This window comes from Notamacropus eugenii, chromosome 1, assembly GCF_028372415.1.
Source record: "Notamacropus eugenii isolate mMacEug1 chromosome 1, mMacEug1.pri_v2, whole genome shotgun sequence".
In the NCBI taxonomy this organism is placed as follows: Eukaryota; Metazoa; Chordata; class Mammalia; order Diprotodontia; family Macropodidae; genus Notamacropus; species Notamacropus eugenii.
In genome coordinates, this window is record NC_092872.1 from 639,556,308 (window position 1) to 639,839,496 (window position 283,189).

The following is a 283,189-nucleotide window of genomic DNA, read 5'->3' on the forward strand; positions in this document are numbered from 1 at the left end:
CTCCGTTTCCCCCACCCCCCCTCACCCTCATCCCTACTCCTAAGAGCAAGGACCATGTTTGTTTGTTTTCATCTTTGTTTGCATCCTCAAGCTCATTGCTTTGCATGTAATAATACCTAGTAGTTTATTGAATTAGATTTAATATTTTTCCCTTCTGGTCTACAGATGGTCTACATCCTTTTCCTAACCAGCTATATCAATAGATTCAGTTAACTGTGGAAAGTCCATGTTCCAGGATAAGCCAGTGAGTTAAAGGACAGGAAAAAGAAGAGAGGAAAGAGAAAGGCTTTCTTTGATCTCTTGGGACTAGGTTAGGAACATCCTTAAAAGATGGAAGTAAGGCTGGCATAGGTGAAACATACACACAAAATATTTAAGGTTTGTTTTTTTTTAAGAGCTAGGGGACTCTCTGAACTCTGAATGTTCTTGGGTATAGATATTTTTATAGAGACTTTCATATGGTCAGATAAAAGGGCCTCAACTTTTATTACCAGCAGCAACCTCATACATAATGTGAGTGAGGCAGATTATGTGGAGTGTATTGAAAAGGGTTAGGAAGGTCTCCATTCCCCTATTAATGCCTTTTGTTTTTCTTATTAAGTCATTTTTCATTTGTGTCTGACTCTTTGGCAAAGACACTGGAGTGGTTTTCCATTTCCTTCTTCAGCTCATCTTATAGATGAGGAAACTGAGGCAAACATGGTTAAGTAACTTGTCCAGGATCTCACACCTAATAAGTGTCTCAAGTCAGATTTGAACTTGAGGATATGAGGTTTCCTAACTGCAGGTCCATCTACTGCACAACCTAAACTTCCATTAATGACTGATTCCTTGACATTAAGCAAGGGCTTTTCTTCCTAAGATAATCTTTTAAAATGCAAATATTTCCATAAGGATAACAAATCCTTAACATTTCCAGTAAGATTGGATTGAATTCAAATTAATTTAATGAGTTTTTCACCAAAGTCCCGGTAACAGGTCTTCCCAACTTCTTACTCTTATTTCAAGGCCTGACTCATATTCTTTGTGAAGCTTTCTCAAACTGCCCCAGCTGGGGGATTATAAACCCAGGGTTTATTTCTCTCCTCTCTGAACTCCCATAGCACAGAACTGGTCTGTACCTCACTTGCCTCCTAGGTTTGTTGTGAGAATCAAAGAGTTTGTATTCGATCCTCACAGATAACATACAGATACATACAGATAATATATAGAATATATAAAAAATCTTCAAAAAAAGTTCAAAACTACATTAAGACTTTTGGGACACCTTGCTTTAAAGCACTTTGTAAACTTTAAAGCATTATACAATTGCTAGCTATTATTGTTTTTTGTTATTATCATTATCACTAACACTCATTGGGTGTCTATCAGAGGCATCAAAGTGCTGGGAAAAAAGCCTAAAGATTACTAGATCAATTCCTTTATTTCTTTATTTATTCTCCGATCTCTCCAACCAGACTGTAGACTTCTTGAGGCCAGAGATTAAGACTTTTACATCTCTAAGTTAGAAGGACACTGTCCTACAATATCAGTGGTCTCCAAAGTGGAGACCAGGGGGTCCTTAGGAGTTGTAGTTTAATTCCAAGGAACCTGATCAACCAGTTGGAAAGATAAGTCAAATCTCCTCATTCCTGTAACAATCAATCAAGAGACCTTTCTCCAACATGGCAGTGCAATTTCCCCACTTCTACTGGGACCATTGGTCCCTGGGAAAATTTTAACTGAACCTCTAACAGAGTGCTTAGAGCAGCAGCTGTGCCAATGCCATGAGAAGAATTCTCCCTTCCTCACCTCAGCTTTGTAGATTGCTTTGCGGATGTGGCAGATGAAGGTGTATTGTCCCTTAGAGAGTAGGCTCTGTCTTCCAGGGCAGCAACTAGTGAGCAACATACTTAGCCATTACCTCACACTCCCACCTTCCATTTTGGAAAGGATTGAATGGAATGAGTGGCACAGAAGTACATACAAATACGTGTACAATAATATAATACAAATAATTTCTAAATATGCATATAAGGGATGTGTGCTCAAAAACCTTTTACTTAAGGGAATATGCAATTTTTAAAAAGTTTGTGGACTCCAGTTATATACAATAGATGCTCAATAAATGTTTGCTCATAATAAAGAGAAACCAGGTAACAGAAGATCACTAAATGCCTATGTTACAGGTTAGGGATGAGGGAGAGAAAGTCGGGACATGAAAAAGTAGGAACGACGCAGAAAATAAACTCAGGAGCACTGAAGACAAATTTTGTTTCACTTCATAATTATTTTACAGTTTCTCATCAATGCCATATCCAAGAGGGGCTGTGGAGTGTGAATTATTATATACCACATAAGGGAGAAAGCCCGTCGTATGCCTTAAATAATGCTGCTGCTGTATCTGATTGTGTGCCTGTCTCACATTTCTATCTCAAGAATAGTCTGAAGTCTTATCAGTGTGCTATAATGAAAGCTTAGCTAATATTCTATCACCATATAGCTCAGTTTATTGGCGTTTCTGGACAGCTATTGCACCATGAGAAGTGGGCTTCCTTTTTCGAACGTATCTTCATAGGATCATGGCTACAGATCTGGAAAGGACTTTAGAGGTTATTTAATCTGACTCCTTCATTTTTGTGGATGAGGAAACCTAAGTGCCTTGCCTGATGGTGACATGAAGCACTGCAAAATTATGAAGAATTTCTGAATCACGAAAGAAAACTTACATTTAGTATATTTTGAGTGTTAAGTATACCACATCCAAATTCTTTTAAAATTGGTAATGTATGGGCAGTATGGTACTCTCTTTATATTTGTAGCCCCAGTGCCTACAAAAGTGCTGGATATATAGTAAGTGTTTAATAAATGCTTGGTGATTGGTTACTTGAATCCCTTTATTCCCCAACTGTGCTGAATAACAGAGAGTTTATTGTAAGTTTCAAGTCATTCAGGCTTTAAAAAAAATTGACATAGGAATGGGAAAAAGTTCCTCTCCACATCTCCAAATGAGTCTTGGCCAAGTAATGCTGCCCAAGACAGATTTTAGGAGAGTGAAGTTCAAGTTAAAACATGCTAGATTTTCCCTGTATCATACTCCCTTTCTGTAGTATATTTGTAAGTCCAAAGAGGGACTGGATGGGGGAAGAGTTTTTGCTTAGATATTAGAAAAGCTGTTATTTTTTTCCTCCTTTCTCTCTATAAAGGATCAGACATTAATCATTTCCCCTAAAGCCTCCTGTCAGTTCAGAATTGGAGAGGGCTGAGCAGAGTGAATTATTGTACCTCAAATGTGGAGAAAACATGCTGCACTTCTTAAATAACAGTGCTACTATCTATCTGATTGTCTGCTTATCTAGATTTTTCTGTCTGTCTCGAGATCACTTTGAAAGTTTATCGGTATCTCACAGTGTCCAAAGTTGCTTTATCTTTCTGGATGTCCTAGAGACTTTCAGTTAAATGCAGTTCCATAAATTAAACAACTGGATCCAATCAATCAGCAGGGTTCAGGGTCAAGAGATAGTATGGTGTAGTGTAAAGTGTAAGTGGAGTCCATTATGATCAGAGGGTCTGGATTCTAATTCTGCCTGTCCACCCTAAGTTGTGCTTTTCTGGGTCAAAGTACCCTCAACTACAAAACAAAGATGAATGACCCAACATTTTTTATTTTCAACCCTAAAAGTCTATGATTCAGATTAATCCTATCAACTCTGAAGTCTTGAATTAAATTGACAATCTGTAAGGGAATGAACATCCACAGGCGATTTAAGGGAACATGTCTTACTCTCACATATATGACTCTGGGATGTCATCAATATGGATACTTGCCCAATTGATATAGCTTATAATCCAACCATACCTTTTCATTTTGTGGAATTTTATCTATATCTTCCTATTAGTCCTCCATAGAAGATATCTACTGATTTGTCAACAAACACTTTTTAAGTATCTACTCTATGCCAGGCACCAAAATGGAAGCCTTTCTAAAGGAGTTTGAATATCTCAGGTAACAGTGCAGCACTGAAGATGTTGAAAAAAGTTTAAACCTTAGGGAAAGGGAGTGTGGGGTGGAAAGAAGGAGGACATTTTACTGAATTAAGAACTCCAAATTTTTTCTTTTTAAAATTATAAACTGTAGCAAACACCGTGTCTTTTATTTATAACCTTTCTTCTTCTAACCCAGAAGAATAAAGATATTTCAGAAGTAAAAATGAACACTTAGAAAAAAAAACCCAACCCAAACCACTGTACCAGAAATCCCGCTCTTCTCAATTCCTGCCTGGTAGCACAGTTTTCTTTCCCATTATTAAAAATGGCGCAGGCCACCTTTTCTCCAAAAACACACGAAACTGCTGCATAACTCTTTTCCAAATAATTAATCTTTCCAGTGGAATCTTTCAAAGCCCCACGTTTCCTGTTATTTTATACAGCTGCAATTTGTAACCAGAGCTCCTGCCCAGTGTTCCATGGGCAACAAGCCAAATCCACTACATTTTACCTACGGAGGTGCCCCGCACAAATAATCCTTAACCACAAGTTAAACAGTTAGGTCCTGTTCTAGCCGAGAAGAAAGGCCTCAGGAACAAAAGACGTTTTTATAATTCTGCGTTAAAATTTCAGTTGATGCTCATAATATTTTACTCTCCAGCTTAGACATTTGGAAATACCCCCATTATGCCACAATAAAAGAAGATTTTTATGGACTGATTCCTGTGTTAAACTAATATTTGTGAGTCATAAAAGTGACACCCTCTTAGTTATCTGCATGCCAAATACACTGCAAATTGCTATATATCAAACGCCCCCATTGGTTTTCTTATCCATGACATGAATGGCGATGTACAGACCAGTCAATGCAGTCAGTTACAAATATGGTGTGATTTGAGGGACAAAGGAAGGGTCTCCAAAATGCCAACTAAAAATAATTCTACAGCTAGAGATTTGTAAAGCTAGAAGGCACCTTAAAAGCTGTCTAATCCAACTCCTTTTTTACAGATGAAGACATCAAGTCCCATTGTGGCTAAGTGACCTCGAATTTGTAAACCTGATGGCACTATGTGGATGTGAATTATTACCATTGTCTGAAGTCACACAATTAGCTACACTGAGCACCAGGAGTTCAAGACCTAAGGTCAGAAGACCTGGGTTCAAGCTGGGTTCTATACCTGCTTACTCATCTAGGATATATACTAGATCTACAGATATTTTATAGTAATCTGCTTTCATCACTGACAATAGTGGAACCGTCACATGTACATTTTACCACCTCAGTACCTAATGCATTATATTGGAGCAATGAAGCTCAAGAAGATGATGTTGATATGAGTCAAGTCAAGTCAAGTCAACAATCACTTACTATGGTGGTCAACGCTAGGGAAACAAAGGCAAAAACAGTCCCTTAAGGAGCTCACATTCTAATGGAAGAGACAAAATGCGAAAAATCAAGAACAGCCAAGATATGGATAGAGTAAATGGGAGGTAATCTTAGAAAGAAGACATTAGTATTGAAGAGAATTGGGAAAGAGTTCTTGTAGATGTTGGATTAGCTGAGACTTGAAGGAATCCAGGGAAGTCAGAGGATAGTGATGAGAAGGGAAAGCATTTCAGGAATGGGGGGCAGTTAGAGAAAAGGCAGGGAATTGGCATGTAGAAGCTCACATGTTGGAGTTTTAAGTATGAGGAACAGAAAGGAGGAAACTGTTGCTGGATTGGAGAGTATATGCAGTGCTTCAGTCATTTTTCAGTCATGTCTAGCTCTTTGTGATGCCATTTGAGGTTTTCTTGGCAGAGATATTGGAGTGGTTTGCCATTTCCTTCTCCAGCTCATTTTACAGATGAGGAAACTGAGGCAAACAAGATTAAGTGACTTGCCCAGAGTCACATAGCTAGTAAGTATCTAAGGCCAGATTCAAACCCAGATTGTCCTGACTCCATCTCCAGCATGTTATCCACAGTGCCAAGTAGAGATCAAAGAGTACTTTTGCCCTACCCTCAAAATAAGTGACTAAGAAGAGCTATTAAGTCACATATCTGTGTTCACATTTCCATAAAATATTTGAGAATTATTTATTCAGTAACTGAGGGTAACCTTAATGAAGGCATGAGAAAGGAACAAACACTTTTGCAGATTTTCCACCACAGGTCACACCTTGCCAGTCACATGATTGATTAATAAGTGTATAGGAGATGAGATTCTTCTGCATCTTTAAAAATACACATTTGATATGGTGGAACAAAACATCATCTTTGAGGCTCCCTTCGAAGTTGGTGTCTCCCATGCATCTGTTAAAATTATCTAAGACTCTGACAAGGTATAACTACTGAGAATACTTTGTTCAATAACCTCCTTAGCATGGACATCAAGTAAGGAACAGAGTCAAAAAAGTCACCTAAGTTATTGGTCACTGTCTTAGAAGATGCTCTATGTAAAGTACAGACAGAAGAAAAGGACCATTGTTTGTTTTTTTTTTAAAGTCTTCTAAATGCCTTATTTGTAAATGATCTATTAGAGCAGGGATTGCTTTTTTTGCCTTTCTTTGTATCCTCAGAGCTTAACATAGTGCCAGGCATATAGTAGGCACCTAAAAAAGTTAGCTGACTAATGAAATGTTCAATATACCAAGCCCCAGAACTTAATAAAGCTCCCTCAGTAAAATCTACAACAATAAAAATGAGACTGGTCTAATCATACTAGAAAAACCAAGTGGATGAAAAACCACATATTGTCTAGACTATGGTATGCAGCTGAACAGGCAGCCCATTGAGTTTATCCATCTATACAACTTGGACAAGTACATTAGATAGAAAATGAACCAAGGTCAGAATTGATTAGGAGAGATTGTACTGGATTGCCTTTGGAAGACTGTGCAATATTTTTGATGATACCAAGTACTTGCTACAGTGAGATCTCATCTTTTTAATGTCCATAGTCTCAGAGTAATACAATATGGTTCGAAAATCTATAGAATCAATTTAAGAAGTAAACCAAAAAGTATCACAGACATAAATAGTCAGGTGTTATTGGTGATGACTTTCATGTAAAAAGTAATATAAATGATGTTATTGAGGATATATATTTTATAGAAATGTGAACACAAAGGACATATATGTATATATACATATACATACATACACACACATATGTGTATGTGTGTGTATATATATGTATATAAAAAAACTGGACAAGGAGATAGGTAGGTTGGCCATGTTGGGAGAATGAGATTCAATTCACTACAAAGGAACCAAAGAAAGGTTCATTGGATGGATCTTCTATGGAGGATTTATAGGAATACACAAAGAAGATTCATAGGGGCTAAGAAAGGTAGAGTCTGTATCAACAGAGGGGATATCCATACCAATGAAATCATGAATTCTTCAACATGTAAACATGGGGATGATTACACTTGCACTACCTTGTAATATTTCTTGATGTGATTATTTAACATAATCCTTTTGTGTGATGCTTCCTTGGATGAGGGAGGGATTAAGCTCAAAGTTACTAAAGGAGTTACAAGTTCTAGGTTATTAGTGTCCTCAGTATCCTTTGCCTCTGTGATTGGAGGGCCAGAGTTTGGAACATAGAACCCCTCCCAAAGCCTTCATTTAAAGAGGGCTCCCAGGCCAATCAGCTCATTTCCTACCAGTTGCATTCCTTTGGACTGGACTCCATCGCTGCTCCATACCAATCACTTTTGGCACTGCCCCTCTCCCCACTTTTTTCAGCTTCCTCTTCTGTATTGCCTTTCCTTACTAAATTCTAAGTTCCTCTCAGGTAAGAGTTGTTTTTCTTTTTCCTATTGTATCCCCAATGCTTTGCATCGTGAGCACTTAATAAATGTTAATTGATTGACTAGAGGAGTGCCAGGGATCAGAAATATATAGGTGTGTCATTGATTGGCTTGGAGATGGGACTTAATTCAACCTATTGATGGTCTAAACCTGAGGCATGAGAAGCTATATGCATGGAATCATGGCTACCACACATGGTCCTAGGAAGAAGAATTATCTTGTATGGATTGGGCCATAATGGAGAAACATAAACCTTGCCCTGTTCTGAAGTCTGGGATGAGAGCATGCCTAATACTAGGCATGAGGCCTTAGGCTTGGATGTGTGAGAGAATCTAAGGTAAGTAGCAACACTAAGAAATCTTTACGAACCTTGAGAGATAGCTGTTTGTGCACTAGGCAGATGATTTTGTTAGTACCCTGATTTTATCATGTTCTTTGTACAATTTGTGGAATTTATTTTTCCCCTTATAAACAAACCTATCCAAAGCTTTACTGGCTTGAACGTATGGAAGGAATGGAAAGGGCTGGAAATAGAGAGTTACTACTAGAACAAGAAACATTCAAGAGGTAGCATCAAGGTTTATAGAGTAGAAGATTTGAGATCCAAGAATGTACATTAGGATTTTGAACTTCAGACTAGTCAGGGCTTTAATCCCAGAACAGTAGAAAAAGTTCAGGACAAACTGCCCCCTTGGGATGAATCTAGAAATGATACATAACCTCCAGGGAAGCTGTGGACCTAACAGGGTCCCAGACCAAGCTGTCATAAAAGTAGCCCATGGCTAGTCAAAATGTTTAACCTAGAAGAAATAATCCGAGAAGTCAGGTTGCCATAACCAACAAAACAAGGCAATTGATCTCCAGACTGAGGCAGGCAATGGCTGGTGCTTATAACTGACAAAGGGACCAAGCTCTTTTCTCCTCTGAGGCTGCCTGGAGCTGGCTTATATAAGTAGAACTAGTACTGGCTTTTGGGCTGATATTCCTAAATTAGCCCTTGTAAAGGTTACTGACTTCATAACCAAGAGGAAGAAGCAGAATGAATCTCTTTGGGGCAAAACAGCACAGCTCTGGGGAGTTTCATTATCTATGTGGCCTTCACTATGGGTTGTCTTTGTGTTCACCTATCTATGTGTTCCAGGGGAAAGGTTTATTTACGGGGCAATTCTTCAGGCTGCTATAGGTCTGAAAAGAAGGGGAACAGTATTTATGAAGTACCTAGTGTGTGCCAGCAGTGTGCTGAGTGCTTTATAAATATTTCATTTGTTCCTCCCAACAACCCAATCAGGATCTCCATTTTCAATGGAGGAAACTGAGGCAGACAGAGGTTAAGTGACTTGCCCAAGGTCACATAGCTAGTATGTGTTTAAGGTCAGATTTGAACTCAAGGGTTCTTGACCTGAGCCAGAATTCTATCCACTGGACTACCCAGCTACCTCCCAAGGCACAACAAACACTCAAGGACTGGCCATTGATGACACTGCATCTCAATGTCAATGACAGCCATGTCTTTGATGATCCCCTTTGAGGTGTCAGAGCTTTCAGGATCCTGACAACTAAAGGGTTATGGGAATGTAAGCTATCATCAGTGAGTGGCAGAGCAGGGATTTGAATCCAGGTTTCCTGGCTTCCTAGTCTATCACATCATCTATTTAATAATTCCCCTTTTGGCTAGGTCTTAAAATGAAAATTTGATGAGGAGGTAATAATTGAGTCATTAACACCTTAATGTAAATTGTTATTAAAATGCTTTCTTCTACTGGAGGAGAGAGTAGAGACTACATGGATATATCACTTTACCCATGGCCCACGTGAGAGGGAAGAGGTCTTAGAAGAGGGAAAAAGCTTCCCCAAAACTGGGGAACTATTTCCAAAAGAAATTTCACCTAGACATTACAGGATTTGACCTACTCAGAATCTTGCCAGACTGAGGAGTTCCTTCCCCAACCCTAATGGAAGTGTTTTTGGTTTTTTTTAATCGAGTTAAATCTTGTTGTCTCAGCACTCAGGGCATAAGAGTAAAGCAGCTCAGAATTCACGATGACATCATTAGAGTGCTTCTTTAATGCTCAGCTTCGTGGATATTATAATAACGCTTTTTCATATGTTATCTATGCTGATTAATTATTAATCCTGAAAACTACTTTAATGCAATGTTTATAGTCAAGATGTAGCATTTAGAAAGTCTGGAAATTCAAAGTTATAGCCCCCACAGTCACAGTAATTCAGTCTTCATAAATGCGTATAGTTGTTTTTCTTTTTCCTTTTCCCAGACTAAAACAGGCAGTAACTTTCAGCAATTGGATGGATAGGTTAGAACAGCCTTCCCAAACTAATATGCCCACAACACATTTTTGGATTTGAAATATATCGATAAAATTCCTAAATGACCGTCTGGGGGCAAGTAGGGGAAAGTGGGAGATGGGGAGATTGTTAGCAGAATAGTGGAAAATAAACCTACTCTCATAGAAAAGCAATGTAGGGGCAGCTAGGTGCTCTGGCCCTGGAGTCAGGGGAACCTGAGTTCAAATCAGGCCTCAAACACACAAATGCAAACTGGGGAGAGGCATGGGTAGGCAAAGTGGGTCTGAAAAAGGTCTGGATGTTTTAACGGATAGGAACTCAATATGAGTCAACAGAGTAAAATGGCTGCCAAGAGAGCCAAGGAAATCTTCATTTGCATTAAGAGGAGAACTTATAGGAATAGGGACATGATATATTGCTATACTCCAGTCATCTTCATGCTTTCTTTTCAGTTTTGTGTGCCACATTTTGGGAAGGCAAATAGGATGGCTCGTGACATAGGAGGCATAATTGAACAACTAAATTGTTCCACTTCCCCAACCTGTCCTAATTCCAATGCCTTCCCTCGGTTAAATACTCTCTATTTATCCTACATATAGTTTTGTTTGCATACATTTGTTTACCTATCACTAGTCTCAGCCATTAGATTGTGAACTCCTTGAGGGCAGGGACTGTCCTTTTGCCTTTAAAATATATATATATATTTTATATCTCCAGCACTTAGCACTGGCCTGGCACATAATAGGAGCTTAACAAATGATTATTGACAGACTGGGTTTTGCCTACCCTGAAAAAGAAAACAAGTTTAGCAAGTACAGAATAGCTACCTTCAAGCATCTGAAGGTTGACATATGGAAGAAAGATTCAATTTGTTCTATTTGGGCTTCAAAGATCAAAACTAGGAACAATGAATAGGAACTTAGTCCTGATGTAAGGAAAAACTTGGTAACAATTAGATTAATCCAGGTTCGCCTAGGCCACCTCCTGAAATCTTTAAGCAAAAGAAATAGTGTAGTGGGAATCCTTCTTCAGGTAGGGATTGGTGAGAGGGTCAGAGAGGAACTTTCTAATTTTGAGAGTCTAGAAGGCCGAGAAAGAACAGTTTTAGAAGTTCTACATGAGAATGACTCGTATCCCCAGTATTTCCTCTTCTTAATTTGAAACCTGTAGCTCTGCATTAATAAGTGATAAGAGTTAATCCTCTACCCAGCTGCCAAAGGGATTTTCCTAAAGTACAGGCCTGACCAAATCATTTCCTCTACTCAAAAGATTCTAGTGGCTCCCTATTACCCGAAGGATCAAGTATAAACTGTTCTACTTAGCAGTTAAAATCCGTCACAGCCCAGTCCCAACTGACCTTCCCAGTCATTTGAGGTATTTTACATCTTTCTCCCAACAGCCCGGCCAAACTGACTTTTCTTATCATGGCACTTACCTTCATGACTTTCCACATTTACCATCCCCCACATATGGAATTAACTGGCTCCTTACTTCCAACTCTTAGAATCATGACCCCACCTGGGTTTTTCTTGGTAAAGACAATGGAATGATTTTCGATTTCCTTCTCTAGGTCATTTTACAGATGAGAAAACTGAGGTAAACAGGGTTAAATGACTTGCCCAGGGTCACACAGCTAATAAGTGTTTGAGGCCAGATTTGAACTCTGGAAGATGAGCCTTGCTGACTCCAGCCCCAGCACTCTATCCATTTTGGCATCTACCAAGTGTTTATTGATTGATTAAGTGACTGATTCTCCCATCATCTTGTCTCTTGCATCTGCTGTGCTGTCTAATAGACAGCATGCTGGACCTAAAATCAGAAGACCTAAGTTCAAATCCAAGCCTCAGACATTTGCTAGCTGCGTGATCTTGGTAAAGTCACTTTATCTGTCTCAGTTGTCTCAACTGGAAATGGGGATATAATAAAGCACCTCACCTCCCAGGGTTGTTTTGTGGATCAAATGAGATAATAACTGTATAGTAAAGTGCCTGGCACAGGAGGAGCTTAATAAGTGTTTATTCCCTTCTTTCATTCCTTTCTTTCTTCCCTCTCACCTGAAAGACCCCTCTGAACTTCTGGGTGGTTCCAGTGAGGACAACACAATCATGCACATTGCGGGAGGACTTATGTTTATTTTTCAGGGTAAGGATTCCTTTATGTATTCAATCACTGATCCTGAAAATAGATGGGGATTAGTTACACCTTTTGGCTGGATTGTTTTGCTATAGGTAGAGGGTGAGCTGGTTTAAAAAAAAGTAATAAGGAATAACATTAAATACCAACAAAATAGTCCTCTCATAAACTGAGGGCATCCCCTTCTATAAACTGTATGCAACAGCAATGAGAAGAAGAGTCTCATATGTAAGGCAGGGAAGGGAATAAACATTTATTAAGCTCCTACTATGTACCAGGCACTGGGCTAATTGCTTTTTACAACTATTACCTCATTGATTCTCACAATAATACTAGGAGGAAGGTACTATTATGATTCCCATTTTACAGATGAAGAAACTGAGGCAGGTAAAGGTTAAGTGACTTGTCCAGGGTATCTTAGGCCAGATTTGAACTCAGGTCTTTCTAACACCAGGCCTGTGTTCTATCCACTATACCATCTGGAAGCCCATATGTGAATAGAAAGAGAAGGGAGGATGGATCACCTTTGGGAAACTATACAATTCTTCTGCAAAAACCTCAAGTTTCTCCTTGAAACAAAAGTCTATCTTTTGGTACAAGTTTTTTTTTCAGTGACCTTATATGGCTAAGGGTTAGAGGGCACTACAATTAAGCGATTTGCTGAGGATCACACAGCTAATAAAAACTTCCTGCCTCTGAGGATGGTGCTCTGTCCTTTATACCAGGGTCCAAATCCAGTTTGCCTTGTTTTTTTGGGAATGGAAGACCTAAGAATTTTTTAAAATACATTAATAATCTATTTAAAAATATAAAAACTATTATTAGCTTGCCCATAGTAGTGGGCTGGATTTGACCCACTGGTCATAGTCTGCTGAACCTGCTCTATACAACATTGCTTCTACAGATGGATGGATGAACATTTATATAGAGAAAAGTCATCAGAGAAATATATGACTAGAAAAGAAAAGATAAGTTGGTGATGTAGCAAGAATGATGGATTACTGATGGACCATACGTTCCATGTAAATTCAAGCAAACACAAGGAAGTCCACCAGGGCTTGGGTGTATCTTCTGGGATATTTATGGGAAAACACAAAATTCAAAGAGAATAGGCCAGCAAGGATGGGTTGTGGAAATATGCACATTTATGAAATCAAAGACCATTTTGTAGTATTCGAAATATCTACAAAGTTGTCCAAAGTAGAAAAAGCAGGTATTTGATATCCTTCTTGGTGTCTATGGGTATCCTGCCCTGAACCAGCCTGATCAGGAGCTATGTAGGATCAGGCCTGGTCAGTACTTGGATGGGAGATTGGGAATCCTGAGAACTGAATGCTAAGAATTAGGACAAGGTAGTAGAAGGAGACCTGACTTTGAAGCCAGGAGACCTGGCTTCATCTTCTGCCTCTGACAATTTGGCAGTATGACCTTGGGAAACTCACTTCACTTTTCAGTGATCTGGGCAACTCTCAAAGACTCTATAAGCTGTAGAAATGTCTGCTGCATACGCTGACAAAGGTAATGGTCTCATTTAGGACACTCCCGATGCCAGTGGAATCATAAGTCCGGTTCTTCTCCTTATCCCTGTTTTCTTTAGTCAAAACCCTAAGGATATGACATTTTCCAAAACATATGAAGACACTGAGCATGTGGAGTCTCCTTCTGTTTTATGGCTCAGGAGCAGGCTGGCCTGGAGTTCTTCAGATGGACGCTTTCCTTTCAGGTTTATAGATTGTCCTGGGAGGGACTCACTGAGTCCATGCATGCCTGAAATCAACATAACTCAACAGCACTCAGATTCTATGAATACTTAGGATCATGGGGTCATTGATTTTGAGCATAAAGGAAACTTAGAATCTAGTTCAAATGCCTCATTCTACAAATGAGGAAACTGAGGACCAGAGAACAAGCATCAGAGATGGAATCTGAACCCAAGTCTTCTCACCTCAAATGTCTGTTCTACTGTGGGGAAAACTCTGTGAAAATGTTTTACAAATCCATTTTCTTTTTTTCAGCTCAGATCATTCCAAAAAAGCTGTCATATTTCACTAAGCATTTTATAACTACAATATCATTGTAGTTTTATATATATATATATTTATAACTGCAATTTATAAATGCAATATCATTTAAGGAATAGAAATTGAACCTAAGAAAACTTTCCCCAGAGGATATCCCCCTTCCCCCCCCCCAAGAAAGTTCTGTTTGTTATAAAATAAGATTCTAGAATCATTTCCTCAACCCAATAGTGAAAGACTATAAAAGTTGCAGGAATGACTAGTCTAGCAGAGCAGAAAAATGCACTCTGACAGTCATGGCAGGCCTGGGCTAAGCGTTGCTGACATGTGCGTTTGTTTCACGGTATTTGGGGGGGCTAGTCCTAGAGATGCTGTACCCAACATCTAACACACTTTTGTATCTGTTCCAGCAATTAAGTCCAACTCTATCAAAGTTAGACTGCATATGAGTAAAGCTTCATTTATAATTGTGAAATACAGGTCTTACTTTTATTTCCAGTTTCTCAACAGCAAATGAAGTATGGTGTGCTGTGTCAAGTGTCTGACCTGACTCAGGCTGCTCTTTCTGACAGGGGCCCTTCGAGGTTTGAACTTAGTTGCTGTCTATAAACCTCTAAACAATCTAATTCATGACCTCACCACCCTAAGGAATAATAGCAATTAAAAAAACCCTGACATTTAAATAACCCTTTAAGGCTTGCAAAGCACTTTAAATATATCACTCAATCAATATTTATTAAGTACCTACTATGTGCCTTGTGAGGTAAGTGATATACCTATTATTATCTCCATCTACAAGGTTAGTTAAGTGACTTGTCCCAATGTTGCATAACTTCTAAGTGCATCAGGCTAGATTTGGAACCTATGTTTTTCCATTTCAAATCCAGCACTCAATTTGGTGTGTCTTTCTGAGTGTTATTAACAAGGATGCTTAAAGGCCAGGAATTTTAATGTTGCCCTGCCATTAACAGGGAGGGTAGTCTTGGGTCTTGGTTTACCTCATCTGTGAAATGGTGACAACACTATCTGTCATCTTAGTCATATTGAGAAAAGTGACTAGAAGAGATCCTTGAACTTTGAGCCAATATATAGGGTTGTTGACAATAGCCCTTGCAAACAAACAATAAGCTACTGTTCTTGGATTCGGTGAGATTTCTACCTAGGTTTTCCCCCAGTGCAGTCCATGGAATCTTCAAGAAAAGGCCAAAACTGACACTCATTGCCTCTTGTCACTGTGCTCAAACTTTTAGACCTGGGCAGGCTGGCACGTTCCTAACTTCTGTAATTTGTCATCAGTGCAGGAGCCTGCAGGGAAGGAAGGAAAGGTGAGTTCAGAGAGAAAGTAAATTTAAAATTAAAATTTATTTCTCATGTGAATGGGATATTTCTCATACTGACTTACTTCTTACTACAAGTAATGAGGTTTAAGCTTCATTTCCCCTCTTCCCCTGCCCAGAAATGAAATTCTATCTCTGAACTAACATTGGGCTAACTAAAGAAATTGTCAGAGCTCCAGGTATTACTGCTGGAGCAGGAACTAAAAAAAACAGTTGTGGTATAGACAGAGCCATCTTTGACTCCTTCTTCTCTTTCGTCCCCCACATCTAATCCATCAATAAATTCTGTCATGTTTTCCTCTGAAATGTCTCTCAAATCCATTCCTTTTTCCCCCTATTCTCACTGCCGCCATGCTTGGCTCAGGCCGTCATCATCTCAGGCCTGATCATACTGAATCAGGTTTTCCCAGGCTTGAATGAGGTAAGTTTTCATATTTATCTCAGATGTTTAAGATGGGAAGGATGGTGAGTTTGGTGGGCTTATACAGGGTGGGATAGTTATATGGAAGCATGTCCTTGGATACAACTGCCATGCAGGTATTACAAATCATTCATTATCATGAAGCTCTGGGAGATGATTGGTAAGGTGAGCTAGAAGTTGATACCTGGAGAGCTGAGCTCAGGGCAAGGCTAGATCTGGTAAAAAGTTGGGAGAAAGTGAGATAGGGACAGAGACTCAGCATGGATACAGATGACAAAGGTGGACAGAGATTTGATTGAGTGACAGGAATAACAACATGTAGACGTAGTTAATAGGTCAGGTGAGAAGATGTATTGAGGCAAGATCTCACTTGGAACAGAGAAATCAGTACTATATCCTCAGGATGGGTAACAAGGAACTAGACTAGAATCAGTATGAGGATTTCCTCCTAAGTCTCAGTTCCCTCAGATTTATCTTCTGGGGTTGGGGCCAGAGAACTTCTAATAGACTGTTGGTCTAGAAACCCAACAGCTATCATAGTGAACTGAAAAAAATGTTATGAAGCCCCTCCATAGTTTCACTAGAGAGGCCAGGAGGCTAACCATAGGATTCTAGGATAATTAGAAGTAATTATCTCATTCACCACTTTATGGCATTAACTTCATCATGGGCTGCCTGTAATCTCACTACCCAATCTTCCTAGTAGACTCACTCAACTGCAATCCCCAAGTAGACAATAATAGGAGATCCAAAATGATCTCACAACCTCAGTCCCTAACTGAAGCAAGGGCTTTTCCTTCTTCAGTTGGGTCAGAGGTTCCCAAACTTATTTAGCCTACTGTTCCCTTTCCAAAAAATAAAAAAAATTACTCATTGTCCCCTGGAAATCTGCTTTCTTTAACCCTTTGATTTTTTTTTTAATTTGCATCATTTCAAAAGAAATATGAAATATATATTTTTAAATGATACATCTTAAATTTAATAATTTATTGTAAATTTGTGGGGCTTTTCCTGCATTGAAATTTTGATGATGCAATATTGCATCATGTGATTGTATAGTATTGTAAATAAGTCATTACATGAACATATTCCTTCTGATGCATGCTGGACTTCCCTATATGACACCCTCACCTGTCAATACTTGTTTGTTAAGACTTGTCAGCAGACTGACCACTGATTGATTATAACTTTCATTTTGTGTGGTCATTTAGAATAATGCAATCATTAGGACTTTAACTCTGGTACACAACATATGAAATATGTACAAATAGTTTTTTAAAATGTTCTTCTCGGAGGGCGGAGCCAAGATGGCGGAGTAGAAAGACGCATATACACATAGCTCCGAACCCACAACCCATAGAACATCGGTAAAAAGGAACTCATGGTGAATTCTGGAGTAGTAGAGGCCACAGCACAGTGGAGCAAAGGAGATTTCTGTTCCAGAGGGACCTGCAAACCTCTCGCAAAAGGTCCATTGCATTGTGGACACGGAGCCCAGCCCAGCCCTGCTGCGGCCTCGGCACAGAGAGGAGTAGATCTGAGCGGGCTTCAGGCCCGGGATCTCCAGCGGCTGCACAAGTCCCTCCACCCACAGGTGACGGGGTCAGTGAGAGGGTCTTCTTGGCAGGTCGAGAGGGGAGTGGGGTGCCCCCATAACTCAGGCCCCCTTGGGAGGCAGAAGCTGAGGCAGCGGCAGACCAGGGCTCCCCAAGCAGGCAGGAGCCTGGATCCATTGTTGAAGGTCTCTGCATAAACCTCCTGAGGGAACTGAGCCCAAGAGGCGGCCCTGCCCTGACCTGAGTACCTGAACTTAATCTCACACTGAATAGCAGCCCCGCCCCTGTGGAAGCCATGAGGCTGGGAAGCAGCATTTGAATCTCAGACCCCAAGCTCTGGCTGGGAGGATCAGGAGGTGAAATGGGTGCGAGGAGAATATTCAGAGGTCAAGTCACTGCCTGGGAAAATGCCCAGAAAAGGGAAAAGAAATAAGACTATAGAAGGTTACTTTCTTGGTGAACAGGCATCTCCTCCCTTCCCTTCTGATGAGGAAGAACAATGCTTACCATCAGGCAAAGACATAGAAGTCAAGGCTTCTGTATCCCAAACATCCAGACTAAATATTCTGTGGGCTCAGGCCATGGAAGAGCTCAAAAAGGATTTTGAAAATCAACTTAGAGAGGTGGAGGAAAAGCTGGGAAGAGAAATGAGAGATATGAAGTCAAAGCATGAACAGCAGGTCAGCACCCTGCTAAAAGAGACCCAAAAAAGTGCTGAAGAAAATAACACCTTGAAAACTAGCCTAACTCAATTGGCAAAAGAGGTTCAAAAAGCCAATGAGGAGAAGAATGCTTTCAAAAGCAGAATTAGCCAAATGGAAAAGGAGATTCAAAAGCTCACTGAGGAAAATAGTTCTTTCAAAATTAGAATGGAACAGATGGAGGCTAATGACTTTATGAGAAAGCAAGAAATCACAAAACAAAACCAAAAGAATGAAAAAATGGAAGATAATGTGAAATATCTCATTGGAAAAACAACTGACCTGGAAAATAGGTCCAGGAGAGACAATTTAAAAATTATGGGCCTACCTGAAAGCCATGATCAAAAAAAGAGTCTAGACATCATCTTTCATGAAATTATCAAGGAAAACTGCCCTGAGATTCTAGAACCAGAGGGCAAAATAAATATTCAAGGAATCCACAGAACACCGCCTGAAAGAGATCCAAAAAGAGAAACTCCTAGGAACATTGTGGCCAAATTCCAGAGATCCCAGGTCAAGGAGAAAATATTGCAAGTAGCTAGAAAGAAACAATTCAAGTATTGTGGAAATACAATCAGGATAACACAAGATCTAGCAGCTTCTACATTAACGGATCAAAGGGCATGGAATAGGATATTCCAGAAGTCAAAGGAACTAGGACTAAAACCAAGAATCACCTACCCAGCAAAACTGAGTATAATACTTCAGGGGAAAAAATGGTCTTTCAATGAAATAGAGGACTTTCAAGCATTGTTGATGAAAAGACCAGAGCTGAAAAGAAAATTTGACTTTCAAACACAAGAATGAAGAGAAGCATGAAAAGGTGAACAGCAAAGAGAAGTCATAAAGGACTTACTAAAGTTGAACTGTTTACATTCCTACATGGAAAGACAATATTTGTAACTCTTGAAACTTTTCAGTATCTGGGTACTGGGTGGGATTACACATGCACACATGCACACACATGCACACACATAGAGACAGAGTGCACAGAGTGAATTGAAGAGGATGGGATGATATCTTTAAAAAATGAAATCAAGCAGTGAGAGAGAAATATATTGGGAGGAGAAAGGGAGAAATGGAATGGTGCAAATTATCTCTCATAAAAGAGGCAAGCAAAAGACTTATTAGTAGAGGGATAAAGAGGGGAGGTGAGAGAAAAACATGAAGTTTACTCTCATCACATCCCACTAAAGGAAGGAATAAAATGCACGCTCATTTTGGTATGAAAACCTATCTTACAATACAGGAAAGTGGGGGATAAGGGGATAGCAGGGTGGGGGGGATGATGGAAGGGAGGGCATGGGGAGGAGGGAGCAATTTGAGGTCGACACTCATGGGGAGGGATAGGATCAAAAGAGAATAGAAGTAATGGGGGACAGGATAGGATGGAGGGAAATATAGTCAGTCTTATACAACACAACTATTATGGAAGTCATTTGCAAAACTACACAGATTTGGCCTATATTGAATTGCTTGCCTTCCAAAGGGAAGGGGTGGGGAGGTAAAGAAGTTGGAACTCAAAGTGTTAGGAACAACTGTCGAGTAATGTTCTTGCCACTAGGAAATAAGAAATACAGGTAAAGGGGTATAGAAAGTTATCTGGCCCTACAGGACAAAAGAGAAGATGGAGACAAGGGCAGAGAGGGATGATAGAAGAGAGAGCAGATTGGTGATAGGGGCAATTAGAATGATCAGTGTTTGGGGGGGAGGGGACAAAAGGGGAGAAAATTTGTAACCCAAAATTTTGTTAAAATGAATGTCAAATAAATAAATTAAAAAAAAATGTTCTTCTCTTCTTTCCTTATGCTTCCACAGCCTGCTTATTTTTATTCAATGCCCCCCAGTTGCACCTGAGGCTACTATCACCCTCCTGAATCACTCCAGCACCCTCCCAGGGGGCAGTGTAGCCCACTTTGGGAACCTATAAGTTAGGTCATCCCAGGTGGGGGATGAAAGAGAGAGGAGAAGGTTAGCTAGGTTATTATAGATATTGGGGTTCCTGATTTGATTCACAATGTATTCTAGATTGTTACCCCCCACCCCTTTCCTGCATCTACCTTAAAAAAAATTCACATGATAGGGAATAAGATGTTACATGTTCTTATCTATGACTGATTGAACAGATAAGCCCCTGCTCCAGCCACGTAAGACTGACATCCATTATCATCTCAAAGACAGCAAGATGGGCATCCAACAAGTATCTGAATGCAGACAAGGGTGGCAACGGGGAAAAGCAAGAGAGGGTAAAATGGTATTACCCCTCCTTAACTGCCAAATTGAAATTTGAAAAGTTATTCTTAGTCCAACAGATTTCTAGTAGGCAAGATTATTTAAAATACAAAGCTGTTGGTCTATACATCTTCTCCCTTTTACAGCCCAGTTTCCTAAAAAGGTCATCCTATTTTCTTTGCCTCTACTTCCTCTGCTCTCATTTCTTAATGCCTTGAAATTTGGCTTCCTCTTAATTGAAACTGTTCTCCTCAAGGGTCTCTTAATTGATAAACCTGATCATTTTTTCCCAGTCTTCATCCTTCTTGACCTCTCGGCATCTTTGGACATTGTTGACTATCCCCTTCTCTTGGTCCTCTCCTTCCATAGCTTCTTACACTGTCACTCCTACTGCTCTTTCTGTATTAACACTCCTTCTTAGTCTGCTTTGTTGGGTCATCATCAACATTTTCCCCCCTTTAAGAGTCCCTCAGTGCTCTGTATGGGCCCTCTTTCCCTCTCTACATACCCTCCACACTCCTGCAGATCTCAACAACTCCTGTTGATGAACTCAACAAGTTCAATTATCATCTCTTTGAGGATGACCCCCAAATCTCTCTCTCTCTCTCTCTCTCTCTCTCTCTCTCTCTCTCTCTCCTAAGCCTCACTTCTCCTCTCCAGTACTGCTTCACCATTTCTAGCTGGATATCTTGAAGATATCTCAAACTTAATATGTCTAAAATAAAATTCATCTCTCTTCTCCATCCTTTCCCCACCCTCACCTTATTTCTGTTGAGCCATCCTTCCATTCATCTGAGGTTCAGAAGCTCAGCATCATCCTTGACTTCTCCTTTTCTTGGCATATTCAGCCTCATAAATTTATCCCTTTCTCCCCATTCACATGACCACCATCCTCATCACTCCTCATCTGGACTATTGCAGTAACTTCCTATTGAATTTCAGACAATTAGCTTTTCCTTCCTCCAGAAATCTGCCAAGATAATTTCCTAAAGTACAGGTCTGACCATATTACTCCCCTACCCAAGAACTTTCACCTATTGCCTCTAGGATAAAATAAAATTTCCTCATCTTGGCATTTAAAGTCTTTCATGGTCTGATTTTGGTCTATCTTCCATCATTTCTGCCTCTTAGAACTGGTAGTTTCCTTCCAGCTCATGTACTACCTCCTATAGAAAGTCTTTTGTGATCCTCTATTTTTAAGTACTTCTTTTCTCCTCAAATTATATTTTATTTAGTCATTTGTTTAAATGAACACTTCAAGTGGATGTAAGTTCCTTAAGGGAGGGGACTTTTTCATTCTGTTCTTGCATTTCCCCTTGCAAATAGTAGGCACTTAATATGTGCAAATAAATGCCTTTTTGAATTGGAAAAGAAGCTGCTAGGTCAAGCGTGGAGAACCTGCCTGCCTCAAGACCACATGGGGCCCCACTTGAGAACCTAGAGGGCCACATGTGGTCTTAAGGCCAGCAGGTTCCCCACCCCTGAACTAGGTGATCTGTTGATCCCCTCACCTCTTAAGTCCCTTAAGTCATTTTCCTAGACTTATCATCACCCACACTCACCCAGCTAAGAATACTTTCCCTGCCTCTCAATCTAGGTCCAACATTCCTAGTTGTAAGAATGTCAGATTCAGCTACACAATGTATCATTTGAGCAAGGACCTTGTCTCATTACCAGAATATTTGGAGGTTCAGTTGAGACAATGGATATAAGGCACTTTGCAAATCTTAAGTGCTGCTTTGATGCCAGTTGTCATCATTGCCTTCATGGCCATCATCATCGTCGTCATCGTTGTCGTCATCGTCATCCACATCAGGCTACCATCACCAGGCCTCCAGTCTAAATGAAGCGATGATGTCATTCCCTGAGCATTCCCTGCACTCCTACTGAGCTCCAGAGCAATACAAGGTGAGCTGGTAAATGTTTAACAACCCGGAAAAAATTGTAATCTCACACACTTTTAAGTTTACTCTGTGCTATTAACACTTTCTTAAATATAGACAATCAATTTTAAAAAATCAACTCTAGATTTATAGTGATTGCTGATTTCTGAGGTGTAAACGCTCATGTTAAAAATTTAACAATCAATTCTTACAAACAAGTTATAGTGGGCTCCAGTGAACCCTTGCTTATAACTCTGCCTCCCCATCAGCAGTGATGCACACTAGTGAACAGTCAACAAATGTCTTGAGTGATACTGAGTCTAGAAAGATCCAGCTTGTAGAAGTCCTTGAATGCCAGACAAAGGAATATGCACTAATTAGACAGAAAATGGGAAGCCTTGATAAGACTAAATATCCTTTAAAGTAACTTCTCCTCCATGAGATTTCTCCTAGTCCACTTCTTGGGATTCTGCTTTGCATTTAGTATACTGTCTTATGTAATGGTTATTTGTGTATGTTTCTTCCTATTCCCAGATCACACTCCTCCCATTAAACCATAAGGAGTCTTGATAGAAATTTGGATTTGATTCATAATTATCTCTATAATCCCTTAGCCAAGTACACACTGTCTTGCACATTATTCGTGTTCATTGCATTGAATTGGATCAGTTTGAATCTGTGGATTCAATTTTTCATGCTAACATGATCACCTGCTCCCATGGCTTGGTGGTAAAAATATAACCAGCCCCAAAATGCTTCTCCTTGTTATATACTTCTTTACATAGCTCAGAACAGTCCCCTGGCATTTGGGAGTCAGCTGTTTTTTTGTGAATTAACAGAAAACTATTCATGAGTCCATTGCCTTAATGTAGCTAACTTGGGTGCCATAGGAAGGTAGGGTACAGTTTAGAGAAATAAAGAGTATTGTAGCTTTGTGGTTGCCAAGGTAACTAGCGCTCAGTGTGGTTTCTAGTAAAATCTCAGTATGTACATATGTACCTTCACCATAAGGTTGCTACCAGGAAGAAACTTGTGTTATTTTGGTATGAATGTCTTTAATTTCAGACATTTTCTTAAATATTATTTTTTAATATGGGTCACCCACAAAATGATACTTAATGAGTCTGACAGAAAGGGTAATGATTTACAATATTTTATCCTTAAATCAATAAAATCATTATTCTTTTCTCTTGTAGGGCAGATGGGGCTAGTGTCCATTAGTAAGACCACCCCTAATCCTCTTCTGGCCCATATCCATGCCAATCATTGGTATTCTTAATTTAGGTTGGGGAGAACACTGAAATGTAGAAGAGAAAAGAGAACCTTGGAAAGGAAATAGTCTGGGCTATTTTTACGCTTTCATCATCTCTTTTTCAAATTAAGATGGTAAATAAAACTCTTTTCTTGGTGACAGGGCATGAGACATAATCCTTGGTTGTGTTTGTCAAAACGACTGGTCATAGGATCATTGAAAATTAGAGAAGGAGGGAATCTTCAAAATCTTCTAATGCAACTTTCTCAATGGTTGATTAGGGTAAAAAGTAAAGTAAAAGTAAAAAAAAATCTGTCAAGTGATTTGGCAGACATCATTTAGACAAATAGTTGGTGGAATACTTTATTTTTCATAGTTGTTTCAGCCCTTGGTAGATACTAGGATACATAAAACATGTTTGTTTGTTTTTGTAATAAGTGAGAGAATATATGAATGCCTGAGTAGATATTGTGGATTATTTTGGTCATTCCAAAGCAGAAGCCTTCTTTTTCTGTAAGCAATGTTACACCAAATGATTAGTCCTATATGCAACTAACAGAAGATTCAAGGGCTGTAATTTTTAAAAATGGACATCTAGAAGTCCTCAGAGAGCAGGCATGGATATAAAGCTAGAAAGGAAACATCTGTGACAGGTCATCAGGTTATTCAAAACCTATTAGAAGACTGTGAAATATTCCAGTGGAAGGAGTAAACTCATTGATGATATTATAAGTCCATCAAAATATAAGAGTTTGCTGCAGTATTTAGGGTCCAAAAAGTGACAAAACAATAGACTACCTACTGCATAACAGCTATAGGATCTCTTGATCTATAATAACAGAGAAAAAAAACCACCTTATTGCCAGCACTATCTTCTAAATTAAAGAACAGAAGACATGATTTCATTAATTGATGCTCTGATTGCTAACTAAATATTTATAAACCTCACAAACACTGTAGTCAAAATTTACAGTAGCAGAGCAGCCTAAAGCAACCAAAATATTGATTGGATCATAAAAACTCAAGGTTATTAACCCAAATATCTTACTGTTTTATATAAAACTAATTGCTAGACCAGGCAATGCAATTTCTGAAACAATTACCAGGAATAGAGGCTGTAATGACTTTGTCTTATTGTTTTGCATAAATAAATGGCACCCACCTCACCTAGTAAACTGGTCAGGTTTCTTTTCTGTGCTTCAGAGTTAATCAAATGCATTTTTTACCATGGGCACTGATGATCCTTTACCTGAAGTTGGACCTGTGATGCATCCCAAATTCCAGATTTGTGTTCCCAAAGCCTTACATATCCCTGGGCAACCATCAGCACCTAATGACACATTATCAGCTATAATGTTGTGTGAAAGAAAACAAACACATAAATGTGTACCATTCAGCAATGAGATGACTTTCCATTACCCAGAGCTCAACTGCAGACATTTAATACAAGTTCCACCTCAAGAGCAGAAATGATGGCAGGTTTCCCATGTTAGCTAGGAAGAGGATGTGGGATGACACGTTTTCCTTCTGTGATGGCTTTCCTAGAGTGGGGATGAAATAGGGAGTCACTTAGTCTTCTTGAAAGTCAAAGCTATCACTTGAAATTGTGGTACTTGGGACAGTTTCAGTTAAATTGGGTGTGGGAGAGATCCCAAGGCTGTTGCTGAGGAGGCTAGTGCATACTGCTGTCAGAATTGATCTCATGTGATGCAGGTTCCCTAGGTCTAGTGGTATGGAGCCAGCAGAAGAATATGAAATGGGAGGGATCATCCAAAGGAAGAAATATACCCCCAACCTGTGTGTTGGTACTATGGAGCAAAACCCCAGTCACCCCATGCTAGCTATAATTCCGCTAGACTCCAAGAAATAGGTTAGTGTATATGTACATGCTTATTATTATTATTATTATTTATGATAAATTATTAAATTTAAGGTGCATCATTTAAAATATTTTATATTTTAATATGCAACATATCATATAATGTTATATATAATATATTATATCCCAACAACATGCAACACTCTTACCTGCCAACACTTACTTGTTAAGACCTATTGGCAGACTTGACCACTGATTGGTTATAACTTACATTTTGTGTATTTATTTGGAAAATAATGTAATCACTATGACTTTAACTCTGTTACAAAACAGAAGAAACATGTACAAACAGTTTTTCAAATTTTTTTCTCTTCTTTCCTTATGCTTCCACAACCCTCTTATTTTTATTCAATGCCCCCCAATTGTACCTGACTCTACTACCCCCCTGGATCATTCCAGTGCTCCCCAGGGGTTGGTATCACCCAGTTTGGGAACCTAATATTAAATGGAAAAGGGCACAGTAGTATTCTGTTTTTTAATTCCATTGTCTTATAAGAAAAAACACTCCCTTTTCCTTGTAGGACACCAGAGTGTCATATTCAGTATAGAGGCTCCTCAGTAAGGGCTTCCTTGAGCCCTAGGCACTGAAAATATGAAGGAAAACTCTCTGGAGAAGATACTGGAAATCACCATAAAGTGAGGACTGAGCATAGTAATACTCCCAGTAACAGAGACCAGACTTAACAGCTGCTATTACTATCCAGAACACAATTCCAACTCAGAAGTAAGGAGCAACTAAAAGAGCTATTAAAAACTACTGGAATAATGGGCTGTGTTTCTTGGGCTTTCACTGGAAATCTTATGAACTCAATTAAGATATAATTCTACAAATGAGAAGCCGAAAACAAGAATAAGAGTGGGTTAAATACAGAAATGGTGCCAACAGAAATGATGCTTAACAGATTGACCCTGAAGAAGGAATCAAGAGCTAAAAAAAAAAGAAAATAGACCTAGGATCATTGTACCATACAATGAAGTCATGGATGACTCCAAGTCATTTAGAAAAGGTTCAATCATAGTTAGGAAGCTCTGTGGAAGGCAGGGAAGTATATCAGTTGATTTGGGAAGATTTCCATAAAAAAGAGCTTTTTAAAATGTTTTCTTGTTTTATAAAAAGTTTAAATTTCTGCTATCTAGAAAATTTACCTCTGAGGAATACCATTGTTAGGGTAGACATAATAGCCATCTTGAAGTATTTGAAGGGCTATCTTTTTGTTTTCTTCTTTAGTGTGGCATAGTGAAGAGAATGATGCTTGAAGTCAGGAGACCTGGTTTTGAATCCCTTTAGACACTCACTCTCTCTTCCAAAGTCATCAAAATCCAGTAGCAGGACAAAAGTCAAGACCACCTGCAATGACCTGGAATGCAGTGGATAACCTTGGCATCTTTGATATCTGATCAAGCCCTAAGTGTTCCACAGCACCTGCTTCAACTGTCTTCATGGTCTGTTGGAACAAATTGTTCTCATGTTCCCATTTGGCATAGGAGGGCGTCTTTATGTACTTGGGCTAGACAACCCTCTAACTCACCAACAGTTTTGAACCAGCAAACTACTGGATCTAGTAGAAATATACTTTATTTTTTTAATCTCTGAAAGAAGACTGGGAAAATGTAAGCAAAATCAAGTGATGCCATTACCAGGCCTATACTCCAAAGAGATCAAAGAAAAAAAAGATCTAATATGTACAAAAATATTTAGAGCAACTCTCTCTCTCTCTTTCTCTTTCTTTGCAAAGAACTAAAAGCTAAGAGGATGCCAATCAATTGATGAATGGCTAAATAAACTACGGTAATATGAATTTAATGAAATGTTCTTGTACCATGAGAAATGACAAAAAGGGTAGTTTCAGAGAAACTTGGGAAGATTTATATGAACTGATGTTGATTGACATAAGTAGAACCAGGAAGACAATTTGTATGATAACAGCAATGTTGTAAAAATAAACATCTTTAAAAGATTTATTCACTCTGACCGGTGTAATGACCAATTATAATTCTAGAAGATCAATGATGAAAAATACTATCTAACTTTTACATATGAGGCCACAGAGGTGATGTATTCCATATGCAGATTGAGACCATGTTTTTGGATATGGCCAATGTAGGAATTTATTTTGCTGAACTCTGCATATTTGTTTTTTGTTTTGTTTTACTTTTATTTTTCAAGTAACAATTTTTAAAAATCATTCTCTCCTACTACTCCCTCCAATTGAGCAAACTTAAATAAAACAACCCAAATCCCTTAGGTCAGTGGTGTCAAACACGAATAAGAACCCCATTTGTGGCATATTGATTTAGTTTTAAAATGTAATGTTATCTATGTTTTATTATACTTTTAAATACTTTTCTATATTACATTCTGCACGTTTGATACCTCTCCCTCAGCCTATATCTGTTAAAAGGTTTTTTGTTTATATTTCTTCCCCACACTCTTCCCCCACCTCTGGGGATAAAAGGAGGCAGGAAGGATGGAAAATATATGCTTGTTAATTGGGGGGGGAAAGAAAATCTAATTAAAAAAAGAAAAATGTTAATATTCTGGTGATGGCAGACCATTTCACACTACATGCACAGGTATATACAATCAAACAGAAGACTCCTACAGTTGCTAAAATGTTTCTTTGTGTATGGCTTCTTTGCCAGGATCCACTCTGACCAAGGCAGAGACTTTGAAAGCAAACTACTACTTTAGGTGTTGGCCTTGGCAGGAATCAAGAAGTCCTGAACCACACCTTAGCACCCTCAAGGAGACCCACAGCCTGAACATTTCAACCACACCCTGTGGAAAATGCCAAAGACCCTGAGGCTGAAGCAGAAAGCTCAGTGGAATCAATGTGTGGCATTTCTAACGCTCACATACAACCAGGAATAGTGAGGGTTGCATGCTTTGTACCATACCTGCCGATGTCTGGACCAGGGCTGTGTTTTTCCCATTAGTATATGATTTAGAGTCTTGGGAGCTGGAAAAGAGGTAGAGACTCACACCCAGTGTGTCTCTTAGTGGGGAGATGATCTGAAAGAGACCTACTGTGCCTAGCTATGACCTTATCTAAGAAGAGGTCTTTTAGAAACAAGAGACATTCTACTGTTCAAATCCATGGTTAAGATCTTAAGGAAGGTGGTAGAGTTTTGCTGAGAAATTTCGGTGTACAGAAAACACACAAGATAGTGTATGGATAGAAAACCATCCCATATCAAGCAGTAGCAATTTGCTAGCCTATAATACAACACCATACTCTTGGGCCCAACCAAGAGAATGCATCCCAACTACTTATTTGAGAGTCAGATTCCTTGATGAGCAGGTCAGCTAATTAAGCAGGCTTTGAAAAGAGTCCTTTCTTCACCAGTTGCAAAGAGACTGCCAGAGCTAGATAACACCTAGGGCATGATGATTCAGATGAGGAAGAAAGTGACTGTTGTTATCCACTGTAGGGTTAGGAAAGTTGACCAAGTTTATTCTAGATAAAACCTCTATTGAGATACCTAGAGAAAGATAAAACTAAGCACAACCACTTTCTACCTTAGTACTCCTTTGAGGAGACCACTAGGAAAGAGAGGACATCCACAAAGTCTAGATACAGTGACAGTCAACCTGGGGAATCTACTAACTCAGGATTGGTACCTAAGGCCAAGAGGTCTGTGGATGCTATCAATCAGCCTGGGCCATCCATTAGTTCAGTGAATCCTGGCATAAGTGATATTTTGATAGATCCCATATAACTTGCAGAGACTACAAATTTCTTGGGGGAGAAGGTGAGGGAGGAGGAAGTAAGATAGTTTAAAGCCTGCCAGGCTTGAGTTAGACACTTTTATATAGCAAAGGCAGGAATGTGGAACAAGTAAGTGAAGAATAATGGTCTTCCCTTCTTCATAGCTGTGTGTGTGTGTGTGTGTGTGTGTGTGTGTGTGTGTGTACATACACAATATATATCCCTAGAACTAATTGAGATAAATTTACACATAAACCCCATATACATACATATACATATATGTAAATATATGCATACATATGCACACATATATATCTCCCTTCTTATTGATGTTCCTATCCATGAAAACTTGCATTTTAAGAATATAATATTAGTGCTATTGTATTATTGTTAATTATTAAATATTACAGCTATTAATATTATTAGTATTATATAGTCCCTGGCTTATGGGACTCCCTTATATGATCAATGTCCATTTTTCCAATCCTTCTTGTGCTTCAGTTATGCTGAAGTAGCAGTGTATCTCCCATCTCTCTAAGTGGAGCAAAACCTCTTCCAGAATTCCTACCTGTTGCTGTCACTAATCATACCAGACAGGGATTTGGTGGCTGCCCGATTTCTTTTACAGTTGGACTTAGAACATATGTGACAATGCAAGGCGAGGGGAATCCTGAACACTGGCCACTTGGACAGAGGCAATCTCTTACCCCTCTAACTGAGCAGGAAGCAAAATGAAGGTAGTATTGAGCATCCTGTAGATTCTGAGTTCCACAGTCCTGCTACATCCTACCAAACTCCCAGAGAAGGGGGACAGGGAAACTGGCAACTAGAAATGTGCTTTGATCAATCAACTAACATTTGTTAAGAATTATTATATGCCAGATACTGTGCTAAGCACTGGGGATACAAAGAGAGGCAAAAAACAGTCCTTACTTTCAAAGGGCTTACAATCAAGTAGGGGAGATAACATAAAACAAATATATACAATGCAAGCATTTTGTAGGATAAATGGGAAATAATTAATAGAGGAAAGACACTAAATTAAGAAGTATTGGGGAAGGCTTCCAGTAAAAGATGGAATTTTAGTTGGGACTTAAAGCCAGCTGGACTTTCTCCCACTATGTTGTACAATGGATGATCTCATTCCTGTCTTCCAACTTCTACTTCCCAGAATCTTCCACAGCCAAAGAGACATCACCAAACCAGTGAATACTGGCATTTTGTCTGTTTAAATTTCCCATCTCTGCCATAGAGATCTCTATGGTGGTGTGACATTATGATCCTTAGTACCTAAGGACCAAACCAAAAGCAGTGGGTAAAAGCTACATAGAAACAGATTTAGGTTTAGCTCCCAAACTGGAGCTATTGTGGGTGGTGGGGGTTCTCATTTATAGGAGGTTTTCAACCAACATGTGAATGACTACTTGTCTAGTATATGTCATGTATATGTTATGTGTATGAGATTCTAGTTCAAGTACACATTGAATCTGATGGACTCTGAGGTCCCTTCCAACCCTGAGAGTCTGTGATTCTGCCATTCTGCTTAGCACAGTGTCTGGCACATAATAGGCTCTATGTAAATATAAGCTGTAACTATTATTATAGCTTATCCATTTCAAGTCATCTATTTCACTATTCATTTTTCTGTTTAAAAATGTTCACTTTAATTCAACCTCATTTTGAGTCAACAGATACCTGTGAAACACCTGAGTATAAGACATTTGCTGTAGGTGCTAAAGGTAAAAAGATGATAGATGAGTGTCCATCCCTGCCCTCGAGTTGCTTACATTCTATTAAAGAAGACAGTTAACAATAATACAAGGTGAAATATTATGGAAAGAGTCATACAAAGTCCATTAGGCAAATCTGAAGACAGAAAAGATACTTTCAAACTGGAGAGAACAGGGAAGACTTTATAGAAGAAGTCACACCTGAGCTGACTCTTGAAGAAAGGGAAAGATTTTGACCGGGACAGATGAGTGGAGACTGAACTTCAGACCTGGGAGATGTCATGACAACACAAGCAGGAAATAGCTTGTTGGCTTTCACTGGAATGCAGGATGTGTGAAGGGGAGTAGCATGAAATAAGCTTGAAAAGGTAGATTCAAACCAAATAATTTAAGACTTAGATGTCAGGTTAAGGAGTTTATATTTTATCCTAGAGACAGTAGCGAGCCACTGAAAATTTTTGAACAGGAGAATAAAGTTGGACTTGTGCCTCAGGAAGATTATTTTGGCAGCTGTGTAATGTATGGGAGAGGAAAGAGACTGGAGGCAGTGAGACCAGTCTGGAAGTTATTGGAGTAGTCTGGGCAAGAAGAGGTGAGCGTGAACCAGGGAAATAGCTCTCTGAAACTGACTAGAGCAAGGCTATGCAAAGCTTTTTGGTTGCTCATGCCACCAGCAAAAACGTTTTGAGCATGCACCTCTAGTACATACATACATACATATATATGTATGTATATACATATATATAATATATATACACACACACAATGTCTGTCTATCTATGATATGAGAGAGAAACAGAGACAGAGACACGCAGAGAGAGATTGAGAAAGAGATAGGAGAAAAAGAGAGACAAAGAGAAGGGTAAAAAGTGAGTGAGTGAGTAAGAGAGAGAGAGAGATTACTTTGTGTCAGGAATATGCTAAGTGCTAGGAATACAATACAAGCAAGCAAGATAGCCCCTACTTACAACGAGTCTATATTCTAGTTGGGGAAGAAGATGGATAAAGGGAACCTAGGAAGGAAAGACACCCCCTCAGCATTATGTTGCAGAGAAGGTCAGTAAGTGACCCGGCATCCCAGCCACAGGGTCCAAGGTACCACTGGGAGGGGAATGAGAATGACAGCCAGGGTTCAGGTAGCACAGTGTGGATGAACAAGAAATATGTTTGTTTATTTATAAATTACATTAACATATGACCATACCAATAATGATATACATTATTAAACTTATAGAAATAGTAAAAAAAATTTTAAACATTGAGATAAAGAAGAAATATTGCTTAATTTTCAAGTTACAATAGGGAGCCACCAGAGTTTATTGAGTAGGGAAGTAACATGGCCAGACTTGAGCTTTCAGTAAATCACTTTGGCAATTATGTGAAAAATGAATTGGAGTGGAAAGAGACTTGAGGCAAGAAGACCAAAGAGGAGGCTACCTCAGTAGTCCAGAAGACTAATGATGTGAGCCTGAACTAGGGTAGTAGCTATGTGAGTAGAGAGAAGGGGACAGGTTACAATGGATGTTGTTAGGGATAGAAGACACAATTTGGCAGTGGATTGGCTGCCTATATGATAGTGAGAAGCTGAAGATGACACCGAGGTTGTGAACCTGGATGACTTGAATTGACAATATAGGAAAGAATGGGCTTGGAGGGTAATGGAATGGAAAGATGACTGAGATGCAGATTGCAATTCATCCATGCCTGCTCATTCTGTGCAGCTCACTTTTGTGCCACCCCAAATAAAAAGGGGGTAGGACTGGTTACCACTCTTCCTTACCAGTCACTGAGGGGCCCATGAGGTGACCTGGGGAGCAGGGGGGCTGTTATGCTTTAGAGGAGCAGAAATGCCTAATGGCACCTACACTGCCCAGGTAGTGGTTAAGACTAGTCAAGTCAAGAAACATTTATTCAACCTTTACTACTCTGTACTAGAGGCAACTGACTGGCTCAGTGGATAAAATGCTGAGCCTGGAGCCAGGAAGATCTGAGTTCAAATCTAGCCCCAAATGCTAGCTGTGTGACCCTGGGCAAGTCACTTTATCTCTGTTTGCTTTAATCCACTAGAGATGGGAATGGCAAACCACTCCAGTATCTTTGCCAAGAAAACCCCATGGCCACTATTGGCATACTATGGTCCACAGTCATGAAGAGTCCAATCCCATTGAACAACAACAATTAGTACCTAAACAGAGTGCTAAACACTAAGGATTCAAAGAAAATCAAAAGCAGTCTCTGCCTTTCAGGAGTTCACATATTTGAGAAGATAACATACAAATAATTCTGTATATAGTGATAACTGTCCTGAGGGGCAGCTGGTGGCACAACGGGTAGAGAGTGGTAGGCCTGGAATCAGGAAGAGCTGAGTATCAGTCTGGCCTCAGACACTTACTAGCTGTGCTACGTTGGGCAAATCACTTAACTTCTTTCTGCTTCAGTTTCCTCAACTGTAAAATGGGAATCATAACAGCCCCTACCTCACAGAGTTATTGCAAGGATCAAATGAAATAATGTTTGTAAAACACTTACTACAGTTCCTGGCACATAGTAGGCCCTTAATAAATGCTTATTCTCTCCCTTCCCTCTTCCCAATACCCAGCTCTAAAGGAGGTGGTTTGGGAATTTTCATTGAAGAGAGAGGAGGGTGGAGTGTTGTGGGGAAAGAGTTTCACAATTAACTATCCTGAGGAGAGGAGGGATGTGACCCATCTTCCTGGAATGCCTTCCTTCCTTCTGGTTATTAGAAACTTTGGCTTCTTTCAAGATGAAGTTCAACCATCACCTTCTGTAGACCTTTCCCAGCTGCTGGAGCCTTGCCTGCTAAGATTCTCTTCCATTTATTCTGTGTTTATCTTGTACATATCTATTTACTTAAATGTTATCTCCACTATCAGAATGTAAGATCCTGGTTTATGCTTTTGTTTATATTCTTAGCTCTTAGTAAAGAACCTGGCACTTAGTAAGCTCTTAATAAATGCTTGTTGATCCCACACACCTTGGGGTTATACTAGGGATACTTTGTATGACCCCTCCCCTCTCCCCACCCCCAACTTTGAAGACTCCTGGTCTAGGGGATTTACCTTGACATTTAAGGCCCTACCTTTCCATGATTATTATACATTACTCTCCTTCCTAGGCCAAATGCTCTAGAGTAGTGGTTTTCAAAGTGTAGTCCAAAGATCCCTGGAATCTCTGAGATACTTCTGATGTGGTTTGGGGTGAATGGGAACCTCAAAATGTCAGGATATGGAGTAGGGGTTCTACCTAGAAAGAATTCAAGCACTCAAACTTTCTTTCAGTCAAGGTAGCAAGGTTTATTGTAATGCCAATGGAGTGGGCTAGATTTCTAATGAACCTGCAACTTGATGGAGGTGAGATTGATACTAATATACAAAAAAAAAAAAAGACGGTGAGGAGATCTGGATCAGATTAAATAGCTTGGGGTGGGACAGTGAAAGGAGTTAAATTGGGTCAAGAGGATTGTGAAAGAAGTGTTGAGTATATACGTAGGATGGGATGGAGCCTGATGCCTCAGGGCCTAGATGCCAGTGATCTGGGCTGCTGAAATAGGTGGGAAAATTCGAGAACTGGGCTGCTCTCAAAGACATGGTCTCTTCCTTTTAGGGGTTCAGGTCCTATCACCCCATCACTTTCAAGGAGTTCATGAAGTCAAAACCATTTTCATTATAATACTAACATGTTTTCATTTCTCTTATAGTAAAATTTGATAGCTATAACTCATATAACATATAACTCTTTGAGCTCCTCAATTTTTAAGCATTTAAAGGGGTTCTAAGATGAACATATTTAAGAACTGTTGCTCTAGAAACTTATCTAACTGTTCTTGGAACAGAATTTGTCATTTCTGGCCTCTATGTGTTCATGCAGATCACTCCTGTTTACTGTGCATCTTCTTTATGTCTACTCCTTCAAGGTTCATCTCAAGGACCACCTCCTTTATGAAGTCATTCATGATATCCTTTAGAGATTTTTCCCTCCTTGCATTTCCCTAGAGCACTTTATCTGGATCACTCCTTTGTTCCCATCTCACTCTGCCTTGTATGACTCATCTGTGGACTCATCACCGAAGGAGAATGCAAGGCTCTTGAGGGGAGGAATTGTTTTGTATTGAATCTTTGTATCTCTGATGCCCAGTACAATGCCTTGCATACATTATGCTAGTTGTTTGTGTGTGTTCATCCTTCATTGCCAAAGAAGACCATGCCATCAGAGAAATGATGACATGATTTGCACTTGACTTTGTTTTGAGTGAGGGAGGGCTGTGCAGGTCACCAGCCTCACTTCTCCTCCAGTGCCATCTGAATCCAGTGACCAGATATTCATCAGGATGACTGGAGATGACCCAGGATGAGGCAACTGAGGTTAAGTGACTTGCCCAATGTCACACAGCTAGTGAGTGTCAAGTATCTGAGGTGACATTTGAACTCAGGTCCTCTGACTCCTGCACTGGTGCTCTATTCACTGCACCACCTAGCTGCCCCTAGTTTAGAAATTGTTTGTGGAATCTAATTTTTGGAACCAGAATGGATCTAAGTGACTTGTGATGATTATCTGGGATACAGTGAGCATTGAAGGAAATCTTAGGCAGGTATTCTCCTGGAAGTCATACATACTCCATGGCAGTGGAATGACCACTGACTTTGAAGTTGTAGAACTTGGTTTTGGATCTCAGGACTTCTCCTTATTTTCTGTGAGATCTGGGAGAGCAGTGGAGTCATGACCTCTGAGCTTCAGTCTCATCATCTGTACAATATGGGGTTGGATTAGGTGATCTCTAAGGTCCTTTCTGATGCTAAATTCTACAATCTCATGAGCTTTTGTAAAGTGTTAAGGTAGTTGTTCAGTCATTCAGTCGTGTCCAGCCTTCATGACCCCATCAATGTCAGGCCACTGTCTATGGAGTTTTCTTGGCAAAGATATTGGACTGGTTTTGCCAATTTCCTTTTCCAGCAGACCACCTTTTATTAGAACTCTCCACTATGACCTATCTGTCTTAGGCAACCTCCACAGCATAGCTCAGTTTCATTGAACTACAGAAGTGCTTCCATCATGACAAAGCAGTGATCCAAGAAGCATTAACAATTCCTTTTTCACCTGGCTTTCTGAGTTTTGGGTAGGGGTAAAAGGGAGTACCATCTTGCTCCTGATACAATAAGGTAGGAAAGATCATGGGCTTTCTAGCATTGTAGGGAATTTGGGAGAGAGAGCATTGTGTTAGCCTTCCACTGACATAAGCTTGCAGAATTCTCCCTCTCTCCACCTCCTTAGGTCCCACAAGGCATGCCACATTGGGTCCATGTCAGTTTGCAGTGACTTGAGTAAAATATTCTTGGCATTAACTGTGCAGTTCCCCAGTAACATGAAATGTCACACAATGACACGCAACTTTATGTTTCCTGGTGCTTTAGTCATTTCCTAGTAATGTTACACTCTTTGTGTTTATAACTTTTTGTTTATTGAAGGACAAATAATAATTCACTAACTCTTCCTTTTAAAGAACTAAGATTTTTTTCTACCTTTTCTTAGCCTTCATTTGGAAAGAACCAAGGTTTTCTCAAACTTGAATGTGCCCTGGGTGAGTGATTGGACACTAGGGATCTGCCAGGTTCAAATATAAAATGCTAATAATAATAATAATAAAATTAATTTTTTAAATTAAAAATACGTAAAATGCCCTGTTTGGCATTCAAAGCTCTTTATAACCTAGCCCACTTTTTCCTACCCCCTAAACTTTCCAGTCTTCTTATACCTTCCACGCTACAAGTGCTCTTTGATCCAGTGACAGTGGCCACCATGCTATTCTTTATACATAACACTCCAGCTTCTGACTCCGCACATTTTCTCTGGCTGTTCCCCCCATGCCTGGAATGCTCTCCCTCCTTCCTCCACTCTGCCTCCTGGGTTCCCTGGCTTCCTTCCTACAGGAAGCCTTTCCTGGTCCCTCTTAATTCCAGTGCCTTCACCCTGTTCATTATCTCCAGTTTATCCTGCATATAGCTAGCTTGTATGTACTTGTTTGTTTTTTGTCTCCCCCGATGGATTGTGAGCTCTTTGAGGGCAGGGGATGTCTTTTGACTCTTTTTGTATCCCTAGTACTTACTATAGTGCCTGTAACATAGTAAGTGTCCAATAAATATTCATTGACCGACTAAATGCCTATACATTTCTTTATCTCTAAAATGAGAATAATCCAAAATGATTTTTAAGCTCCATTCCAGCATTAAATCCAATGATCTCATGATACATGACAATCATTTGATTTTTAAGAATTAACATAGCTACACAGGAAAGGAGAGGGCAGTGTGGTTTCTGGAAAGAATGTTGGACTAGGGAATGGAAAACATTGAATTCTAACCCCAGCTTTTCTACTAACTGGATATGTTACCTTAGGCAAAACATGTGACTCTTTAAAGCCTCAATTTCCTCATCTGTATAATGCAAGGATTGGGTTCGATTATTTCTAAGGCCCATTTAAACTCAAAAATTGTGTTTTGTATATGCAATAGTTTGATTTCAAAATCAGAAGGGGCATAAGCTCTCTTCAGGGAGACAAGTAAAGAGAAAAGTACATGGCATAGGGAATGAATAAATCAGGCACAAGGGGTGAGAAAACTGAGAAAACAAAGAATCTGTAGAGAAAAAAATATAAAAAGGTTCATAGATTTAAAGACAGAAGGTGTAAACATGTAAGAGGTATAAAGCTGGAAGGTATAAAAGTATAAAAAATATAGAGATTTAAAGATGCAATGACTTGCAAGTCATGTAACATAACTCTCTCATTTTAAAAATGAAGACAGAGGACCAAAGATACTAGTCTAAGGCCCTGTTGTTGTATGTCCTTTGTTTTCAAAGAGGACCAATGACATTACCAGTGATGTCTTGACCTGCGAGTGAACTGCGTTTAAGTGAGGCAGTTGCACAAAGTCATCAGCCTCACTCTCTCTTCCAGAGTCATCAGATAAAAGTAAGGACTACTGATTATGGCCCAGGATGCAGTGGATGTCCTTGGCGTCTTCCATGTCTGATGAAGTCTAAGTGCTCTACAGTGCTAACTTCAGCCACCTTCATGGCCACTGGAACAAATTGTTCTTATCTGATCATTCCACTGGGGGAAGTCTTCACATGCTTGGGGTAGACATTCCCTAACTCACCAGAGGGTTTGAGGCCTATCAGTTACCTTCAACCTGGTTTAGTCCCTCTGCTGAGGGACCTTGGCGTGGCTTCTGCCCATTCTACAGCTGCTTGAAGCCACAAGTAAGAGACGGGTGAAGGTAGACAGCAAGAGTGGATGTGCAACCCTATAAAGGGCCTGGCAAAACTCCACACCAGAGGAGGTCATCTGTTTAACACCCCATATACCCTGTATAGGTAGTAAATAATAGAACCGAGTCTTGAACTCAGATCCTCTGACTTCAAATCCTTTCCATTAAGCTAGGTGAGGGATAGGACCACAAAGAAGGAACAAATAGAGAATGTGTGTATATATGCATGTGTGTATGTGTGTGTTTAATTTTAAAGAGTAATAAGAAAGAAAACACAAGGTTAGGTAGAAGAAAGGCAACCAGGTGACCCAGTGGATAGAATGCTGGACCTGGAATCAGGAAGACCTAAGAGCAACTCTGGCCTCAGAAACTTCCTGCCTGTGTGATCCAGGGCAAGTCACTTAACTGCTGTTTGCCTCCATTTCCTGGTCTATAAAATGGGAATAATAATAGTGGTCCTTTCCTCCCAGAATTATTGTGAGGATCAGAAGAGATCATTTTAAAGTGCCTGGCACATAGTAAACACTATAATAAATGTTAACTATTATTATTATCATATTCCTGAGAAATATGGAATATGAATGTTTTGCTCCACATTTACAATGCACCTAAAATAAAGAGAAAGAAAAGAGAAAAACCACATTCATTGATGAATAGAGATCACTCCCTGTCAGAGAGGAATTCTTTTCTTACAACCAGTGTAAAAATGGGAAGAACTATTGCCATTATCTCACTAGAAGGGAATTCTTCTTATGTTATTTTTGGAGCCTGTTCTAATCAGTTCTCAATTATGACATGGATGCATTCTTTTAGTAACCTATCTAAAGTCATTGTAGTTTTTGGATCATGAAGAAAAGTAAGGCACATGTAGTACCTGAGTGTTTCAGCAGGGACCTCTTGTTTTTGGAAATTATGATACTCTTAGAACCTCTTACATCAGCGAGCAAAACCTCTAAGCAGCCTCAGACTATAATATGGCCAAATTTTCTTTTTCACCAATGAAATATCTGCCTCCAGACTGGGGGTCTGATCTGTTTTAATGCCATCTTAGCACTACAAATATTTTTAATTCTGCCTCAACAGGAGCACACCTAACTGAATGGGACATGTAAGTGGTATATGAAGCATTGGAATAAGTAGATAGGGGAGCCAGGGAAACCAGGTAAGAATCTATTGAGATCATCTAAGAGTGGAGGGATAAGGGTCTAGTCTAGGATAGGAGTGGTAGAAATTAAAAGGAAGGCATGGATGGGAGAATCATTAGGAAGAATAAACTGATAGAATTTTGTGACTGATTAACTCTGATATATAAAGGTAAAGAATTTTTATGAGGAATACCCACATCACTGGGATCACAGATCTCTAAGAAGGTATTTTTAGCAACCTAACTAAAAACTGGACTGAGGGAGAATGTGAAACTCAAAACAAATCAATTTTAGTACTATATTTGTTAGTGCTAAGGTTTGTTAGTGTTAGGATGTTGAACCAACAATATCTATTAAGATTGATTTCTTCATTATCTAGGGATTTCACTTATTGGTATTCACAATATCCTCATTACTATGATTGCAAATTAGCATTCATGAGGCCACATTAGAGATGGAAAGTTTTTTTAGACTAGGAGGTTCCCAAACTTATTTGCCTTACAGCCCCCTTAAAAATTACTTAGTGCCCCTTAGAAATCTTTTTTTAACCTTTTAAAGGTTGTTTTTTTAATTTACATCATTTCAAAGATGATAATACCAGCACCACCACCACTCCCCCTCCCCACAACAGTCTAGTGCCCCACAAGGGACAGTATCACTCACTTTGGGAACCTATGCTTTCTAAAGTTTTTACTTTTAATTATCATCATCATTCACACAGTATTCATCTGGCTACAGATCTGGTGTGAAATTTCTATTTTAAAATCCAAGTGTCGTCAAATCTTAAAGAGTTATATAAGTGCTAGTTTTTCTTATTATTACTGTGTATTTCCCATCAGATCTCCTAGAATTTTGTTTGTGTTATGGGAAAATATTTCATTATATTATTAATTATTATATTGTTTCAACCTAGCTTTATGGGACTAGAAAATTGTTTAACCCAAAGTTTATGGTAGAGGCCAGGCTGTCTTTAGAGATGCTCCGTGGAAGTCAGAAGGCTACAGGGAATGCTTAGATACCACTCAGGTCTTGTTTTGGGTCCATTGAATTTGTTTCATGTATTTTAGGTTCTTCAAATTTGAAAGTTTATACTTACCTGCTGATATACATCTCAAACTGCTCTTCTTTGGAAACTGTCTACTTCCCATGTGTGACCAATCAGGCAAATATCTTTATACCCTTGTTTGAACTCTATATAGTATAACCTCACAAAAACTTGAGGAGGGAACCCACCTTTTTCCAACTCTCTTTTTAAAATTCTTTCCAAAAATTGTTCAGATTTTCGGGTTTGTTCTCGACTGACAGTATCTATGCTGGTCAAAGTGAAAGAAAGGTTTTGCAATTATCTGGGTTTTTTCTGGGTTATGTAGATGCTTGTGCTCAATAATTCAGAACAACAGCAACCACAAAAAACAAACTCTTCAGTCTACATCAATCAAAGCAGTCACATTTAACACTCTGACCTACTCAGACTTGTAAAAATGTCTCTGCCATTAGGTTCCATGATATCGAACTCTTCTGGTTCTCCCCCAATCATTGGTCTTCCCAATCATTGCTTCTGTTTCCTCTCCTTTCTTCCTCCTTCCCTCTAGACATAGGCATCTTTTAAAAAAAAAATTTCCCCTTCAACCTCCTTCTCTTCTTTCTCTGCACTGGTGAGTCTTGTCTCTTCTAGACTTTCAGCTCTGACTTCCATGTGGAAGACTCTAATCAGTTTCTCTAGTGGCTTCTTTGGTGGCTCTCTTGAACTACAAAGTTCCATAGGTCTGATCTTCCAACCTCCCTCAATGTCTTGTCTTTGTTCCACCTCTGCTTTGCCACCATATTTCAGGCTCTCGTTACCTTTTTGGCCTTTCTAGCAAAATAATCTTCTTGTTTCTAATCTCTCCTTTTACAAGATACTACACACTGTGTGCATCATCATTTCCCTAATCTGATCCATCATTTCTCTACTTAAATATCTTCAGTATCTCCCCACTGCTTAAAGAGTTACCTTCAAACACTTCAACTCAGTATTCAAAATATTCTCTAATAGGACCCTAAGCTATCTTATCTCCTCCTAATTCCTTAAATGTACTTAAATATACTCCAGATGAATTTGACTACTCATTCTTCCTCAAATATGTGTTCTGATTTTGTTTGTGCTAAGCAAGAATGCCCTCTTCCTGAATCTCCACCTGTAAAATGTTATCTATCCTCAAACATGCAACTCGAATGCTGCCCTCTCCAAGTTCTCCTAAGATAACTCTCCTGTTTCTGAAATTTTATTTTATTTTCTTTATATCCTCCTTACAACATTTAGCAATAGTGTATTTTAGTGATAATGAACTTAACTTCTTGCAGTCAGGAAAACCTGAGTTCAACTCTAACCTCTGATACATGACCAGGGTATATCACTTAATTTCTTACTGCCCCAGGTAATTCAATAAATTATAATATTTTATACTATACATATAATAATGCAAATTATATTTTAGATTTCAGAAGAATCACCATTATGCATTGGTAGAAGAACTTTGCCTACCAGGCCTTCCCTATACTAGTAAGATCATAGGTTCAAACTACCCCTTACCCAGAATGGCACTTGTCACATTCTGTCTTGTGTTGTAAATACACACTTATTTGTCTTCAGTTCTGGAGCACAGGGAACCAACATATATATCATCACATACCTCTCCTGTACCCTTAATGAATGGTTGTCAAATTGATATCAGGGGACAGACATACAGCTAAATAATCGATCCAAAATCTTGCCATCAAATCAAATACCTTATGGTCAATTTTTAAAAAATAAGGCCCTATTTCTTAATAATAGGCCAAAGCACCCATGCTATCTTTTAGTTATTTGTCAGACAAACATAGGTCAAGTCCAAGGAGTCTATAATGTGCTTTCATTCAATTCACTAATGAAGTATATGAAAAATCATGAAATTTAAATATAATTCATTATACATCTTTATGTGCTCCCTTCTAGTCATATTTGTATGTATATATATGTACACTTATGATTATATAGTACTTAAAGACAGTGCTGTCAAACTGAAATAGAAATGGGTACCACCGAATCACATATAAGGATCCCTGTGGGCACATCTCTTCTTAGAAAACCACATATAGACATTATCTATATTTCACTGTATTTTTATTTATTTTGATAAAATTTTCCATAATATATTTTAGTCTGGCTTGGGAGTCTTGCAGAGGGGCAATGTGTGTGATACCTCTGCTTAAGAGATGCAAAGTACTTCATGTATTCATCTTAGTTGCCCAACAGTGTGAAATAGGCAGTGTATGTGTTATTATCACCATTTTATGGATGAAGAAACTAAGATTCACAGAGGTAACTTGAGAAAGGGTGCATAAATGTTAAATGTTAGAGCTGGAATTCAAATGCAGGTCTCCTTAAGCTAATAAATGTTGAAATATATATACACACACGTATGTATACAAGTACATATACATGTATACACACATGTAGGTGCATGTGCATAAACATTTACATGAGGAATGTACTTACATTTACACTTATGTGTATATGTATGTGTGTATACATGTGGATAATTTTATATATGAATGTGCATGATCATATGTATACACACATACATGTGCTGTAGACACACTGGGATTTTATGTATAAGTGCATATGTTTGTACTAATAATTTTATGTAGGTAGGTGTGTATTGTACATGTTTATATGCATGTGTGTACATATAGGTGCATGTGCATCAATACTTCCGTGTATATGTGTGTGTATAGATGCACATGTATGGGTATTGTATTCACACACTCAAAAATATATATATATACATATACACAGATATGTGCAGCTATATGTATGTATGTGTATGTGCATGTTTACATGGACTTCCAAGCTCCAAGCATATTTCTAGGTATACATATGTGGATGTATATGTATATGTGCATATGTGGATATATATGGCTATCACTTATGCAGAACCCAGCATAAGCCTTATCTTTCTAAGGTATAACTTGAGAAGACAGTATCTTTAGACCACCCCCACCTGTAGGCTCCTCCCCTTTCCCAGTTCATAGAAGACATAATTTAGGGAGCCAGGGAGGCAGATGGGGTAGCTAGACATGGGATCCAGCTGTTGCTGGAATAGAGTTAAGGTCAATCCCTTAATGTCTTCTAGTCCCCCTCACTAAGGGAAAGGAGAGACCAGGCTTCCCCCTTTCAGTGACTTCTTTCTACTCTGAGGCTCCCTTTGATGTTCATTTTTACTTTTATTTCACTTTTACCAAAATGTATAGGAAGGGAGCTGTGATTTACCCCTCCCTGTTGGGCTTCCATGTGAATGAATGAATGAATGAATGAATGAATGAATGAATGAATGAAGATTTATTATAGACTTACCATGTGACATGCTAAGTCCTGGAGATATTAATATAAGCTGGCAAAAGAATATCTGCCCTCAAGGAACATTTATTCTAATAGAGGAAGGCAACACATATAGAGGAGCAGAGGCCAGGGAAGTCAATGGTATCAAATTCAAATAGAAACAGATTCCTGCCAGCAGCATATTGACTTGTTTAGTTGTGTCTGACTCTGACTCAGTCATGACTGGACCTCTGTCTGTGGAGTTTTCTTGGCAAAGATACTGGAGTAGTTTGTCATCAGCCTTCTCTGGTGGATCACTAATCCCTAGGCAAACAGGTTAAGTGACTTGCCCAAGGTCACACAATTAGGAAATTTCTAAGGCTGGATCTGAACTGTTGTATATTGATTTAGAGAACCACAAATTAACATTATCTATATTGTCTTGTATTTTTATTTATTTTGTTAAGCATCATCCAGTTACATTTCAATCTGGTTCCAGCAGCTCTCTGAGTTTTATGGGATCCAAATTTGATGCCTCTGATCTCAACAATGAAGTCACAGGATGGTCACGGGAGTCATCGGGCAACTGACAGGTCTTTTCAAAAAATGGTAGTCTTTATTTGGCTGCTGCTCTCAGAATGAGAATTGGAGAGTAGAAGATGGGAAGCTAAGGGAAGAGATAATATGGTACAAAGTTGGGTGGTGGATTTACTGAGTTTGGGTTTGCCAAGATATACTAAACACTCACCAATGAGAAGCTCAAGGGCCCAGAGTGGGAGCAGAAGTTGTAGGTAGAGGCTAGGAGGGCAGAAGCACACAGAACAACTTGAAAATGAGAGGGCAGTGAGGACCATTTACCGTTAAGTATGACTCGGCTAAAATATATTATGTCACCTTCCCCACCCCTCCAATTTCTCCCCACTTTCCAATATTTTAGCCCATACCAGGGGTAGGGAACTTGTGACCTTGAGACAACATGTGGCTCTCTAGGTCCTCAAGTGAAGCCGTTGAACTGAACCCAAGTCTAACTTCACAGAATAAATCCATCTAATAAAAGAATTCGTTCTCTAAAACTTGGGCTCAGTTCAAGGGCTGCACTGGAGGATCTAAAGGGTCACATGTTGCCTAGAGGCCACAGATTCCCCACCTCTGACCCACACCATTTTACAAGCCTTTCTCATATATTTATCAACGTAAGAATGTATATAATACCATCAGTTGTTATAAAAGAACTAAACCACAGTACTCCTAAGTTGGAGTTTTTACTTTTACCTAAATTCTTACTCTTCTACTGCCTGGTTTCTTTCTAGCCATATGTCTAGGATTATTTATACTGACCTGAGTGACTGAATGTTGTACTATATATGCTTCAGAGCAGACAGTGTAGAATCAGCAAGGACCAGACATAAGACAGGTGTATCACTGATGCTAAAAGTGTGGCAGAGTATATGTCATGGGTTAATGAAGGATTCTGGTCTCCTAAGCCTTCAATGCTGCATAATCAACCAACTCAAAATTCACATGAAAAGTAGGAGTGGAAGAGATATCAAGGGGAGAGAAATCTTTCTTTAGAGAAATTATATGAAACTAATATTTTTCCCCCAAGTTTTCCTGGCTATCTTTTGGTTATATCCTAGCAAAGAAGCAACAGCGATAGAACAAAAGTTTGCTTCTTCAGTTACTATGGTTTGATATATAGTTATATAATGTGTGTGTGTGTGTGTGTGTGTGTGTGTGTGTGTATATATATATATAGATAGATATAGATAGATAGATAGATAGATAGATAGATAGATAGATAGATAGATAGATAGATAGCATGAGTATGTGGTATACTTTAAGTATACCTTTAAGTACAAAATCTTGACAATCCCAGATCCATGAAAGTGACACTATAACAATATTCTCTGTGATAAATCCCATGAAATCCTCTTGATTTTTTTCTCACATGCCTCCAAGGGTACAAATCTTAGAACACTAAAGAAAACAACAGGTAGATGAGATTACCTCTAAAGAGAGTAATAACAAAGAAATAAAAACCAAAAGAAGGTGGTGCAAATAAAGCCAGTACAAACACCAGAGAATAAGGGTCAAGGGAATACAGCAGAGGCATAAGTTAGAAGAGAGAAGAAAGTCTAAGACCAAAAACAAACTATTCAAAAGGTACCAGATGGTAAAAGAAAAAACAAGGTAAAGATAGATAGAAAGGTCAGAGCTTGGAAGAATGGAGAAGGAAAGTTGTGGAGGAGGGGCAGGGTGGAGATCCCAGAAGCAATCTGTTTAGAAGACAATCCTCTGAAAGTATCAAATGCAACTTTAGGAATTCAGACTCAAGAAGGACAGACAGATAAAACAGAGAGACAGAAAGACAGAGACACAGAGAGAGAGAGACAGACAGACTGACAGAAACAGAGAGAAGCAGAGAGACAGAGGAAGAAAGAAAGAGACAAAAAGGAGAGAGGGAGAGAGGGAAATAGAGGAAAGGAAACAGACAAAGAGAGGGAGAGAGAGATAGAGGGGGAGAGAGGAAAACAGAGAGGGAAGAAAAAAGAGAGAGATAGAGGGGGAGAAAGAAAGATAGGGAGGGAGACAGAGGGATGGAGAGACAGAGATAAAGAGAGATAGAGAGAGACAGAGGTACACAGAGACAGAGAGAGACAGAGACAGAGGAGGGGAGAGAAACAGAGGGAGGCAGAGAGATAGAGAGACAGAGAAAAAAAGAGATAGAGAGGGAAACAGAGATAGGGAGGGTGACAGAGGGAGAAAGGAAAAGAAAGAGAGAAAATAGTAAGTTTCCTCCTCTGTGTATTATTACCAGGTTCTCATTTTTAAGAGAATGGAGAAATTTTCCCAGAGCTCAAATACACACTTCAGACATTAGACTCTTTGGACATTAATAAATCTAAGGCGCTCTCCAAAATGGTATCAAATTGTGCTGACTGTGGCCCCACTGAGGCAGGCAGAGGTCACTCCTTGCACCAGCACCGAGCTCCTCCTCCTCTTCCTAGGGAACATGTTGTGCAGGGGAGATCTGCTCCTGACAACTTCCCTCACATTGTTCATGGAGGATGCTTAGCTCCACAGCCAGTGCTCGGAGGTTATTGTTCTCCTTTCTCTATCAAGGAGGGGGGATGGAGTGGCGGTGGGGGTGGGGAGGAGAGGAGGTACCTTGAAATCAATGGGGAAGATGAATGTTTCCCCACTTGAGGGCGAGGGATGGATGCCACAAGAGCAGGAACGACTTCATACTTTCTGATCGGCCTTTTTCCCTCAAGACAACACTCAGAACTGGGTCTAGTACAATGAATGTGGCTCACACTATACTTCATGACTGACTAGAGCAGTCAGTGGGGCCCAGCCAACCAACCTCCCCTGAGGCCCGTTCCCCTCCCCCTCTCCACATTTTCATCCTGATTGCAAGAGGGAGTTGGGAACAGGAGGCCCTGGGCCACTGTGCCAACAGTAGCAGCGGCAGCAGCAGTTTGGGTCGTGCAGAGCAAAGGAAGGAAGCAGCCTTTATCCTAGGTGCTGCTGCTGCTGCTGCTGCTGCTGCTGCTGCTGCTGCTGCTGCTGCTGCTGCTGCTGCTACCCGCAAGGCTCCTTGCTCCAACTCAGACTGCTGCTTCTCAGGGAGGGACATTATGACGCACCCTATTGGTATTAGAACACTTCACCTTCTATTTATAGCTATTCCACAGACCGCAGAACTCTCTCCCTCCCTCCCTTCCTCAGTGCAGGAGGGAAAGAAAAATTCTACCCTTGAATGGAAAACCATCCTATGCAAATAACATGGCAAAATCTGACTTTATGCTACTTAAAAAAAATTCCATGTTATTTCTTACTCACATATTAGAGATCCAATGACATATCTTTTGTTTAGGGAACCCCCCAGTTTTTTGAAGCTTTTTACATACATGTTTTTAGATGCCACTTAAAAACATGTTAGTTAGGTATATTGAAATGTCTTTAGAGTTTGTTAAATATTTGCCAACGACTTGCTGAAGCAAAGAGTGTCTGGCCACCAGATTTGAGGAAGGGACACCATTTACTGCTTTTCTATAGCAGTTGAAAAATCCATATCTCTAAACCTAAATCTTTTCCTTTTGCTGTAGGAAAGCAAGATATTTTAATATTTCAGGCAAAAGCAAGAGGTGTCAATGTTTTTTACAGTCATCGCTTCGATTTCTTTATGTTTTAAAAGTAACAGTGGCTACATCAAAATGACTAAAATGATTCTCATCTAGCTGTCATTAATTTGGGAAGTAATTAAAACATAAGGAATTTTTAAACTAGCAGTTATTTCTCATTTGAATGTGGTACAGTCGGCTAAAGAGAAAAACAGATTCGTATTTCTCAGCTTGATTTCCATTCACTTTCACTTTCTCACTTCTGTATCCAAAGCAATATTGCTGGTTGGTTTACTGAAAGAAAGGAGTGTGTGTGTGTGTGTGTGTGTGTGTGTGTGTGTGTGTGTGTGTGTGTGTGTGTGTGCGCGTGTGTGCGTATATATGTGTGTGTGTATAAATATACATATATACACACACAGAGAAACATTTTCTTACAAAATATCTTACACATCTGGTTAGGCTGTAGCTCAAATCACACTCAACATATGCACCAAGACTCTAACAAGGAAGGCATAAAGTAACCATTATTCTTATTCCACTAATTCTTGTTCTTTCACAGTCTGCCTTAAATGCATGCTGAAAAATACTGTGAAAAAAATCTCTTCATTGCTATTTTACCTTCATTTCACAGAACTGTACAAGCTTAATGCTGTAAGGGATTATGCCATCTCATGTCCTCATTTTACAGCTGAGGAAACTGAGGACACAAGAGGCTGGGTGACTTTATTACTCAATCATGTTTGCTGGTTTTCCATTCAGCTAGTGCTAGTGAACAGCTGACACTAGGGCTTTGCATCCTTGAATGATCCTCACAACATTTTACAAGTAGTAGAGGGCAAGGGGAGTTGGTCACTTGCCCACATTGATATTTCAGAGGTAGGATTCAAATCCAAGTCTCTCTTGACTCCAAAGTCAACAAGAGATATTTTTAAAAGAACTCACTTTTATAGAACACCTTAAGATTTATGCAGCACCTTCCTCACAATCCTTAAAGGTAGTTATAGTAGTCTGAGTATTATTATTTCCATGTTAAAAATTAGAAAACTAACTGACATCAGACAGCACTTTAGGCTTCCAAAGCACTTTACATATTATCTCATTTAATTCTCATGATGATGCAGTGACATAGGTATTGCAGGTATGGACTTGCCCATGCTCACAATAGGTAGGAAATGGTGCAGCTGGGACTGAAACCAGAAGCCTCCTTGACTCCAGATCCATTACTCTTTCCCTTATACTTAGTTAATCTTTTAAAAATAATTTTCAACTTACTCTTGTCTTTTTAGTCATTGTTTCATTTGAAATATACTCACTGTTAAACCAAAAGACTATTGTCCTACATTACTCTTAGTATGACCTAATCTTAATGCTAATTATCGTAGACAGAGTTTGCACCAATGAGAAAATACTACTATTAATCTCATTGTGCTTCACCTCTCGAGGTACTCTCCATTCCAGTCAAATTGGCCTGCTAGTCTTTCTTGTACATGACATTCCACTTCTCACCTGTGTGTCTTTGCACAGGTGCCCCACCCCATACCTGTAATTCACTCCTTTCTCACCTCCACTCCTTAGAATCTTTAGTTTCTTTCAAAACACAGCTCCTTTGGTATATCTTATGTTGGGTCTTTCCTGATATCCTGGCTCTTACTGCTCTTTCCCTCTTGAAAGTATTTTGTATGAATTATATTTACTTATTTATATACTTCCTGTATTACTCAGTAGAATGTAAGCCTGGAGAGAAATGACAGTTTGGTGGGGGTTTTTTTGTCTTTTGTATCTCTAGCACCTAGTACACCGCCTTACATATAGTAAGCACTAGATAAATAATTGTTGAGTTGTTTATTATATTACCTTTTCTATGGTTGTGGCATATAATAAAAGTTCTATGGACTACTGTCAAGGTCTCTTTAGTTTCTGACAAAATATTCTGCTACATTTCTAGAGATTTAAAAAAAGTATCCATTTTATTTTAAGCCAGAATTCTAAGGAAACAGCAGAATCCAAGCTCTCCCACAATGCCTTTCTGCACTAAGAATCAATTGGCTAATTGATAAAATGTTCCCATGAGAAATATGGGAAAAGTACTTTTATGTCCATTTTACAAATGAAGGTTCAGTGAGAGAGGGTGAGTGAGCCCCACATGTGTAGTGAGGGTCTGTGTATGGCTGGGATGGGGCGATCTTTGCGTGCAGTTCAAAGGGAGGCAGAATAAACATCTCTAGCCTCTTCTCCCTGCATCTTTCTTCAAGGGAGACTTTAATGACTACAATGATGTCCATGTTGCCTTCTTTGAGGTGTTTAGCACAGTTTTGAAGAAGGAGAAGAAGAAAAAGAATGAGGAGGATGGGGAGGAGGAAAAGTGAACTCCACAAAATGTAAATATAGTCATTGTTTTTGGATGATAGTCACCTAGATTGGGGGATGCCTTCTTACTTTAAAGCTGCCCACATGGCACCTTTAGAACCGGGAAGAGTTAACGGGATGTGGAGGTTACAGTGCAGATGCTTATTGATGATTGTGACAACAGTGAAAATCTGATGAGGAATCTAAGACACTTGTGTCATACTTCGACATCTCAGATTTGGAATGACTGCTGGGGCAACTGGAATAGCATGTCACTGCTGCTGTTGCTAAAGAGCAGACACTTTCATAGGAGAAAATTTTTTCAGGCCCCTCACCCCCGCCTCGTATATAATTGTCTGACTCAGTGTAGTTGTGTCTACTGGGAAAACACCTGGTAATTGTCTATACCTACTGTATTTCATATATATATATATATGTGCGTATGTCAAGGTTGTTTCTACACATATATATTCTTATGTGCTTGCTTGTCATTGTTCTCAGTTCAATGGTAACACTTTCTGAGTAACTGAGACTAACTAAACTATTTCGAATAGTGTTAAGATTTAATTATGGTAGCTGTGAAGGAAGCAGTGCATTTTCCAAGGAGGGTTCTCATCTCTGAAATGCTTTTTCAAATTTGGTCTGGCAAAGCTTTAATTTGTAAACTTGTAGGCATTGGAGTGAGGGAGGGAATCCTATCCTTTGAAATTGGCACAAATGCCAAAGGACTGTAAAACTGTGCATACCCTTTGTTCCAGCAATACCACTTCTAGGTCTACATCCCAAAAATATATCCAAAAAAAGGAACAAGGACCTATTTGTGCAAAAATATAGTAACTTTCTTTGTGGTGGCTAAGAATTGGAAATCAAAGGAATGTCCATCAATTGAGGAATGGCTAAACAAGCTGTGGTATACGATTGTAATTGAATATTGTTGTGCTATAAGAAATGACAAGCAAGATGGTTTCAGAAAAACTTGGAAAGACTTGACATGAACTGATGCATAGGGAAGTGAACAGAACCAGGAGAATATTGTATACAGTAACTGCAATATTGTTCAATGAAGAACTGTGAATGAATTAGCTACTCTCAGTAATACAATTATCCAAGATAACCTCAAGGGACTAATGATGAAGCATACTATTCACCTCCAGAGAAAGCACTGAAATTGTTTGAATACAGACTGAAGCATGCTATTTTTCCACTTTATTTTTTTCTTTTGGAAATGTTTTACATAATTGCACATATATAATGAGCACAGGTATATTGCTAACTGTTTCAGGGAGGGGGGAGGGAAGGGAAGGAGAGAGGAAAGGAGGGATAGAATTTAGAACCCCAAATTTTAAATAAAAGTGCTTTTTAAAAAAAGAAATCAGCCCAATGAAGAATGATGCCTTGGTTATCCTGGTTAGGCAGCATGGTTGGTGCAATGTAATTTATTGATCTGGATTGTCTACTTTTTGAAATACATTTTTGTGCAAAAGTACAACAAAAGAAGTAAAAAAAAAAATGTAATGATGCCATTCTATAAATCAAAAGAAGAATCTTTGAAAGCTCATGTACAGAGTCATGTCCTAGCTGGTGATGCAGCAGATAAAGTGCTTGGACCTAGAGTCAGGAACATTTGCATTCAAATCTGGCACAAAATCCTCTGTTTGCCCTAATAATAAATAGCATCTACCTCTCAGGTTTGTTGTGAAGATTAAAGAAGGTAACACTGGCAAAATTCAATCCAATAAACATTTGTTAAGTGTCTAGAAAGAACCAGGCCCTGTGCTAAGCACTGGGGATAGAGTTAATAAAAAGAAAGACAGTCCCTACCCTCAACAAACCAATATAATCCAAAGGGAGAGATAACACACGAAAGCGGGGCGGGGGTGGGGGTGGGGGGGCTAGAACAATAAGACAACGGGGGATACTCAGCTATGAGGATATCTTGTTCCATGGAGTGGAAACCAGGCAAATGGAGTGATCTAAAGAGTCCAATTTCTACCCTCTATAAAAGAAGGCATTGGGAGGAGTTTAATAGTGCACCTCCAACCTTCCAAATAGTGGAGAGAGGAGACTAAGGAGTCAATCAAGGCTTTGAGTTAGCAACCTGGGGGTAAGTTTAGAAGTGATGAGCTTATCCTGGGAGGGGCATCTTGTTTTGTGAAGTTGAAATCAAGCAGGGCAACAGATACAAACATAAATGAATGACTACTCCTTCGCCAACCAATAAATAAGTTGTTAAAAGATATCGATAGGAAGGTTCTTTTTTTTAATGTCTTAATTGGTATAATTCATTTTTATTTAAATCACTTTCGTTTAAAAATTTATTTCCTCCCTCTTCTATCTGGATAACTATTTTCTATAATAAAGAATTTTTAAAATAGAGAAAAGCAGTTCAGCAAAAATAATGAACTGATCAAGTGAGTTCGATAGTATATGCAATGCTTTGCATTCATAGTCCAACCGCTTCTGCAGAAAGAGAGGGGCGGTGTATCTTATCTTTTCTTTGGGACCAAGTTTGGTCATTATAATTAAGTATCATTCAATTTTTTTTCCATTTACATTTTGTAGTCATTAGGTATATTTTTTTCTGACTCTACTTACTTCACCTTTCATTATTTCATATATTTTCCCATGCTTCTCTGCATTCCTCATGGTATAAATTTTTCATAACAAAATAATATCTCATTACATTTATGTAACAATTTGTTTCTCCATTCTCCAATTAACAGGCATTTATTTTATTTCCTTTTCTTTGCTACTACAAAAAGTGATGCTTTGAATATTTTGCTGCATATTGAAAATATTTTTCTATCTTTAGCTTGTTTAGAATATATGTCCAGCAATAGCATCTCTCAGTCAAGGAGTATGGACACTTTCTTAGCATAATTTCAAATTGTTTTCCAAAACAGTTATACCAATGCATAGTTCTGCTAACAAGACAAGATAACTCAACAGATAGTTAGTAAACACCTTGTATGTGCCAGGCACTGTGTTAAGAATGTACAAAGAAAGGCTTTCAAGGAGCTCTTAGCCTAATGGAAGAGAAAACAAGCAAACAACTATGTACAAACAAGATACCTATAGGATAAACTGAAGATAATCTCAGAGGGAAGGCACTAAAATTTAGAAGCATTTTGAAAGGCTTCTAACAGAAGAAGAGATTTTACTTGACACTTGAAGGAAGCCTGGGAAACTAGGACACAAAAATGAGGAGGGAGAAAGCGAGCTCCAGGTATAGAGCATAGCCAGTTATAATGCCGAGTTGAGAAATAGAATATTGCATGTGAGAAACAGCATAATGGTGTATTTTTGTGCCTGAAAGGCAGTTTCCTCACCCAAAAAAAATACAAAAATAGCAACTATATGGAAGAATACTCCAAATCACATATAATAGGAGGAATGCAAATGAAAATGAGATTTTTTTCTAATACCCATCAAATTGGAAAAGATGATAAAAAACCCACCAGGGTCCCACCACCCCCCATACACACTTTTTCCTTCCCACTTCGCCCTCTCTCCAGAACCCAGCCGCCGCAGAGTCCATCCAAGTAGTTTCACTGCCCACATGGCTCAGAGAGATGAGTCACAAGTCCTATCCTTTCCAGTGAAATGGAACACTAACAAGCCTTACTGTCAGCCCTGTTTCTGTTCTCTTCAGATCCCTAGCACTGCAGTCTGACCTCGTGACATAATCTAAGAACTTTTCTCTGCCCCATTGCTGTTTACATAGTATTCCAGGCTTTTCTATCAGAAGATAAACCTTCTTTTACATATAGTTTACCCTTTCAGAGTATAAACTCATTAAGAGCAGAGACTGTCTAGCTTTTTAGGTCTTATCCCCAAAGTTCAGGGTAGCTTTTGGTTCACAGTAAGCATTTAATACATACCTTTTTCATTCATTCATTCAAAGATGAAAATGGAATCATTGGAGGGCCTTACAAGAAGGTAGAAATACTAATGTACTGTTGGAGGAACTATAAATAGGTCCCATCCTTCTGAAAATTGATGTGGAGTTATAGTAGAAAAATCACTAAACTGCACATACCCTTTGACCTAGCAATACCACTACTAGATATGTAACCTAAAGAGATCAAGACAGAGGAAAAGGTCCCATGTAGGCAAAAATATTCATAGTAGTATGTTTTTGTAGCAAAGAATTGGTAACAAAATATCATTGATTCTGTGTTTGTCCTTTGTTTTAGAAGAAGACTGTGACATCAGAGAAATGATGACATGACTTGTACTTGACTTTGTTTTGAGTGAGGGAAGGCTGTGCAAGGTCACTAGCCTCATTTTCCCCTCCTGAGCCATCTGGATCCAATGACCAGATATTCATCAGGATGAAGAGAGACCTTGGCCTATTCAGGTACTCATTTAGAGTGAGGTAATGCCCATTCAGTGAATAGGCCTCTTTAAGAAGTAATCAGGGAATGGTCCCTTTAATGAGCAAAAGAAAAAAAAAGCAAGTAAATCAAGCTGGGAGGGAAAGAACCACAGTTAATATTAATAATCACTCTGAAGCCAGGAGGGCCCCAAAAAGAGTCATTAAGTGGAGTTTGGGCAGGGACCTATTGTTGTGCAAGGTATGGGCTTCAGAATACACTGGATTTAAGGTTTGGGAAAAACAAGAAAAGTTTTGAGAAAGAAAGAAAGAAAGAGAAGGAAGGAGGGAAGGAAGGAAGGAAGGAAGGAAGGAAGGAAGGAAGGAAGGAAGGAAGGAAGGAAGGAAGGAAGGAAAAAAGGAAGAAGGAAAGAAAGAAAAAGAGAAAGAGACAGAGAGAGAGGAAGGAAGGAAGGAAAGAAGGAAGAAGGAAAGGAAGGAAGAAAAGAAAGAGAGAAAGAAAGAAAGAAAGAGAGAAAGAAAGAAAGAAAGAAAGAAAGAAAGAAAGAAAGAAAGAAAGAAAGAAAAAGAAAGGAGGAAAGAAGGAAAGAAAGAAAAAGAAAAAAGAGGAAGGAAGAAATCTGGCCCACAAACCCCAAGTTAACTGGGTGTCCTCTGGTCATCCAAATTTACCTTCCTTTGGAGAGGAGAAGGAAGCAGGAAGGATAGAAGGAAGCAGATGAGCTGAGTTACCCAGCTAGCTGGGTCCCCATTCAGGCAGCTCGGTCTACTCACTGGTCTGTGTTCATCCTTCATTTTCAAAAAAGACCATGACATCAGAGAAATGATGACATGACTTGCCCTTGACTTTGTTTTGAGTGAGGAAGGGTTGTGCATTGATTAGGAAACAACTGAACAAACTGATATGTGAATGTAAAGTGACATGTGAATAATACAGTGCTTGTCACATAGTAAAAACTCAAAATGCTTTTTCATTCACATACCTGAATATTATTTTACCACAACAGACAACTAATATAAAGAATTCAGAGAAACTTAGGAAAACTTGTATAAATCAATGTAGAATGAAGTAGGTAAAATTAGGAGATTTTAACTCTTTTTTTTGCCTGTTTACTTCTCTCATATGTCTTAGAAGAAAATCTTATAGTTTTTTACACAACGGCTGCAATAATGTAAAGAAGAAATTGAAAAACATCAGAATAGTGATTAATGTCGTCCCTAATCTTGACTGCAGAAGACAGATGCAAAGCAAGTCTTCTATCTGTTGGCAGAGAGGGGAAGGCTTGTAGGTGTAGAATGAGACATACATTGTTAAATGTGACCATTGGGTTGGTTAATCTGTTTAACAATACTTTGTCACAAAGGAAGATTCTATGATGATAATGTTTTGGTTTTTTTTAAAAGCACTAAGACGTATATTATTATAATATTTTTAAAGTACATGTAGCAGCCAGAAAAGAGAATCCAAGTCATTTTAGAGGGATTTTACCTGTTTATACCTCTCTTATGTCTTAGAAGAAAACCTTATAGTGCTTAGACATAAAAAAGTTACTGGAAGAGAAAGAAAGAGAACCACGAGAAAGGAAGAGATTTCTTGACTATAGTAGTTAGAAGAAAAGAAAGTGGTAAAGGTGAAAATAACAACTATAGAGCAAATTCTTGACTCACAATGAATTGGTGTCCCTTCCAGAGTTCTCTGGAATTACAAAACAGAGAATTGAGAGAGTTAAGGTACAAATCAGTTGTGTGATTGCCAGAACAGGGGAATGAGGAAGTAGACCATGATCCCACAGGGAAGCAGGCAAACAGAGAGATGCCAACATTGCTCTGTAATAAGATTCTCAACTTCACAAATGCTATTGAAACTTTATCTATCAGTCTTCTATATTATTTGGGGCCCAGGAAATGCCATTACATACAGCTTTGATTGACCCTCCATGAGAAGGAAGGAATGTGGGTTGTAACTAGTCCCTTGCTAACTCAGGTGAGAAAATGGTCCTTTCTCTTTAAATGTATTTTAATAATGCCAAGTCTACATGAATTCCTTCATAGCTCCAGCTTCATAAGGGGGACTGAATGCCCTTCAGAAAGAGCCAAATTCAGATGTTCTCAATATTACTCTGCATACGTGAAAAACAAGTTAGAGTGTTATTATCAGTAAGCCTTCAATATTAAACCCAGTGTCTGTGAGCTCAGGTCTTTGGTAATTGGCCATAGAAACACACACAAATTCCATGACAGTATATGCGTTGATGCACATATAAATAAAAGTAAATACAAATAATAATGGAATAAAATATAAGTAAAATAGTTCGAATGTGACTAGTGGGAAAAGACAGATCCAGTAGGTGTACCAACAGAAATGTCTGTTCCTCAAAGAGACATTTGCTTATTTATTTTTACCTTCCTTTTACCTGAACCAGGTCACCAGTATATGACATAAGAGAAACAAATTTGACCTCAGACATGCCCCTGAGATTTATTGGCATGAAACTCATAACTAGATTGTGGCTCTACAGGATAGGTTAGGGTGGAGGGAGGATAGGTACGTAGCAATGGCTATTAAGAATTTAAACTCACTAGAAAGTCTCAGAATCAGAATGAGGGAAGCATGACAGAGAGTACTGAAGGTCAAAGGAAGGAAAAACCAAAATGACTTTGACATTGGAGTATACTAAAGACCACTTGGATGAAAAAGAAAATAGATGAAGTTTGGGAAAGAGAGCACAAGTTTGGCATAAAGGGGTGATCTGGTAGTGACAGGAGATTTCTATTATCTAAACATCTACTGCCAAAAGCTGATCAGTTAATCACTTCTTGATTTGCCTTAGTGGTAACTTTATCCTTCCAATTTGGGGAAAACATTTCAATGGGGTTAGAGAAAGCTAGATAAAGATACCATGGACTAAAGTGCTGCAGGGGAAGTTTGCCCAGGAGGGATAGGAAACTCTCAACAACGAAAAAGAAAAATGAAACTTGTCTAAAGAGATGAGGGTGGAGGTACAGGAAATTCACCAACAAACTTAAATTTTAAAAAGAAATATACGGAAGATGGAAACAAGTTTAGGCAGCAGAAGATGGATATGGGATCATGGTAGTCCTATAAAAATGTCAGGAAAACTAAAGCTCAGATGAGCTAAAGTTGATGTGGGAAACCAAGGGAGATAAGAGTTTGTTTTGTTTTGTTTTTAGCTACATCAGTAGGAAAAGGAAGACCAAAGGAAGGACAGTACTTTTGCTTGGGGTGGATGGGATGATGATAATTGATAACAAAGAGAAAGTACTACTGCTCAGCTCCTATTATGTTTATGTTTTCTCTGCAAAGGAGAATGACTTTGACTCTGAACATGGCAGTACAAAAATTACTAACAAGGAGTTAATCTCTGAGACAAGAAAGGAGATAGTAAGAGAGCACCCTGGATAAATTCATCCTATCTGGTCCAGATAAACTACATCCTTAGTTTCTGAAAGAACAGGCAGGTTTAATGAGTGAACCACTCAGTGATGTTTGTTTTGTTTTTAATTTTTTTAAATTTTCAAGCAAAGATCAATCTTCTCTCCCTTCCACTTCTCACTTCCCCTTCCAATGAGAAAGTAAGAAAAACAAAACTATTTTTATAGTCAAGCAAAATTTCCTATTGGTTATGCCCTCCCCCCAAAAGTGTCTAAGTCTGCTTTCCAAGTTCATCTCCTCTCTGTCAGGAGATGGGCAGCATATTTCATCATGAGTCCTGAGGAATTGTAGTTGATCATTGTGTTAATCAGTGTTCCCAAGTTTATATGTGTGTGAATACATGTATACATGCATATATATGTATGTATGTATGTACAATGTCATATGTGTAGTTTTAATTAGCTAAGATACAGCTTCTCACCTTCCTACCCCAACATATGCCCTTCCTCAACTTTCTCACACACACAGAAATAAAATCCATTTATACATATAATCAGCCAACACAAATTTCATCCTGTACTAAAAATATTTAGCTCATTCTGCATTCTGTGTCCTTTACTCTCTAGCAGGATGTGGGTAGCATGTTTCATCATTATTCTCCTGGAATCCTAGCTGGCCATTACCTTGATAAGAGTCCATCACATTTCTATACTATAACTTGTTCATTCATCCCCCAATTTATGGGCACCTCCCAGATTACTACTCTTCGCCACCTCAAAAAGAACTACAAATATTTTTGTCCTCATTAATTTGTTTTGTTTAGGATCAATCCCTTCCTTAATCCATCCTCCCTCTAACTCCTCTTCCCATTTTTCCTCTTTTCCTTTCTATGTCCCTGTTGAATAAAATGTATTTCTGTACCCAACTCTATGTGTGCATAGTCTTCCTTCTTTCAACCATGACGATGAGGGTTAAATTCAAAATATCAGTTTCTCCCCTGCCTCCCTCCCCTTGCTTATATAGATGTCCGCTGAAGATGTGAGATAATTTCCCCTAACTTGCCTTTCCCTCCCCTACAGTGTATTTCTCTTATCTCTTTCTATTCTTTTAAGGTAATCAAGACATAATAGAACTATATCCAGGTCTTGTCTAATTGAACTCTGTCTATGAACCCTAATAGTGATATGGATTAGAGGGAACACAAGTGGTTTATCCTTATTTAGTTCTTTGTCTTTGTTCATTCATATTAACCTTTTTATTTTTCTCCACTCCTATGTTTATACTTCAAAGTTTCTCCACAGCTCTGGTCTTTTCATCAGAAATGATTCGAAGTTCTTTATGTCATTAAATGTCCATTTTTCTCTCTGTAGCATTATACTTAGTTTTGCTGAGTAAGTTATTCCTGGCTGTAAGTCCATATTCTTTGCCTTCTGGGATACTATATTCCAAGTTCTCTGCTTCTTTACAGTGGTAGTTGCTAAGTTATATGTGATCCTGAATGTGGCTCCTTAGTACTTGCATTCTTTGTTTCTGGCTGCTTGCAATATTTTTTCTTTGACCTGGAAGCTCTGGATTTTGGTTATAATGTTCCTAAGAGTTTTCATTTTAAGGTTTATTTCAGGAGGTGACTTGTAGATTTTTCAGTTTCTACTTTGTCCTCCAATTCAAAGAGAGCTAGGCAATTTTAAGATTTCTTGAAATGTGATGTGTAGGTTTTTCTTTTGGTTATGGCATTCACATGGTGGTCAGAAAAAGTGATACAAGGACACTCTCAAGGTCTCTCTTAAGAACTTTGGATTTGACTGTGTGATATGGGAGACATTGGCACAGGACCGCTCAGCATGGTGTGCCCACATCAGAGAAGGTGCTGTGCTTTATGAACAAAGCAAAACTGAAGTAACTCAAAAGAAAAACAAGATACACAGATTTAGGGAATTCACCCCAAATATTCATAAGTTTGTGCCCAACTTGTGGTAGAGCATTCTAAGCTCATATTGGTCTCATCAACCACAGTTGGATGCATTGTAACTTAACTCTAACCTAGTGATGTCATTTTGGTCCTCTTTGAGAACTAAGGACAACCACCAACAACCAATCCCTGACCTATCTCCTAAGTTCCAGGCCTACATGTCTAACATTTCCCCTTTGATGTTCTCATTGTCAACTCAGATTCAATCCATCTAAAACAGAATATGTTTTAGTATAAAGAAAATTGGACTGGGATTCAGGAGACCTGAATTCTAGCTCTGCTATTTGTGACTACGAAAAAACCACTTCCTCTTCTTCCTATATACTCTAATTAGGAAACTGAGGCAAAGAGTAGCCCTCTTGTGACTTGCCCAGGGTCACACAGCTAGAAAGTGTCTAAGGTTAGATTTGAACTCACAAAGATGAGTCTTTCTGACTTCAGGCCCAACCCTCTATCCACTGTGCCACTTTTGCCTTTTAGTTTCCTTCAATTCACAGCTAATATTCCATCATCTACAAGAAATCTTCCCTGATGGCTAAGAATTGGAAATTGAGGGAATGCTCACCAGTTGACAAGTGGATGAAAAAATTATGGCATATGATTATAATGGAATATTAATGTGCTATAAGAAATGACAAGCAGGATGACTTCAGAAAAACTTGGAAAGACTTACATGAACTTATGCAGAATGAAGTGAGCAGAACCAGAACATTGTATACTTTAACAACAATATTTTATGATAAATAACTATAACTCAGCTATTCTGAGCAATATAACGATCCAAGACCATCCCAAAGCACTCATGACAAAAAATGCTATCTACTTCCAGCAAAAGAACTGATGCCATCTGAATACAGACCAAAAACATATTATTTCTCACTTTCTCTCTCTCTTTCCTTTCTTTCCCATTCTTTCTTTGAGTTTTCTTGTGCAAAGTAACTAATATGAAAATGTTTTACATGATTGTACATATATAATATATATCAGATTGCTTGCTGTATCAGAGGAGGGGAGGGGAGGGAGGAATAGGAATTTGGAACTCAAAACTTAAAAATAACAAATGTTAAAATTGTTTTTACATGTAATTGGAGAAAAATAAAATTTTTTTTACAAAGTAAGTCAATAAACATTTATTAAGTACCTATTTTTTAAAAAAGTCTTTCCTGATATTCTTTAACACTAGCACCTTCCTTCTGTTGATTGTGGGCAACTATCCTGCATGTATTTTGTTTATACATAATTGTTTTCATGTTCTCTCCATTCGATTGTGAGCCCTTGAGAGTAAGAACTGTCTTTTCCTTTTCTCTGATTGCTCACCACTTACCACATTACCTAGCATAAAATAGGCATTTAATAAATGCTTATTGACTGACTGATTGATCTGTAAAATTAAAGATTTTGACTAACTTCTAAAGTTCCTTTTAGCTACAAAATTTTACATTTTATCTGCTTTCCCAGAAAATCATCTCCTCCTCCTAACTTTTCTTTTCCCATCAATGTTATCATAACTATCTAAGTCACTCAGGCTTGAAATTTCAAGTTCCCTTCTGGTTCTAATGTCATTTTTGATTCCACCTTCTTGCCTGTTCTCACATCTTAAATCACCAAGTACTGTTGATTTTTACTTTGAAATGTCATTCATATCTATGCCTTTCATTCCATGGAGGTAATTTGGTGTATAGTGGGCAGATTATGGATTTAGAGACAGAGTACTTGGATTTCATACCTAGTTTTCCCATTTACTCTCTATGTGACCTTGGGCCCCTCTTGAGACTTTAGTTTCCTCATCTGTAAAACTAGCATTAAACCAGATGATCCATAAAAGTCCCTCCCAGTTCTAAATCTTTGATCTTGGTTCTGTTACCAACTCCCCAGTTTAGTTTATCATTAAAATACACTTGGATTATTCCAAACCCCTCAACTGGCCCTTTAGCCCCTAGATTCTCTCCATTCTTATTCATACTGCACCAGATTAATCTTTTAATGTATCTTTCATTAGATAATTCAAAATCTTTTGATAGCTCCTTATTAATTATAAGATAAAGTCAAAACTTCTTAGCAGTCATCCAAAGTTTCTCACAATATTTCCTAAACCTTTTTCTAACCTCATCTCCCATAAATGTCCAGAGGGTTTTGCAGATATTTACTAAGCATCTGTTATATGCCTAGAACTATGCAAGGAATGATGAATCTCCCTTCCTCAAGAAACATATAATCTAGCTGTGATGAATGAGACATAATTGAAACAAAGTCAAACAGTGAGGACTTTTGGATAAAATGGCAGATTGGATTTAGATAAAAATGAAAGATTATAGAAGAGCCCAGTTGCACCACACAGCCCCAAGTGAATAAATGAAAGAAATCAGATAGAGGATCAAGAAAATAGAAGAAAAACAGAAGTCAGGTCCTCTGTTCAGCAGAGAACTGCATGAAAATGGAGCCAGAAAGCCAACATAACCTCCATTAAATGGGCATGAAGCTAGCAAATGTTCTGAACAAGGACACTGTGTGTGTATGGGGGGAAGGATCCTAAGTTAGTGGGAGCTCCAATAATTGGGGTTTAAACAGTGATAATAATAGCTAGTATTGATATAACCATTTAAAGTTTGCAAAATGCTTTATATATGTTATCTCATTTAATCCCAACAATAACCCTGGGAGAGTAGGTGATATTATTATCTGCATTTTACAGATCAGGAGACCAAGGCTGAGTGAGATGATTTGCCCAGGGTCAAATAGGCAGTATCTGAGGCAAGATTTAAACTAAGATCCAAGCCCAGTACTCATCCTCTTCAATCTAGTTTCCTCAGATGTCAGCTCTGACTTGTCAAAACAGAAAAAGGGGTCAGAACTTGACCCCACAGATCACTATGTAGGGAAGGGGGTGTACTGCATGCTTTTCCACACACTGGGAACCATGTCAGGAAATAGGGCCATCTTTGAAGTATGGTAGCCTTTCTTACAGTCCATAGATTTTTGATGGAATTTAAATTGGGTGAATTCCCAAGCCACTGAAATGTATTTTTCCACAACTCGGATAAATTTCTTATCTTTTCATGATGTGTAGCATGATGTAAGACCGTATTACAGTATCTCCATTTGGAAATTTCTGTAATCAAACTATAATTTGGCTTATCAATGTATTTATCAAAGTTCATCATCCACTCAATGAGGACAAGACTTCTAAACCCACTAGAAGTAAAAAAAAGTCCAACACCCTCCTGCAATTATTTGATGAAGATGCTCAGATCTAGAAAGCTCACCTGGACTTCTCCTGACAGCAGGTTTGATATTGCCTTCAGTGGAAAAACGAGTTACAATAATGCCATTAGTAAAAATTACTTTTTCTTCAAACTTTAACAGTCCAATCTTTGTATTAATTTGCCGATGATAAGCAGTTTTCGTAGCCTGTTTCTTTATGAGTTTGAGTAATCATTGAAATGTTTGCCTTTCCCATACCAATAACTACTGTTTTATATCTACAAGTTTAGGAAATGTGCTTTTTGTAATTTCTGAACATTTTTGAAGTAATTGCCAATCTTAAAAATCACAGAATTTAAAACACAGTAAAAGAAAGCAATAAAATATGTGTCCATGTCACTCAGCTGATAGAGAACTAACTAATTTTGGGTGAAATAGTTCAGTCTGGTTTTATCTAGTGAAGGTTAGACTTCTGTGTTAGCCTAGTTTCAGTAGAAGCATGCACACACACACACACACACACACACACACATACACACACACAAAACCATTGCTGTTACAAACTGAAATCAAAATACTTGCTTGTCCTAAGTAATTTTCACACAACTGTAGACAGATACATTTCAGCATTCTAAAGGAGTAAGAAAAGTGTGTCCCTTCAAAGTCATAGAAGGAGCTAAGAAATACACAAATACAGGGCCCTGGTACTGTTTTCTTCTATTTGGCTGATCTTAAGAAAGGAAAGAAAAGGGAATATATTAGTGAAGAAAGAGGAAGAAGTTACTAACTAATATAACTAGGGTATATGAAAGGAAGAAAATATAAATATAAAGAAAGGGATGAGGGGAGTGACTATCTCATGAACTTTAATCTGAACTGGACAAGAAATTGAATATACCAACATGCAAAATTTGCTGTAGAAATATACTCAACAGTGAAACAGGTGGGGACAAATAGAGGGAGAGCAGGGTTTAAGATGGAGGTCAGAGGAGGGAACAGTCATTAGTAAAACAAACTTCAACTTTGGAGCATGATTCAGGGGACTTGGTTTGGTGAAGAAAGGAGGAGCAAAGGAATAGGAAAAGACAATTTCAATAATAGATTAGTGGTGATAATTAGATGAAAAAAAAACACAAGAAAATATGATGGAGGAAAACACACAACTAACAATCATAACCCTGAATGGCCTGAACTCATCCATAAACTGGATTATAAAGCAGGATGAAATAATATATTGTGTACAAGAAATATACTTGAAACATAAAGATTCATACATAGTTTAAATGAGCTGAGGCAGAATTTGTAATACTTCAGGAAAAATGGCACCATGACATCCGAAAAGGCAATAATAAAAACTGACATAGTTAAAAGAGGTAAGCAAGGATACTGCATTATGTTTAAAGACATTGTACATAATGAAATAATATCAATGCTTAATATACGTGCACTGAATGGAACAGGACCTAAATACTTAGGAGAGAAGTTAATTAAATTCTAGGGAGAAATAAATAACAAAACTACAGTTGTTGTGAATCTCAGTGTGCTTCCTTTTGCACCTACACAAATCTAAAAAAAAGATAAATAAGAAAAAAATCTCAATAGAATTTTAGAAAAATTACTTATAACAGATCTCTGATAATTAATGAATAGAAATAGAAAGAAATATACATATCTCTCAGCCTTTACTAGGGTATAAAAAACTTATAAACAAATGCACAAAAATAGAAATAATATGTTCTTTACCAATCACAACACAATAAATATTATAATTGATAAGAGACCTGTGAAGAAAGGATTCAAATTTAAATGGGGACTAAATAATTAGATCTTAAGTAATACATGGAACAATGAACAAATCAAAGAAACAATAGATAATTTCATTGACAAAAATGATGATGTATCAAACTTTTTGGTATGTAGCCAAAACGGTCCTTAGGGGAAAATTTATATCTCTAGACACTTTCACCAACAAAAGACAGACACCAGATCAATGAATGAGAAATGCAATTTAAAAATGAACTAGAAAATGACAAATTAAAAAAACCAACTAAACACATAAAAAATGAAAATTGTGAAAAACAAAGAAGAATTTTCTAAAATGGAACCAAAATCATTGAATTAATAAACATGACTATGAGTTGCTTTTAAGCTAATAAAATAAACTCTTGGTTAATCTGATTTTTGTAATAGTTCCCAAAATCAAAAATGAAAAGCAGAGAATTCACAACAAAAGATGAATAAATAAATAAATAATAGAAACTATTTTATCCAGTCATACATGAGCAAAAATGAAATAGATAAAAGATATCAGAAATGTAAAGTACCCAGCTTAGCAGAACAAGAAATTGAAATTTTAAATAATCCAATTTCAGAGAAAGCAATTAATTAAATATAAAGTATATAAATAAAGTAATTCCCATGGGGAAAAAATTCTAGAGCCATGTGAATTTAAAAGTGAATTCTATCAAACCAACATTCTCATCTCACACAAATTGCTTGCACAAATAAGGAAAGAAAAAATACTATCAAATTTCTTTGAGATAAATATGATCCTTAAAGAAGCAAAAGAGAAAGCAGAACAAGAAAACTACAGATCATTATCTCTAATGAATAAAATACAAACATATGTTGAATAAAATATTAGCAAAGAGACTACATAAATCTATTTAAAAGAATGTACATTTTTTTAATGGATTAGGTATATACTAGAAATGGAGGGATGGTTAAGTGTTAGAGAAACTACGAATATATAGCAATACCAATGACAATCACTTGAATAGATTAAGAGATGATGGAAAAACTTTTGAAAAACATGACATCTTTACATGTTAAAAAAAATAAAAAAGAATAAAAGTAAATGGACCTTTCCTTTATATGATAAATAGCATCTTTCTAAAACAAGGAACTAGCATTTTCTGTAAAGAAAAAATGGTAAAAGTCTTTCAAATAAAATTTAGGGTAAAGCAAGGATATCCATTGCCACCATTTTTATTTGGTTAAGTTCTAGATATAGTAATAAGAAAAAGAAATTGAAAGAATAAACAAAAGATAAAACAAATTATCACGTTTCTGCAGATAACAGATGATCTTCTTGGAGTACACTAGTGGTTAAACTAAAAATTTAATTGAAACAATAATTTTAGCAAAGTATCAGGAAAAAAATAAACCTACAGAAGTCATTAGCCTTTCTGAATATGACCAATGAAAATTATCAGGAAGAGACTACTGGAAAAAGAAGTTTCTCTCAAAATTACTACAGAATATATAAAACATCTAATAGTCTACCTACCTAGATACACACACACACACACACACACACACACACACACACACAGGAATTATGTGAATACAAATACAAAATGCTCTATAAAAACCAAAAACAGACTTAAATAATTAGTTAATTGTCCATGGTTGGACCATGCCAAGCTAATAAAAATGTCAGTTCCATAGAAATGAACATATAGATTCAGTATAGTACCAAGCAAACTACAGAAAGGTTACTTTACTGAACTAAAAAACATAATAATAAAAGTCATCTGGAGGAATAAAAGATCAAGAATCTCAGAGGAAATAGTAGGGGGGAAAGGCATGAGGAAGGGGAACTAGCAGTACATGATCTCAAACTATAGTACAAAAAAATGCTCATCAAAACTATTTTGTAGTCATTTAAGAAATTAAAAAAAAAATGATCAGGGGAACAGAGTAAATACAAAAGACCCAGAATCAAACATAGTAGCATAGTATTTTAAATACCCCAGGAATTCAAATGAATATAACAGTCCATCTATTACTATACTTTTCATACTAGAGTAAGGAATCATCATTCACAGAAATTGCTAGAAAAATGGGAAAACAGTCCATCAGAAATTAATTTTAGATTAATGTCTTATACCAAATATCACAATAAGTTCCCAGTGGATATATGACCTAACTATAAAGGGGTATATTATAAGCAAATTAGAGGAGCATGGAAGGACACAACTTTCACAACTGTGCATAAGGGAAGAGTTCTTGTCTAAGCAAGGGATACAAAGAATCATAGAAAATAAAATAGACAGCTACAATTACATAAAATTGAAAAGTGCACAAACAAGATCAATGCTGTTGAAGTCAAAAGGGAAATGGTCAACTGAGAAAAAAGTTTTATAATAAATTTCTCTGATCAAAAGTCTTAATATCTATGGTTAAAGATATGAACAGAAATTATAAATGGAATAAAACTATCAAGAACCATATGAAAATATGCTGTATTTTATATCTCTAATAATAAGAGAAACACAAAATAACTGAAATCATGAAAACTAATGCACTGCTGGTAGAGTTGTAAATTTATTCAACCGTTCTGGAAAGGAATTTGAAATGATAACCCAAAAAGTCACTAAAATATGCATACCCTTTCACCAAGCAATATCACTACTAGGTATATAACCCAAAGAGATCAAAGAAAGAAGGAAAAGGACCTATATGTACAAAAACTTTTATGCCAGTACCTTTCATTGTAGCAAAGAAATAAAAACCAAAGATTGCCCATCAACTGGGGAATGTGTAAACAAAATGTGGCATATGTATGTAATGAAATATCACTATACTATAAGAAATGATGAAAGGAATAGATTCATAGAAACTGTTCTTACAGTTGTAAGAACTGGTACAGGGTAGAGTAAGCAGAATTAGTAAAACAATTAACATATATTATAAAATTGTTAAGGAAAATAATTGTGAACTCTACTTTAGAACTCTAATCAATGCAATAAGCAATGATGATTTATCATACTCCTCACCCTTTGACAAAAAGGTAATAGATTAGAAATGCGGAATTTGTTATACATGTATAAATACAGTCAATATGTAGATTTATTTTCCTTGATTATACTTATTTGTTATAAGGGAGGACTTTTGGGGTAAGGAAAGAGTTATGAGGGAAGATTTGTGGAGGTAGTAATAGGAATTGCCACCCTTTCCTATAAAAAGCATGGCAATAAAATTCTGAAAATTAATTGGAAGAGGAAGACATTCAGAAGTGGATATGAGCTACCAAGGCAGAGCTGGAAATATCTATAGGCTTTATTAAATCATAAAACACTTAGTAGCTATGTGACCCTGAACAAGTCACTTAACCTATGTGTACCTTAGGTAATTCCCTAGTATTTACCGTGTTATATGTGGTTACAGTTGCAATCTGCAACGGTGGAAGGAGTTCCTCATGCTTTTAAAATTACAGATCTTTCTTGTATTTTTTAATGTATGGAGATTGAGATTTTTTTTCCACTGGTACACTGCTTTTCACAGTACCAAAGCAATCGGGTTTTGTTACTGACAGATATACCAGAACGAAAAGAAAACAGCAATACTGCTAAGTGAGTGAAAGACAATCACATAACTGGAGTTGGAAGGGATCTCAGAGGCCTTCTAGTCTGAACAATACGTGCAAGAAATCCTTACTATAACACGACTCACAAGTAGCTGCTCAGTATCTGCTTGAAGTCCACAGAAGGGGAGCCCATCATCTCTCCAGACAGATCATTCCACTTTTGGACAGCTCTTATTATTAGTTTTTCCTAACATCAAAGCCCAAATTGATCTCTTTGGCAATTTATACCCATTGTTCCTGGTTCTACCCTTTGTGGCCAAACAGAATAAATCTAATTTTTCTTTTCATGACATCAGTATATCCAGGGCCATACTCTGACTTATGCAGATTTCATGAATCCAAAGCTGGTCTCAGACTCTTGTAAATAGCTATTAGTAACTCAGGAATATAGGAGAGACATGTGAACAAATAACACCTTAGGTTACATGATATTTACAAAGCTTTCTTCCTTTGCTTAGGTATGCATATTGATAATCACTCTAAAGCTAGGAGGGTCCAGAGGAGCCCTTAGGCAGGGGCCCATTGGAGTCCCAGTTTCAGAGTGCGGTAGGTTTAAGGTTTTGGGTTAGGATAGGACAGGACAGAAAAGGAGCCAGTAAAACCCAAGTCAGTTGGGCATCTTTTGGCCATCCAAATTTACCTTCCTTTGGAGAGGAGAAGGAAGGGGAGAGGGAGGAAGACAGGAGAGGAGGAGGCGAGTTTCCCAGCTAGCTGGGTCCCCATTCAGCCAGCTGCATCTATCTACTCACAGGATTGTGTTCGTTGACGAAGAACACCATGCCATCAGAGTAATGATGACATGACTTGCACTTGATTTTGTTTTGAGTGAGGAAGGGCTGTGTGCAGGTCACCAGCCTCACTTCTCCTCCAGAGCATGACTGGAGATGACCCAGGATGCACTGGGAGACCCTCTCCTCTCCTCTCCTCTCCTCTCCTCTCCTCTCCTCTCCTCTCCTCTCCTCTCCTCTCCTCCCCTCCCCTCCCCTCCCCTCCCCTCCCCTCCCCTCCCCGCCCTTCCCCTCCCCTCCCCTCCCCTCCCCTCCCCACCCTTCCCCTCCCCTCCCCTCCCCTCCCCTCCCCTCCCCATCAAACCTACTGCACTCTGAAACTTGGACTCCAATGGATCCCTGCCTAAGGACTCCTCTGAACCCTCCTACCTTTACAGTGATTATCAATACTAACTGTTGCTGTTTCCCACCCAGCCTGATGTCTTTCTTTCTCTTGACCTCATTAAAGGGGCCATGCCCTGGCTACTTCTTAAACAGGCCTATTCAATGAATGGGCATTTTCTCACCCTAAGTGAGTACCTGCAAAGACCTTGGCCTAAAGGACCCAAGGACTCCCAGTGCATCCTGGGTCATCTCCAGTCATCCTGAGGAATATCAGGTCACTGGATTCAGGTGGCTCTGGAGGAGAAGTGAGGCTGGTGACCTGCACAGCTCTTCCTCACTCAAAACAAAGTCAAGTGCAAGTCATGTCATCATTTCTCTAATGGCATGGTCTTCTTTGGCAATGAAGGATAAACATAAGGTATGTATATGGACCATACAAGTCAAAAAATCATCAAAATTGTAGTCATTACCAATGGTCAGAATTTAACATACTAATAACGAACCGTTAAGGAAAGTGCCTGGGCAGAAAGGCATCTAAGAAAGTACAATCTGTTCTGTGTGTGTGTGTGTGTGCACATGTGTTCATGTACATACACACATACAGTGTACACGGAAGTATATGAAGGAATTGTTTTCAACATGCTTATTCCTAAAAGAATCACAAGATGAAAACAACAGGAAGACTAGAGAATCATTTAGTGCATCCCTGTCGCCTCTAGGTTAAGATAAACCTGAATCATCCCTAACAAATGCACATTCAAGAGACATTATAGACTCTTGGTAACCTATAACCCAACATGTCCAAAATATATTAAGTTCCTCTTAGTTATCTTTATAAAAGCCTTAATACCTAGTTCTTACATACACACACACATACTCACACACACACACACACACACACACACACACACACTTATTTTATCATTATTGTTTTACCTTCCTTTCTCTTTTGATAGCATGCTAGGCAATGTATATTCATACCATATAAAGAGATATAGTTCAAAGTCAGTCATGAAATAAAATTTTTAAAATAAAAAATAGCAGCTCCTTGAGTCATACCTAAACTGGAAATTGAAGTAGGTGAGAAAGTAAGTAGATTAAATGGTAGAATGGGAGAAAGAAAAGCTGAATCTCCCTACTGAAGGACATAAATTGATCCCCTGACCAACTTGAAGTCAATTGTGACTTGATTTGGAACTGGGAAAAGGGAAGCATTAGGTATTGATAGGAGTCACATTGACACAGAATTTAGGAAGACTTTCTCAGATAGTGGGCATTCTGCCATATATGATGTTTATACCTGCTACTCCCATAGTTTTGAGTTAAAAATGAGCTCTAGCAGCAATTTCTCACTTCTTCAGCCCCTTCCTCATGGTATGTCTACTCAAAAATGGCAATGAAATTATGGGACACAGGAATGTGCCCTGTTGGAAAGAAGTCCTGAAAATCTGAAGTTGATTTTCTGTGAGTTTTATTTTCAAGACTGCTGTTTGATATTCAAATTCTACTACCTTGGTAAAATTACTGGGCCTCAACTCAATAATCTATAAAACGAGGGGATTGTGCTTGATGATCCTCTAGCTGTAAAATTCTATTTCTTATATGATTAAGTAGTTTCGAATTAAACTTCAGGGTTATAAAATGTATTTATCTTTTGTTCGAGGTTTCTTCTTCACATAGGTTTGTAATACAAAAGAAGCAACAAACTTGAAAATTTTAGAAAGACCCTAATGTCTGTGCTTTATATGGACCAAAGGCTATTATATTGTTAGCTTATCCAGCTTTCAAGACCCAACTGAAGTTATAATTCTTCCATGAAGTCTGTTTAAGCTTAAATTGATTTTTCTTTGCTGTGAAAGTGCTTGATTCTACTGCTCATCTTGGTAATTTAATTATAAAGCCTTGTACCATTATAAAAATGTTTCATCTAAGTATATCTTTTCATCCTAATTAGATTGGAAATTCCTTGAGGGAAAAAAATGTATCTTATATAGTACTACTCCTTTGTAGTCCCTATGGCATCTAATGGAGTTATGCTGTATTTCAGTAGGTAGTTAATTATATCCTCAATAAATACCTGTTGAATGAATGAATAGAAAATGGAAAGCACATAAACTCAATAGATTATTTACGTCTCAGAAAGTGGAAGATGAACAGTAGAAACTGTTACAAAGTCTTAGCGGTAAGAAGAACCTCAGGAGTCATCTAGTTCAACCAAATGCAGGAATGCTCTCTATAACATCTCTGACAAATGTTCATTTAACTCAGAGGTTTCCAAACTTATTTGGCCTAACTGCCACATTTTAGAAAAAAATCACTCAGTAGCTCCCTGGAAATCTACTTTCTTTAACTCTTTAATGTTTTTTTTAAAATTTGTACCATTTCAAAAAATATATAATATGATATATGATATAATGCAATGTAATGTAATATTGTAATGTAATTATAATATAATATAAAGTAAAATAATGTGATTATAACATAGTTTGTTAAATGATACATCTTAAACTTAGTAATTTATTATAAATTTGTGGGGTTTTTCCTGCATTGAAATTTGAATGACACAATATTGTGTCATGTAAACATACAGTATCGTATTGTAAAAAAGTCATTACATGCACATATTCCTACAGATGCATGCTGAACTTCCCAACAATGTGCAACATGCTCACCTGCCAACACTTGCTTGTTAAGATCTGTCAGTGGACTTGACCATTGATCAGTTATAACTTGCATTTTGTGTGTTTATTTGAAAAATAATGTAATCATTATGACTTTGTTATACAAAAGTTGAAATATGTACGAATGGTTTTTCAAAATTTTATCTTCTTTCCTTATACTTCCACTACTCTTTAATTTTATTTAACTCCCTCCAATTGCACCTGAGGCCACTACTGTGCCCCTGGATCATTCCAGTGCCCCTAGGGGACAGTATCACCCACTTTGGGAACCTATGATTAACTGCTTATTGAGTACTTCCAGTGACAGAGAAATCATTGCTTCATAAGATACTCCATCCCTTAGTTAGATGTTAATTTTTTAAATTCTAAGCCTAGAGTTTACAACTAATTCTGCCCTCTGGAGCTATGCAGATTAAGTATAATGCCTTCTCTGTATTATTGCCCTTTGTATACAAGAAAACAATTATTCAACTAAAATATGAATCATCTACTGTATTTAGAGCATTCAGCCTCAAAGGGACATGATGCTTAGATAAGATATGATCTCTGACCTCCTGGAGCTTATAGTACACTATCACATCTCTCCATCACTTTTCTTCAGGCTAACCATCTCCAGTTCCTTTCATTGTTCCTCACATAGCACAGTTTCCTGTAACATCACATCCTGGTTTTCTTCCTTTCTATGCGTTCCAGTTTGTCAGTGATTCTCAAATGTGCTGCTCACAGTTGAACACAACTCCAATTGTTCTATTGAGTACAGTGAGGCTTGCATCCTTTATTCTGAAGATTAGACATTTTTTAAGAGAAGATGAATATTTTTGGCAGCCACCTCATACTATTGACTTACTTTGGGTTTATGTACATCAAAGCAGACTCCTAAGTATTTTTTCACATGCATTTAAGTTAATCAATTTCTCCCTGTTCAATAAGTATGCATTGACTTTTTGAGTCTAATTGTATAAATTTTACATTTATTCCCATTAAATTTCATCTTGCTAAATTTAACCCATCATTGCAACCTGTTGAGATTATATTAGATATTGACAGATACTGTCATCTAACATAGTATTTCTAGTTGAAGAAGAAGGAGGAGAAGAAAGAGGAGGAGGAGGAAGAGGAGAAGATCACTCTGATTCTCACTGATAGGACAACAATAAGTCCCAGGCCATGCCTCACTTAGTCATTATGTGTCATATATAGTCAAAAACCCTAAGGGTCTTCCCTTCCTAGATTGATTTTTTTTTTTACTAGGTAATAGAGGTCATTCTCTGCCTCATTTCTTACCTAGTCTTAATCACTGAATGGGCTCAGTCAAACTTGAGACCTGTTAAAGTCCTTAGCTTAAAAAGGAGAAGGTCTCCCACTGTATCCAGGGCAATCTCCAGTGTCCTGATCTACATCAGAGTGTAAAGGGTTTTAAATGCCAAAAAGAATAACTTATATGCAAACTTCTTGTATGTAGGGATTGTCAGCACAGAGCCTGGCATGTAGCAAGTGTTTAATAATTCTTGTTCATTAATTTGATGCTAGAACTCTTCTACAAGAACGCTTACCTAGTTCTTCTTAATGTTAGTGCCTTCCCTCTGAGATTATCTCCAGTTTAAGTTATATACTCCTTGTTTGAGCATAGTTAACTGTATGTGGGTCTGCCTCATTAGACTGTGAGTACCTTAAGAGCAGGGACTATGTTTTGTCTTTCTTTATATCCCAGACACTTAGCACAGTGCCTGGTACATAGTAGGTGCTTAATAAAGTTTTGTTGATTGATTAGAAGTTATAAGGAGCTACAGGAGTTTATTGAGTAGGTAGTACATGGTCAAATTTGTGCTTTAGGGAAATCGATTTGGTATCCATGTGGAAGATGGAGTGGTAAGAATAATTGCAATTGGTCATGCAACAGGTGATGAGCACCTGACCTGGGTGGGCAGCTATGTGAATGGAGAGAATCAGGTATAGATGAAAGATGCTGTGGAAGAAGAAATGGAAAGATTGGGCAATAGACTTAATATGTGGGGTGCCTAAGAGTGAATAATTGGAAATGACACCTAAGATGTGAAAAACGAGTGAAAGGATGGTTTTGTCTCTGACAGAAATAGGGAAGGCTGGAAGAGGGGTAAGTTTGAGGAATAAAGTAGATAAGTTTTGTTTTGTTTTGATTTGAGAGACATCTAAGGGACATTAAATTCAATACCTCTAAAGGCAAGCTGGTGATGTGGTAGCGGAGTTCTGGACTGAAATAAGGGATGGATATATAGATTTGGAGTCATCTGCATAGAAGTGATAATTCAACCCATGGTAACTGGTAGAGTCTCTATGAACTGACAAACGCTATAAAAAAATACCCTAATTAAGCCTCAGAAAATACACAAAGACCTTGTGAAGGATATCAGCTGGCAGTGGCATATTTCTCTACAAGAGAAACACAAAATTTTTAAATTTTGAAGACTACGTAGAACACTGGTAAAACAGCTACTAACTATTGCTCTGAAGGGGAAAAAATGCTTGTCATGGGTAATACAATACAAAGTTGTTTCAATGGTGTTCAATTCTTTGTGACCCCTTTTAGATTTTGGGGGGCCAAAGATACTAGAGTGGTTTGGTCATTTTACAGACTGAGGAAACTGTCAAACAGGGTTAAGTAACTTGACTAGGGTCATACAGCTAGTAAGTACCTAAGGTCAGATTTGAACTCAAGTCTTCCTTACTCCAGGTCCTGAGATCTATCCACCTAACCACCTAGTTGCCTAAATACAACTGCCACAATACAAAGACTGGATTACTAAATTACTAATTACTGGGTTACTAAAGTTTGGGAAACATCAATTTTAAGGGTGAAACTTTCTTTTTCATTGAAGGCTATATCTAAACCATTCTCAGAAGTCTTAGTGAACTTACAACAACTTCTGGGAAGGTGAGGCTCTTGCCTCAAACTCCTGCTTCTCCTCCTGATGGGAATTAAAAGCTCCCTTGAAGGAGCATGGCTAAGAGAAGATACTAGAGATGCCTCTATTCTTGACTCTCTACAAGTCATACATCGCCCCCCTTGCTGTAAACATATTGGAGATTTAAAAAAGTTTTAGTGAGCTTAGCAGTCATCCCTATCAACAGAATGATAAACACTGATGAATATAGTGATACACTAAGAAACAGAATTGTTCCCAAATTATAGCAATTCCCAAATGGAGATGAAATACTGCAACATGACCTTGGCTACCATGCCACATGTCACTTGAAGTTAAGAAATTTATCCATGAGGTAGACATAAACGTGCTTCAATGGTCTCAGAACTTGATTTAAACCCCATTTAAAACCTATAAGCTATAATCAATGCTAGACTTGGCAAAATCGACTGTTCTCAAAGGCACTCTTAATATTCAATGTGATAAAAATATAGTTTCATGATGAAGAGTTAAAGAATATATGTCAAAATCTTGTGAACTCAATGCTAAACTATGTGAGATAAGTGATTATAGTAGAAGGGAAGTGAATAAGCATGTATTAAGTGCCTGTTAGGTGCCAGGCTCTGTGCTAAGTGAGTACTTTACAAACATCTCATTTGATCAAAAAGTGAAAGATATTGAAAGTTTTTTTAAAGATGTACAAAGTTTTAAGATTTACTATTTAGTCAAATTTAATTATTTTATCTATTCCCAAATAATTCACATACTACTATATGCTAAAAGCTTTCCTTATTTCAGACATAACAAGCCAGGTATTCCTAGAAGTATTCTTGCCATACATGGTCTATCTTTTTTTCTCCACCATTCATCCCCCTTTCTCAATTCAATTCAATAAACATTTCTTTCTCTTCCTCATATAACCTCTCTTTGTCTTCCTAATGATGTAATCCAACAGGTATTTATGAAGTATCTAATATATGGAGATCCTGGAGAACATTTATTCAACAAGAACAACACTGCAAAGACAGACAACTTTGAAAGCTGTAAGAACTCTGATCAATGAAATAACTATTCATGATTCCAGAGGATCAATGGTGAAGCATACTATGCACTTCCTGATAGAGAAATAATATGGGGGGAAACAAATACACATGCACATACTTGCACACATGTGTGTATGTATGTTGGTGTGGTGAGTGTATAATATAATCCACACATGCATACACATTCATATATGTATACATATATACACACATATATAAGTGATGGAGCATTCTCAGATCACTTAAGATGGAGGGACCAATTTCTGGAAGAATATATTCTATATAATCCTATCACATAGTGGGGAGTAGCCTCTTTTAATTGCTGTGTAGCCAGAATAGACCATGTAATTAAAGTTGCCACCCTGGAACAGTCTCTCTTTCTTTTCTTTGCCATTCAGAAAGGTGTAAAGTTCACCCACAACATAGAAGCTATGAACTGACTAAGTGAGAGGAAAGGCTACCTCTTCTTCCTTTCCCCTCTTTTGCCCTGTGGCCCTGAGACAAGTTTGAGATTGGGGTTTTGTTCTGGTTTGTTCTGTCTGTCCTTTTAAGTTCTAAGTGCAGGTGGAAGAATACCTCCCTGTACCCCAGAGTTTGAGCCTGGCAAACTTGAGAGAAGAATTCCAGGTACCCAGAAGGAAAACTACAAGAAATCAGGATACCTGAGATTCAAACTCATGGGTGGTAGCTTTGGACTTGAAATTTGGGACTGGATTATATAGGAAATGAGCAAAACTATGAACCTAATCTCAGCTCCCTCCCTAAAGCATAAAATACAAGAGGAGATTATGCCCTAATGTTCTCGGGGGCAGAGGGGGGCCATGTTGTATATTTTTTCTTGCTATTCCTTTGAAGTAAATATTCCTTTGTAAAAGCTAATTGGATTGTTAAGAGCTTAAATGGAATAGAGGGGAAAGGCACTCCTACAATTGCTGTAACATCCTCCATAGATGCTGTGGCCAATGGCAGAAAATTGGCTTTCAGGCATTGGGAGTCAGGGTAATCACTGTTATGTATGTGTGTACATACACATACATGTGTGTGTGCTATAAATGTGTGTATGTATATATATATACATATATATGTGTCTATATGTATATAGACACATACATCCATGTGTCTATATATAGCCAATGAAAGGATTTGTTTTCTTGGCTGTGCTTATTTGTCACAAGGAATTTGTTGCTCTTTTTTTTAATGAAGTAGAAATGAGAGGAAGAAAAAATATATCTTTATTATTTTTTTAAAAGCAAAAACAGGTTGTTATGGCTATAGGTATGGATTATTGCATGAACTTTCAGGTGAAATTGCTATAATGTTAATTTTGTTTAATTGTTTTATTTTGTTATAAGAACTTTCCTTGGTTAAGAGTAATCTGGAAATGTCTGTAATGTAAAAAACAAAATTCATCAATAAGACTTTAAAAAGAAAGAAAAAACAATTCCTGCCACCAAGAAGATTACATTTTCTGGACGGAAGTATTAGATCATGTAAATAACACGAAAAAAGAAAGAACATTTAACAAGGAAAAACTTCTTGTAGGAGGTAGCACATGAGCTGAGCCTTAAAGAAAATTAGTGATTGTAAGAGGCAGAGGTAAAGAGAAAGTAGGCTTGAGGGTGGGAGTGGGGGATAAAGGGGTGACTTGTACAAAGGCATAGAAGCAGAAAGGAGGTGGAAAAACTGAGTTTGAAGATCAGCCAATAAATAGGTCACTTTAACTGATATATAAAGTACTCAAAGGGAGTGATATAAAATTACACTGAAAAGACAGAGTTGCCAAACTGTGAAGAGTTTTATATGACAAACAAGGGTGTTTGTATTTTATCCTAGAGACAATGGGGAGTACTGAAAACTTTTGAGTAGAGGATTAACCTGGTCAGACTTATGCTTTAGGAAGATCATATAGGTTTGGAAAGGGCAAGAGCTCGTTAGTCAGGTATCTAATTAGGAGGCTATTGCAATACTTCAAGTGAGAGGTGATGAGGGTCTTAACTTAGGTGGAAGCTGCATGAGTGTGAAAAAAGAGGATAAAGGCAAGATATATTGTGGAGATAGAAATAATAAGTCTTGGCAACTGATTAGAAATAGGAGGTTAAAGCACCATGACACAGGGAAAAGACTACTAGATGTAATAGAAGAGAATTCTCGTTTAAACCCCTGCCTCTGTTACTTACTCTCTGTATGACCTTGGTCAAGTGACTTAACTTCTCTGGGCCTCAATTTTCTCATCTGTAAAATGAGAGGGTTTGTCTAGATCAGTAATTTTCAAAGGGTAGTCCAGAGACTTTTGGGGGTTCCTGAGATTCTTTCAGGGGATTTACAAGGTCAAAATTATTTTTATGATAATACTAAGATGTGTTCATTTCTAGTATGATAAAGATAGATACAATCTTTGGGGATTTAAATAATTTTTAAGATTGTAAAGGGCCTGTGAACAAAAAGTTTGAGAATAGCTGATCTGGATGATCTCTAAGGTCCATTTCAGTTCCAGATCTATGATCCTATGACAAGGCTGCAAATCTTGATGACTGGGATGAAATAGAAAAGTGTAGAAGAGGAGCGGATTTTTTAGAAAAGATGAGTTCTTTTTTGATGGTTGAGTTGGTGATCCGCCATAGGACATCCAGGTAGAGTTGTCAAATAGGCAACGACAGATTTGTTTTTTCTTTATATTCCCCAGTGTTTAGTGCAGTGGCACACAGTAAGTGCTTAATAAAGGATTGTTAATGGATTAATTTGGAAGGCAGGAGAAAGATCAAGGCTGGATATAGAGATCTGGAAGACCTCTGCATAGAGATGATAATTAATTAGAGCCCAGGAGAAATATGATGAGAGAGAGAGAGAGAGAGAGAGAGAGAGAGAGAGAGAGAGAGAGAGAGAGAGAGAGCATTTAGATAGAAGAAAAGATGACACAGAATGGAGCTTTGGTGACTGAATATAGATGGTGATCCATAAAGGATCACCAGTGAAGGAAACTGAGAAAGAACAGTCAGACAGGTAGATGGAAAACCAGAAAAAAGTAGAATGACAAAAACATAGGAAGAAAATAGTATTTAGGAGGTAGTGATTAATAGTGGCAGGCGTTGTGGAAAGATTAAAAAGGAAGGAGACTGAGGATAGGTCATGGATTTAGCAAGTAAGAGATTGTTAGCAACTTTGGAAAAAGTAATTTCAATTAAATCACAAGACTAAAAATCATATTACAAGTGTTAAAAAGTAAATGGGTGAGGAGTCAAAATGACTGGGCAGCTGGAGGCAATACAGTGAGTTCCTCCCACCCTAAATTCTAAACAAATCTAGAAAATGTATCAGACAAAATACTGATAGAGAAATCCAAGAAAAAGTCACAATAATTTTTCCAGTCCATGTCAGCATGAAGAGACAGAGGTCCGCAAATTCTGGGGCAGGAACACTTTGTATAGACCACTCCACTGTGTAGGGAGAGGCTGTGCAATGGGGTAAGAGAAGGTCCCAGATCCATACTAGGGCTTATTAAAGGTGCAGATGCCAACTGGCCACTTTGCTGTCCCCTATCCAGTTCCCAGTCACAGATCCAGGGTGGAATGTGGAAAAGAACCTACACTCAGGGGTGGCATTCTGAGGTAAGAAGATGCCACAGGTTCTAGGCTGGGAGGAACAAGATCAAAAGCAAACAATAGTGGTGATACTTGTACCCTAGAAGCGGAGAAAGGTGTCAGCTCCAGCTTCTAGCCCAGTCTGAATAAAGCCTGTAGAGTTATTTCGAAGGCAGAAATCCCAGACCGAAGGGAGTGCTTTCCAGAGAGTTGATAGCAGCTGAGTCCAATGGCATTCTACTCATACTCAAACCCAAACCTAAATCAGGAACTTGCAAAGCTCTGACCAGGGGGGCAGCAATAAGACTTTGCCCTGGATGAGGCTATTTTGGGAGCACTAAAAACTTTTGGTCCCCAGCCTGAATTATTCCTGAGATCCTGGAATAATACACCATACTTAATAATATACTTTAAGAAAGTAGCACCAAGACCAACCCAGACTTTTCTTCCAGAAGTGTGGCAGAGCCTGGTCCTAACATCAAGTCTGAACTCAGGAAGTAGACCAGAAAAAAGCTCTTATGGTGACAGAGGTACATGACACAAACCTAAAGAGAATAACTCTAAAACATCTATCACAGCTTAAAGTAAAACACAGCTTGGACACAAATTCAACTAGAAGTACTAGAACAGATGAAGAGAGAGCTTAAATAAAAGAGATAAAAAAGGGTTTTTAGTAAAAAAAAAAATGAGTCCTAGAGGGAAAAATGGAAAAGAAATGTGAGCTCTGGAAGAACTGGAAAGGAAATTAATAGGTTGGCATCAAAGATACAAAACCTGGGTCAAGCAACAAATTCCCTAAAAATTAGAATGAACCAAATACAAGGCAATGACTCCATGAAACAAGAAATATTAAAACAAAGTGAAAAGAGTGAAAAAATAGAAGAAAACCTGAAGTAGCTCATAGGAAAAACAACCGATCAGGAAAACAGATCAAGTAGAAAAAACCTGAAGAAACATTGGACTACCTGAATGCCATGACAAAAAATCAATCACTAAAGAGCCTGAGACATTATTTATTGAGAAATCTTAAAAGAACACTACCCAGATTTCTTAGAACTAGAGGTCAAAATGGAAATAGAAAAAACCCACTGTCATCTGTTGAAAGAAATGCCAGAATGAAAACTTCCAGAAATATCATAGTCAAAATCCAGAGCTTCCAGGTCAAAGAAAAAAATATGGTAAGCAGTCAGAAAGAATTCAATTTCCAAATGGCTAGAGTCTGGACCACACATGGTTTGGCAGTTAACCACCACTATACAGTAGCGAGAGTTTAGAATACAATATTTCAGAAGGGAAAGGAAAAAAGAAAGCTTACACCTAGCAATAACTTAACCAGCAAAACTAATTATAATCACAAGGGGAAACCATGAACCTCTAATGAAATAAGGAACTTCCAAGAATTCCTCATCAAAAGGACAGAGCTGCGTAGAAACATAGAAGTTCAAACACAAGAGTTAAAAGAAACATAAAAAAAGATTAACAAGAATACACAATGATAAAGGTCTGGACAAAAATAACATGCTTACATTCTAATCCAGGGAGATGATATATTTTCCCTCTGAATCTTATCATCATCAGAGGTCATAGAATAGACAGAAAACCTTGGAGTTATTCTGTTGTATCTTGATGATATTAAGAGTGGAAAGAGACAAGAAAATAAATACATTAGATGGGGAAGGAAAGGAAAGTTAGGGAAATTTATCTCATATAAACATCATGGGTAAGTTGACAACTACACAAACAAGGAGGAAGTGGGGAGGGTAGTAGCTGCCATTGGAATCTCACTCTCATCTGAACTGTTCAAAGAATGAGAAAATGCACACACACAGAATTGAGTTTGGAAAATACATTTCACTCAACAGGGAAATAAAAGGGAGAGGGGAAATAGAGGAAAGAAAAATTACAGGAAGGATAGTTTAAAGGGGAATTGGTCTTAAGTAAAATAAATTCTAATTAAGTACCTGTTAAATATAGTTCTTTTTGAGATGGCAAAGAATGGGAATCTGAGATGGTGTCCATAAGTTGGGGAATGGCTGAACAAGTTCCGGTATATAAAAATGATGGAATAACATAAGAATAACATAAGAAATGATGAAGGGGATGGTTTCAGAGAAATCTGGGAAGACTTGTATGAACTGATGCTGAGTGAAGTGAACAGAATCAGAACATTTAAATAACGACAATAATGTGATGAAGACAAGCAACTTTGAAAGAATTAGGAACTCTGATCATTGTAAGGCTCAATCAAGATTCCAGAGGACCAATGAATGATAAAGCATGCTACTCACCTCCTAACAGGTGAAGGACTCAGAGTACAGAAAGAGACATTTTTTTGGACATGTCCAATGCAGAAATTTGTTTTACTTGACCACACATACACTTACCTTGTTTTATTGCATTTTGCTTTACTGCACTTCACAGATATTGCATTTTTTACAAATTGAAGATTTGTGGCAACCCTGCATTGAGCAGGTTTATCAGTACCATTTTCAATAACACATGCTCATATCATATATGTGTTACATTTTGGTAATTCTCACAATATTTCAAACTTCATTACTATCATGGTGATCTGTGATCAGTGATCTTTGATGTAATCGTAATTGTTTTGGGGTGTCAAGAACCCATAATTGATGAATGTTGTGTGTGTGTTCTGACTGCTCCACAGACTAGCTGTTCCTCTCTCTTTCCCTTTCCTCAGGTCTACCTATTCACTGAGATGCAACAATATTGAAATTAGTCCAATTAATAACCCTACAATCACCTATAAGTATTTAAGTGAAAGGATGAGTCAGTCAGTACAGCAAACTTCATTGTTGTCTTATTTTAAGAAATTGTCACAGTCACCCCAACACTTAGCAATCGCTACCCTGACCAGTCATCATCCATCTATGTTGAGGCAAGACTTTCCACTAACAAAAATGTTACAACTTGCTACAGGCTCTGATGATGGTTAGAATTTTTTTAAGCAATAAAGTATTTTTAATTAAGGTATATACATTTTTGTACATATGATACTATTGCACATATAATAGACTACAGTTTAGTGTAAACATAATTTTTATATGTTCTGGGAAACCAAAAAATTCATGTGACTTGCTTTATTGTGACATTTACTTGACTGTGGTGGTCTGGAACTGAACCCACAATATCTCTGAGGTATGTCTATATTTGTTGTAGGGGTTTCATTTTTCTTTTTTCTTCAACTATTGGTGGGGGAGGTGGTTGGGGTAGGAGGGTGAGAAGGTGAATTTTTGTTCATTAAAAAAATGAACACACATGCAAATATATGAATGATTGGTGAGAATGTAAAGGTAAGGAATGGTAGGCAGCTTTTGGAGTTTAACTGTGACAGGGAAGAGAAACAATAGTTTAAGAAATAGCTTACAGAGTCAAGTAAGGTTTTTTAAGGATGGGGAAGAACTAGACATCTTTGTAAGCAGCAAAGACAGAATTCTTAGTAATAATAATGACTAGCATTTATATAAGGTTTAAATCTCATTATCTCATCTGAACTTCATACTATTCTGTGAGGTATTATGGTTCCCATTTTACAGATCAGGAAATAAACTGACAGAGGTTGTGATTTTCCCTCACTTACATAGCTGATGAGTGTCTGAGGAGGGATTTGAATGAATGTCTTTCTGACTCCAAGTCTAGCAAGCTATCCACTAGGGAGAGGTTGAAGGTTAGAGAGAAAGAAGGGACAATTTAAGGTACAAGTTACTAGATGATTCAGAAGGGGATGGAATCAAGGTCTCAGAGGCATTGGACTTGGCAAGGAGAAGGCCACTTCATCAAAAACAAACCAGGGAGAATGGACGGTGATGTCAAGAAATTTTGTGGTATAGAATTGACATGCCATCTACATCCTACCCCCAAAATCTGATCTCTGCCCCAAATAGTACTCCAGGTCTGACACATGTTTTGGGTATAGGCCAGTATCCAGCATCCAATCCACCACTATAGGCCTTGGAACCCCATTGATATATTTCTTTTACCAGCCAACTAGAGAGCACATGCATTAAATGCAAAAGACATAGAGTCAAACAGCATAGCAAGGTGTGGATGAAAACTTGATCCCCTAAACATGGTAGCATCATCTCTCACATAGGTTACAATACCATGCGTATGGAGAGAATATGTGCAGTTAACATGTGAAAAAGGGCACATACAGAGATCCTTCTTTGTGGCTAGGGCACATGCATGGTAGAGTAACTCACATTTCTGAAGCTAGAGAGCCACTGATATCCTGTGGTGAAATCATCATGTTAACTGCTTTCTCAGCCAAGCTAGAATTTTCTGTCACTCAGCTGTTTTTGTAGTCCATGGACATTCCTTTGGACTCTTTCAGTTCAATTTTTATCTGAGTTACGGTCTTAAAGTTTCTTTTTTTAATTCCTACTGTACAGCTGGTCCTAGCAAATTATTTTCCAGGGCTGCACTTAGAAACTGCAAAGGAACTGAATAAAGTGGTGGTAGGAAGATTGCTTTCTACCCTCCATCATGACTCCCTCATGTTCTATGCAAATTACAGGAGCTGGGATAGGATCAAGAAGACTGAAAGAGGCTAGCAACCTTTGCCCCACTCCCCATCCTCCCACTCTCCCAGCAACAGAATCACTGCCTTTGGTTCTGCTTTCCATCCAACACAAAAGTGCTGGCCTCTCCACATATGGGAGAAGAGGGAGATCATGACAGATGGCCTCTCAATTTTCTCTTGACTTTAAGACCTCTATTCCTTTTGCATTTTTCCCTAATCTCTTTCTGTTCATACCCCTTTCTCTTTGACTCCTTCTCTCACTCTCATCTTTCTTGCTGCCTGAACTGTCCCTCCTCAATTGCTCTCATTTTTTTCCCTCAAACTAAAATCACATTTTGACTTCTATTTGTGTCTTACTGTACCTAAATATAGGAGAAGGAGGATGGGAAAAAAGATATTTAAAGGGAAGAAAGGGAGGCAGCTAGTGTGAGGGGCATAAGACTAAAATGGTCTATGCTATGCCATATGTCTCTAGTAAACTAAAATCTTGAGAATAATACTATATATGAAGTATTTTTATATTAAATTTCATTTTAAAATAGAACTGTGGGAACCCACCCAGGAAAGAGAAGAAACATTTTGTCAACTTCACCGTTTTGCCTAGAATTAACTGATAGTTGCCATTGCTAGTCAAGAGGAAAGGAAGAAAAAAAGAGGAAAGGAAAAATGGGGGTGAGAGGAGAGAAAAGACAAAGCAAGTTGTTGATGGACAGATAAAAAGAAGAGGGAGGGAATAAGAGAGTAGAATATGAAAAAGATATGCAATAGAAAAAGCCTATTGAAGTGGAGGGAGCACTAGAATTGAAGTCAGAAAGACCTGGGTTCAAATTCTGCCTCAGATACTTTGCAATGTGACCTTGGACAAGTCACTTAACCTCTCTGGACCTCAGTTTCTCCATCTATAAAATGCAGATAATAATAGCACATCTCTCAAAAGGTTATGAAGATGAAAAGAAATTTGCAAACCTAAAAACATTATATAAATGTTAGCTATTATACTGGCAAATAGTAGAGTGTCATCAAAAATTTGTCTTGTGATCAACTGTGCTTTAGGTCGCCTAACTCTAATAGAGATCTTTAGGTAGAAGGCATAACTATACAACTATATAGTGTATTTACCATGTATTACATACACACTATATATTTTATGTACTAATACAAGAGATACAGTGTAGCATGGTGGAGAGACAATTTCAAAGACATAGGTTCAAGACTTGCTTCTGACACATACTAGCTATATGATCCTTGGCAAGTCAATTCAAAGTCTCTACTATCCTAAACTGCAAAAGAGCCAGCCTCCATTGGAAGAGGAAATTTGCTCTCCCAGGAGTTTCTTACACTAATGAAATTACAGGACCTAGCCCCTATTAGTAAAATATTTCTATAGAAAACTTTCTGATGTCATATTTACCTATGCTATGAAACAATCTCAGGGGAAAGGGAAAAAAAGTTTTTTGAAATTTGGATTTCTTTTCTCATTCTTTAACCTATTTTTAATATATTTCACATTTAATATATTCAATAACCATATTAGATATTTCTCATTCTTCAATATATTCAATAACCATATTAGAAACTGAGTGACTTTTCTACAAGCAGAAAATCAAGTCACTGGTTAATAAACCTGATTGATCTGTACACACACATACACACACTGATTTGGGTCCTTCTGAAGGGCTCTTTTAAAACAGCCCTTTCCATTTTCAGCAGGTGTGATTTCTGATTTCTCTTTCTTTGGTTTATGTAGAACAAGTTTTAGTACCCAGCCAGAACCTCACCTGGCAGTGGTGGTAATGGTGGTAGTTGGGTTTTTTTTGCTTTTTTCTCCCCTTGCTGACCTAAAGCGTTTCCTTTCTTCATAGTTCAAAGGCATGGAAAGGGTTAAGGCCTGCGAGATGACTGCTGGATAGTAGCCAAGAAATAGAAAAAAGCCATGGCTCCTGGGAACAGACAGCTAAGGAGCAGAGGATCCAATGGGTGTGCATCATCGCTGCTGCCAGCGTAGAAGGGCAAGGTAGAGAAGATGGGGGGGGAGGGAAGAGAGTGGGGGCAAAGTGGGGACAGTGGAGAGATGCAGAGTGAAGGGAAAGGTTTCTTGGCGTGGGGGGCGGTAAGGGCCAGGACAGGGTCACCCCTCACCGCCGTGATCGATGGAGTTAAAGGAGAATAGGTTTTTCAGAAATTAAAACAGAAATAAGGTGTGTGTGTGCATGTCTGTGTGTATACACACACGTGTGCGTGTGTATACATGCATCTACATATATGCACGTGTGTCTATGTGTATGTGTGTATTTAGAACTTGCCCTAAACCTGACTCCTAACGAAAAAAAATAAGGGGAAAGGTGGCGCAGCCCCCCCGCCCCCAACCCCTTGTCAAACCATCCCGACACTTGAGTAGGGTCGTCTACACCCTCTCCTGCACAACCCAGATCTGGGCCAAAGTTTGTGGATTTTTAAAAATGTTTCCCTTCCCATCCCGCAGCCCACCGGGTCCTGGGGCCGCCGGAAGGGGCCTGGGGGACTTCTTTCCCCAGTCAGGGGGAGGCGGCGGCGGCAGCACCAGCAGCTCTGCGCGCTGAGTAAGTGGCCTGCCTCCTCCTCCTCCTCCTCCTCCTCCTCCTCCTCCCTCCTCCCTGCTCCGAGTCGGCAGCACAGTCAGTCCCTATCTCTGTCACGCAGCCAGCAGCCCCAGCTCCCTTCTTCTGCTCCTCCCCGGCAGCCCCAACCCTCACACAGTTATTTGCGTGACCAACCCAAACGAAGAGGGAAGGGGAGGGGGAGGGGCGTAGACCCGCCTCCTCCTTCCTCTCTGGCTCCCAGGCCTACGCCCCCTCCTTTTCATTGGCCGCATCAGTACGCCCGTCACCTCCCTGGCAGCGCTCCGATTGGCGGAGGCAGCACATGGTGGGGGGGAAGAGAAGAGAGCCGCCCACCAGCAGAAAGGGGTTCCTCTGCTCTCTCTCTCCTTCACCCCTCCTCAGTCTCAACGTCCACCCACCCCTCCTCCCCCCAACTCTCATACTCTCCCTCCCCACCCCCAAATTCGCGGCAGTGTCCTCAGAAGACTCATTGGACCGGGGGTGACGCCGGCCGCTTAGGGAGCGGCACGCCCATTGGCCGCAGCTCGCGTCCGTCCCCAGGGCGGGCTCGGCCATTGGGCGTCTCCGTCCTGCTCCCCCCCCACCTCACACACCCCGCCCTCCAACGCCTCGCCCCTGGGTCGGGGCGATCGAGCGCCTTCCCCTCCTCTCACGGATCTTCCTCAGCCTCTTCCCCACCCCCCTCCTTCTCCTCCGCCTCCCCTCCCCTCCCAGCATCTTCCCTGTCCAGCTGGGCGGGGACTGCTGTACGACTCAGTAAAGTCTGTGAGTCACTGCACAACCCATCAATCCAATTAAATGTCTTGTGCTAGCCGAGCAGGCGGTGCTGCCGCCCGCCGCCGCCGCCGCCGCTGCTGCCGCCAGCGCCGCTCGCTGCTGCTGCTGCTGCTGCTGCTGCTGCCGCCGCCGCTGCCTCGGCCGCCGCCGCCGCCGCCGCTCCCAGCTCCCCTCTGATCCATGGCTGGCTGTCTGTACTTGTTACAGTGTATCCTCCTGCTCAGGAGCGGCAGCAACTTCCCCCTCAGCCAGCCTCCTGCTCTGCTCGGGGACTGCAAAGGGATGGGATAGAGCGAAAGCGTCTGCTCGCTGCCTCCCTGCCAGCCCGGGCTTCCCATTAAAGTCTGCTCCTTGTTCCTTTCTCAGCCTTTTTTTTCTTAAAGAGTCACTGACCCAACGTTTATTCTTTTTCCTTCCTTTATTACCCTCCTCCTGGGGTGGTGGTGGTGGGTGGTTTATTTTGGGGAAAGGGTCACTCTTTCCCCTTCTCCTCCACCCACCTTCTCCCCTTCCCCTCGCAGTCTATTTCTCCCTTGGACTTTATTTTCTTTTCCCCATCCCCACCCCCCCATCGCCTTCTCTACTAAGTACCTTTCCCTTCCCAAACTCCACTGACGCACCGACACCCCCACTGCACACATCCACCCCCTTCAGCCGGCCAGACACCCTGCCCTCCCTGCCCTCCCTCCCAGTGTTGGAGTAGAGTTCTTCAGAGAAGGGTGAGTACCAGACCGTATCTGTCCTCTGGGTTCTTCAAAATGTAGCTGGTCCACTTTTTTTTTTTGTGGGGGGAGGGTAGAGATCACGTTGTGGGTTTGGAGGTTTCTTGCCCTACATGAATTTGAGGAGGTAACTCCCCCCCTCTTCTCTTTCCTTCCCCCCACCCCGTTCATCATTCTTAATGTATTCCTAGGTATTGCCAGGCGACTTCAGGGTAATAGGATATTTATAATAATCAACCCTAGTGGGATGCTTCATATCTTTAAGATGCCTTCGTGAGCTGCGACTGCTAACCTGATGTTATCTGGTGATCCATGCTGATTACAAACAGGATAAAATAGCCAAGGAATCCATTTTTCTTGAAGTTTTTATTGAATGCAATGTGGACCTGAAGGAAGAAAGGTTATTTTCTCCCCTCTCTGTGGAAAACGTGGTTTGACTGAGCGGGGAAAGACAGGTTACTGCCTAAATGACATATCTTAGTGTCTTGCTATTGTTAGCGCTGTTATCACTATTACAATTAGTAAATCGTACAGCTGTAAAGAATAGAAAGTCTTTCATCTGAACCTGTTGGAAACGGTAGGGTAAAAAAATCGGATTTGGGATTTCATTCTTCACTCATCCATTATGTGCCTAGATATTGCAGCACGTTCAAAATTTAAGTTCCTTAGTGATTAGATACAGTGGAATGAATTGCATATGCTGAGAGTTTTATGCCTCTGCTATTTTTCCTTTGGTGTATTTGATAGCCTGTCACGTGAAGTGATGGTACATAAGTTTAGTAGAAATTTATTTGACTTTTTGCTCTTAGTGACCTCAGTGTTAGACAAGATATGTATCTGTCTGTAACATACCTTCGTATTTAACTTGCAAAGATACCCTTAATACTCTAATGCAAGATAAAAGTCACAGTTATAAGAAAAAATACTCTGCCAACTTCTTCTGATGCTTTTGAGACTTCTAGCTTTTTTTGCTATTTTATGCTGGGTAGTACTTTTTAACCAAATTCTGAACTAGCTGCCTCTAAGATTCAAATTGGGTTAAATAAAAGTAGGTTTTGGAATGATAAAGAACAGAAAAAGCATCCAAAACACCACAGTGGTTTAATTCTATATTCATTTTCATGCTCGTCAAAATAAGTTTTTAATAAATGAAATTAAGAGAATAGGTTAGTCCTGCATGGAAATCTGCCAAATTCCATCAGGAGAATATTTACAGAAAGTATGCATCACTATGGAATTATACTAGTGTTTTTGCTGATTATGTAAATAATATGATGGTGCTGTGAGAAAAGTTTTTAGAAATAAGGTGCTGATATGTGGAAGTCTTGTAATATTATTGTAACAATGTTACTGTAAATAAACCATACCATCTTTTTTTTTTTAGCTTTTTAAGTTTTTTTTTATTTTAGAATCTTTAAAGACTAAAAAAATACGTGTGTGGGGCAAACAGTTCAGAAGCTCTTAGGTATTTTAATCTTTTTGTGATAACTCTATAGTTCCTACCTGACCCAAACACCCGATTCCTTAAAAGGATAAATATACCCTAACTAATTGACTTCTGAAAATGCAGATGTTAGGTGAAACATGTTTTATGGAATAATTGGTAAATTTTCAAGGACGACATCACAAGTGTTCCAACTAGGTGATCAGCTAAGTTATTTATATTTGGTTTTGTAATGTTAATATGGGTTTTAGTATAATGAATTAAGCATGTTATTGTAAAATAACATTAACTCTGCCCACCTTATGAATTGTGCCTGTACTGTTTTTTATTATGTTTGTATGCCTGAAATAAATAACCATTGTTTTTTTCCCTCAGGATGTTGATAGAAAATTACCTATTTTTACCTTTAAATATTTTTATCTTTTCGAAGTATAACTTGTGCCAATAAAATAAGAGAATGAGTTTTGTGAGTTTTTTCTGCTTTGAACCTAATGAAAGGTGTGTTGTGGAATTCAGTGCTTCTGTTCTCAAGTTCTTATATGACCTGAGAAGTATAGTCATCTTATAAGATGATAGAATAATACTCTTATCAGTCTAACAATTTATTTTCAACTAGCTGAATGAGCTATAGTTCAAATGTAGAAAGTTACTATTATTCTAGTGTCCTCAGTTTTGTTTTGAACTGCAACTTTTTTTCTATGGAGAATAGATTTTGGGGAAATGCTATTATGACATATATTGATACATCTGAAAATTGTCAATTACTACAAGAACCTGTACCTGCAAGTTCATCTTTGACATTTGACACTTATATTTTTGGTAAGACTTCTAAATTTACTATCACTCACTAAGGTGTTATAATTAATTTTAATTGTATAAATTAAATTTTCTTTTAACGTCCAAAGTATTGATGTTACTTTGTTATTACTACTAAGAGTGACAAGAGCTCATCAGAACTCCGTACATAATTTACATAAGGATTTGTTTGGATATAAAAACTAGTACTTCATTTACTTTTCCCTTCATAAGAAAAACTTATTCATAATGAGCAATCTTAATAAAATATAAATATGTAATAGAGAGGGAAATGAATATAAAATTCAGTCATACTGTAAACTTTACAACATGCTTAATAGGATATAGTTCTTTTAAGAGAAATAAATTTTTTTAGGAAATCCAAATTGAGGGGCACAACTCTTTTTTATTTACAAAGTCATTTTTCAATTTACTAATGAAATTCAAACTAATTACTATGTACCTACAAGTTATAAAATTCAAAACGTGTATTTTAAGAAAGAAAAAAGTTATAGTGACAAATGGCTAATGGTAATTTCTATCAGAAGTGTTGGACATTAGAATTTATTGCAATATGCCTCAGATGGTGCTTTTTAAATGTAGACCTATTTTATTATTTAACATACATGGAAAATGTGTTCATCATCAACTCTCTGAATATACACCAGTTTGATTGGCTAAACTCTTCATTTAGAAAGACATTCTCTTTAGTAAAGGAGTTTTAAAAATTTCCAAAAATGAAGAGCTTTTAAAAATGACACAGGTCATCATGAAAGCTGTTTCAATGTTGAGTCTTGCAGTTGTATTTCTGATGACCCTGTTTATTTGCAGAACACAAAGTGTAGGTCACTTGTTCAGATGATGCATCTGGGCATGATATTGGCATAACATTGTTTCCTATGAAGTTGTTCAGGTATATGCTGGTCTCCCACCATGTCTGAAGTGCTCAGATGAAAAATAATGTTTATGATCAAGAAAGATTTGATGGAGAGTTATAAATGACCTTTTTAGAGTTTGTGATTTTTTATTTTATTTTTGTATTTGAGAAATTTGTACTTTATGATACTCAGAAAATTTATAACTATACAGTCTATTAGAGATTATAGGAAGAAACTATACTATAATATCTGTTTGGCCTACTAGTAGCAACTGAGTAGACTGAAAGTCAAAATACTCCAGATCTATTTCCAAATGACCTTGAATATGACTCTTAACCTTTATTCCCATTTGAAAAGGGGGGGAGGGAATAGTGCTTCCCTCAGTTATAAAGAAAGATGTGATGTACTTAGTATTTACTGAAAAGCATTTGAAAGAGGCACGATGCTAGGTAAGTACAATTATTGGCATCTAGAAATAGGTTTTTGGTTTTCACTTTCATTAATTTTCCTATTATCTATTAGAAATTTTCTTTACAGAATCAAAGAGAGGGTTTAAATAATTTGCCCAGGGTTTCACAGCTAATTAAGTGTCTGACGCTGAATTTGAACTCAGGGCTTCTTGACCACAGGTCCAGTGCTGTGGACCAGCTGCCTGGGTTGGGACAGCTTGTGCAAAGGCATGGAGATAGGAAGGAGCTGAAATGAAGAACTGCAATAAATTGGGAAATTGAGGACCAGAGAGGTTAAGCACTTCAGCCTCACGTGATTATTACAAGTGGCAGGCAGAATTTGAACCCTGATCCTCTCACTCTAAATTCATTACTCTTTCCACTGTACCACATTATACTGGCAAGCACAGTAAGCTTTGATTATGTAAAGGCTTATAAAGCTTTTGCATGTATTTACATTGTAAGTAAAAAGTGCTCAAATGATCCAATTTAGTGCAGCAATAAATCTAAAGTTCACAAAAGTGGAAAATTAATCATATGCAACTTGAAATGACCAAATTATACTTACTTGTATGACTCTCCAGTTTACTTAGTTTTTCTGGCTCTAAAGTTCTATGACTTCTTCAATTCAAGAAAAAAAAGTACAGAAGGAAACAAGCATTTATTAAACACCCACTATATGCCAGGTACTATGTCAAGCGCTTTACAAATATTCCCTTATTTGAACCTCACAACAATCCTAAGAGGTAGCTAAAGAAACTGAGACAGAAAGAGTTTAAGTGATTTACGCAAAGATTTCAAGCTAGTGAGTGTCTGAAGCCAAATTTGAACTCAAGTGTCCCTGACTCCAGGCCTTCTTGATTCCAGAACTTAGTTCAGAACACTGTGCTGCCTAGAAAACATGCCCAGCTTAGAAATATGACTCTAATCACTCTGAAGTTTATGTCTTACTACTTTTAAGGCTTTAATGTTCTGTATTATTTTACAAACTACTTTTTTGTCTTCTGGTATGCATTAGATAGTTAAGGGGCTTTGAAAAGGTCAAAAGGAGGAGGTTCTAGTTAAAGTATTATTGTGATCCTTCATTTTCTGTCACTATCCTTTTTCAGTGTGAAAATGAAAATGTAGCTTATAATGGGAACCACTCAGAAAGAAGAGAAATAAAGAATAGGAACTTAGAAACTAATTCATAAATATATAATATATATAATTAGTATTTTTGTGTGTGTGTATATATATATATGAAGAAGAAAACTGTAGTTGCGTAAACTCTGCTCTCTGCTTCAGAACCTCCTATTTGAAGCAGAGAGCAGTTTATCTATGCAATTTCCATTTTTTCTTAAGTCATTGAACCATTAACAAGCCAAAATTCATTAATACTGATATCAGATTTTTTCCAGATTTCTGATTTTACTTATTATCCAAATCCGTATTGATATATAGATTCTTTACATTATTATAGTATTATGTATAATAATTGTTTCATTTTTCTTTTAACATATTTTATATAATTACCTACATATTTGAAAGTGTTTGAAAATCTATTTTGTTCAAATTACTCAGTTCTATTCACTTAATTCCACTTCCATTTCCAGTTCTCTCTACTTTCTTTGAGTTTGTTTCTTTTTTGCAGTATCTCCCATTGTTCTCTGAATGCTCTTTGTGTTTTGGCTTGTGACACCCCTCCCCCCCTTTAGTCACTCATGTTTCCTAAATCTGTTTTATGTTTGGTTTTGTCTCATACCTAAAGTAATAGTGACATTTGAGTGTGTTTTGTGTAGTTGATTTTCAGTGCCTCTTATATGTAAAAAATTTGCTTTCAAAAGATTAGCTGTGCATTGATTTTTCATATAATTTTAAAAGTAATTGTTTGGGTAAAACCAAAACAAAACTCATCTGAAGTAATAACGAGTCATAGTACACCAGTTTATGTTCTCTGTTTCCTACTAATCCAGCTTATTATTGAAAACTTCACTCATTTTTCTGAGTTTTCTCTGAGATTGTTCAAAATATCTAAGATTGTTGGCCACCATGCACAGTTCCATGAATCTGGCCTGTTACGGTGACCATATTGTTAATATGTCACTGGTAATAGGAATAGGACGTAGAGTTATAAATATCAGTTTTTTAAAAGTCCCTTCAACTAGGTTAAATTTCAGACCATATCCACTGTGAGGTTTTCCTCCATTTGGCATTGTTGGAATGATTCATGGTATTTGGTGAAAGCAAACAGTTTTATTTTTTTCCATTGTTTTAATTCAAACCCAGGTTAAATATATTGATTTCTTTAATATATTTGTCAAATATATTAATATTTGGGATTTAATACCTAGGATTCCTTTTACCTTCAAAGTGAAAGGAAATAAAATACACCTGAATTGAAGCAAAGAAGGTTTACATGAAAGTTCTCTGAGTCCTAATACATATCAACCCCAATTTTTCTGAGAAGCAGCATGGTGTGGTGGAAAGAGAACTGTCCTCCAAACCAATAAGGCCTTGATTCAAGGCCAGCCTCTGGCATATTCTGGTTCTGTGACCCCTGAGCAAGTCATTTAACCAGTTAATGTTCCAGGCAACTCTGACTAGAAGTTGAAGAGGGGCAGAGTTTTGAATTTGAAGAATTTATTTAACAAAATACATTTTCTGCTAATGTAGGAAATACACATCCCACGTTGCTGTTAATATAATATTAGTTAAACTGCCTCTTGGCATCACTGATACTTAAGTATCAGATTTCCTGAGATATACTACTTCCTAAAACCTGAACTGACTGAAGATGTTTGCCACATTTTTGTACATCTCTTGCTACCTTCTTGACTTCAGAGGAGGTTAGCATATAGAAAGGGTTACTCTGAGAAGAAAAGATCCAGGAAGGACATTATAACAGTGTTCAGGTATTTGAGAGGCTATGGTGTGGAAAAAGACATAGATTTGTTCTGTTAAGCCTCAGCAGGGATAACTTTGGAGCAATGGGTTTGCAAGACAGGCAAATTTGGGTTTGATGTCAGGAAAACTTCCTATCAATTAAAGATATCCTGGAATGGAATGTGTATATATGTGTGTGTGTGTGTGTGTGTGTGTGTGTGTGTGTGTGTGTGTGTGTGTGTGTGTGTCACATCCTGTGATTAGAGTAAAAGAAGTATCAGCTCTTAAAAACAAAATGCCATTAAAATTCACAAACATTATCGTGGTTTGGGTTGTAAATCATGGAATACAGTAAAACTGCCTATTGTTTCCACCAGAAGACATGAATCATCTCACATTCATGAACTCTGGAAAAACCTCATAGTGGACGTGGATCGAAGTTTCTTAGTTTTCTTTATACTTTATTCTTTGGAAGTTGTTTCCTCCTGCTGTTTTGTTTTCCTTGTGACAGGAGCTGAGAAAAGTACCACAGTGTGAAAATTTTACCATGGGAATATAGCCACCTCAGCATTATTGTGCAATTAAAAGAAAATCTGCAGTTTGTGTTAGCCCAGTATACATAGGCCTAGGCCATGTTTTCAGTGGGTTCTGTTATTGGGAAGTCTGTGTACTTCTTTTAAAAAAATCTTAACTCATAGTGTTTCCCTTCAAAGTTTATCTCATGAATGGAAATTGTAGCATTGCATCATATTCACCAAAAATTTGAGTGCCTGCTATGCTGAAGTATAAATTGGTCCTCACCCTCAGAGTATTTAATCTGTTGGGAAACAAGATACATGTATAGGAAAAACTAAAGGCATAGAGTCCATATGTGGGTTATATTGATGTGCCATGTTGAGGGGGTGGGTAGAATGAAACTTATATGCTAACTACCCAGCTGATTAGCCTAGCTTTTAGGTCAGTATGGTGAACTATTATCATCTGCTCTTTGGTACTGAAGTCTTTGCTATGACTCTTGACATTTTCATTATTAGAGTTATTTTGGGGGAGTTAAGAAACTCTAGAAAGATATTGCAAAAAAAATATGTCTAACATATTAGTGCCCATTTGTAGCACATGAGCATAGATTAGATATTTTTATTGCATTATTTAGGCTTTGGAAAGCAAAAAGCAGGACTTTAGGATTCAGAGTAAGTATGTTTTGATAGAGGTAAAGAGAAAGGGGAAAAATAGTAGGACAATCTTGGTAGTAAGAGAAAGTTCCTTGGAGATAAATTTCATTTACTTAATAGTTTTGTTTAGAGTTAACCCTGATGGGCACCTGTATATAACTCTTTATACATGATCACATTAAGGCAGTAGATACTGTACTTATCTTCTCTGTAATATGTATATATAAAAGTTTCTGATTCACTTCTGTTTTTTGGAACAATGAAAGAAGTTTTTGAATTATATTTAAAAATTTTAGAATAGGTGTTATGACTATTAAAACATTATGATTATTAAAAATATTAAGGATATTGAGAACAAATTGCATAGTGTGTCCCAGTAACATTTGCTTTAGTGAGTATTTTGAATGTTTATTTAAATATACATAAAGAATCATAGAGTTAGATTCTTTTTCTAGATTTAAATAAAAACGGTGATGAAGTTTTCACATTTATTTTCAATGTTTGTCACTCCACATGACAAGGTATCTAGGTAGAAAGTTCTCCACTTTATCTGAGTGCAAACAGCCTCCCCTAAATTTTTTTTCTGAGGGGCATTCTTATTTTGTGAGAGACAAAAATATGTTAGGATTAAACTTGTATTTTGGATTTTATACATTCTATTTTAAAGGCAAATTTTAATTACAGATATTAAATCTATTAGCATTGTCTCTTCTTGAATTTTCTCCCATTTCATGAGTTGTTATTGACCTAAATACCTTACATCAGGAATGTAAGACTTAGGCAGGAAATAGATACAACTTGGCCACATTTGGAGAATGGAAACATGGAGAACTTTTGCCCTACAAAACTTATTGGAACAGTCCTAAGTGATAGGACACAAAATGGAATTTATGGAATTGGAGGTTTAAGTTCTCATTTGGAGATTCTATTATGCACAAGGCTTTCTTCCTTATGACTCTTAGCGTAATTTTTAAGCAGACTTCCTTTCTCACTTAGTAAAAACCATCTAGCATATTGAACTTTTAAAGGCACAGTTTACTTTTTCTCCTTTATTTTGATGTATTATTTTTATCTTGTATACATTTTATATATGCATTTATCTTTATGTGTTGTTTTAAATTTTGTTGAATATTGCTTATTATGATATGTTTAAGAATTTTCTTTACTGTTGGAGTCAATATGTGAGAAGTTTAAAATAGCAAAATTAATTCCAAATTTTATGAACCAAAAACTCTTTGGAAGCATTTCATGAGGAACTTTTTTCTGAGCTTTCTTTGGTACTTAGACCACAGAGGAAGGGTATTCTGGTATGGTGCCATATATGATGTGATTTGAGGGTTACTGAAAGTCCTACCTTAAAATGTTCTTGCTGCTCAACCTACTATCTGAAATTCCTGATATAGGATCATTTCTTTCAGTTAAGGTACTGTGTCCAGAAAACCTCTGTCAAAATAGATCTGAGGAGTGAAATGCATCAACATAGACTTGTGTCAAATTAGTTAGCTATCAGCTATCAGCAAGCAAGAACATCAAAAAACAACAACAAAAAACTTTTTAGAAATAAGTTTTTATGGGTATTAGGAATGAGGAAGGTAGAATTGAGGAAAAAAATTTGACTTACATCCACAAATATTGCCTGGATCTGGTCCTGGATTCTAAAACTAAGATAAAAGATTTAGATTAGATAGTTTCTAAAATTCACTTTTGTCTTATAATTACTATGAAAATATAAAGGACTTTCTGACTTTTAACAAGGCAGCATGGTACAGTGCTAAACTTGGAGTCATAGGTCTTTGGATTAAAATCCTGTCTCTGCCACTTATTATCTGTGTGACCCTGGACAAACCACTTAACCTCCTGGGTCTCAGTTTTCCCAACTGTGAAAATAAGCCAATCAGAATAGATGATCTCAAAGAACTCTTCTCTAAATCTTTGACCCTAATGGACCAGACCAAATGTTGGTTGTAAACTAGAATTTTCCTTAAATTGTACTTTGAAATAAATGGTCCTTTAGCAATTAAGAAAGAATTGTTCTCATATGGTTATTGGTATTGCTATGTTCATAGTTTAAAGAACATAAGTATATTTATAGTACTTGATTATAATAATTGTTTTACATGCATATTAATAATTCTATACTCTTATACAGGTAAAATGGAAGTGATTGATAGGGCAATATATTTAATGTCATTTTGTTGTTTTATTAGCTTAATTGTTTAGATGATTTTAAAATATGGAAAACTGTGGCAATAAAATGTAGAAAATAAACCAGATTGGTTTATTATAATGAAAGCTGATGTTGTCTTTGACCTATATAATATAGATAGAATTTGACAATAACTAAGAAACAGATAATTGCAAACATCAAAATGAACAATAGGACAGCTTGGTTTCTTGAGGGGGGTTAAATTCTACCTAATAAAATTATGTGAGTTTTACATAATGTTATTTTATAGATGAAGAAGCAATACATGAAAAGTTTTATGGTAAAATATTACATCCTCAAAGTTATAAAATTCTAAAATTAAAAGATTTTATATGTGTTACGAGGCAATGGATTCAAGTTCAAGGACTATTTTGCTTTTGTCTTAAGTAGTGCCTGTGCCTAACACACAACCTTGCACATAGTACGCACACACATAATTGTGGAATTGAATTGTGTTTGTGATTCCAAAGTGAAGAGTTTATATTCCAGTTTATCAGTTTTATTTGGCCAACACAGTGATTTTGTTTTGTTTTGTGGAGTATTGTACAAATAATATTGCCTTTCTTGTTTATGTTGAAGTCCTACTTAAAATTTCTGCTGTATACTAATGAGAAGAAAACATTTGCCAGTTTTCATGGAAATCCTACAGTAAATTATTTCAGGTTTGGGTTAGGTGACAAATGAAATCAAATTATCTTCCTTTTGAAATCCATACATCTGCTGCTGTGCACATGGTATAGTGGTATGTATAAACTGTGGCCCAGGGCCTGGCATACAACATTGTATAAATAAATGCTTTTTCTTTTCCTTTTTACTTCCTTGTCTATTTCTGTTATGTAACGTTTTAATTGAGCCTTGATTTGGACAAATTTACTTCATTGATCTCTACTGACCTGTTAAATTATTCTTTTATACTTTATTTCAAAACCATCTACTCTTATTTCAGAAAAAAATTGCAATACATTTTCATTACTTATCAAGTCTCTGACTAATTGCAAACATGCTGTTTTCTGAAGTGTCTCTTTTATATCACTATCTGCAAACCACTCAGAGTTGAAGTGATTGTGCTCATTCTATAGCCTCATAGATTTAGAGCTGAAAAGCACTCTAGAAGTCACCTAGTCCAATCCCCCATCCAATATGTTCATTCAGTTGTTGAGTCTTACTCATCCTACTATGATAGATCTCAAGTCTGCTCTCTTTCATTCACTCACATGACCACTACCTGAGTTCAGGCCATTCTGGCTTGGACTAATCTAACAACCTCCTAATTTGCATCATGACTTCTAGTTTCTCCCCTCTCAGGTCATTCTGTCTTCTATACCGCTACCAAAATAATCTTCCTCTAGCACAAGCATGAGCCCCATACACAAGAACTTTCCATGACTTCCCGTTACCTTGAGGATAAAATACAAACTTCCCTTATCATCATTTAGAGTTTTTCATATTCTGGCTCTATCCTCCCTTTTTCCAGACTCATTTCAGGTTGTACGCTACCCCCTCTCCCATGTTCTACATTCCAACCAAACTGGCCAAACTCTGCCTTTCATCTCCTTCTTGCTTCTGTGACTTTGCACTGGTCTTTCTCTCCACTTTCCCTCCCCCCTCCCTTAGCCTCCGCATGCTTGGAATGAGTGCCTGCCTCATTTCTGCCTCTTAGAATCTTTGCCTTCCTCTAGCCTTAGCATTGGTGCCAACTCCTATGGGAAGGCTCCCTTGCTGCCCCTTCTCTGAGCTGCATTGCTAGCATTCTCTTTACCGACTTAGGTTATGATCCCCAGTAAACTACAGTCTCCTTGAGAACAAACACTACTTCGCATCTCTAGTGCCCAGCACCATGCTCAAAAGCAGGAGGCACTTAATGAATGTTTTCTTTTGCTTTGGATTGCTCAAGTTTGCACAGGTTGTAAATTGCAAAGCAGAGATTAGAGGAGAGGAGTACCTCTCAGACTTGGTCTCAGGACTCCTTTATAGTCTTAGCAATTATTAGGGACTCCAAAGAGCTTTTGTTTATGTGGATATCTATCAATATTTATCATGTTAGAAATTAAAATGGATAAATTTAGAATATTTATTTTTTAAAAATAATAAATCCATTGCATGTCAACATAAATGATGTATTTTTTAATGAAAAATAACTTTCAAAACAAAAAATTTAGTAAGAAGAGTGATACTGTTTTATATATTTTTGCAAATATTTTTACTGTCTGGCTTAATAGAAGACAGCTGGATTCTCTTATTTGCTTCTGCATTCAGTCTGTTGCGATGTGTTGTTTTTATTGAAGTATATTAAGAAAATCCAGCTTCACACAGATACGTAACTGGAAAAGGGAGTGATATTTTAATAAGGAAATAACATTTTAGTATTATTATAAAAATAGTTTTGACCTTGCAGCCCTCCTGAAAGGGTCTTGTGGCCTTGCCCCCCAGGGAATTCATGGATCACATGCTAAAAAATAAAGGTTCCAACCAAGTCCTTTCAGTCCAAATACAGTACTTTCTTTCGTATCAGTGAAGGAGTTAATAAAGCAAAATACTATACTTAAAAATGTAACATTCTATTTAGCCAGGACAAACCAGGGCTTGGAAGCAGTCACTGAATTTTAAACATTTGATGCTTTCAGGAGGATCTAGGCTTACCATAGAGAAATTTGATTGCTACAGTTTCTGTAACAGGAATGTTTGAAAATAATTTCTCTTAGTCTACTAGAAACTTTTCTTGGTCTTGAACCCCAACGCATCCATTCTGAAAGAGTCCATCTTTTCCAGAGACAAGTAAGCAGAGAAGGGTCTTTGTTTAGGCACGCCCTTTTTAAAGTGCTTGCCAGAGGATTGTGATATTTGTTTCCTACTATATTTCTTAAGCACTCTTAAAACACCTGCATTGCCTTGCAAAATACTCATAACCTGGTCAAAAAGGCAAGATCCACCATGCATTCTTCCAAGTGTCCCCTCAGAAGGAGAGAGACTACTGTTGAAAGAAAGGCTCTTAGTCTCTCTTCCACATTTTGTTAACCTAGACAGCAATAAACTAAAAGGTGTGTGGTATCTTTCTGTGAAAGGAAGAAAGGTCAGTAGATAAAAATCTCTGCTCCCACAGATAACTTGGCAAAAGGGTTTGTTTGGTAGCTAAACCTTGCCCTTTTAAAAATTACACTTCTTTTTGCTGTCATTTTTAGATTTAGTAATAATGAGAGCTACATCAGTCTGAATAATTTCTGTTTGAAGGTATTAAGCTCTATGAATATTGAAAGAATATCATATCCTCAGTTTTGAATGGGACCATTCATAATTCAGAGCTGTGGGAATGATTTGTTTCAACTGGAGAACTATTTTTTAAATAGAACTATTTAAGCATGTGTTGCTGTCTCTTCTCATAAACATCAGAAAATGAAATTGTGTAAATGTTGAATTATTATGCAGCACTGTTAGAATAGCACTCAGACTTTTGAAGTTGCAATTTCATTAAAGAAACTAGGGAAAGGATGTTTTGGCTACAGTCTTAATTGTAAGAATTGTGTTGTTCTGGAAAGACTTCTAAATTTACATTGAGCTTCCTGGAATTTTTTTAAAGAAGGGTAAGATGATTATAAATTATAAACTTGCTGGGCTTAGAAGAATTTTTGTTTTTAGGTACTTGCAGAGGTATATAGTTACTGGTCCTTGAGTAAAAGAAAAAGATTCCTTTTTTCCTTCTCTCACATATAATAATAGCTTATTTTGGTAACACCATAAAATTTGCAAAATATTTTCCTCCACAACAACTCTATGAGTAGATAATACAAGTATTAGATCTCTAGTTTATAGATTAGGGATTTTATGTAGATTTTCTACCTGATGTTTGCTATGGCTGGCTCAGAGGCTGTCAGAAATTAAATGGTTATTGTTTTCCTTTTTATACTACACTTTATTATTCTTACCCTTCTCAGTTTTTTTTAAGAAGGCCCCAAAACTCAAATTAAAATTTAATTTCTTAATTAGAATTAATTGTGGTTTTCCTGTAATGGAGAAAAATAATACAAAGGAAACTTTTTTCCTTATAGCTCCAGTATACTACTAGGTAAACTCAATGGTCAGAATAGTGAGTGTCTTTTCTCTGGCCAGTCATCAGGCAGATGAAATCAATGGGAGTGAAGCAATTGGGGCTGATTCAACTTCTGTTTTTTCCTCTCCAGAGAACTTATTTTCCATTCTACCTTCCAACACCATTGTAGCAAGTGACCTGAGAATATGGAACTAAAGCCTAAGTGACAGTGGAATAGAGAGCAAAGAAGATCCTCATTGCTTCTCTGCCAACTCTTTCTTGGCCTCTGTTAGTAAGGACACTTACACCCCAATGACAGCTTAACAGCCACAGCCTCGTTCATTCAGTGTCCTTTAGTGCTGCAGAGGAGTGAAAGCCATGTTCCCAGTTCTTTCTCCGCTGCTCTAAGGAGCTACTCTGGGTTAGCAAACTATATGTTTCTGTAAACCAGTAGTTTCAGTTGTGAGTAGTTTCTTCTTTTTTCTTCACTTTTACCTCTTCTTTTACTTTGACAGTATGTTTTGCTAAGGAAAATTTCCTTTCCAGAAAATTACAGAATGATGAAAGAACCCTTGGTCACTGGAAGGAGGACTGGCTAAGAAAAACTATTTAACAAGACCCTAGATCCAGAGATAGAAGGGACCTTTGTGGTTATTATTCACTTGTTTCTCAATCATGCCCAACTCTGTGACCCCACTTTGGGATTTTCTTGGCAAAGGGGCTGGAGTGGTTTGCTGTTTCTTTCTCCAGTTCATTTTATAGATGAGGAAACTGAGGCAAACAGGGTTAAATGACTTGCCCAGGGTCACACAGCTAGTATGAAACTGAGGCCAGATTTGAACTCAGGAAGATTAGTCTTCCTGACTACAGACCCAATGCTATATCCACTGTTTCAACCTAACTGTCCCATAAGGGACCTTAGAGGTCACCAAGTTCAATTTCTTCATTTTGTAGATGGGGAAATTGAGTCCAGGCCCAGAAAGAAATGTCTTTCCCAAGGTGTATAGTGACTTTTAAAAAAATGAAAAATACAGATTGAGACAGGAAAGAATAATTGTTATCATTGTTGAAATAATGCAAAAATGAATTTAAAAATTTTCAGTCTTGGTCAGTCAGTAAACATTTTTTACATATCTACTATGTGTCAGGCATGGTGCTAATCACTCAAGATACGAGGAAAAGCAAAAGACAGACCCAGTTCTGGTACTCAGTCTAATGAGGGAGATAACATGAAAACTACTATGTGCAAAGAAGATATATATATATATATACACACATATATATATGTATAATATTTAATATACATATATGTATATATATATTTGATAAATTGGAGACAATCATAAGAAGACACTAACATTGAAGGGATCAGGAAAGGCTACCTGTACAAGGTAGGATTTTAGTTGATTCTTTAAGGAATGAAGAGAAGCCAGGAAGTGGGGATGAGGAAGGAGAGAACTCCAGGCATGGAAGACAGCCAGTGGAAATATCTGGAGCTGGGTTATGGGGTTTCTTGTGTGAGGAATAGCAAAGAAGTGAGTGTTATTAGATTGCAGTGTATGTGGGGCTGAGTAGGGTGTAAAAAACCTGGAAAAGCAAGAGGAGTCAGTTATAAAGGGTTCTAAATGCCAAATAGAGAGTTTTATGTTAGATTTTAGAAGTGACAGAGGGCCACTGGAGTTTGTCAAGTAGGGATGATGACATAGTCAGACCTTTGCTTAAGGAAGATCAGTGTGATTGCTAGTGGAGGATAAAGAAATGGGGAGAAACTTGAGGCAGGGAAACCAACCAAAAGGCTATTGCAATAGTACGGGTATAAGGTGATGAAGGCCTACACAAGGAGAGTGGGAGTATCAGAGCAGAGAAGGGGGCATATACAAGAGATGAAGAGATGTGACAAAGGTACTTGGCAAGTGGTTGAGAGGGTGAGAGAGGATAAGAAGTTGAGAATGACACCTAGCTTATAAGCCTGGGTGATTGGGAGGATGATGGCACCCTCAAAGGTATAAGGAAATTGGGAAAAGGGGAGGATGTGAAGGGAAATATATGAGTTCTGATTTGAATATGTTGAGTTTAAGATTTCTATGGGACATCCAGTTTGAGATGTCTAGTAAGCAATTGGGCATGTGACATTGAAAGTCAGAAGAGAAGTTAGGGCTGGACAAATAGATCTGAGAATCAGCTACATATAGAGGATAATTGTATCTGTTGAAAGTAATGAAATCAACAAGTGAAATAGTACAGACGGAGAAGAGAACAGAGTCCAGGTCAGAGCCTTGGGAGATGCCCATGGTTGGCTGGCAAGACCTGGAGGAAGATCAAGCAAAGTAGACTGAGAAGAAACAGTCAAGAGAGGTAAGAGGAGAACCAGGATAGAGCCATGTAATAAAAATCCATGGGGAGAAAAGAATATTAAAGAGAAGAGGGAGTCTGCAATGTTAAAGGCTGCAAAGAGGTCAAGAAGGATAAGGATTGAGAGGAAAAACCCCATTAGATTTGATAATTAAGAGTTCATTTGCAACTTTGGAGAGAACAGTTCTGGTTGAATGATGTGGCTGAAACCCACACTTCAGCAAGTTAAGAAGAGAATGATAAGGAAGGAAGTGGAGGCACTGATTATAGATGGCCTTCTCAGGGAGTTTAGCCACAAAAAAGGGTAGAGGTATGGGATGATACCTAGTGGGATGGATGGTTTTATAGGCTGTAATCCAGATTCTTTACACATACTCCAGAAAACTCTTCATCCTTGAAGATTACTTCAAGGGTAGAATTCGCACTGAGGAAGTTCATTCAATTTCTGTAGCCCCTCTCTGCTTGTTTGGACAGCTCTTCCCGTAATTTCCGTTTATGACCAACCATCTCTCCATGTCTCAACAGGTTACAAACTTCTCTACCATACAACTTCCCCCTCTCCCTCACTTCTTTTTTATGTATTGTATTCTTCCATTAGAATGGAAGCTCCTTGAGGGCAAAGATTTGTATTCCTGGCTCTTAGCACAGGGATTGGCATGTAGTAAGTGCTTAATAAATGTTCATTGAGGATTTTTTAAAGATAGGGGAAACCTGGACATATTTATAGTTATTAGGGAAACAACAAATAGAGTATGAAGAGATTGAAGATAAGTAGAGGGTGGGGATGATAGAGGGGAGAGTCTGCTGAAGAAGAAGGGATAGAATGGGATCAGTTGTACATGTAGAGCTCCCTAGCAAGGAACAGGGTCACCTCTTCATGTAAAGCAAGTATGATGTAGGAGATAATGGGGGAAGGCATCTAAAAGATCTGAAATGAGGAGTTCTTGGTGAATGGCCTCATTTTTTTCAGTGAAATATGAGGCAAGATTCTCAGGTGGAGGGAGAGAGAGCTATGGGAGGTTTAAAGAGGGATGAACAGATTTGGAAAAGTTGCTGTGGTGAATACATTTACTTTGGGAAAATTATTAGTTTGTCACTGAATAGTTATATAAATGTAAAGGTGATTATTGAATTTTCCCAAGAATAAACTGTTTCCAAAAGAGGCCTTTACCCTTCTACCCTTGTAATCATGACTTACATTTAAATAAAACCTTACAGTTTACCAATAGGAATTGATTGGATAGTTATAAAAGGATTGCCTTACTGCAGTTAGGGTCCAACTTAAGATTACATAATATAAATTTATAGTGGACTCATTCAGCACAGTTTTGTGTATTTATCTCACTTCATTTAGCATCACAGAAATAGTAATGAGGGCAGTATGCATGGTGGGAAGAATAATCTAAGTTGATGCTTGACAGGGTTAAGAATGATGATGGAATAAGGAGAAAAGGGAATCAGGAGAAGAAGAGAGTAGTGTAAGGTAGAACTGATTCACCAAGGGGTTCAAAGAAGAAGGGTAGAGAGCGCAACCAGTAAAATGTGATGACTTTGAACTTGTTGAGGAAGGAAGAAGAATGTCTTGGAGACAGCTACCATAATCTTGCCTGGGTGTTAAATAGAGATTGAATGAAACTCAAAGGAGAAAATGTTCCTGAGTAATGGTGGTAGAGGGACAACCTGGAAGTGGTAATAAGGGATTAGGAGAATTGCAATTCCCCCCCACCATGAGCCAGGAGTCAATGAATAAATGAAAGTGCTACTGGTGCTAGAAAGAGTGTCCATGGAAGCTTCAGAGACCATCCTTGAATGCATGTCGTTCAGGAATCATAGATTCATAAATTATAAATAAATTCACACATACATTTACTTTGGGAAAATTATTAATTTGTCACTGAATAGTTATATAAATGTAAAGGTGATTCTTTATTGAGTTTTCCCAAGAATAGACTGTTTCCAAAAGAGGCCTTTACCCTTCTACCCTTGTAATCATGGCTTACATTTAAATAAAACTTTACAATTTACCAAAAAACTCCTCACAGCAGCCCTCTAAGACAGTTAATATGAAAAGGAAATATTCTTATTTTACACATAAGGAAACTGAGACCCAGAGGTTTGTCCAAGGTCATACCTACTAATATCTGGCAGTCACGATTCAAACTGATGACTTACATCCAGTTTTCTTACCCACTGTATTATTTACTTTCCAGCTTAAGAGATCTATTTGCAGTTTCTTACATATTATGAAAATAATTTTTTTCAGTTTCAGATTATTCTCCATTCCATATTAATGTGTTTCCATTTTAGGCAGACAAAATTATTTTCCTCTGGATGATACCTTATCATTGGCATAAAGGTGGCCTGGTTCCTTAAAGATGATATGAGCAGAACTCAATTAACAGGTTCTACCTACCATCCCAGAAAAGATTTGAGTACAACTGAATTGACATGCTATCTGCTTTCAAGGGACAAGCCTAGCTAGGAAGAGAGACTTGTCATCTGTTGTCTGGATGTGATGAATTCTATGATGGTTGAAGTGCTAGAAACAAACAAAAATTAGAAAATATCTCTCAGTTCTGTCCACTCTCTTTATGCTTATATGGTGAAGATTGCAGAGTGGTAGAAAGTGCTAAGGATCATACAGTTTTTCTCCTATCTATAAAAAATTAACTCAGCTATTGATACTCTTTGCCCTAGTACATACTACAACATCATAAAGTAATGAGAAAAACCAAGTATTGTTTGGATATAGCCCAGTGAAGTGGTATAAGCCCAAGTCTTGAAGTCAACTGGACTTGAGTCTTAACTCTGGCACTTACTGGTGGTATGACATTGGGCAAGTCTTGACCTTTCTGGGCCTAAATTTCTTCATTTGTGAAAGGAAAGAATTGAATTAGATCTATCTTAGATCCCCTTTAGATATATATTTTGGTGACTAAGAAATTATTTCTTAATATAACAAAACAATTGTCTTTTTCTGTCACTTACTAAAAATAAAACCAAATCACTTTTGGGAATGCCTTTAAGAGTTGGGCAATGTTGCTGAAACCTTTCTGGTTGCTTAATAGGAAGGAAATTTTGGAGTCAAGTCTCTAGCATGCAAGTATATATTTTTTGCCTTCTTTAAATAATGTATTATGTAGGTCCTGGAATGATATCCATGGTGGAAACTTAGGATTCTTCTGAATGAAGTTAGAATCACAGTATCATAGACCTACAGGTGAGGAAACTGAGGCCCAGAGAGTTTATGTGACGGGGCTGGGATTCAGATGGATCCATTGACTCCAAATTCAGCATTCTTTCCATTCTACACACTGCCTCCATGTTCACTTTATTTTCCATTTTATATTACATTTTTTGTCTTTGATGTCCATTTGATGTCCATCCATGTGACAAACAGAAAAGAATTTGTAGCCATTTAAGTTACATGCAGTTTAACCACCCTCTCCTGTATGGTCACCTCTTCATTATTAAAGAACTGAGTAATCAGTTTTCATATTTTCTAAGTAGTTAATGTCTCTTTTTGTGACTTTGAGACATTATACTGCTCATTAATATCTATTTAGTATTAGAAAATGGGTAGAGGAAAGTTAAAGAAATCAAATTTTTAGTTGCCCAATTAAAAAAAAAGTTTGGAGAGATTGAAAGAATGGAAAAAATTAAGTTTGAGGATTAATATGCTTTACTGTACCTTTTCATATTTAGGCTTTTGGTAATTACCTTGAATAAATGAAAATTGACTGTGTGGTCAGTGCGTATAATTGTTTAATAAGTTGATGACCTTTTCTTTTGGCACAGGCATAAGTAGTGCTCTGCCCTAACTATTGCTCAGTTCAGTTAATAGGAATTTCTACTCAAAATAAAAAAATCCATGGTTTTAAGGCCAGGAATTTCTATACCTTTTGTGTTTTCTGCTATTAGTGCTAAACATCACTAATTAGCTTTCATATTGGGATGTTGTTCAGCAGGTAGAGTGAAGCTGCTTAGAAATGCAATCTAAACTTCTTCCATATCATTCTACAAGGTTAGATGGAGTGAACTTTTCCAGTAATTTTCAAATGATAGTTTCATAATATTTAAAGTGGGAGCAGTTATGTCATGGAGGAAACTATGATTATGTTTTTTGGGGTAGAGGGAGATGGTATTTGAAGAAGTAGACTGGCTTCATATTTTCAAAACTGTATTTATTTTATTATTTTTAAATTTTTCAAAAATGTTTTATTAAGTGACATTATAATAAAACACTATTCATGTTTTATTAAAGATAACCCCAAATAAAAGTGTAACTCCCCCTAAAATTACTTAATGATTATTTCCATTTAAATGAATAAAGTATTGTAATTAATTCCACTTACTTCCTCTTATTGTAACTTTGTCAGAATTATTTGTCCCTTCTTATTTATTTTTTTTCTTATGATAGTAATTAATTAAGAGTGTACTCCATTCTTCAAGTTCTGCCTTTTTTCATTTTGTATTATTTCATAACAGACTTTGCAGGGATTTTTTGTATTTTAAATATTTTTATTTCTTAGTTGCATTGTATTTCATTACATCCATATACCATAATTTGTTTAATTGTTCCCAAATGTTTGACATTTGTGTTTTCTAATTTTTTTTGGCAGTTACACATAATGTTGTTATGGAAATCTTTAAACAGACTTTTTTTTTCTATTTTTGATATTACTTTCAGGGTATATTCCCAGTGATGGAATTATTGGGTCAAAGGGTAAGATTTTTATTTTCATGACCTTTACTTCATTCTTCCAAATTGTGTCCCTAAATTTGCAATTCCATTAACAGTGAATTAATATATTTGTTGTCCACAATATTGACCAGGATTGAATTTTTATCTTTTAATTATTGTTGATTATTTGATGTATGTATGTGAGGCAGTTCCTCAATGATATTTTAATTTGCATCTCATTAATGATCAGAGAGGTAGTATTTTTATTTGAACAGTAAAATGAGAAAAGTGCTAGTATCTTTAGCCAGGTCTGTGATCTTGGGGAAGTCATTTAACTGCTTAGGATCTCAGTCTCTTTATTTGTAGAATGGGGAGTGGGATGGCTTAGATGATTCCCTAAGGACCCTTCCAGTTCTGACATTCCAAGGCTATTATTTTAACACACTTCTCTTAAAGCTAAGATTCTTAATTTTTCTTAACTTTCTTTTGTCATAGACCCCTTTGGCAATCTGGTGAAGCCTATGGACTCCTCAGAATAATGGTTTTAAATGCATAAAATAAAACACAAAGAATTATAAAGGAAACCAATTATATTGAAATTCAGTTTTCAAAATATTTTTCAAAACTAGTTTAGAGACCTCAGATTAAGAACCCCTGCTAAAAAATCTCCAAGATTTGATAGACGCAAAGCCAGATTCTCAGTGTATGTCATTTACTCATTCTTCTCTAGCCCATGTTAGTACTGTACTAGTCCAAATCTCTTCCTTCCAACCAAATCTGATTTATGTAAAAGCTGTCTTCCTGTTATCATCGTTTTTGTTTCCAGCATATTACTGTGTTTATCTTTTTCCTTTCAAAGAGCTCTCATTTTAGGTGTGTCAACAATAGTGGGAGTTAAGAAATTATTTATACACGTAGAAAATAAGATACAATAAAGTGACCAACCTGTAATTATCTGACTAGAACAGAGTAGCCCAGTGGAAAGAGCACCAGAATGTGGATCTGAAGACCTGTGTTGAAATCCTACCTCTGATACCACCCTTGGACCCTTGGGCAAGTCATTTAATCTTCTTGGGCCTCATATCTAAAATGAGAGAATTGTATGAGATCGCCTTGGAAATCCCTCCCAGCTCTAGATCTGTGATCCTACAGGGGTTCTGACATTCACTACTACTATGCCAAATTTCTTCCCATTGTTTCAGCCAGATTCTCAACAGAATTGGAGAAATCATATTTTCACCTAACAAAAATGACCCCTCAGGCCACCTCTTCTTTTTGTTCACATGATAGTTTGTTAGTTAATTGTCTTAAGGGAAGTTTCAGTTCCAGTTAAAAAAATGATCCATAATCATATTGTTACAGATTTAAATGCCATCATGGTAAACAACAGATAGTTGAAGAAAGTCTTTTTCATTTCCTTCCTAAATTTGACTTGTTTGTCTCCCAGAAAATTTCATGAACAAACAAAAGTTAATGATTTTTTTCTTTAGCAGTAATAGATTCGACAAAATATCCCCCATGATAGACTTCATGTGAGTATGTTAACTTTGCAGTAATTCCTGTATGTATGAGAACTACAAATGATATGAAAATTTAAGTAGGTCCTATAAAACCTGATTACTGTGTACAAACTTCTGACAGCTGGTATTTTATATATTGAAACTTATCTTTATACTTTTGACTAATGACTATTCAAAAAATTTTTGGAGAAGGTTATTAAGATGATAAAGAAGCAGAACAGAAGATGGATTCCACTCTCAATGAGATATTTTTGTTACTATGAAAGAAAAAAATGAAAATTGATTTTAAAAAATCAATTTTGTTTTCTGGTTTGTCTTAAAATTTTAAGGCCTAGAGCCTATGCTACTTACATGCCCAAATATAACTTTCTTAAACATTTTTATTTTTCCTTTCTCACACACAGATGTTAGCACACACACTTTGCACATAAAGAGTTTATTCTAGATTGTACACAACCCAAAGAGGCAGGACACTGCTGTCTTCAGCTCAGTGGAAATTGGCAGCATCTCATCTCCTGTAAACAACAGTCTGACGTTAACTCATGCAATGGTGATCAGCAGCCCAACTCTAGAAATTTTCAGTTGGCCAAGTTGTTGAAAATTTATCATAATGCTTGATAATCTTTTGCTATACTTTACATGGTTATAAAAAGAAAAATATTAATGACAAAATAATAGCAAGTTCTTGACTTTAGACATAGTAGATAAAGATTTTAAATGTAGAAAAGTAATAAACCTGTGACCTAATCTTCATATAGGAAGTCTACCTGGTAAATTATTACTTTTTTTTTTATCCATATTCAGATTTGAAGCACAATTGAAACAAGGGAGTTTAGCATTTGATTTCATAATATGGTTAATTTTGTATATTTATGTACTTTTAGCATAGTTTTAGTGATTATTGTTTTAGCTTTGTGTTCCCAGAACAATGCCTTACACATAGTAGGCTTTTAATAAGTGCTTGTTAGATTTGACCAGATTATTAGTTTTTTGTATTTAACTCAAAGGTAATTGACCCTGAAGTTATGATGTTTTTGTCTTATCTGTCTTTATTTTTGTACCCAAAGAATACAGATTATAAACACAAAAGCCATTTTAAGCATGGCTTTATATATACTGATTTAATATTTGTTTCTAGTCAAAATATGGATGTGAATAATCTTACGAATCTTATGTATCTCTTATTGTATTAAATAGATGAGTAAGTTTCTGACGCAATTATAGATAACATTTGAATTTTGTTAACAGAATCATTTCAGCACTGTGTGATAGTCATTCCCTCCAAGAACTCTTTGCCCCTAAGCATTAGGAACAGCTACCGTGGCATGTGTTAGATTGAAATGAAGGGATGGCTGAAGTACCTATTCTGATTCAGAGAGAAAATCATTTCATTATATTTATTAACAACTTATTTGCATAATTATCCTGTAAAAGACTGTATTCTGTTGTTCATTTTGCCACTGAAAGCATATATAAGCCTTAGAGAATTCTTTGCCAAAATCAGTACTTAAAATAGTTTAATTCTATTATATTGGTAACAATGAGGAGAGCAAAACAAACATGAAAAGCTCCACATTCATAAGCTAAAATCTGAATATTAACCAGAAAAAAATTGTATAGATTTTGACAATTAAATGTGCTCTTTAAATGTCTTTCTATAATGTGTTAAAATATGTTTCCTATTTTTTAAGAAAATTGTATTTTCAATTTATGATTGAAATTATAATGACAAAAGTATAATTTTCACCCAAGTGAATAATGGTAGATTAGTACAGTTTGGGAATAACCTCTGATGGGGGAATAATCAAGACTTGCATTACACTCTAGGATGCTTAGTTTTGAAAGTTACATTTGTATGGACTTGAAGGTTGTATCTACCAATAAGCTGGCCCCTGATTTCTTTGTTGTAGAGATCAATTTTGAATTTCCTCTTCTTACCCTTGGTCTCTGAGTCTTTGACTTGCCAGTCTCCCATGCTTGGCCTGCACTCTCTTCTTACTTCCTCCTCCAGGGAATCTCTCTTTATTTTTAATGCAGCTGAAGAACTACCTTCTACTTAAGGCCTTTCCAGCTCCTCCCCACCTGCTGATGACTTCCCTCCCAAATAACCTTATGTTAATTATTTTATATTTATTTGTATTTTATGCTTATTATGTTTGCTTAAATATCTGCTTGTTAGTTGAGATTGTTTGATTCATTATATTTGTGTCACCAAAAGTGAGCATTGTCATGTACGGCAAACTAGCAAGTATGTGCTTAACAAATGCTTGTTGATTTATTGGTTGGTGCATATTTAGAGAATTCAAACTAATTCTAGTATTAGCTTAATAAAAGCATGATCAGGATGATAAAATGTTACCAGATGTGTTGCATTACATAGCCAAATAGAATTTTTTTAAAAAATTAGTTGCTGTTTTGGGTTTTTCATTTATTTGCTTTTCCCATGCATAGATAATTATGAATAAACAATTTACTCTCTTAGCAGTTTCCATAATATAATACTTTCTAAGGTAACACCTATGTAATATTTGATCAAAATATCTTAACAAAACAAAAAGTAGGTTTGTAGTGAAAAAAACATGTATTTTTGATGGAATAACTGAAAAATGAATAAGAAATTTGTTATACTTTTTTTGGATTCAGTAACAGCAAAACTGAAAATTTGACCAGTCTTTTTAAAATGTGGTACCTTTTTTTTCTAAAGCAAGCAATATGAAGGAAGAATAAGGGAAAAGGTACACAAATTCAGCCTCAGTAAAGAAACCAACTTGCTGCAATCACATTTTCCCCCCGCTTTCTCTGAGTGACAAAAAATAAGCAGCGGTAACAACTGCTGGCCAAAGTCTATCATTTCCTTTCTGCAGCAGGAATCTGAAAGATAGGAGTCCTGCTGAGGGAGCCTCACGCATGCAGTATGCCAAGGAGAGGGGTTTGGCCTTACCACCAAAAGCTCACGTGGAAAGAAGAGTGTACACAAGCATGATGTGCTGTTAGATCCTTTATTTGGCTGTCTGGACAACAGACCATTTGACCTGCTGAATATCTTCTGGACCTTGGAATCACTTCTAGCTTACAACAGTGTGCCTGTGTTTGTGTTTGTCAGCTTACAAGTGCTACAGCTTTTCATCACTGAATTGAGTTATCCCAACTGCAAACACATTAAGGTTAAGGAAAGAGGACCATGTGGTAGAACACCTTCAATTTGGTTTGGGATGCTCAAATTCAGTTCATAGAGGCTGATTTGAAGAGCCAAGTTGAACTTCAGTTTGAATTCCCAAAGAAGCAAGTTACCTTGCTTTTCTACAATTTATCACTGTCATGTGAACATATTGCAAAATAGAATTTTGATTCTTTCTGGAAGTATTTGTAGCTTTTTGTTCTAATGTTACTGGGAATACTCTCTTGCCTTAATACTAATTTTTGTTGTTTAGCTAAGGGTAACCAGGTTTTCTTTGCCATACTATAGTCATTTAGCCTTTTTCTCCCAAATATATTTGACCAGTATATCCATATGAAACAATTCTTACATGGCTCATACAGGAACAAAGTAATATAAATGTTTCATAAATTAAGTAGATTTAGTTTCACTTAAGACAAACTTTGGGGGACAAAAGATCTATCTGTTTTACTTCACTGTATTTTGAGGAACATGATCCTTTATAACTGTATCACCCAGATTTGGTGTTTTCCAGTGGGTATGTGATGAACCTCTTAAGTGTCAAAAAAAAAGTTAATTTCTTGATTAAGTCTGATGTGAGAAGGAAAATGTAGCTATGTTGACTTTTTCATGGAAATGGTATGCTGCCTTCAAGAGCTGTTGTATGAGATATATACCTTGACCACTGTAACTAATTGAACTTTAGAACCAGACATTGGAAATATCATAGGTGAGTTTATGGATAGCACAAATTTAATTTCAATATGCAGGAAATATTTATGAAGGGATCCTTTCTTCTGTGACTTTCTATTTGAGATGAATGCCAAGCATGGTCACTTTGGAATTTTGAAAAATCACCCTAAACTTCTCCTAGAAACTTAAGTATAAAAAAGTAAAAACGAAGCAAATTACAGCATTAAGTTTCACCTTAGGCATCACAGTTAGAATTTTTAATAACTTTTTTTTACGAAGAAGATCTCATACCAGCAGTGCCTTTTGAGTATGTAACCTTAGTAATCATTTTGATTCTTTAAGCTAGATTTTTCAAAAGAACTGCATAGAGGACTATTTAGATGGTTTCAGGTCTTAAGTGGGAGTGGTACAGCTAAACTCTCAAAACCTTTAAAAATTTGTCCTTAATGATTTGTGCAGACTCCAAATTTAGTTGAATTAATAGGGAATGAACAAATAATCTGAAATAATCACGAGATCATTTTGCCAACAGACACAAACAAAATGCTTTTATATCCCTGATTTTCAGAAGAATAAAAGTTTTCATTCCCAGGAACTGCTGCTGAAGCCAGATGAGCTGTATTGTGTGCCTAACAGACGTACGTGCATGAAATGTTCATTCCTCAAGCTCATTTAAACAGAAGTAGAGTTGTGCTATAAGTTTCAAGGGGAAAAAATAACCTGTAGTAGAGCAGGTAGAAGTGGAAGCTGAGTGATTTTCTCAGAAGGAGAGGTTTTTCTTTTTTCTTATCAATTTAGAAGATTCATTCAAATAATTAGTCTTCAGATACATGTACACACTTGTCCTGGTTCTTGCCTGACTCAGTACAGGTCCTGTTTAGCCTGCTAGCCCACCTTTTTTATTCTCCCACACCTTTGCTTGCAACCCCTTGAACTATTGAGCTGTATTTGGTTATAATTAGGTGACCTTGTCCTCAAACCAGTTCTAGAGAGAGAGAGATGTGTTGCAGCTTTGGGGAACCAGCAATGAACTGGGTCAGCTTTAAAGGAAAACAAACAGTTCATTGAGAAAGGTCTGTACAGTACATTTCTCCCATCACAGTCTCATTGCCCCAAATCAGGCCAGAAATGGTGCTGAGTTAGAAATGATTCATGGGACCTTAGAAGGAAAGACAATAAAGGGGACTTCCCCTTCAACTAGCCATTTTTTTCCCTATATGTTTGCCGTTATATGCTTTTTATTTTTATATCCAAAGCACAGAATACCAAAGTTAAATTTATGTCATTGTACTATTATAACCACTTTTATTCCATTTCATTTATACATTTCTAGATAGTGGGCCAAATTCCTTTTTTAAGAAGTAGGTGGGGGATGGGTAGGAAATTCCATAGATTTCCATAGGCTCAGAACTGACCTCACATCCAACCCAATTACAGTTTCCTACTTGTTACCTCAGTTTGAAGACAAAATAAGAAATAGAGCATTGCATGTCATACCTTGAAAATGTCAAGCAGACAGTTAATGTGTTAGTTGAAACTTGTTTTGGCATATACTCAGCATTGATGTGCTTATCTTGATAATTTTAATACTTCATTAGCCATAGCTAAAATAATGAATTTGCTTTCTAGAAAGGTCCTACATGGTAAGTTCTAGAAGACAGAAGTCTACTATTAATCTTTTGTTTTGTTTTTGGAAACTGGGTCTCTTAAACTCATCCAGGCTAGAAGTACAGTGACCATTCATGGGCCTGAGCCTAATGTCGATTGGTATGAAAGCTTTAACCCGCTGCATTTTTCCAGGGGCCAATTTACCCCTGCTTAGCTAGTCTGATTTCCCTTTGCTCCTGAGGGTTCACCATGTTAGTGCCAAACTTAGTGCAGATACCTGATCAGCTTTAGTCCTTTTTAAACTCAGAACTCCTAAACTCAAGTAATCCACAAGACTCTGTCTCCTCCTCTAGCCAGGATTATGGGCATGGGCTGTCACACCCAACCAGGGAAGTCTACTTCATTTTGTACAAGATTTCCTTTTTACTGAGAAATTTTGGAGTTTGATATATATGGAAAATTTCTTAAGCTGCTTTTATTTCTGTATTAAAACAAAATGCTAGTATAGTATTTATAAATGTTTTCATTAAACTTTCTTTAGCAATCTGAAGAGTTTAATTCACCATTCCTGGTCATCTTACTGTTTACCATGTGAAGGAATCTGTTAGGAAATTAAATTATCTTAGCCTTAAGTAAACATGATAGCTCACTGCAGTCTATAAGTCAGGGAAAGACTAAGGTCTTGTATTTTTTTTTATCTTACTAGTTAGCTGTCAACAGTCAAAGGAATGATTCTTGTTGAAACACTTGAATCTCCTGCCCCAATCTCAAATTACATTGAGAGATGACAGATGGATACATAACAGCAGTAGCACAGAATGGCTGCTGAATGGGAGATGAATAAAGCAGAGCCAAAAGTCTACTGAAATAGAGGAATATATGTAATGACTCTCTAAGCATTATCAGTATTGTCAGCCATTTTAAAATGTATTTAGAGGGGAGAAGCAATCTCCTGCTCAAGGCCCTAATTTCTCATCTCCAAAATGAGGGATCTAGACTAGATAATCTCTAAAGTACCTTCCGGCTCTAAAGCCTGTATACCTCCTCTCTGTTTTGTATGTGTGTCTCATTCTTTGGGTATTCCCCATTTGCCCCACTTTAGGTCAGAAAAACAAATGCATTTCTGTATTAGCAGCACCCAATAGGGTAGCCAGATAATAATTATCCTAAAAATTTTAGACTTTGGAGTAAAGTAATTGAAAAAGGACAAAAATGTACACATATGTAACGCTAAAATTATCTGACTATACTTATAATTAGTGACTCTTCTAGTTTTCTGTGGTAGTAACTAAGCACACAGAGGTGTGTATCCTGTGCTACTAATTATGTCCTTCAGCATGTACTTAGGAACCATCTAGAAGGACAGAATATATTTCTTCACCTTTTATCAGCTGATATAGACGACCAAAGGTGGTGAAGTTGAAATGCAGACAAAGCACGTTACCTCTCAATTTTACCTGATCTTTAAAACTAAGAAAACTGTGGCTTCTGTAATTCCTCTGCCTCAGAGTCACACAAAAGTTACCTGTGTTAGTATATGCACTAAAAGAAAAGATATTCCAATATAATTTCAATATGTTTAAATTAGTATTGCATAGTTCATGAATATCTATATAATGGCATACTCTTAAATACTTTTGAGTCAAATGGATATTCATTCTTGATAGTTAAAGAATGACTGCATCTTAATGTCTGGCTACAGAGAAATACAATTGTCAGATTCATTAAGAAGAATAATTTTTATACTTGTTTTGTTTTAAGTAAGATACGTCATTGTTAAAGATATTGTCCTATGATAAATGATACTATAAAATTGTACAACCTTTTTATTTCACAGGAAGATTTCAGGTTCACTCAGTTCTTCCAAATACTGATACATTCTTAAACTAGAAAACAAAAGAAGCACTCAAATAGTCCATAAACTTTCCCTGGAAGGCAAGTATATTTTAGGACTGCTAAATAAGTCCTTCCTATCAGACTGGTACTATACATTATCATTCACTTTAAAAGAAGGGAGTAACAAGATCCAGGTGCCTTGCTTCTCTGACTCACATGTCTTCTTCACTGCTCTTCTACCCATGTGGGCCATATATGTAATCTTTCTCCAGGAAGGACACTGTTCAGGAAATCTTCTTCTCTCTAGATACCAGGGTAAAGAAGTCTTGAAGTAGGATGATTAATGAGGCATCCCATCTACCCTGCCTCAAGGAACTTTGAAATCTCCTCTCCCTTCTGGCTGAGTTGGCAAGCATATGTTTGTTTCTTCAGGAACTCATCAGTGCCTTGGCTGCTGCCATTTTCATGGTCCAGGAATGCCAACTTTTAGGAATTCTCCTAGGTTATGTGACAAACAAACCATGGGCCATCACATATTTGTGCTGCCCCATGGCAGCCAGTGTAGTTCTTAAGGAGTAGAGAAAATATATTTGCATAGGGATTGAACTCCATTCCTCCCTCCCCTAAGAAAATAGATCTTCTTCTGTGCTTACTCTTTTGGGAAGGGAAAGACATCTAAAAATGATTGCATCCTGTCTGACCTTATTGGCTGTAGCAAAGTGGCAACTCCCTCTTGAAATAGTTTATAACCATATTGGGGGCATCCTCGGTCACTGGAAACAGACAACAATCACAGCACTGTAGATCTAGACCTAGGAGCCTCAGGCTCAGATACTGTTCAATTCCATTTCCTCATTTTACAGATGAGGTCCAGGAAAGCCTTTGTAGCCTACAAAAGTCACACAGTAAGCACCAGAATGAGAATTAGTGCATTTTCCATTGTACCATACTACCTCTCAGAGATGTGGGGAACTGTGAGAGGAGACTATTGCGTACAAAGGTGTTCTCTTGGTTAGTTTTGTGTGTGTGTGTGTGTGTGTGTGTGTGTGTGTGTATGTATGTATGTATGTGTGTTTTAATAAGTAAGGACTGAATTAGGAGGTTATGTTGGGGAATAACTGTGGCATAAAAAATAAAAAGCATCAATAAAATTATTTTTAAAAAATCCTTAGTCTAGCTCTATACCTATTAAAGGGGAAAGTAATCCTTTAAAGCCTCTCATAATCAGGTCTCTTCCTGCCTTTTCAGTATTCTTACAACTTAGTCCCCTCCATGTTCTCTGCATTGCACTGACCCTGGCCTCCTTGCTGTTGCTTAAACAAAACATTCCATCTCCCACCTCCAGGCATTTTCACTGACTGTTCGTGTCTGGAATTCTCTCCTTTATTTCCACCACTTGACTTGCTTGGCTTCCTTTAAGTTTTAGTTCAAGTCCCACCTTCTGCAAGAAACCTTTCCTAGTCCTAGTCCTAGAGTTGCAGTAGACCTCAGAAACCATCAGATTCAACCTGTACCTGAACAAAAGTCCCTTTTACATTATACCCAACAAAATGACTATCCTTTCCTTGAAGGCTTCAAGTGAAGAGGAAATCATTTACCTCCCAAGGCAATCTATTATACTTCTAGATAGATCTAAATGTTCCTTACATAAAACTTGAAATTGTTTCTTTGTAGCTTCCATCCATTGCTCCTAATTCTGCCTGGTGGGGCCAAGTAGAATAAATCTAATCCATTTTTCATGTGACAATCTTTCAAGTACTTGAAGACAGCTTTCATTCCTTCTCACCCCTTTTTCTTCTTTTGTACATGACACCACAGATCTTTCTTGTATACATACATTTACATACCTACATTCATTTTTATATACATTTCATTTTTAAAAGATTATAATAAATCCAACATGTTTGTTTAATCACCATCCTACTTGTCTTTCTAAACTTCCTGTTCTCTTCCGTGTATTTTAAAAAATGCTACAATGAACCTCTTTTTTTCCATGCCTTTTCTATCACAAATCTCCCTCTTTTCCCCTGATTGCCAAATACCACTCTCCCCCCCCCCCATTTAAAAATGGAAACCTTCCTTTGAAATAAATAAGCAGTCAAGAAAATCATCCACACATTGGCCATGTCCAAACTATTTATCTTAATTTCCTCCTTGAGTTCCCACCTCCCTCTCCTTGATCCCGTTGTTGTCTCATGTCCAGGCTAAATATTCTCAGTGCTTTCAACACAGGTATATGGCATGAGCTCAAAAACCTTGAAATGAAAAATCCTGGTTGCTTTCCTATGGCTCCTCTCCAGATTATCTGTTATTCCTCATATATAGACCCCAGAATTGAGTACAACAATCCAAATGTGATCTGACCCAGGCAGAATACAGCAGAACTATTTACTTACCAGTCCTGATGAATATGTTTATCTTAATGCGTCCTAAGACTTACAGTAGCTTTGTTGGTTGCCAGTTCACATTGTTTATTCATAGTGAATTTGTAGTTCACTTAAAAACTGCAGATCTTTTTCAGAAAAAGTGCTATCTACCTCTCTTATCTTGTACTTGTGAAGATGATTTTTTAAACATAAGTGTAAGAGTTTGCATTTGTCTCTAATACATTTCACATTTCATTTTATTCTGTTTACCCCAATGTTCTGATAGCCTATCAGGATCTTTTTGAATCCTTACCGGCATCCATGTGTTAACTCTACCTCTTAGCCTTGGATCATCTACAGATTTGATAAGCATTCCACCTCTCCATTTAAGTCCTTGATAAAAATGTTAAAAAGCACAAAGCCACGCACATATCCCTGGATATTCTGCTGGAGACCTCCTTTTAAGGCGTCATCAGCTTGTTAATTAACTATCCTTTGAGTCTGGCAATTCCAACAACTCTAAAATCCCCCTGTGTTGTTCTTTTCCACTCCAATAATATAAAAGACTGTCAAATACTTTCTAAAATTCAAAGCAAACTATATCTAAAGCACCCCCTGAGCTACTAGTTTATTAAACTTGTCAGAAAGGGAAATTGGGTTAGTCTGGCATTATTTGTTTTGATCATACCACGTTGGTTCTTTGTGATCGCTACTTCCCTTTTCTGGATGCTTACTGACTATCCCTTTAATTCTAAAATTCTGCCCAGAATCTAAGTCACCTCCCCCTGCCTCAATTTAGTTATTCATTAAGTTGGGAATGATTCCTTTACGCAAAGGATCCATAAACACATGTATGTGGTTATTTCTTACCAACTGAGAAGAACTACATACATCTAAATTGGGAGGCAACATAGTATATAATGGGAAGAATACTGGAAAGGATGTAAGAAGACCTGATCTTGAGACTTGATCTGCCTCTTCCTAGCTTTTGCCAATCATTTAATCTCAATGAGGCTATTTTCTCATTTTAAAAATGAAGATAATTATATTTATATGATCTGCCTTATGTAGTTGTTGCTATATGTTAAAAAGCTATTATTTTTAGAGATATTCTCCCACATAAAAACAATCATAAATTCTTAATAACTGAGTTGGAAGAGACTGCAGAGATCCTTTACTGGAATCTCCTCTACAATATACCTGAGAAGCAGTCTTTTAATCTAGGTACATTTCATAATTTCGTATTCTGCCAGTCCTCTATACCCTGTTGAGATCTTCAAGTAAATTTTAAATGACCTCTGTCATGCAATCCAGGAGTTGGCAAACTATGGGATTTTAGGGCTGATGCTAAGAATGGTTATTACGTTGAAACAAAACACTCTAAAAGTGTAAAAATCATTTTTAGCTTACCAGCCAGGAATAAAAGGGATGGAAAGAGTCATTTGAGAGCTTTGGAAATCTATTAGCTGTTCTACCTTTCATCTGTAGATTTGATGACTGTATTATTAATTCCTCTCATATGATGATCAATGCCAGGTAGAGCAAAAGCAAGAACAAATCTGAAGGATACCAAAGTCATTCCTTGAGGTTGCCACTATTTACCACTTTTTGAGTCTGGCCATTTACAGAATTCCAAATCCACTTCACAGTACTGTTATCTATCTTGCATCTTGTTATCTTATAAAGGTTTTTTGAGAAGTATTGTCAGAAATTTCACTTAAATTCAAATTTTCAATGTCTGTAATATTCTTCTGATTTACCAGTTTAGTAACTGTCAAGTAAATCTCACGAGCTATTCTTTGTGAACATATGCCAACTCTTAGTGATATGTGTTTCCCTTTCTAAGTGCTCATAAGTCATCTCTTCCATATTATGTTCTTGAATTACATTGAAGTCAGGTTCACTGGTGTGCAATTTTGAAAACATCACCATCTTCCCTTTATAAAAAAAACCGAACCAGTATTTGCACTTTATTCCTAGAGCACCTTGTCCACCTAGAGGCAGCTAAGTGACTATGGATAAAGTTGTGGGCCTGTATTCAGGAAGACCTAACTTCAAATCTGGCTTCAGACACTTACTAGCCATGTGGCCCTGGATAAATCACTTAACCTCTATTTACCTCAGTTTTCTTATCTGTAAAATGGGAATAATAACGCCTACCTCACTGTTGTTTTGAGGATCAAATGAGATAATATTTGTAAAGGGCTTAGCATGGTACCTGGTACTGGCACATAGTAGGCACTTAATGCTGATTGTTCCCTTCTTTCTCATTCTCCATGATATAAAAAAATGACCAACAGAGGCTAAGCATTCACATCTACCCATTCCTTCAGTGCCCTGAAATTCTAATGAATTCAAGAAGTGTTTATTAAGTTCCTGCTATGTGCCAGGCATTGTGCTAGGTGCTGGGATACAAAGACAAAAACAAAATAATGCTTGTGCTCAAGGAGTTTAAATTAGACTGGGGAGGGGATAGCAAGTTCACAGATAAGTAAATACAAAGTTTATGCAAAATAAATGCAGAATAATTTTTTTTGAGGGGAAGGGGACAATGGAGAGAACTAACAATCAGAAGAATCAGGAAAGGCTTCTTAGAGGGATTCCAAGAGGTGGGAGTGAGGAAAGGAGTTTTCCCAGGCATGGGACAGAGACATTCAACTGAGATATGGATTGTCGTGTTTTGGGAACAGCAAGTGGGTCAAAGTAATAGGAATGCTTCTGGAAGGATAGTCTAGAGCCATCTTCCTAGAAGCAGGGAACTACTTGTACAGGGAAATGACATGGTCAGACTTGTGCTTTAAGAAATTAATTTGGAAGTTGAGTAAAGGTTGGATTGGAGAAGGGTAGTACTGAAAATAGGAACACCAAATAGGCCATTGTTGTGGTCCAAATAAGAGATACTGAGGGCCTGAACTGAGATGTATAGAAGAAGATAAAGGCAAATGATTGGATATAGAAGTTGAAGAAGAGGAAAGAGTCAAAGATATTTCTCTTACCCCTCCCTCCCCATCCCAAGTTTGTGAACATGAGTCTTCTAGAAGGATGCTGAAAGCTTTCAATAAAATAGAGATATTTGAAGGAGTGATGAGTTTGAGGGAAATGATAATAAAGTCTATTTTGGACATGTTGAGTTTGAGATACTTCTGCACTGGAGTTCAGGATTTGAGGTCTAGATATATAGAATTAGAAATCACCATTGTAATTGAACTCATGAGAATTGATGACATCACCAAAAGAGAAGCTGAAGCAAAGGAAGAGGAAATGACAGGATGGAGCCTTGGGAGCCAGCCACTCTACAGTTAGTGAATGGGATCTGTTTGGCGATCTGTCAAAGAAGACTAAGAGTAAACCAGGTAGGAGAACCAGTAGAGAGAAGTATAATAACCCAGAGAGCAGATGATATCCAGGAAGAGGTGGTCAGTAGTGTGAAGAGTTAAGAGAGATTAAGAGAGTTGAGGACTAGGAAAAATCAGTTGGACTTAGCAGTTCATAGATTGTCAATGACCTTGAAGTAAGCAGTTTTCAGTTGAGTGATAAGGTTTCAAGTCAGAGTGCATAAAACTGAGGAGTGGGAGGAGAGAAATGTGGAGGAAAGGAGTATGGTCAACTTTCTAAGTAATTGACCTATGAAGCAAAGCAAGATTATAGGGAAAGCAGTAGTTTCAGCAAAGCAAGATTATAGGGAAAGCAGTAGTTTCAGGGGATGGTGAGTTTTTTTTTTTTTTAATTTAAAGAATTGAGGAGACCTTTGCATGTATTTAGGTAACAGAGAAAAAAAATAGAGATTGAATATTAGAGAAGGGATCGTTGAAGAATGCTCTAGGAGGAGACTAGAAGTGTTGAGATCAGAGTTACAAGTGGAGGGACTGTACTTGATAAGAAGGATTAGAAGCTAGAACAGGAGGAAAGAATAGGAGATATGTTGAGGGGTATTGAGGTGCAGAAAAGAGCAGGACAAGGAATTGATAATAAATTGCCTTTATTTTCTTAGTAAATTAGGAAGCTTAGTCCTCTGTCTAAGAGGTAAGGGAAAAGGAGTGGTGTAGGTCTTAAAAGGAACAACCCATTTGCCTTTGGACTAAATGATAATGGATAGTAAAGTAATACCTCAATTTAATTCGATAAACACATATTATGTGCTAGATGGATTCATTTTATCTTCAGGATGGCCATCTACAAATCAGTTTTTACTTCCCCTTGCCATGTGCAAATATGGTAAGACTGGTACATGGTTCATAAGAATCACTCATAAACATTTATTAAGTGCCTACTATGTGCCAAGTGTTGGGGATACAAATACAAAATAGAAAAACCGTCCTTGCCTTCAAGGTGCTTACTGTCTACTAGGGAAGACAACTAACAGAAAGAAATGGAAAAGGAGGAGGAGCAGAGGTACCCTGGTCCAGAACATAATGGGGAAGTCTAAAGCAGTGTAGATGAAGGAGAAATGAGGAAGATGGCTTGCCTGGGCTACATAACAACAGATTTGGATACTGTCTTCCCTCTTCAATCATAGGAAACTACTGTTGTCTTTTCCAACTCCTAAAGAAATTAGCTTTCTCCCTGTCTCAGATTGGGGTAATATAAACTGCTCATTTAACCTTTGCTAAAATCTTGTAGAACTTCTTCCCTTTGAGTTTCAAAAAGCTTTGCTTTGGTAATGGAGGTTAAGTACTTGGTAGTCATGGTACTTTTTAGGGACTCTCTTTTACTACAGTCTTCCAAGAAATAGTTTGACCCCAATACGACCAAACATGAAATTCCAGACCAGGAAGTAGCTTTCATAGGGAAGAATTTTCCAAGACCAAACCAACTTTTGTCTTTAATGCCATGGAAGAAAGATATCTTCACTGTCTGTGCATAAGGTGGTCTTCTGCATGTGATTAGTTTCAAAGAGACTATTTATTTTCTAAATATTCAGAAATAGCTTAAAATATTATTTTAAAGGGGAGAAGTTGTGAGATAATTTCCCCTTGCTGCCTTCTGACAAACCTATATTTAATTCTCAAGGATTTAATATTTATTCCTCGTGCATCCTTTTGTCTCTGCTTCCCCAAATAAAGCATCTTGTCTACATATTTTGTTTTTGTCAAACTCTAGATATACCAATGTACTAAACAGAATTCCAAGCCTCTCCCAGAAATCCGTGAGCATTTTGATCTATGGAATCATTAGATCATAAAAACAAGGAGCTAGAGTTGGTAGGGACCTCACAGATCATCTAAGTTCAATTCTTCTGTTTTACAGATACAGGGAGGTAAAATAATCTGTCCAAGGTCACAAAGGTAATATCTGAGTCAAGATTTCAACCCAGGTCCTCTGACCAGGGTCATTATTCTTTCCGCTGAAATTTGGTCAAATTTTCCTTATTTACTTTGATTAGCAGTTTCCTTAATATGATTAATTGAGTTTTTTAAAAAGAGAAATGAATGAAAATATTTACATAACTAATCATTCATTTCATGGATATATAACTGAAGCAGTCCTTGGGCTCTGATTAGACTTTTGTCCCATGATTTTTATTAGAATCTTTCTCAAGATTATGAATAACGATACAAAAACAAACCTGACAAGTTGTGAGATGATGCTTTCAAGTTGTTGGCCCTCACCCTGACATTTGAGCCTTTCTAATGGAAATAAAGCTAGCTCTAGAAGGAACTGTGCCTTAACTATATGTGGTATACTTGATTCTCTATGCCTCAGTTTTCTATATATCTTTCCAGATTGTATTTCCTGATCATGACCTTGTAGTTCAGCATTTCCCCACCTCCTAATTCACAGTAGCACTGCACTGGGCAACTCCTACTGGTATAGCCCTCTCCTCATAATTTCTTTACAGCAGTAAATACTAGTTATTGGGTATGCAAATATAATTTTCTCTACCAAGATTGTAAATCTAGGTGATGAGAAAAATGATAGTGTCCTCAACAGAACTGAAAGGAGTTTAGAAGAAAATTTGCACTCTTCTAAAGGGTGGGAAATGTTAATAAGTTCCATTTTTTATATCTAACTTTGTGATACCTATAGGACATTTAGATGGAGATCCCCAATAGGCAGAAAGTGTAGGATTAAAGTTCAGGAGAGAAATCAGGGCTAAATATATAAATTTAGGAGTTATCTGCATAGAGATGTTAATTAAATCCATGGAATCTGATATGATCATCCAAGGGAAGAGAATAGAGAAGAATAATTGGATATCAAGGACAGAGCCTTAGGGGATGCTCCCTTTTAATGGGAGAAGGATGATGATCTAGCAGAGGAGACTGGGAAAGAGTGATTGGACAAGTAGAGGGAGAACCAGGAGAGAGCAATATCATGGAAGTCAAATGAGTTCCAATAGGGGGTTGTGGTTTCCATTGATAAAAGCTCCTGAGAACAGGTTGGCAAACTACAGACTGAGGGCCAAATGCATCCTGCTCCTTGTTTTTGTATGACCTAATGAGCTAAGAATTGTTTTTGCATTTTAAAAATACAATAAAACTTTTTTTAAATGTAAAGATTATTCATAATCTTTGAGGTAGCAGTTTTAGCTGAATGGTGAAATCAGAAGACAGTGCAAAAGATTGAGAAGAAAGTGGGAGATGGGGAAATAGAGGTGATAATTATAGGAAATCTCTTCTAGAAGTTTGACTTTGAAAGAGAGAAGAGATAGTTTAAAGGAATGAAAAGGTTAGAAAAGGTGTTTTAAGGATGACAGAAGACTGGGCATGTTTGTATGCAAGAGGTAAGGAATCAGTGTATAAGGAGAGACTGAAATGAGGGAATGATATTAGGGACAAGCCCTTACAAAGAGTTAAGATGAAGAGCACAAATGGAAGGTTTAGCCTTGATTTTGATAATCTAGAAGGAAGAGCCATCTAATAAGAAGTCATTTAATAAGGAGTCTACACAGTTCTACGATTGGGTTCAAATAACTAATTTGAAAATGTGGAGAATACATGGACAGACAGGAATTGGTGTCAAAAACTAGGATGTAAAATTGTAAATAGAGAGAAGGTTAGGAGAAGCAACTGACTGAATATAAAGTTGAGGAAGAGGTCAGGATCAAGGACAACAACAAAGTTTTTGAACCTGTTTAACTAGAAGGATAGCGATAACCTCAACAACAATGGATAAGTGTGAGTACGAAAAAGATTTTGGGGGAAGTGTGTTCCATTTTTGACATGTTTGGTTGGTATCCATTCTGAATACTTTCTCTTCTTTCAACTTTCATGACACTGTTCTCTTCTGATTCTTTTCATTCTCAGTCTTGATTAGCAGGTCATATATAGGTCATAACACTGATTAAAGTTCTTGAGAACAGTTTGGCAAACTGAAGACTGAGGGTCAATCCATCCTGCCACCTGTTTTTGTATGGCCCCATGAGCTAAAGTGCATGGCCCTCAAACTCTCTAAAGACAAGAGGAGGAGTAAAAATGCATTACAAACAGCAACTCATTAAATAACAACTCTCTTGTTTTATTATTCACATTTTACAAATGAGTTAACTAAGGGTTATGGAGTTAAAATGACTTTCTCATGGCCACTCAGCTAGTCAGGCTGACTCAGGGCTTCTGACTCCTAATTCAGTGATTTTGTTTCTATACCACAATTCTCTCTTAAACCTTTTTGGCTTTAGATGCTTTATCTATAAAATTATAATACTAACCTAAATAAGCCCATGCTTATCATTTTCTTGTTATAAAAAAGCATTTTATTTGATAAAATAAAATGCCTGCTTAAAGTCTCTTTTCCAACAAAGTGGCTCCCATATACAACAAAAGGATTCAAAATACCTTGAAAGGTACAAGATTGTCACAGAAATCAATGAACCTCCCATCATTAATATGAGGCAAGGCACAAAACATAGAGACATATGCTTACCAAAGGTATTCATTACTGATATTATGAGAGGTAGCACAGAGTCCAACTTGAGGAGAGATTCCCTATAAATGGGAAAGTCCTCAAGATGCTACTTTTGGGGTAAAATATTGTGGTTATTGCATCAAGCCATCAAGTTTTGTGGAGCCTTCTGGAAAAAAAACTGTCCCCACAGTAAGTAGATAAGGAGGAGCTGTTGTACAGATCTGTACAGCTTTTCCATCAAAATGGAAAAACAATTCAAATGAACAATGATTTGTGTTTAAACTCATCATGTAGAAGAGAGCAGGGTGGTGAGCAGGATGATTTCAGAAAAACCTGGACTTACATGAATTGATGCAGAGTGAAGTGAACAGAACCAGGAAAACATTGTACACAGTAATAACCACATTATACGATGAACAACTATGAATGGTTTAGCTATTCTCAGTTTGAGACAATAGAATTCAAAAGGACTCACAATGGAAAATGCTATCTGTCTCCAGACAAAGAATTGATGGTGTCTGAATACAAATCTAAGCTTTCTTCTTTATTTCTTCCTTCCTTCCTTTCTTTTCCTTCCTTCCTTCCTTCTTTCCTTTCTTTTCTTTCTTCCTCTCTCCCTCCCTTCATCTTTCTCTTTCTCTTTCCTTCATCTTTCTTTCTTTCTTCTCTCTGTTTCTCCCTCTCTCCTTTTCTTTTTTTCTTTGAGTTTTCTTCTACAAAATGACTAATATGGAAATGTTTTATATGACTGCACATATATAACCTATATTAGATTGTTTACCATCTCAGGTAAAGGGGAATGGAGGCGAAGAAAAGATAGAATTTTGAACTCAAAACTTTTTTAAAAAGTTAAAAATTTGTTTTTACATATAATTGAGGACAATAAAATATTATGGGGGGAGGGGCGTTAAGCACATAGGCTGAATTGCCCATAGGAAATTGCAGAGCTTCTTTAATGATTTCCAACTGCTCCTTGAACACAGGATGATTTTTTTTCAATACCAGCATTCCTCTTCTTATGTTATATGGCTAAAAGTCATAGAATGCTAGTTTCCAAAGAATTAAAAAGTATCACTCAGAGGGAAATCAGGAAATGTGAGCTACATATTACAAATAAGGAACCGTAAAGAATAACTATATGCAGTAAAAGAAGTCATCAAAGTATTACCAGAAAAGTAAGTAAGCTGGTTATGTGACCAGAGGGAGGGATAACCAGTAGAAAACTTGAGTGCTCTACTAGTATACTTGCATACCAGGAGAAGTTAAGAAAAACCCCTAACCAGCTGAATTGAACTGAAGCAAATATATGGGAGAATATGGACAAGATTTTACACAAGAAGGATGGACGTGGGTGGACTGTGAGCTGCATTATTGGAGGGAACATATGCATCAATGAGATCACCAATTCATTTGAGTATTTTCTTAATAGCAAGGGTCTAGACCAAATGACCCCTTGACATCTCTTCTCTTTTTATGCCTTGTAATTATATAATTCTCTGGCCCTTTGATCCAGAATGCGCTGGTTTATTTATACGTTGTCTCCTCCATTAGAATGTAAGTTCCTACGGGACAGGAACAGGTTTTGTTTTTTTCTTTGCAACTGTTGCAACTTTCAACAGTTCCTTCTTCACAGCTTTCTTTGAAAGTATTGTATCTGTGATTCTTTTGTCCTTTTCGGTTGTTCCTGACTCTTCACGACCCCTCTGGGGTTTTTCTTGGCAAAGACTAGAATGATTTGCCATTTCCTTCTCTAACTCATTTTACAGATGAGGAAACCAAGACAAATCAGGTTAAGTGACTTGCCCAGCGTTACACAAGGTAGTGTCTGAGACCATTTTTGAACTCAGGTCTTTCCAACTCCAAGCCCTGTACTGTATCCACTGCACCACCTAGTTGCCCCAAGGAACTTAGAAAAAGCTTAATAAATGTTTGTGGATTTATTGTTTGCCTTTTTCTGGCTAATGCATGGTTTAATAATAATCCTGACAAAATATAATGTGTTAGTCATAATTTATTTTCTTTACATGTCTAAAATTAAGTCTAAAAGAATATAAATCTATCAGCCTGTGTCAATTTGTGAATATGAATTTACTGTTAGAATGCACCTTGAATTTTATTTTTGAACATTCAAGGAATAGAAAGATATACCCTGTTCTAAAGTCCTTATAGCTTAGCTTTTTTGTAATGGAAACAGTTAAATATGTAGGCTTTCCCTAGTCATGCTTCACTTTATTCCCTGACTAGAGCCACTTAGATTAGAAACCATGTCCATCCCAGAGGACTTTACACTTTCAACTTCAGAATGCCCACCTCAGGGACTCCGTTGGCTTGACCAGTAAGTATCTCACATGGCCCATTATGTACAGGTTAGCTCCTGCCATGATTCATTTTACTTCTCACGTATCTTCTTTCTACACTATACTTTCTCTATCTTCCCTTCCCTCTTTCCAGTTCTGGAACCATAATCAAAGCATTACTTATATGACTACAGGAAAGGATGTGTCAGTCTACTCTCCTATGGCTCCAATCACCAGCCCTGTAATTTTTCCTGACCAAAATACTGCCTCCCTGGCCACCACTCCCTTGCATGAGTTGTTTCCTTCTCTTAGAATCCAGCTTCTTGAAGGCAGGGTCTATCTTTGCTTTATATTTGTATCTGTAATTCAAGACACAGTACTTTTGCCTAACAAGTGCTTTTGAATTCCTTCATTTATTCATATTAGGGCCTGATGGATCATCTGTAGGCATTTATTTTATATTGTTAGCAAGAGGGAATTCTTTTATTTTTTTTAATTGACCTGCTTGAAAGGAGATATTTATAATAACCAATATATGGCCTTTATAAATACTGCAAGGCAGGAATGTAGTTGAGTTCTAGTGGATCTAAATTTTGTTTAGAACATGGGCATTTCCTACTTCCGTTGAAGCTGATAGTGATACATTTTGTTTACAGTGTTGTTTTAGTTGTAGGCGTGTGACAGAGGACCAACTGAATTTGTTCATAATTGGCAACAGTTTAAACTGAATTTTAATACAGAAACTATGCAGACTGAGGAGAGGAATGGCATCTAAAGTGTTCATGAAGTAGATTCTTCTGTGTGTGTTCATCCTTCATTGCCGAAGAAGACCAGGCCATCAGAGGAATGACGACATGACTTGCACTTGACTTTGATTTGAGTGAGGCAGGGCTTTGCAGGTCACCAGCCTCACTTCTTCTCCAGAGCCATCTGAATCCAGTGACAAGATATTCATCAGGATGACTGGAGATGACCCAGGATGAGGCAACTGGGGTTGACTTGTCAAAGGTCACATAGCTAGTGAGTGTCAAGTGTCTGAGGTGAGATTTGAACTCAGGTCCTCCTGACTCCTGCACTGGTACGCTGCCCTCATAATAAGACAAAAATGGAGTGGATAGAAGCTAAGGAAGCACAAGGAAAGAAGCTAAGTCTGTGTGTCAGTTTGGTTCAGTGGAAAGAGCACGAAGGGGAGCTAGACTGTGGCATGCCACTTCAACTCTTAGGGCATTAGGTTGCTTCATCTTTAAAATGAGAGGATTGAGGTATATGATTATTAAAGGAACTTTCCAATATTTGATGTTCTTTGGAAACAGAATCTGACTAAAGCAATAGGGAGATAGTACCATGCTGCATAACCTTAGGCAGCAACAAATTCTTAACTTTTCTCCAGTTGCCCTTTTTGTGTGTAAATTCTCATTCCTTCAATGATTAATAGTAATTAGAAACACATTGACTTTGTACAGCCAACCCATCATCCAATAAGCCACTCCAGTTTTATTTGAAAAACAAAATGCTCTTTGCCTTTGATTTTAAAACATTATAAATTACTATTTTAAGCTTCAAAAAGGCATTGATTAATACCTTAAGCACTTTGGAGGGCTAGTACTTTAAAAAGTAAACTTTTTATAAAGTACAATTAACATTTGGTTAGATAAGTGTTCCATTCTACTTTTAAAAATTGTAATTTGTTATTATTAGTATTTTAGTCTGGAGCTATGGCTTTATTGATACCTGCAACTCCTCATGTGGGAATTCCATCTACCAATGCAGAGAGGTAACTATTAATTAATTTAGAGCAGGGGTTGGCAAACTTTTTCTGTAAAGGGCCAGATGGTAAATATTTTAGGTTTGTGGTCCAAAAGACAAAACTGAAGATATTACGTAGGTACTTGTTATGTAGGGTCGCTAGGGGTAGGCAAAGTTCTGGGTCTGGAATTAGGGAAACCTTAGTTCAAATCCAGCCTCAGACACTAGCTTATATGACCCTGGACAAGTCACTTAACCCTGTTTATCTCAGTTTCCTCATCTGTAAAATGAGCTGGAGAAGGAAATGGCAAACCACTCTAATATCTTTGCCAAGAAAACCCCAAATGTAACCATGAAGAGTCAGACATTACTGAAGACAACTGATCAATAAACTTATATAATGAGAGAAAACTAATTTCCACACATTTTTTAACTGATAAAATTCAAAATATAATAATAATTGAATATTTTTATGATACAGGTCTACTGAGAAGAATGAAATTTGTTTTGGGGAATAACATTTCACTCGATTGGGGTTCAAAATTAATGTTCCCTATCATTAAAATTGATTGCAAATGTTTATTTGTTATTTGAGATTTATACATTTTATCTTTGACAAAGTATTTTCACACAGATAGGTACTATTAAATACTGATATTATTCCTTAAGCAAGTGATTTTAACTGAGTATATTCATCTCTTAGAAGGCATCTGTGAAATTCTCTTAGATTTTTCTCTTTATATTTGCCTGTTAACAGTCATTGTATTGCAGATTAACTACTTCCAATTTAAGGTTGGATGGAGGGTCCTCAATTGCACAATTAAATGGATTTTGAAAAATGAAAATTTCTTTTGCACATGCACTGAGATCTGAAAAATACTGCTAGAACCGTAGCTTGAGCTTGTTAAATATATCTGCTCCAAATTTGTTGGAGGTAGAGATCTTGCTTCTTTTACCTTTTGAAAGCATAGGAAGTGTATAAAGCAGCTGGACACTCTTTGTGATTTAAACAGCATTAGCCATCATTGAATTGGCCTTACTGAAGTACATATAAGTTTCCTGTGTAAATGCTATTTTGTCTTGTAATTTTAGGTTGAATTCATTAAGAAACATCAATTCTGTGGCAAAAACTAATTTCCAAAGCTATTCAGTATAATAGTGGTTAAGTGCACTTACTTAGTGCCCTTTCTCATTCAGGAAATTTTCAGTCTTGGCCCTAAGCTCAAAAAATTGTAAAAGAGCTCACTGAAGAAAATAGATCTTTCAAATCTAGAATGATACAGATGGACGCTTTGGACTTTTCGAGAAAGACAGATATCTCAGAACATACCGCGCAGATTTGAAAAATGGAAGATAAGGTGAAATATCTTATTGGAAAAACAACAGACCTGGAAAATAGAATCAGGAGAGACAATGTAAAAATTCTGGGACTACCTGAAAACCATGATCAAAAGAAGAGCCTAGACATCATCTTCCATGAAATTATCAAGGAAAACTGCCCTGAGATTCTAGAACCAGAAGGCAAAATAAATATTCAAGGAATCCGCAGAACACCGCATGAAAGAGATCCAAAAAGAGAAACTCCTAGGAGCATTGTGGCCAAATTCCAGAATTCCCAGGTGAAAGAGAAAATATTGCAAGCAGCTAGAAAGAAACAATTCAAGTATTGTGGAAATACAATCAGGATAGTACAAGATCTGGCACCTTCTACATTGAGGGACAGAAGGGAATGGAATAGGATATTCCAGAAGTCAAAGGAAATAGGACTGAAGCCAAGAATCACCTACCCAGCAAAACTGAGTATAATACTTCAGGAAAAAAAATGGTCTTTCAATGAAATAGAAGACTTTCAAATTTTCCTGATGAAAAGACCAGAACTGGAAAGAAAATTTGACTTTCTAACACAAGAATGAAGAGAACCATGAAAAGGCGAACAGCAAAGAGAAATCATAAGGGACTTACTAAAGTTGAACTGTTTACATTCCTACATGGAAAGACAATATTTATAACTCTTGAAACATTTCAGTATCTGGGCACTGGGTGGGAGTACACACACACACACACATGCACACACGCACACATACATAGAGACAGAGTGAATTGAAGAGGATGGGATCACATACTAAAAAAAAAAAAATGAAATCAAGCAGTGAGAGAGAAATATTGGGAGGAGAAAGGGAGAAGTTATATGGGGCAAATTTTCTCTCATAAAAGAGGCAAGCAAAAGACTTATTAGTGGTGGGATAAAGAGGGGAGGCAAGAGAAAAACATGAGGTCTACTCTCATCACAGTCCACTAAAGGAAAGAATATAATGCACACTCATTTTGATAGGAAAACCTATCTCATAATACAGGAGAGTGGGGGACAGGGGCACAAGCAGGATGGGGGGGAGGATAGAGGGGAGGGCAGGGGGAGGAGAATGCAATACGAGGTCGACACTCATGGGGAGGGAAAGGACCATAAGAAAATAGAAGTAATGGGGGACAGGACAGGATGGAGGGAAATATAGTTAGTCCTATACAACACAACTAGTATGGAAATCATTTGCAAAACTAAACAGATATGGCCTATATTGAACTGCCTGTCTTCCAAGGGGAAGGGGTAGAGAGGGAGGGAGCCAAAGAAGTTGGAACTCAAAGTGTTAGGACCAAATGTAATGTTATTACCACCGGGTAACAAGAAATACAGGTTAAGGGGTCAAGAAAGCTATCCGGCCCTACAGGACAAAAGAGAAGACGGAGACAAGGGCAGGGAGGGAGGATAGAGGAGAGAGAAGATAGGTCACAGGGGCAATCAGAAAGCTTGGATCTGGGGGGGGAGGGGAAAAAAGGGGAGAAAATTTGTAACCCAAAAATGTGTGAAAATAAATGTTAAAAGTTTAATAAAAAAAAAAAAAGAATTAGCTCAAAAAATTGGAAAAGAAAAAATTCTCTTCTTGTTTTGACATGAGTATGCACTGATAATTTCTTTTAATGTTATTGCATGGAGATATGAGTGGCACTCAGAACTACTGTTGAATTAAAACTGAGTCCCTGAAATTTGTAGTAGGTGCACTGAGCAACAGTGTGAAGGGATGAGATTATCACACAGAGTCTCTGTTCTAGAATGAAAGGAGCCATAGACAATATATAAATAAATGATTGTGGCTGTATTCTAGTAAACTTTTATTTATGGAAATTAAATTCAAATTTATATGATTTTTGCATGTCATAAAACATTCTTTTTAGTTTTTCAACCATTTAAAAATGTAAAAACAATTCTTGTTCACAAGCTGTACAAAACAGTTGACAGGACAAACTCTTGATCTGTAGCTTGCTGAGCTTTGATTTAAAGTCTTAAGAGTTTCTTGGGGTACTGAGAAGACTTGCCCATAGCTAGCTTGCATGAGAAGTAGACTTGAATTGAGATCTTCCTCATTTTAAGACTGATTATCTTATGTATGCTCTCATTGAAAAAATTGAAATGTACTACTTATCTTATGTTCAGCCTAATTCATAATATATTCAATTGTAGCTACATTCTAAATTAAGTTAAATTAGTTTTTTATAGTAATAGGGAAAGAAATGCAATGGTTTCTAAAGAATAAAAAATGAATATAACATAGAAGGCAATGGAGAGGTACATTGTGTGTGTGAGCAGGTCCAAATAACCAATGAAGAATTACAAAGGATAACAGGAGAGGAGAACCCATAAAAGCAGGAATCTAGTGAACCAGTGGATCAGCCATTCCAGCCAAAAGTATGGAGCCTGGTCCTGAAACAAAGCCCCAGTTCAAGAACTAAAACTGGAGAGATATAGAAACCAAAGAAGACAATGACTAGTTTAAAAAAATTTCATAGCTGTGCAAATCCTTAAAGGGGAGAGCAGAACTCCATAACAACTGTAAATAAAGACTCAAAGGAAAAAATGGATTTTCTTGAAGGACTACATAAATTGCTAGATGAAATAAAGATGTAAAGCAAAATATTGAAATAAAACCTCAGGAGGAAAAACTTGGAAGGAGAATAAATAGCTTAGAACGAAAAACATCACATTTACCCAAGTAGTGGACCCTGAAAACTCAGGCCAAACAGAGAACAGTGATCTCATGAAAGCAAGAAATATTAGAATAAAATCAAAGACTGAATAATAGAAGAAAATGTATGATAAAGGACAGAATTTGGCAACTGATTGGATGTGTGGCCTGAGGAAGAGAGAGGAATTGAGGAGAATACCTGTGAACCTAAGAGACTGGAAAGATGGTGATGCCTTTACAAAAATAAGAAAGTTGGAAAAGCTGTGGGTTTGGGGAGAAAGATTAGTTCTATTTTATCCAGGCTGAGTTTCATATTTTACAAGGGACAGGAGCTTAGAAAGAAACTGTCTGGATATTTAGACCTGAAAGCCATCTGCATGTATGGATATATATTTTAACCTGTGATGAAATTACCAAATGGGAGAGTAGAGAGAAGAGGGCCCAGTGCAGAATTTGGAGTATACCTTGAGTTGGGGCATGATATAGGTCAGCAGCAGAAACTGAAGAGGAACAATCAGACAGGAAGAGAACCTCGAGAAAGTGGTGTCACAAAAACCCAGAGAAGAGAGAGTAACCAGAAGGAAAGGGTTACTAATGTCAAATACAACAGTGGTTGAGAATGAATTATAACATTGTCTAAGACTTTATTTTCAAGAAAAAAACTTTGCATTATTTAAACAGTTGCTAAAATGTTTACCTTAAGATATATCTATCAAATATGTTTGTACACTGTTTATTAGCAAGTGTAGGAACTAAACTAAACTGCTAAATTACCACCTCTTCCTAATGTCAGTCTTTTCCACATATTACATGCCTAATGCATATTTCTTTTTATTAATTGGATATCTGTGTGTCTAAAAATAGTCTAAGCAACCTCAAGTGATCTTTATTTCTTCCCTCATTTTTTAAAAAATGCAGAAAGGCATTATTTCAATTTGATAAAGAAAAGCAGATCCTTTCATCATTGAGGGTTCACCCTAGGGAATGTTCGTGTTGAGAAATTTGTCCAACTTGTGGTCTTTCTTTGTTTCCCTGATCTCCTTCAGGATGAAAATTATACTTTATTTCCCTACCTGAGTAGTTGTAGGTAGCTTTTAGGTTCACATAGCTCCAATAAATCATATTTTTCTCTGATTTGATCTACTTCCTCAGTGTTTTAAGTAACTTTGAAAACTCTATTAGCTCATAAAGTACCATTTAGTAAATTATTGCTTCTGTAAATTTAATGAGAACTGGTTGTTGATTTAATTTCTTCCTTACAAATTTCTTCCTTACCGTGAATCACTCTTGAGATTCCCCCCAAAAAAGTCCCTAAGAGAGAAATTTCTTCTTTTCCTCATTGCATGTCAATTTCTTTTTTCTTAGACCTTAAATATTTAATGTTAAGTAAAAACTTTATAGGGGGTAAAAAGTTGCTTTTCATTCATTGCATATACAGAAACTAGTAACTAGCACTACTATGCAAGATTTATGTTCCTTGTAGAAATGTTCCTTAATTGAAAGCCTCTTAATTATCATATTAAATTTGAATCCGTATTACAAGTATATTTAAAGGTTCACATTCTAAGAAATTAAAAAAATAAAATTATAAAAACAAGCACTTGGCATTAAAAAGCATTTCTATATGTTATATGATTTAAAAAGCCTGACAGTCATGCAGTATTCAGTAAGATCATTTCCCAATTCCATTTGCGTGTATACTTGCTGCTGCTGTTGTGTGATGGTGGTTGTTTGTCCTTCATTTTTGAAGAAGACCAGTGTGTGTATGATTTACATGAAGCAGAGCTGCACAAAGTCATCAGCCTCACTTTCTCTTCCAGAATTATCCAAATCCAATGGCAGGAAAAAATTCAAGATGACTGACATTGCCCAGAATGGAGTGGATGACCTTGGCATCTTTGATGCTCTAAGCATTCCACAGAGCCTGCTTCAGCCACTTTCATTGCCATTGAAACAAATTGTTCTTATCTGCCTATTCTACCTGGGTGAAGTCTTCACATGCTTGGGGCAAACATCCCTCTAACTCACTGACAGGTTTGAGGCCTGTTGGTTGCCCTCAACCTGGTTTAGCCTGTCTGCTGAGACAATTTATAGGGGTGTGGCTGCTGTGCATGTTACAACTTCTTGGAGCCACAGCTGAGAGTGGAGTGCCAGGTGAACACTAAAAGTAGCTGAGCAGCTCAGAAAAGGACTCAGCAAGCCCTCACACCAAAGCTCCTTGAACAGCCCATACACCCCTTGCTTTTGATGGTGATTGGAAATTAAGAGTTAAACCAATTTTTGTTGTCATTGAATTCACACAGAGTCAAATGTGCAAAGGGAAGAAGCTTTGCTGTACTTGTAAATACATACTAAAGTTTTCTTTGGAAGATGAAAGGAGTTTATTAAAATGAGAATAATTCAAATTTGGGTTTAAGCTATTAGAACTGGCATGGCCATGTTATGGAAGATGTTGTTGAAAAATCATATTAAGTATTCATATACCTGAGTATTCAAATAACTAACCTCCCTCCTCCCCGCTCAAAAAAAGTTTATTAAAGCAAATACTGGTTAGAACTAAGAAGCCCAGAGGTCCTTTCATTTCCCAAAAGCATTTCCTGTGAAAATGGAGATAGCCCAATGCTGCCTAGAAGCTTTTGAACACTGGTATAGGATATGAGTTTAAGTAAAGCTTTCACTTATTAGTGAGATTTGTTGTAGCTACTTGAAATTGAACAGTTTGTAAAAGTTTGATCAGATGGGCATAACATTCATCTGGTATCTGGTTATAGGGTTTGTCACTGAGTAGCACCCATGGTAGGGACTGCTAGGTAGTTCAGTGGATAGAATGTTGGGTCTGGAGTCAGGAAGACCTGAGTTCAAATGAGGCCTCAGACACTTACTAGCTGTGTGACCCTGGGCAAGTTACCTAACCTCTATATTAGCCTTAGTCTGCTGGAGAAGGGAGTGGCAAACCACTCCAGTATCTTTGCCAATAAAACCACATGGACAGGATTGGTGTACAATGATCTGTGGAGTCATGAAGAGTTGGACACAACTGAACAACTGAATAACAACAGCAGCACCCATGGCACAAGTTATTTAGGGAATTTGGGAAAAAATCTAGCATGTTTTTAGTCACATATCTTGGTTTTTATTCACCCATTCTTTATATATATATATATTATATTTCATTATTTCATTTCATTATAATTCAATATATATCATTAGTAAATATCTCTAAAAGCTTTTTTTCTGTAGTGTTCAATAGTATGTTTATTTGTTATTTTGAGCCTAGTATCTGTAACTATTGTGGAAGCATATTTAACACCTTTTAGTAAAACTGAAAATGTTAAGGAATAATATTTTCCTCTAAAGCCTTTTCCAGACTCCTGAGGGAAGCTCCTTAGAAAAGGGAGTGATAGGTAAAGGACAAAAACAAAGGTTTTCTTTTTAGGGAAATGCATTAAGGATAGTGTATTAAGAATGAGTGACTATAGTCTGGTCCACAATCTTTTATCTTTCCATCCACCTAGCACCATGATTGGCACTAGGATTCACTCTTCTCCATTGAGAACTAGGATCAAAAGCAATATTCCTGAAGGAATTAATTGTCACTAAGTTGATTGTTCGATTTCTAGAAAGTAAACTCAGAACTATGTTGTTGTGTATTGTGATTTCCTTTTTCAAGATTCTTATGTTACCTATAATCTTCTTGACACAGAGTCATGTTGGAGGACATGGGGGCTTATGCTAGCTTGGACATCTCTTTCCAATCTAGAAATGGCTTACATACAGATTAATGAAGAAGTAAATAATTTTTTTTCTGGAAGATCTAAAAATGTAGAGTATATTAGTTTTAATATCTTTTTTCTTGAATACTATGCAACACTCACCATATTTATAAAAAAACATAAACTAAATGTTTAGGATGCTTTCCATATGCTTCATAATTATCGTCATGCAAATTTTAATCATGTACAAACTGAAATATTTTATAGACTTTTTGCTTATGTATAGCTTTCATTTTGGTGTTTGATCTTCATTGTACCCAAATAGTTATTAGTTTAACTGATTTTCTCATTCCTTTTATGCATTTAAGTGTCATTATTTTCATTGAGAACTAAGAAACCAAAGAAGCAAACTGACAGGATTTTGATTAGCAGTTGTGCTTTAGTGCAAAGGAAAGCAGAATTTTTCGATGAATTGCAATCTCTAGCATCTTTCAAACTAGTAGTTAGCCTCTAGTATTGCATAATTGTGTTATAACTTCTTAATTTCTTGGTAGATTCAGTTGTATAGTACTTTGGTGAGAACATTTTATTCCCTTCACTCTTAAAATTTTTGGAGTGTATAGAAAGGTCGGACTTTCCCCTCAACCCATCCATTTTAGCAAACATGTTCTGATCAGGATAAGATGGATTAATTCCCTGTGAAAAAGGCCATAGTCACTACTACTTATAACGCATTTTGAAATTTTAACTAATTTGATTCCAACTTCTCCTTTTCACATATCCCACAGTCATCAGATTTCCCTCATTCCCAACACAGTATAAGCCCAACACACACTTATGCATGTGGTCTTATGCCAATATTCAATAATGTTTCTCCCTCACATACACAAAAGATTGGACACTTGTATGAAAAAAAGAAAGAAAAAAACGTATAAGAAAAGTAAATAAGAGCATGTGGGGGTTGATGAGTTTTGTGATAGATAGGGTAGGAGACAGTGGGAAAGCAGTTAGAAGAAAATAAAAAATAGTTGAGAGACAGACTGGATAGATGGTAAAGAATGGCTAGGTGGGGAGAAAATTGAGTAGTTGATGTCCAGGACCATAGATTATTAGTATTTTATAGTTACATAAAGTTCTCTGATTCCTGAAGTAGTCTGCTGCTTAATTATAAACAGTATTATTTCACAGGTCGTTCTCTCAGTTTATACTCCAAGTAAATGTAAACTAATTCAGTTCAATGTGCATATATATATATAACATAGGACTAAACTGATTTTTTAAAACCTAGAGGCAGAGCAGAGCCTTTAACTCTCATTTGAAAGCTGAAATAAGTCTAACCTAAACACGATCCATAAAAATAAAAAATTGTTCTGTTCTAATCATTGCTGGCTGAAAATTTCATGAAGACTTATTTGAAGGGAAAAAGTCATCTTGAAAATTTAGATTCATCTGTGGGGGGAAAAGTGCTTATAAAAACTAACATTCAAAAACTATCTGTAATATTGCGGAAGTGCCATCCTTTCTCCTTCAGTTCTGAACAAAAAAAAGTTATATAAGGCTGGCAGTAAAAGGTTTGTAAACTGAATTGCTTTGTTTGTGCTAGTGAAAAATGCAGTTAAAGATGCTGAAGAAGCCTCTATGTAACATGCAGGAAAGTCTGCATAAAAGGTTCATGGTCTGAACAAAATCTTTATATGAAGCTGACTGTGAACGGTGTGGAGTTTAAGTGGCATTTTTCATACTAGTGAAAATCCAGCCAAAGATGCTGAAAAATCCTTGTTATGTATTTACATAGTTTACTTGCTAAAAACCTCATTTTGTAATGAACATTATTTACAGTAAAACTTAATTCAAGACTTTTAAGCAAATACTACTTGAGTTTTACCTCTGCAGAGAATACCTAAATGCTCTATAATGATGTGGGACTACAGCAGTAGATCTTTTCTGTCAATAAGCCAATTTATAAATAAAATCTAAGACAAGAGAGGCAGCATGGTGTAATGCATAGCGTTTACTGGCTGGATCTGATGTAAGACCTGGGTTCAAATTCTGCCTCAGAATCTTACTAGTTGTATGACCATAAGCATGTCATATAACCTCACTGGGTTTCTTCCTCATCTATGACTTATGGACATATGATTTATGAATATTTGGCAATGTTATTCACAAAGAAGTCTTGAAATAGATGGTAGGTGGATGGCCTTTATGAAGGTGATATAAAATACCAGATTTTTACTGTTTTGATGGTTAAAAACTAATTTAGCCATGCTGTTTAGCCAACACCTAGAGAAACACTTCAGCTAATTTGAGAAAAAGTGGAACTCTACTATCTTTTAGAAATTCAGCAAATTTGTTACTTTTATTGATTATTCAATACCTAAATAACAAGTTCATGGATTATACAGATTTTTGCTCCCTTTGTTCTACTTATAAAATTACAAAATCATAAAATGTTAGTGTTTTAGGCCTTGCAGATACCTTAGACATCAGCTAGTCCAATTACCTCATTCAACTTCCTTATGGTTCTTATCTTTGGGATATTTCAGTATTCTCAGTTTGTAGGACAGACAGAAGAAATAAAAATCAGTTGGTCAAGTTTGCTACTTTTTAGTAGATCTGGTAAACGTGTCTTGGTGTGAAAATAAGAAGAAAAAAAACCAATTGCTAAAGTTAGGATTTGGGATGCATGTGGATTTTCACTCATGTCTTCCACACATAATTTAGTATTTGCTATGTTGCTTACCTTTGCTATTTGTGTGTCAGTAATATTGACTTCACATGTGGGAGTATGATTAAAGAAGTTCCCTGATACATTTTGGTAAGCTACAAGATGATTATTCTTTGTTTGACACTTTGAGAACATCTTCCTATTAAGAGTATGGGTATACCTACTGGCAAATCATTGAGAAAACTAAGAACATCTCCTAGGGATTGATCAATAGTCTTCCTAGATCAATTTGATGAGTGGACAAAGTAGTGATCCTTTGCTTCGGACTTTTGATTGTATTCTTTGTATGGAGCACATAAATATGCTTCTTGGTGTCTGTTCTTAACATGTGATCCAAGAGAAAGGTTCCTAGACCTGAAGTTCCTAGCCTCACCCCCTAAGAAACAGAGGCATAACCTCATAGAGAGGGGAACTGTATCAACAGATCTAGAACTCCAGCTTTCTGGTGGATTGTCAAGGATTCCTGGACCTTTTGTATTTCCTGGGCAGCACCAGCCTTTGGGGTTAATGCGCTAACTACTTCAAGTCCCAAGTTCTGGAATCCAGCCTTCTGGAATCCTGCTTCCAGAAGGGAGATTTCCTGGACAGTGCCTGCCTTGAGGATTGCCTCTGCAGCAATCTCACATTCAGGAATCCAGTCCTTTAAAGAGAAAAGAAAGATTTCTTGGTTAGGACCAACCTTTTAGAGTTGGAAAGAGGATCATATATGTGTCCCTCCCCCACTACCCCCAAAAGCTAGAAAGTGATAGGGGAATTTCTAGGAAGTACCAGTATTCTAGAGGGAGAAGAGGATTACACATACTGTATGATCTTGTAGCCACAGGAGTTTTGGAAAGGTTTAAACTGTGATATGTGTTATGTACAGTACACAGGTAGGGCTGATAATACACTAATAAGAATTAACTTCAGCAATGTATGCAATCAAACTTTTATTGACTATTCAGTAATACAAACATCAAACCCTTTAGGAATAAACCACCAACCTCAAGATCTGAGAAAGCATGTTTCATACTGGTGGTCGTAACAGGTTTCCTTCTGTGCCCAATTGGAGGCCATGTGTCTCCATTTCAGGTGGCATTTTGGCAAGTCTCAAATCAATCAGCACTGTTGTTATTGAACACAGGATGCTCACATTTCCAAGAGCTTTGAATACAGGAGTCTATCCTAGTTTTGATCCAAGAGCAGGCTGATGGCTAAGGCTTTTAGTGGGTTTTTATGGTTCTAGAATACTAGATAAAGGTATACTTAAGTATCCTGTACAAATTCATTTTGAGTTTTAATTGGTGAGTAATTACCTAAGATTATTATTATGAAAGAAAACTTGTAAATGCTAGGGAAGGTAGCCTAGCTCTACCAGATCTCAAATTGTATTATAAAGCAGCGGTCATCAAAACCACTTTGGTACTGGCAAAGAAACAGAGGGGTAGACCAATAGAATAGGTTAGGTACTCAAGACACAGTAGTCAATGAATATAGCAATCTACTGTTTGATAAACCGAAGGACCACAGATTCTGGCATAATAACTCAGTGTTTGACAAAAATTGCTGGGAAAACTGGATAATAGTGTGGTGGGAACTGGGCATAGACCAATGCCTGACACCGTACACAAGAATCAAGTCCAAATGGATACATGATATAGGTGTGAAGATTGATACTATAAACAAATTAGGAGAGCAAGGAATCATGTATTTTTCAGATTTATGGAGAATGGAGAAATTTATGACCAAACAAGAGATAGATAACATTATGAAGTGCAAAATGGATAATTTTGATTACATTAAATTAAAAAGTTTTGAACAAACAAACCCAATGCTACCAAGATTAGGAGGGAAACAGAAAACTGGGAAAGAATTTTTGCAACTAGTGTCTGTGATAAAGGCCTCATTTCTAAAATATATAGAAAACTGAATATGTCATTCCCCAATTGATAAATGATCAAAGGATATGAACAGGGAGTTTTCAGAGGAAGAAGTTAAAGCTATCTATAATCATATGAAAAAATGCTCTAAATCACTATTGATTAGAGAGATGCAAATTAAAACAACTCTGAGGTACCACATCATACCTATCAGATTGGCTAACATGACCAAGCAGGATGATGATAAATGTTAGAGAAGATGTGGGAGAGTTGGAACACTAATTCATGGTTGGTGGAGCTGTGAGCTGATCCAACCATTCTGGAGAGCAATTTGGAACTATGCCCAAAGGGCTACAAAAATGTGCATACTCTTTGACCCAGCAATATCGCTTCTGGGATTCTATCCCAAAGAGATCATAGAAATGGAAAAGGGTCCCACATATATAAAAATATTTATAGCAGCTCTCTTTGTGGAGGCCAAAAACTGGAACTCAGGGGGATGTCCATCAATTGAGGAATGGCTGAATGAGTTATGGTATATGAATGTAATGAAATATTATTGTGCTATGAGAAATGATGAACAGGAAGACTTCAGAGAGACCTGGAAAGACTTATATGAACTGATGCTTAATGAAAGAAGCAGAACCAGGAGAACTTTGTACACAGCAACATCCACAGTGTGTGAGGAATTTTTTTGGTGGCCTTAGTACTTCATTGCAATAGAAGAACTTAAAAAATTTCCAATGGACTCTTGAGGCAAAATGCCTTCCACATTCAGAGAAAGAACTATGGAATTGGATCACAGATAGAGGCAGACCATTTTCTTTTGTAATATGTTTTGTTTTGTTTTATGGTTTCTCCCATTCATTTTAATTCTTCTATGCAACATGCATTTAACAGGAATGTACGTGTAGACCCTATATAAGATTATACACCGTCTCAGGGAGGGAGTAGGGAACAAGGGGAAGGGAGTGGAAAAAAATCTGATATATGGAAGTGATTGTCAAACACTGAAAACAAATAAAATAATTTAATTTTAAAAAAAAGAAAGAAAACTTTTCAGTTAACAACAGTGCTGATTGATTGAGATCTATAAGAGAAGGGAACCTATCATGAAATCCATGGATTTTTTTCAGTAAAATTGTATTGTGTTATTATTGATTCTCAAATCCAAATTTTTTTCCTGAAGAAAGTTCGTTAAAAAAGTTCTTTACACCTGGACATTTGCCAAGGAAATTCACAGCCTTGAATCTTCCTGTCCTATTTACCTTTTCACATAAGTTTGCCTTCTTTTGTCCTGGATAAGAAAGGCCTATGCATACCCTTCATTCTCTTTAGGTGTTATATTCTTAGACTGCCCCATGGTGTTCTTTTCTGTTGAATTCAGAAAGGCCAGATTCTATCCTGATATCATTACTCTTCCTCTGTTATTGCCAGACTATTCCTTGGAATTTATGTTCATTGGTTTCACTAAAGAATTGTGAAATCTCAGAGTGTAATGAGTCCCCAGAAGGGGAACTATTAATCCCAAAGGGACTAGAGATAAGGATCTTGTGATTCCAATGATTTTGCAATCATGTAGGAGACCAGAAAAGTGAGCCCCTGTTTGGGGTTTCTAGGTCACATTGCACAAGAGAAAAAGTGTAAGGTTTATCCTTACCATCCTGAGAAAATTATTTCTGAGTAGACTGAAATTTCAACTCTCTTCCCTTTGTAACAGGGCTTTCTTTTTACACTTGCCAGATCAGTTAGCATGGAGGCCCCCACATAGGAGAGGACAAGGACCAACTTGTGGGAGAAGCCATTCTACATTCCCTTACCAGGTATTTTTTGACTGATTCCATAGCCAGAACACTCTGGGTCTTTAAAACTGTGAGAGTGTTGCTCTCTTTGTAAAGGTCCTGTTCACCCACAGCATGGGTACCATGAATCTATAGATGAAAAAAACTACCTTCCTTTGTTCTCTTCCCTCTTAGATCCTATAGCCCCCAAAAAATAGACTTGGAGTTTTGTTCTAGTCTTCCTTTGTTCTTTTTGATTCTAGGCACAGTGAAATTCCTACAGGACCTGATTTTGGTCCCAGACACCCATGCTTCTCAGGGCTTCCTTGCTGAACTGGCAGCAATATCCACCCTGGAATCCTAACTCCAAAGTCTCCATAGGTGGAACATCTAGATTTGATGGAGAATCCACTGCCTACATCTAGAACCAAAAACTCCAACCCCATTTCACAGGGCCCTAAAGTGGGGGGAAGGAGGAAAAGTTTCATTAGGTTAGCTCATGGTATCCATGCTATACAGACCCATGTTTTCACTCTACTGAACATCACAGAAGAGTCTAAGACTCTCCCAATCATAGTAATTTTAAAGATGAAATTTATGCCAGTTATCTAGCCAATGGAAAGAGGCTGCTATTCCCACCCACATGGTAGGGGAAGGAAGAATTTCTCCCAGAAGCTGTTCCTTGACATTGTCTACGTGTGGGTGAACAGGACCTTCACCCTCCATCAACACCCCACTTTGGATGTCCCAGGAAAGAGCATGAGACTATCTGACACAGACTTTTCTAGCTACACAGCCAACTAACAAAGGATGCTCCCACCCACATGGTAAGGGAATGTAGAGCATGTTCTCTTGGAATCAGGTACTTTCATCTTAGATGATTTAGGTGTGCATAAAGCCCAGTTATATTTTTCTCTCTTGTTTCTCAAAACAAGATTAAAGAGTCACTGTGTGTTTTTTCATTGGTTCTCTAGGCTGGAATGGTACATCTGGAGAGAAAGAATAAAGGCCACCTGTCAGGAGAATGATGTGACAGGACTAGAGGACAAATTCTAGAACAGAAATGGAAAGAGCATCTCCCCTAGTTAGAGAGCTATGGATTTCTGACCACCCTGGTCATCTTCATCTGAGCCCTCAAGTCTTCCTGCTTGTAGGTACAGGTTGCCGCAGGCTATAGATGTCCCTGAAACACCAAGATGGTGAAGAGATGAGAGATTAGAAAGAATGAGAGAATGATCAGTGGTGGCAAACTTCTGAAATAGAAAAAATATCAAAGTCACAATGCACAACATTGCAAGGAGGAAAAAGACACCTCTTAGAGACTGGAGAAAAAGAGAGTAAGAATAAAGTTTCTGTACATAGAGGTAAGAGGATCTTATGACAGTGGCTTTGAATTTCTTAGGAGTAAAGATCATCTGCTATGAGAATGGCAAGGTTGATAGTGATGCTGAGGTTGGAACATCCACCTTTAAAGTCAGTCAGAGAAGAATAAAAACATTTTGGAGAGAAAGACAGACTGAGACAGAGAGATACCAGAGCACACATGTGTTTACTATCTGCTGACTTTGTGCTAAGTTTGGAGGATACAAATGCAAGCAAAAAGATACTCCCTGCTCTCAAGGAGTTTGTATTCTAATGAAAGAGGACCATATGTAAAGGAGAGCTTGAAATCGGAGGGGAGTGATGGAGTAATTGAAGATGCTATGGAAAAGCTAGAGAAATCTGAAGAGTGAGTGGAGCCAGGAGTGAAGTGAGCATGGCCTGGCTGCCTCATGAAATGGTAGTCTGGACCAGGGACTCATCAGTCAAGAGAAAGGGCCACAGGGCAGCTGTATCTGCTGGCTGAAAAGGCTTCTGGAGAGGAGATGCATAAGAGTAAATAGTAGAGCCAGAAATGGAGTGAGGGAGTGATGGGAAATCTGCAGATTATGTCACAAAGGTGATTTCAAAAGCTCAAAATTTGGCAGTAAAAGTTTTTGGAAGTGGTGAGATTTAAGGTTTCACCACCCTTGAGAATGGCTGAGATAAAGTGTATGTAAAGGTCATAGGAGGCAAGATGACCAGATAACTGAGAGACCAGAGTTTTTGAAGGACATTGAGGATAATAAGGGTTGGTTTAGAAGGGAAGACTGTAAACCAAGTGTTTAATTCCTTGGGGCCAGGGGGGAGGGTGTCAGGGAATGAACTTGAGGCCTGGATAATTACAGTACATCTCTCAACTGATGTTGGATGGAATTGATGGGCAGATGGAATTGATTTCAAAGGAGCAGAGGTACCTGGTGGATGGCAGTGGAGAACAAAGAATATGTCAGCTTCTCTTGGTCTGGTGTGTCATAAGCTTGTGAAGGGTTGGCCAGAGTGAGAAAATGATAAGGAATAAGGTATGTTCGAGAGAAAGTTGATTTCTCTTAGTGCCAAAAGATGGAAAGATTTTGAATGGAAGAGATCTAAGGAGAATTTAACATTAGAGTGAGGATTCCAAAGGAGACTGTGGAAAAGAGTGAATTGGATAGGAAGAGTTGTAGCAAGGGAAGAGGTTTATTGATTCTATAAACCCTAAACCCCAGGGGAATGAGAGATAGGAGTTCATTAGCCATAGGGTAGGGGAAAGTGCCAGAAGATATGAATATGGTATGAGAGGCTCAATGGCTGTGGTTGCCAGGTAGATATTATATCTACCGTACTATGCCCACTGTCTTTGATATACTTGAATTTTGTTAAACTGAAGGTGAAGAATAAAAATAGCCATTGGATTTAGATACAAGGAGTTCACATAGGGATTTTGAAGAAAACAGTTTTGGTGTAGAGGTGGGATGAAAGTCAGATTGAAAGGGATTGCAGCAAGAGTTGGTAAGGAAATGGAAGGATGTAGTCCACTTGTTAGAAGTTTAGGAGTGACAAGGAAGCCGTAACTTGATGGGTAGGGCCATCAATGGGAGATGTCTTTTTTGTCGTGGGTTCTTTTTTTAGATGGGGAAACCCAAGCTTATTTGTAAACTGAAGGAAAGGTGTCACAGTAATCAAAGAATTCATGGGAAAGGGGACAGTAATTGATGGGGAAAAATCATGGAGATATGAAGAAATAGAATTGAGGGCATAGATGGAAAGGTTTGCTTTAGCAAGGAAAAGTAACATCTCTCCTTCTGAGTATAATAGGAAAAGTAAGAGGATAGATAAGAATAGGGTTAGAGGAGGTAGAGGGGATGAGTTGGAAGAGATTCATCAGATGACCTTGAACTTCTCAGTCAAGTTAGGAGGTAAGGTCATCTGTTGAAAGTGAAGGAAGACAAGATGGGATGCCAGGACTTGAAGAGAGAAGATTTGAAATAGTCTTGTAGCTCATATAATATTAGACTAAGAAGGGACTTTTTAGGGGTCATCTGGTCCAACACCATCATTTTGCAGATGAAGAAATCCAGGAACATTGGACTGCCAATATAAAATTTAAAAAAAAAAAAAGAATTACTATATAGTTATGTAATTTAATAGCATAAATATGTAGTCAGCATAAAGATGCAATCAGCACAACGGATGACCCTATTAATCAATGTAAGGTTAAATTTAAGCCAACATACCCTGTTGAAGAAAACATGGAAGTTGGTTGTTCGTTTTAGAAAGCTTCATAATCCTAATGGTTAATTCAACAAACATTAGTAAATAAAATGTGTTCTCTTTTAGGAACTGAGAATGCAGAAAATTACACAACCTCTATATTTAAGGAGCTCATGCTCTTACTGGGAAGTTTTGATTCTTAATGGGATAAATGGCTGATCTTGAAAAATACATTTATTTGTTTGTTAATTCATTGATTTATTTTTGAGACTGAGTCTTCCTAGGCTAAAAGCTCATTGACTACTTATGACCCCATCCCAATACTGATACACAGAGGAGCTTTAACTTGCTCTTGTTTTTCCAACCTTGGCTGGTTCTCTTCGTCTAAAGTGACTCAGTAGCCCTCCATTCCCAGGGGTCTCACTATATTTGTGCTGGAGTTAGTGTGGGTACCCAGTTGACTTTAACCTTGCTATAGCTCAGAACTCAGGAATTCAGGTCATCTACCCAGGCACTTAAGTGGTGCTGGACTCAGAGTCAGGAAGACCTGAATTCAAATTCTGCCTCAGATTCTTACTAGTTGTGTAATTCTGGACAAGTCGCTTAACCTCTTTTTGCTTCAGTTTCCTCACCTGTAAAATGAACCTACCTTACAATGAGGATCAAATGAAATGATATTTGTACGGGGCTTAACATAGTGTTTGACATGTAGTTGGTTTAAAAATGTTTATTCCCTTCCCTTTCCTTCCTCTCTCAGCTTATCTTTAGCCTCCTCAACATCTGGAGCTACAGGCCTGTGCCATCATGCCCAACTGAAAAACATTTATATGGAAATTCTCAATTCTCGATGAATTTACATAAAATATCAAACTGTTAATATTACTATAAGCATACCTAGTCACCATGTATATTATGGGCAAAATATAGTCTGAGTTCTAACCCCAGAAACCAAAATCACCTGCTTCACACTGTCAGGGTAACAGGGACTGCAATATTTCCCCAGAAAGAAGATATACTAGGGCATTTACATTTGTATAAAAGAAAGTACTATGGGTTTGATTTAAGAAGGTAAGGTTATTACTACTTATGTCAGTCACTTCCTAGGAATTCTGATTTGGAGTCAATTGTATGGAGTTTGGGGTGAAATTAAGAGTAGGGAGGAGGTTGCATATTAGCTATTTGTGGGTCTGCTAAGTTGGGGATACCTGTACTACATTTCTTTGTCTTTTAAGTAGAAAAAGCAGTGTAACTAGAATTTGAAATCTAGTAAATAGACTCTGAACCTTATAGGATTGCCTCAGACAAGAGGAGCTAAAACTCGACTATACTTGAGCACTGAACACATATGGCAAAAACATTCAGTCAACCAACATTTATTAAGCCATCACTATTTATGAGGTACTGTACTAAGTGCTGGAGGTACAAATAAAGGCAAAAATAGTCCCTGTCTTCAAGGAGTTCACATTCTAAGGGGAGAGACAAACTTGAAAATAACGGGGTACATACCAAATATGTAGAAAGGTGATGAAAGGTAATCTCAGAGGAGAAGGCTCAATCAGCTTGTAGAGCTGGGAAAGACTTCAGGGGTTAATTGGAATTTAGGCTGAGGCCAGGGGAACAATGCAAGTTAAGGGATTGTTGTGCTAACATGAGTACACATCAATAAACAAAGTGCTGTGACCTTTAGGCCGAATGATGCACCTCTTAGCTGACTTTTCAAGACTTCTTTACAAAGAGAAATAAGTAGCAATGTTCTTGTGGCATTTTCTGTCTTTGGCACCCAGTTTGTCAGTCGCTCCCAGAGACCATGCTTTTACTACTAGGACCCTTGGTATGATTAACAGTCTATTCTTGACGGCCCTCAAGTACAGGGGAAGAAAACAATATACTCTTTAAAGAAGGTACACTTTCCACACCATGGGGACAGGAATTATACATAAATAGTGATCCCAGAAATTGCAACTTCTGATAAGTAACAAATTTACCTAATTGTACTCTTGGGTAAACTAAAGGGAGAATTAACTCACACCTTTCCCTGAGATCATATTCTATAGAATATTTTTGAATGTGAAAATGAAGCAAAATAAAGCCCTCTTTTTTACTCTTCCAGAGTTGTGATTTTATCCACTTAGGGATGTTTTGTGGTGGAAACACTTTCTACTGATGTCTAATTTTTACTGTTGGACAACTGCTTGAGGACACTGAGAGATTGCTACATAACCATTATGGATCTGAGAGAGGACTTGAACTCTCAGGGCTTTTGACTGTAAGGCCAGTGTTCCATCTGCTGTACTATGCTTCCTCTTGGTGTGGATTGGGTTTGGATAGTTTTTCTGACCTGATGTACAGAAAATCTTTATTTCTGGTGAGTATTCATACTACAGCACGTTTAATAGCCAATAATGACAATTTAAGAAACATACAAAGACATATGGACCAATGTTTTTCTAGTCTACCAAATTTTAATGGAACATTCTCTCTCTCTAAATCTCTCTCTTCCTCCTCCTCTTTGTCCTCCTCCTTCTCTTGCCTTCTTCCTTCCCTTTGTCTTTGAAAAGCTGTCACTATAAAATATAAGGCAAGTTTAAAATAAATTATTTTAAATTACTTAACAGACTTGATGAGACAAAGACTGTTGTGTTGGACTGGCTGCAGGGAGATCTATAGCTGCTTCTCTGTGATTTCAGAAATGAATTTAGATGGCTGGAAGATAGATGGGTGCCAGATGTAGTTTGACATAGATTCAGGCAGCTGCTCCTGTGCTAGGTTTCATTAGCTGGTGAGCTAGCCAGCAGAAGAACCAGAGTAAGGCTTCAAATGCTGAAATGACAGTGAAAATAGTGGAACAATACAATATTCACTAAGTGATTTTAATCTAGGAGATTAAATGACACCCAGTCAGTTTCTAGGCTTTAAAAACCAATGTGCATAAAACCATTAGTGACCTGAAAATACTGGGATCTTTGTCATTTATGCTCATACTTGTAAATATTTTTCTCTTAGTCGAAAAATCAACAACACTTTAAAATAAATCCCTTCTCCCCAAAACAAACCCCTCCTATTACAATGGTGTACAATTAAAAATTATTAATTTTTATCATACTCAAAGAGCATATGCAATGATATGTAAATGGAATAAATGAGCTTTTATGTGTGGAATAAAAACAGGCATCCATATATTTTTATAAAGTTTCAGAAGTACTAAATAACACTTAAGAGGGAATAGTAATCACAAAAAGTTTCTGAATGAAATAAATTGATTGAATTATCTGTCTTCCATTGTAAAAGTGTGTATGGAGTGGAGGAGGGTGGTATGGAGTAAAAGCATGGACTTGCTTAAGCTTTCCCCCAAACCCCTTCAAATACCTGTAAAAAATGACCCTAAACAAATTCTAGAGCAGCAGAACTCACAAAAAAGCGGAGTGAAACAAATTTCAGCTTAACACAACCTGTATGGTCAACAGGAAAAGTCTGTTGCACCAGGCTGGGAGAAGAGTGCAGTCCAGTGTGGGCCACGCTGGCATAGACTGGGCCCCAGCAAACCTGGAACAGGTTTCAGCAAATTGAATCACTAGCAGTAGAGGCAGTTTCCACACTTCTGAACCCACAAATGCTAAAGACAACTTAGAAGGTCAGTGGGAAAGGTCTGTTGGACTTGGGTGAAAGAGGAACCTAGTGCAGTTCCAGGGCATGGCAGCAGTAGCATTGGCTACTTCCAGAACTGTCAGCCCACAGACAGTAAGGAGATCTAACAACTGATCACAAGGAGATTACAGGGATCTCTTTGCTGGCACTGAGGCGAGATTCCGTTGGTTTTCCCATACTTGGATCTAGGTCACAGTTCTGGGTGGCAGTCCTGGGGTGAGGAGAAGCGCTGGCATAGCAGAGCTTGTGGCAGCAATGGAGAGGGAACCATCCTCAAAGTTACAGGGCAGAAAGGAATGCTTGTGATCACTCACTGACCAGAGCACAGGCCAGGAGGAAAGGAAACACCTCTCCTTGGATCATACTACCTTGGAAGAACTGAAAACTTACAGATCCCTAGAAGTATCTCTGAAAACAGCTGCACAAAATCCCTGAAGCTTGGGATAGTATGCCCTCCAAAATGGAGGCAGATCCCTACCTTAACAAAAAATTAAAAGGTCAAGTAATTGGCTGGGAAAATGAGCAAACAATGAAAAAAACCCAGACTATAGAATGTTACTTTGGTAACAAAGAAGATCAAAATATACAATCAGAAGAAGATGACAAAGTCAAAGCTCCAACATCCAAAGCCTCCAAGAAAAATATGAATTGTTCTCAGACCGGGGAAGAGCTCAAAAAGGATTTTGCAAATCAAGTAAGAGGGGGGAGGAGCCAAGACTATGGAGTAGAAGGATGGACCAATAGAAGCTCTCCCCCTACAGTCCATAAAATGCCAATAAAAAATGACTCTAAACAAATTCTAGAGTGGCAGAAGTCACAAAACGACAGAGTGAAAGAGATTTCCAGCCTGGAAGGCCAACAGGAAATGTCTGTCACACCAGCATAGAGTGGAGCACAGTCCAGCCTTGGCCACACAGCATGGCAGGGACAGGACTGGAGCAGTCATCAGGGGCAGAATCCCTGACAGTAGCTGCAGTTCCCAGATTACTCAACCCACAAATGCCAAAGACAGCTTCAAAGGTCAGTGAGAAAACTCTTTCACCTGGTTGAGAAGGGAACATGATCTGGCCGGCCCCAGGTGGTAGCAACAGCAGCAATGTCCATTTTTGGAGCCCTTGTGCAAAAGGCCCCAGGGGGAATAGAGCTACTGATCTGGGTCTCAGTCCTGAGTGGCAGTCTTGGGGTGAGCAGGAACACTGGCTGGTGGAGCTGCTGCAGGCTCTAGATAGGGAATTTTACTCGCTGATCCTGGGCAGAAAAGCTTGTGGTTGCTTCCAGACTAGAGTTCAGGCCAGGAGAGGAGTAAACTCCTCTCCTTTGATTGTGCCACCTCGGAGGAACTGAGAACTTACAGCTCCCTGGAGTATACCCTCCACTTGACAAAGGACTCAAAAGTCAACTAACTGACTGGTAAAATGCCCAAAAAAGGGGGGAAAAAATAAGACTATAGAAGATTACTTTCCTGATGAAGAGTTATTTTCTTCCATCCTTTGGGACGAGGAAGAACAATGCATACCATCAGAGGAAAACATAAAAGTCAAGGCTTCTGTATCCAAAACCTGCAAAATGAATATGCAATGGTCTCAAGTCATAGAAGAGCTCAAAAAGGATTTTGAAAATCAAGTAAGAGAGGTGGAGGAAAAATTGGGAAGAGAAATGAGAGCGATGCAAGAAAATCATGAAAAGAGAGACAACAACTTGCTTAAAGAGACCCCAAAAAAGCTGAAGAATATCACATTTTTAAAAATAGACTAACTCAAATGACAAAAGAGGTCCAAAAAGCCCATGAGGAGAAGAATCCTTTAAAAATCAGAATTAACCAAATGGAAAAGGAGATTCCAAAGCTCATTGAAGAAAATAATTTTTTTAAAAATTAGAATGGAGCAGATGGAAGCTAATGACTTTATGAGAAACCAAGAAATTATAAAACAAAACCAAAAGAATGAAAAAATGGAAGATAATGTGAAATATATCATTGGAAAAACAACTGACCTGGAAAATAGATCCAGGAGAGACAATTTAAAAATTATGGGACTACCTGAAAGCCAAGATCTAAAAAAGAGCCTAGACATCATCTTTCAAGAAATTATCAAGGAAAACTGCCCTGATGTTCTAAAACCAGAGGGTAAAATATTGAAAGAATCCACCAATCACCTCCTGAAAGAGATCCAAAAAGAAAAACTCCTAGGAATATTGTAGCCAAATTGCAGAGTCCCCAGGTCAAGGAGAAAATATTGCAAGCAACCAGAAAGAAAAAATTTGAGTATTGTGGAAATACAATCAGGATAACACAAGATCTATCAGCTTCTACATTAAGGGATTGAAGGGCTTGGAATATGATATTGCAGAAGTCAAAGGAACTAGGATTAAAACCAAGAATCATTTACCCAGCAAAACTGAGTATAATTCTTCAAGGGAAAAAATGGTCATTCAATGAAAAAGAGGACTTTCAAGCATTCTTGATGAAAAGATCAGAGCTGAATAGAAAATTTGGCTTTCAAACATAAGAATCAAGAGAAGCATGGAAAGATAAAACAGGAAAGAGAAATCATAAGGGATTTACCAAAGTTGAACTGTTTACATTCTTATATGGAAAGATAGTATTTGTAACTCTTGAAACTTTTCTCAGTATTTGGGTAGTTGGAAGGAATACACACACACACACACACACACACACACACACACACATACACACACACACACACATATATAGACAGAGGACACAAGGTGAGCTGAATAGAAAGGGATGATATCTAAAAAAATAAAATTAAGGGGTGAGAGAGGAATATGTTGGGAGGAAAAAGGGAGAAGTGGAATGGGGCAAATTATCTCTCATAAAAGAGGCAAGAAAAAGTTTTTTCAAGAGAGGAGTAAAGGGGGGAGGTAAGAGGCAAAAAGTGAAGCTTACTGTTATCACATTTGGCTTGAGGAAATAACATGCACACTCAATTTGATATGAAAATCTGTCTTACGCTACAGGAAAGCAGGGGAGAAGGGGATAAATGGGGTGGAGATGACAGAAGGGAGGGCAAATGGGAGGAGGGAATAATTAGAAGTAAACACTTCAGGGGAGGAACCAGAAAGAATAGAATAAATGGGGACAGGATAGGACGGAGGGAAATATAGTTAGTCTTTCACAACATGACTATTATGGAAGTCTTTTGCAACACTACAGGTATATAGCCTACATACTGAATTGCTTGCCTTCTCAGTGGGGATGAGTGGGCAGGGAGGAAGGGAGAGAAGTTAGAACTCAAAGTTTTAGGAATGAATGTTGAGAATTGTTTTTGCATGCAACTAGGAAATAAAAAATACAGGTAATAGGGTATAGAAATCTGTCTTGTCCTACAAGAAAAGAGAGAAGATGGGGATATGAGAAGGGAGGGGTGTGATAGGGAGGACAGACTTAGGGAAGGGGTAATCAGAATGCATGGTGTTTTGGGATGGGGGAGGGGAGAGATGGGGAGAAAATTTGGAACTCAAAATCTTGTGGAAATGAATGTTGAAAACAAAAAATAAATAAATCGAAAAAAAAGAAAGTCAAGTAAGAGAAGTAGAGGAAAAATTTGGAAGAGAAATGAGAGTGATACAAGAAATTCATGAAAAACGAGTCAACAGCTTGCAAAAGGAGACCCAAAAAAATACTGAAGAAACTAACACTTTAAAAAATAGACTAGACCAAATGGAAAAAGAGTTCTAAAAGCCAGTGAGGAGAAGAATGTTTGAAAAAACAGAATCAGCCAAATGGAAAAGGAGGTCCAAAAGCTCACTTGAAGAAAATAATTCCTTCAAAATTAGAATGGAGCAGATGGAAGCTAATGACTCTATGAGAAATCAAGAAATTATAAAACAAAACCAAAAGAATGAAAAAATAGAAGACTATATGAAATATCTCATTGCAAGAACAATTGACCTGGAAAATAGATCCAGGAGAGATAATTTTAAAATTATTGGACTACCTGAAAGCCATGACCAAAAAAGAGCCCAGACATTATCTTTCAAGAAATTAACAAAGAAAACTGCCTTGCCCTCTAGATCCAGAGGGTAAAACAGAAATTAAAAGTATCCACCAATCATCTCCTGAAAGAGATCCCAGGAATATTATAGCCAAATTCCAGAGTTCCCAGGTCAAGGAGAAAATATTGCAAGCAGCGAGAAACAAACAACTCAAGTCTTGTGGAAATGCAATGAGGATAACACAAGATTTAGCAGCTTCTGCATTAAGAGATCAGAGGTCTTGGCATATGATATTCCAGAGGTCAAAGGAGCTAGGATTAAAATCACGAATCACCTACCCAGCAAAACTGCATGTAATCAATGAGGGGGAAAAATTGACATTCAATAATGTAGAGGACTTTAATGCATTCTTGAGAAACCAGAACTAAATAGAAAAACTGACTTTCAAATACAAGCCTCAGGAGATGCATGGAAAGGTAAACAGGAAAGTGAAATCATAAAAGACTTATTAAAGTTAAACTGTTTATATTCCTACATGGAAAAATGAGATTTGTAACTCTGGAAAAAGAAAAACGAAGAGGTAGAATGGGGTAAATTATCTCACATAAAAGAGGCAATAAAAAGTTTTTACAGTGGAGGGGAAGAGGAGTGAGGTGAGAGGGAATGAGTAAACCTCACTTTCATCAAATTTAGCTTAAGGAGGGAATAACATACATACTTAATTGGACATGGAAATCTATTTTACCCTACAAGAAGGTGGGGGGAAAGGGGATAAGAGAGAGGGGAGTAAGAGAAGGGAGGGCAGATTGGAGGAGGGGGGTAATCAGAAGCAAACACTTTTGAGGAGGGGCAGAGTCAGAGAAGAGAATAGAACAGGGTGCAAGATAGGATGGAGGGAAAAACAGATACAACATGACTATTATGGAGATGTTTTGCATGACTACACATGTATAATTTGTATTGAATTGCTTGCCCTCTCAATTAAGTTTGGTGGGGAGGGAAAAAGGGAGAGAATTTAGAATTCAAAGTTTTAAAAAACAAATGTTAAAAATTATTGTTCCATGCAACTGGGAAATAAGATATACAGGCAATGGGGTAAAGAAATCTATCTTACTGTAAAAAGAAAATAGAAGGAGAAGGGGATAAGAAAAGCAGGGGGATGGGGTGAGGTGGCTATAGAAGGGAGGGCAGATTGGGGGAAGGGGTAATGAGAATGCATGCCATCATGGGTGGGGGGGAGGGGAGAGATGGGGAGAAAATTTGGAATTCAAAATTTTGTGGAAATGAATTTTGAAAACTAAAATAAATAAATAGAAATGTAAAAAAAGTAATAGTGTATATTTCATACCTTTTACTATGAATATTGTTGATCCCTAGTACAAATGTGAGTTCAGTTGTCTTTTTAAAAATATATTTAAGTGCAATGTGCTTTTTAAAAATATATTTAAGTGCAATGTGCCTGAAGATTAAGAAAATGAGAATAAGTGGGAGATAACTATAATTTTCTTGAGCTTCCCCCCACCAAAACAAAAGACATAGCTAGAGTTTATATCTGTTTAAATTATGTATAACACTTTATTTTGAGTCTTTAAGGTAAATAGTTAAAAAATAAAAAGAACCAAATTTTATGTGTACCAATAAAGAACTTTTGATGTAACTTTGATGTGGGTAATCATGAAATTTCTTTCAAAATTTGACCATTCTTATTTCAGCTAAGGTGTTGGTTGTACTGAGAAAAGTCACCTTTATTTAGCATGTTTAAAGATGTGTAAGAGGCAGAATGGTATAGTGAATAAGAAAGGTGATTTTGAAGCCAGGAAAACTTACTGGCTTTGTGACTCTTGGACAAGTCATTCAACCTCTTAGTTTTCTGTAACTCTCTAAAACCTGGGATTGCAGAAATCTGTACCAATGGTAGATATCTATAGCAATGGAATCACAGGTTCTATTCCCTATCCTAAAGCTGCCTTGCTTACATTACTTTTTTAAATAACCTTTTTTTCCCCAATGGCATGTAAGAAAGATTTTTAACATTTTTAAAAATTTGAATTCCAAATTCTCTCCTTCCCCCCCTCCCTGTCCTCACTCCCTGAGATGATAAGCAATTTGATACAGGTTATTAATGTACAGTCATGCAAAACACATTTCCATATTAGTCATGTTATGAAAGAAAACACAGACTCCCCCCCCCCCAAAAAAAAAACGTGAAAAAAATAAAGTAAAAAATAGCATGCTTTGATTCATTCATTCAGATTCCATCAGTTCTTTCTCTGAAGGTAGAAAGCATTTTTCATCCTGAGTCCTTTGGGAATCTCTTGGATCAATGTATTGCTGAGAATAACAAAGTCATTTATGGCTGATCATCATATAGTATTGTCACTACTATGTACTGTGTTCTGGTTCTGCTCACTTTACTCTGCATCAGTTCAGGTAGCTGTTTCCAGGTTTTTCTGAAGTTTGCCTACTCATCATTTCTTGCAGAACAATAGTATTCCATTACAACCATATACTTCAACTTGTTCAGCCTTTCCCCAATAGATGGACATGCCCCAATTTCCAATTCTTTGCCACCACTAAAAGAGCTACTATAAATATGTTTGTATAGATAGATCTTTTTCCCTTTAAAAAAAAATCTATGTGGAATGCAGACTTACTAGTGGTATCACTGGGTCAAAGGGTATCCACAGTTATAACCATTTGGACATAGTTCCAAATTGCTCTCTACAATGGCTGGACTGGTTCACAAAGATTTTTTTCCCCTTCTGCTTGGGCATTTATTTTGGCTGCAAACTGATAATTTGGCCACATTTACCTAAGTACTGGGAGATTTTTTTCTGTTTTAGTGTACAAGGATTGAGCCATGACCCTATGAACCTCTTTATGAAGAATAAATATAGGTCTAATGAATTGAATCCATTTAGTTTTCTTAATCCAAAAATACTTAACCAAACTTCTTTCATATTTTATTAGTATTAAAGCCTTTATATTTCTAATCTATTAGTATATAGAAAAAGAATCAATTAATTAATAAGCATTATCATGTGCATGCTAGGTGCCAGACACTGAGTATACAAAGACAACAATCAACAATCCCTACAGTTTTAAGAGTTTACATTGTATTGGGAGAGATAATATAAATGCATGAAATAAATACAGTGTAATTTTCTTTGTGGGGAGGAGCACTAGCTATTGAGGAAATCAAGAAAGGCCACTTAGAGAAGATGACACTTGAGCTGAGCTTTTTGAAAGAAACTAGGGATTCTAGGAGTGGAAGTAAAGAAGAAGAGCATTCCAGGCATGGCAGAAAGCCTCTGAAAGGCATGAAGATGGCAGTTGGAGTGGTGTGTGTGTGTGAAGAACAACAAGAAAGCCAATTTGCAGGACTGGGGAGTGTGTGAAAAGGAGTAATGTGCGGTATGACTAGAAAGGTAGGCTGGAGTCAGATTATAAAGGGCTTTGGATGCCAGATGGAGTTTACATTTTATCCCGGAAGCAATCAAGAGCCACTAGAGTTTACTGAGTGGGAAAGTGATGCAGTGCTTTAGGAAAATCACTTGGGCAGCTGTGTGGAGAATGGGTTGGAGGGGGAGGAATCTTGGGACAAGGAGACCAGTTGGGAAGTTATTTGTAGTAATCCAGGCCAAAGGGCCTGAACTACAGTGATGGCCCTGTGAATTGAAAAAAGATGGTGGGGATGGGTGGTAAGGGAATGGATTAATTGATATATTAGCATGTTGATCCTCTGGATTAAAATAATTTCTCTGGTCTGTTCAACTAATAATTCCTAATTGGATGTGTGGGTGAAGAAGAATGAGGAGTTGAAAATTCCAAGGTTACAAACCTGGGAGATTGGAAGAATGGTGATACCTTCAACAGAAATAGGGAAATCTGGGATGAGAATGGGTTTTGGAGGAAAGATTATGAGATCTGTTTCAGACATGTTGCATTTGAGAAGTCTCTCGTCATGCAATTTGAAATGTCCAAATTTGTGAAGTGAGATTGAAACTTTATCTCATTTAATGCTCAGCAAAACCCTGAGAACTGTGATGTGATGCCTAAAAACATTTAGAGTTCCTCAGATTTAAGTCTAGATAGCATTGTTATTAGCATTAGTTGCTATAACTATATTCCTTAGATAAACAAGAATTAATAGTGTGGTTAAGAATGACTAATTTTATATTTTTTAAGATAAGTTTCTTTTTCTACAACATAAATTTAAGCTACTCAGGTGGAAAATCAGAAATTTCCTAAAACACAACCTGTCCAGGACCATGTAACTAATAAGTGTTTAAGGGTGTATTTGAACTCAGGTCCTCCTAACTCTAGGCTATGAACTATGGTCTAAAATTTGTTCATCTGGGTGAATGGTTGAAACATCTATCTTATTTTACTTTTAGAGCATAGCCAGGCTTTACATGCTTAACAGGTATAGCTTCAAAGTTTAAGGGGAACAAGAGAAAGACAGTCAGATATAAACAGGCTTTTGCTATTTAGATATGAATCAGAGAAATTGATGGGTCTGATTCCATTAGAGCTTAAATCTTTCTGCTCATGTGCTACCTCTTTTACTTGAGTTTCTTTGCCACAGATCTCTTGGCAGTATTTTTTGATGGGAAAATATACATAATTCAGGTCTTTATAGCAAAGAAAATGAGAAAGGCATGGGTAGAAGTAATTATTGCTTTTTTTTTTCCCAAGACATTGAAGAAAATTTATTTTTTGTATTTTGTGATTTTCACAGAGTTTGGAAGGGAACATTATTTGCATCTCGTTTTCAGAATCTGCTTTTATAATTAGGGCAGAAAAGAAATGTTATGAATAATTAAAATGTGATAGTATGCCATACATCATTTATATGCCTGAACATTTCTTATGTCATTTTAGGCATATGTTGGATTTCTCAGACAGTGGTGTATTTTAAAATACTAGTTGGATAATGAAATTTTTACTTTGATATTTTCATTCTGAGATCTCATTAGTGTAGGTATTTTTCTTTAATGGTAGTATAGGTATTTTCTCCAGTGGTGCAGATTATAACTTATCCACACTTTCTTATCTTGTTTGATTTGTGTTTATATTCTCCCTAAAATCTTCCATAAGGAGTCAATACAAAGTACAGGCCTAGCCTTCTTCTAGATCTCTTCATGTTTTATGGATACTGGTGGCGTTGTCCCACTCTCTCGATAAATGATTCGTCTACCTTCTTTTTTGGTTGCACTTCTCTCTGATATCCTTTATGGTGTTTCTTCTGCATAGTTCTTTGTTGATAGTGTCCTACAGCTTATTCATGCCCTTCCAATGCCCTTTGGTTGAGAGGTTTTTTTTTGGAATTGTGGTGTTCTGAGTCTTGTAACAGCTATCACCAGAAGAATATTTATGGGCCTTTGTTTCTGGGAAATTTCTAAATTTAAAAACTTTTCTTTCAGCTTTGCCCAAGGGCTTATACAAGTTGAGTTTCATTTAGTCCCTAGTAGGCTGTAATTTATGTCAAAAAACAACTACGTATAGTTTTTAATGATTGGCAGCAGTTGGTTAAGTTTCTTAGTAAGCTGACGTAGTGATCTTCCTTCTTACTGTTTTATACTACATAGTCAAGCTGCAGTTGGTTAGAACTAATTAAGCAGAATTTAGCAAAACAGATAGTTATGTGAGAAGAAAAAAAAACCTTGTATATATGTAGATATAGATATGTAGTTATTTTTTAATAGATAGAGCATGGATAGAGCATTGGGCCTAGAGTTAGGAAGACCTGAGTTCAAATTGAGCCTCAAACACTTATTAGTTGCATGACACTGGGCAAGTCATTGAATGTCCATTTGCCTTAGTTTCCTCAAATGTAAAATTGGAATGATAATAGTACATACCTTTCAGAGTTGTTGTGAGGATCAAATGAGATAATATTTGTAAAGAGTTTCGCACAGCACCTGGTGCGTAGTTAAGGCAGTTAATAAATGCTTTCTTCCTTAGTAGCAGTACTTTGCTTAATAGTAATCATGAAATGTGAAATGGTTATCCCAGTTTCTCTTACCAAAAAAACAAAAAACAGTGTTATTAAAGTGTCAAAATAGACTGTATAGGGGAGATTTTATCATTATATAGAGAAATCAATTTTTTATTGTGCATTTTTGTGTAAATCTCTCATTCAGTGTCATTGCAGACAACTCTTCAGATAGATGGGAACATAGATTAAAGAGATAACAATGTTTAGTTAGAATTAAGTTAATGCATCTTGGGGTCAGGAGAATTGGATCCAAATTACAAAGATTGAAACTACATATATGCTGCATGTTACTTTAATGCATGACCAGAGTTTTGGGTGTCATCAGTACACTTGGACTAAAATCACTGAAACATGGGGTGAAAGGTTTTTTAAAAGTCCATGAAATTACTACAGTATTTCTTATAGCAACCAACTGCTAGTAAATTTTCTACATTTGCTTTTTTATAAGTTTCTTTTCTTTAGAGGGAATACTAGCTACTAATACTTGCATTCATTAGCTGAATACATCAGCATTTCCTTCAGAGAGCTCTTTTTATTTTCAGGCATTTCATATTCAGTCATGAAGTTTCACTCTGAGCTAAAGCTATATTTACAGAAACTCAAATTTGGGTTTACAGTCCTTAAAAATGCATATGTTAAGATGATTTTCTGATCAATATGAAACCTCTTTTAGTATTTAATATTCATTTTCAACTACACTTCCTTTTGCACTCTAGTGTGGCCAATCCTCTTTTATTCTGGGATAAAATAAATCTTGAAATATTTGATTTTCCTGTGCCAACAGTGATAGCAGTAACCAACGGTCATTGAAGTGTGCTCTTTTAGAACTACAGCTTTTGTTTCCTTGAAATAATAGCCTTTCTTAAAAACTAAAGAATTAAAAACATAGCAAAAGAACAATGAAGCATATCTTGTATGCCATAAAATCTAGCACTCAGCTGGGGAATAAAACTAATTAAAGGTGAAGAAACCAGCTCAATCCAGTTTCATCTGACGGTCAAGGTTAGACTTTCTGAGTTAGCTTAGTGTCAGTAGAAATGTGCAAATGCATAACCATTGTTGTCACAAATTACTTCTGTCCCAAGTAATACATAAGCTTCTGTGTGTGAAGGTTTGTGTGCGAAGTTCAATGATTCCTCTTTTCTTTAAATTTCTATCTTGTCTACTTAAAGAGAGTATATCAAGGTTTAGTACTTAATTGGTTTTAACAGTTTGTTTCTTAGTTTCCATTCTTGTTGGTGATATGAAACTCCTTGAGTCAAGTACCATATTTTATGTTTCTTTTATATTACTCATGGTGCTACAATGTGCAATAAATACTAACTGTTGGATTCCTAAAGCATATTTATTCTCATAGTCTAATGCAGTGTTTACCCATTTTTTTTTCTCAGTGAAAGGGTACTTTCTCTCCCCCAAACTTCAGCAGAATATACTTTGAAAATATATTTTAAAATTTGTTCTGCTGATGGTGCCAAATAACAGGATGTTTTTTTAAAAAATTTAATTTAATTCCAAATCTAAAAGATTATAAACAACTTAGTGAAACATATATGACTTGTTTGTTCTCAATATTTTATAACTAGAAACAATATTGGATATGATGTTTCACTAAAATCCTCCTCTAATGCCTCATTAAGATATGAAGGTGATCTTATGATCTTGAAAGCTCTGGAAGTACAGCACAAGCTCTGGAAGAAAGGTCCTACTAAAGGAAAAAGGCTTCAGATATGAACCCAGGAACGGTATGTTGTCCAATGACCAGTTAAAGTCAGAATATCTTTTACTGAAATGCTAGCAACCAGGTGATGAATGATTTGGCCACATGACTCATAAAACTGCCTACTAAGAACTGGGATGGTTGTAGTATGATCTAGTGGAAAGTGTACCCACATTGATAAAATCATAGATCCCTTTTGATATATATGGAAGTGTTTGAGTCAACTCACCAAACTAGATGTTTCATAACAACTTTCATCTTCTCTTTTACTTATATTAAGTTGTTGGGTTTCTTTTGAGGGGGGTATTTCAGTTCAACACATTTTACTTTTTAAAATTCAAGGTTTTTTTTAAATGTTCTGTTTTATTTATAAACACCTGAGTAATTTTGTTGGAACCATGGAAGTATTTTAAAAATAAGTTTACTTATAGATCTTTGCTTCAGGATCACTGGAAATAAGGCCAAATTGGAGCTATTATTGTATTTGCATTTCTTCTATATTTGGAATTTAGTACTCGAACTAGTTTTGTGTATGTTTCATTGACAAATGAATCCTGATTATTGACATTTTTGCTTTCTTGGCTCTTCAGTTTTGCCAGTTTTACATATAGTGAATATGAGTACCAAAATATTTATTTTAGTGCTTCTGTGGGTCTGTGATTTCATTAATATGGATATTTCCTTCAGTAGTGCTGTTCACAACCTATCCATGCCTTCTTGTCCGTATCTCCCCACAGCTCCTCAATAAAAGATCTACCATATGTACTGGAGGCCTTCCAACATTTCATGAATATGATCTTGGGCTGTCCATATATTATCTCAGAATCACACTTTACATCCAAGTGATCTAAAATAAGGCCCCTTACACACTCGATTGACCTCTCATAGAGGATTTGTGGGAGGACATAGACAAGAGGCAGTCTATTGGCTTCTCGCTTTTCCCTCTACCTTCCTTATATAAACCTGCTCTTTAATCTGCACGTGCCCTCTAGTCTCTTAATTCAATTCTCTCCTACGCCATTTCCCCTTTGTTACCAATCTCTTTTCTTCTCTCTCTCTTCACTCCATGTTGAACCAATTCTGTTCTACACTGTTCTCCTCTCTTGAATTGCTAACCCCCTTATCATATCACCAATTGTGCCCAACTAAGCTTCAGCCTTGAATCAATCCAATCATTTGTCTGTTTTGGTGCTACGAAAATGCACCAAAAGGTGGAGAAAATCATGCAGGTATTCTGATTGGGTCCACTACAAATTTTCATTACACAACCTCAACTGGGCCCTCACTGCTGCTAGGCAATCTTATCGTATCTCCCTTATCAGTTCTCTATCTGAAGGACTAACACACTATCTCCAGTGGCTCTTTCAAACTTTTTCATCCTCTTCAAATTTCCCATAATTCCCCTTCTCCTTTCTACTTTCCCTTTTATTATAGAGGGCAACATCATCTTCCCAGTCCCTCAGGCTCTGTTAAGAACATTTTCTCATGTGAGAGAGGGGTGAACAATATTGCAATAACCTGCAAGTGGGTCTGCCTGCCTCAAGTCTCTTTTTGTTCTAGTCCATCCTTCACTCATCTTCTAAAGTAATTTTCTTAAAGCACAGGATCAATCCACCCTATTCCCACCATTAAATATGAGTTTAGCTGTTTATACTTATCTACATTACATCATTTTTGTACATCAAATACCTTGAATTGCTTAGTAGAATGATCAGTGGCTTGAAATAAACTTAAGGTCATAGGTTCTAAAGCTAGAAAGAACTTTGGAGGTCATCTAATTCAAGTTCCTTATATTACAGATGAAGAAACTGGGGCCCAGGGAGGTTAAGGGACTTGCCCATGATCATGTTGGTGGGCAATGATAAAGCTGTTAAAACTCATCCACGTGGGCAGGTGGCAGTGCTGGAACAACCATGACCTGGTGTCATTTAGGTCCAAAGCTCTAGCATCTCAGATGATGGCTCTCCAAAGGCTACTTGGGGCTTCTCTAGCAGAGCTCTCTGTTCATTTAAGAGAACCTTGTCCTCTAAATCCCCTCAGTGAATCTGAGAAGAAAAGGTAGGCTAAGGAAACTGATGCCTAGCTTTACCATCCAAGTAGTTTTTGGTAGCTCTTTGTACTTGCCCAGAAAAGATTTTCCTTTTGTTTAGATGGTAAGACATTTGATTTTTGATTTCATGCCAAGGTACAATATTCTTGTCTGATCAGACTCAAGTAGTATCTGACTGTAAGGTTAATGGTGGGTGGGAGGAAGAGTTATCTTTCCCATCCATTAATAGGCCACAATACCTTTTGTTAATTTCTGTTGAGACACTGGGTCTGAGGGTTGTGCCCTCTGGCTCTGAAAAGTGTATAAATACTCTGTGGTGAGGTTTTACTTTGGGGCTTACTCATTGGAAGTGTTTGTTTGACTAGAGGAGACTCTGGGTAGCCACTAAGGACCCCCCCACCCCCACTTTGAAAACCCAGATGTTGGCATTTCTGTCTCTGGTGACTATGTATGTATATAATGGTGAGACAGAAGCTCTGTCTGTTGGTCTTTATTTCTCTGCTTGTATTTTCTCTGTTGATATATGTGCTTGATTAAAGTGATTGTTGACCCCTCAAAAGCTGCTTTCCTTTTAGAAAAGCAGATCTAAGAACCTGTACAGCAGGCCGTCTTACGTATGCCAGGGTCCTTGCTGTTACACTGACCTTGTGAGATACATAAATGCAAAATACTCTGAAAGGTCAACCTTATACCTGAATTAAACTTTTCACAAGGAACAAATTTTGACCTAATGTTGCAAAAAGTACTGTAACTAGCTGTAGAATTTGTAACTTACTAGCAATAGCTGGTCAATGCCATGTGAAGTAGCATGGACTAACTTGCAAATTTATATTTTCTTAGTTTTTCAGTGTATTTGTCCTCTTGTTTGAATAAAAAAAACTTTTCAGGAAATATATGATATATATATGTACACACACACACACACACACACACACACACACATATATATGAATGTATGGTTTTTTATGTATAATACATTTTTTAACCTACAGCTATCTTGCATTTGCTGGTACCATGAGACCTTGGACTTTTTTTCTTTAAAAGACTGCTAATGCTTAAGCTACCTACATTGAATATGTAATCAGATTACACCTATCTATCTATCTATCTATCTATCTATCTATCTATCTATCTATCTATCAGAAAGTACATTGGAAAGAATTCTGAACTTGGATTTACAAGATCAGAGTTCTAGTCCTGGCTTTTCCACTAAATTAGCTGTGTAACCTCAGACATGTTATTTAAATTTTCTGATCAACAGCTTTCCTCCTCTTTGAAACAGAGTGTTTACATTGCTATCTTATAGGTTTATTGTGAGGATCAGATTTGATCATGTATATGAGAGTGCTTTGTGACTGTCATTCATTTTATACGTATAAACTGATACTATTGCCATCTCTGTCATCATCAACGTATCTATAAAAATTAGTTATATAGTGTTAAGACCTTTTGAGAGCTGAGAGGTTTGTTTACAAAAGCCTGTTTATATCAGTTTTCTTATCTGAAAATGAGGGAATTGGATTATATCATTTTTAAGGGCTCTTTCAGCTTTTAACCAAAGATCTTATGATCTAACATATGGACCAGTGTTTGCCTGAGTACAATGCCAACAAAGTACCATTTGGGGGCAAACATTTAAAAAATTGTTGTGGATGATGATCATGAAATACATCCAGATTGTCTCTGGAATAAAATGTCAACTGGCATTCAAACTTTCTACAATCTGGCCTAAAGCTTACCTTTCTGGTAGCTGTGTAGGCAGCTCATTAAGCATTGATACTTTCTGGCTTTATTTCTTGCTACTTCTCTATATTAAGCCTTCTGGTTTAAATAAACCAATTCTATTTGTTATTTAGCTAACAATTTTAAAATTTCTTTCCTCCCTTTCCCTTTACTACACTTATCAAAATTTTACTTATCCTTAATAAAACACCCTGCACAAATCCTTCTTCTTCTATGAAACTGTACTCAGCCAACCCATTTGGAAGTGATCTCCACTAACAGACTGTCTTTCATGTATATGTTAAGATTATACAAGATTCGTTGTATACCATAGAGCAACCCTAGAACTTCATTCAGAGATCTTCTGATTGTCAATATAAAGTAAGGGATAAATCATGAATCACCAAAATTGTTTGCTATTATTATGAGAGGATGATGTCATTTGGACTCAAAGTCCAAATGGAAGTGGAATTTACTATAGATGGCAAAATTCTTCAAAGGTCCCAACATGTGAATGACATTGTGCTGATTCCATCAAGCCCCAGAATATTATAGAGCCTTCTCAATAAATAGTCACCCAAAAGAAGTTGGTTTAATATCCATATAGGAAAAATCAACTATGACGTATGGTTAGGTAGATAATCTACTGAAGTAGAATGTCTGTACACATATCTTTGGACAGGCATTGCAGATCAACAGTGAAGTAGAAGGAAGAGAAGTTCACATTTATATAATGCCTTAAAGTTTATAAAATGCTTTACAAATATTATTTCATTTGATCCTCACAACATTCTGAGAGATAGGTACTGTTATTATTTCCATTTTACAGATGAGGAAACTGAGGCAAACAAAGGTCAAATGACTCACCCAGGGTCATAAAGCTAGTAAGTGTTGAGTAAGCATTTGAATTCATCTTCAAGCTTCCAGTCTCATGCTCTTTTCACTTCCCCACCTAAAGTCAAGACCTAACAGGAAGGAAAAAGTAGGCTGGATTGCTTTTGGAAAGTTATGTAGCATTTTCAACATTCTCATAGTAGACCTGACATTAAAACCCTTCTTTTAACATTGATGTTCTCCCAGTGATGCAATATAAAGATTTATAGGACAATATGTCTGCACAATATTAAAAGGTGTAAATAGGCTGCCATATGTACCACTGAAGAGAACACCCACTAAAAGCTGATCAGCAAGTGATCATCAAGATCACTACACTTATGCTAAGGTGTGATTCACTTCTCTGCTGCCTACAGACTTACCCATGTCTTTCCAAATGCAAAAACCCCTTACTTGATCCATCCATTCCTGCTAGCTTTCACCCTTTCAGGCTAAAATTCTTGAGAAGGCAATCTACAATCAGTTCCTCCACTTCCTTTCCTTTCACTGTCTTCTTAATTCTCTTCAAGTGTGGCTTCAGAAAATAGCCTTCATCTAGACCTTCTCTCCAGAGTTACCAATGATCTTTCTTTCTCTCCATATCTAATGACCTTTTCCAGATTCTCATACTCCTTAACTTCTCTGCAGTCGCTGACACTATTAATCACTCTCTTTTCTGTTACTTTTTTTTGGGAGGGGGGTGGTGGTTATTGCAGTAGCTCTCTCCTGCTTCTCCTTCTACCTGTCTGACTGTTCCTTCTCAGTTTCCTTGACTGGATGCTCATCCAGGTCATGACCCATAACCATGGGTATCACCCGAGGCTCTGTTCTCACCCTTCTTGTCTTCCCTTTCTATATTGATCTCATTAATTCCCATGGAAGCAATTATCTCTTTGAAAGTGATTCTTAGATCTATTTATCTAGCCCTAACTCCTCTCAAGATTGGAGGTCAGTAGAGGCTAGAAATGGCATCTGCTGTACTGCTGTCTGATCCTCCCCTTCCCACCTCCCCAGCCTCACATACATTTAACCATCCTGTTCAAGGAATGACAACCACATCATGTTATCTCCAGCTGACTATTGGACATTTCAGACTGAATGCTCCATAAACATTTTAATCTTTTGGGTAGTAGTCTAGTTTATATTTCCTAAATTTTTCAACATTTTTATTTAAAGTTTTGAGTTCCAAATTCTTTACCTTCTTACCCTGCCTCTACCCTGAGATGGATGGTAAACAATCAGATATAGGTTATACATGTGTAATTATGTAAAACATTTCCGTATTAGTCATTTTATACAAGATAACTCAAATAAAAGAAAAAAATGAAAGTGAAAAATAGCATGTTTCAGTTTGTATTCAATCAATATCAGTTCTTTCTCAGGAAGTAGATAGTATGTTTCATCATCTGGGATTGTCTTAGATCATTGTATTACTGAGAATAGCTAAGTCATTCACACTTTTTCCCAAACAATATTACTGTTATTGTGTACAGTATTCTCCTGGTTTTGTTCACTATGCATCAGTTCATGTAAGTCTTTTCAGGTTTTTCTGAAATCATCCTGCTTTTTATTTCTTATAGCACAATATCCATTACAATCATAGCCACAGCTTGTTTAGTCATTCTCCAGCTGACGGGCATTCCCTCAATTTCCCATTCTTAGCCACCACAAAAAGAGGTGTTATAAATATTTTTGTACAAATAGGTCCTTTTCCATTTTTTTTATGTCTTTGGAATATAGACCTAGCAGTGGTATTGCTAGATCAAAGGATATGACACTTTTATAGCCCTTGGAGCATAGTTCCAAATTGCTCTCCAGAATGATTGGATTAGTTTATAACTCCCCCAACAGTGCATTAGTGTCCCAGTTTTCCCATATCCCTTCCAACATCTGGTATTTTCCATTTTTGTTATATTAGCCATTCTGAAAGATGTGGGATGGTACCTCAAGATGTTTTAATTTATATGTCTTTAATCAACAGTGATTTAGAGCATTTTTTTATATTACTATAGATAGCTTTAATTCCTTCATCTGAAAACTGCCTATTCACATCCTTTGGCCATTTATCAATTGGGGAATGACTTGCATTCTTCTAAATTTGACTCAGTTCTCCATATATTCGTGAAATGAGACCTTTATCAGAGATACTTGTTGCAAAATTCTTTCCCTGGTTTTGTACTTTCCTTATAATTTTGGTTACATTGGTTTTGTTTGGGAAAAAAACTTTTTAATTTTATATAATCAAAAGAATCTATTTTACATTTTGTAATGCTCTCTGAATCTTCTTTGATCCTAAATTCTTCCCTTATATATAAGTCTGACAGATGAGCTATTCCATGTTTCCTTGATTTGGTTATGATATTACCCTTATGTGTAAATCATGTATCTATTTTGACCTTATCTTGGTATACAGTGTGAGATGTTGGTCTATACCTTGTTCCTACCATACTGTTCTCTAGTTTTCCCAGCAGTTTTTGTCAAATAATGAGTTTATGTTCCAAAAACTTATTTTTGGGGGTTTATCTTATACTGGATTACTATGGTCACTTACTGTAATGTAATTTGTCCCTAATCTATTTCACAGTTCCACCATTCTATTTCTAAGCCAGTACCAGGTTGTTTTGATAATTACTGCTTTATAATACAATTTGAGATCTGATATTGCTAGGCTACCTTCCTTCACATTTTTTTTCATTGATTTCCTTGATATTCTTGACTTTTTGTTCTTCCAGATGAATTTTATTATTATTTTTTCTAGCTGTATAAAATATTTTTGGTAGTTTGATTGGTATGGCACTAAATAAGTAGATTAAGTTAGGTAGAATTGTAATTTTTATTATATTGGCTTGGCCTGTTCATGAGTAATTAATGTTTTTCCCGTTGTTTAGATCTGTCTTATTTGTGTGAAAAATGTTTTGTAACTGTGTTCACATAATTCCTGGGTTTGTCTTGTCAGGTAGACTCCCAAATATTTCATATTGTCTCCAGTTATTTTAAATGGAATTTCTCTTTCTATCTCTTGCCACTGGACTTTGTTGGTAAACATATAGAAATGCTGATGATTTATGTGGCTTTATTTTTTATCCTACAACTTTGTTAAAGTTGTTAATTATTTCAAATAGTTTTTTTTAATTTGATTCTCTAGGCTTCTCTAAGTATACCATCATATCATCTGCAGAAAGTAATAGTTTTGTTTCCTCATTGCTCTTCTAATTACTTTTATTTCCTTTTCTTCTCTTATTGCCATAGCTAACATTTCTAGTATAGTACTAAAAAATAGAGGGGAGAATGGGCATCCTTGCTTCACCTTTGATTCTACTGGGAAGACTTCTAGCTTATCTCCAGTACAGATAATGCTTGCTGGTGGTGTTAGATAAATATTACTTATCATTTTAAGGTAAGCTCCATTTATTCCAATGTTCTCTAGTGTTTTTCATAGGAATGGTGCTATATTTTATCAATGCTTTTTCTGCATCTGAGATAATCATATGATTTCTCTTCGTTTTGTTATTGATATGTTCAGTTATGTTGATAGTTTTCCCATGTTAGTCCCATTTTTACTGTGTATCTATCCCACTGCACCTTTCATGGTGCCCTGGGGACTTCTCTTTCTCTTGGTGGTCAACTGCCCTTCATATTACACCTGCTCCTTTTGCATTCTTTCCATCTCCTTGAAATCACAGAAACCTAGTTCCCTGTAAGAATAAACTATTATCCATGGTCATCCATTTCATCACTTAATATAGCTTAACTCATGCTCCCTGACAAACTGGGCCAGGAGGAAGACTAGGCAGGCATACTTCATGCTCCCTACTGTCACTTCCAGACTCTTCCCCCACTACTGTCACAGTCATCCATTCCATCCACATATATTACACTATTGAGATCTGGGTGTCAATTACTTACCAGCTCTCAAGTCATTCTGTCTCTTTTCTCAAAGAGTTCAGTACCTAGTGCAGTGGATAGACCCCTGGATCTAGAGCCAGGAAGACTCATCTTCCTGAGTTCAAATATGGCCTCAGACACTTACTACTTTGCGACCCTGGGTAAGTCACTTAACCCTGTTTACCTTACTTTCTTCATCTACAAAATGAGCTGGGGAAGGAAATGGCAAACCATTGTAGCATCTCTGCCAAAAAACCCCCGAAAGGGTCATAAAGGGTCAGACATGATTAAAAATGACTGAAAAACCTAGCTCACCACAGTCTTTGCATCTTCCCCAACCTATCTTTATACATAGGGATTTCAATTTACATGGAGGAATAAAAACTTTCATTGAGCATCTACTATGTGTCACACACCACGCTAATCTCATTGGATCTTCACAACAACCTTAGAATGTAGATACTATTATTTTCCTCATTTTACAATTGAAGAAACCTAGGAAGACAGAGGTTACATGCCTTGCCCAGGGTCACATAGCCAGTAAGTGTCTCAAGCCAGATTTAAAATAAGGTCTTCCTTACTCCAGGCCCAGTGCTTTATCCACTATGCTACTTAGATGCCTCTTGAATACCCTTATTTCCCAGTCTGTCACTCTTCCCATTTTCTCATGATCTGTACCTTTAATCCATGGCAGACATAGGCAGGGATTTAAAAAAAAATCTTGCTCTTGATTTTCCAGTTACTCACAAGACTGCCACCTCTACTATCCATAACTATAAAACTCTGCTTTCTGACCATCAGCTCTTATCCTTCCATTTTCTGTGCCTCACCCCTCCTAAATTTATTCATCACAACATAAGGTCACTCTACCCTATCTGCTTTCCCAGGCATTCTCCCCTTCTCTGGACTAATTTTCCTCAGATTTAAGATTAATTTAGCCTAGCCAAGAATATAAGCCCCAATTTATTCTCCAACTCCATTAATATGGTCCAATTGAAATGTCTTTGTTTGATGCACAAGTGTTCTGGTTTGGTTGGTAAATATGATTTGGAATTTTTTTCCCTATGTATTTTTCTAGAGTTATATAAAGAACTTTTGAAGTGCTTTGTCATGATGAATGTCTACCAGTAACACTGATATATACACGTATTTTATGTGTATATATATATATATATATATATATATATATATATATATATATAAACACACCAATGATATAAAAATAGTTTGTCTCATTATTCTTACTTTATTATAAACACACCTAGCAGGTAGAATATTTTCCTTTATTTTGTTCTTTAAGTTGTGTTTTCTTTCATTCATGGGTCAATATACTATTAGAACAGATCACATAAGATTAATTTTATTTTTTCTAAAAGGTTCTGTTTCTTCTTAAATCTGAGTATATCTTGAGGTATCTCATCCCATCCCTTGTGTTAGTTTTAAGGAGTACCTTCTTTGGAGGCAAGAGCAAGAAGACCATCCTGCAATAAAGGAAAGAGAAAGATTTAATTGCCTAGCAAAGGCAGAAACATGCTCTGAAAAGTAAAGATTTCAGCCTTAATGTGTGTGGAACAAAAGGCCGTTGTGAGCTGTGTACAAGAGTTAGTGAGAGTTTGTATTCTGCCCCTTTTTGCTGTGGGAGTTATTTCCTGTTGTTGACTAGAGTTCTTTATTTAGAACCACCTAGCTACAGAGTGCTTGCTAGCTAGCAAAAAAAAAAAAGTGTGCTTTTAACATAAGCTTATTTCAAGAAAAAACATATTTAAGACATATTACACATGCTATGAGACAATACAGCAATTCCCAAAGTCAAAAAGTATGGTTTCTTCTTACTCTTTCACCTGCACTGAAAGAAGCATCTGAGGAGAGAAGTAAAAACATGTTTGGTTTAGTAAGTCCATAGTCACATGGACACCATGTTATGGAGAGTTCACAAAGAAAATGCGTCTTTCTGTATTTATTTTGTTTTTTAAACAAAGGTGTCCCAGTTATAAGGAAATCCCCTCATATGCTAAGGAGCCATCAAGCCTCCCATATTTGTGAGGCAGGTTTTTTGTTTCATTTTTTTTATTTTTTTCTGTAGTACTGCCAGCTTAGGTTATTAGCACAATGATACTAGGTGCTTTCTTGATTTTAGCCTTGCAGATAAGAGGGCCACTTAAGACACAGGCTTTAAATAACCAGCTGAATATTTGCCTTGTCAGCTGGGATTCCTAATGAGAAATTTAGGCTAATCATTGGGTTTTGCATTGTTCTATAAAACAGAGAGTAAATTAGCTAATGCATAGCATACATAGATTGGGTGTTTAATTTGGAACCAGACGACTTGGATATTTGCCAGCTAGGTAATAATGGACAATTCATTTAACCTTTCAGAGCCTCAGTTTCCTTATCTGCAAAATGGGCACAGCAGTCCTTGCCCTACCTAATTCACAGAGTTGTGTTTCAAACCTTGAAACAAATAAATTTGAGGTTGTTTGTTGTTGTTATTCCAATGTATAGCAAATGGTGAAGGGAATGAAACTTCTGTCCATTATTGACACTAGGGATGAACATGAATATTTGAAATGAACACAGTATACTTTTGTTTGTTAATAGACTAGAAATTGTCCGAAAGAAGATTACTTTGGAAATTAGTTTTTAAGGAAAATATAAGTGTAACCCTGAGTAAATTTATTTAACCTCTCAGTTCTCTAAGTAAGCAACTCTTAAGACTAAAGCTTGCAGAGGAGGTGCCAGCCCTCCTTGATAAATGAAATTCTCTCAATTTGGAGTTCTTATTCATACCAATGAAATCATAAGTCCACTACCTCTCTCTGGCCCTCTAATTCAAACAAAAGAGAAAGATGTGTAATTTTTTTCATCTGTTGAACTTTTTTGAGAAGGTTTTATTTTCTATCTTTTTGCTCTCAGAGCAGAAATATAACTGGAATACTTTTTTAAAATTTCTGCTTCTAATGTGGAAACAGTATTATATACAAAAAATACAAAAGCTTTAAAAAATTTATCACTGAACAGAAGGGCCTAAAGATAATATAAGATATTTATAAAGTGCTTAGCGTAACACCTATCACATAATGTGACTTTGTCCTTCATTTTCGAAGAAGACCATGACTTCAGAGAAATGATGATATGACTTGCACTTGACTTTGTTTTGAGTGAGGGAGGGCTGACATAATAGGCATTATATAAATGCTTATTCCCTTTTCCCACCTTACCTACAGAATAGAGAATCAGAACCGGTAGAAAATGAAGCTCTGGTGAATTTTAAAACAGGCATTGCCCTTTTTTTCTTTTATATGTAGTCAAATCAAAGTTTAAAAATAATTCTAGGTGGTGTTAAAATTACCAATGTTGCTATTTGCTTCTATAGATAATGTTAGATTTTGCAGACATCTCATCTAAACAGTGCTCAGGGTTATGATGCCAAGTGAATAATTTCTGTAGTCATAGTTGGTAAGATAATCTGGCATTGTTTCAAGTTTTTTATTTGATTCAACTTTTCAGATATATTTTGTTTTATCTTTAAAAAAGATGAAAATGAAACAACTTTAAGGACAATTAAATCTACTCATTGATTCAACAGATTTATGCATAATACATTTCTTTGTAAATAAGGTGAATGACAGTAGGCATTTACAATACAGTTGATATAATCATGGTATTTATTGATGCCATCCCCAGTTATTTTTTCCTCTAAATTTGGCACTACAGATTCAACTTTTTCTAAAGAGAGTTATATAGACCAATCACCCTGTGTTATTTTGTCTTTAAAACTAGACTCAAAGATAACTGTCCATTTAAAAACTTTGGCAGAACTTCCCAAATTCTTCTCCTTCAAAAATGAGTCTTTACTGGGTATATATGCCAAAGAAGTAAAAGACAAAGGGGAAAAAATTCTAAATATCACTATTCAAAGCAGCACTCTTTGGAGGAACAAAGAACTTGAAACAAAGTAGGGCTATCAACTGGGGAATGACTAGAAAAACTATGGTATGTAAATATAATGGAATATTATTGTGCAGTAAGAAATTATGAATTTTAGGAATTCAGAGAAACCTGAGATTTTTTTGAAACTGATGCAGAGCAAAGTAAGAACCCAGAGAATAATAGACACTATGACCTCAACAATGCAAATGAAAAGATCACTGAAAAGAAATCAGAATTTGAGGAATTTTTTAAAAAATCAAGATTCCAGAGAACTGATAATGAAATATACCTTCCACATCATAGGAGATGAAAAGGACATTTTTAGAACAGAATATTGTATGTATGTTCAAATTAAGTCAATGTGTCAGATATTTTTTCTTTTTTTAACACAAGGGAAGGTTCAGTCTGGAGAGAGTAAGTTGAAATTACTATGCCATCAAAATAAAAAACATTAGTAAAACTTTCAAAAAATCAATCTTTTCAAAACTAGAAGTGTTAATTTTAAGCTAGCAAGATTAAGTTCCATATCTAGATTATGTTTTTAAAAACACTTTATAAAAACCTAATGTGCTATAGATAATTTTACCCAGGCTGTTAACTCTTATTCCATTGTTCTTGGCCTGGCTGAGTATGTATTTTTAAAATTGTTTTGTGTGTAAATGTAGTGCAGGTGATAGTGATGGTGGGTTTAAAGACCAGCTTAACATTCAGGCTGGAATTTAAGAATTTACCTCAAAGGACCAAAATTGTGATAATTAATGTAGTGCTTTTTTTTTTCTAATCTATATGGCAAAGAAAATAGAGAGAATGAAGTTTTTATTTCAAGTAAAATCATAATAAAATTTTTAGATCAGTTGGTATGTCTAGTCTAGGGGTGGGCAATCTGCGGCCTTGGGGCCAATGTGGTCCTCTTGGGTGCAGCCTTCTGTTTTACAAGTTTTACAAAACAAATCCTTTTGTAAAGGGGATTTATTCTGTGAAGTTTTGATTTGGTCAAAGAGTCACACTTGAGGAACTAGAGGGCCACATATGGCCTCAAGGCTGCAGGTTCCCCACCCCTGGTCTAGTCCTTCTACAGTTACCTAAGGATGAGTATGCTCATTACAAGTAGATTGTCCACTAAGTGATAAATTCATGTCAACCTATGAAAAAGAGCAAAAATCCAAAATAGCTCTGCACTCCTCTTCTGCAATAATGATGACAAGGTAGTAGAAAAGGAGAAAGAGAATGAGGAACCATAAAATATTTAGACAGTCTACAAGCATTAGTTTAATAACTGTTCATACTATAAATGTGAGATCTTTCTTGTCTAATAACCAGTGAGCTGATCTATTACTGGAGGAACTGAACCAAAGAAATATTAACTTTTTTGTTATAAATTAACCCAGAAAACATAAGACAGTTATGTTTTTAGTTGCGGCTAAATGGAAATATAGTTCATAAGCTTTTCTTGAAGAGTTAAATAAAGGCTCGTAGAGTTGGTTTGATTGTGCACTAGTGCTCATGAGCATAAACTAAAGAAAAATGATCACTGTGAAGAAAGTTATAGTTTTATGTACCACCTTTTCATGCAAAGGATGATGAGCTGGACAAATTCTACCACAAACTTATAAAACAAGTCAACCATGCTTATTGATATTTATTTGTTTCAATGAAAAGATAGGCATGGGGGAAGACAGGTATGTTGGAAAATATGGTTCTGGATAAGAAAAAAATTTTAAATGGGCTAGTAGACTATTCACACAATTCTCACAACTAAGTATCATATGAATAATTTCAAGAATAAAGTTCTTGGATATAGTGAGTACCAAACAACATAATGATAATTAAATTAGCTATATCATAACAGGAAATGACTTGTTGCAGATATGAGAGTCAGCTACACAGCTGTCTCTGTGTTGTCAGAACATCCACTGGTAGGATCAAAATCAATGTTAAGTTGGGGAGGGGGAGAGATGAAAAAATAACACTAAATGCAATTAAAATAGCTCCAATCTGATCTATTTAATAATCCTATTAATACTGAAAAATAGGAAATAGCTAAATGAAAAGATAGTAGTATAAACTATCACTCATTTTCCTTAACTGTAAAATGGGAATAATAATAGCACTTACTTCACGGGGTTGTAGTGAGGATAAATGAGATAATATGCTGTCAGGCACATAGTAAGCACCACTCAAAGCTCATTCCCTTCTTCCCCTTCTCTAGAAAAGTTTAACCAATATAATGCAATCAGTTTAATAAGGACACAAAAGAGGTCAGGAGCCACCTTAGCCAACAAACCTTTGATCTTTCCTTGCAAAATGGAAAAACATGGCAGCCTATGGCAACAAAACTCATTTGCAAAACATTAAAGAGGAAATGAAAATGACACTAAAGAAGATGAAGATAGGAAAAGCAGCTGGACCTGATCAAATACATATAAAGAAATCCATGCTGAAGGCAACAATTTTTTAAAAAGTATTTAGGGATCAGTTTTCAAGATACTCAAGAGAGTAGAATATTGAACAATTGGAAAAAATCATAGACCATGTTTCACCAAAAAAAAAAAAAAAAAGTGACTAAGAGGACAGCAATAGCTACCAGCCCATATGCTTATTTGGTGAGTGCTGGAAAGTCTTTATGAGAATGATCAACACATACGAAAAGTGTGGAGAAAATTTCAGATTTTATCACTACTAATAAAAGAAAAAAAAAGGTGGCCAAGAGAACATCAATAACTATTGATCCATAGGCCTACTTTCCCTTCTCTGTAAAATTTTTATGAGAATAGTCTACATATGCATCAAGAGCATCCTTGATGAAGCTCATTACAAAGGAACAGGCTGGCTTTTGTAAGCAATATTCCACTGTAAACCAAGTCTTTACCATTCACATAATTGACTGGAAGATGTGGAGAATATTAAGAACCCACCGTGCTTATTGTTTGTCAGTTTCTTAAAAGCATTTAAGACAGGTAACATTGCATAATAGATAAAGAGTGAGCCCCAGGTGATCTGCATTGGTGGGAGGAATTTTCCTCATTGAGAAATTCCTCCACCAATGAAATCACAGGTTTGGAACAAAAAAAATTAAATCAAATTAAAATCATTTAATTCGGTAGAGCCAAAAACCCTCCTAAATGTCTCTTACAGTAAAGGTCGTGTTTCCCTCTGAAGTTGTCCTAGATAAAAGTGGAAGAAGGAAAGAAGCAGGCTTTCGGAGACAGCTTTGTGAGAGTCTGCCTTGCACTAGAAAAAGAGGTGAAGACTTCACCAGGAAACTCGCATACACTTGGAGGGGCACTGAGATACTTCTCAGAGTCTCAGTTTCTTCATGGGATGATAGAGCTTTGCAAGCTGGAAATATGTCAATATTTTCATGCATCTATGACCTTATTGATATGGATGCTTTCTCCAGTCATTCAGTTCACAGCTTGTGCATGCTGTTTCATCCTAGCACACTCTTGTCCACGTGCTCTCATAAATCCTTCCCAAGGATTTACTCAGCATGAGTTATTGTTGCAGTTTCCTGTGGAATAACAGTATCTTCAGAGTTGCATCATTAATTGACTGAAAAGCATAGATAATACAAGATGCCATTATTTGTTGATTATAGAAACCATTTAAGTTGATAGACTACAAAACATCCTCAAAACCTTCCTTCCACCAAAACATCTACTCTGCATATATTAAACTCCAACAATATTACTTGATATTTGAAAACATAGAGGTAATTTTGTTCAGTGATCTTTATCAAGATCAAGTGAGGAATAAAACACTGCCAGAGTGTTCACCACTATCATGGTGCATATCCTACACAGGGTGCAAATGGAAGGGAGATTCCCTACAGATTGTAAGTTTGTCCAAATGTTCTTGTTTGTGAGTGAAATTGTGCTGATTATATCACAAATAAAAACTATTCATATAAGAAGGGGAAAGTGGAGTTGTCTGAAGGGTGCAAGGTGGACATACAGAGAACTTACCATCCAAATGAAATCTTAAATGACAGAGGACTAGTCAATCAAAAGTGTATTATGTCTACCATGTGCCAAGAATTGTGCAAGTTAACAGTGATACAAAGACAGAAGTGAAACAGTTTCTGTCCTCAAGGAGTTTATGTTCTACTGGGGTGAGAACACATGCACATAAGTTTAATTAAAAAAGATGCACAGTGAGTTTTGGTAGGGAAGGCACCAGCAGCTAAAGAGCTTCATGAGCGGAGTCTTAGAAGACTATTGAGGATTCAGAGGGGAGAAGGGAGTATATTCTAGGAATACAGGACAGCCAATTACAAGTAATGAGGAGAGAAAATGAAGTACTGTGAATGGAGGACAACGCGAGGGCCAGTTTGACTGGATCATTGGTTAGTTGAAGGGAGTAAAACTTGGATTGGTAAATTGAGGCCAAGTTGTGAAAGACTTTAAATTCCAAACAGAAATGTTATATTTCAATCCTAGAGATAATAGGGGGCCACAAGAGTTTATTGAGAAAAGGACTTACTTAACCATACCAGTACTTTAGGAAAAATCTCTGCTGGATAGAAGATGAACTGGACTGGGAGAGACTTTGAGCAGGGAACCCACTTTGGAGATTATTGAAATAGATGTGGCTATGTTATGTTTGGTTTTGTTTTATGATTTCTCCTATTCATTTTAATTCTTCTGTGTAACATGACTAAGGTGAAAATGTATTTAATAGGAATATATGTGTAGAACCTATATAAAATTGCGTGCCATCTCAGGGAGGGAGTGGGGAGGGAAGAAGGAAGGAGGGGGAGAGAGGGGGGAAAAATCTAAGATGTATGGAAGTGATTGTAGAACACTGAAAACAAATAATTTAATTAAAAAAAAAGAAATAGACATGGCAAAAGGTAAAGAGGGCCTACTATAAGATAATAGCTGGGGATGGAGAAAAAGGGACAGAGGCAAAAAAGGTTATGGAGATTAAAAACAAGATTTGACAACTGATTGCATATGGGAGGATGACAGAGAATGAGGAGTTGAGTTGTATACTGAGGTTGAGAATGAGTCACTAGAAGGATAATGGAACCCTTGACAGAAATAAAGAAATTTGATAAAGTGGTAGATTTGAGGAGAAAGATCTTGCTTTGGATTTGTTGAATTTGTGGTCCTAGGGAGACATAAAGTTTGAAATGTCCAATAAGAAGTTGATAATTCAGAACTGAAGCTCTGAAGAGAAACAGAAACTAGGGTTGAATAATTAAATCCATGGGACTCAATGAGGCCATCAAGTAAGAAACTGCAGAGAGGAGAGGAAGTTAGGACAAAGTGTTGTGATGTACTCATAGGTGGGTGGGATAGGGATGATGAGCCAGGCTGGGACAAGGAACCTGCAGCCTTAAGTCCACATATGACCCTCTAGGTCCTCTAGTGCAGCACTTTGACTGAATCCAAACTTCGCAGAACACATGGCCTCAAGGCCTCACGTTCCCCACCCATACAGCAAAGGATACTGAGAGGGAGTGGTTAGATAGGTAGGAAGGGAACGAAATGATAAAAGCTGCAAAATACTAGAGAGGAGAGAATATTGTACTACAGGAGGAGAAGACAGTCAACAGAGTCGAATGCTGAAGTGGTCATTACAGATGAGAACTGAAAGAAGGACACCCATGTTGGCAATTAAGAGGTAATTAAGGGAAAAAGTGAGGCTGGTGACTTTGCACAGGCCTCCCTCACTCAAATTGAACCGCAAATCATGTCATCATCTCCCTGAAGTCATAGTCCTCTTCTAAAATGGACAAACCAGGGGGCGGAGCCAAGATGGCGGAGTAGAAACACACAAATACGCTAGCTCCGAACCCACAGCCCATGAAATATCTGTAGTAAAGAGCTGCCAATAAATTCGGGAGCAGGAGAAGCCACATAACAGCTGAGCAGATAAGATTTCTGTTCCAGAGGGACCTGCAAACCTCTTGCAAAAGGTCCGTCGCGCTGCAGACGCGGAGCCCAGCCCAGCCCTGCCCCGGCCCTGGCACTGAGAGGAGCAGATCCGAGCGGACTTCAGGGACAGGATCTCCAGCGGCCACGCGGGTCCCTCCACCCACAGGTGACGGGGGTCGGTGAGAAGGTCTCTTTGGTGGGTCGAGAGGGGAGTGGGGTGCCCCCATACTCAGGCCCCCTCGGGAGGCAACAGTGGAGGTGGGAGCAGACCGGGGCTCCCCAAACAGGCAGGAGCCTGGATCCATTGTTGAAGGTCTCTGCATAAACCCCCTGAGGGAACTGAGCCTGTGAGGTGGCCCTGCCCCCACCTGAGCACCTGAACTTAATCTCACACTGAATAGCAGCCCTGCCCCCACCCAAAGCCCTGAGGCTGGAAGCAGCATTTGAATCTCAGATCCCAAGCGCTGGCTGGGAGGATCCGGAGGTGAGGTGGGTGTGAGGAGAATATTCAGAGGTCAAGTCACTGGCTGGGAAAATGCCCAGAAAAAGGAAAAAAACCAAGACTATAAAGGGTTACTTTCTTGGTGAGCAGGTTTCTCCTCCCCTCCTTTCTGATGAGGAAGAGCGGGGCTCACCATCAGGGGAAGACACGGAAGTCAGTGCTTCTACATCCCAGCCCACTCAATGGGATCAGTTCTGGGAAAAGGTCATAAAGAGCCCAAACAATTTTCAAAATCATGATAGAGAGGTGGAGGAAAAACTGGGAAGAGCAATAAAAGACTTGCAAGCAAAGTATGAACAACAGATCAGCACCCTGCTAAAGGAGACCCAAAAAAATGCGGAAGAAAATAACACCCTGAAAAATAGGCTAACTCAATTGGCAAAGGAGGTTCAAGAAGCCAATGAGGAGAAGAATGCTTTCAAAAGCAGAATTAGCCAAATGGAAAAGAAGATTCAAAAGCTCACTGAAGAAAATAGTTCTTTCAAAATTAGAATGGAACAGATGGAGGCTAATGACTTTATGAGAAACCAAGAAATCACAAAACAAAACCAAAAGAATGAAAAAATGGAAGATAATGTGAAATATCTCATTGGAAAAACAAATGACCTGGAAAATAGATCCAGGAGAGACAATTTAAAAATTATGGGCCTACCTGAAAGCCATGATCAAAAAAAGAGCCTAGACATCATCTTTCATGAAATTATCAAGGAAAACTGCCCTGAGATTCTAGAACCAGAGGGCAAAATAAATATTGAAAGAATCCACCGATCACCGCCTGAAAAAGATCCAAAAAGAGAAACTCCTAGGAATATTGTGGCCAAATTCCAGAATTCCCAGGTCAAGGAGAAAATATTGCAAGCAGCTAGAAAGAAACAATTCAAGTATGGGGAAATACAATCAGGATAACACAAGATCTAGCAGCTTCTACATTAAGGGATCGAAGGGCATGGAATAGGATATTCCAGAAGTCAAAGGAACTAGGACTAAAACCAAGAATCACCTACCCAGCAAAACTGAGTATAATACTTTAGGGGAAAAATTGGTCTTTCAATGAAATAGAGGACTTTCAAGCACTGTTGATGAAAAGACCAGAGCTGAAAAGAAAATTTGACTTTCAAACACAAGAATGAAGAGAAGCACGAAAAGGTAAACAGCAAAGAGAAGTCATAAGGGACTTACAAAAGTTGAACTGTTTACATCCCTACATGGAAAGACAATATTAGTAACTCTTGAAACTATTCAGTATCTGGGTACTTGGTGGGTTTACACACACACTCATGCACATGCACACACTCATAGAGACAGAGTGCGCAGAGTGAATTGAATAGGATGGGATCATATCTTAAAAAAAAATGAAATCAAGCAGTGAGAGAGAAATATATGGGAGGAGAAAGGGAGAAATGGAATGGGGCAAATTATCTCTCATAAAAGAGGCAAACAAAAGATTTTTTTAGTTTGGGGAAAAAGAGGGGAGGTGAGAGAAAAACATGAAGTTTACTCTCATCACATTCCACTAAAGGAAGGAATAAAATGCACACTCATTTTGGTATGAAAACCTATCTTACAATACAGGAAGGTGGGGGACAAGGGGATAAACAGGGTCGGGGGGACGATGGAAGGGAGGGCATGGGGAGGAGGGTACAATTTGAGGTCGACACTCACAGGGAGGGACAGGATCAAAAGAGATAATAGAAGTAATTGGAAGCAGGATAGGATGGAGGGAAATATAGTTAGTCTTATACAACACGACTATTATGGAAGTCATTTGCAAAACTACACAGATTTGGCCTATATTGAATTGCTTGCCTTCCAAAGGGAGGGGGAGGGGAGGGAAGGAGGCAAAGAAGTTGGAACTCAAAGTTTTAGGAATAACTGTCAAGTACTGTTCTTGCCGCTAGGAAATAAGAAATACAGGTAAAGGAGTATAGAAAGTTATTTGGCCCAACAGGACAGAGGAGAGGATGGAGACAAGGGCAGAGAGGAATGATGGAGGAGAGAGCGGAGTGGTGATGGGGGCAATTGGAATGCTCGGTGTTTTGGGGTGGAGGGAGGGAAGATGGGGGAAGAAAATTTGGAGCCCAAAAATTCTGTGAAAATGAATTTTAAAAGTGAAATAAATAAATTAATTAATAAAAAAATAAAATAAAATAAAATGGACAAACCACAAAAAAAAAAAAAAGAGGTAATTAATAACTTTGGAGAGAGTAGTTCCAGTTGAGTGATCAGAATGGAAGTCAGATTGCAGAGTTGAAAAGTGAGGGGTGATGAAGTGGAAGTAACAAATACAGATACCTTTTTTTAAAAAAATATTTTAGGTTAATATGTAATGGGATTATTGTTATTTGTAAATGAATTAATATACATTTTAAAACTATATTCATTTTTATTTCTAATATGGTAAATATTGATAGATATAATGCAGATAAGCAAAAGCTCTTTGTTGTCCTCAGTAATTTTTAAGAGTAAAAAGGGGTCCAGAAATTTAAAAGTTTTAGTTTAGCAGACCCCTCATTTTATAGATGAGAAAATTGAGATCAGGGAATTTCAGTAACTTGTCCAAGATCCCACAAGGAATAAGCAGACCTAGAATTATTCTGATAGCAAATTCAGTGGTTTTTTTTCTTTTAAATAATATTTTCCCCCAATTACATGAAAAAAAATTTTTTAACATTCATTTTTTAAATTTTGAGTTCTAGACTCTATCCCTCCTTTCCTGACCCCTCCCTGAGATAGTATACAATATTATATAGGTTATATACATGTTCAGTCATGCAAAACATATTTCCATATTAGTCATTTTGTGGAAGGCAGTCCAAACAGATCAGAGAGGAAGGGAGAGAGAGAGAGAGAGAGAGAGAGAGAGAGAGAGAGAGAGAGAGAGAGAGAGAGAGAGAGAGAGAGAGAGAATGGTATAATATTTCAGTCTGTATTCAAAAGCCATAAATTCTTTCTCTGGAGGCAGACAGCATTTTTCATCATGAGCTTTTTGGAGCTGTCTTGAATCATTGTATTGCTGAGAATAGCTAAGTCACTCAGAGTTGGTCATCACACAATACTGGTGTTACTGTGTACAATGTTCTGGTTCTGCTCACTTCACTCTGCATCAATTCATGTCTTTCCATGTTTTTCTCAAATCATCCTCATCATTTTTATAGCACAATAATATTTAATTACAATCATATACCACAACTTATTCTACTATTTCCCAACTAATGGTCATAGTCTCAATTTATAATTCTTTGCCACCACAAAAAACTGCTATAAATATTTTTGTACAAATAGGTTTTCCTTCCACCACCACCTTTTAAAATTTCTTTGGGATACAGACCACTAGCAGTAGTATTGCTGGATCAAGGGGTATGCACAGTTTTATAATAACCCTTTGGACATAGTTCTACATTGCATTCCAGAATGATTGGATCAGTCCACAACTCCCTCAGCAGTGCATTAGTGTCCCAGTTTTCCCACATCCTCTCCAGAATCTAACATTTTCCTTTTCTGCTATATTAGCCACTCTGAAAGGTGTGAATGAGGTAGTACCTCAGAATTGTTTTAATTTGCATTTCTCTAATCAGTAGTGATTTAAAGTATTTTTTCATATGACTGTGAATAGCTTTGATTTCTTTGTCTGAAAACTGCCTGTTTGTATCCTTTGATTTTTTTTTTTTATCTGTTGGGGAATAACTTGCATTCTTATAAATATGATTCAGTTCTCTATATATTTAAGAAGTGAGGCCTTTATCAGAGATACTTGCTATAAAATTTTTCTCAAGTTTTCCATTTCCCTTCCAAGTTTGGTTGCATTGGTTTTGTTTGTGCAAAACCTTTTAAATTTAATATAATCAAAATTATCCATTTTATATTTCATAATGTTCTCTATCTCTTGTTTGGTCCTAAATTCTTCCCTTATCCATAGTTCTGACAAGTAAGCTATTCCATCCTCTTCTAATTTCCTTATGATATCACCTTTTATGTCTAAACCATGTACCCATTTTGACCTTATCATGGTATGCGGTATGAGATGTTATTCTCTACCTAGTTTCTGCCATACTGTTTTCCAGTTTTTTCTAGCAATTTTGTCACATAGTGAGTTTTTGTCCCAAAAGTTGGATCTTTGAGTTTATCAAATACTAAATTACTATGGTCATTTACTACAATGTATTGTGTACCTAATCTACTCCACTGATCCACCACTTTATTTCTTAGCCAGGCCCAGATTGTTTTGATGATTACTGCTTTACAATACAGTTTGAGATCTTATATGGCCAGGCCACCTTCCTTCATGTTTTTTTTTCACTAATTCCCTTGATGTTCTTGACCTTTTGTTTTCCTAGAGGAATTTTGTTATTATTTTTTCTAACTAAAAAATATTTTTGGTAGTTTGATTGGTATGGCACTGAATAAGTAGATTAAGTTAGGTAGAATTGTCATTTTTATTATATTGGCTTGGCATGCCCATGAGCAATTAATATTTTTCCAGTTGTTTAGGTCTGTCTAATTTTGTGAAAAGTGTTTTGTAATTTTTTTCATATGGTTCCTGGGTTTGTTTTGTCAGGTAGACTCCCAAGTATTTTATATTGTCTCCAGTTATTTTAAGTGGAATTTCTCTTCCTATCTCTTGCTACTGAACTTTGTTGGTAATATAGAGAAATGCTGGTGATTTATGTAGGTTTATCTTATATCCTGAAACTTTGCTAAACTTGTTAATTATTTCCACTAGATTTTTTAGTTGATTCTTTAAGATTTTCTAAGTATATCATCTGCATCACATCATCTGCAAAGAGTAATAGTTTTGTTTCTCCATTGTCTATTCCAATTCCTTCAATTTCTTTTTCTTAATGCTATAGCTAGTATTTATAGTATAATAATGAATAACAGAGGTGATAATGGGTATCCTTGCTTCACCCTGATCTTATTGGAAAGGCTTCTAGCTTATCATCATTACAGATAAGGTTTGCTGATGGTTTTAGATAGATACTGCTTATCATTTTAATGAAAGCTCCATTTATTCCTATGGTATCTAGTGTTTTTAATAGGAATGTGTGTTGTATTTTGTCAAAGCCTTTTTTCTGCATCTGTTGAGATAACCATATGATTTCTGCTGGACTTGTTATTGATATGGTTCATTATGCTGATAGTTGTCTTATTATTTGATCAACCATTCCTGATATAACTCTCACCTAGTCATAGTATATTATCCTTGTGGTATATTGCTATGATCTCCTTGCCAGTATTTTATTTAAATAAAATTTGTCTATAATATTCCTAGGAGTTTTCATTTGGGGATTTCTTTCAGAAGATGATCAGTGAATTCTTTCAGTTTCTATTTCATTCTCTAGTTCTAGGATATCAGGGCACTTTTCCTTGATAATTTCTTGAAATATGATATCTAGATTCTTTTTTTGGTCATGGCTTTCAGGTAGTCTAATAATTCCTAAATTATCTCTCCTCAATCTATTTTTCCAGGTCAGTTGTTTTTCCAATGAGAAATTTCACATTTTCTTCTCTTTTTTTCCTTTATTTTATTTTTTCTTGATGTCTCATGGAATCATTAGCTTCTTCTTGCCTAGTTCTAATTTTTAAGGAATTATTTTCTTCAATGAAATTTTGTACCTCTTTTTTTATTTGACCAATTCTACTTTTTAAAAATTTAATTAATTTATTTATCTTCAGTTTTCAATAGTCACTTCCATTAGTCTTACATTTTCTCCCTCTCTTCCCCTCCCTCCCCAAGATGGCTTGCAATCTTATATGGATTCTAAACATACATTCTTATTAAACACATTTTCACATTAGTCATGTTGCAAAGAAGAATTAAAATGAATGGGAAAAATCATGAGAAAAACCAAAACAAAACATAGCACGAGAGAAAATAGTCTGCTTCATTCTGTGTTCCAATTCCATAGTTCTTTCTCTGGATATGGAGGGCATTTTGCCTCAAGAATCTTTTGGGAATGTTTTAGGTCCTTACATTGCTGTGAAGGGTTCAGTCAGTTCTACTTTTTAAGGAGATTTTTCTTCAGTAAATTTTTTTTACCTCCTTTTCCATTCAGCTAAGGATTTGTTTTCTGTGGTGAATTTTTTTATATCTTTTTCCATTTTTTGGTACTTTGGTACTTCCTTTACTTCTGACTCATTTTTCATGACTCTCCTGCATTACCCTCATTTCTTTTCCTAATTTTTTCTTCCACCTTCTTTTATTTAATTTTAAAAATCTCTTTTGAACTCTTTCAAGCATTCTTTTTGGACCTGAAACTAATTCATGTTTTTCTTTGAGGCTTTGCATGTAGCCATTTTGACATTGTTATCTTCTTCTAAGTTTGTTCCTTGATCTTCTCTGTCACCATAGTAACTTTCTATGGTCAGGTTCTTTTTTGTTTGTTTGTTTTTTGCCCATTTTTCTGTCTGTTTTGTGACTTTACTTTATGCAAAAATTAGGTTCTGCTCCTAGAATGGAAAAGCCAAAGTCCCAAACTTCTTGTGCTAGGGTTCAGGGCCCTGCTACAGTCTTGCACCAAGCCTTGAGGCCTACCTGCTAGCTTGCACTGAAGGGAGGGCATTGCTGCTGGCTTGCACTAGGGGCAGGGCCTCATTGCTGGCCTGTTCCAGGGACAGGTTCTTGCTGCCCTAAGAGTGAGACTTCACTACTGGCCTTTCCAGGGGCAGGGCCTCACTGAGGGATAACTATCTTGCCTCAGGGCTCAGGGTTTGGCTGCTGGTTTGCACTGAGGGAGAAGCCTTGCTAGACTTTTGCCCCAGGGCTTAGAGTTTCTGCTGACCCCTTAGGTCATGACCTGCCACTGCCTTACCCTGAACCATGCTCTCCTCTCACTCTACTGAGATAGACCTTTTCTGTTGACCCTCTAAGCTGTCCTGGACTGAAAAAATTGCCTCACAACTCCAAAATTGATTCTGAGGCATTATTACAAGGTTGTTTGTAGAGAAATTTTGGAGAGTTCAGGTGAGTTGCTACCTTACTCAGCCATCTTGGCTCCAATTCATATGTAGATAGCTTTTAATAGATTTTTTTTCTCATAATGGGAAGAGTGGTATGGAAGGGTAGCTGAAGGGAATGTTAAGTCTAGTGAAGATTTTTTTTAAGGATAGGAGAGATTTGTGCATATGTATATATGCAACAGAGTAGAAACCAATAGCTAGGGAGAGACTGGAGACTGTGATAGGGAGATGATTTTAGGAGTAGTCTAGTTCAGAAAATGGGAAGTTGGGATCAAGGGCACATGTAGAATGGGTTTTAGTGAGAAAAAAGTCACTTCATCATCAAAGAATAAATTAAAGGAAGAGAGAATGGGGAGGAGGATGAGATATAGAAAAGAAGAGAAGAAAAAGCTTACTATAAATCCTTATTTTCTTTATAAAGTATAAGGAAGGGTCCTCAGGTGAGAGGATGGATACAAAAAACTTGGCATAGTACTGTAGGAATTGTGTCAGGAGTAGTAAAGCTTTGAATAACCTGAGACTGGCGAGGAAAACAGACCACAAAAATAAGGTTGTGGGGATGGGGTGGGGGATTTGAGCTATTCTGGGGAAAAGAGTAGGATCAAAGAGGGGATAGGATCACCACTCAGGGTATATGGAATTATGATATAGACTGCAGAGAGAAGGGAAAGCTGCTTAATTCTTATTTTGTTTGTTTTCTGTGCCAAAGAGAATGACCTTTGGACTGGAAAGAAGAGAACAAAAATGACTAATAGGGAGTTGATACTCAAGATAAGAGAGGAGGTAGTGAGAGAACACTTAGCTACCCTTCATGAAGTTGTCACCCAGACAAGATAACGTTCATTCTTGTGTTTTGAAAGACGTGGCAGGTGTTATTGCTGAGCCACTGTTAATAATATTTGAGAGATTGTGTAAAATAGAAAAAGTACTACAAGACTGGAAAAGGTCAAATGTTTCCATTTTCTTTGAAGCGAAAAGTATAGTATTTGTAACATAAATCAATAAATTTGATTTTTACTCCTAGAAAAATTCTAAAACATTATTTTTTTTAAAAGATGTTTAGTGAACACCTAAAAAGGGGAGGTGGTAATTACAAAAAAGCCATAATGGCTTCATCAAGAGCAGGTCATTCCAGATTAAATTTTTAATCAGTGTCACTAAATTATTAGAACAAGGAAATACTGTAGATACAGTTTGCCTAGATTTTAGCAAGTGTTTGATAAAGAATTTCATGCTATGTTTCTGAAAAGATACATATATATGGGCTAAATAATGATATGGTTAGGTGAATAAGGAAATGATTAATCTTGACTCAAAAAGTAGTTATTAATGGCTTCCTGTCAGTTTGGTAGGTATGCAGTAAAAAGCCTCAGGGATTTGTATTTGCTCTTATGTTGCTTAGCATTTTTATCAATGACTTGAATATAGGCAGAGATGGCATGCATATCAAATTTGCAGATAGCACAAAGCTGGAAAGAATATTGGATGATAGACTCAAAATCCAAAAACATATTGACGAGATAGAACATTGGTTCAAATCTAATGAGATGAAATTGAATAGGCATAAACTGTAAAATCTCACAGTTATACTCAAGAAAATAATTTCATCAGTACAAAAATGTAGTCTTAGGTTGCAGTAAGAAAAGAATCTAAATTCCAGGAATGCAAAGATGATACCTGACCAGACCATATCTGGAGTATTCTGTCCAATGCTGGGCACCAAAATTTATGAACAATGTTGGTCAATTGGAAAATTTTCAGAGCAGGAAAACTGGAATAATGAAGTAGCTCAAGTCCATATAGTAAACTGACAGAGACTTCACCATGCATATTGATCCTCCATCAAACACCCTGACTTCCAAGTTCCATAACTTATTCGTTTCTCATGACCTCTTCCTCCTTTCCACCTCAGCTCTGCACAGGTCAAATTTATGCCAAATCCTTGATTTTACCATCAACCACAAATGTTACACTTCCATGTTTAAACTTCTGAAATTTCTTTATCTGATCAAAATATTTTATCATTCCATTTTTTCCTTTATCTTAAAATCCCTAAACTTGTTCTTTGTTCTTACTGAGGCCTCCAATCATTTGACTCCTCATATCTTTCCTTGGCTATCACTCCTGCACTGACTACATTTTCCTCCCTTCCTCATCTTGAGGAACTTTGCTGAACTAGTACAACTCTACATTATCTGCTTCTCACAAGTCCCTTGTCACTTTATGCTATCACCAATTTTACCCTGTTAAGCACCAGCCTTGGATTATTCTCAATGTCTGCTGCCTTTGCTTCTATTCACTTTCTGTTGAACAAAGCTGGATAAAGTCATGAAACTGTGTAGATTGAGTCCACTGAAAATTTATTTTATATAATTTCAACTGGGCTCTCTTTACATCTCCCTAATCAGTTCACTCTCCAACTCACAACAGCAGTTTTTCTTAACCCTTTCATCCATCCTCAAACCTCTCATAGCTTCCCCCCTCCCCACTCAATCTCTTTTCTAAGAACTTTGCCTCCTATTTCACCAAAAACCTGAGACCATTCATAAAGAGCTTCCTCTTCTCTCCTTTTCCCCCATTACTTAGATACCCTCCCCCATCCCTTACCTCACCTCTATCTTACATGAAGAGGTGGTTCAGCTGTTTGTTGTCCTTTGTTCTTGAAGAGGACCAAAATGACATCATTGTGCTAGAGTCAAGTTTCAGTGTGTCCTACTGTGACTGATTAGACTAATACAAGTTCAGAATGCTCTACTACAGGTCTGGGACAAATAGTCTGTGTGAACATCTGGGGTGGATATTCTAAATTTGTCCATCCTGCATTTCTTTTGAGCTGTTTCAATTCTGCTTTGCTCATAGAGCACAGCACATTCTCTGATGTGGGTACACAGTGCTGAGTGGTCTTGTGCCAGTGTCTCCCATGTCACACAATCAATTCCAAAGTTCTTAAGAGAAACCTTGAGAGTGTCCTGGTATCGCTTCTTTTGACCACCATGTGATCGCTTGCCCTGTGTGAGTTTTCCATAAAATAGTCTTTTGGGCAAGCATACGTTTTGCGTTCAAACAACATGTCCAGCCCATGGAAGTTTCACTCTCTGAAGCAGTGTGAATGCTTGGCAGTTTAGTTTGAGAAAAGCCTAGGTGTCTGGTATCTTATCCTGCCCAGTGATCTTCAGAATCTTCCTAAAACAATTCAAATGGAAGAGATTAAACCTTTCTCTATTTGCACAGGAGATCCCATTCTATTCAGTCTTCTCCAGGAGCTTGCCCCTTCTATAATCCCTACTCTGTCACTTATCATCACTCTCTCCTTGTCTAGTGTTTATTTTCCTGCTGCCTAAAAACATGCCCATGTGTCCCCATCGGAAAAAAAGAATCTTACTTTATCCAGCCATTTCTACCAACTATCCTTCTATACCTCTCCTACTTTTCATGGCTAAAATCCTTGAAGAGGCCATCTGTAATCAGTGCCTCCATTTCCTCTCCTCTTACTGTCTTCCTAAATCTCTTCAAGTCTGACTTCAGATCACAGCATTCAACTGAAACCTCTCCCCAAAGTTACCAATGATCTCTTAATCCCCATATCTAATGGCCTTTTCTCAGTTTTCATACTGCTTGACCTCTCTGAAGCCACTGACACTGTCAACTACTCCCTATTCCTTGATACATTTTTCTCCCAAGGTTATTGCAACAGTGCTTTTCTCCTGTTTCTCCTTCCAGTCCGGCTGCTTCTTCTCAGTTTCCATGGCTGGATGCTTATGTAGGCTATGACCATTAATCATATGTGTTGCCCAAGGTTCTGTTCTCATCTTTCTTCTCTTCCTGCTCTATACTATTCCACTTGATCTCATTAGCTCCCATGGAATCAATTATCATCTCTATAAAGATTATGCTCATATCTATTTATCCAGTCCTAATCTTTCTTATGACCTCTAGTCTCCAATCTCCAACTGACTATTGGACATCTCATACTGTATACCCCATAGACAACTTAATCTTAATATGTTCAAAACTGAACTCATCATCTTTTCCCAAAAATCTTTGCTTCTCCTTAGTTTCCCTGTCCAATGTCTTACCATTGTTCTAGTTACCCACGCTTGCAACTTAGGTCTTCAGATGAGCCAGAAAGGAAATAAGCAACATGGCTAGGACTTCTGGTGATATGGCAGTTCTCCCCAAAACTCACACATCAAATCAGACTCTGGGTGTAGTCATTCTTATAGGGGTGTGGAGGTGGAAAAAAAACACAGAGTGAACCAGGAGAAAAGTAAACAGTGCACCTGAGACTTCTTATGATACGAAGGTTTCAAGCAAGGAGTAATCACTCATCAAATTGGCTTTGAGTTGGTGTGTAGTGGTTCATTTGAAGCAACTGGGGATGTCTAGCATGGAGTAAAAAAGACAATGAAGATATGACATCTATCTTCAAGTAAAGTGATCTAGAAGAGAGAAAAGACTCAGTTTCTGCTTAAGGACAGGGTTAGAAGCAATGGGTGGGAGTTGAAAAAAAGAAAATTTAGATTTGATGTCAAGAAAAAATTCCTAATAATTGGAGTGCCAAAAAAGTGGAATGACCTACCTTAGGACACAGGGATTTTTCCTTCACTAATAGGCTTCAAGAAAAGTCTGAATGACTACTCATTGGATATGTTATAATGAGGATTCTTTTTTAGCTATGGGTTTTTCTAGATGTCTACTGAAATCTCTTCTAATTCTGAAATGTGGTGATTGTGATTTATCAAACCCCTTCTACTACAAAGTCTCCTCAGTGAGACCCATAATCACTCAAAAAATATCAGCCATTTTCCACAAGGACAAACTAAATAAAGAATGTATATTGTTCACATTATACTATTGTTTTTGAAAGACTGTGATTCATTTGCTGCAATTGCCAAAAGATCTTTATTACAGATGACCTGTGGAACAATGGGGAGAACCAAGAGGAGTACAGGTCATAAATGTCATAAAAGTTATCATGCCAGATATATATGATTGGAAACAGACGTGGGGCAGGTATGTAGCTCAAGCATGAAATAACAGATAGACGAAGTGTTGCACTATAAATTCCTTCTCCCTCCACCCCACGGCCACAGGATGTTAGGAAATCTAGAAGTTCTTCAGCACTTTGAGGATATACTCTTTGGAGGAATTGTGGGGGAACATGGACAACAATTGTACAGAATGAAAAGTCATGGATGGTTTATGATTTGTACCACTGGAGGTATTATACATGGTTGATTTAACACATCCATTGATGTATACTGAAAAAAATTATCAAATTAATGTGTTTAGTAGCTGGTCAGTTTTGACAGAATCATGTTATTGTTAGGGCACCAAACCTTTTAAAAGAAAACATTTCTGTATCTGTGACAAAGAAAGGAAATTAAAGTAACTCTATAGTATTTAACCTAAGAACTACAACTTAAGTACCTCCTAAGACTATAAGTTACAGAAGAGTTACTGATCTTTATGACAGGAGATTTCTTACTCAGCATTCTCTAAAGCAATGAAGTCACAAGTCTCAAACAGCAAAATAAAATCATTTATACCTACCTGTAACAAACCCATGAAAGTTCAAAGAGTAATGAATAGTGTAAGATTCAAACTGAGTCTTCTCTCCCAAATTCCTTTTTATTTTCTAATGATTCCTCATTTCCTGGCCACCTACACACTGGTGTTCTCATAAACACTGGTGGGTTTTGTTATTGTTGTTGTTGTTTTGCTACCCAGAAGTATTGATTTTTACAGCTGGAATTTTTTTCTAATTTTTATTATGTTATTTGGGTTAATTACATGAATCTCCCTACTTCTCAAAATCTTTTTTTGTTGACAAGTGATATAAGAGTACATTATCCTCAGTAGTTTGAAGGGAGGGAATTGGAAAGGAAAGAAAGGTATAAACAGTGGGGAAATTATGTTGGTCTCAATTGACCAAAGTAAGAGGAACAGGAAGGTAATTTAAGAAAGTTTTAAGGAAATCATTATAATCCTAGAAGTGAGAAATGGTTAAAAGAAAATTCAGGCTTCTTTTCACAGGATGATTATGTCAATTTGATATAATTTCTTTGGGTCTTTCAAGAGGGAAAATGCCCAGTGGGAACAAAAAAGGAATAAATGCCCAAGATATAAATAAAACAAGCTATTTTTAATCAGTTTGATTAAATTCATTATATGGATTCATACACTGATTTTAAGAATGATTGTACTTATTTTCTTCATCCTTAAAAAATACATGACCTAATCTTTATCAAGTTGCTTGCCTTCTCAATGAGGTAGGTGGAAGAGAATTTGGAAATCAGAATTGTAAAAAAAAACTTAAGGTTAAAAAAAAAGTTTTACATATAATTGGAAAAAACAAAATTTACGAAATTCATGAGATGATTTGGGTTAATGAACATTAACCAAAAGTATTAGAAAAAGAAAATGAAGTAAAAGAATTTTCTTTACAATATAGATTCAGTTTCAAAAAGGACTTGTGATATTTTTAGGGTTTTATTTGCCATTTCGGAAAAGGCATACCTGAGAAGAATTAAAAGCTTTTCTGTGACTTAGTAAAGAGAATAGCCTCAGTGCAAGTGGGACAGGGTAGAAAATATGAAGCATTCTAAGAGGAATTACATCATTTGGAGCAAAGAGTGTAGATATGAGATAGCTATCTATCACTACCTATGCTATTCACACATACAGACATCAAGCAGGAGGAAGCAAGAATTTTGGCATAATAAAGAAAGGAAGAACAAAGAGGGAGTTGCCAATGAGGGGCAGTTAATATGAACCTCAAAAAAAAAGGAATGAAAATTTCAAACAAAAGAATTGCTGCTGGCTCCTAGAATCCCCAAGTTGACAGCAATCATTCTCTGGGCATTTTTGTTGCTTTTATTTTGTTTTCTAATCATTATACCCCATATATCATCTCCACCTGGTAATCTTTTAAATGGCTGCCTACCAGTATACTAATCATGCAATTTTATTCCAATTTTAAAATGAAGATTTTTTTTTTTTATATGTAATACGTTTAGTGGAATGCTTTAGGGCTTACCCAGTTATTAGTCTGGCTCTTCTTGCTGCTGAGGTTTACATCGGTACACAAATATTTTGAGTGATAAACTTTAACAGCATAATTGAAATAGTTAAACCAGAGAAGAGCATAGTATTTAGTAGAAAGAGTAGTTTACCTTGATATTAGAAGACCTGAGTTCAAAATCTTACTAGTTTTCTGTCAATGGGTATTACTTAAGCTAAATCTTCATATAAAATGTGAATGACAGTGCTTGTATTACTTATTCCACACACTTGTAAGGAAAATGCTTTTATAAGCTGTGTGAGGTGCTGCATATACATTTGATATGTATTATTTTTAAATCTTGATTTAGAATAGTCATCACTTAGTAGTACCTTTGCACATTTTTCTTGAAGAAAACTGTGCAAGACAAATACACATAAAACATGAGGGACAGAACATGACAGAAAGACCAAGAAAATTCAAATTGATGAGTCAAAATTCATTCCAATGATAATGTCTGTTACAGCCTTTATTTGTGTCCCCTATTTCATTTCATTACTCTATATTCATTTTCTTTTGGGAAAATAAAGTAAGGACCAAAAAGCTTAAGTTGCACTTTCAAAAGGCGCACCGTTCAGTTTAAACTGGTACCAAGGATTACCTAGCTAGGGTTCACATTTAAGAGAAAAGTTAAGATCTCTCTGAAATTCAGTACTAGTTAGTGTTGGTTATTCTTTTTAATGACTACCTTGTTGTAACTACATTATTTTCCCTTAATTTTTAAACTTTTGTTAAGCATCTACTTTGTGTCCTGTGTCAGATATTGGGAACAAAAAGACAAAAAAAAGAAACAAAGAAAATCTCTGCCCTCAGGGAGCTTCCATGCTACTGGGAGCTACAATATGTACACAGACAAATAAATAGGAGATAATATGAAGAGTGAGAGAACACTCACAACTTGCGGGGGTGGGGGACTAAGGAAAGGTTTTGTGTAGGTGTCATTTGAATCTTACCTGGAAGGAAGCTAAGAATTCTAAGCCAAGGGGAGAAAAAGAAGGCACAAAAAGACTTTAAGGGATACTTAGTAGATCATTTTGACTAAATGAAGTTATATGTGGATTTCATTTGTATAGTTTTTTATTCCAGTCAACTTCTAATAATTTTTTTAAACTTTGAAATTAAGAGAGGCTTGAATTCTGAATGAGATTATAATAATAGTAAAGTTACATGCTTGCTTACCTTTTGTTCTGTATTTGAAAGCCAATGGAAATGAAAAACAAACTTTGAAGAAATTCCAAATTCACTCTAGCAATTCATAAAGATAATAATTCCATGGAGAAATCATTGTAATAGGGGCAGGCATGAGCAGCCTTTCTATCCTTGTGGATCTGGATTCCAAAAGGAAGAGCTCAGGGTTGCTGTATTATCCTGTAAATGTCAGTTTCTCTAGGAAAGGCGTTAACCACCTGGTGTTGGAGGGTGGGGTATTAACAGCTGTTAAGGCATTAGGCACATGCTTTGACCGCTTGGACAAAGATGCCAGAACCCCTAAAAAGAGAAAAAATATTGTACTTAATATTTGGACTTGTGAAATTAACCAGATACTTCAACCTTAAAAACTGGAAGAAAAAAATGAAAAGCATTTTACAGTTAAAAACTAAAGCTCAGCATGCTTTTTTCTAAGCATTCTAGAATCTTTACTATGTATATGTGTGCATGAAAAAAATAAAAATAATTTCAAATTTCTAGATGCCTTTTGGAGGTGGTACAGTGGATAGAGAGCTGGTCCTGAATCAGGGAGAGCTGAGTTCAAATTTGGCCTCAGATACTTACTGTGTTACTCTGGGCAAGTCACTTAACCCTGTTTGCCTCAGTTTCCTCATCTGTAAAGTGAGTCAGAGAAGGAAATAGTGAACCATTCCAGCATCTTTGCCAAGAAAACTTCAAATGTGGTCACAGAGAGTTGGATATGACTGAACAGAATCTCACTTACTGATATTCAATAAAGTTCATGACTAGTCCATTGATATAAAATACAAGAGACTGTCTTGATTATGGATTCATTTTAGTGGCTTCACCCTAAAATGAAAACCTGAATTGTGGGAGAGAGATTGTTAAACAATATAACTTCCAAAATGTCCAGTTCTGATAGAAAGGAAAAATAGAAATAGCTCGGTGTCAGAGTAAAAATGTTAAAATATAGAATGTTACTATAAAGACATGAAATGAGCACAGTCTGAAAAGGCTAATAACATCTGAGAATTTGAACACTGTATTGACATTTTTAAAAAGAACTAAACTAATTTAAAATATGAAATCAATGTTCATATGTGTCGTATGTATGTATTTTGTCATTGATATTATTATTGTCAAAATAGAAAATTTTACGGTAAGATTCTATGCCATGGTCTAGCCTCATTAGAGAGAGAGAGAGAGAGAGAGAGAGAGAGAGAGAAATGGTGGAGAAACTACTAATCTCCCCTAACATTGTGGTCTAATCTGTAGCTGAATCTAGTGTATCTATGGCCTGTGATTTTAAGTGTGTGAAAACTTAAGATCTGTAGTCTTAGATTGCTGCTTGAAGCCTAGAGACCTACCTGTTGTCATGCTGCTAGTGTCAGAGGTTGGATTTGAACTCTAGTTTTGTCTTACTCATAAGTCTAATAGGTTGTACTGTCTCTTAAGTTGTCTCCCAGTCAGAGTATCAGTTTAATCCCAAGTCATTACAGAACAGTTTAAACATAAGGCCTACTTGTCTTGATAGTAACCATTTACTATCACCTTTATGTTAGGTACTAAAGCTTTATATTCCTAACTAGTTTAGTAGATCATTTAAAAAAGCCAACATGATGTCAGATAGAAAAATGATGTGTGTCAACCAAAATTAGGGTGCCTGAATTGCTTTTTATGATACCAAGAAAAACGGAGCCTATTTTAATATTCCTTTAATTTTAAAGAATAGCCATGTTATATTCCCAAACAGAATCTGATTTAAAACTCTATCTTTTTGTTAGTCCCACCCCCGCCCTTAATTCCCTTTTTTCATGGCTACAGGATTTACACCCCTTCAGTGGACGCAATAGTTTCCTAAAACTTAAAAAATCCAAAGCATATGAAACCTAAGGCGGTGGGGAGCAAGAAATATCAAAAGTTTCTTTATTTCGGAACACTCCCTCCTTCTGGACCCAGGCTTTCCTAGCGACTATTGCTGGCACATACAACCCATGATGTATAGGATGAATTCTTTCCAGTTCAGGAAAGGAATTCTTTCTTGCTTAGTGATCCAATGCTAGAACCCTCTGTGATTTAACAGAGGCCACGGGGCTTTTACAGTCCTCCCTGACGGGTCCTACTCTACCATTTTGCAGTGTTCCCCGGGTAACTTATTCATTCACTTACCGCGGGGGCTTAAGAATGATACGTCCACTGCTATTGCTCTCGTGATCTGGACATATGTAACCGGGTGAAACAGTTGAGTGACAGCACTCTTATTTTCTGTCTGCTGTGTCTCCCCACCCACTTTACCACCGCCCCTACCTCCCTTCTTATTAATGGGACACCATGACCGAATAGCCAAAGGCGCAGCTAGTCCTTAGCCATCCCAGAGCCACCCCACTGACCCCGACTTTGCCAACCCCAACCCCAGCTGTTGTTGGTTTTCGCAGAGTGTGAATGCCCCGTACTCTAGTCTGACTTGTTGACCAGTCTCAAGTTGTTGAATAGCTCGAATACTTGTCATATTTGTGGTTACGCTACTCAGCAGGCTTTTCTGCGCTGTGCATTAGCAACTGCCTTTTGTCACCCGCCGCTTTTTGCGGGGGGTAAGAGGGGAATGCAGGGAGGTTATCAGCGATAGTTACGGCTCCTTTGGCTGTGCTACCACCTCCCTGTGAAACTCTGCGATTCTTTGGTTGCCGCTACCAGAGGAAATAAAAGTAGCGACAGAGAGGGAGATGCTGGTCTATGCTGCCACACCGCATCTCCTGTACTCCCACCTCTCCTCCTCCTCCTCCTCCTCCTCCTCCTCCTCCTCCTCCTCCTCCTCCTCCTCCTCCTCCAGCGGCAGCTACAGCCCTAGCTCGGTATTAGCATATCTGATCTCCCGGGACAAAGGCACATGTAAGTGATAGCCCAGAGCAGGGCTCCTCCTCTCCGTTGGCTCAGCCTCGGAGGGGCCTGTGCGCTGAGCCTCCGGCAAGAGTCGAGCTGGGTGCTTCGAGAGGGGAGGGGGGAGGGTAAGTGGAAGAGGAGGAGGAGGAGGAGGAGGAGGAGGAGGAGGAGGAGGAGAGGAAGGAGGAGGGAGAGGGAGGAGGAGGAGGGCGGAACGGAGAGCAGGACTGGGCGGAGCGTTTACGTGAGCCAGAGGGCAAGGAGCTTGCGAGAGGCTGCACGTCACTCTTGCATGGCAAGTGGTGGGAGCACGGGCTGCGCTTCAGTCCGGGCTTCCCCCCCTCCCGCCCCCGCCCTTCTCTCCCTCCTTCTCCGATACAGCCTCATCACCACCCCCACCCCACCCCCCACCCCCCACTGGAGAATGCCTCTGGCTCACTGGCAGAGGACCGCAGAGTCTTAGCTCTCCGTCTCCCCCCTCCTTCCTTGACGCCACCCTTGGGTCCCCGGAGCGAAGGGGCGCTGTATGGAGGCGGTGTAGCCTTAGGAGTGGGCGGAACCCCCGCGTCCTCCCCCAGCCTGCCCTGATGCTGTAGTCCTCAGGTGGGGCTGCATGTGGTAAGTTCAGCTGGACCTGTGGTCCCTGTCCGTGTGAATGCGTGTGGTGCCGGCAGCGAGCCCAGTGCGGGCTGCCCAGCCGCGGAAGCTGTAGGCACTGGGACCTGGAGGGAGCGAGGAGCCGGAGTGTGCGCGGGGAGGGGGAGAAGGGCTGGGGGCGCTGGCCGAGAAGAGACGGGGGCTATTTGTGCGAGAAAAGCCCGAGTCCGGAGCAGGTAGGGGGAAGACCTCGCCTCGCCTCTCTCGCTCCCGCTCCCCTTAGGCTTCGGAGCCCCGAGGGCGGGCGGGCGGGCGGACGGACGGACCTGGGAGCTGGGAAGGTTGGGTCGGGGGAGGGGAGGGGGCGGGCAGGAGAACGGACAGACAGACTTGGACGGGGGTCAGGAAGGGGTCGAAGCCCCAGCTCGGAACTGTGAGGCGAAGAGCACGGCACTGGCCCCCTTTAAAGCGGGGGTGTGCGGGGGTTGTGTTGTGAATGTGTGGTACCTTTTTAGAGGACGGCTCCTCAGCGTCAGGGCGGCTGCACATTCGCGAGTCTCCATAGTCTAGTTTGCATTCAAGTTCTGTGTTGAACTGCGAGGTGTAACTGAGCCTTTCTTCTCTGCTCTTGTCACTATATATATCATGCCCCAAGTTCCAAGTGTATTGGTGATGTCATGTTAGGTGAATTAAATTTGTCTTTTAAAAAAAATGTGTACACCTGTTGTTTTAAACATCATTCTGTGGTTGAATATGAGGAACCTAGACTTTATCACATGTTGGCTACCCATGTCTAAATATCGTTAGGATGGAAGCAATTACTTATCCAGAGAAAAAATGTTTGACGAATTTCTGTTCTTCGTTTTAACCTTGGATATAGTGCCTTTAAAAGAGGTATCTACAGACGTAAGAAATAAGCAGATATTATGACGTTAAGTAAAAGCAGTTTCATAAATAGCAGGCTTGGTTTTATGTTAGAATTATTTTCTTAATTCCGGGTGGTTTGGGGAGCTGTTCTTACTGTTTCAAGATCTGTAAAATCAAGTTCCTGTATTGAGTTGAGAAGTGGGCAGTCAGCAGCTTGAGATATCCTGAGATTCATCCAGTTCTCAGTAAAGTTGTTTGTCTGGGGAAATATGTTAATTTGCATTTTCAACCAGTATTAATAAGGTTTTCTTTTTTTAAAAATATTACTGTATGTTACGAAATGCTCAGACAGTGCTTAAAAAAACTTAGAAAAGTTTTAATACAGAGATTTGCTTAATAAGCAGCCACTAAGTATATAAAAGTAGCTATCTGGGGAGTAGTCACTAATATAAGTAAGTCTGAGATCCTCTGCAGTCTCGAAATGCTAAGATCCACTTGACAGTCCCGACAGTACCTCCCACCATACATGCCCATGTACTTTTGGTACACAATTTAGATTAGTGATCAGAAGGCAGCTGCTTGTTAGCCAGGAGTACACATCTCTTTACTACCATTCTTTTCTTGGTTTACAAATGTTTGTGCACTTTTGATTGTACAAGACTTGGCCTGTGCTCATGTAAGTGGTGCTATGCAAGTGAAAATGCATACCTTTGAAAGATCTCAACTCCTAGCTCAAATGAGAAAAACATACAGGCTTGCCTTCGGATTTCTGTGTTATCAGTTCCTTCACACAGAAAGCTAGCTAAAATTTAGTAAGATTTATCTTTCACTTCACTGTTTGGAGTTTCTTTATGCTTAAATTTATGTTGCTCATCAGTTCAAACTGTTGGAACTTATCTTGACTCTGTTTTTAAACCCCTCTCCTTAACTGAAATATACATACTGTATTGTGTTATAAGTCTTTAAATTTTATTTCCTATTGCATAGGATATTCCTATTGCATAGATAGATTGGGTTTGTTTTTGTTTTTGTGGGGGTACAGACTACACAACTCTATCCCTAAGTTTATTAGCATGGGTAAGGGGATTAGCAGTTTCTGTGCCAGTCAGGTATACAAGTAGGTATCCTAGGGAACAATTTATACTTGCCTCATACTCTTGGTAATAGCTGCTTTGGATGACTTCCTTTAAGGAATTAAGAGAAATGTAGTTCTTTAGATTTAATGAACCTTTTGACTTTCATTGACTAATTTTGCTCGTTAAAGTTTATTTAACTTGAAAGACAAAACATTATTCAGTAATCTTGCATTGAATCAGAAACTAGTGAAACTGTATTTTGATATTCCAGAATTTGGGTGCAAGGGAAAGGAAGAATGGTAATTTATGCACCTGTTCTTTTAAAAGTAATTACTGCTTCAAGAACAGAAAAATTAATTTGGGGATAAGAAAAAAGTGATTAGGTCTGAGATTGGACAACTAAAGATTCAGAGAACTGAAACATTCAATTAATGTCTAAAATATTTTTAACAATAAATGTCCATATAGATTAGAATAAAATCTAAAATGTCAAACCTGTTCAGATTTACCTTTTATCATTCAGCTTTATGTTTTGGTTAAGTATGCTGTCAGCTCAACAGACTTTAATAACTTTTGTTTCTTTTTCTGTAGTTTGCTGTAATTTCCTAGAAACACTTCTAAAAATATCAAAACTTTGTCCTCACTTTCATTTGCACAAAAAAATATGTCAAGGTCATTTAAAATATATTATGCTCATAAAAACATGTGCATCTACTTGGTAGCATACACAGCTTTTTAATTCACTTTTAGAATTTATTTAAAGTCCTTTTGCTGAAGAAATTTTACATATAATGATTCATGCTTGTGGCCATGGTACAGAAGGAGACAGCTCCAATTGCAATAGTTTCTTGGCAAAAAAAAGAAAAGCAGTCTCTGATTACTGAGTCCAAAGATCATGAAGTATGCTGAAAGCAAAAGAGGGCAAGGTCCAGTGTAAATGGAAACAGCATAGCAGTAGGGGCAGAATCCAGCCGTAGCAGGTCCTCCCACTGATTAACACTAACCATAGGAAGTAGAAGCTGAACATTTAAAACAAGGCAGCAAGGCAGTGACATCTATACCAATCCCATGCACTCTATGCACAGTTGATCATTATTCTCTTTAAAATAATCATTCAAAATCATAACTGCTGCTGCTGACAAATGAAATTGACTTCTGAAAGGATTTCATGCTTGTGGATATTTTAGTTAAAAACCAAGGAGACAAACTACTAACTAAAGTTGGTTTCTTGCTTTCTTCCATCTAATCTGTAAGACTGGGGAGAAAAACCCATCAATGCGGTTTGATATAAAAAGCTAAATTCTGCCTAGCAGACGATGAGAACCACTTATGTATTTAAACGCAGAGTTGGGCCCTGTAGCATCACATCATCCATTGTGTAGAGCAGTGTCTTTCTCCATTAGCGCTGCTTTGCAGTTCATTCTTTGTATGATTCTGTGAATGGCATATGTCAGGCCAATAAGACTACATTCATATTCTGAGTAATAAATAGATGCCTTGTTTCCCCCTAAAGATCATGAGATGAACAAAACATGCTTACTTCTATAAAATAAACATTGAAATAGAAGCAGATTATTTTAACATTATCAAAACTAAATACAGAATTTTTATGGAATATAGTAGGAAAAGTAACTTAAATATACGTAAAGTGTTTGTTATCTTGCTGTTGGTAATTTCATTTTATTTACAATTTTTGTAATCATAAAATTGAAAGGGACCTTAGAGAGATCAGCTAGTCCAATTAGTCTTATACCCTCCTGTGCCTAATATAAATGAAACTTAAGTACAAGTAAAGGATTTAATTTTCTCAATTATAATACCTGTCAAGATTATCTGCAGTAAATGCAATGTTTTACTGTAATATACTTTTAAAACCTAGTACAGAATAAATTGTATTGTGCATTCAAACTGGTAGGGATCTTCAGTCAAAACTGTGACAAAAAACTATTGTTTTCTAACCTCTTAGATTTCCACTATTAGTCTGCTTAAAACTCTGTTTTACTCAAAATGGAGATAACAAAATTTGTTGACCAAACTGGGGTAAAGAAACCCCCAGGATTGGAGGTAAACTGTGAGGATACTTTAGAGTAGGAGTTGGAAGGAGTGAGGAGGACATATTTAAAGTCGACATACAACTGCTACAGCAGGTCTGACTAGTTTTAAGTGCCCAAAGGCAGCTTTGTTGTTACTACCTGTAGGTAGCAGGGAACTGAAATTCTTAAATTTAATTCACGTGTGTGCTATCCTCTTATTCTTTCTCCATAAATTCTTATAATTTCATAGAATTAACATTTCTAAGATTTTTTTTTCGTTTTCCTTGAAAACATCTTTGAAGTCATATTGAACAGAAATCCTAGTGTTTTTCTGTTTTAGTTTCAGAAGAAAAGGATTTTGGTTCCTTTAGAAGAACAAAGAAATTTAAGGTTTGAACTACATGAATATGTTGAGCAACAGCAAAATATACTACCTGACTCTTCTATAGTTAAAAATGTCCAATAGTAGCATAATGTCACTCGCTGCAAATCAACCTTTAGCCTCATGCCTTGCTCCTCGCTCAGGCCAACTGCTTATCATTCCACTCCATGCAGCAGTTACTAGGGCTCTGAAGCAGTCTTACTCTAGTACCCCACCCATATATTTGAAAGTATTGCCTGAGTTAACTCTTTTGGGAGAATCCAAAAATTCCAAAGTTCCTCTCTTTAGCAATCAAGTTTGCATAACTTTATAGCTACATTAATGAATTAACCAGATGCCAGTACTGTTTTGAACTAGCTAATCTTTATTTAAGTTTTTTCCTGTTTTATGAGGAATGATATAATTTGTTATTTAGTTGGGGGGGGCAGTAAAAGAGAAATTCAGTGAATATCCACATGAAATGGATATGGCATAAGAATTAGTTGAACAAAATATAATTTGAAGCCAAAGATGAAATATAATTTCTTTTTACATTTCCTGATTTTGGTTCCAGTTGACCATTATCTCTTCCTTGCTGTCTAAAAAAAACCAGATTGTAACTTTTCCTTTTATTATGTCTAGAAAAAGCCATTTCAAGTAGTGATAGTGCAGACTAACCATCTTGTTATGGTTGGTTATTAAATGTAAAATTATACCATATGGAATAGTTAGCTTGCTCTAGAAGTGAACTTCTACCTGGAGATGACATGGCAAGACTAAAGTATCACAAGTAGTAGCAAGTTGAAACTGGATAGGTTGAAGGCACCTTTTTCTTGAGGCTAATGGAGCTTGAATTATTATTTAAGTAGTAATCACTTTACATTTAGTGTACCATTCTTTATGTTTGGCTATTAGGATTGTACTTGACTCAATTATTTTTCTTCTTAGTTATAGGCCGACTGGTGTTAAATATTCAGAGCGCCACAGGTACTATTATCAGTACTCAGAAGGCTACTTCAGGAAGAAAGGTATCATGTCTCAAAATAGGTGCTGAAAAACAAATGTTTGCTTTGTGTAACACCGTACATTACCTCAAATTTTCAGATCAGATCCTTGATTCATTTATACATTTTGTGAAGTACTTATATGTTTCTAATATAAAGTAGAAAATCTACTTAGCAAAATGTTCTCATCTGCCCATCTTCTAGGGCAATTAAATAAGCTGAGCATTTTATTTTTATTTGAGTGGAACAAATTTTTACTGCTTCTGGACAAGTAAACTAGTGATTATTTGTAAGCTCACAATAGTATTTTTCCCCTTTTTGAATGTCTTTAAATAAATTTCTTCTTAATACTCTAAAGTTATATTACTCAGATTGTATGTTGCAGAAATACTAATTCTCTTCAGCATTCCAGAATTAGAATGTGTAAAATTCTACCTACCAAAAAATTCACATTTGTTAGTCTTTTACATTTTCACTACTGGTTGAAAATAAAAATGGCATGTATCTATGAGAATTATTTTATATCATATCTCTGGACAGCAACATAGTATCCAGAATTTGAAAACAAGGACTCCTCAAAACTAATCAGAAGCTCAATTTTTAAATACTTTCATGGATATACATCCTGATGTAGCTTGCTTATTTTCATTACTTTTAGTGGCAAACAGTTGGATAATAGATAAAACCTAGAGGATAAACTAGGATCCTTTGTTCTAAGGTGTCATTTTCATTTACACACACACACACACACACACACACACACACTCCAAAAAAAAAAAAAAAAAAGACTGAGTTTGACTCTTGTTTGTTGTATAGTCCCCCTTTTTAAAAAAATCTATCACATGTTTTTTGCAAAGCTTTTGGTTGCTTCCATAAGTTGTTTTGGTTTTTTTCTACATGCAGTGTTTGTCAAGGGTCTATAACGTGAGGGGAAAAACAAGGGATCTTTGGGGAAAAGATACTATGGAAGGGTTGAAACAAGGATCCTATCCAAGTAATTATTACTATAGCAGAAACAGTTTTCCATTATACTCAGAGGCTTCTAAGCGTCTTTGATGTACACATATAACTTTTTGGGAACTACGCGTGGTAAAAAGAAAGTAGAAGCTAAAGATGTTTTAACTTTTAAGTCTGTTTACTAGATTCTGCAAAACTGGGAAAATAGATTCTTTAATTATCTAAAGCTGTCACATATTTTTTAATAAACAGCTTTCAGATGAAAAGTGACTGATATTAATGTATTTTCCACAACTTTGTTTTTGCACATATAGCATCATATACCTCAGTTTCTAATTTTACCAAAGTAGTGTATGTTATATATACTGCATATATCGCTGTAACTTTAAGGTTAACTGCATCATAGTTTACCATTAAACTACCCCTTCCTGTCATCCTTCCCTCTAGAGTTTTTTATGGCATCAGTGTCTGAAGAAAGTAATATTTGTTCAGCTTGGTGGTGGTTTACTACACTGAAAAGATTATTTAAGGCTTCTAGAGTGGTAAAAATTTAGGGTTAAACTTAGAGAAAATGTTTTGTGACTGGAAGTCTACTTCAGGATTGTTTCTTGAAGTCCACACAGCTTATGAGGGCACAGACATTTGTTACTACAGGTTCCCTTTTGAGAAATGTTTCAGAGGTTTAAACGAGTTTGAAGCATCGATTATTACTGTTTACTGACAGCATGCTTTCCTGTTTGGAAAGACATATGCATAATATAACTGATTATTTTTCCTTGAAACACCCCCTACTCCTCACCCCTATTTGCTCAGCTCTGCCACAATAGAGTTTGGGGATGATCTTGAAACGAGTTCTTTTTTTGTTTGTTTTTTGTTTTGTTTTTAAAATGAGAGTTCTTTGCTAGAGTTGTGAAGCATCATCACCCTTCTTAAGAGAAGGAAGATCTGCATTGTTCTCCCATCCTCTCTCATGGCTGGCTGTCAAGTGCACTGGCAGATTACAGAGGCAGCCCAAACTTGCTCAGCATAAGGGTAGCATATGGTTGTTTACATAGAGCACTGCTTTTGTGGGGGGTGGGGTGGGGGGGAGTTTTATTTTTTTTTATTCGTATCTGGCTCCTAACACAATGCCTTGCACATCGGTGCCCAAGAAATGAGTAAGTGAGTGTTTGGAGAGAAGACGCTACCAAGAAGTGACTTCAGTTTTAAGTGATCTGAAGGGTACCATCTAGTTTTTAATATGCAAGATTTCATCTGTTGGTTTTGATGTTCAGGTAAATTGGTTCAACTTCAGAAGCAATAGTCCTACTCATCCATCAACTTAAATGAAGTTGTATGATGTACGTGCTGCTACCTTTAGCCAAAGCCTCTAATGCAGGTAAAGGACAGGTTCCCCACCCCTGGGATAGGGTATAGACTTATGATTTCATTGGTATGGGGAACTCCTAGATGAGGATACTCCATCAACCAAAGCAAGTTGGTATCTTCTCTGAACTTTGTAGTCCTAGAGTTGTCTAGCCCTCAGATCACCAAGAGGTTAAGTGACTTGTCCAGGGTCCCACAGCCAGTCTATTTCAGAGGTAGGACTTGAACCCATGTCATCTTAGCTTCAAGATCAGCTTTTTATGCACTATATCATATGGCCTTTCTTTAGGTTAAATACATGAATTCTTAATGTTCCCAGCACTTTCAAGTATGGACAAGTGACAGGTATTCCCATTTTGGGGATTGCAAAACTGAGTAACAACCTCAAGGAATCTTTGAGATCATCTAATCCAACATACTCATTTTAAAGTCAAAGAAATGGAGGAAGTATGAAGCTCTTTGCCCTATAGAATGGTCTGGGGCAGAGCTGGAATGAACCCTGATTTCTAGACTGTTGCGCTTTTCCCAAAGAACTTGAGTTAGCCAAGACTTCATAAGAATCAAAATTTTAACCTAAATTGCCCATCTAATTTTCAGATCTGTTCCTGTTAGACTGAAAGTCATCTTAACAGAGGAATAAATAAAATTTCTTATATAAACTACTTAGTGATATAATGTAAAATCTTTTTTCCTCTTAATTATTTAATAAGGCAATTATTTATTCTAAACGTTTATTGCAATACTTCTAACACTAACAGACATTGTTTGGCTTACTAAGTACAGTTATTTCAAAAACTTTTTTCCAGAGAAAAGCTCATACTTGACAAACTAACAATACTTTAGGTGCTGTTTTTAATTTAATAGAAGCATATGCTTCCTCTGAAGACTGCAACCAGGAAGAGTTTTTAAGTGTGGACTTGAAGAAACAAACCAGCAAAACTTCCAAATGTTGAAAACCATAATGCCTTGCTTTTAGTTTGTTTAAAAACTAGCTGCCTGATATGTTTTCAGTTATTTGCAGGTTTAAGAAATTGTAAAGAAAATGGTATGGGTTGTTCTTATGGATCTTAGTTGAAATACGGTGTCTGATCATTAATAAACAGCTTGCTTTGCCCTCCGGGCCTCAAATAGTACAGTATGCAACAAGGGAGTGCAGGCTAGGCACGAAGATGGAAACAGTAGTATCGGATTACAGTTTCAAAATATCGCTGGAACACGTTAGCTGGCTTTACTCTATTGACTGGCTTTATAATTACATTGCTGATTTGTTAGGGACGGCTCTGCCTTACTTTCCAATTAACATGGCTGTTACTGCAGGGACCTCAGAAATACTGGATGCATTTTCATTACAAAGTAGAAAAAAAAAGTGCTACACTGATCTCTGGTGGAATTAAGTGTTCCATTAACAATGATTCTGAATCTCTCCTCTGGCTCTTCCGAGGATCTTTACCAGATCCTTACAATAAACCTTCTTAATAATGGGAGAGGAAGGGGATCCCTATCTAGCAAGACTGACCCATGTTTTTAGCATTTACTTCATGCCAAAGGCAAGGATGTTTGAGCTGTTACTACTTTAAGCTATACAAATACCCCTTTTCAACTTAGTCTGCTCTGGAGTCTCACTAAATATCCTCACCCAGGAACTTTGCAAAAACAGTCACAGCTTTTGAGCCAACTGCAGCACACCCTATCTGTCTGTGCATGACTGTGCTAAAAGCCATATGTACTTTTATTAGCTTCTCTCTGTGACCCTGCCATCTTTACCCACTACAACCTTTTTAGAGTATTGTTTTTAGTTCTATGTTGTGCTTCTTAAAAAGAACAAAAAAAATTGGTTGGCTAGTTAGACTTTAAAAGGTTTCTTTTAACTGTATAGAGTGAATTTTGCCCAAACCCAAATTTCCCTTAGCTGAAATAGGATAATTCTTTTTCCTTCATGAGCAGTTGTGACGACAGACCTGAGAGAAGACCCAGGGTTTTCACAGAGAGCAGTTATTTCTTCTGGTGTTTGCTTCCTTTTCTTTAGGAGGGGTGGCAGGTGGAAAAGTGTCTTTTGGTCAAAGGCCGAGGCTTTCCAGCTGAACCACCTCATAAGGCGTGACCAATTTTTTTTTAAGTGCCAGTCAGTCAATTGAGGTAGAAATAGAAAAATGAGAATCACCTTCTGTGTTTCAGAAGCAGTTCCAAAACAATTCATGGCTTAACTCTCTCAGGTTTGAGCCAGCTTCTTTTTGTTGAGGAAGTTTGCCGCTGTTAGCCCTTCATTTAAAAAGTTTGGTGGTAGGAGTGCTGGTGGTTAGTTGGTTAGTTAGTTTGTTTTCTCTTTTAGGGGGGTTACAAAATTACTTTTTTTCACACAGAGGCATTGGGTTCAATATATAACCTCTTCCCTCAACAAAAAAAAAAATAAAGAAAGTGAAAGAAAGCATGTTTCTTTATTCCGTGGGTTGAAATCTGTGTATAAATATATGTTCTGTGGCTTTAGCTGCACAGGATGTCAGTGAGGAAGTAGCCACTGCCAGCCTTGCTTGTAGACACACTTCACACAATAGCTAGACCCTCTGACTTTTTTCTTTCCTTTCAGACTCTGAATCCAACTGGATAAATGGTTGGATATGAATTGTTGAAGTTCATATACACGACTTTTAATTTATCTTCTCTTAACTTTTTTTTTAAATTGCAAGATTTCAAATAGTGCTCTTAGAAGAACCCAAAAAGTGGCTTTATGTGTGGAGCTTATGTTCTTCTGGGCTATTCAGCCCATAGAACTTCATATCATAACTGAAGAGTCTGAGGTTATGAGCTCTTTTAAAAAAATTATTGATATCCTTGTTATATAACTTTAATTTCCAAATATATTCTTCCTCTCCACTTCTCAGAGAGACTTCCCTTCTAACAAAGAATTAAAGGGGGAAGAAAAAAGCAGTTCAGTAACATTAATTAACATCAGCCAAATCTGACAGTATATTCAGTATTATCCAGTCATAGCCCCCCACCTCTGGAAAGAGGAAATGTTCTTTTTTCTTATGTCTTAGGAGCCAACTTGGTCATTATAATCGTACAGGGTATGGTTTCTTTTTTTGTTCTTTCTGTTCATCCTGCTGTCATTCTGTGTGTTATTTCCCTAGTTCTGTTTACTTCACTTTGTAACAACTCATGTAAGTCTTCCTCTTTTCTGCATTCTTCAGATTCATCATTTCTTGTGGTACAGTAATATTGCATTAGGGTAGCTATGTGGTGCAGTGGATAGAGCATGAGGCCTAGAGAGTCAGGAAAACTTGAATTCCAATCTGGCCTCAGACACTGACTCTCTAGCTGTGTGACCCTGCACAAGTCACTTAATCCTGTTTGCCTCAGTTTCCTTATTTCCTCAAATGAGCCAGAGAAAGAAATGGCAGACCACCCCTGTGTCTTTGCCGAGAAAACCCCAAAAAGCGTCATGAAAAGTGAGACACCACCAAAACAACTGAGCAGCAACAAAATATTGCATTACTTTTATGTACTATAATTTGTTTAGCCATTCCCCAATCAGCGTTTCTAGGTCTTTGGTACTACAAGAAATGTTGCTATAAATGATACATGATAAATTCAAGAGAAGTACAAACCAATTATGTATATTTTGCATTTATATATATTTTTATATAAATTTTTTACATAAAATGAGATCTTTCTTTGATTTCCTTGGGATAATCTCCTAGCAATTCGATTTCTGAGTCAGGGTACGGACATCTTAGTCACTTTCTTAGCGTAACGATTGAGCCAGTTCGCAGCTCTACCCATATGCCTGACTTTCTCTTGGCCTGTAGTTTCTTAAAGTCCCTTTTTAAATGATAGATATTTTTCTTCAGTGTTATTGGCTTAATTTTTTTCTTTAATTTTAGTCTTCACTTTGTGGTTATAGGCAACTCCTGGAGTGGAAAACCCCATACTGCTGATGCAGATCAGCACCTTATCTGAAATGCCTAAACTTAGAGTGTTCCCTAGGGTTCCCTAGAGGTTAATTTTTTTAATAGCATATTTATTTACAAAATCTTTAATACCTCTATGTAAGCTGTCAAGGGAAGCAAGGTCAGCTTCCTCTCTCGCTCCTCTTCCTGACCCTAAATGTTGGTGTTCCCCATGGTTCTAGCCTCGGCCCTTTTATTTATTGCTTGGCAAACTCATTTATTCCTCTGCCTTCAATTACTATCTTTACATAGATGATTTACAAATATATGTCTCTTGTCCTGACCTTTCTCTCCAGCTCAGACCTGCATCTCTCACCTACATAGAGGATATTTCTACCTGAATTATAGAATCATGTATTTAGAACTCTAAGTGATCCCAGAGGCAGTGTAGTTCAGCTCCCCACCTTACAGAAGAGGAAACTAATACTCAGAGAACTTAAGCGACTTGCTCATGATAACGCAGCTAGTGTCAAGTAGGATTTGAACCCAAGCCTTCTGGATTCCAAGTTCAGCATTTGAACCATTTTGCTGTCCTGTCTCTCCTTGGAAATATACTACCAGGACTTCAAATTTCATCATGTCCAAAGCCAAATTTACTTACATTCCTTCTAAAGCTGTTCCATTTTCTGACTTCACTGTCTTTGCTAGTGTCACCACCAATTAATTATTCAGACATTCAGTCTGATACCTTCTCTTTAATCTCCCACACTTAATCATTTGATAAGTCCTGTGAATTCTGCCTCTGATATATCTGTTTCTAACTTATCGCTGCCTCACTAGGCCTGCTGCCACAAGCCAAGTACAGGCCTCCCTGGATTAGTCTTGACTTCTTCCTTCTCTGTCCTTTCCAATACTTATGTCCCATTGCTGTATTAATCTTTTTTATACTCAGGTCTGATTATGTCCTTTCTTTGCTCAGAACCAAGTAATGGCTCCCTGTTGTGTACTGAATAAAGTTCAGACTCCTTAGTCTGGTATTTAAACTCTTCCACAACCTATTATCCCTTCCACAAATGCTATTCTCCCACTAAACTAGTGATTTCAGAGGAATCCTGGTAACTGTGGAAAATGTGCTGAAATGTGGAATCATGAGACTTGAGTCTAAATTCTGGAACTGCCACTTAATTGCCTATGTAACCTTAAGCAAACCTCTTAAACTCTATGAGCCTCAGTTTCCTTATCTGTAAAATCAGAAGGTTGGGCCAGTCAACCAACAAGCATTTATTAAGCACTCACTAGGTGCCTGGTGCTGTGCCAAATGTTGGCAATACAAAGAAAAGCAAAACTACAAGAGCTTCTACCTTAATGTGCCCACATTCTAATGGGAGAGTAGAGAGAAAGCCTCAAGTGACTGAATCTGTATGACTTCTAAAGTTTTATCTGGCTCTAAATCTGTGATCTTATGACCCATCTACATACTTCCACTTATCCTGTATCCTATACCTAGAGTACCCTTCTCGTTCTGCCTCTCATATTTGCCTGCTGAAATCCTTCCCATCCTTTAAAGCCTAGATCATATTCCATCCCTGGGCCTACTGGCCCTCTAATAAGTTCATTATCTTCACAACCACCATCACGACCCCCACCTCTACCTTCACCCTCAGAGACCTTATAAGACACTTGGTTTGTAGTTCTCATGAATTTATCATAGATCATTTTTATTATAATTGTGTATATTGTGTTTTCCTCTAATAGATTGTGACTTCCATGGAGGCAGGAACCTTTTTTTCCTTAGTATTTTTATCTCTTCTAGCACCTAGCGTGGTCTTCTCCCCATACCAAGTGCTTAATGAATCATTGAAGTCATGGTTTTTCACTTTTCAGTTACCTAAAACAAGATTAGACAAAACCCTCGAAAATTCAGGAAGCAAACCAAACGTTTCTCTTAAGGGGCTGAGGTTATTTAAAGAGTCTCTCCTGACTTTTACTTCTGGGATATCAAAAGTGGTGCCTCTTCACCTCTGTTGAAAATGTTTCCACCTAGCTTCATACACAGGGAATCCCAAAATTCCTGTTAGGTTGTGTTCCAAAGCATTATGGGACAATTGCTAAGAATTCAGGTGGTATTTCTCTGTAGTAACAATGTCACAAATCAGGGGTCAGCAGATCTGACTCACTACCTGTTTTTGTACAGCTGTTGAACTAAGAATGATTTTAGATATAAAACTTTATTTAAAGATGTAAAAATCATTCTTAACTTACCAGTTGCCTGTGGGATTTGGCCCTTCGCTATAATTTGCTCACCTCTGTTGAAATAGTATGTCCCTAGACCAACTCATTAATGCCTACTTAGCATATAATTTACCTGAAGAATAGTAAAATAACAGCAATACATTTGCATACCTCTTTAAATGTTCCGAGTACTTTATTGACGATATACTGCATGTGTGTGTTTGTGTTCATCCTTCGTTGCCAAAGAAGACCATGCCATCAGAGAAATAATGACATGACTTGCATTTGACTTTGTTTTGAGTGAAGGAGGGCTATGCAGGTCACCAGCCTCACTTTTCCTCCAGAGCCATCTGAATCCAGTGACCAGATATTCTCGGATGACTGGAGATGACCCAGGATGAGGTAATTGGGATTAAGTGACTTGCCCAAGCTCACACAGCTAGTGAGTGTCAAGTGTCTGAGGTGAGATTTGAACTCAGGTCCTCCTGACTCCTATACTGGTGCTCTGTCCACTGCACCACCTAGCTGCCCCTGATTCTTCTAAAAATAGGTATTATGAGTGAGGTAATGAAGGTCATTTTGTTTTTGATTGTCATCATTGTAGCTACTCGGAAAGAAGCTGGTCAAGATTAAGATATCTTTTTCCAGGTCCAGAAGAAGATGTCCTTGCTTGAAGAGTAGGGACCATGGCAGAATAAGATCTATGCCTCTTCGAAGGCCAAGATCCCCATCTCTAAATAGATTTAGATCTGCTATCTTGAAAAAATTTAATGTATTTCTAATCTTGCCCAAGATTCAGATTCCAGCTCTCTTTCAGGCCTGAGAAGCAACCAACTATAGTCCATATCACCGTCTACAAAGAGAAGCTACTCAGCTTTTAGAAGGACTCATAGGAGTGATGTCTTAAAAGAATGGACCAAAATTAACAACTTAACCTTTTAGGAAGAAAATTATTTTGTTTCTATTATTGTAAGGGATTTTATGATGTCTCTTCATTGTAAATTTAATCTAGAACAGAGGTGTCAAATGGGCCCACAACACTGCAGAAATCATATTAAAATATAACTGGGAAATAGTTAAAACAGATAACAATACAATAGGACACAGATAATGTTCATATGTGGTTTTCTAAGTTGACATGCTACAGCAGGGATCCTTATAAACATTTAGTGGCCCCTTTTTCTGTTTGAATGTTTGATACCATTGGATCAGAACAGTATTTGATTCGTTTGGTAATCTGAATGCATCTGAATATATTAAGAGCTCTATAAATTCATGTGCATAGAGTAGTGTTGATTTTTTAGTTCTATATATTTTAACTTAAATCTTGGGATCTGAAAATGTAGAACAATTTTTATTGGCATATTTAAGAATAAAAATGTGGGTTTCTTTTAAAAAGGAGGGAGGGTATTAGACTAGATACCTTCTAGCTTTAAAAGCCCATGAATCAAAATTTCCTACACCTTCAGCTGTTCAGTCTCTTTACGTGGCCTAATCTTCATTTGAGATGATCTAAATCAGCAATTGCCACTAAGACTCCTTGCCACTAATGCCTCTAACCAGACCTGTGTTATAGGAATGGCATTGTGGAAGTTTACCCTTTCTTACTAATCACTTTGCTGTTGGCCCTGTCATAACTCCTTACCTTTGTCTCTCCTTTTAATAAATCAGGACTGTTATAATCTATTTCATCTCTAATAACCTTTATGTTACCTTTCTCTGTCTAACAGATATTTACTTGGTCAGTGGTAGAGTATCTGTATGTATTAGCCAAGTTTTTTAATGAGTTGCATTTAAAATTTTTAAACTAAAAAGTTTACCTTAGTGGGATTAATATGGATTTCCAGCCTCAGATTGCAACCCAAATTAAGGTCACCAAAGGTCAAGAAGGGAAAAAAATAGATCTTTTCCCTACCTGACTTCTTGATCAAGAACAAAGGACAAGTGGCATGAGGGGTTTTTTTTGCTGTTGTTTGTTAAGGAGGAGCAGAAAGAAAAACTAGACCCCAGAGAAGGCCCTTCCCCCCACCCCTGAACCCTAGTGATGGTTGTAGTCCTTTCTTCTATCAATAGTAACACCCTAGAAACACTGCTGCACCATAAGAAACAATGAATATAAAGAATACAGAGAGCATGGGAAGGTTTATATGAACTGATGCAAAGTGAAATAGAAAGAACCAGGAGAACAGGATATAAAATGGTTACAACGATATAAACAGCATAACAGTAAGGGAGAAAAGAAACTGAATGATATGTAATTATAATGATCAAATGATCGAACAAAGAATAGAAAAAGAAGATGAGGGACCATGATATCAGTAAGAATTCTATGAAAACTAAAAAAATAAAATAGACACCTTAGAATGCACCTGTTGTTATCACCATGTAGACTACAACTGCTGCCTTTGGGGAGAAGAACTTGTACAACCCAGAGAAGAGTACTTACTATTTTTGTATTGACTCACTGTCTCAAAGTTGAAAGGGACTTCAGTGGCCATCCAGTCAAGCCTATATCTGACCAACAATCCCTTTATCATATACTCAATATATAGCTATCCCACTTTTGCGTGAAAACATCCTTCTACCTCCCAGGGCATGAGTTTCTGCGTCTGAATAGTTATAACTATTAGAAAATTTTTCCTTATATTGAACAAAAATTTACCTCTCTGCTATTTCCACTCACTGTTCCACTTCTGCTCCATTGGGCCAACCAGAACAAACCTAAATTCCTCATCTCCATGTAATGGTCCTTTAAAAACTTGAAGCTAGCAGTCATGTCCCCACTAAATAGTTCTTTCAGGTTGTAGTCATGTGTGGTAGGATCTTGAAGCTCTTAATCATTCTCATTTCCTTCTCCTGACATGCTTTAGCTTATCAATGTTTCTAAAATCCAGAGTGAAACACAATTGTACTTCACTCATAGTTGTACAGTCAATCCTCAACTTTCAGAGGAGGGTATCGTTCTTAGAAAACAGTGCGAAAGTAAAGAACATGAATGTGGATACATTGTGTATATATGGGAAATAAGAGGCTAGATTCCTGTGACTACCAAAGACCATAATCTTTCCTAGCGATTGCTGAAAATACACTTTCTGCATACAATTCTTTGTAACAGAAGGTTAATTCTGATAATATACATTTTTCCTAACATAGTAACCATGAAATAACTCATAAAATGCAGTACACAAAATAAGATTGGTAACATGCAAACATTTTTTCTCACTAATTATTCCTTATAATTCTGTGACCTTCTGTGCCAACATCACAAAAAAAAAAACCCAAACATTGACTTCAGATAAGATTCACTTTACATAAAGCATGAAATATGTAGTACTATATTATACAGCAAATAAAATTCCTACAATTAAACATCCTTTAACCTGAATTTTACTTCACACTGTGTCAAATGGCAGCATGAAGGCATTGTACTGCATATTATGCTGCTGTAAATCTCTCTGCCTTGGCTGCCCTCAGAAAACCAAGGGAAAAGTTGCTAGGACTTTAGTTGTTGCTGTCTGGTGAGGTCTGAGCATTACCTTAGAGCCCAAAGGACTTTGGGACTTTGCACTATGATTTGGGAGCATAATTGCAACATAAAACTTGAGTTTTAAAGGCAAATAATAAAAACATGCAACAAACTCACAGAGAGCTCTTTACTATATGATGGCAGAGTGAACACGACCAGTGAAGTACCCAGTAGTAGCCTTTCCACAAACTTCTGTGCATGGTGCCTCTCATTCTTTTCTTTATTGCACATAGCTGCAAATGCGTGCAGCTGCCAATATGAAAGTGAAAATGAAGTTCTTAAAAAAAGACACAAAAGCTTGAAGTTGCAGAAGTTAAATGGGCGAATGTTGAGGATTGACTATATTTTTGTTATTCTTTGCACTTAATGTCTTCAAAATGATAATTGTAGCTGAGTTTAATCTTTAAAATAAATATGATCTATTTTACTTATGTTGGAAAGTCATCCTCATTGGTATCCATTTCAAGGTAGCATCTAGAAAATTATTCTGAGACACTGGACTTGTATAATTAGTTTATGGTGTGTACAAATCTGTAAAACTGAGAGAGAATATTTAATCAGACTAATGATTTCATGTTCCTGGTAAGGAGCTTCCTCTACCAATGCAGATTGACCCCTCTTCAGCTTAAAGTCTAGGAGAGTTGACTGGGACCCCAAAAGGTCAGTGGAGAAACTTTAATCCTGGTCTTCAGGATTTCTAAACTAGCTTTCTATTCACTGTCTTATACTGTCCTCACTTTGAGAGTAGGGTAGTATTGATAAATATCAATGATAACCAAATATGTTCTGTTTATTGTTTTTACTGGCTTACTTTTACTTGGGGAAGATCTTGAAGAAATAGGCACTGGTAAAAGGAGATGGTTTTGCTAGCATTAGACAAGGATAGACCCAGATTTTAAAATCAGGTTTCTGCAGGATGAAAAAAAAAAAAGGCAGGAGATTTTTAGGGCTGCTCAACAAAATTACTGAAGGGCTTTTGAGTGATGGTTTTTCCATGCCAAGTTTCCACTGCTCTTATAGACAGATTGCCATTTATTTGTACTTGTCTCAGCCAATAAAAATCTCTGACTCTGAAGGTTTATAGCCACCTTCTGTATGCCTATTAAATCCTTGCTTGACCATTCTAGCCCATGACCATTTGCAGATATTTAGAGAGTTTTATTAAGACAGTGGATGATGACGTTGGGGACACAATGATGAATAAGGCATGGCCCCTGCCATCATGAAATTTACAGTCTCTTCCTTCTCTAAACTCTCTTTAGACTTCTTATCTGTGCTGCTCTTAGGATTTGGGAGCTAAAAGGGACTTTAGAAATCACCTAATCAAATCTTTCCAGATAAGGAAGGCAATTAGTCACTTAGAACTTGCTTCCTATTATTTCATTGTCTTCATATATATCTTGTCTCCTCAGCTAGTTTATAAACTCCTTATGAGCAGAGACCTAATTCTGTGTTTTTCCAACACCATAACTCATAGCACTGTGCTTTTTGCACATAGTACTAAATAAATATTTTTTGAATTGAATAGATATCCAGTAAATATTGATTGAGGGAGAGAATGAAGTGAAATCCTAGTTTCCAACTCTAATAAATCTATTTCAGTACTTGTAGTAAAGTCAGCATTCTTAATTAAGAAAAAAACAGCTAAGTTGGAAAGTTGTTGCCTGTAGGATTTTAACTTTAGATTCCTCACTGCCCTTTACTGTACCTGGAAAACTACTTTACAGAAGTCCATAATTTCCTAATACTAATTTCTTTTTGGGAAAAGGAGAGTAAATATGTTTTGAAATGTTTTGTATTTCTTGATGGCTAAATTTATAATTAAAGGGTAGGGGAATTATGTAGAAAAGTTAAATTTTATTCCTAACTAAAGTATTTCCCTTGCCTCTAAAAGCACAGTTTAGTAATTATAAATCATGAGTAATCTTTCATAAAGTTTATGTAAAGAAAAATTTTTGATGGATTATCGTACCTTGGCTTCAGGTATGCAACAAGCATACAAAACTTAGGGCATTTGAACACTAGACAATTCTATGTGGTCCTTTCCAGTCCCAGCCCCCAGCCCAATTCCAGTGCAGCCCTAAAGTCACCAGGGAGAAAGAATTTGGAATATCAAAGGCTAAAGCAGGGGTTCTTAACCTGGGGTCCATAAACTTGTTTTTAAAAATATTTTCATAACTGTATTTCAGTATAATCGGTTTTCTTTGTATCCTACGTATTTTATTTTGTGCATTTGAAAACATTTTTCTGGGAAAAGGTCCATAGATTTCACCAGACTGCCAGAAGAGTCCATCACACACAAGAAGATTAAGAAACCCTAAGTTAGAGAATTAGATACAGAACTATGGGTGTTGCTTGGAGTTCTTAGATGACAGAAGGTGGGAAAAGGGTGAGGTAGGGCAAGATGCTGTAGAAATTTGGGAGTCAAAGAATCTGGTCCAATTTACCCTTCCAATCTTGTTAATACTTCATATGTGTTTCAATTGCCAGGCCTCCAAAATCAGAGCATGTGGAAGAGAAAAGAGTCTCTCCCCGTTCTCTGTCCTCCCTCCCCCTTCCCTTCTTCCTCTTCTAGTAGAAAGTTCTTCAAAAACTTTGGCTCTGACTCCTGCTTGATTTTTATCATGTCAGCATTTCTGTTCTCGTCTCAGATGAAAGGGCACGAGCCACTACAAAATATTTATTAAAAAGCAACAAATATTGCATTCTGTTGAGGGGGCTGAGGAAGGAGAGGAAAAACAGGCTTCTGTGGAGTCATGTTAAAGCTCTTCAGAGCATTAGTTACCCCAAACTCCAGGCCCAGAAACTCTTGGAAACTGGCCAGAATGTTTGGATTCATGCCCACAGGTTCTTGAGATGTATAGCTTTCTTTTTTTTCTTTTTTAAATTGTGTGCTGCTTAAGGAGGAGATCATAAATGCAAAACCCTATGGGGAAATTTATCCTTTCTCCTCTTGTTTTAGGTTAAACTTGGGTGCTCAACTCTTCCCTTTCACCTAAAATTTTCCTACATATTAAGAAGGTTTTTTTGGGAGAAGGTATCAGTTGTTAAACTTTATTTTTATTTTTGCTTTAGAAAGAGTTTTAAAGCAGACTTTTAGGGAATACCTTAATTGCTTGTCAGTTTTCAAAGTAAAAAGTAGCTGGGGAGAGACCTTTCACTTATTCTTTTCTATGAACATTTTATTACTAGACTTGGAATTAAAATCACCTATTTGTAGTATTTCTGGATTTGCTACAGCTGACTTCTGTCTTATCATACTGTGGGCTATACAAGTAGAGGAGCATTGAACACTCATTTATCAGAGGTTCTTACTTACATGTTTGATGAACTCCACCAGATTTGATTGGCCTGTCAGTTACTGTTGGCAACCTTGGCTTCCAGTAGGCACAGAAGCTAGTTGTCTACAACTCTAAAGGACCCTCTCTCCCCTCTTATCAAATCTCTGAAATCCAAACTTTTATGAATAGATAGTTATAATTTATGGAATAATGGTACCTTTGCTATTTTAATTGCAAATTAAGGACTGCTTTTTTTTTTTTTAATTTCTTATTTTGGTGAGGCAGTTGGGGTTAAGTTACTTGCCCAGGGTCACATAGCTAGTGAATATCAAATGTGTGAAGTCATATTTGAACTCAGGTCCTCCTGAGTCCAAGGCAGATGCTCTATCTGCTGTACCACCTAGTGACCCCCAAAGACTGCTTTCTTCAAGTATCTTTTTCAGCTATGCAATTGAGATAAATTCTGGAATGATTGCACAGCAATGAGCAACTTAAACATTCAGGCCTCATGGAGTTAGTAAGAATTCCAAGTAGGATGAAAATTAATCAAGTTATGTGTCCTTTCAAATATATATACTCTTAAGTTGTAAGAGGCAGCATGACATAGTGGATAGTGTACGAATCTTAGAGCCAAGAAGACATGAGTTCAAGTGACCGCTCTCACACATACTAGCATGTCACCCAAAGCAAGTCTCTTAACCTCCCAGTGTCCAAGGTGACTTTGCAGATTATAAATTGCAGGGGGAAATTATCAGTATGCTTTGATAGAGGGAATTTCCTCACCCAATATTTGCCTATAACAGTTAAATCGCAGGACCAGTTTTCCCATTCCTATACTATTAAATGAGTGACCAGAATCATATAGATTGAATATTTCTTATACTAAGTATTGAGTTGCAGAGACTTAGTTATATAGTTTAGTGTACACATTGACAAAAGTAAACATTTCCCAGAATAAATATAAATAACTTATATTATTATAAGTTGGAATAAAAATCTTGATCAGTAGATAGCTGAAAATTGATTATGGAATCAGTGGAACCATATAATTAGGTATACAAATATTTACTTCAAACCGTTGTTCAGTAATAGATCTAGTTTATGTTGGTTATAGTGTTTCATAATGTGAAATACACTCATCTACTTCCTAATTAATACATAAGTCTTGTAAATGTAGTTCAGATTGGAGGAAGGCTCAGTGCGATTATGTATATAAATGACATTTTCAACAGCTAACCAGTAGTAAATATTCCTGCTAAAATAGTGAGTGAGATTAAGTAAAATCATTCCCTTTACACACCTGATGATCCCTTAGCAAAAGATTGATGACCAGTAGTTGCAACAATTTAAATTTTTGGTAACAGAAATTGAAATTTGAATCAGGAGGCCATCCATTCATTATCTTCATTAAAATTTATATTGACTTGAGGGGCAAATAGAATGCAAATTTGCATAGTATTTTCTCATCTGAGTAATAGCTTAGCATTCTTTACAGGACCTATGACATACTTTTGATAGGTGCAACTGGTTTTATTCAGTTTTCCTAGTGAAGGAATTCTAACCATACCAAAAGTACACTGAAAGGGTAACACCATAGGTAACAACACGTCTGACTCAAATAAATGAAAGTTTTCAGCTGATAGAATTTTTCATATTTCTGAATTAGAGGGAAAAAATTAAAGCAGTCTTTACTTTCTTGCCAAACTCTTGAAAGTTATGTATAAATTTACAATAAATTCCTCTTTACACCTCTTTAAACACCATAACTATAGAAAAAAAAGAGGCTTGATAGTCACCTTTCTGATGCTTTCTGCCTACAGCTGTCAGGACAGCCAATATGTTTGCAGACTGGTATCATTGAAAAGATATTTTCTCTCAAAAGGCTCTCTCTATAAATTTATTTGATACTTAGAATAGTCTTTTGGGGCTACAGTTGTATAAAGGGTGAATTCACACTGCAGATATATTTGTTTTTGAAATGTTTGAGGAATGTGATACCTTTCACTATATTTTTTTAATTTCCATGAGGCCATCTGAGGAACAATGTGTCAGTGCTCTTCATATAAAAGCATTAAGCAATTCTCTTTTGTTTGGCTCTTATACAGGACATCTTCCATGACACTGGTAGATGCCTTTGCAAATGTATATGCAGTAGCCTTGTTTAACACCTTGATTTATCAGTACTCAATATTGTTGAACAAAGCCACATTGTAGCTAATGAAATCTTCTATAATTTTGATGTAGGATTCTAGATCTATAGCTGGAAGAGAATTCAGAAGTGATCTAGTTCATCCTATTTGAAGAGAACCTTAAGTCAACCTTTCAGACTAAGAAGTCGCATGCTTTCTGAAAATTAGCAATATGAACATGTCCTCCGTACCTCTTAGTCAGTTGTGTGATGGTTTGAAAAGGTGTCAAATGAAAGTAGGCTTAGACTTTGTACTGGTTGGCTCCAAAGGGAAACGCTCAGAGTAGTGTTTATAGAAAATGCAGAGCCAAATTTAATCTTCATTTTTCTTCTTAAATTTGAGGGAAAGGCACAGTTCCTAATTTTTAAAGTTGTCCAAAAGTGGACTATGCTGCCTCAGGAGGTGGTGGATTCTCTGTCACTAGAGGTCTTCAGTAAAGAGTTGGATGTATAGAGCAGTTGGTATAAAGCAAGGGTTCATAACCTTTAGTCTTTGAACTACAGCTATATGTATGTGATGCATATGTGTGTGTATAAAAGTTTATTCTTCAACTATGGGTTGTATTAGTGGGCCTCTGAGATTCCTTCGAACTCTTAGATTCAGTGGTGGGATATTAAGATATCATCTATTTTAGAAAGCTATCTTTACCAGCTTCTCTGCTGTTATCTCCTGTTTTTATTGAGGATGCTCTATATGTATGACAAAATTTTCCAACAAGATGTTATGGTAATGAAAAAAGGCACATACTCTTTGTTGTGAATGTATTTTGATCACTTTAAAACATTAAAAACACCATTTATGCTTTTTTCCCATTTTGTCAGAGTATTCCTCTCCTTGGTATTATCTTGAAGGTTGATCCCTGAGTGCTTTTTAAAATGTGTTACCTCCAGCACAGATTTCTTCTCTGTGTACTTTGGTCTGGCTACTTTTTTCTAACTCACTTTTAAAGTGCTGTTACCACTTCTGCATGCAGCATATTAGATGCTGAGGTAGTAAGTTCTAAAACTGATGATTTCCTAATTGTTATTGATAATAATAGAGCACCACAAAAAAAGCTCACAGATATGTTTAGAGCCTATTGCCCTCTGATTTTTATCAGCAGACATTCTCCTTTCCTATGATACTACTCACCATCCCTATAACTTTCAGAACCAAAATGCCCTGCCCTGGACACTACTTCCCTATGTATGTTTGCTCCTCCAACTAGACTGTAAGCTCCTTGAAGACTCCTTGGCTCTTGGCCATGTTTTTCTTCAGCCCTTGAGACAGTGCTTGGCACATAGTAAGTGCTTAATAAATACTTTGTTGTTGTTTATTCGTTGTCAGGATAATCTGATTTAGCTGGATACCACACCAAGCTCTATGAAAGTTTATTTTCTTAGCTGCTTTTCATTATTTTGTGTGGTGATATGCTTATTGTCTTCCATCATCATCCTCTGTAATGCTTTGTAAGTGATCTTGTTCTCTAAACAGCGCTGCCCTTGGCTGCATCTCTCCACTTGTCTACAGGAGACTATTTGCCAGCTAAAGTAGTTTCTGGACTCTTTTGACCTCATTGTTGTGTCCCTCTCTTTTCACTTTTAACTTCTCTAGAAAATGGTGATAGAGGGAAAGTCTTTGGTTTTTTTCATTTCCCATTTTTTTGATAGCTTGTCTAAACAGGTTCGGCTGGAGCTCCTGTAACCACATGCACTGCTACCATTTCATTTTTATTCCTTCTTCTAAATGAGTGTTTACTTTGACCTTTAGTCTAACCAGCTGATGATCTGACAACTGAGTCAGAAGTGACTGCTGTCTGTAACTAATCACTTCCCAGTTTTGTTGGAAAAGCATATACATACCAGTTTGGTTTTGTTTTTTGTTTTCAGTGAAATCACTAGGTTCTTAGAGTGTCCAGTACAATTTTACTCTTGTCTTTTAAAAAGTATCTACAATATTCAGACCTGAAGCAGGCTCAAGCGTGTAAACCTTTGGCTTCTTCCTTCCTTGCTCCCTAATCATATTTTTCAACATAGTTTTTGCAGGATTCTCCTATGGCTAACTTTGTCTTGTAGTCAGAAGATCATAGATTTAGAGTTGGAAGTAGCTGCTAGTGTGAGATGTCTTCTAGTTCAGCCCCTTCATTCATTTACAAATGAAGCAATTCAACTATGGGCCGGGTAGAAAGCAGGCCCGAAGAGTTAAATGTTGATTGAATTTAGATCTTTTCAAATCCTTCGTAGAACTTTTTTCTTTATCTGTAGTGGATGTTGGTGTGTACATTTCAGTCATCTTTCTGATTGTCAGTTACTTACATTTTTGTGAGAGCTGCGGAGCGAGGTGATCTGTGGTCCCATGAAATGATGTTTCTTCTTTCCTTTGGAAATGAAAGAAACTAACTCACTAAGGGGATATATATTTTTGGACATGACTGACATGGGAATTTGTTTTGCAGACTCAGCAGATGTGTATTGAAGGATTTGGTTTCTCATTTGTTTTTTTTTTTATTTGTTTTATGGGAGGGGTTAGTAGGAGGGACAAATTAATTTTTAAAAACTTAAATAAGACAAATAAAATAAAAACAAGCAGAAAAAAAGCTGTGCCAATACCTTTATTTGCTCAAGGAGTACCTGTGAGCCCTTCTTCCACTTATCTTGAAGTCTCTCTCTCTTCTGGATTAATTTATAACAAATGGCTCTATGAATATTGTTAGAACAGATAACACTGAGACTCCCAACAGATAAATTAATTTTAATTGCCAGATTATGAAATGTGAGATTCTTAGCACCCTCTGCTTCCTTCTTCCCTTTCTTGCCACTGCCACTGCAAAAGCAGAAAAGGGTACAGTAGAACTGAGGACTGTTTTGGTTTTTTTGACCATTTCATGAGTTGTTCTAGCCAAAAATAAATCCATCACCTGGGTCAACTTTCTATTGACTCTCTTTTCCATATTTACCAAGACTGATGCTTGGAGTACAGATAATATGTTATCAGACTGGTACTTGAAGCCTTTTCAGGTCTATAAGATATATAACAAAGATTGTTTCTCAGTGACATCATCTTCAAGAGGAGTTTTCGAAATAGGACTTCAGAGGAAGATACTCTCTGAGTATAATATAGGGAGTCCCTACATTTCATACTTCATTGGAAATCAAATAAACATTTATGGATCAAATTAATAATTACTAGCAAAAATTTTTTAAAATCTCTTCAAAACATTTCTCCTGGGGTTCGTAGAACAGGATGTTTTCCTTCTGTGTCAGCTATTGACCATTCAAGAGATAAAAGTGAGAATTAATTTATGGTTTAATTAGGCAACTTTCTTTGAAGCTGAAAAGGGAGAGAGCCTCTCCCTATATTATTCAAAGCTCAGTTGTGAGCTCATTATTGTTTAACATTTTCTTCAGTGACCTGGAAGATGTAAAATAAAGAAAGAACTGTGTTCATGCAGTTTCCAGGTGAAATCAGTCTGAAAGTAGGGAGTATGTGGCACTTTAATAATAATATTAGCTAGCATTTATGTAGCATTTTAAGGTTTGCAGAGCAGTTTACAGCTATTACCTAATTCTCACAACACTAAAGTGGGTGCTGTTATCATCCCCATTTTACAGATGATTTGCCAGGGTCACATAACTAGTAAAGTTTCTTTCTGAGGCAGTATTTGAACTGAGGTTTTCCTGCCTTCCAGGTGCAGTACTCACTCCGCTTCACCCCCAGCTGTCCCTTGGAAGAGATTTATAATTTAAAATAACTGGAATGTGTTGGAAAAATTATCAGAAACTGTCATTGTGGTGTTCAGTAAAGAGAAATGTCACACAGAAGAAAAGCAAACTACGAGTTTAAAAAGGAGAATCATTGGCTATGTATGAAGATTTTAGAAAAGTACTAGAACTGAGTCAGCTAATGTTCTTAAGGCAACAAATGTGGGTGCTGGACATAAAAGAAAGTGTAGCAATTTTTTCATATTTTCCTTAATATATATCATTTCATACAAGATTCATATATCCAGGTTTAGACTCTTCACCTTTACTGGTAAGTTGAGAACTTGAAGTGGATTTAGTGACTAGGAACAAAATGATTAAAGGATTATAAAGTAAGACCTTTGAGTAAAAGCCCCAGGATTATTTAATTTAGAGAATAGAAAGGTAGATAACAATATCCTCCATGAGTAGAAAGGGCTATTTTCTACACAGCAGCCTAGTTGCCTTCTAACAAATAGGACATTTGTAGAGTGATTTAGAGTAGATGTAAGGGAAAAAATCTGTCAGGTTTCCTTAAAAATTAGAATACATTATCGTAGGAGGCTATGGCGTTTACTTCTCTTTCTTTATGTATCTCCCCCTAAGAAAACATAAAGTGGATAGATGGGCATCTCATGGTTATGTGAACTCTTCTGGATAAAGTACATATGTCTGTTCACCTGGAAGTGAAGGGATGTCCCTGACAGCATGGGCAGCAGTGCAGCTAACAAGAGAAAATGACTTGGAAATTAATTCAGCTCTATTCAGATCTTACATGTATAAGATGAAACTGAGCCAAAGGAAAACGTAGCCCGAATACCACAGATTCCCGTGTTTGATTCTGGAAGGGCCTTCCAACGAAAGCTCTGTGTGTCGTTACTGTCATTTACTATTAAACCCAAGCACCTCACTGTGTTTTAACAAGTATGTGTAACTGCCCAGATACAATTTAGTCACACATAGTAGTCCCAAAATTGTACATTTTTCTTCTACAGTGACCCTGATTCAATACTTTTCAATCAAATTGCATTTGCAGTGTTACGAGATGTATACATGAGTGTATTCACAGTGCTATTAATGTACTGTCAATGGCTATACATGTGTATACTTATTTTTCTTTTGATCTGTAGTACTGAGGTGCTTCTCTTTTTATATATATAAATTTACTTGTAGGAGGGGAGAGAGGGAAAGAAGACTCATAATGTTTGGCTTGAGAATTACAAGAGCATGAAGTGGGAAGTTCAGAGTTGTGTATCCATAGCAACTCAGCTGTGTTGTACACAGTTCTCAATATGTACATTTAACAGACCAACAAGTGACAGAACATTAATATATGCACACATTGGAAGTAGATTACCTCCATTTTATGCCTGTAAATGTTTCTTTCTAGCCTTACCTTATTGAAGCAGCTACGCTTGGTTAAATGCTTAAATCTTTCCTCATCACAGTGGGTATGCTCATAGGGTCTGATCTCCTAATAGTCTGCTCATGTTTTGATTCATTTTGATTACAGAAACGTCTTTCAAGTCACCAATTTTATTTTTCTCCCAATTCCTTTTATTTGCAGATATATGTTGGGTAAAGGAGGAAAACGGAAGTTTGATGAGCATGAAGATGGGTTGGAAGGCAAAGTTGTGTCTCCTGCTGATGGTCCATCTAAGGTGTCGTACACCTTACAGCGCCAGACTATCTTCAACATTTCCCTTATGAAACTCTATAACCACAGGCCGCTGACAGAGCCGAGCCTGCAGAAGACAGTTTTAATTAACAACATGTTGAGGCGGATTCAGGAGGAGCTCAAACAGGAAGGCAGCTTGAGACCCGTGTTCATCACCGCCTCTCAGCCGGCCGCCTCACTGGGGGACGATTACCGGGAGGCCCAGCCTGCCTTCAGCCCTCTGGCCTCCCCTCCAGCCCACCCCGCTGACTCAGTCAACACTACATTGGTAGAGTCTTGCCTCACCCCAGCCTCTCTGCTGGAGGACGATACTTTTTGCACTTCTCCGGCCGTCCAACCCAACGGTCCTACGAGACTACCCCCTCCAGCCGTCCAACCAGAAAAGGACAGCTTCTCCTCAGCCTTGGACGAAATTGAGGAGCTCTGTCCAACACCTACCTCCACCGAGGCAGCAGCAACCGCAGTAGCAACCAGTGACAGCTCTAAAGAAGGCTCCAGTGAGTCTAACGTCCAGAAACCTGAGGGACTGCAGGAGAGCCGGACCACTGACTCAAAACTCATGGACTCTCTGCCTGGAAACTTTGAGATAACAACTTCCACGGGTTTTCTGACAGACTTGACCTTGGATGACATTCTCTTTGCTGATATAGACACATCAATGTATGACTTTGACCCCTGCACTTCTGCTACGGGGGCAGCCTCTAAAATGGCTCCGGTCTCTGCAGATGACCTCCTCAAGACTCTAGCTCCCTATAGTAGTCAGCCCGTTGCCCCAAATCAGCCTTTCAAAATGGACCTTACAGAACTGGATCACATAATGGAGGTGCTTGTTGGGTCATAAAACCTATAAAGACCTAGAGACTTTTTTCTGTACCAGTATATACACACTTGGTAGTATTTTCACAACCCTACAGATTCACAGCACTGTGCATGCATTGTCCTTGCTTGCCTTTTCCAGAAAAAAAAAAGGATCACACGAGTACTTTTTGCCTCAAGCAGAGTTGGAGTGCCTTCATCCATGTATGACCACTTTTAATGTGTTTTTAAGTGGTTCCTCAAAGAAGACCTAATATCCTGGTATAGGAAAGAATACATATTGAAGACAATATTACTACATTGTTACTACAAAAAAAAAGTGAAGCACAAGGATTAAGTTGGGGAAAGCTGTAAATTGCATGTGCATATTTGTCTATTTTTTCTATAAGTTTTATTGCAAGAGGTAAAAAAATTTATTATTTAGATAATCTCAGTATCTTTTTTGGCATTTTAGCCCTGTGTAGGTTGACTTAGCAATTCAGCCTTTTGGAGGCATTAACTACTCCTCTTAAGTGTTGCATTTACATGGCTGTTTAGAAACTGCTGCCCAAATTTATTTTATATTTTTGTACAGATTCTGCAGTTTATTATATTGTTTTTCTAAAAACAAATGCTGTTTATACACACAAAATAGCTATTTTGATAGGATTTGCTCACATAGTTCCTGCATACTTCAAATGTACAAGATGCGCTTGTACTTTTATACAGAGTTGTAATGTTTTATATGTGTATGGTGCAAAGAGAAAATCAGATCAAATTAATCTGCAGTTGATATCCCTAAATGCAAACACACAGTGCTTTAAGAAAGGGCCAGGAGATATTTCACCCAAGTTTCACAAGTACCAACTCCCTGGTATAAAAACACCTGTGTACTACTGTGATTTCCAAAACCTAGAGCCATGTCTACTCATAAAACTTGTATTAAGCAGTTGGCAGGAAATAGCTGTGAAACTTGGGTTCAAAGTGATGGTTCTCTGTAGCTTTCTCTTTTGAGAGGAAGGCTACCGAAAACTTAGCCTTCAAGTATGTATGCCAAGTTACTGTTTTTAATTTTTTAAAAATTGAACCCAAATGTTTCATTTTAACATAATTTTCTCTGTGACTTGAACTTAATTAGCTTTCTAGAAAATCATCACATCTGAACTGAATTTTATTAAAATCAATCATTTTATGAAATGAAAATACCTTTTAAGAGTAAGTTTGTTTTGTTTTTAAATTACACTTTTAAAAGGCATACATCCTTTATTTGAATCATCTTAAACCATTCTTCTTCTTCCCTTCTCCCCCCTTCCTTGGAGCATTTGTTCACTCTGTTGATAAGTGCTGAAAATGGCATCTTCAGTATTACTGCAGTGAAGCTCATCTCTTATCTGCACTGGATGGACTCTAACTTTAATATCCATTGCTGTGGAAACTGGAGTTAGTCACATTACATCACTTGGCATCTCCAGCGTGGTTGGTTTCTTTTGTCAACTGCGTTAACTGCTTTACACTTTATAGGCCTGTTGTACCAGAATATACAAACACAGCTTTCTATGCATGTTTCTTCTCTCCCTCCCATAACACCTGAAAAGTCTTCGTTACTGCACCAATAGCGTTTTTATTCATTGTGGTGTACATTTAATTTAAAATGTTTGCAATGTATCATGCCTGTTGCTGAAATAGTTTATGGCATTTTAGGGCTCCCCCCTCCCCTTCCCCCTGCCATGGTACTTTAGCTGTTGCGTGCAGGTTGCAACCTATATTGTTGAAATGCATATGGCTTCTTTAGGAATAACTTTTATATTTATTTAAGAAATTTTAAATTATGGGGTTTTTTGTTTTGTTTGTCATTTGACAATATTCAGTCATCAGTTCTGCTCGCTTCTTGCCATGGATGAAATTGGGTATTTTCTGTCTATTAAAAGGATAACTTTATAAAATGGCACTTTAAACCGGCCATAGATAGCGTACATAGTAATATAATGCACATGACAAAGCAGTTAAATTACTCACATAAGTAAAAGGTTCATGTGTAAATTTCCTTCTGGACCCTAGTTTACTTTCATTCCCCCTTGAGTTTTGTTTTAAAGGACTTATCAACTCAGTGAAGCAGCAAGAAACTAATAGTGTTGTAGTTTCCTTACAAGCAACCTTAACACCCATAACTTTTTTGATACCGCAGACAGATTAGGCATTATCTCTTGGTAGAGTTAGGGACCATATACAATTGAGGAAATGGAAATGGGGATTATGTTATTTTGCATCCCGTGTAGTTGAGGTGACTCCATTTTGACTCTTGTCTTCCTTGTCAAAAAACAATCCTGCCCTCAGATTCCAAGATCTGAATAATTGGAGAACCCAGGAAAATGGCCACATGCTATACACATATATGCTATACACATATGTACAACAGTTCTGAATGTTGAGACCAATAACATTCTACGCAACTGATTTGCCATTGTTGAAAACTGATTTACAGTAATTTAGAACAACCACACTTTCAATGGATTAGTAAATTGTGTATTTAAACAAATACCATATGTCAGGTGATTGTTCAAAAGAGCACCATTTCCAAAGCAATGAAGTGTTGCCTAAAACTTACTCTTTGAAAATCCCTTATTTGTAAGGTAGAGTTAAAACAGAGAATGAATTTAATATATGTGTGTTTATAAATATATGCCTATACATAATATATGTGTATATGTATAGGTATGTGAATGTGTATATATGTGTGTATCCATATGTATGCATATGGATACACACACACACTTTAATAAGGAAGATAAGGGAAATGGGTTGTCCATTTTAAAAGGGCAGAACCATCAGGTTTAAAATTTTTTTTTAAATTTTTACAAAATGAAGTACCAGAAAGGCAGAACAGTCCTTATTGTGGTCTCTAAGCCCAGCTCTCCAGGGACATACTTGGAGAAGATTCCATTCTTTAGCAGTAACATTTCCTTTTATAATCTGGGCATCATGAACAGTTCAGAGTCAAACAGGCAGTTTGAGGAGCCTTTATAAAAGACACATGCCAGGCTTGGGTGGGTGTAGGGGTGGGTGTGGGGGGTGGCAGTGACATTTATTGACAATGATGTGCAATGAAATGACAAGATGAGAGCAGAATGAAAAGCTTTGAATTTGAAGTGATTTTTTCATAAGTTATTTATTCCTTTTTCTTTGTAAATATATTTATTTTATTGTGAAGCTAACAACATCTGGATTGTAACATGTACAGAATGTATGGTAGGAATGTATTCTCTTGTAGGAATGTAAATCTGTATTAAAAAGGGGATCAGAGCCAGACTCAGAAAATGAACTGGGTTCTTTTCATGGTATGCACGATTCACATTTATTTTTACTCTTTTCTATCGTGGGTCTATTTGAAATATGCAAAAGGTATGGATGAAGATTGTTTTAATCCCCAAATTTTTAGGAAAATCAAGATTTAAAGGGTTGATTTTTAAAAGATTTTTAATAGCACTGCTTTCTGTCTATCAAGGAAGGAGCAACCAAATTGACATGCTTGTTCATGCCAAAGGGTCAGAAACCAGCCTCAGATACACACCTGAGTGTCTTTCTCATTCATTATCAGTTGATGCTTTTAAATACTGCATTCCCTTGGGGTACCTTCACTGCCCTGAGATAGAGAAAGGAATATTTCTTGAAGTAAATAAACTCTGAAGAGCAGTAGTATATAGTGTTACAGATCATTTTTGAAGCTTAAATTTATGAATCACCTCTGTGGTAAGCAATGAATTAGGAATACCCGGGGCACCCTTCTTAAATGACTGGTGAAAAGTGCTGACAACACCCCCCCCTCCCCCCCCCCCCCCCACACACACACACTCTGTGCAGGAGTTGGGGAGGAAGGGGGTCCTGCTGTCTGTTCATGTCCTGGATTGTTTCCAGATAATTGTTGCAAATCTGACCTTTTACACTGCCTGCCAAAATTCAGATCATCACATTCAACATGTTTTGGATGAGAAACGGTTAATTTCCTGCCACACTCACTCGGGTACATTGATTCTAGAGAGGTTTGTGTGACCTACATGCTCTCAAAAGGCTTTTGGTGCTTCTTAAAATTGAAGCTGACTGATTCTTGAGAATGAGCCAATTTAAAATTTTGCTGAAAACAATAAAATTAATAAAGATTCTGCACTTTGGGGAAGAAAACTATTGAAGATTAATGTAATCCATACATGTAAACAGCAGAGATTCTGGAAAAGGTGTAAATAGTGTGAAATGTTTGGCGTATGGCTGTTGAGAAGGGCGTGTTGTCCAAAAGGAGGCTGTAATCTCCCCCACAGACCTTAGAGCTGTGCCTTTTCTATGCAATATTACAGACATATACATCTGAACCCAGATTACTGTATTCACATGTAGGTATGGGCTGTAATCTAAACAATTGGATAAATGTACATGGAAATAAGCAGTCTTACTTTTGTAGTTTTATATTATACAATAAACAGTTAAAAGGATAGAGTTATGTTTGTATTCTTTTGCCTTTCCCATCTACTTGAGTTGTTGAAAATGTAATGTCTTTTTTCTTTGATTATGATTAATTAAAATTTAGTAAATCAACCAAATGTGTTTTGAACGTTGGTCAAAGAGCCTACAGTCTTTATTGAGTGGAGACAAAATATGCACAATTTGTATATTTTGAAAAGATCGCTTGAGTGATTTGCAGAGGGGATTCCTTTTCAAGTGTGGGTTGAACCAGACATCCTCTGGGTACCTCAGTCTGTGATAAAAGTCAACATAGATACTAAACATTGCTGAAAGGCAGTGATAGCAAGAAACCCTGTTCAAGTCTCCTCTCTGATGCTGGCTGTATGACCGTGGACAAGTAATTGAACCTCTTTCAGCCTCAGTTTTCTTATCTGTAGAATAGGGAAGGCATGGAATATTCTGAGCTTCCTTCCAATTCTAAAATTATGTGTTCTGTATTGTGTATGATAGCTACCTCACAGGGTGCTTACGAAGGACCACTTAGTTATCCTAAAACTAGATACAGATTTATACTATGTAAATACGATATATTTATACTATATACATACTATATACTACATCTGTATAGATATAGATAGGTGTCTGTGTGCCAGCTACATGTAGGTGAGCTAATATCTCTTGCCAAATGCATGATTTTAGACAAATGCTATCCAAGTTGAAGGCATATTTTAGAACCTAATTAATAATAGCAGCCATAGAATTTTCATAAATTCTTGGAGCTGGAGATGATCTAAGCAGACTTGTGTTTTATAAATGAAGGAATAGGTCCATGTTCCCAAACCCAGGTGTCATCATCAACCAGGACTAATACCTTGGGCCCTTTGATTTCCAGTCCAGTATCCCCTTCCCCCACTCCCACCTTTGGTTGCACTGAGATTTAAATGCCACTGGTTTATCTTTAAATTAGAGCTTCATTTTCATTCTGGCATCAGTTCTAAATTTTATGTCCCACCCCAGTCTTTCCCCTGTTCTCGTATTGTTTCACCTTTTTTTTTTAAACAGTTGAAAGTCTGAGGAGCATTGGAAAATAGAAGGGATTGGCTTGTGCAGAAGTTGTCATCAAACAAATATTCCTTGAGGACCTTATGTGATATTAAATGCACAGTCTTATCAATTGCATGGTTTTCAGAAACAGTACTGTCATTTGGATTTCAGTATGTGAAGCAGTTTATCACCTCTAATTTGGATTTCAAGAAGTTACCACCTCTCACTTACCCTTTGTGCTGTTAGAATCCAAGCCAGCTCTGGATACAGGAATTTTATATTGCACCCCAAAATGTAAAAGAGGGAAGGGCCAGTGCCTGCATTCCTCATTGCTTTGGTATCCCAGATATAGAATAGCTTTCCGTCTTTCTTCTACAGATACGTGGGCCTCCCCTATTTAGGAGCCTTGTGGCAAGTAATGCCTTTCACTCAACAGTGGAAAGAAGTGGTTGCTGGAACTCAGACCCTAAGAAATCTGGAGACAGTGAGTGGGAGGATCAGGGAGAAGCCCATGATAGTATTTCTGGAAAGTTTGTTTCCAAACTGAATTCTTGCTGACTTAAATATTCCTGTCCTCTAACTGCTCCCTTTGGGATTTGCCCTACATGGTTGTGGGAAGTTGGGAGTACAACCACCCACCCCCACACATTCTCTTGGCTTTTGCACACCTTTGTGACCCTAAACCAGTGGGCCAGGCTCTCCAGGGCATCCTAAAAATAATGTGCTTTTTTTCCCCATTATTTGAAAGCGTGGTGTTTATCCCTGCCTGTCATTGTTTTTTGTTTTTTAATGTGTGGAGTTTAAGGTGCCTCTGAAAAGCAATTTACAGTCTCCTACTCTGCTGGCTTCCTAAAAACAATTGGCAAAGTGCTTTCTAAATCACGTGCCTCTATTGTTCAACTGTATCCACTTCCTCACCTTCAGAAGAAGAGGTTGAAAGCCCCAGACTGTCTTGCTTTGCTCATCATCTCAGCTTTAGGGGAGATAGACTCAGCCAGAGTTAAGGGTGGTGGAAATTGGAACTTTGGGAGACTCCCCTACTCTAACTCCTCCCCCCATTATCATTTGGTCTTCCCTTGCTACTTTTAATGATCTCTTAGAGTTGGAAAAGTCTATAGGTTAGTGAGCACTGGAAGACCTGGTTTTGAATCCTGCCTCAGACACTTAGTAGCTACATGGAGCTGGGCAAATGTCTTAACCTTTCAGAGTTTCTCCATCTGTGAGATGAGGATAATAATAACTCCTACCTCCCAGGGTGGTTGTGAGAATGAAATGAGATCTTGTGTGTTAAGTGCTTTGAAAATCTTAAAGTGCTGTATTAGCTCTTATTGGGACATTGGTTGAAAAAAGCCTTTTAACCCTTGCGTTCCTAGTCCAAAGCACTTGAAAGTCACTTGGAGAAGAGTGTATTGAAAGACTATTAATACGACAGTAAAAAGACTTCACCTAGATGATATAGTAACAGTAATTATGCATAAAGGGCATATCTTGGGGTCAGAAAGACCTGGATTCAAAGTTCCGATTGACAAATATTAGCTTATATGACCATGGGCAAGTAATTTAATCCTTCAGGTTCCCCAGGTAAATAGCTTTTCTATAAATTACAGATCAGTTGTTGATTAGGATCAGTAAAAAAATAAAAATAAGCAAAATTAGCCAAATTAAACAAGGTCAGAGTTAGTAAAAAGCAAGAAGAATGAGAAGAGATATGGTGTACAATTGAAACAATCAACTATTTTAACAAGTAATCAGAAATGAAAAATGGGAAATTGATATCAGAAATAGCAATGACATCCGTTTTAATAATTGTATACAGAAATTTAACTGCTATAACTCTTGACACAACCAGTGGCCCACAGAAAGGATCAACAGTTAACAAACAGAGAAAGATGGTGACCAAATATGACACCAGTGTAGAATATAAACTTATAAAATCGTATGAAGGAGGATAATAAGTAGTATCATCTTTTGAAGCAGAGAGAAGCAGTGGAGGGTAAAACCCAGTTAAAGAAAGCTTAGCAAGATTACAGTTAAGCAAAGTCATCCCAGAAGCCGTTAAAAACAAAGACAGAAGCACCACAAACAGAAGAAAAATGGGAAAGATCTGTCAAGATGACTATTACAAACTCTTCTTGCCATCAAGGAGAATGGAACAATATGTTTCAGATCCTAACATCACAGTACCAGATATGCGTATAGAAGAGGTAGAAATGATACTAAAGAGACCAAAGATGAGGCAAGAATTTATAGAAGAAATCTATGCTGAAAGAGTCATAATCCCAAGAGAGCTAGGGAATGCAGGTTATTAGAAGGCACCAAAGACATGGAAAGCAATTTCTGCCTTGTTAACGGGCAGGGAGGAGGGGAGGAGAGAGAGAGAGAGAAAACCCAGAAAACCTCAAACTACCCCCCTGTGTATTTGCTTTCTTACCTATACAAAATCTATATAAAAATTGAGGACATCCTCAATGAGAGTTTCAGTGGAGAACAAGCAGACTTTCACAATTGATAGTCACATCACATGTCTTTATCATGTTACAATTATCCATTGTGCTTATGATTTGTTGAATGTGTAAAAACAGTTCAGTAGAGCAAAACACCACTTCAAGGCTCTTTTCCATCAATTTACCCCATCCAGTCATTTAAGATTCCTTTAAAGACATGATCACAAAAAATAACCTTGTTCAATGGTCATAAGCATCAGGCAAGATATAAAACAGTATGCTCATCCACTGTGTTAGCTGCTGTGATCGAGGAGATCCATTGCAGAGTCTAAGTTGAAGATGGTTTCCTTGTGAATGGCGAGTTCATTGAGATGCTCATATTTTGGGATGACATGGTGCTGGTTTTATCACTCCCTGTGATCCTGTGGAGCCTCCTAGAAGAGATCTCTAACTGAGAGTTAGCCCTGACCATCTACATGGGAGAGACCAATTTAAATGAAAAAATATATATTTCCCAGATTATCAAATGCTTCTGTATAGAAAGTCTACAGATGTTGTCCATCAGTTTGAATATCTTGGGACAGACAGTGCAGGGGGACAGATTGGGCCCATAGCTGAGTTGTTGCCTTTGGAAAAACACAAAACTCTTGCAATGAACCCAAATTTCCCATGGAAATAAAACCCCATCTTTGTAATACCTATATTCTTCTAGTGTTGCTATATGGCAGTGAAACATGGAATACAATAATCTCTAAAGAATTAATAACGCATAATGGAAATGCAGGGGGGCAGGGCAAGGTGAGCAAGTAACAGCATATTACCAGTAGGTACCCTCAAAGAAGAGCAGGAGTAAGAGATACCATCAAGTAAATGGATACTGAAAAGATGGGCTGGTTATCTGGCAAAGGTAAGAGATGACAGGTGTTCCACTGGAACCTCAAAATGTCAGTACCCAGTACCCAAAGGTAAATCTCCTATGGTGAACTGGTGAGAAGATTTTGGGCAAGGGTCACAGAGAATAGACAGGCACAGCAGATGGCTGGAATCTACACTCTTAGAGGAAATTCCCAAATCAATGACATCTCAGGTGCATTTGAGAATTTGGGACAGATATTGATCTGTATTGGTGAATGGAGTTTATATAACAGGAGTTCCCCATGATAAAATCATGGGGAGAGAGAGGGGAATAACTGTCACTTAGTGCTTAAAATTATCAAGTGTTCATAACAATCATGTAGGGTGGATATAGTATTTATTCCTATTTTGCACATGAGAAAAGTAAGGTATATGGGATTTGAACATAGGCTTTCCTGACTTCAAGTTCCTAATTCAATTCTGTGCCCTGTATTGTTCGGACTCTATGATTCAAGGAGTCAGACCCTGACAAGTCCCCAGCCCCATCTACTCTACTTATCAAATACCTTCAAATTCCCCCTTACAGAGTAATTCCCTTTAAGCATTTCTCTCTCCAGGCTGCCTCTTTTAAAATCCAAATGCTCCTAGGTGGGGTAATATTAAGTTGTCTTTAATCTTTTTAACACCTTAATGTGAATCAGTTGGTCACATCCTACCTTTCCGTAGCTGGTTGAAATGACAGCAAGAAGGAAGGACAGTAAAATTGGAGCATTGGGCACACTACTGGGAGAGGTGGAGTGCCCTGTGGAGAGCTCCAGGTGATCAGAGGAAAATACAAGGGATATAGGGTGTAGGAGACAAATTTTGCCTTCATAATTTACTTAGAGCTAATCCTGGTTTGTAAAGTCATATTTAAAGAGACTCTGCCCTAATGCAGATAAAGTGGAGACTCTGGTGCCTTTTCCCCGACAATGTCCATTCAAATGCATCCTGCTTTTCATTCCATTCTAGAGTTTCTGTAAATTAGGGGTTTCAGTTTGAGCCAGGCACTGTGCTTAGCACTGAGGATATATACAAGAAAAGGCAGTCTAAAGGGGAAGACAACATGCAAAGAACTGTACAAACAATAATATAGATGAACTAAATCAGAGATAATCAGCAGAGGGAAGGCACTAGAATTAAGGAAGATTAAACTGAAAGTCCAGTGAGATACATTTTTGGACCTTCAGGGTAAAAAGCAGAGAGTGACAGCTGTGGTTTCTCTCTGGAATTCAGGATAAGCAATCTGAACCCAACTGATTAGAAAACCTTTTTCACAAAAACAATCCACAGCAAATATTTGGCTAGAATTGTATATTTCCCCTTCTTCCCCCCAGTATTTTCTAAGGCCCCCATGGAAGGAAGGGAGTGTGGTGATGAGCTTGACTAAACATGGAAGCAGAACTCATGAGAATTCAAGGGCTCTGGTCCCCTTCGAGTCCTTATGTTGCCTCTCAACAAGAAATCTGAGTCACCAATCACTATGGCCAAATCCTGAGAATTATCACAGAATCAATGAATGTGGGGAGTGGGGAGGTTGGCAGCAGCCTAGTACACATAGACAATTGCCTGTGTGTTGTAATTTGAGCGATGCTGGGAAAATGTGTCTTCCCCCAAGTCTCTACACCCTACTATACCTTAACTATGTCTGAAATTCTACCTATAAATTTTGTTCATTCGGGTTAAACATTAGCCCCCTTTCTGTAACTCTTCTTTCAAAAATAAATGGAAGCATCTCTAAGAGGAGTATCAATATTGAGTCATTAATACTTTAGTACAAATTAGTTTATCAGATTGCTTCCTCTGCTGGGAGAACAAGACATCGGGCACCTGAATGGGAGTAGGGGAAGAGAAGGAATAAGGGTGAGGAGTAGAAGAAAACAGTGGAAAGGGGACAGAAAGAAGAAAGATGACTGACTTAACAATTTTATCTGAGACAGGCCCCAGTCAGAGTTTGGGGATGGGTTGGGAAACGTCACCCTAAATTTTGGCAATTTACCGCTCTAAATTGGGTTGGTATCACCTGAAATGGAACATTGTAAATACATTCAGGTAACCCAAAGTGAACACCTCTCCAAAGAATATGATTTACCTCTGTCATCCTTTCACCCCACCCTCAATGGCCCCAGAATCCTGATGAAATGAACTCTGATCTGGGTGAATCTAATGGGTCTCTGAATTCCCTTTGGGAGCCAATGTGACTTGCTTCAGGCTCCTCTCCCCTATTTTGATGCATAAGAACGTATTTCACCCTTTTCTTGGTCTTTCACTTGTTGAGGTCTTGGCTTCCTGCGTCTAGGGAGCAGGAATTTAGGGAAGAAGACCTATATGTCCCCCTCCACCTCAAGTTTGAGGAAATATCTCCAAGAGTTGGGGTGGAGCACTAGGGTTGAGACAGGGCCTATAGGGATTGTTAGTGGTGAGATTTTTCTGACAACATTCAAGACCCATCCTGGGCCTCTCAAATGAGGGACTAGTAGAGGTGATGGAGTTAGTGCTTTCTCCAACTGTGCTTTGGAGAGGCCACTGTTTCCTGTCTAGGACTCTCCAACCTCCAATATACCAGGCAGGAAGGGGGGTTGGGGGGGAATCACTAATATGAGTCTGGGATGGGGATTATGGAGTCTAAACACAGGCTTATGGAATCTATGTGTGTAGAACAAATTACTCCTTTATCTCTGCCTTCATACTGAAAAAATTATGAGGCTCAACAGAGATGACAAGAGCCGCTTTGACGGAGTTGTTTAAAACCAGCCTGCAGAAAGGACCCTGAACCATAGACTGGGCTCTCAGGCTTGTCAGGGGCTAAGGTGGAAGAGAGGTGGAATGAGGGATGGACTGGGGGTGGGAGGCTCTGGGATCTAATAGGGCATGTCCCACTCCTCAGTCTGGGTGTCCCTGAGCCTGTCAAAGTGAAGGAAAGCAGGATCAGATGGTGGTGGTGGTGGTGGTGAGGAGGAAAACCAGATTTCCATGATCTGTCTCAGTTCTGGAAGGACAAATATAGGGCTTGTGGAGGGCTGGTGGGGTTGTCCTTGACCTTGTAGCTGGATGGGAGGTGAGGAAGGGTGGAGGTTGACCTTATTATTCCTGGGGAGAAGAAGCTGAGTGGGTTGTATTACCACCCATGGCTCAGATGGGAGGTAGAGGGGGCAGGGGTGGTTGGGGGGTTGATGGAGGAGGGTGGTGGGAGGAAACAAAAAGCTTCAATAGACTGAAAGTTACTGGCCATAAGGGTGTGGAATTATAGGGCCCAAATTAACAGTCATTAAAACTTCTGGGAGAACATGGGTGACAACTCAAGAAGATGAAGACTGGATTTGGGATAGGGAACAATGAGAAACTGACTGTTTTCTAGATCCCTGGCCTTTATAATCGCTGTTCCTAGAAGGTAAAAAATGGAGGATGGGGGGCAAAAAAATTAAAGGAACATGAAAAATCTAATGAAACGTAGAGGAACACCCATACATGTCTGTCCCTCTACATGTGCGTGCGCACACACACACACACACACCCCACACACCCTAAAATGTCCATTAATTGTAATAGAAACAGAATTTTTCGAGCTGGAAAAAAGCTTGGAGCAGAGGTTCTTAACCCTTTTTGTGCCATGAATAAATTCTTTGGGCAATCTGATGAAGCCTGGGGACCCTGTCTCAGAATTATGTTTTTAAATGCATACAATAAATGAGTAGGATTACAAAGGAAACCGACAGTATTGAAATACAATTATCAGAATATTTTTTTAAACTTCCCAAATGCCAGTTTAAGAATTCCTGATCAAATGAGTATAATGATTATAATAATCCAACCAGGAAATGTCTGTCTCCACAGAAAGTTATTAAGATGCATTTGGCTGATGCCCAAGCCTCCATGTGTTACAGCCAGATTAATTAAGAATAATAATAGGAATAGAAATGATGAAAAGGAATTCTCCAAATTCATAATATTTCCTTGGAGGACCACATGGTGCCTTGCTCAAGTGATTTCATTTATTTTCAGAGACTTAGATAGGAGGGCAAGGTCTAGCCTTATGATTCCCATTTTGCAGATAGAGAAACTGAGCCCTTGAGAAGGGAGAGTCAGCCTGTGACCAAACTAGTTACAGCCAGGACCTGCCATGGGCCACTTTTCTCTCTAGACACCAATAAAGACAAGAAACACAATCCATATTTCCTCTATTCTGGCCTTGGTTTAAGAGGTTAAACAGATGCCCAGAGAAACCCATTATTAGTATTTTTTCAATCAGCCACCAAGGCTTTGTCATTAGGTCTCCATAGGCATTATGATAAAATAATGCTTGCCTTTTGCACCAACCTTTGAACTTTTTCCAAGTGCTTTATATCTAATAATAATAACAGCCAGCTTTAAGGGGTGCAAAAGTCCTGTATATGTTATCTTATTTGATCCTCCCAACAACCCTGGGAGGTAGGTGCTACTATCATCCCCACTTTACAGATGAAGAAACTGAGGCAGAGAGAGGCCAAATGACCAGCCCAAGGTCACATAGCTCCTAAGTGCCTGAGGCAGGATTTGAATTCAAAGTCTTCCTGACTCTAAGTCCCACATTCTATCCAGCACCCTTACCTATCTGTCAGTGGTGACCTCAGCCCTGAAGAGCGGTGTGGCAGATATCACCCCTATTTTACAAACAGGAAAACTGAAGACTAAAGATGTCAAATTCTATACTCAAGACCATCCAACTTATGGGGCTGGGTCTGGAACCTAGCTCAGTTCTCTTCTCAGCGACTCAGGAGGGTCCCATAGGCAAGGAACCAACTCAGAAGCTAGTACTGAAGACACAGACTATTCAAGAATGGAAGGACATGCGTGGAAGAAAGCCACAAAACAGGTTGATAGAGAATGATAATTTTAATAACTCCCATTTCTATATTGTTTTATGGTATACGAAGAACTTTTCTCATAATAATCCTATCAGTAAATAGTTACCATCTCCATTGAAACTTGCTAAGGTTTAGTGACTTGGTCAGTTGGTAAGTGTTGGGGCTCACAGGGAAAGCCATCTATGGCCTCACACCAGTGGTGACATGCCTGCTCATTCACCCTCCTGATACCAAGCTGGCCGCTTAGAGAGCATCCAGGATGGAAAGACACCAGAAACAGATGACATCAGGATGTGGGTGCCCAGGAAAGTCAGGATCTCCTTCAATCGTCAGAGGCCTGCTGGCTCCAGGTTGACACAGAGTAAGCAGAGAACAGAGGCATTCCTGGGAACCAGGCTGCTCTGATCATCACAGTCGCCAACGTGTGGTTGGTAGGGCCTGAATGACTCCAACAGCCTAGCCGTGAGCCAGTTTTTCTTCAGGACCCACAGGGTAGATGCCCTCTGCCACAGGAGGCCTAATGTCTTGTGGGAAGTGGTCATCTGTAAGCCCAGCTTTCTGGAGGAAGTCAGAACTAGGAAGAATGAAAGGAAAACAACCACATACATTACTGATCATGCTTTCCTCAATCAATCAGTTAATCAGTAAATATTTATCAAGCATCTACTATATGCCAGGCACTTTGCTAAGTGCTGGGGATACAAAAAAAAAAGGCAAAAGACATTTCCTGCCCTCAAGGAGCTAAGAATCTAATGGGGGAGACCACATGCAAACAAAGGAGTATAAAGCAAGTTGTAGACAGAATAAATAGGAAATAATTAAGAGGGAGGGCACTGGAATGAAGAGGGGTTGGGGAGGTTTCCTGGAGGAGGTGGAGTTTTAACTGGAGTTGGAGGGAGTGCATTCCAGGCATTCTGACTAGCCATGTTTGGTATCCCACCTATATTGTGTGTTAGTATTTCATATGTGTTCATGCACAATTCAGTATACTTGTATTCTATTTCAGTTCAGTGTCCTCAGCTCATTTCATATGCAGTTAAGTGGTCAACTCACAGGGGATTACCACAAAGTTTTGTTTATACACCTAGTTGGTAGTGAAGCAGATAGAGCATCCGGCCTGGAGTCAGGAAGATCTGAATTCCAATCTAGCCTCAGATACTTACGATGTGACTCTGGACATGTCCCTTAAACTCGGTCTGTCCCAGTTTCCTCCTCTATAAACTGCCTATTTCAAAGGGTTGTTGTGAGGGTATTTGTAAATCTCTTAGCATAGTGCCTGGCACATAGTAGGCTTTTTCCCTTCTTTCCCAGTCATCTCATGTGTGACTGGCTGTCTCGTAACTCAGTATGCTCATCTCACATGTGATTTTCCCATCATTTAGCATACTCAGCTCATGTGCGATGGTCACAGCTTAGCATGCTCAGCTCCTCTTATGTGATTATCGCACAGCTCAGTGGGCTTGGTTCACATGCGACTATCTCAGAGCTTAGCATGGGAGGGTTACATATCAATAGCTCACAGATTAGCACACTTGGATTACATGTCACTAGCCTACATTTAACATGTTTGGCTTACATGTGAATATCCCACAGCTCAGTGTGCTCAGGCCAACTATTTAGGAGGGAACCTCCCAGTACAGAAGGAAAATATTAACTCTGCACTCTGGCTTGTCTCCCTGTCCTCTCCCCCACCTCATTTTTTTTTCAATCCAAATGTAAACCCCTCTGGTTCCTTCTCCCCACCTCTCTTGTTCCATGTTTTGTTGGTTCTATATATTAATCCCTGTCTTGGAGTTTAGGTTCTGGGGGAGCAGGGGGTAATGCTGGGATCATCCAGGTAAAGAGGGAAAACAAAGGCATATGTCCTCTGGATCTAAGTCCTTTTAGGGAGTCTGGTGATGATTGGGAAGGACTTTAAACGCCCCGAAGTCTCATCTATCTCTCTCCACTTTTCTTCTCTGAGGACTCTGGTGATCAAGAGATGCTGACATTTAGTGATTCTCCATCTCACCACTGAGCCTTTTCATTGGCCCAGCCTTGGAAGATTCTTCTTCCTCACCTCCACCTCCTGGCTTTCCCCACCTCCTCCTAGATTCAGCTCAACTCCCACCTTCTGCAGCACACTTCCCCCAGCTCCCCCCCCCCAAATTATTATATGTGTATATGAGTATATACATACACACGTACATATGCACATACATACATATTTATATGTTATGTGTGCCTAATTATTTGCATGTGTATTGTGGGCAGGGACAGTGTTTTTGCCTTACTTTGTATCCCCAGCATAAATGCTTATTTACTGACTGATTGAGATGACCGCCTGAGACATGAGACAGATTATCGCCCTGAGTGTTTGCGAGTTAATACATGAATCTGACCCTGGCTCAGGAGATGTGGGTAGCTATCCCCAATGGAAAACCACCTGGCTCCTCTCTCTTACTCTCTGCCTCTGTTTCCTTTTCTTCCTCCTCCTCTTTCCCTACCCAGTCTACTTCCCCCCCTCCATACTTTCTTCTTTCTCTTCATTCCCCCCTCTCTTTCCTCCTCTTTTTCCATGTCCTCCTTGGCTTTCTTCTCTCTCACTCCCCCTTCTTTCTCTCCTCCTCCCTTCTTTCTCCTCTCTTTCTTCTCCGTCGTTCCCCAGCCTGGGGCGGCCCGAGCTTGGAGTCAGCACAGTTAACTCAAGTAGCAGGAAAAACTCGCCCCATTCTCCAAGCTGCGGAACATCTGTGCCCAGACAAAGCCAGCTATTAATTCTGGGCTTTGTGTGACTGTTTGGGTGTTGAATTCCACTCGGCTCTGCTGGCGATTTTAAGGGGAGGTTGGAGGGGATTTAGCAACAACAAAAGAAACCTACAGAGGGGAGCTGGGGGCAGGCGGGGGGAGGGCATGCAAACCTAAACCGCAGTCACTCTGAGCCTAGATGAAGGAACATTGGGAAACTGGCTGCTAGAGCTTCCTGGGGTGGATCCTTTAATCTGTCCAGCATCAGCAAAGCTTAAGTACAGTAAGCAGCGGGAACACCCCATGTCTCCTCTGTGTTTTTGCTAGGGTTCTCAATCCCTTCCTCCACTCATCGAGAAAGAAATAGCCTTTGCCCAGGCTTGGAGCCTAGAGTCTCCTCCCCTGGCAGACAGGGCCAATTGAGAAAGTGTGGGGAAGCCCTTCTTGCCAGACATTCTCAACAGAAGGCCTTCTGGGAAGCAGCCCCACTCCTGCCTCCACCCCAGGGGGAGGAGGTCCAAGTGCTGAGCCCCAAAGGACGAGGCAGGAGGAGCCGTTCCATGCTGGAAGCAGAAATGGCACCCAGAGACAGAGACAGAAATGGAGACCATCCCAGAGACAGGGATACAGACAGCCGTGGTCAGCCTCAGAGAGGAGAAGGACAGAGATAGTCACAGAGACAGTCACAGATATGGAGTCAGAGAGACAGGTGCATAGAGATCGAGGCACAGAAACACAGATGGGGTTATAGAGACAGATGACAGCCCCAGGACCTGTCCACTGTTTGGGGAGGTAGCTCAGTAGGTTCACGCCTTTTGTCATCATAACAGACTGGCTAGGTGACCAACTGGAGAGACCACTGGGCCCGAGTCACAGAGACCTGAGTTCAAAACCTGCCTCAGACAACTCACTAGCTGTGTGACCCTCGTCCTCACTTAAACTGTCTGCCTCAGTTTTCTCATCTGTAAAATGGGGATAATGATAACACCAACTACCCAGGTTGCTGTGAGGGTAAAAGGAGATACTATTGGTAAAGTTCTTTGTTAACCTTAAAGCACTCTATGTTGTTGTTGTTCAGGTGTTTTCAGTCATGTCTGACTCTCCATGACCCCATATGGGGTTTTCTTGGCAAAGATATTGGACTGCTTTGCCATTTCCTTCTCCTGATCATTTTACAGATAAGAAACTGAGGTAAACAGGGTTTAGTGACTTGCTAGTAAAGATTTGAATCCAGCTAGTGCTCTATTCACTTAGCTGCCCTATTTATACAAGGATATGTTGGGTAAATGTTTAATAACTGACTCTGAAAAAAATGTACGTACGATTTTAAATTTAGTATGCATTATTGACATTTTCACCGTTACTTTCTCAAGACTAGATGACCAGCAGTACAACAAATCAAGCCCTTATTTTTAGTGTTTGCTGATTTCCCAGGTGTAAATGCTGCCACTGAAAGTTTAACAATCAGCCCTCCAGACAATTGGCTCCAGCATATCATGGTATCTGCCTTTATTCAAATCACTGAATCTGTAGTTCTGCTGGGTTTCAGATCCACAGAATAAGATGCCCCTCTCAGGATAAACTGATGGCTTCTAATCTCATATCCATCCTACTAACTCTGCCTTGGATACTCAAAACTTTCTCCCTTCCTTAGCCTCTTCAGGCCTGTGATGGAAGGGCTGGTGGGTAACTTATACTCCCCATGGGGTTTTCTTGGCAAAGACGCCAGAGTGGTTTGCCATTTCCTTCTCCAGTGGATTAAGGCAAACAGAAGGTAGATGACTTGCTCAGGGTCACCCAGCTAGTGTGTCCAAGGCTGAATTTGAATTCAGGTCTTTCTGATTCCAGGCCCATTGCTCTATCCACTGTGCCATCCAACTGCCCCCCAAAATGCTTTGTTAAAATTTGGGAAAACTGTATCTCTAGTATTCCCTCGGTCTCCCAGCTTAGTAACCCTGCCTCCCCCCAAAATAGGAAATAACTTTCATTGAGTATGACATATACTTGACAAAGCCACCATGCTGGCTCCTCTTAATTATTGCTTCCTAGGGCAGCTTCCTAGGGCACTGGACAGAGCACTGGACCTAGAGAAAGACCTGAGTTGAAATCTAGGCTCAGACACTTACCAGCTGTGGACACTGGGTAAATTGTATAGCCTCTGTTTGCCCCAGTTTCCTCATCTGTAAAATGGGAATGATAATAGCACCTACTTCCCAGGGTTGTTATGAGAATCAAATATGATAATATTTATAAAGCTTTAGCATAGTACCTGGCATATAGTAACCTCAACAAAAATGCTATCATCCTCCTCATCCTCATCCTTCTAAATGTGCACCAACCATCTCTTAATAGTGTGTTCTAGAACTTTCAAGAAATTTTAGTCAAACTCACTGTCCTAGACTTTGCAGTCTGTTTTTTTGCCTTCCTTTTTTTTTCTTTTCAAAATGGATTATTTAACATTTTACAATCTTGCAGTATCTTTCTTGTTCTCCATTGCTTTTCAAATATCTTTGAATTGGATCAATAATCACATCTGCCGATTCTTTTAGGGCCCAAGGAATTAGCTTGTCCTGGTGACTTAAATTTATTTTGAACAACCAAATGTTCTTATATTTTCTATCACCTCACTTATCCTGGGTCTTGTAAAATCCCTTTGAAAAACCTCTTTTTAAGTTTGTCTAGAAAAATTAAATAATATTTCTCTGCTCTAAAAATTTCTTTCTAAAATCCTTGGAAAAGCCCCCTGGAAAAATGGGTAATAGGTCAAGGACAAAAAAGGCTTTTCTTAGGAAAATGGATTAAGGGTAATAACTAAACTTAACCCTTTATTCCCCCCACCCATCTGAAATGATTAGTGCTAGGATTCACCCTTCTCTACTGAAAAAGAATTGAGGTATCCACAGAAGGGAGAAGGTCCCTTGGCTGAACTCTCAGAGTGAGGTGGATGGTCTGAGAGGGAATGGTAAAGAGACTTGGTTTCTCAATAATTCTGGAATAGTACCCAAGCTGCACTTTTACACACTGTGATCTTTTCCATGTTCAAGGTTCCTATAAATGCTACCTGACTTTGCCTTTTGGCAAGAAGTCATGTTGGAGGAGTGTGCTAGTCTGGACATTTCTGTCTCCAAGCTAGATTAATGTTAAATTACATTTCGAAAAAATTTTCTTCTGGCAGACTTGAGCCTAAATTTCAGAGTACAGTATTAGTATTAATACTTTTTTCTTCAACACTTATCAATTCCCTTTTGATCATTTTTGTTCTGTCATTTCCAATTCAAATTCATTCTCCTTCTGGCTTCCGTTTTGCCTTCTCTCTGTTGTAGATTGTCATTGTGCCTCCCATCCACTCAAGCAGAAGTCCTCTTCCTTCTTTGATTCTCCTTTTCTTTCAATATTGCTAAAAACCAAAACAAATCCAACCCCTTTTTACTGTCCTTAGATTCCCTTGCCAGCCTCAGCTCATTCTGAGTTTTAATGCTCTGGATGATATTTTGAAAGGATAGTACCACACTCTACCCATCATTTTCTTTTACTTGTCTCTGCTTCCATTCTGTCTCTCACTTTCTTTCGCTTTCTCTCCCTTTCTTTCTCTCTCTTTCTTTCTTCTTTTTCCTTCTTCCTTTCTTCTTTTCTCTCTCTCTCTCTCTGTATGAGTGTGTATATATGCACATATGTGTGTATATCCAATCCATTTCAGTGATTATATGTGTATATACATCTGTATATGTATGTGCACATATATGTGTATAATCTGTTTGGTGACTGTTTACACATGTGTGTACATATTCACACATGCATACATGCACATATAATCTATTTTGATGATTACATGTGCATGTGCATATGCACACATACACACATACACATTTATATATGTATATGTGTATATAATCTATTTTGGTGACTGTATGTACAGACATATAGGTGTATACATATATGTATATATACAAATGTACATAATGTACACATTTGTATGTATGTGTATATATATAATCTATTTTGGTGACTGTATATACATCTATGTGAATATATATATACACACACACACACACACACATATATACGCACACATACACATATATGTGTATATATATATATATATATAAAATCTATTTTGGTGACTGTGTATATACATCTGTGTGTATGTATATACACAAACATACACATATATGTATGTATATATAATCTATTTTGGTGACTAATATGGAAATGTGTTTTGCATGCTTGCGCATGTATAGTCTATATCAAATTGCTTGCTATCAGGCAGGGGGAGTGAAGAGGAAGGGAGAAAATTTTGGAATTCAAAAATTTATTTTTATTTTTTTTATTTTTTTTATTTTTTTAAATTGAATTATTTTATTTGTTTTCAGTGTTCAACAATCACTTCCATATATCTTAGATTTTTTCCCACTCCCTCCCCCTCATTACCCCCTTCCTCCCCACTCCCTCCCTGAGACAGCATGTAATCTTATATAGGTTCTACACATACATTCCTATTAAATGCATGTTGCTTAGAAGAATTAAAATGAATGGGAGAAACCATAAAGCAAAACAAAACATAATACAAAAGAAAATGGTCTGTTCCTGTCTGCGATCCAATTCCATAGTTCTTTCTCTAGATGTGGAAGGTGTTTTGCCACAAGAGTCCATTGGAAATTTTTTAAGTCCATGCATTTCAATGAAATACTAAGTCTACCAGAAAAATTCCTCACATACTGTGGTTGTTGCTGTATACAGAGTTCTGCTCCTTTCACTCAGCATCAGTTCATGTAAGTCTTTCCTGTTCATCATTGCTTATAGCATAATAGTATTCCATTACATTCATATGCCACAATTTATTCAGCCATTCCCCCAATTGATGGGCAGCTCCTTAAGTTCCAGTTTTTGGCCACCACAAAGAGACCTGCTATAAATATTTTTGTACATGTGGGACCCTTTCCCATTTCTATGATCTCTTTGGGATACAGTCCTAGAAGCAGTATTGCTGGATCAAAGGGTATTCACCTTTTTGTAGCCCTTTGGGCATAGTTCCAAATTGCTCTCCAGAATGGTTGGATTAGCTCACAGCTCCACCAACAATAAATTAGTGTTCCAACTCTCCATCTTCTCCAACATTTATCATCTTACTGTTTTGTCATATTAGCCAATCTGGTAGGTGTGATATGGTACCTCAGAGTTGTTTTGATTTGCATCTCTCTAATCAATAGTGATTTAGAGAATTTTTTCATATGACTATAGATAGCTTTAATTTCTTCCTCAGAAAATTCCCTGTTCATATCCTTTGACCATTTATCAATATGGTATTAGAAATGCTAGTTGTAGCAATAAGAGAAGAAAAAGAAATTGAAGGAATTAGGCAAAGAAGACACTGTTATCACTTTTTGCAGATGATATGATGATATGCTTAGAGAATTCCAGAGAATCAAGTAAAAAACCACTTGAAATAATAAACAACTTTGGCAAAGTTGCAGATTACAAAATAATCTCACATAAATCATCTGCATTTCTATATATTACTAACAAAGCCCACCAGCAAGAGATAGAAAGAGAAATCCCATTTAAAGCTACGGTAGACACTATAAAATATCTGGGAGTCTACCTGCCAAAACAAACCCAGGGACTATATGAACACAATTACAAAACACTTTTCACACAAATAAAGTCAGATCTAAGTAAATGGAAAAACATCAGTTGCTTGTGGGTAAAATATAAATATAAAATATAATAAAAATGACAATTCTACCTAAATTAATTTACTTATTCAGTGCCATACCAATCAAACTACTGGATAATTATTTTCTAGAGCTAGAAAAAATAACACCAAAATTCATCTGAAAGAACAAAAGTTCCAGAATATCAAGGGAACTAATGAAAAGAAACACTAGGGAAGGTGGCCTACCCTACCATATCTCAAACTGTATTATAAAACAGCAACCATCCAAATCACTTGGTACTGGCTAAGAAACAGAAAGGTAGACAAGTGGAATATGCTAGGTACTCAGGACACAGTAGGCAGTGAATATAGCAATCTACTATTTGAAAAACCCAAGGACCCCAACTTCTGGGATAAGAAGTCAGTGTTTGACAAAAATTGCTGGGAAAACTGGATAATAGCGTGGTGGAAACTGGGCATAGACCAATACCTGACACTGTACACAAGAATAAAGTCCAAATGGATACACAATCTAGGTATAAAGATTGATACTATGAACAAATTAGGGGGGCAAGGAATAGTGTATTTGTCAGATTTATGGAGAATGAACAAATTTATGACCCAACAAGAAATAGAGAACATTATGAAGTGCAAAATGGATAATTTTGATTACATTAAATTGATAAGTTTGTGCACAAACAAACCCAATGCAACCAAGATTAGGAGGGTAGCACAAAACTGGGAAAGAATTTTTGCAACCAGTGTCTTTGATAAAGGCCTCATTTCTGAAATACATAGAGAACTGAGTCAAATGTGCAAGAATACAAGTCATTCCCCAATTGGAATTCAAAATTTTTAAAAAAGAATGTTAAAAATTGTTTTTATATGTAATTAGGAAAAAATATTACTAAGAAAAGAAAAATCTATATTGGTTGGTGAGTTCCTTGTGCATCCACATCAGTCTCTTCAGACAACTCCCCTTTGTGTTCCTTACTGTAATCCATTCCCTCTAAGTTTTCAGAATTTTATCCTCTAGGGTTTCCTCTACTTCCTAGACTGGCTTTCACTGTAGAGTTTTAGTTCAGGACACCTTGCTTGTCCTACTCTAAGCCTTTTGAAATGTGCTTCCCCAAAATTGAGCTCTTTTGTGTAGGGCTTCACCTGGCTTTCCTCTCCTCTACCACCAACTCTAGGAGGGAATGTTTACTCTCTGTTGCCCATCCCATTATTTCCATTGTAGCAATGAGTTCCTCCCTACACTGAGAATTAAATCTAATGTAGAATTTTGCATTGGTGGTTCCTCTACCTTTTAAAGGATGAAATTATCATGGAGAATAATCAAGAGGTTGTTAACTACTCTGTAGGTTCGAGCAGATGCCTTGATAACTGAAGGCCCCCATCAGTACTGTCATGCCTTTATCCCAAGTTTGTGATCCATTTTAAAAACTCTCCATCCCTCTGTCTGTCCACGTGGTCTGTGGTATGTATACTCCACCGACAAAATCACCTCTTTTTTTGTTTCCATTGAACTTTACCCCTATGCCCTCCAAAATTACCTTGTATTTACACTTTTCATGTGGAATTGATGTTGTTCCACCTAATAATATGTGGGCTTCTTGGCAGGGACTCTTTCTTTTATATCATTACCTCATCAGCACCTAGTAGAGTACCTCGCACAAATAGTTGGGGGCAGCTAGGTGACAAAGTGTATAGAGCATTGGGCCCGTAATCAGGAAGACTTGAGTTCAAATCCAACCTCAGACAGTAGCTTTGTGACCCTGGGCAAGTCACTTAATCCTGTTTGCCTCAGCTTCCTCATCTATAAAATGAGCTGGAGAAGGAAATGGCAAACCAGTCCAATATCTGTGCCAAGAAAACCCCAAATGGGGTCAGAAAGAGTCAGATGTTACTGAAACAACTGAAATGTTTTAAAATGTCCATGTGGGTATATGTACACATGTGCATACATATGTGTAAATATATGCATACATATTGCTCATGTATGAACATCATTCATGTGGTATTGGAAAATTATTAATACAATAAGGATCTTACTCAGATGATGTTGTAAAATGAGGTTTTTTCAGGTCCAGACTGATGGTTTTATAGCCATTAGCCACTGCTGGCTGAAAATCTTCAGCTGTGCATCTGAGTCAGATTGGTTCTTTCAAGCACAGTGTATTCCCTGTTTGTTGACACCAGTCAAGCTATGCTTATCTTGATTAGGGTAATGCTGTCAAGCCTATTTGTGGGGGAGGTAGAGGGGAGGCCAATGTACTGATTCCCCATTGATCAAAGTGTACAAATAGTACAGCAATAGCAGAATGTGTGTCCTAAGCATTGCAGACTCATTGAGTTTTTACCACATCCAACTACCTGAAACTACTCTAGGAACAGAGGGGTATAGACTCTAAATCTACTATAGTTCATCTCTTTTAATTTTCTTTTAGCAAGATCCTAAATCTCCCAGTGTACAGTTTAAGAGCTTAATTGTAATCTCTGGTTAGATCAAGGAAGAGTCAGGTGTGTGTATGTGTATAAATATAAAGTGTCCACACATTGGGCTAAAGCTAATTAGCCTGCTCACTTCATGAGGGCAGGGATTGTGTCTAATCTCAACTTTGTAGGTCTTCATACACCTAGCCCAATGCTCTGCACACAGTAGGTGCTTAATAATATATACTAAATTAATAATATATTCTATGTTATAATATATATATTTGTGCCCACAGAGATGTACAGATATGTACATGTATATGTATGTGTGTGTGTGTGTGTGTGTATGTGTATGTTTAGAGGAAACTGGGTAAAGGAAGAATCTTAATAGGGGAGGTGATATTCAGATACAGGTTTAAACAGCCTCAAATGATATGGTTAATTAGAAAATGTAGCCCCAAGTTTCTCCTTGCTTTCTTCTAGGTTGTATGGCTAAACCATTCAGCTGCACTTTGCATCATGACGGGATCTCCACACAGCAAGATTGGGAAGTTCCCATGAAGTCAGGTGACTCCTCCTCCCTCCCTTCCTGTCTTCACTCTGGATGAGCACAAAGTAGAGGTTTCCCCACAGGTGACTGGGGCAATGCTTAGCTACCCTCTGGTGTTTTCCAACATGGCACATAAGTTTCCTTATCCCCAAAATATAGAGGTTGGGCTTATGATCTCTCAGGTCTTTCTATTTCTAAAATTCTATGATTCTTTGGTTCAACCTTCAGGTCTTTAAAAGGGAGGAAGATGTGCTGCCACAGGTCTCAGCAACATTAAAGGACATGAAAGATAGCCTTGATTCAGTCTGGGTCTTGGACCTCCTGGTACCTTCATTCAGAACGTATTGAGCCCTCTACAATATGGTTCACACCTGCTCTTTCAGCCTTCCTGTATATTTCTTGCCTGCATGTACTCTCTGATCCAGTCAGGCTGGTCTGCTGTCTGTTCCTTGTACATTTCTTTCCATCTCTGTGTCCAGGGGTTGCTCATGTCTGGTACACTACATTCTCCCTCCTCATCTCCACCTCTTAGAGGGTCTCACTTGCTCCAAAGCTCAGCTTAAGCCCCATTTCCTATATGAAACCCTTTCTGACCTCCACCACCACCCCCACTCCCACCCCTCCCTGCCCGCTGGTGTTCTTTACTTTTGGAAAGTGAAAAATCACTTTATGCTCATTTGTATCATTTTCTGTAGTCACTTCCTTCTGTACAGATTGTGCTACCTCAGTAAAATATAAGCTTCTTGAGGATAGGGACTGGTCTGTTTGGTTTTTTTTCCTTTTCATCTCCAGCACCCAGCCTTAACAAACATCTGTTGAATCAAATTGAACTTGTTGAATTGAATATGCTACAAAACCTGTAGGGAGCCCAGTACTGACAGGGAGGCAAAAGGAGTATAAGTAGACATGATCCCTGCCCTCCAGAGTTTACAGTCTGCTGGGGAAACTAGACGAACATGTACATCTAGTCACAGTATGAGGTAAAATCTCAATGAGTGCTACAGACAATGAATACCAGAAGAGTAACTTGCTCAGGTCAGCTAGACACAGCTTGTTAGTTCAGTGGATAGACTACTAGGTCTAGATGATCTGGACAAGTCACTTAATTTTTGCTTGATTGTTGTGAAGATCAAATGAGATGATATTTGCAAAATGTTTCTTAGCACAGTATGTGGCACACAGTAGGTGCTTAATAAATGCTTGTTTTAAAAAAAGCATACATAGATGACAGACCTTTGTCCTGATTCCTAGAATGGAGTTTGTACCATTGAGTTACTTATCTGGCCTTATTAAAATATTCATACTATACGCCATGCTGTCTGGAGCTGTTTCTAGGAATCAGGTGCTTTGTTACTCTTCAATTTCTTTTTTAAGCTATTTATTTATTTGTTTTTGGTTTCCAGCATTCACTTTTATAAGATTTTGAGTTCTGTATTTTTCCCCTTTCCTCTCCTCCTCCCTCCCCAAGACAGCATGAAATCTGATACAGGCTATACATGTACAATCATATTAGACATATTCCCACATTAGTCATGTTATGAAAGAAGAATCAGAACAAAAGGGAAAAATCACAAGAAAGGGAAAAAACAAAAAGAAAATAGCGTGCTTCAATCTGCATTCAGACTCCACAGTTCTTTCTCTGGATGTGCATAGCATTTTCCATCATGTCTTTTTCAAATGCTTTCAAAAAATTATTTTTTTCCAATTACACATAAAAACAATTTTTAACATTCTTTTTTTTTACATTTTTGAGTTCCAAACTCTCTCCCCCTCCCTTTCCTCCCTCATTGAGAAGGCAAGCAACTTGATATGGTTATACATGTGCAGTCATATAAAATATATTTCTATACTTGCGCAGGAATTTTTACATCATGAATAAAATTCAAGAAAAGTACCCTGCTTTGGGGGAAGAACAGAGAGAAGACAGAGACATCAGCACAGCAGCTCCGGGGAGGGTCTGGCTTCCACTCCAGTCTAACAAGTATTCATTACTTGCTGCTTTGCTCAGTGCACCATTCTAGGTACTGGGGGAATATAAAGACAGAATGAAAAATAATGCCTTCCCTCAAGGAGTTTACATTCTATTGGGGAGGCACCAGGTACCCAGGTAAGTATGTACATGACTGTTTGGGAAGGGAGAGAACACTACTAGCTAGAGTCATCAGGAAAAGCTTCCTGTAAGAGGTGGAACACAAGCTGAGCCTTGAATGGAGCCAGGGATTCTAAGAGGTGAGGGAGAGGAAGGAGTGCAATCCAGGTCACGGAGATGGGAAATGGAGTTTGTGGATGAAAAACAGCAGCCTGTAGGCAGGTTGACTAGGAGGAATAGGTGAGATTGATAATCAGTTGATTGGAAACTAAGAGTCTTATTACTCAAAGCAATAATCACTGGAAAGATAGGCTACAGCCAGATGTCAAAGGGTTTCAAATTGCAGCCTGAGGAAGCCTCTTCTTCTACAGATATGGGGGAGGGGGTGGACTATTAAAGGTTTTCGGTCAGAAGAGTGACATGAGCAGACTGAGTGTTTAGAAAAATGAGTTTGAGTGGAAGATGATGGAACAGATGAGGAGCTGGAAGACCAATTAAGATGTTGTAATAAGCAAGCAAGAAGTGGTGAAATTGAACTCTGGAGAAAAGGGGACAGATGTGAGATGTGTTCTGGAGGTAGTATCAATAAGATATGGTAATTGATAAGTTATAGAAGGTGAGAGTGAATAAAAGGTGACTAAATTTTTCAACTTGGGAGCCTTTGGAAGTTTGGTGATGCCCTCAACAGAAACAGACTTTTGGAGGAATGGTGGGTTTGGGAGAAAGACACTGAACTTGATTTTGAACCATGGTGAGTCTGGAGTGCCTTTCTATAGAATAACCAGGTGAAAAGTCCAATATATGATCCATGATTGAATCTTAGAAGAATGACCAGGACTGGAGATATAGATCTGGCCATCATTTGCCAGAAAGATGACGGTTGAAGCCGTAATAGTGGACACCAGTGAGAAAGGGAATAGAGAGAGAGTAGACCTAGGATAGATTTATTTAGCCAAACTTAAGGGGCAGGACCTGGTTAATGATTCAGCACAGAAAACCAAGAAAGTTAGGTCTGTCAGGTCACTCAGTCAGTGAATAAACGTTTGTTAAGTGTTGTGTACCAGGCAATGGGTTAAGAACTGGGGATAGAAAAAGAGGCAGAAGATAGTCTCTGTCCTCAAGGAATTCACAGTATAAAGGAGAGGTAGGAAGAGGATCTGGGGAGAAAGTATCCAGGGTTAGGGTTAGGATTGTCTCAAGTATCTTGCAAAGAGATGAAGACGGATAATGACTAAGAAAGAACCATTGGGTTTAATAAATAAGAGATCTTGATAACTATTGGAAATAGCTGTTTCAGTGGAGTGATGGGGGTAAAGCCAGATTTCAAGGGAAGGAGAGTGAGAGGTACTGATATATTTTTTTTCTTTTAAAGGAATTAGGCTATGGAGGGGAGGAAGGACACAGGAAGATAGATTCATATCCTAACCAATTATTCTTACTAATTGGGTTATTTCAGACTGGCCTAGGGTCTGTGATGTTGGAGTGGATGTGGAGGATTCACCTGTCACCCTCCTCTTCTCATCCCTCTCACCTCCATCACCCCAGGTACCTGCTGACAGTGAGTGAGTCCCAGTCCTAGGCAGGGAGGTCTGGAAACTCCCAACAAGGTAGTGACTATTTATAGAAGGGAGGATGTGACAGCTTTTGTAGCTCCCTGACTATGACAATGGGATGCTTTCTCATGCCTCTCCACTCCACAGTTGCCTGGTCTAGACCTCACTATGTGTGGAAGGAAGACTTCCTCCCAACCCCCCAAGGGGAAGGTGCCTGTTTCTGCAGAACATAACTTGGAGGTAGGGAAGTGCTACTCTCTTTCCCTGGTTCCTATGCCCAGCTTGGGAAGAGTAGACGTCTGGCTCCATCTCCCTCATAAAACTGCAAATGGGCAGTGTTTCTCAGACTGGCTTCAATTTGCCTATGTGCAGATGAAGTCGGGTGGGACGGAGGAGTGAGGGTGGGGCAGGTGGTGGTGAGGCCAGGCTCCATCAAGCCTAGTGACTACTGGCTGAAAGACTTCATGCGTGTTCTTCGGACCCGAGTCCCTTACACTCGTTTCCAAAATAGTCTAAATAAAAATCTCTTGAGCCTAACTTGATCTTGCAAAGCAGTGATTTTTAAATGGTCTTAAGTATGTAGAAATTAAGATGCAAAAAGGAACTCCAGCTTCTTAATCAATTTTAATCCATTTAAATTCTATAACATATACAGAATTCAACAGAAATTACAGTTTTTCCATATAATGTTAGGAGTCCAAAAAAAGTAACATCACCACTAGCTGTATGTAAGCTAGTAAGTGTGGAGGCGGAATTTGAAGTCAGGCATCCTAAGTCCCAAGGCCCAAGCCCAGAACTCTACGTGCCTCTAGTTTGTGGTCCTATTTCTGCAGTATCCCTAACCTTCTCCCACAATATGCTCAAAAGGGAAAAAGCAGGAGAAATCCTAGATCTGGCCAAATTGATGGAGTCAGAGAAGGAGCTAAGTTGGTCTCTGAATGCCTTTCTCCATTCTGTCCCATGCCCAGCAGGTCCAAGCACACACACACACTCACACACACACACTCACACACACACACTCACACACACACCCCCCTCTCTCCTGGTTCTCCTCCTCTGTCTCCTTTTCTCCTTTGCTGGATCTCATCCAGCAGGTCACCATCAGTGTCCCCTAAGGTTCTTTCCTCGTTTTTCTTCTTTTCTCCCTCTATACTATTTTGCTTAATGAGTTCATCACCTTCCTTGGCTTCAACTCTCATTTCTATGCAGATGATTCTCCGGTCCATTTGTCCAGCCTTAACTTCTCTCCTGACCTCCAGTCCGCAGCTGCCTATTGGACTTCTAGCATAGAATGTCCCATAGGCATTTTAAACTCATCTGAACTCAGTATGTTGTCCCCAAAAGACTCCCATGCCCTAACTTCTATCAAGGGTATCATCCGCCTCCCTGTCATCTGTATGAGTGTCATCCTTGAATTCTCAGTATCATCTTCCTTCCCATCTCAACATGTCTCATACACACCCTCTTCTCTGACACTGTGACCACCCAAGTTGTCTCCCCAGCTCAAGTATCTCCATACTCCGTTCCATCCTCCACTCAGTCTTCAAATTGAATTTCTTAAAGTGTAAGTCTGAGCACGTCCTCACCTCTTGGCCCATTCAATAAACTCCAGTGACTCCTGATTACTTCCAGGAACGCTTATAAAATATTCTGTTCCACTTTTATCACCTTTAATAATCTATCCTCTTTCTACCTCCCCAGTCTTTTGGGTCCTATGCTTCTGAAGACACTGGTGTCCTAACTGTTCCTCGGAGTCTCCAGACTCTAGGCATGTTCACCAGCTTCACCCCATACCTGGAACTCTCTCCCTTCTTATCTATACCTCCAGGCTTTCTACAAGTCTCAGTTAAAGTTCCCAGCCCTCCTTAACCTTAGGCCCTTCCCTTGGCTGATTATCTCCAATTTATCCAGCACCGCTCTTGTTTGTACGTAGTTGTTGCATATTGTCCCCTCTTTCAGATTGTCAGCTCCTGTCTCTTGACTTTCTTTGTATCCCCCACACTTAGCATAGTGCCTGACACACAGCAGGTACTTAATACATTCTTGTTGACTGACTCCCAAGAAAAGCTTGCTCCCAGTATCAGTCATTTTGTTGATTCATTCACAAGAAAGAACCCTAAATTAAGAATTAGGCCACCTAATTTTTGACATTTATTTATACGTGGATTTATTGTTTTATTTATTGTGTTTGTATCTCCAGCATCTAGAACAATGCCTGCCACATATTCAATGCTCAATAAAAGCTTGTTGATTGATTAACCAGGATATAATTCTGGCTCTGCCTTTAATTAGCTCTGATTGTCTCTGGCCTTGGTTATCCCACGAAGCCATTTTCTCTAAAGCAGGTCCCTCTGTTTCCTCTCTTTCTTAAGAGTTGCTTGTGTCTCTCCACTGGTTGCTAGGGTTCTTAGGTGCCTCAAAAGGTCTTTCATTTACATATGAGGTCCTTTCCAATAACTTGGGAGCCCTCTGAGGGTTTTGCTCTTGTCTCTGTACCTTCTTGGCACCATACCCTGCAAAATGGTGAGCACTTAAGAGGTGTTTGTTGAATTGACTTGAATTGTAAAATGAGAGGTTGGAGGAGCTCCTTTCTTTGCTCCCCAAAATTCTATTCCAATGTCTCTTGGTGCCATGGAGGTAATCCTCCCTTCTTAGAAGTCATAGGAGTGAAAACCAACCTCCAGTCATTTCTACCATGCTATCAAGGCTTTGGGTATGAATTTGACCACAGACTATCTCTGCTTTCCAGGGACCCTTCTACTTGGGCAGGGAGGGGAGCATAACCAGTAAGCTGGACACTTAGGGGCAGCTAGGTAGTACCATAGTGCACAGAGTGCCAGGCCTGCAGTCAGAAAGACTCAACTTCCTGAAGTTAAATGCAGCCTCGGACACTTATTAGCTGTGTGACCCTGGGCAAGTCCCTTCACCCAGTTTGCCTCAGTTTCCTCAACTGTAAAATGAACTGGAGAAGGAAATGGTAAACCAATGCAGTATCTTTGCTAAAAAAAACCCCAAATGGGGTCATGGAGAATTGGACATAACTGAACAATAATAATAGCTAGCATTTATATAGCACCTACTATGTGCCAGTCACTGTGATGGGATGATGGGACCTGAACCCCTAACAGAAATAGGTCATGTCTTTGAAAGCAACCCAGACCCTGAATTTTCACACAGTAAAGCATTCTAGACCACTGACATCTCACCCAAGGCATCTGGCCCAGCCCAGACTACTTTACTCTTTTCACAGTTGCACCTGGCCCACCCCAGGCTATTTACCACTCATTAATCCATCCAGATCTTTTCACCATCCTTTTTCTTTGTTTTTAAGTATTTTACCCCCATTAAGTTGCAGATTCACTAGGAATTTAGCCACTTCTATTGGTTACAACAAACCTGGCCACTTTGACTGGAAGAAGGTTTGAGTAAAGGAATTTTAAGGAAATGCTCCCCTGTACCCTGACATTTTGGGGTTCCCAGCAACGACTCTGCTAAACGCTTCATAGATATTATCTCATTTGATCTTCACAACCACCCTGGGAGGTAGGTGCTATTATTATAATACCCACTTTACAGAAGTGGAAACTGAGGCAAACAGATTTAAATGATTCGCCCAAGGTCACACAGCTAGTAAGTATCTGATGCAAGATTCAAACTCACGACTCCCTGATCCCAGGGCAGTGAGGTGGCTCAGTGGATAGAGTGTGGGGCCTTATCTTCCTCAGTTCGAATCTGGTATCAGACACTTAGTAGCTGTGTGACCCTGCGCAAGTCACTTAACCCTGTTTACCTCAGTTTCCTTATCTGTAAAATGAACTGAAGAAGGGAATGACAATGCACTCCACTATTATTGCCAAGAAAATCCCAAAGGGGTCACAAAGAATCAGACATGACTGAAAAAACAAATCAACAACAACCTTTTTGATTCGAAAGTCCTGTGATTTTATTTATTTATTTAGGTATAGTGAACTCCCAGGTAAGGAAACTCTCTCTACCAATACAGGTTAGCAGCACTTTCTCTGTAACCTATAGTTTCAGAGAGTTGCCTAGAGCACTGAGAAATTAATTGACACAGACACCACATGTCAGAATTAGAATTCAAGTCTTTCTTGCTTTGAAACAAGCAACCTATCCATGTCTACTCTTTAAAAAAAAGGTCAGTTAGTTAAAGGTCTTACAGCAATACCTAAAGTTTCCCTAAAGGAGAGTGGGGTCATGGGGTGGGAGGAGAAAAGTCATAGGCTCGAATTTAGAGGACTTCTGGTTTCTGTTTCATCTACCTTCTACTATGTAGTACTCTAGGCTTAATCTAGAGTTGTAAAGGGGGGGGAGAGAGATAAAACCTGAGACTTTAATTTAGGCTTTTTACTAGGCTTTTAGATAAAGGGAGATTAAATCAGAGACCTCTGGTCTCCTGAAATCCCCTCAGGCTTGTAGGGCAGAGAGAGGAAAGTGGGGCCCACCCTTCTTCCCAGAAAAAAAAAATCCCTTGGGCCTTATGAACTGGAGCAACATCTTTGAGTGTGGGCAAACCCCAGCCAGAAGGAGCGTGACTATGGGTGACTATGAAATGTGTTTGCAGGAGAGAGCCCCAAAGGCTCCTATATATGCCAGATTCTCAAGTTCAGGTAAGGACAAAGCCAGGGCGGGAAGTTGGGGCGGAGGGCACACTCTGATGTGGGAGGTGGTTAGCAGAGGTCCCCATGGAGCAGCTAAGGCAAAAGAATGACTTTGAGTAAGTAGGAGCCAGCACAAAGAGGTGAGAAAGGAAAAAGGAGGGCGCATGTCCAGAGAAAGGAGACCAAAGTGTGGGACAGGAGAGTATATCCCAGTTTTGCCTTGGGCCAACGCTGGGCACCCCCACCCACCCCAGGCTTTGAGTTTGGGCTACAATCCACACTTGTCACATACCAGACTGGGGGGGAAGGAAGGGTGAAAGTTCAGACCCAGAAACTCTTAGGATCTAGACTAAGGAAGGGACTCCAGAGTCCATAGAATTACAAGAGATTAGATTAAGGAGAGGGAGATTTAGTGCTTGGTCCAACTCCTGGGGCAAAGTGGAAAGATTAAGTTCTTCCTCTGCCAAAGAAACCAAGGTCTGATCAGTCCATCAATAAACGTTGATTAGGCCTGTTCTATGTGCTGGATACTCTTCTAAGCACCAGGCATCCAGTGTAAAGCACAGGTAACTAGGTCATTATTGCTAGAGTTCTTTGCTGTTGCTCAGTTTTTTCAGTCATGTATGTTCCACTCTTTGAGACCCCATTTGGGCTTTTCTTGGCAAAAATACTGGAGTGGTTTGCCATTTCCTTCTCCAGCTCATTTTACAGTTGAGGAAACTGAGGTAAACAGGGTGAAGTAACTTGCCCAAGATCATACGAGGCCAGATTTGAAGTTAGGAAAGGGAGTCCTCCTTATTCCTAACCCAGCACTCTATCCACTGCACCACCTAGCTGTCCCCAAAACCAAAATATATATGAGATAAATACCATGAAAAAGTGCAATTGGTGGGGTGGGTAGGTGGGTAGAGTGGGAAAGAGGGAGAAAAAATAGATTTTTGTTAATTTTTTTTAAAGTGTTAGATTTAACCTATGAATCTGCTAAATGTATAAAACTTCGGAGAACCTCTGAGTCTAGTTTTAATTGACTCTTGATCACCATCCAGGCAACAATGACCCCCTAAATAAAAATTGCATTAAACTCAATGCTCATTACTGTGAACTTGGCCCAGGAGAAGGCCTTATACTATGTACAGGCTTCTATACTCTTTCCCTCAGAGATCTTATCAGTTCTCATGGGTTTAATTATCATCTCTATGCAGATGACTCCTAACTCTCCATACTCAGTCTTAATCTGTCCCCCATTCCTAGCTTCCTAGACATCTCCAGTCAACCAGATTGCCTTATCTGCCCGGCAGACTCCTTGGGTCCAGAAAAGAAGTCATGATCTTCTCCTTAAAACTGCCCCTTCTCCCAATTTCCCCATTCAAATGGACGGCCTCAACATCCTCCCAGACATCTAGGTTTGTATATTTAGAATAATCTTTCTTATCTCTTACTCCCACATTCAAATAGTTCCCAAGGCACCTCTGATTCTACTTTCACAGCATAAAGATAATTGCTAGCTTTTCCATCGCATTTTAAAGTTGGTAAAGTTCTTTACAAATAATACCTCATTTGATCCTCATTACACCCCTGCCAGGTGGGTGCTCTTTATTATTCTCATTTTACAGATGAGGAAACTGAGGCACACAGCAGTTAACTGATGTGCAAGGGGTGCATAGCTAGTCAGTATCTGAGATCAGGTTTGAACTGAGGTCTTCCTGACTCCAGGTACGATGCAGGCCACCCACCTGTCTACATCTCTTCTGCTCTCTCCACTTACATGGCCACTATTTTGAAAACAATATTCCGGATGTGGCCTGACTAGGGCAGAGTAGAGCAGCTCTAATGAGATAATGTATGTACCCCTTGTGGGACTGGGGCAGTTGTCTCGGTATCCCCAGTACTTAGAATGGTGCCTGACATATCTTGGCACTTCAGTGCTGAACTGAATCAAAGAGTAGGACCTCTCTCTCATTCTGGATGTTTTCCTCTCACTGACATCTCTGAGACCTTGGGCCTACTAACACTGCTTCCCCTGCATCGTTCCCAGTACTTTCTGCACTTTCTCTAGTAGTCACGATGGGAGAACCTGAATGTTCCTTGCCCATGGTCACCTCCAGATTTTTCTCCCATGATCACTCAGCTGGTATCCTCTTGGAGCTTCATGTTATCCACTTTTATCACCTGATCCAGATGGGGGGGAGGGGGTATTATCTATTGACACCTCCCCCTCTACCCCGAGGCATTTTCTTTCCTTCCTCCATGAGTTTAGTGCCTGGCTTCCATTCTTTCTCTCCATCCTAACTCCTACTTATACATGTTGATGCTCCCTCAAATATCCTAACTACCCAGGTCCTCAATCTACCCAGTTCCCATGACCTACTCCAACATTCCTCTTCAGCTTATACACAGAGATGGTGATACATTTGATCTTGTCCATCATCCACAAGGGTCCTGCTTCCATGTTTGTGAATTAGAATTCACAAATTCTAATTCATGAATAGGATAAAATAGAATTTTAGAAAGTTCCTTTGATCTGCTCAGGATCATTTATGTCTCCATTTTTCCTTACACCTTATAGTCCTTCATTCTGTTACTCATACTCACCAAGAGGTCCATTTCCTTCACCGCTTCTTTGTTTCCCAGGCCATCATTCCTACACTGGCTGCACTCTCCTCCCTTCCCTGTCTAGACCTCTTAATGAAATAATTTACATTATCCTCTCCTCCTGAATCCATAGTCTCCTTTTCCTACCCTGGATTATCCCCCACCCATCCTTTCTCCTTTGATTTCTAGAGGAATTTTTTTAAAATGCTGATTAGGTTTACTACAAATTGATGTTATCTAACCTCAACTGGACCCTCAGTGCTGTAAGGCAATCATTCCACTTCTGCCTAATTGATTAAACATCCCACTCTTCACTTGGGCTGTTTTAAATCCTCTTGTCTTTCCTCAGGCTTCCCTCATGTGATATCCCTGCCCCCTTGCTTTTGGCTAAGAATCTCAGCTCAAAATATTGGGGCCATTTGCTGAGAATTTCCTTTTGTTTCCTCTTTCCCTCCTCTTCTATGACTAATACGTCTCCCCCCGCCACTCCCCACTATCTCCTCATGTTCCCCTGTCTCTAAAGAACAGGTAGCCCTTCTTTTCTACTTGAACCCTTAATTCAGCAGATTGCCCTCACTATCATACTTACAATCTCTAGTCCTCAATCTTTCCGTGTTCATTGATGCCTTCTCCATTATCTACAAATACCCCCATATTTCCTCTGACCTTTAAAAACTCACTTGAGGTGACAGTCTCCATTAACTATTTCCTCTTCTTCTTGGCAAAACTACTTGATAAATTCATCTATTCTAGGTGTCTTTACTGCCCTTTTGGGGCAGTTAGGTGGTGCAGTGGATAGAGCACCAGCGCAGGAGACAGGAGGACCTGAGTTCAAATCTCACCTCAGACACTTGACATTCACTAGCTGTGTGACCTTGGGTAAGTCACTTAACCCTAATTGCCTCATCCTGGGTCATCCTGATGAATATCTGGTCACTGGATTCAGATGGCTCTGGAGGAGAAGTGAGGCTGGTGACCTGCGCAGCCCTCCATCACTCAAAACAAAGTCATGTCATTATTTCTCTGATGGCACAGGTCTTCTTTGGCAACGGACGAACACACACATACACACACACACACACTTCTCCTTTCACTCTCTTCTTAACCCTCTGCCATCTGGCTTCTGACCTCATCATTCAACTAAAACCACCCTTTCCAAAGTTATGTTTTACTCTCCCAATTGCCAGATTGAATGGTCTTTTCTCAATACTCCACTTCTTGGTAGCATTTGACAATGGACATGACTTTCTCTTCTGGGTATGTCCCCTTTCAAGTTTTTTTTCAGTATGTTTCTCTGTGGTTCCCCTCTTACTGATCTGATTATTCCTTCTCAGTTTTCTTTGCTGGATCTTCATTCTTGGCATTTCCACTAATCATGGGTCTTTTTTTTTCTTTTCTGAACATACTAACTCACTTGGTAACCTCATCAGCTCCCATGAGTTCAATTATCCCTATATAGATGATTCCCAGATCAGAGTATCAGTCTCTCTAGTGGCCTCCAGCCCCATAACACCAGTTGCCTTTTGGACATCCTGAATGGGATTTCTCTTAGACATATCAAACTCAATGTGTCCAGTACAGAATGGATTACTTTCCCTCCCCTAACTCTCCCCTCTTCTGAATTTCCCTTTTACTCTCAAGTGTACCACAATCCTCCCAGTAACCCAGGCTCCCATCCTTGGTGTTTTCCTGTCCATTGCTGAATCTGGTCATTTCTACCTTCCTTAGTCTTTGGTATAGGTCCTCTTCTCTTCACTCACCCAGCTCCCGCTGGAGTTCAGGCCCTCATCACCTCTTGTCTTAACTTATAATTAGTTTCCTCCCCTTCATGTCTCTTCCCACTCCCATCCATCTTCCACCCAGCTATCAAAGTGATTCTCCTAAAGCACAGGCATCGCTGTGTCTCCATTTTTCAGTAAACTCCAGTGTCTCCTCATTACCTTCAGGATTAAATGTGTTCTGCTTAGCAGGTAAAGCTCATCACAGTCAGGTGCTAGAGGTACTTAGACAGTTCAGTGAAGACCACATTGGGCCTGGAGTCAGTAAGACCTGTGTTCAAATCCAGCCTCAGACACTTACTCATGTGTCCCTGAGCAAGCCACAACTTCTGTCTGCCTCAGTTTCCCCAGCTGTAAAAGGGGGATAATAGCACCTCCATCCCACAGTTGTTGTGAAGATGAAATGATATAGTATTTACAAAGGGTTCAGCACAGTGCTTGGCACATAGTAGATGCTATAAATACATCAGTATCATATCATCATAATTAGGATTGTTATTCCCGTATTGTTTGTTGTTTCTAATTCTTCATAACCCCATTTGGAGTTTTCTTGGCAAAGACACTGGAGTGGTTTGTTCATTTCCTTCTCCAGCTGAGGAAACAGAGGCAAACAGGGTGAAGTGACTTGCCCAGGGTCACACAGCTGGTAAGTGTCCGAGTCCAGATTTGAACTCAGGAATAGGAATCTTCCTGTTTCCAGGTTTAGTATCTATCTACTGCTCCTTGTAGCTGCTCCAGGCTTCCTTGAAGAATCATCTCAAATCCTGCCATCTGCAGGCTTTACCTGGTCCCCGCCAGCTGCTTCTGCTCTCTCTTAATCTTCTTCCCATCTACTGTGCATGAATGCTATTATCTACCTAGATGTCTACACATAAGTCTCCACTTCCAAGGAGAGCTCCTTGAGGATGGGGACTGTTTTGATCTTTCTTTGCATCCCCAGTGACTAATTCTAGAGTAAGTACTTAGTAAGTGCAGACTGAGGACCTGACTGAAGAGGTGAGGTGCTCAGCACTCTCATCTGGCCTATTGGAATCATGTGGATCTCCCTGTCTCTAGTTTCTTTCTTCTCTGGTCCATTCTCCACCTAGCTGGCTGGCTATCTCCCTAATGCACTGGCCTGACCACATCATTCTCTTCCTTAAAAATTTGATTTCCTATTGCTTCTCAGTGGAGTTGTGCTAGAGCCAGCCCACACTGGCTTGTGAGAGCTCATTGTGAAATCTTCAGTGTGAGCATTTGTACTTTGGAACAAATCAGAGATTACTTTTTTGTTTTGTTGATGGGCTAGATTTTAAGTCTAAAAAATGCTTCATTTGTCCTATTAACAGGGCAAGCCAGGGTGGCCTAGTAGATGGAGTTCCAGGTCTGGAGCCAGGAAGATTCCTCTTCCTGACATGGGGAAGTCACTTAACCCTGTTTGCCTCAGTTTCCTTATCTGTAAAATGAGATGGAGAAGAAATGGCAAACTACTCCAGTATCTTTGCCAAAAAAACCCCAGATGGGATCAGTAAGAGTCAGACATGACTGAATAATAACAACAGACTTAAGAATGGGGATGGAGAAAGTGTTAAAAATGCAGATTGAGTGTGTCAGGTATACATTACCTCTCCCCCTCCCCTTTTGGGGAGTCAGTTGGTAAACATTTACCAGCTCATCTCTCCTTCTAGAATAAAATACAAAGTCCTTGGCCTGCCTCTTAAGGGTATATGCAGTCTAGTTCTAATCTACACTCCCAGATTTCTTTCTCTAGACTTCCCTTCCTGCAATCTTATGTTCCAGGTGACCAAGCATTTGCACAAATCCTCCCCCAGGCCCAGAATGCCCTTCTTTGATATGACTGCCTCTCAGACTCAATATCTTCCTAAAAGGTTCAAATTAGAGACTACCTTCTCTGTGAAGCATTCCCGGATAGAGGGAATGTTATGACTTTCCCCTTCTCATGGTTTCTTCCATTACTTGGAGTGATCCTTCCCTTGCCCCCTTCTTTTCCTAATATTCTCTTATCTGTGCGTGGATTGCATAGCTCCAGTAGAAAATCATCTCCCTGAGGCAGGGACTATTTCACTTTTGTTTCTGAATCTTTAGTGCCTCGGCGGTTAGATGGTGCAGTGGATAGAGAGCCTGGTCTGGAGTCAGAAGGCTCATCTTCCTGAGTTCAAATCTAGACTCAGACCCTTACTAGCTGTGTGACCCTGCGCAAGTCACTTAACCCTGTTTCCCAAAGAAGTTTCCTGATCTGTAAAATGAGATGGAGGAGAAAAGGAAAACCACTCCAGTATCTTTGCAAGAAAACCCCAAATGGGGTCAGGAAGAATCAGACACAACTGAACAACAACAATCTTTGGTGTCTAGCAAAAAAAAAAAAAAAGATGTTGAATTAAATCAACCAACAGATCAATATCATATCAAATAAAAATCACAGAGTGTGTGTTCGTCTTTCGTTGCTGAAGAAGACCATGCCATCAGAGAAATGATGACGTGACTTGCACTTGACTTTGTTTTGAGTGGGGGAAGCCTGTGCAGGTCACCAGCCTCACTTCTCCTCCAGAGCCATCTGAATCCAGTGACCAGATATTCATCAGGATGACTGGAGATGACCCAGGACTAGGCAATTGGGGTTAAGTGACTTGCCCAAGGTCACGAAGCTAGTGAGTGTCAAGGGTCTGAGGTGAGATCATAGAAGACTAAAGCTGATAGGGACTTAGAAACGATCACATCCAGGTCCAGGAGGGTTGGATTTTTTTTTTGCCTAAAGGCACATGGGAAGTCCTGGAGAGTAGAAACTCCTTTGGCCTCTCAGTCAGTGTTTTTTCCCAGCTGGTGACCAGGCCTGTTTACTGGAAAACCTGCAATCCGAAGGGCATTGTGCTAATTGAGAAGGACAGAAAAGGGTATTTGATAAGACCTCTGCCCTCAAGGACCTTAGAGTCTAGCTGGGGAGAGGACCAATGTGCACGTAAAATGAAGAGGGGCAAGGTGAGGATTCTGACCCCCGCCCACTTCTGCCCCTCCCACCAGGACTGTTGTTCAGTCCTGTCTGACTCTTTGTGACCCTACATGGGGTTTTGTTTGCAAAGATACTGGAATGACTTGCCATTTCCTCCTCCAGCTCATTTTATAGATGAGGAAACTGAGGCAAACAGGGTTAAGTGATTTGCCCAGGGTCACACAGCTAACAAGTGTCTGAGGCCAGATTTGAACTCAGGAAGATAAGTCTTTGTGTGACTCCAGGCCCAGAGCTCTATCCACAGTACCACCTAGCTACCCTGATATAGGCTTATTGACTGACTGGCTTAGAGACTGATGCCTTCAGAGAAGCATGAGACTAGAACCTGAAATAGAGGTCTAGTCCTGAATCTGTGACCTCCGGACTGTGGGACTGTGGTCAGGTAGGCCCTGACTCTTTGGGCCTTAGCTTGCTGCTTCCATGAAAAGACCCATGCTGGACCCATGCAGCTCACAGGACCTGTTCTCTGACCCTGCACAGGCTGTGCCATCTGCACAGGCCTTTTGTCTAGCTGCCCATGCCTTGCCCTCTCAGATGGCCTCCCATCTACTCTTGGTCCCGTATCTCCTCCTCCTAAGGAAAGGTGCCAGGGATGAGGAGAGTGGAGTTATGTACAGGGAGACAGGAAAAGTCCATATAATGGCCTCTCTGGAACCAGACCTGCTCCAGGAGAGACCAAGATCCAGACCAATAGCGCCAGGTCCAGGGTGGCTTACCCAACCCCCCCATGAGGAGAGCGGCCCAGAATCAAGTTACTCCCACCTGGCTCCCTGAGCCTGTTTGATTGTTCCCTGACAGCTCCTGGACTGCCCCTCCCAGCCTGCCTGAGAGCTAATGGACTTCCTGGCTCCTGTCTGGGGAGGAGTGGGGGCAGGGAAGGAGCGGCACCGGCTCTGCCCGGGTTGTAGCCACCCGGGCACTGACTGGGGAGAAGCAGGTGGCCGAGGCCTGGGCACCAGCTGCAGATCTGTTCTGCAGGGCAGGGATGGTGTGCCTCACCTTCCTCAGCCATGAAAGGAGGACTTGGTGCTCCTGGAGCCTTGGGTACTGTGTTCGTTCTCGCCCCAGATCCTGTCAGAACAGGAGGGCATCGTGGAGGTGTGGCAGGGATGTGGGCTAGGAGGTCTGAGGCCTTCTTGGTATCACAGGAGCTGGAAGAGAATGGAGACCTTGTTTGGTCCATCTCTCAAGTCATCCCAGGTGGCATGGTGGCCCCAGTGCTGAACCCAGATCCTGTCTTTGTGACCTCTCATAACCACCTGAACTTCATTTAATCTATCTCAGCCTCAGTTTCCTAAGGACACTAATACCATCTCCTTCACAGGGTTATTGATGTGAGGATCAAATTGTAAAGCACTTTGCAAACCTTAAATGCTAAGTAAATGCTAGCTATTATTATTATCAATTCAATCTAATTCAGTAACCATTTATTACCTGCCGACTATGTGCCAGGGACAAGCACTGGGGATACAAAGAGAGGGAAAAGACAGTCTGTCCTCAAGGAGTTTAATGAAGGGGCCAACGTACAAGCACATATTTATAAAACAAGCCACATACAGGATATCATTTTAATTATTATCCAAGCTCACACAGGATAGGCAGATTTGAAGCATCTCTGGCTCTCAATCCAAGTTCTTTTCTAGAGCCTTTCCTTTAGCGCTGGCTTTACTAGAATGAAGAAAGATAGGGAGCCCCTGAAGTTTGGGATTTAGAGGGGGCAGACTGATTTTGGGGGGGCAGACATTTTGGGGGACAGAATGGTTTTGGGGAACAAACTGATTTAGACGGGACAGCCTGACTTGGGGGGAAGGCTGTAAAACTTATGTTATGTTGATTACTTCCCAATTCCTCTTGCAGTTGGCCCTGCCTTGGCCAACGAAGGTCGAGCCCGGTCGAGTCCTTCCCTTTTCTCTGCACCAATAAGAGGAAGCTCTAAGTCGGCTGAGCAAATCTTGGGAATCCCCTACCACCTCCTGTGTAGGTGTGCTGACATTGCGTGCTAAGGATCCAGGGAGGGAGCAGGAATGAACACGCATGGGAAAGACCGGAAAATCCAGCCTGGGCAGAAGAGGACCTGGGGTTCTTGTTAGGACTCTCAGCCCAAGCTGAGGCAGTTTCCCTCCTGGGCCTGGGAGCCAGCTCTGGGGCTTTGCTCAGTGAGGCCTAGTCGGTTAGAGGGGGGCCTGCAAGGGCCCTGGGCTGTAATGGGGCCCCAGTGAAGTCAGAGACTCTTGTCTGAGAAAGGGCAGAAGCCAGGAAGTAGCTCTGGAGCGGAAGGGACCCCAGAAGGAGAAAACTCTAGGTTCTTGTGCCATAGATTACCAGCTTCCCTCAAAGTCATGGATAGATGTAATTTTGAAAAAGGTGAATCTTAATTGCTTCTCAAATGACAGGTTTGGAGATTTGTTATTGTTCAGTCATGTACCATTATTTTGTCGTTCCATTTGTTTGGGTTTTTTGGCAAAGATACCAGAATGGTTTGCATTTCCTTCTCCAGGTCATTTTACAGATGAGGAAACTGGGTTGTGACTTACTCACAGTCACACAGCTAATAAGTGTCTGAGGCCAAATTTGAACTCAGGTCTTTTCCTGACTCCAGGGCCAGTGCCCTGTACAACCTAACTTCTATTTCAGCTACTGGTCCAGTGGCAGGGGTTCTTGGCCCTGTAGTTAGGAGGAAGATAGAGTCAGAAGAGTCAGAGGATCTGGATTTAAATCTTGGCTTTTAGATTTTCTAGTAGTGTGATATGAGCAAGTCACTTTGCTGTTCTAGGCCTCAGTTTCTTTATTTGCAAAGAGGCAGCTAGATAATGCAGTGGATAGAGCTGAGCCAGGAGTCCAGAAGATCTGAATTCAAACCTGGCCTCATAAGCTTACCTGCTGTGTGTCCCTGGGCAAGTCACAACTCTTCTGGCTTCAGTTTCCTCAACTGTAAAATGGGCCAGCACTTGCCTCTCAGGATTATTGTGAGCGTCTAATGAGATATTTGTAAAATGCTTAGCATTGTGTCCAGCACATAGAAGGTGTTTAGTAAGTACTTGTTTCCTCCCATAAAAAGTGAAAATCATCATATTCTCTCTTTCTACCTCATGAGGTAGAAATGAGTGAGAAAAATAATTTTTCTCACAATAAGTGAGAAAAAAATTTGTAATTAGCTTTAAAACATTATGTAAGTTTAAGTTACTCTTTTCTGCAAGTGAACACAGATAAAGAAAGCAGTCATTTAAAGACCCTCATACAGGACCATAGATTTAGAGCTGGAAGTGACCTTCAGGGTCACCCGGTAATAATGAGAATAATTTTGGGGGTGAAAGGTCAAAGATACTAGAATACTTTGCCATTTCCTTCTCCATTTCATTTTGCAGATGAGGAAACTGAGGCAAACAGGGTTAAGTGACTTGCCCAGGGTCACAGAGCTAGTAAGTATCCGAGATCATATTTGAACTCATGAAAATGAGTCTTCTGGGTTCCAAGCCCAGCACTCTCTCCACTGAGCCATCTGGATGTCCTAATGTTAATCATAGTGAACACATATATCACTTTTAGGTTTGTGAAGCACTTTACAAATATTATCTCATTTGTTCCTCACAACAGCTTTGGGAGGTAGGTGCTATTATTATCCCAATTTTATGAATGAGGAAACTAAGTCGAGGCAGGTTAAGTGACTTGCCCAGGGTCACACAGCTAGTTAGTTTCTGAGTCAGATTTGAACCTCAATTCAAGGTCCAGAGTTCTAACCTCTGATGCTCACTCCCAGTGTGAGCTTGGATAAATCACTTAAACTCACTGACACTTGGTTTCCCTATCTGTAAAATGGAGGGGGTGTGACCATGTGGCCTTTTCAGCTCTAGATATAAGACTGAGGCCAAAGGACCACCTGTGGCCTGGCCATTCATGGAAGTGGCACAGTGACTAACTGTGTTGTACAGGCAGTTCCCTGGCCTCTTCTGTGTAGACCATCCTGCTCTCTGTGGAGTCGCCCAAGGAGACTACCATATAGGTAGTTTAGAGGGTTTTGGGGAAACAGTGTTTGCCTGTTTGTATTTCCTTGATTAGGAAGCCCCACTCTTTTCCCACTTGGTTGGGGGAGGGGCTCTCTTAGAAGGTTAATTAGGAGCAACGTGTGTTTGGAGCCCTCTAGAGAGACCAGGAGGTCTCCTGATTGGATGAGAGTGAGCCTGACTCTTCAAGATGGATAAATGAGTTCAGACTGGAACAATTGGCTGTGCTGATCCCAAATGGGCAGGGGGAGGGAGGGGAGTGCTCTGGGAAGAAAGAGGGAATTCTCATTTTGGATCATGAGGGAATAGGATGCCATAGAGCCTAGGGAATGATTACAGGCCTGGAGAATGTTAGCTAGCTAGAATAATTAGTGTACTTAGGCACCACCCAGTATACTGTTACACTATTTTAAAACAATTTATTTTTTAAAAAAGTTTTACTGATTTTTTTTCGGTTTGTTTTCACATCACCTTTATCTATATCCATAAATAGGATGTCCTAAGTGCAGTTTTAAACTATTAAAGCTTAAAACTGCACTAAGACTTTTGGGACAATCTGTTTATAGACGTCCTTCCCCCCTCCCATCCCCAGAGGGCTGTCTCCTGTAACAAAGAATAAGAAAAGAGAACCCCCCCTCAAAAAAAAAAAATAAAGCAATTGAGCAAAACTAATCAACACATCCGCCAGGTTTGACAGTACATGTAGTAAATAGTTCACCCCCACCTCTGCAAATAAGAGAGGGGAGCCACATTTACTCTTCTCTTTTTCAGGACCCAACTCAGTCATTATAATCAGATTTTTTATTTTTAATTTTTTGTTGTTGTTCTTGCATTTTCATTGTGGGAGGCATTTTTTCCCCTCAGTTTTTTAGTATTCTGGCTCTGCTTAGGTCATGTTACATTATTTTTGTGTGTCCTTGTTTTCTTTCCCATTAGAACTCAAGCTCTTTCCAAGGACAGATTGGTTTCTCCATCATTTTTACATCCCCAGCACCTAGATCAGTGCCTGCTGGCACAGGGTAGTCGATGAGTAAATGCTTGTTGATTAATTGATGGGCCCAAACAAGACTTCTTACCCTTTTCTGGAATCTTCATACTTGTCATTTTGGGTGCTTCAATACTGTTTGATTATGTTCACAGACCACAATTCTTTTAGCCTTCAAACAATGATCATCTAGGCCAGGAGTGGGAAACCTGAAGCCTCAAGGCCCTATGTGGCATTCTAGTTCCTTGGGTGTGGTCTTTTGACTCAGTTCAATTTTTGCAGAACAAATCCTTTTATAAAGGGGGTATGTTTTGTGAAGTTTGGATTCAAAGTGTCACACTCAAGGACCTAGAGGGCCACAAGTAGTCCTGAGGCTGCAGGTTCCCCACCCCAATCTGGTTTATTTCCACTTTTTTGCTTCTATGAAAAGTGTAGCCATGAATATTTCAGCATATATAGGGCTTTTTAAAAAAAAATTATTATTTTATTTGTTTTCAGTGTTCTACAATCACATCCACATAACTTAGATTTTTTCTCCCTCCTTTCTCTCCTTGTCCTCTCCCTCCCTGAGAAGGCATACAATTTTATATAGGTTCTACACATACATTCCTATTAAATACATTTTCACCTTGGTCATGTTGCATGGAAGAATTAAAATGAATGGGAGAAATCATAAAACAAACCAAAATGCAATACAAAAGAAAATGATCTGCTACATTCTATGATCAAATTCCATAGTTCTTTCTCTAGATGTGGAAGGCATTTTGCCTTAAGAGACCACTGGGAATTTTTTAAGTCCTTGCATTGCAATGAAGTTCTAAGTCCACCAGAAAAAACTCTCACACACTATGGTTGTTGTTGTGTACAAAGTTCTGGTTCTGCTCCTTTCACTCAGCATCAGTTCCAGGCCTCTCTGAAGTCTTCCTGTTCATCATTTCTTATAGCACAATAGTATTCCATTACATTCATATACTACAATTTATTTGGCCATTCCCCAATTGATGGGTATTCCCTTGATTTCCAGTTTTTGGTCACCACAAAGAGAGCTGCTATAAATATTTTTGTACATGTGGGACCCTTTCCCATTTCTGTGATCTCTTTGGGATAGAGTCCCAGGGGTGATATTGCTGGGTCAAAGGGTATGCACGTTTTTGTAGCCCTTTGAGTATAGTTCCAAATTCCTCTCCTGAATGGTTGGATCAGCTCACAACTCCACCAACCATGAATTAGTGTTCCAACTCTCCCACATCTTCTCCAACATTTATCATCACCCTGTTTTTTCACGTTAGCTGATCTGATAGGTGTGATGTGGTACCTCAGAGTTGTTTTGATTTGCATCTCTCTAATCAGTAGTGATTTAGAGCATTTTTTCATATGACTACAGATAGCTTTAATTTTTTCCTCTGAAAACTGCCTGTTCATATCCTTTGACCATTTATCAATTGGGGAGTGACTCGTATTTTTGTACATTTGACTCAGTTCTCTATATATTTTAGAAATGAGGCTTTTATCACAGACACTAGTTGCAAAAATCCTTTCCCAGTTTTCTGCTTCCCTCCTGATCTTGGTTCCATTGGGTTTGTTTGTGCAAAAACTTTTCAATTTAATGTAATCAAAATTATCCATTTTATACTTCATAATGTTTTCTATCTCTTGTTTAGTCAAAAAAACCTTCCCTTCTCCATAAATCTGATAAATACACTATTCCTTGCTCCACTAACTTGTTTATAGTATCTATCTTTGTACCTAGATCATGTACCCATTTGGACTTGATTCTTGTGTATGGTGTCAGGCATTGGTCTATGCCTAGTTTCCACCACACCATTATCCAGTTGTTCCAGCAAGTTTGTCAAACACTGAGTTCTTATCCCAGAAGCTGGGGTCCTTGAATTTATCAAACAGTAGATTGCTATACTCATTGCCTACTGTTGAGTACCTAACCTATATTCCACTGGTCTACTCTTCTGTTTCTTAGCCATAATTGCTGCTTCATAATACAATTTGAGATCTGGTAGTGCTAGGCCACCTTCCCTAGCATTTCTTTTTATTAGTTCCCCTGATATTCTGGACCTTTTTTTCTTCCAGATGAATTTTGATACTATTTTTTTTAGTTCTTCAAAATAATTATCTGATAGGTGATTGGTATGGCACTGAATAAGTAAATTAATTTAGGTAGAATTATCGTTTTTATTATATTGGCTTGGACCCCCCATGAGCAACTGATGTTTTTCCACTTACTCAGATCTGACTTTATTTGTGTGAAAAGTATTTTGTAATTGTGTTCATATAGTCCCTGGGTTTGTTTTGGCAGGCAGATTCTCAAATATTTTATAATGTCTACCATAGCTTTAAGTGGGATTTCTCTTTCTATCTCTTGCTGTTGGGCTTTGTTAGTAATATTTAGAAATGCAGAAGATTTGGATGAGTTTATTTTGTAACCTGCAACTTTGCCAAAGTTGTTTATTATTTCAAGTGGTTTTTCACTTGATTCTCTGGAATTCTCTAAGTATATCATCATATCATCTGCAAAGAGTGATAACTTAGTTTCTTCTTTGCCTATTCTAATTCCTTCAATTTCTTTATCTTCTCTTATTGCTACAACTAACATTTTTAGTACCATATTGAATGGTAGTGGTGATAATGGACATCCTTGTTTCACCCCTGATCTTATTGGAAATGTATTTAGCTTATCCCCATTGCATATAATGCTTGCTGAAGGTTTTAGGTAGATACTACCTATTATTTTATGGGAAGTTCCATTTATTCCTGTGTTCTCCAGTGTTTTCAATAGGAATAGGTGTTGTATTTTGTCAAAAGCTTTTTCTGCATCTATTGAGATAATTAGGTGGTTTCTGTTAGTTTTCTTGTTGATATGATCAATATTGTTAACAGTTTTCCTAATATTGAACCAGCCCTGCAATCCTGGTATAAATTTTACCTGATCATAATGTATTACTCTCATGATGAGTTGTTGTATTCTTTTTGCTAAAATCTTATTTAAAATTTTTCATCTGGGGGAGTGGAGCCAAGATGGCGGAGTATAAAGACACACATATGCTGGCTCTCCCCACATAGCCCATAAAATACCTGTAGAGAGGGACTCTCAACAAATTCTAGAGCAGCAGAAGTCACAGAACAACAGAGTGGAGGAGATTTCCAGCCTAGGGTCACCTGAAAGGCCAGCGGGAAATGTCTGTTGCACTGGATGCAGAGTGGAGCCCAGCCCAGCCTTGGCAACGGGGCTGCGCAAACAGCCCTCGGGGGCAGAATCTCTAGTCACATCACAGCAGCAGCAGCGGGTCCACAGATCCCTCAACCCACAGGCACCAAAGGTCAGTGACAAGGTTTTTTCAGCTGACTGAGAAGGGAGAAGGGCCTTCCCATAGCTCTGGCCTTAGGCAGCGGCCACAGAGGCCACATCCAGCAGGCAGCAGCAGTTCCCACAGCAGCCCCTACAGCAGTTTGCATCCATTGTTGGATTGTAAAACCCCTGGGGGCACTGAGCAGCCCATTCTTACCTCAGCCCTGTGTAAAGGCCCTGTGGCAGCTGATCTTTATCTCACACTGAATGGCGGCCCTGCCCATGCAGCTTATCTGAATCTCAGCCCCCAGTGCTGGCTTGGCTGAACGGGAGGCCTGGTGCCTGTGGAGAGGAATCTGCTAAGATTCTGGGCACAAAAATTTCTGTCTGCTCCCAGACCAATGTACACACTTGATTGTGCCACTTTGGAGGAACTGAGATCTTACAGATTTCCAGAGTAAACCCTACTGTTGACAAAGGACCCAAAAGTCAAGTAACTGGTTGGGAAAATGCTCAAATTTTTCATCTATATGTTGGTCTATAATTTGTTGGTCTATAATTTTCTTTCCTGTTTTGGCTCTTCCTGGGTTAGGTATCAAAACCATATTTGTATTATAAAAGGAATTTGAGAGGACTCCTTCTTCCCTAATATTCCCAAATAGTCTATATAGTATTGAAATTAACTGTTCTTTAAATGTTTGATAGAATTCACTTATGAATCTGTCTGGCTCTGCAGATTTTTTTTCCTAGGGAGTTCATTGATGGCTTGTGCAATTTCTTTTTCTGAGATGAGGTTATTTAAGTATTCAACTTCCTCTTCTGTTAATCTGGGCAATTTATATCTTTTAAAATAATCATCCATCTCATTTATATTGTCGAATTTATGGGCATACAGTTGGGTAAAGTAATTTCTTATTATTGTTTTAATTTCCTTCTCATTGGAGGTAAGTTTGCCCTTTTCATTTTTGATAATGGTAATTTGGTTTTCTTCTTTCTTTTTTTTTAATCAAATCGACCAAAGGTTTATCAATTTTATTGTTTTTTTCATAAAACCAATTCTTAGTTTTATTAATTAGTTCAATAGTTTTCTTAATTTCAATTTTATTCATCTCTCCTTTGGTTTTCAGTATTTCTAATTTGATATTCACTTGGGGATTTTCGATTTGTTCTTTTTTGAGCTTTTTTCAGCTGCATGCCCAATTCATTGATCTCCTCTTTCTCTATTTTATTCATGTAGGCATTCAAAGATATAAAACTTCCCCTAAAAAGTGCTTTTGCAGTATCCCATAAAGTTTGGTAGGTTGTCTCATTATTGTCATTCTCTTGAACGAAGTTGTTGATTATTTTTATAATTTGTTTAACTCACTCATTCTTTAGGATTAGATTGTTTAGTTTCCAATTAGTTTTTGGTTTATATTTCCATGGCCTTTGATTACATATGTTTTATTACATTGTGATCTGAGAATGTATTGACTATCTCTGCCTTTCTGCACTGGATTGTGAGGTTTTTGTGGCCTAGTACGTGGTCGGTTTTTGTATATGTGCCATGTACCACTGAGAAAAAGGCATATTCCTTTCTATCTCCATTCAATTTTCTCCAGAGATATATTATATCTACCTAATCCAGAGTTCTATTCACCTCCTTAACTTCTTTCTTGTTTATTTTGAGGTTAGATTTATCAAGTTCAGAGAGGGGGAGGTTGAGATCCCCCACTAGTATAGCCTTGCTGTCTATTGCTTCCTGTAACTCCCTTAACTTCTCCTCTAAGAATCTGGATGCTATACCACTTGAAGCATATATGTTTAGTAATGAAATTGCTTCGTTGCCTACGGTGACTTTTACCTGGATATTGTTAGCTTTCTTATCTCTTTTGATTAGATCTACTTCTGCTTTTGCTTTGTCTGAGATTAGGATTGCTACCCCTGCTTTTTTTATATCAGCTGAAGTACAGAATATTCTGCTCCAACCTTTTACCTTTACCCTGTGTGTATGCCCCTGTTTCAAATGTGTTTCTTGTAAACAACATATTGTTGGATTATGGTTTTTAATCCATTCTGCTGTCTGTCTCCATTTTATGGGAGAGTTCACCCCATTCACATTCACAATTATGATTACTATCTATGTCTTTCCCTCCTTCACCTTCCCCCTTGTTTATGCTTTTAGTTCTCCCTTCTCCTCCACAATAGAGTTTTAATTTTTGACCACCACCTCCCTCAGTCTTCCTTCCCTTCTTTCAGCCCCCTCTCTTTTACTCTCCTTTTTCCTTAGTACTTCATCCCTCCCTTTTAGCCTCCCCGCCCTTTTCTTTCTTCCTTCCTCTCCTACTGCCTATAGAGCTAATTGTATTTCTATACTTAACTGAGTTTGTTGTACCTTCCTTGAATCCAGTCAGATGAGAGTACCTCTCAAACAATGCTCATCTCCCTCCCCTCTTTCCCTCTA

At 38.1% G+C, this 283,189-nt stretch overlaps 1 protein-coding gene and 1 long non-coding RNA gene across 4 annotated transcripts; one reads left to right on the top strand and one right to left on the bottom strand.

Moving 5' to 3' along the window:
- The first annotated feature begins 87,766 nt into the window (after window positions 1-87,766).
- On the top strand, window positions 87,767-236,258 carry SERTAD2 (SERTA domain containing 2). Of its 3 annotated transcripts, none has more exons than XM_072635408.1 (2): window positions 87,767-88,387; window positions 230,872-236,258. In XM_072635408.1, exon 2 carries the CDS (start codon window positions 230,876-230,878, stop codon window positions 231,821-231,823), a length of 948 nt encoding a protein of 315 aa, XP_072491509.1. In that variant the 5' UTR covers window positions 87,767-88,387; window positions 230,872-230,875; the 3' UTR covers window positions 231,824-236,258. The 3 variants fall into 3 exon arrangements, with proteins under 3 accessions (XP_072491509.1, XP_072491508.1, XP_072491510.1); XM_072635407.1 differs by lacking the exon at window positions 87,767-88,387 and adding an exon at window positions 202,431-202,828; XM_072635409.1 differs by lacking the exon at window positions 87,767-88,387 and adding an exon at window positions 202,828-203,043.
- On the bottom strand, window positions 175,096-203,425 carry LOC140520937 (uncharacterized). The gene is made up of 3 exons (XR_011972719.1): window positions 203,315-203,425; window positions 199,340-199,648; window positions 175,096-175,307 (listed from the first exon to the last, which is right to left on the bottom strand). It is a non-coding gene; the product is annotated as an uncharacterized lncRNA (long non-coding RNA).
- Window positions 236,259-283,189: the final 46,931 nt, after the last annotated feature.

Bases quoted from the DNA above. Each gene is read 5' to 3' on its own strand.
- SERTAD2 (XM_072635408.1), top strand. From the start codon at position 230,876: ATGTTGGGTAAAGGAGGAAAACGGAAGTTTGATGAGCATGAAGATGGG.